This window comes from Bacillus rossius, chromosome 11 (assembly GCF_032445375.1).
Source record: "Bacillus rossius redtenbacheri isolate Brsri chromosome 11, Brsri_v3, whole genome shotgun sequence".
NCBI classification, from domain to species: domain Eukaryota; kingdom Metazoa; phylum Arthropoda; class Insecta; order Phasmatodea; family Bacillidae; genus Bacillus; species Bacillus rossius.
This window is the reverse complement of record NC_086338.1, coordinates 19,004,829-19,293,186: the sequence shown is the minus strand read 5'-3', so window position 1 is coordinate 19,293,186 and position 288,358 is coordinate 19,004,829.

Genomic DNA, 288,358 nt, shown 5'->3' with positions numbered 1-288,358 from the left:
AGCTTGGTTCTTTGGTTTGGTTATTTTATGAAAGGTTGGCCCTTAGTTTTTACCTAATATATGTAAGTTTGTATGTATTTGTATTTAAAAATAAGTTCTTTAAAATCCCATAGAAGTAAACATTGGGTAACCAATATTCGTATTAAAATTAAAAATCCAGGCACGCAGTTTTTTGTTGTATATATTATTCGCCTGTAAACAAAAGCAAGAAATAGTGAGTAGATACTCGTCAAGTAGCCTGCTTGTTTCAAAATGTGCAACTTTTCGTAGCCCTGCGCAAGGCTTCGTTTATTAAAACGGCTACCGATTTTTTTCCCTTGCATGGATTCGGTTTGGATACATTCTGGGATTCGGCCCGCCAGTAAGGTTACGGTTGTATCCCAACATGGCAGTGCTTATTCGCTACCTTACCCAAACATCTTAGAACACCGTTTTAAAAAAACTTCTTATTTTTTTGCTTACCATGCATCTCCATAATAATTTTTCCAAGCTGCAATTATTTTATAATAACGGAACATCTTTCATTGAGCTGAAGATGAACTACCTGCTTTATTGACTGAGGTGACACGGAAAGAGACATCGTGCAAGCAGACCTTGGTTCACGAGGAAAACCTGGCTCGTCTGAAGAAGGAGGTGGGATTGCCAGTTGCCTGAAAGAGTTTTTTGCGCGCGAAGAGGGGGGGGGGGGGGTGGAAGAGAGTGGGTAAACGTCTTGACTGACGTTTTATTGCTTCCTGACCGGGTAGGCTGTTCCTGCTTTACATACGTCCCTCCGCCGCCAAACACCCCCCCCCCCCCAAGACAGGAGGATGAGGCTTGGATGCCGAAGAAGACGGCGACAGCTGGGCTGCATCACGCTCCCACAGGCAACCTGTGATTTCGCGCCGCAGAAAGAAATCGCTTCTTTTCCCTACTGACGCCACTTTGCCTTCGAAATTGACCCGTTTGTCTTCGGCAGGGGTCACACGAACAATGGCTGACTCCGATGTGTACGCGAGGGGTTTCGGTGAGGATGTCAATTTTTATGAAGCTCCGTAAGTCACAGGGGTGATTACTTTTATCTTAACAAAATTATAACGATAACATCATCAACTATATAAGACATCCACCAAATCTACAGTATGAATAATTGTTTTGCGAGTCAGCAAAATTATTTTAAACTTTTTATAAAAGACGTTTTTATTTCCGTAGGTCTTAATGAGAAACTGTGAAAAGGAATTCAATTTTAATTGTCATTAATATACACTTTCGTGCTTATGAAGGCTACTTACGTAGTACATTCGTAACTATGTACTTATAAATATTCATAAGCTAAAAAGTGTTCATATCGTTGCAAATTATTACATAAAACTGTTTATATAATAAAAAAAATTTCTTAAAGAATATGTTGTAACTGTAAAACTTACGTAATTGAATTCAGATTTCCCCAGACTTGGCATCCGTCAAGTTCAATGAAATAATATATTTTATTTTAATTTTAATTTAACTTCATATAAATAAGGTACTAAATAAAAGCGTGAACTGACTTCTGAGGAATTGGATTAGATTTACGGCGATTGTAAATATAAAAGTGGTGACACATTCTTTCTTTACAATATTTACCAGCAGACTGACCACCGCCACCTATGCCAGAGCATATATTAGATTCGCCAATGAGAAGTCTCGCCATAAATATTGGATGCCGCCATGTTGGATTTTCTTGTCGTCTGGTAGAGTAATTCTAGAGTCAGTCACCAGATTGTCAGACATCTTATCAGAGATCACCCTTCCAGCCATCTTGGCAGCCAGTTGAATAATCTTTAAAAATTCAATAAAAAAATTTCGGAAAATTTCTTAACATTAAAAAATTACCATTTTATATTTTTTATTGTCTTATCTTCTGCTAATTTTGTTCAACACCTATTCAGTTTCAAAATTTAAGAAAAAATTAATAAAATTTTCTTATTCACCAACAGCATTCGTCTGGGTTACAAGAAGTTACACAAACATGTGCAAAAATTGTTTATTATATTAATTCTTTTTTACTGCAAGTACACACATATATATATATGTATTTCAGATGTCAACAACAGGAGTTTTCAACCTCTCTTTTTCATGTTTTAACATATATTTACAGAACTTATTTTTGTGTAAGTTGATAACTACATCTGATACAATTTGTAGTCCACGGGCCGGATTTTAGAACAATAATGTTTAAGTCGCTTGCTATTGTTTTGATGTGTGAAAATATTATTTAAGTAATTGGGATAAAAGTGAAGTGTTGGTTTGATAAAATACACAATTGGTGGATACATTAATTTAAACCGCAAATACAAAAAAAAATCTTTTTGGCACAGCCCAGAGTCTTAGGTAGATTTTGAAATAATTATTTATTCTGAAAATGTTTTGGATACCCATATAAACTCTTGGAACATTTTAAGAAATTAATGTATACTTTATCATATATGTTCGCCAATATTCGAGAAAATATTGTTTCAACATTTTCTCATTATCCATGCAGCAAAAATAATTTGACGTTTTTAACTTAATATATCTAGCATTTAATGTCTTAAAAAAAGTCATACTATGACTAATTAGGTAATCGTGAAATTATGTTTGACCTACAAAACTTATTTTTTTCCTTTGCCCTAATACGTTGTCTTAAATTTTTTTGACAAAGTTTTAATGTGTTATTAAGATGTTTATATATAAATTCCGCCAAATTTGATATTAAGAAGTTTTATTTCTTAAAATTTCAACAACTTGTTTTATAGTAATTGTTAGTTCTTTAGCCAAAGGTTAGAGATAAAATTTAGGCTTTCTGCAATAAATTAAAATATATTTGTTACTATAACTATTAAAAAAATATATTTCTTTTTAGTCATTGTACAATTGTTATTTCCATCCCTTTCAGTAATGATTTTTAACATAAAATTTCCCGTTGAATTTTTTAAACAATGTTTAAAAAATGTTCAAAAAATAAAAATTCTTTATTTATTTTACTGTTTAAAACTCAGTTAAATTCAATCCCTTTTAGTAATGGTGTCCATGCCTACTAAAGGTATTAAAAAATTTATGATGTTATTTTAACAGTTCTGTCCAACCCTTGCAGAAATGGTTGGTTCTATTAAAAATTATTTTAGACAAATGATTTGCAAATATATATAAGGTTAATAAACAATTTGACCTGATTTAATTGTGACCACTCTAATGTAGTTATGATTTTTTTTGATCATTCAACCCCTGTGTTTTCTAGCCCTTTTGGTAATGGTTGGTCTTAAAAAAATTATTTCAGAAGAATGTTTTAAAAAATAATTTAAGGTTCTACAATAACACAGAAAGGATAAAATGGTGTAATTGGTAAGGAAATTGTGATTTTTTTAAATTATATCCCCCTTATTTATTAATACCCTATAACAATGGTTGGTATTATCAATAAATATTTTAGAATAAAATTATTGGGAAAAATATTATAGGTTTGACAATTTATTAAAACGTTTTTTATAGCGTACCTTCAAAGGGCGATATGCATTTTTTTTTATTTCTACAGCAATTTTTTTTAATCCCCTGCAGCAATAGTTCATCTATCAAAAATTCTTTTAGACAATGGTTTAACATAAAAATTATAATTTTTACAAAGAATCTAAATTAATTTTATGGTGTGCCTACGAAAGAGTTATAATTTTTTTTTTGTCCTTCAACCCTACTTCCCTTGAAGTAATGGTTGTTCGCATAAAAAATTATTTTAGACGAAAGTTGTAGATAATAATTAAAGGTTTTAGAATAAGACATAACGGATTTAATAGTGCACACGGTACGGAATATACAATATTTTCATTATATTATAACTTAATTATTTAAATCTCCTGTACAATGGCTTGTCATCAAAAATTGTTTCAGAACTAAAGTTTTTGATAAAAATTAAAGATTAACAAAAACAATTTAAAGGATTCTTTAGTGTGTTCCTACTAAAGCAAATAATTTTTTTTAATTTTAGCCTTACTTTTTCAACCTCTTCCACCAAGGGTACGTCTAATCAAAAAATGTTTCCGAAAAAAGTTTAAGATAAAAATTATAAGATTAAAAAACAATATGTTCGAATTCAATGTTGTCTTTATGAATATAAATGTGATTTTGTTGGTCCTCCAACCCTTGTTTTTTCAACCCTTCCCTTGGCAGTTATGGTTGGTCGTATCGAAAATTTATTCAGGCAAAAGTTATTTCTACTCTTACGAGATATATTACGTTCTAACGAATGTGATATTTTCAATATTATTCCAAATCTGGGAGTTCCAGCGGTTTCTTTGTTTCTCAAAAAACCTTCTCTATTTCTACCTCTTGGGTCAGATATTGCCTATTAACGAAGTCTTCCGAGATTTCTCACGAAAGTATTTTTTGTATCAGTTCGGAGGTGATTTGTAAAAAATTGATGCAGTTATATCCAAAAAATTGTGATATATATGCATATAAACATTTTTAATTGGCGATGGTTTAGGTATCTATACACCATAAAATTAAAACTATATAAAAACAATTCTGAAGTCGCACCGTGGTCATTGAAATATAACTGAAAGATGAAGAGTATACTGCTGCTGCAGGTATTATAGGCATCGAAATCTCCTCTCCCAAAAATTTAATTGTTGAAGTCAACAATAGCGGTTGCCATTGAGGTAACACCCATCAACAGAGGAAGCTTTAAATACCAATTGTATGCATGCCAACAAGGTCTTTGTCAGTGATATGACTGCCGAAATCGCTAGTGGTTGTTTTGATGATGAGATGTTTAAAGACCAACTCCATCCATACTCTTCAGCGACCAAACGTAATCTGAGAGGTGCATGAAGGATAAACCATTTTATTACCTATTTCTGAAACTCAAGCGGAATTAATAAATTAATGGCATTAATATTTATCTCTGTTTGCAGATTTACAGTATTGTGAATGGAATGAGTGGCAAAATTGTTACTACGACGGTTCATGGAGGCACATATCACGCTTTCTAACGAACTTAGTGTATTGTTAAACGGACAAATTCATTTGACATGACATCTATCATGGTACATTTCCGTAATGTTATTGCCACGGAATTCGCAACCAGGTCATAGTTTTGGTGTTATTGGTGTGAGCAGTTTTTTATACGTCTTTTTAAGCCATAATGACGACGAAATAATTTTATCAACTTGAAGAATAAATTGAGGAACTTTCGTGTAAATCTTGATAAGTCTGGATCGAGACAAATATAGAATACCTGTATCTTATAGCGAAACATTAGTAAAAATGTTTAACTATAAGCAACAATTGTCCTTAAATTGCTTATTAATGAAAGTAATAGTTCAATACTTAATTTAATCTGATAAATAATAAGGAAACATATATGGACATGTAAGGTTTTGTTGTAACATAACACAAACTTCTTTTTGTATGAAACCCATTGTGGAAAAGTTGGGTTTTGATAATAAAACATAACACACAGTAAAAATGCATTATGTTTTATTGAATATAATGAGTCTGTTGTACTTATAACCTGTGACCATATTAAATAATAATTGTTTTACTAAAACACTGTATTTACCTTTCAGTATGTACATAATACCACATTCCAATGGATATATATGTACACACGTTTTTATCATTTTATAGTATATTATAGTATGTCACTTTTTGATTACACAGGCCTGCAAATTTTTTTTAAAGGTTTTTTTGTTAAATGGTTAATATTTGTTTTAATTGTCTTAAAAGTAATAGAAAACAGTATTCATATTATATATACCACGTAAAATTTTTAGATTTAGATGATATAGTAGCCTATTTGAATACGAAAAAAAACAAATTAATTTAATAAAATGAATGAGAATCATTTTAGGATATTTTATAAAGTTTTATTTAGTCTATAGCTATTGAAATACAAAATTAAGGTATACATGAAGAAAAAAATTAATGATAACGTTTTCTTTTTGAAAAAATAGTTGCGTTTTGTTGGTTTTCTTTTATGATTTTTTATTTCATCTCTGTGTATCATCCAGCAATATTCCTCCATCATATTAACGTCCAAACGGCTTTGATTTCTTCTTTCCATCTCTTTTATGTCCTAATGAAACCGTTCTTCTTGTTCTTCACTGTAGTCGCCTAGATTTTTTGGGAAACAATGTGAGACTTCAAAAAATTAATTTTCATACTCATATTACAGCCTAAATGTTTATAGGCGTTTAACATTTCCTGGACAATATTTTTGTACGCAAGATCTTTTGTGTAGCCTATAAACTTAGATACGACAATTTTAAACCGATGCCAGGCATTTGGTTCCAAGGATGTCATCACTTTTTCAAATTCTGTATCCCTAATCAGTTTCCTGATATCAGGTCCCGTAAATATTCCCTCTTTAAACTTCGCATCAGATAAGCTAGGGAAACATGCACAAAGATACTTGAAAGTATTTACACCTTGCGGTATTGCCTTTACGAACTGTTTTATCAAACCAAGTTTGATTTGAAGTGGTGGAAGCAATATTTTTTTGGGATCCATCAAGCTCGGATTGATGACATTTTTGACTCCTTCTTTCAATTCCATTCTAATTTTTCAATCAGTTTTTTTTCCAATGCAAATTTCTTGCTCTACTGCCCCATTCACAAATATAAAAGGGGAATTTTTTGTAGCCTTGCTGTTGACCAAGAAGAATGCATATAATTTTTAAGTCACCGCAAACTAACCATTTGTGTTTGGTATATTTTATTTTCTCCAAAAAAATTTCAAGTTTTTGTAAGTTTCTTTGAGATAAACTGAATGAGCTACAGATATCGATGCAACTTTATTGCCGATATGCAAAAGTACAGACTTGAAGCTTCTTTTAAAAGAATGTATAAATAGTCGCCATTCTTGTGTATTGTATTTGATATTGAATTTTTGTATTAAACCGCCAATATCACAGCAAAATACTAAATTATCTTATTTCTTAAAATACTCTACAAATTATTGTTCTCTGCTTCGATACCAGTAAAATGTAGTTGCAACATCTAATAAATTGTTTCCTTTTAGTCGAGAACCGAGAAGTTCTGCAGCGTCCTTAGGTAATCCAAGATCCCATACCAAATCATTCAGTTCTTGCTGATTTAAAGATCGAGGGTCATTTGTAGGGTGAAAAATTTCCCCACTGCTTTGCAGATGATCACTTTTTTTGTGTTTTGTGATAAAGGCGTTTCGAAGCTGTTAGTGTTAGTAGGAAATGGTATGGGTAATTCGGGTCCATGTGGAACTGGCTTTGTTACAGACGAAATATCAGGATACACAATTTTGGCGCGGTTTTTAGAATCATATGCTGTAACATTGGTCAAACAAAAATAACAATCATCTGTATGATTTGTTGTTCCCGCCACAACATAGGAATACCGAATGACAATGAATTTGATTTACCTAAGTCCACTGTCTTAATACTTCAACACATAGCCGGCATACAGTATTCGGAACCCACTGTTTCTCTTGGTAACATAACCTCATTCCGAAGTAAGCATAATAAGCATTTTTACAAAGTCTGTTATTTTTAATCTTTTTTTAACTATTGTATATTGTCCGCAAATATAGCAAAACACAATTGGATTGTTTTTGGAACTCCGAGGAGCCATAGTTACAGATTTAATAAAACAATATTTTATTACACTTTTTTTTGCAGTTTAAACCACTATGATTAGTCATAGACTTCATAAAACTTTTTTTTGATACTTTTTATCACAGGGGAAAGGCAGGTTATTAACAATACACTATAGGATGGTCAGTGATTGAGTATAGAATAGAAATATAGAAAATTGAATCAATTTTGTAATAAAACGAACTTACCTATCTAACAAACTATTAAATATTTATCTATATGCAAAAAAGAATGTGACGAGATATGTTAAAATTAAGTTTATATTTGCTAAATACAGACCAACATCTACATGTTTGTGATAAATTTATTGAAAAAACTTTTTCATTGCAGACATATGTTATCAAACATAAAACAAATGAGGAAATATTACCAGTGGATATCTTCTTCAATACACGGATTAATACATTTTAACAATATTTATTCGAACATATAAATGAAATCATAAACCACTACATTGTAAATCACACGTATAAACATACGACTTCAACTAGACAATTGTACTCCGGTAAAACAGTGTCATCATTATTACAAGTGTCAACTAGAGCAGTTTGAAAAAGCATTTTGTAAATAATATGGTGTTTCTGTGATGGCCAGTTGATTCCGAATTGTTTCGCGAACAGGGAAGAGGTTTCTTTGTTCTATTCTGGTTTTATGTGATTACATTAAGGATGTTTGTGTAAAGTAGTACAATCCCTTTTCTTTCATTTTAATTTTTTAATCTATGTTAAACCTCTTAGATTGAATTGAAAAAGTAATACGTTGTAGAAAGACGTCCGATTGTCTAATAGAAAAAAAACTGGTAATTGTAACTCGTGAGCGAGTAACGAAAAAAAATTATGAAAATTAAATTTTTTTCGGGTAGTTACGTTTGTAGGATTAGGTTCTTGATTTTTTCTGTGAATTGCCTTAAATATATTTACAAAACATATTTTTTTTTGTAATAAACTCGGTCCAGAAGATCCTGAGAAAAAGAATATTTACCAAAAATACAAGTGTTCTTTTTATCTTTGTTTCTAGTGCAGCTACGAGCTTGAAATTTGGGGTGATTTAGTAACCATTCAGACGCAAATTTTGGTCAAAATTCGGAACTAATGCGCGTGGGGGACGCTCACCCCAACTTAGCCGGCTATGGCCTTTGGAAAATTCATGTTTTTCACACGGCCATTTGCATGCGGCCTGCTTCCGAGTAGGCAGATGAACCAAATTATACGTTTTAACTCCTAATAAAAACACGTTCTTTCCGCTGGCCTTAAGATGAATTAATAAAATAAATAAAGTTTCCCTTTTGCCTTAAATACATGCGTTTATTTTTTGGGTGTCGCAAGGCACTGTGCCTATAGATATCTATCTGTTAAAACGTCGTCACATGACCGCCCCCGTCCATCCACCAGAAGTCATCTGGCTATGGGTAATTAGTGCCGTACGAAGCCGGGGTGGGTCGCTAGTTCATGTTTTACATTTACAAGTATTCATAGCTATTACATATAAAAAAATCATTATTTGAGTTTCTTATTAAAGTTTTCCTTAGTTGACGTTGTATATATTGTTAGTTTAATCATTTGGAAATTTAATAACTATTAAATGTGTCATAAAAATTAGTAAAACTTAAAGATAAAATATATAAGTGGAACCCATACGGACTAGTACTGATGTATTTCTGCATAAAATTTGAGCTTGGCAATCTGTATTATAAGATTTTATCACTCAATATGTAAACACACACACACACTGTAAAACGTACAGGGACATGAAAACCGTTCGATGAATTAGAGGTGAAAAATAACTCGAAGGGATCGTAGAAAGATCAGGTTTGAAGCAGGAGTATAAATATTGTGCTTTCGGAGGCTGCCTTGAGATGTTTACTTCTTTGCCTCGGAGTTCTGTGTGCAGGGCCACCCTGCCTGCAATCTCGTTTAATGCAGGTCTGAGTTTCTCTTCTGGAGACGAGTTTTATACCCAGTTCCGTGGGGACGACGGATTGTCGCAGACGTCTGCGTGTGTCACATACCTTTGAAGAAGTAGATACCTTCGTCGGCCTTTTCAATGTGATTCACTGGCTGAAGGAAAAGATAAAAGAACGTTCTAATGCTCTATATTAGCATATACAGAAGCAGACTCTCTAAATCTTCTGTATTGAAAATGCCTTTTAACAAATGCTGTTATTTCAGTGCTAACTTTTACGTGCCTACCTGTTGAATATTAAAGTTAAGTATTTCTACTCGGTAACTTCTTATGCCAAAATTTTTCAATATTAACGCATATATAATTAATTATTGTTTATAATATTTTGTGATCTTAGGAATTTTATTATTTAGAGAAAAACTGCTTGAATCCTTCATACATAATGCCTTCTCATTGATACAAAAGAATGATTCTCCCGAAAGATTGGTAAGTGCTATCCGTATTATTGACATAAATTTTAAATTATCATTACAAAATAACTATATAATTTTTAGAAAAACACCAAACTAATGTTTACAAATTATTATTTACATTGATAAATACTTACAATAACAATATTTTAGGTTATCGTTATTTCTTCCACGTCAATCAGAAAGAGCATGAATTCGACCGAACAACTTTAACTGCAGGTTCATTGCAAAAAAAAAAAACCATCATAAAACCTCTGTACGACTTGTCTAAAGTGCTTTCCTAGTCTGATATACGTCTTAAGTTGGGGTTGAACAACAATTTCGGTGTAAATACTAGAGAAATTTTTAACAGAAAACAATGGGCGTCTGGATTATGTTTATTTGAATTATGTTTCACAAACATCACAAATTTTGTAGCTTCCACAAAATAATTCAATAAAATAAAAAGCTGTAGAACTTTCACTATCCACCTTTTTTGGTGACATTTTAAAACCGTCAATTAATTCAATAGTATAATTTTAGTAAGCGGAAAAATTCTCGGTAGTTATAAAACTTAATTAATTTAAATATTATACAGAGGCTCAGTTTTTTTATCTTAAAGAATTGTACAATAATTAACAAAAATTTTGTTGTTCATCCTCAACTACAGACACTTTTACCAGACTCGTGAAGCACATTGGACTATAAGCCGAATAGTTTTTTAATTATTTTTGTCGCGATGAACCTTCAGCCGATGTTTTACGGTCTACTTCAGACTCACTCGGTATATTTTTGCCTAAAAATTAACATAATTTAAAATAATTGTTATTTAGTGCCTTTACACATTAAGTATTAAAAACAATCATTTAAATAATTTAAATTTATATATTCCCATTATATTCAAAGTTTTAAATAGAGGTTTCCATAGTAAATGATAGGTCAAGTTTTAGTAATAAATTCATACATAAAAATACACATAATTCTAAATAAGAAATGGCATGATACCATTATGATTGATATGGCTATTCCCTGATAGAAAAAATGGTATGTAGTTTAATATTCAACAAACATTTTAAGTAAAATCATGAAAACTACGATTCAAATTGTGTTAACGAATTAAAAGATTAAGTAAAATTTAAAAAAAATGGAAATAGGTATATTAGTAGATGTATTTGGTTCATCCTGGTGCACCGGTGGGTGGTGGGGGATTAAGGGATTATGTCACTTCCTTCGACCATGCACACACGAAAAAGTGTCCCGTTACGTTCATCAGCCATGTACGCACGAAAAAATGTCCCGTTACAGTAGTTGGAAAAGAGAGGTTCAAGCACAGGCGGAGGAGCCAGGAGCCGGCCGCCATCTTGGATGACGTCATCGGCGGCCATCTTGGATGACGTCATCATGACCTTTGACCTTGTCCTTTGACCTTGACCTTTGACCTTGCCAATCTATGCTTATCTATGCCAATCTACACTAATCTATGCCAATCTATGCTAATCTATGCCAATCTATGCTAATCTGTATGCTAATCTATGCTAATCTGTATGCTAATCCATGCCAATCCATGCTAATCCATCCGCCATTTTGTATTTCTAGAAATTTCCACCAACTTCGAATCGTGACGTCACCGTTGCACTTTTCGTCACGGCCGCCATCTTGGATTCGAATTTTTTTTTCGAACTTTTGAAATTCGATGTAAACATCAACCGCCATCTTGTTTTCGTCTGCTGGTGGCCGCCATCTTGTTTTCGTCTGCTGGTGGCTGCCATCTTGTTTTCGTCTGCTGGAGGCAGCCATCTTGTGACGTCATATAGTTCTGTTGGTCGCCACCAGATAGCAGCAGTGATTATTTTATTTTTTTCTTTAACTAAAATATTTTCAGTGCCGAGGCTGGGATTCGATCCATGGAACGTGAAAACGTCCAGGATGTCGTGGTTACGAGGCGGACACCTTGACCACTAGACCACGAGACCAATTGGGATATGGTGGAATAAATAATCAATATATGCTACGTACTGACGGCAAGTTTATGATAAATGGGGGAGGAGGGTGTTTTTGCCTTCCTTAATGCATGCCTAAGGCGCCACATTTGAAATTAAAATTATTATACCATCGCCATCTTTAATTCCAGCACAGACTACCAGATGGCGCTAAATTCAAAAAATTAGTTGCCAGAGGTGCCACCATCTTGGTTCTCAAGTTGGCTGGTAGATGTCGCTAGTATCGCGCGCCAAATTCAAAAATTGGTTGCCAGAGGCGCCGCCATCTTGGTTCTCAAGTTGGCTGGTAGATGTCGCTAGTATCGCGCGCCAAATTCAAAAATATGTTGCCAGAGGCACCGCCATCTTGGTTCTCAAGTTGGCTGGTAGATGTCGCTAGTATCGCGCGCCAAATTCAAAATTAGTTGCCAGTTGACTAGTGTATTATTCCATACGGTGCATGTATATAAGCGAGTCCTAGGCAGCAGGATGCTCAGTTTGTTACTGACGTCGGCGGTGTAAGGATCGCCTAGTTTGTTTCTTCTGGTGCATGAGTCGTGTCAATTAGCTGTTCTTGAGATTTCGATAGCATCACAGAAATGGAAACAATACAACAAAAATTGAGACTATACAAAAAATTGAAACTATACAACAAAAAAACTGAAACTATACAACAAATTGAAACAGCAACATCCAAACTATTCGCAGAAAAATATTTACATGTCATCACCGACAAACCCGTGGGGGACCGTGCGGATACCGTCTTCACATATTCGACGCTTATCGTCCTCCCATGTTATGGCCAGCTTATTACTGTATTCACTGTACAGCACATGCTGCCTTGATCGTATGGCCCTAACGCCTGCCCTCCTAGTGCGGTGGTCTTGCAGGGCATCCAGGTAGTCATCGAATGTGATGCGGTTTTTGACCACACAACGCTGGATGCCCTTGGCCTTTTTCTCGACCATGTCACCGCACTTGTAGGCATAGAGTTTGGCCCGCAGACTGACAAACTCGCTCATTACTTCACCCCCACACTCGTCCTTGAATTTGCCAACAACTTTCTTGTTGATGGGGGAGAAGCATGGGTGGTCAGGAAGGTAGCAGCTGGTGTCGAATTCAGACATGAACTTAGGGTCCGCTCTTAGATCATGGTAGAAGTCCTGTGTCTGAATCTCATACACAAAGCTGTCTGTATCCATATATGCCAGATGAATATTTTCCTGATATTTCGGTTTCATAGTATTATAGTGGAAGTCGTACATTAGTGTTTTTGATAGATCAAGTACTGCGAGTCCGGCATAGATCGGCTTGTCGAAAATGATGGTCTCATGGTTCAGGTGGACAAGACTCAAGTTTGGCTCATACATTGTGCGGTCCTTGAAGGACGGACGACACACCAACTTCTTAAAACGCTTCTCGGAGCACACCAACTCCATTTTGAGCTTCTGTCTCTTGTTCTCCATTAGTTTTCCAAATGTCGAGTTCACAGCGAGCTTGAAGAACTCCTTCTCGAACTCGTTGGCTGCTGCTTTGCGCTTGTTGGTGTTCAGCCGAATATAGGGCTCCAACCATGCCGACTGCTCAAACTGAAGAACTTTATGTATACTAATGATTTTTAGACCATGCGATACTGCTTGCTGTAGGTTTTTGTAGTGAACGATGTAGTGCTCTTTATTTTCCAGCGTTGTCATCAGCTTTGATTGCTTTGAGCTGTGCGGACACTGATTTACGGGAAGAAATGGCAGGTCTTTGTGACTTTCGTGGAGTTCGAGAGGGTACTCCACATCACACTCTATAATGTACCCAGTAGGTGAATTTTCCGGAATAGACATGACATCAATTGATGTGTCTGTCCATTGGAAATGACGAATGGGGAGCGGCAGAGACATCGCCCACCCGTACAAGTTGTTTGCATCAATGTACTCCAGGAATGTGGATGGCTTGGAAGCATCATGTGTTTCTGGTACGTAGGCATTATTGGCTACGCAATAGCATTTAATGCTTTGCGCTACACCACCGCGAATACCAGCCTCCACAAACATATACATGTCATAATCTGTGAGTAGCTCTAGCTGTACACCTGTGGTTCGAAGCATCGCGTCGAAAGCGAACCCAGGACAAGAAATGTAGTGCGAGGGGTCTAGACTGTACGTCTCCAAACATATTGAACGGAAATTCTCGAATACGTCCGCCAAAATCAGAACATCCGTCTTTAGGTACAAGTCAGCATACTCCCCTAAGGTAGCACACTGAAACTTGTCCCAGACATTTTGTGCGTGAGCGTAATCTGCCTCGGAAATACCAGAATCAGTCAGAATATTAAAGAACTCATCGATGGATGGAAGACTAGTATTGTCTAGTCGAGCAAAAGAATCAACGAAGTCGTAGGGGAAGACTCCCTTGCGGGTAACCAACTTCAACTCATCAGGAGCGAAAAACTCAGCAGTACATATAAACTTGTCTGCAGGCAAGAACTCGGCGAGCGAAGCGAGACCCCGACTCATAAAACGGAATGTATCGACAAACTGAATGCTGAACTTATCATGTAACTTCTTGGAAAAAGTTATCAGCTTCTCCTCTGAATTCGGAATGATGAAGATGTCTTAACTATCATACCCCAACTTCCTGATAATGAAGTTCTGATCGTATGCCAGGTTGTGGAAGAACACAATCATCTTTTTGGTCTGCGTCTGAGAAGGTTGGAGTCATTACATGCAGGCCCAATAAATTCACCGGTGAAGAGATTGTGGTCACGAACTTTCTTTACAGCCCCTCCAAACTTTCCCCCACAGTAGCAACAACACCTTGCTTGCAGAAAAGCAGTGTTTTGTGCATGTGTGAGCGGAGTCATAGTAACATATGTAGAAAATATTTTCTGTACATCATGTCCAATCTCCACAATGCGGGATATGAATTTATCTTCTGCGTCACACCCCCTGTATATTTCAGGCTGTGAAGGAATAGAAGAAGTTAGGTGTACAGGAATGACAGAGTTATCTGCTTTCACATAAATGCAGTAGCTGTATGCCTTATGCTTTTGATACTGCAGCGTGTATGGCTCATCAGGATTCGGGTGACATGTATGGATTTTCTCTAGAATAGCTTCAAAGTCGCAATACACCACGATGGGCATCTTATCACTGTGATGGAAGTTTTTGAATTTCATAACAGGTGGCTGGCCGTTTTCATCAAGCTGTGGCATCTGCATCCTAACAGCAGCATGTTGTTTGCAGAGCTCACTGTGTTTTACCAAACACTGAAGACCAGTGAGCCCGCTAACCCTTTCCCGATCATCATAATGCTTGAAGCATCTTTTACAGACATGAATAGCATCATGATGTGAAGTGATTTGGGACCGAACCAGGGCAGAAAAATTAGTGATGTAGGTGAAATGGGACGAATTGTCATTGACCAAGAGCAGCAGATCGAAATGATGTTCTTTCTCTTCAGGAGCGACTCGTGCAGGAACAACATTCAGGTTCTCGTCGATACTGTAGAGGTTGATTGAGACTCCAGGGTTTTGTTTTTCAAACAGCAGTATTTGTTTGATTGGAGTAGGGAAGTCAATGTTGCTGAAGTTAAACTTCCCCTCCAGGTCACCGTAGCGCTGGTTAACACGTTCTGGATTCTGTCCTTCCACATACTTCACAAGGATCGCCCACTTAAAGCACATGTGATCTTCAAGGTTTTGTGGATTTATCATTGCATGTTTCGCCTCGATGGAAGTAGGTAATTCTATGTAGGAACTGGCACGGAGTGGATCAAGCTTATTTATGCGAAGCTGTAGTCGCTTGACTGCTGACAAAGTCCATCCGGATCCCTTTCCCATTTAGTCTTCCTCCTCCTTGCAGATCTTAGAGATGGATTCAGTAACTGCTTCCTCCACCTCATGAACTGCGTAGAGGGGAACATTCATGGTTTTGAAGGCCCTCTTGTCTTCACAGGCATCTACTGGTTTTTCGTAGTCGCACTCAAGAACGACATTAAACTTCAGCGGTCCATTCTCTTCAATCTCCTTCTCAAGTTGGCTTATTATTTTTGCCTAGATGGAGTCCAGGTACGTACAAATGTCCTTGGCAGAACTTGACGTATTTACAGCAGCGTAAGTCTTCAAGTTTCCCTTGAATCCCACTTCGGCGGTGATGAAGCCATGGGTATTGGCCAAACCCGCGCCGGTCACCACCTTTGTTCGGCTGGTCGATGGTTTAGGCAGTACTGCTGGCTTAACTGCTGCCATCCTCTGCTTCTTTGTTGGAGGCGGAGCAGGCCCCTTGCACACCTTAATGTGGTTGCGAAGAGTGTCAGCCCTGACGAACTCTTTAGCACAGTTCGTGCAGGAATGTGCTATGCGGTTAGGGTTAAGACCGCAGGCCGACTTCTCATGTAGTCTCTGGCGACATCAGCACGGGCGAAGACCTTATAGCAGAAACTGCACCGCATGCCTGATGTCGTGGCGACAGCTCCAGCACATGTTGACAGGTGCTGCTGCATCTTGTCGCTGCGTGCGACCATCTTGCCACATAGGTGGCACTGCTGGAAGTCACGCTGCTGGTTCTCGGCACACAGGCGCTCATGTCGGTAGCGGTTTTGGGCCAGCGAAAACACGGCAGGACCGAAACGGCATTTCTGCACGGTAGATTCCATCACAACAATCTAAAGACTGGTCTTGATGTACGGAACAGGCGAAGGAAGTTCGACGTACGGAGAACTATAACAAACGAATAAAGAAAACAATGTAGCTAGATGTTACACGAAAAAGTTGCAAACATAACCTCAAAACTCTTACCCTCAATCTTATTAGCCCAAACTGTTAGCAATGTTACTAAATAAAAAATTTGCAAACATAACCTTAAAACTCTAGCCCTCAAGCTTACTAACCTAAACTGTTAGCAATGTAACTAAATAAAAAAAGTTGCAAACATAACCTCATAGCTGCTCCTTCATGTACAATCCAAAAAATTGTATAATATTTAAAGTACTGGTAAAAGTTAAAGTTGAAAAAGTATTCAATGTTAACTAAAAATGATTGATTACATAACCTCAAAACTACTCTAATGCACATCCCAAAAATGCTAGAATATTTAAAGTACTGTTAAAAGTTTAAGCTAAACAATTCCTGTTGACCAACACATAAGTGTACAGAGAAAAAACTAGCTATCTTATAACCTACAAAAAAGCTGAGAAACATAAAAATATTAACGAAACATGTAGCATACCTCAAAAAACGATGAAGTGGAGCTGCAGAAGATGATGTAGCGTTGGCGGTAGGAATCGTGGTAGCAGCGAAACTCACACACGAACTAACTTACTCAAACTCTGAGAACACACTGAAGCACCGACAGCTAATCCAGGCCTTTTATAAGCAGTTCTGCTTTTCAACAACAGATGACACCAGGTGTTGTGTTGAGTCATAATTTATTTAGTTCTTTTATGTGGTATGCGGGATGCTCACTAACGTTCGCAAAACAAGGACGGCTTCGCTAGACATCAAGGAGAAGGAAGTTTGTCTTTCATGTTAATGCTTCTCAGCTGTCTCAAAGCATATTATTTGTCTGAGTAAAGTTATTATTTTTTAAATCCACCTGATAAAAATATTGTATGTTCTGATTTATTTACAGAATTTCACTGATTAAATGTAACTCTGAATAAAAATGACATGACTCAGTAAGTAAAAAATTCTTCATGCAGAGATAGATCTCTAACAAATAATCAGGAGCACTCGGTGAAAACCATCAGATGTCTAGCCAGGAATAATCAGAAACACTTGGAGAAAGCCATCAATATAATATCAAGATTAATCAGAAGCACTCGGAGAAATCCATCAGATGTCTAGTTAGGTATAATCAGAAGCATACGGAGTAAACCGCCATAATATTGTCAAGAATAATCGCAAGCTCACAGAGTAAACCGCCATAATATTGTCAAGAATAATCAGGAGCACACAAAGAAAACCACCATAATATTAACAATAATAATCGGAAGCAAACGGAGAAAATCATCATAATATTGACAAGAATAATCGGAAGCACACGGAGAAAACCATCACAAGTTTTCTTTGATATCATAAAAATACAGAAAAAATATTTAATAAATAACAAAAAAATTAATAAAAAATTTTAAATGACAAAATAAAATACAAAAATACATAAACAGATTCTGCTAGCTTGTGAACTTCTCATTGTTGAGCAAAGTTATAGTTCTAGTACAAGACAGCAGAATCTGTTTATGTATTTTTGTATGTTATTTTGTCATTTAAAATTTTTTATTAATTTTTTTGTTATTTATTAAATATTTTTTCTGTATTTTTATGATATCAAAGAAAACTTGTGATGGTTTTCTCCGTGTGCTTCCGATTATTCTTGTCAATATTATGATGATTTTCTCCGTGTGCTTCCGATTATTATTGTTAATATTATGGTGGTTTTCTCCGTGTGCTCCTGATTATTCTTGACAATATTATGGCGGTTTACTCCGTGAGCTTGCGATTATTCTTGACAATATTATGGCGGTTTACTCCGTATGCTTCTGATTTTACCTTACTAGACATCTGATGGATTTCTCCGAGTGCTTCTGATTAATCTTGATATTATATTGATGGCTTTCTCCAAGTGTTTCTGATTATTCCTGGTTAGACATCTGATGGTTTTCACCGAGTGCTCCTGTTTATTTGTTAGAGATCTATCTCTGTATGAAGAATTTTTTACTTACTGAGTCATGTCATTTTTATTCAGAGTTACTTTTAATCAGTGAAATTCTGTCAATAAATCAGAACATACAATATTTTTATCAGGTGGATTTAAAAGATAATAACTTTACTCAGACAAATAATATGCTTTGAAACAGCTGAGAAGCATTAACATGAAAGACAAACTTCCTTCTCCTTGATGTCTAGCGAAGCCGTCCTTGTTTTGCGAACGTTAGTGAGCATCCCGCATACCACATAAAAGAACTAAATAAATTATGACTCAACACAACACCTGGTGTCATCTGTTGTTGAAAAGCAGAACTGCTTATAAAAGGCCTGGATTAGCTGTCGGTGCTTCAGTGTGTTCTTAGAGTTTGAGTAAGTTAGTTCATGTGTGAGTTTCGCTGCTACCACGATTCCTACCGCCAACGCTACATCATCTTCTGCAGCTCCACTTCATCGTTTTTTGAGGTATGCTACATGTTTCGTTAATATTTTTATGTTTCTCAGCTTTTTTGTAGATTATAAGATAGCTAGTTTTTTCTCTGTACACTTATGTGTGGGTCAACAGGAATTGTTTAGCTTAAACTTTTAACAGTACTTTAAATATTCTAGCATTTTTGGGATGTGCATTAGAGTAGTTTTGAGGTTATGTAATCAATCATTTTTAGTTAACATTGAATACTTTTTCAGCTTTAACTTTTACCAGTACTTTAAATATTATACAATTTTTTGGATTGTACATGAAGGAGCAGCTATGAGGTTATGTTTGCAACTTTTTTTATTTAGTTACATTGCTAACAGTTTAGGTTAGTAAGCTTGAGGGCTAGAGTTTTAAGGTTATGTTTGCAAATTTTTTATTTAGTAACATTGCTAACAGTTTGGGCTAATAAGATTGAGGGTTAGAGTTTTGAGGTTATGTTTGCAACTTTTTCGTGTAACATCTAGCTACATTGTTTTCTTTATTCGTTTGTTATAGTTCTCCGTACGTCGAACTTCCTTCGCCTGTTCCGTACATCAAGACCAGTCTGTAGATTGTTGTGATGGCATCTACCGTGCAGAAATGCCGTTTCTGTCCTGCCGTGTTTTCGCTGGCCCAAAACCGATACCGACATGAGCGCCTGTGTGCCGAGAACCAGCAGCGTGACTTCCAGCAGTGCCACCTATGTGGCAAGATGGTCGCACGCAGCGACAAGATGCAGCAGCACCTGTCAACATGTGCTGGAGCTGTCGCCACGACATCAGGCATGCGGTGCAGTTTCTGCTATAAGGTCTTCGCCCGTGCTGATGTCGCCAGACTACATGAGAAGTCGGCCTGCGGTCTTAACCCTAACCGCATAGCACATTCCTGCACGAACTGTGCTAAAGAGTTCGTCAGGGCTGACACTCTTCGCAACCACATTAAGGTGTGCAAGGGGCCTGCTCCGCCTCCAACAAAGAAGCAGAGGATGGCAGCAGTTAAGCCAGCAGTACTGCCTAAACCATCGACCAGCCGAACAAAGGTGGTAACCGGCGCGGGTTTGGCCAATACCCATGGCTTCATCACCGCCGAAGTGGGATTCAAGGGAAACTTGAATACTTACGCTGCTGTAAATACGTCAAGTTCTGCCAAGGACATTTGTACGTACCTGGACTCCATCAAGGCAAAAATAATAAGCCAACTTGAGAAGGAGATTGAAGAGAATGGACCGCTGAAGTTTAATGTCGTTCTTGAGTGCGACTACGAAAAACCAGTAGATGCCTGTGAAGACAAGAGGGCCTTCAAAACCATGAATGTTCCCCTCTATGCAGTTCATGAGGTGGAGGAAGCAGTTACTGAATCCATCTCTAAGATCTGCAAGGAGGAGGAAGACTACATGGGAAAGGGATCCGGATGGACTTTGTCAGCAGTCAAGCGACTACAGCTTCGCATAAATAAGCTTGATCCACTCCGTGCCAGTTCCTACATAGAATTACCTACTTCCATCGAGGCGAAACATGCAATGATAAATCCACAAAACCTTGAAGATCACATGTGCTTTAAGTGGGCGATCCTTGTGAAGTATGAGGAAGGACGGAATCCAGAACGTGTTAACCAGCGCTACGGTGACCTGGAGGGGAAGTTCAACTTCAGCAACATTGACTTCCCTACTCCAATCAAACAAATACCGCTGTTTGAAAAACAGAACCCTGGAGTCTCAATCAACCTCTACAGTATCGACGAGAACCTGAATGTTGTTCCTGCACGAGTCGCTCCTGAAGAGAAAGAACATCATTTCGATCTGCTGCTCTTGGTCAATGACAATTCGTCCCATTTCACCTACATCACTAATTTTTCTGCCCTGGTTCGGTCCCAAATAACTTCACATCATGATGCTATTCATGTCTGTAAAAGATGCTTCAAGCATTATGATGATTGGGAAAGGGTTAGCAAGCTCACTGGTCTTCAGTGTTTGGTAAAACACAGTGAGCTCTGCAAACAACATGCTGCTGTTAGGATGCAGATGCCACAGCTTGATGAAAACGGCCAGCCACCTGTTCTGAAATTCAAAAACTTCCATCACAGTGATAAGATGCCCATCGTGGTGTATTGCGACTTTGAAGCTATTCTAGAGAAAATCCATACATGTCACCCGAATCCTGATGAGCCATACACGCTGCAGTATCAAAAGCATAAGGCATACAGCTACTGCATTTATGTGAAAGCAGATAACTCTGTCATTCCTGTACACCTAACTTCTTCACTTCTTTCACAGCCTGAAATATACAGGGGGTGTGACGCAGAAGATAAATTCATATCCCGCATTGTGGAGATTGGACATGATGTACAGAAAATATTTTCTACATATGTTACTATGACTCCGCTCACACATGCACAAAACACTGCTTTTCTGCAAGCAAGGTGTTGTTGCTACTGTGGGGGATAGTTTGGAGGGGCTGTAAAGAAAGTTCGTGACCACAATCACTTCACCGGTGAATTTATTGGGCCTGCATGTAATGACTGCAACCTTCTCAGACGCAGACCAAAAAAGATGATTGTGTTCTTCCACGACCTGGCATACGATCAGAACTTCATTATCAGGAAGTTGGGGTATGATAGTAAAGACATCTTCATTATTCCGAATTCAGAGGAGAAGCTGATAACTTTTTCCAAGAAGTTACATGATAAATTCAGCATTCAGTTTGTCGATACGTTCCGTTTTATGAGTCGGGGTCTCGCTTCGCTCGCCGAGTTCTTGCCTGCAGACAAGTTTATAAGTACTGCTGAGTTTTTCGCTCCTGATGAGTTGGAGTTGGTTACCCGCAAGGGAGTCTTCCCCTACGACTTCGTTGATTCTTTTGCTCGACTAGACGATACTAGTCTTCCATCCATCGATGAATTCTTTAATATTCTGACTGATTCTGGTATTTCCGAGGCAGATTACGCTCACGCACAAAATGTCTGGGACAAGTTTCAGTGTGCTACCTTAGGGGAGTATGCTGACTTGTACCTTAAGACGGATGTTCTGATTTTGGCGGACGTATTCGAGAATTTCCGTTCAATATGTTTGGAGATGTACAGTCTAGGCCCCCTTGCACTACATTTTTTGTCCTGGGTTCGCTTTCGATTCGATGCTTCGAACCACAGGTGTACAGCTAGAGCTTCTCACAGATTATGACATGTATATGTTTGTGGAGGCTGGTATTCGTGGTGGTGTAGCGCAAAGCATTAAACGCTATTGCGTAGCCAATAATGTCTACGTACCAGAAACACATGATGCTTCCAAGCCATCCACATTCCTGGAGTACATTGATGCAAACAACTTGTACGGGTGGGCGATGTCTCTGCCGCTCCCCATTCGTCATTTCCAATGGACAGACACATCAATTGATGTCATGTCTATTCCGGAAAATTCACCTACTGGGTACATTATAGAGTGTGATGTGGAGTACCCTCTCGAACTCCACGAAAGTCACAAAGACCTGCCATTTCTTCCCGTAAATCAGTGTCCGCCCAGCTCAAAGCAATCAAAGCTGATGAAAACGCTGGAAAATAAAGAGCACTACATCGTTCACTACAAAAACCTACAGCAAGCAGTATCGCATGGTCTAAAAATCATAAGTATACATAAAGTTCTTCAGTTTGAGCAGTCGGCATGGTTGGAGCCCTATATTCGGCGGAACACCAACAAGCGCAAAGCAGCAGCCAACGAGTTCGAGAAGGAGTTCTTTAAGCTCGCTGTGAACTCGACATTTGGAAAACTAATGGAGAACAAGAGACAGAGGCTCAAAATGGAGTTGGTGTGCTCCGAGAAGCATTTTAAGAAGTTGGTGTGTCGTCCGTCCTTCAAGGACCGCACAATGTATGAGCCAAACTTGAGTCTTGTCCACCTGAACCATGAGACCATCATTTTCGACAAGCCGATCTATGCCGGACTCGCAGTACTTGATCTATCAAAAACACTCATGTACGACTTCCACTATAATACTATAAAACCGAAATATTAGGAAAATATTCATCTGGCATATATGGATACAGACAGCTTTGTGTATGAGATTCAGACACAGGACTTCTACCATGATCTAAGAGCAGACCCTAAGTTCATGTCTGAATTTGACACCAGCTGCTACCCTCCTGACCACCCATGCTTCTCCCCCATCAACAAGAAAGTTGTTGGCAAATTCAAGGACGAGTGTGGGGGTGAAGTAATGAGCGAGTTTGTCAGTCTGCGGGCCAAACTCTATGCCTACAAGTGCGGTGTCATGGTCGAGAAAAAGGCCAAGGGCATCCAGCGTTGTGTGGTCAAAAACCGCATCACATTCGATGACTACCTGGATGCCCTGCAAGACCACCGCACTAGGAGGGCAGGCGTTAGGGCCATACGATCAAGGCAGCATGTGCTGTACAGTGAATACAGTAATAAGCTGGCCATAACATGGGAGGACGATAAGCGTCGAATATGTGAAGACGGTATCCGCACGGTCCCCCACGGGTATGTCGGTGATGACATGTAAATATTTTTCTGCGAATAGTTTGGATGTTGCTGTTTCAATTTGTTGTATAGTTTCAGTTTTTTTGTTGTATAGTTTCAATTTTTTATATAGTCTCAATTTTTGTTGTATTGTTTCCATTTCTGTGATGCTATCGAAATCTCAAGAACAGCTAATTGACACGACTCATGCACCAGAAGAAACAAACTAGGCGATCCTTACACCGCCGACGTCAGTAACAAACTGAGCATCCTGCTGCCTAGGACTCGCTTATATACATGCACCATATGGAATAATACGCTAGTCAACTGGCAACTAATTTTGAATTTGGCGCGCGATACTAGCGACATCTACCAGACAACTTGAGAACCAAGATGGCGGTGCCTCTGGCAACTAATTTTTGAATTTGGCGCGCGATACTAGCGACATCTACCAGCCAACTTGAGAACCAAGATGGCGGCGCCTCTGGCAACCAATTTTTGAATTTGGCGCGCGATACTAGCGACATCTACCAGCCAACTTGAGAACCAAGATGGTGGCACCTCTGGCAACTCATTTTTTGAATTAAGCGCCATCTGGTAGTCTGTGCTGGAATTAAAGATGGCGATGGTATAATAATTTTAATTTCAAATGTGGCGCCTTAGGCATGCATTAAGGAAGGCAAAAACACCCTCCTCCCCCATTTATCATAAACTTGCCATCAGTAGGTAGCATATATAGATTATTTATTCCACCATATCCCAATTGGTCTCGTGGTCTAGTGGTCAAGGTGTCCGCCTCGTAACCACGACATCCTGGACGTTTTCTCGTCCCATGGAACGAATCCCAGCCTCGGCACTGAAAATATTTTAGTTAAAGAAAAAAATAAAATAATCCCTGCTGCTATCTGGTGGTGACCAACAGAACTATATGACGTCACAAGATGGCTGCCTCCACCAGACGAAAACAAGATGGCAGCCACCAGCAGACGAAAACAAGATGGCGGCCACCAGCAGACGAAAACAAGATGGCGGTTGATGTTTACATCGAATTTCAAAAGTTCGAAAAAAAAATTCGAATCCAAGATGGCGGCTGTGACGAAAAGTGCAACGGTGACGTCACGATTCGAAGTTGGTGGAAATTTCTAGAAATACAAAATGGCGGATGGATTAGCATGGATTGGCATACAGATTGGCATGGATTAGCATACAGATTAGCATAGATTAGCATACGGATTAGCTAAGATTGGCATAGATTAGCATAGATTGGCATAGATTAGTGTAGATTGGCATAGATTAGCATAGATTGGCAAGGTCAAAGGTCAAGGTCAAAGGTCAAGGTCAAAGGTCATGATTATGTCATCCAAGATGGCCGCCGATGACGTCATCCAAGATGGCGGCCGGCTCCTGGTTCCTCCGCCTGTGCTTGAACCCCCCTTTTCCAACTACTGTAACGGGACATTTTTTCGTGCGAACATGGCTGATGAACGTAACGGGACACTTTTTCGTGTGTGCATGGTCGAAGGAAGTGACATAATCCCTTAATCCCCCACCACCCACCGGTGCACCAGGATGAACCAAATACATCTACTTATATTTTATCATCGAAAATTTCACATATATATATCTGTTGCCCTTGCATAGGTCACAGCAAACTAGGGCGAATTTTTTGTTTTGTTTTCATTTTTGGCGTTATATTTACTTTAGCTTTGTAGTTATTTTCATGGTATTTTTATATAAATATAAATATGAGCTCTAATTCGTAGGTAATAGTAATTTAAGAAATGAACGCTGCAGCTCTTTAAATATGTAAATATGTATCAATTTTTTGTATATTTTATTGGTGGTTATTTACGACGATTATATCAAAAAAATTGAGAGTGATCAGTGGGAAGATTCAAAACGTGTCAAAGGTGCGACACTATTTAGACTCTGAAGTCGAAGAGTGTCATGGTGCGCCGACAGTTGGTAGTAGTGTGTAAATATAAGAGGGGGAAACCTGGCTGCTGACACGTGAGTGTGTATGGTTTGGCGCTGGCACGAGAAGGTTCGGGCGCCTCGCGGCCCGAATTTGCGGAGAAGAAATTAACGGTCGACTGCCATTGTGTTCACGGCCGTGATTGTGTGTGGCTGTGGATTTCTGCGAGGACTGCAGTGACGAAAATGCACACTGGTTTGTGTGCCGCCCACGATAAGTGAAAATGAACTGTAAGTTATCAATCAACATTTTGATATTGTTCGTACGCCAAGTCTAAACCCGGATCCTGGAAGACATCAGAGACATGGATGGGACTTCGAAAATTGAACAGTTTTTCTAAATTCAGAAAACTTTTAACGAAATGTAAGAAATATTACCTCGCCGAGTGCGTTTCAAATCGTGGCGAAAATTTTGGAGTTTAATCAAAGAATTTTTTTTTTGTTTCGACTAGAGAAATATTTTTTTTTTTGGCAAATGACTACTTTTTTTAGCTTGTATAAAAAACTGATTCGCTCACCAAATGATTACAAGTGTATAATTTTTGCCGTATTGGGTACCCACATCGGCAAATATTTTCTGATTACCAAAAAACTTTAGTACATGGTTAGATAGGGAATTTTTGAGGTCATCTAAATATATTTTTAGATTCTTATCAACATAATTTTCAGGAGATTATATAATTAACATTTTTATTAATATTAATATTAATATTTTACAGGACCGCGACACGCACCAGGTTCGTAGCTGGCTGGCGGCCCTGCACGGCCACTGATGTGCGCTGTCAATTGACGTAACGCATGCCACGAGTGCCTGGCCGGATTACTAGGGTCGTCACTACCCCCTCCTCCCTACGAACCCACCGCGTCGTACTGCCTCGGCGTCGTTAAATATCGCTGAGTGGCCATGGGAATTCCACGGGCCGCTGCGTGAAGCGTCATGAGCGAGCGACGATATTCTCAATTCTTCGTGCGTCGGCTCGGCCCGGAATGACACGACTCGTCACAGCTGCTCTCGTCGCTTCGAGAAAGGCACCACACCCTTAAGCAGTAACGCCGGCCTCTGCTGGAGTTCCGAGCGGATTCCGAACAAAGTAAAGTACGATATCGGCGAAGAGGGTGAGAGACCTCCCTGAGAGTGATGGGACGCGAAGTTCGACTGTAACACGAGAGTGCGGTGACTGAGTGGCTTGATACTGTGTTTGTGGACAGGTGTGTGGTAAGGGGCAAACCAATGTTCAGCCTGGCTCCATTGAGAAGTGCGAACTGCGGAACTCGACAGAATTTGAGTGACTTGAGGATAAAAAATTGTTAAATGCTTATGATTTGTGAACGTAAATTTTTAAGTACAGTTATTTAATAATAATATAAATTTTATTAACCAAAAATACTGTAGTAAATTGTATTGGGCTATCTGTTACGAACCCAGTTTTCCCAACGTTATAAATCGTAACTTTTTGGTTTCAGAAGTGGGATAGCCCTTTTTAATAGAGTTAAGTGTACAGTATTTTTTTAAAAAAGAATTGCTTAATTTATGGAAATGTAGTTAGTTTGATTGTTGTAGTAGTAAAGTTAATGTTAGTTATCAGTGAAGTTCAGGTTAGCTCGTAGGTCAAATTACACTATAGTGTATGTGGACATGAATGATGGCTGCTGCCAACCTCAAAACATAATGGCTTTTTTGGCCGAAATGAATAACAAATTAGAAAAGGGCCAAAAATAAATGAAAAATAAAATTGATAATATGCAAGAAGATATTTAGATCCAAATGAAGAATTGCCATGAATAGATGAATTATAAAATAGACAATATCCAAGAAGAGATGAAGAGATTAATTAAGATTTATCAAGAAGTAATGAAGAATGAAATTAATATGCCAAATGAAGAAATAAAGAAGAGATTAGTAATGTCAAAGACATGACAAAGAACCAAGAGAAGATTAAGAGTTGTCAGTAAGATATGTGTTATGAACTCGTGGCTATTAGAGAATAATTAAAGAAGAATATGGATGGGACTAGTATTTAGTTAGAAGGAAAAGTGCAATGTTTGGAGAAAAATCCAGCAGAACATGAAGATCTGACAGCACAGCAGCTAGCTGAACTCGAGCAGGCCACCGAAGAGCGAGTAGCAACTGAAGCTGAATTGTGCCGTCAGATGATCAGGGAAGCCACATCATCTGCAACGAAACAGAGTAGTTCTTCCGTAGACATGAAGGTGGAAGGCGCAACTGGTCACCCAATATTCAAGCCACCCACCTTTGATGGCCAATCATCGAGGGCTGTCTACAGGCGACAGTGGGAGGCAGCTGCTGATGTTAATGGTTGGTACGACGAAGAAAATGCTTGGCCCTGCGATGATCACCACTACAGCAGCCGTAGTTCATTACAGTTGCAGACCAGAAATACTAGGTAATATTAACAGATGTCCTTGAGCTGAGGTATGGCTACTGACACATGGGTGAGGTGTAAAGGACATCCCCTGAGGACTCTTCACAAAGAAACCCTCCCAGAATCTGAAGCCGACATCAAGCGACTCGTGTAACTCGCCTACCCATAAGCACCAACAGAGTTTCGCCAGCAGCTAGCACTATTGCTTTTATAGACGGGCTCAGAGATGCAGAGGTTCAGTAAACTCTTCGTTTGGCCCGACACATGAAGAGCTGCGAGGCCTTGGTACATACCCAGGAAATCAAGGCACCACCCAGTGCCTCAAGAAACACAAGCATCAGGACAAGGAGAGCTGGAATTTAGCCCTATATTGGAGCTAATGCCAGAAATATCAGGGCATTGATAAAGCTGCTGAATGATACTCCAGGTAGCCAGTTCAGAAGAGCAAGAGGACGCCCACAGAGCTTCGTCTACAATGAACTAGGACACATCCAGTTAGACTGTCTGACATGCAGAAATATTTGCAGCAGGATGAGAGACAGAAAGATCTACAGGGAAATGAGCAACATCCGGTGTGAGGGAGCATATGCCAGCTCTACATAAAATGGTATCATCTAGGGTTTTTCCTGTATATGTATTTCGTACAGGCCATGACAGTTTGTTTCTTAATGGATGGATCAATGGCCTCGGCATCTATAATTCGCACAGACATAGTAAGTAAAGAACACCCATCTTATTTATACTCAAAACAGTCATGGGAGACATTTCAACTGTGCATGGAAGGCTGAATTTGGAGATAAGGATTGGAACTTGCACATTATCACAAACCTTTCTTGTGGCTGATATTGCCGATGAGGCCACGAACTGTCCTCGTTAGAATTATTGACCGACTGATATGTCTGTCCAACATATCTCTTGTGCCGGACCACAGACTTGAGGTGTCTATTCATAAACTACCTTGTTGTTGTACCTGGCCACTGAATAAGTGAGCCTGCCACCAACAGATCATGTTAGCCTGAACACAGACAGGAAGTGTCTAACTCCCAACTGGACAACAATCTGAATGTACCTGACCACTAAATACATGACTGATAACTGAAAATACATGCCTGGCCACCGAATGGACGTGCATTGCTACCTACTGTATGTGCCTTACCGTCAAATACGCTCCTGGCAAACAACTGGATATACCTTGCCATCTAATGGACTTGCGTTCCTAGTCATTGAATAGATGTGCCTGCCACCAACTGGACCTACCTTGCCACCAACTTAAAGTATCTAGCCAACAACTGGTGTTGCCTGGTCGCTGACCGGACATGCCTAGCTGATAACTAGACATGTCAGTCACAAAATGAATGTACCTGGCAGCTGACCACGTGCCTGACTTGAATTTACATGCCTAGCTACCAACTGGATGTTTCCTGCCATCTACTCGACGAGCGTTCCTGGACACAGAATATATGTTACTGTCTTCCGACTGGGTGAAACTTTCCACCAACTTGATGTTTCTAGCCAACAACTGGACGTGCCTCGTCGCTGACTGGAATTGTCCACGTGATCTTGACATTTCTGTCACAAAAACTGAATGTCCCTGGCCGCCAAATACATGCCTGGCTACTGAATAGAAATGCCTAGCTACTAACTGGATTCGTCTAGCTTACCTGGCCACTGAATATACGTGCCTGGCCACCGACTAGACATATCTTGCCACCAACTTGATATCTCTAGCCAACAACTGGTCTTACCTGGTCGCTAACTGGACTGCTTAGCTGATAACTCGACATGTCGGCCACAAATTGAATGTACCTGGCCACCTATTACGTGCCTGCCTACTGAAAAGACATGTCTAGCTAGCAACTAGTCGTGGCTGGTTAAACGACTGTCATGTGGAAATTTTCTGAAAACAAATATCAAGTCATGCAAAGGACTCTCTTCGCCTTCTAAGAAGCCTTTAGAAATGGAGAAAAACTAGTTATTTCCTTGTTTGTATTAGAGTGATTTTATGTAATAATTTTTTGTATGTTTTTTTTTTCGAATGTGTTACTTTTTATAATTTTATAAAAAATATTTTTTTTCATCCAGCAAGTATCGAAACAAGGAAGGATATCAATGGAATCAATCAATGGAATCAATCATTATTAAAAAAAAAGGAATTTTTTATGGTTTTAGAAACTTTTTCCCAGTTACCTAGGTTAATAATTATGAATTTCCTATCTGCAAGCCAAGATGGCAAAGGTATATTACTATTAGCTGGTGGATTAGGAATTCAAACAGTTGATAGGAATGTTCGCCCCACATTAAAGAATATATATTTTTTACATGTAATTTTTTTTCGTCAGTCATGGATCGAATCAATGACAAATGTATCGAATGAAAAAATTATATTACAATTTTTGATAAATATTTGTAATTTTAACCGGATTACTGGCTATTAGATAACGTATTTCCAAGATGGTGGATAATATGTCATTGTGTGCTTTATGACGGTTGGTAGATGATGATCTTAAACGACTTTGTATGATTATTAAATAATTGATTTTTATTTAATTATTTTTTTGTATTGATAAAGGATTGAACCAAGGACAATAATTGAATGAATAAATTGGAGCCTGGTAGATAAAGAATTTATACATCTTTAAGGAATTTTTTACCATATTCTATTTAATAAATATATGTTTACATAAAATAACAACCTTTTCACCGAAAAAGCATTGAATCAAGGACAGAGATCGATTGAATAGTTTAATTATTTTAATAAGCAAATTTTTTTCATGAATGTTGGAATTTTCGCGGTATTTCTAGCTAAATAATTATAAATTTAAAAAATGTATTTCCAGATGGTGGAAGCAGAGTCAACCAAGATGGCCAACAAGGTCCTGATCATAGTCAACGAGTGACGGAAAAGTCTGAACATGGGCGAATAATGACAACTGACAAACCACTACAAGAATCCACCACAAAATCATAGTCCCATAAGAATAACATTTTGCCCGAAGTCTCTATTTCCTACTACTAGTGACCATTAGTAACATTATAGAGCCATTGGTTACTATTATTCGTCATGGAGTAATTGATGTACCTTTCTTGTGAGTTAGCTTGATAATAAATCTGAGCTTTTTTAAAACGAAGTTTTATATTTTCTTTAGTTAGTCATATTTTCCTTTTCTTTTGCTTTCACACATTTTTCCTTATTGGCATTATAAAAATTGTAAAATTATTTCAGACTGTCCATCAGAATATTCGGGAATGTAGTTGGTGCTCGTAATTGTGGCGACTCCTGACAGAGAGCGACGAAGTTGCGCTCATCTGCGAGTCAATGCGACAAGTAGGTGGAGGCCACATAACTAATGAATTATAACTTTAAAAAAATTAACAAGATCTTATTAATTGTCTATTGCAGTAGTGTAATTTAATTTTGATTGACTTTCATCACCACGTGGATAATTTAATTGCAAGTGCAAACAAAATAATAGGGCTTATTAAATATTTAACTTATTTGGCTAGTTCTCTTGATTCTGTAATAAGTCATTTTTTTACCTTAGTAAGATCGAGGTTAGAGTATGGCTTTGTCATCTGGAACTCTATAACTACCGTACCATTGACTCAAATAGACTTAAAAATATACAAAAGAAATGGTTTAGATACATTTTTAACAAACATTTAATAAATAATAATTTAGAGAATTATAACTATGACTTAACCCTTGAAACCCTAAACGCGCATATACTGCAGTTTAGAAGGAAAGTTTCTGATACTGTCATTGTAATAAATTGTTTTATAAATGTTAGTAGATGTATATAGCCGGTTCTGGGACAGGCGCAGGATCCACGATCCGGCGGCCATCTTGGATGACGTCATCGGCGGCCATCTTGGACTCAAAAATTCCCTAAAATTCCTTCAAAATGACTCAAAATGACTCAAAAATTCCCGTTTTGAGAAAAAATTTCCCGTTTTCGAGGGAAAAATTCCGGTTTCGAGGGAAAATTAGGATTTCGAAAAACCTCAAAAGTCGTTTTGCCTTAGAAAAAACCCAAAATCCTAAAAGCGGCTTAATAAACCTTAGAGCTAGCCACTCAATTAATAAAATTTTAATACAAATATTAAAAAAAAAAAATGTACACTTACGCCTTGGAGCGCGTAGTCCTCGGTTCGAACCCGACGAGTGCAAAAATAAAAATGGCGACAGGTCCTTCCTCCACAGAAGCTATCGGCAGACTGACCTCCCACCACTTTGTTCATAGTATATATATCACCAGCTAGTATGACATCATGTCTGACATCTTGAAAATCCACAATTTTTATGTTAGAAAAATGGGAAAAAAATAAAAATTAATTAAAAAAATAACTAATCGAATTAAATAATAAAAATTAAATAAATTATTACTTAAAACCACTTTTGAACATATCATTATGGTCGCCATCTTGGATTATATTTAATTGTTGCATGTTTCGTTATGCCCGCCATCTCGGTTGAGTACGATGTTATCGTTACACTTTACATTATGACCGCCATATTGGATCCTATTACTGTTGCATGTTTCTTTATGGCAGCCATCTTGGAATCGTGTAATTATTTAGCTAGAAATTCGGGAAAAATTCCATTATTCATTAAATAAATCACTTATTAATTTACATATTGATTCTATCAGTTCCTGTCCTTGGTTCGATACTCGATCGATGCAATAATGTTTAATTTTATGTAAAAAATAATAATTTCAATAAACCATGTTCAAAATTCTTAAAGAGGCTTAAAATCCTCTACTACCATCATCATATAAGCCATCATGTCCGCGATCTTGGAAATTCATAATTTCAATGCTAGAAATTCAGGAAAAAGTTCAAAATTCATTACATAAATTTTGCAACCAATAAAATGATTAATTAGATCGACTTAGGTCCTTGGTACGATTCTGGATGCTGAAGAAAAAATAAATATAACAACAATTTAACATAATAGTGACAGGTTCGTAAATAAAACATCGCAAATACTTTCACAAAATAAATTTTATTACAAAATCTATATTTTGCTACAGGATCACTTGCAAAAGCCCTGCATAGGCGTGAAATGACTAATTCTTAGCTCCAATCATTTTATACTATACAGATACGGCTTTCCATATATACAGTCCAACCACAAGTTATAATTTGATGGACCGTTTGTTGCTACATCATCAGTAAGCTGATTGATTATGTCCTCTCTGATATCATCAAGAAAATTACAAATGTCTTTTGACTCACCTAACGTATTTAGATAATAGTAATCTTTCAATTTTCCACGAAATGCAGACTGCGCCAAGTAGAACCCATTATCATTCACTTGTAATGCACCGAGCACAGTATTAGGTTTATTTTCATGTCCAGACGTTGTAGCAATCGGTTGCTGCACATTGGTTTTCTTGCTTGTATGCTTACGAGTCTCCAATCTAAAGCGAGGAGTTGAAATTTCTACAGGTAGTTCTTCAGTAGACACACGGACTTTACCGTTGCATTTTTTCACATGCCGTCGCAAACTATCAATACGTGTAAACCATTCATGACACTCTTCACAGCGGAACTTTATGCAAAATGGATTCTTCTTGCATTTACTCCTCTCATGTCTTCGTGCTACATGAGAAAAAGTGAACGACATATCGCAGTAGCTGCAAGGATACCTTGCTGATGAAGACAAGCCTTTCAGACCCGATCCAGATACTGATGTTGCCGCAGTTGCGCCATCTCCAGGCATACTCTAATAAACATCAATGCATCGTTGTTGCATAGAAACCTTTACTTTCTGCCGAACAGCAGGACCTTTGCATGTCTTCATGTGCGTTTTCATATTATCTTTTCTGGCAAACTGCTTATGGCATTTCTCACAAACAATCATTTTACGATAAAGGTTCTTGACACATTCTCTCTTTTCGTGTCGACGAGCATTGCTGTTGTTTGTGAAAATCTTGTCACAGTAACAACACCGATGACCGTTAGTTGTTGAATCACCAGCCATTGAAGTCTACATCGAGGCTGAAACGAAGTTCGTCGTTTTTTCCTGTGAAGCCAGCACCACCGGTATTAAATTCTCTTCTGCTGGTGGTACCACGACTGTTGAAGTATCCCCCAGTGTTGTCAGAGACGTTGCCGTCGGGATCTGCTCCAACATCGTCGGCGCTGACGTTAGAGTTCCTGTAGACGATGGTACAACATCCATCAAGTTCATCGTTTTAGACGGTAAAGATGTCATCGAGTTCACAAGAACAGGTAAGTACGCGACTTATGCACCAGAAGAAACAAACTAGGTGATCCATACACCGATAACGTCAGTAACAAACTGAGCGACCTGCTGTATAGGACTCGCTTATATGCATGCACAGGATGGAATAATACGCTAGTCAAATCAAGAACCAATTACTATAATACTCGAGTCAAAACTACTTTAAAAATAGAAGCCCACTCAACGAAAAAGGCAGCACATTTGGAAGCAAATTCGACATATGAATTGGACACGCAATGCACGCACTTGCAGATTTCATCACAAAGTTAACATTTAAATATCATTCAAGCAAAGTAGCAAGCCAATGTCACATCATCATATTAACATCCTATTGGTCATACTATCCTCAAAATTTCACAGTATTATAAATCACACCAGTTATAGACGGACTTATGGTTTCTAACACACAACATTTCAGTCATTTTTCTTTAATAAATTCATATTTTAAAATGCAAAATATACATTGTAAATGAAGAACCAGGTACATAAATATTTTATGTACTTTATGTACTCTGAAGACGCCAAGAGCTTGAATGTACATATTGAACCCCCCTTGTGCTTGTGCCATTGGGTAGTACCCTTATTTATAGTCCAGGAAGCCGCTTATAGCCACACAAATGTTCGTTGAAAATTCCAGAGGGCACAAGGGAGAAACGGAATGTCCAAATGGTGTTCCTCAAGTAAACCTTAGAGAACACTGTGGATCGTTAATGTTAATAAAAAAATTAACAACTAGATAAAAAAATACAACATGGGTGATTGTGCCATATTTCCTTGTTTATTTGTTAAAGTTAGAATTTAAAAAAAAACTATTTCTGTAGTTGGTATTTTCTGAATTTCGGACATATTATAACTTTACAATTTCAATACATAATAATGTTAGACAGATTCAATTTACTAATTCAGGGGCCCCTCTAGAAAAAGAACATAGACAGAGGTTAATAATAATTTTTGCGTAGTCTTTAGTCTTATAATAAAACCTTCGTAAAATCAGTTCTGTTATTTTAACAATATTAAAAGTTCACCGAAGACTTGCCATGACGAGGGGGTCGGGAGAAATAAGAATGTACTGCACCACAAGCATGATCTGGACTTATTGCCGAAAATATCGTTGAGATGCAATAGCTTCCCGGTCACCGGAGAAGGCTGGCGATTTTCAGGGGCTCTGCGAAGTTGGAGCCGAAACCCCAAGAGGTTGGGAGGGTGGTGCTCCGGAGATTTGGAACCCGGAACTTTGGAACTTGGGACTTTGCACCCTCTGCAACCAAGAAATAGGTCACAGAGTTTAGAAAATGTAAAAAATTACAAGGGAGGATACAAAAGGGATGTTCCGAGAATTATAGAGTTTGGAGCTTTTGTTTACACTCACCATTCTGCTGAGGGTGAAATCCGAAGAAAACGGTCCACGGGATGGCACTCGCGGACGCGGGTCGCGTAAGCGAACATAACTAGATTACTACGGTGATGTAAACAATAGTAAAAAAACCAACTAGCTAACTAGAAAAAAGAGACGGGACTACTCCCGAAACTCTGGTAATCACATGCCTAGACTTTGTTGGAGCTCTCCGACAGCAAAAGAAGAAAAACCGACGAATTGGCGGGAGTCAAGTCTCTAAGACGACCGTTCGCGACGAGAGCTCAAGAAAAACTTCGTCTTTTTGCCTAAGTCGCACGAGGTAACATCGCGGCTAGCCCAGGGAAGCTGGGACTCGAGGGGGGGGGGAAATTAGCTGATTGGCCGAAGACGCCTTGGTGGTGGTCGCTCGAAGAGGCTAAAAGAAATTATAGAAAAAGGGGGGGGGGGGGTAAGTTCTGTTGGTCGGGCGGTGCTGCTCTCTAGGTAGGTGACACGAGAAACTAAGGGTTAGCCGACTGCTCCGGGACGAGCGGGAAGCCTACTTACTGGCGTTCGGGGGTAATTTAGTTCAAAACAGTGCCACTAGATGGCACGGGTGAGTCGTTTGGTCCTCGGGCTCCTTCTGAGGAAACATGGATGGGTGGGGTGGGATGGGAAAACTGCACTGTCTGTGAGAAACGACGGCCGTTCGTGACGAGACGTTATGCTAACGTCGGGTGGGACATGAGCCGCGCATGACAAATGGTGCTCATGTCATGCGGCTACTCGGATCCGAGCTCGTCGTGAGAGATTGTCGATGGCAGCAGTTCCTGTCACGAGAGGGGATCGAAATGACAGACGGGAGGCGTGTGGCTAGGCGAGGAAAATTTGAATAGCCCTGCTGAGTTTAGCAGGCGTCGGCGAGTATGCTGAGGGGGGGGGGGGGGAACTTAGGCTTGGGAACTTGGCAGGGCCACTGCTATAACAAACTTTAGGTGAGAGAGTACACTGAGGGGGGGAAAAATTAAATTGAGTCGCAAATTTAATACGTAAAATTCAGATTAAAAAAAATTGAAAATTTTTGAAAAGGGCCGAAAATCTAAATTGGCAGCACATACTCCCCCGCTGAAAGGCGGAGCCAGGGTAAGCAACCAGAAGTAAGCAAAAGGTCAAGAGAACTGACCAACTTACCCTGTACCAGAATCGACTAACATAAACTACTAACAATAAACGGTCTCCTTAATACTTAACACACATGATAACACATCATAAACAAACTTAAGAACTAAGTGGCCCCACTTTAATCTAGACATCTTATCCTAACATACATGTAAACTTTACTGCATTAATACACTTACAATTTGTGCCAGCACTCTTACAAACTAGTACCATGGTTTTTTTCTTATAACTAGGACCTAGGATTTGTGTTCAGACTCAACAGCACGTGTTGAGTGAGGCATGCCGAATTTTTGACTTCAGCTCCTTGGTTCGGAGTAAAAAGGGAAGAAGGAGGCACCTACTTCAGGTTAGGATGCACTTTCTTCAGGTGCGAAATATGCGCACGAGTAAAGAAGGCACCAGAACTGGGGTCGGCTAAGGCGACTGTTACTGGTGTTAGAAAACTTTGGATTTGCCAAGGACCACTCCAACGGTAGGCGAGTTTGGCTGATCTCTTATCGATCGCCTTGCTTTGTGTGTGTGATTTACACAACACCAAATCGTTTATTCTATAGGGATTGTCAGCACGTCCCTTATTGTACCTTTTCTTACTGGTTTCGTGGGCCAGGTTTAAATTTTTCTGAGCACGTCTCCAAACTTCCTTTATATCACGTGGGTCGTCTGGCAGAAGATCATTTAAGGACCAGAGATTTGAGAGCGGGTTGTTGGGTCTGTAAGTGAACATGAGTTCGAATGGTGTTGTTTTATGTCCTTCGTGACGAGCATAATTAAATGCCATCTGTAACCATACAAGGTTGGTATCCCACTTATCCTGCGAGTTCGCATGGTATGCTATTAAAGCAGACCGGAGGTTCCGATTGAAACGTTCCGCATGAGAAGGCTGTGGATAATACGGGGAGGTGGTCACATGTTGAATGCCGTGTGAGAAGCACATATTTTTGAATTGTCTGGATGTGAATAGGGATGCGTTATCTGATACAATAATAGAGGGTAGACCAGATATCTTGAAGATATTGTTTTGCAATGCTCTTATTGTAGTTTCTGCTGTAGCTCTCCTGAGTGGAATGAGCCAGACGAATTTGGAGAAGGCATCTATGCATACAAGAAGCATGGAATGTCCAATTTTAGATCGGGGGAAAGGTCCCACAAAATCTATAAATAATTTTTGCATTGGTCTTTCGGCCACATCAGAAGTAAGGAATCCGAATCGTGTTTTCTGAGCGGGTTTGCTCAGTGCACATAATTTGCACAATTTTATTCTCTCAGCAATGTCCTTGTGCATTCCGTCCCAGCTGAAATGGCGACGTATTCGTTCAATTGTTTTGTAGGTGCCCAGATGTGCTCCAATCGGTGAGGTATGATAATACCTAAATACCATGTCTCTTAGGTTTTGAGGGAGGACAATTTTGAATGTTTTGCTTTGTTTTGTGCGCCTGTACAACAGTCCTTTTGAAAATTTATAGTATTTTGGAGGTGAATTTGATTTCATGTCTTGAATAATTTGTGATAGGTAGGAGTCTGAGTTTTGATGACTCTGCAAATCCGAGAAAGCTAAAGGGAAATCGGTGAGAAGTGCCTGACACGAAATCGTAGGTTCCTCCTGAAGATTAGAGTTGGAGGGGTTCTCGAACATTCGAGAGAGAGTATCAGCTACTATATTTTGTGAACCTCGAATATGCCGAATGGTGAACTTTAGTGATGAAATTTTTGCAATCCATCTGCCAAGTTTGCCTAATTGTTTGGGGTGGGCCAAAAGCCAAGCAAGGGCCTGATTATCGGTTTCTAACAAAAACTCTTTGTGTTCAAGATACTGCCTAAATTTATCTATTCCAAAAACGACAGCTAGGCACTCGAGTTCGTAAACGGATGAAGACTTCTTTTCTTGATGAGTCAGAGTGCGCGAGGCGAAAGCAATCGGTTGTCTGTGTCCATCAAGGTCTTGGGACAATACTACTCCCAAAGCTACGCTGGATGCATCGGTTTGGAGAATAAATGGCTTAGTAAAATCTGCCATTCGGAGCACTGGTGGGCTGATGATTGCCTGTTTCAAGTAATTAAATGCTTTGTCCTGTTCTGGGCCCCACTTAAATGCTGAATTTTTCTTTCTCAGGGCGTTGAGTGGAGCTGCCTGTTCCGCAAAATTAGGAATAAATTTGGAATAAAAATTAACCATGCCAATAAATCTTGAAATGCCTTTAGTGTCTTTAGGCGGCTGAAAATCTACGATAGCCTGTGTGCGGCTTGGATCAATCGTTACTCCTTTACTTGAAATAATATGGCCCAAAAATAAGATTTTAGGGACAGCGAATTTCACCTTTTTTGTGTTTACAGTTAAGCCAGCATGGCGTAATCGTTCCAGGACTTGAGTCAAATGAGTTATGTGTTCCTCAAAGGACTCTGAATAGACCACAACATCGTCTAAGTAGTTGAATACAAATTTAAATTTAAGATCGCCGAAAACTTGATCAAGGAGGCGAGTTAAGACTTGTGCACCAGTAGCTATTCCAAAAGGGACTACTTTATACTGATATAGGTTCCAGGGTACACACAACCTGGTGATGTGTTTGGATTAAGGAGTTAAAGGTATTTGGTGGTAAGCTGAATTTAGGTCAAAAACGCTAAAATATTTGGCCTTACTAAACCAATGACAAGCTGAATTAAGGTCAGGGAGTGGAATTTGTTCAACGTCTATCTTCTGATTGGCTAATCGATAGTCGATAACTAGGCGGTGACCTTGACCTTTGGGAACCAAGAAAGCAGGTGACGAATAACTAGAAGTTGAAGGTTCAATCACATCCTTATCAAGTAAGTCCTGGATGTGTTCTCGCATAATTTGCATTTTGGGTCCTAACAACTGATAAGGGTGACATCTCACTGGCGTTTTGTCCAAAAGTTTAATTTTATACTCAATAAGGTGGGTACGTCCTAATTTTTCTGTCAAAACATCAGAAAAACAGTTACATAAATTTTGTACCTCTGTTTGTTGAGCTGGTGTAAGATGGTCCAAATATGATTCATTTCCATCTTTGACACTTGTGCGAATGGCTTTAACCTTACCCTGACATTTTGTTCCCGGCGAGTCAAAAGAGATATTAACTTGTTTATTAAATTTAAACTTAAAATTTCTTGCTTGCAAATCAATTATCAATCCTGTTTTGGCTATGAAGTCTGATCCAAAAATAAGATCTGTTGCTAGATCCTGTGCAACTAGAAATGGGAAAGTCCAGGAGAATAAGTCGATTTTAATTTTAAGTAAGGCGATTGTGTTCACTTTTAATGGCTGCTCTGATGCAGTCACACATTGGATATTAACTGGTTCAGTTTTGTGAATTACTTTTTCTTTCTGTAAAACTTCAAACAGATGCCCAGAAATGAAACTTCGGACTGAGCCTGTGTCGATCAGTCCTGGAGTTTCGTGGTTGCCAATTAAGGTTTTGGCATAAGGTAAAACTGTAGGTAAATTTGCAAAAATATTATGACAGGTCCTCTTGTCTTGTTTTGGATTGATGCAGTGTTTACAGTACTCTGTAGGCTCATTATAATTTTTTATGTTTTTAGACTTAGTTGCCAATGTGTTTGTCTGTTGGTTATAGGTTTGTTTTGAATTGGACGGTTTTTTGGAAATTTTATGTTTCTTTTTGCGTTTTCGTTTTGTCTTGTTTTCGCCTGGAGGGTGGCGATTTTCATTGACTGAGTTATGTCAATCAGTTTGTTTATTTGGTGGCACAGAAAGAAAACTTTCTGGCCACCTACCTACATGTTTTTTGGTTTGTGTTGGTAGTGAAAAGGCTGTTTGTTTTTGCTGTAACATTGTTCAATTACATGCCCGGATCTCTTACAGTATTCACAAGATGGTATGTTTCCCTGCTGTTGCCTAAAATTTCCCTGGTGATTACTGTGAGGCTGTGATTTAGGGTGATTGTTAGTGTTCGTGCTTCCCTTGTTGGAGTTTTGGGAGGTCGAGAAAATGGGATGATTAGCCGGGAAATCTGGATAGCGGTTCCTTTGGTAATCGGCAAATTCTACATTGGTAGCATGAATACACAGTCTGTCCAGCTCGGCAAAGTTCTGTGGTCGGGTCTGGAAGACCGCTCGTGACCTTTCGGCAGGATTAATGCCATCAAGAATATTTGATACGATTTCATTCTCTGTGACTCCTAAACGAAGAACTAGGGCCGCTTCTTTAATGTCGGCGATGTACCTGGACAAAGGCTCATTCCTGTGTTGTAATCTATTATACCAGTCAAGCCTGAGATTCGTGAGCATCCTGGCAGGAATAAAAATACTTATTACATCTGCATGGTATTGATCAAAAGTTAAATTATTTTCAATGGCCACCGAGGTTCTTTCACTCAAGGGCGGCTGTGTAAGGGGGAAAACTAATTCGAAAAGTTCCCTCGTTGGTATGTTGCATTTTTGGTGCAACCTAATAAGTTGTCGTAGAAATTCAATTAATTTCTTTGGGTCCAAACCATTGGTTTCAGGTAGATTATTTAGTAGCCTTTCGGCTGGGTGGAGAATTTTGCTGTAGAAATGCGAACTATGGCCTTGAGGTTCTGATGTTGGTGGTTGGTGCTGTGTAGTCGCTGGTTGTTCATTAGGCAAAGGGGGGTGGGGGTTGTGTCGCGGAAGAGGGGCGGCAGGGGCGAGTGGAAGGTATGTGGTTGAGGGACTGACCTGTGGTATTTGTGGATCGGGTATTGGAATGGTTGGCATGACAGTTGTTTGTGCCCTTATTTCTGTCGAGGTGGATGTGACTGGCTGTGCTGAGGGTGTGATTGTGATGCTAAATGCCAAGGGGGAGGGGTGACGTTCAGGGGTGGTTTGAAGTGATGAGAAGGGGGATGTGAATTGATGGTATGGATTGAAAATGGCTCCTGAGGTGGGTGGAAAACACACAGATTGGTAAGGGTATGTGGAGTATTCTGGAGGAGGTCTAGTGTAAGTGACCTTGGTAACAGTCTGCGGTATTGGTCTGATGACCGTCCCGGGTGGAAACCACACGTGGGTGGATGGCTGACTGACAGTAGTGAATGTGGGTGGACTAGGAAGTTGATTTGTGGAAAATGAAACTGGAAAAGGTGATGCAGGGAGGAGTGGAGGGGAGACTGGTGATGAAGCGCCCTGAGTGGTCTGTGTTTGTGCTCGTTGTGTGTCAGTTTTAATCTCTTCGAGGGGTGGTGTGTTCACTTCAGACCTTTGTGTCTGGATGTCGGGAACTAACCCAGTCGCCTCGAGGCTTGTGTTTTGTAGAGCATTGAGTCTAGTTCTCAACTTGAATCGGAGATTAGGGATCTGCTGACGACATTTGTCTATTTCCTTTTAATAAACCCCATTTAGTTTGCCTTTTGACAATATTACCAGGTTTGCTAGCCTGGTGGCAACGTGATCGAGTCGGGCGATCATTCTTAATATGTGGAGTTTGTTTGTTTCGGTGGACACTACATTTGCAAATGCTGCAATATCTTGGAATTTACTGGTGGTGACAGTAAATTCACTAAGAGTGTCTAAGTTCAAATTTAGAAGTGAGTGTTGTGTTTGTGGTTGGCAAGACCTGAGTCTTTTTCTCAGCTCTTGGGCATCTCCTGAAGTGGACTGCCCACGAAGTGCTAACTCGTAGATCACCTCGTCTTTCAAAAGATACTCTGGAGTAATCATAGTGAAAATCAAATTTAGTGTACTCTTAAACCACAGAAGGCTTAAGAAGGAGTGAGCGTCTGCTCACAATGACCTTGAACCTTACCCTAGGCTTACTTACTAAACATTAAACACTCTTAACCTAACTTATACTCACAAGGAGCCTTATTATTTTTTCTTTCTGGTCGCCACCCTGGTCGCACAGATTCTAAACCCACAAATTGTAAGGCAAAAATTACGTTTGTCAGGAGTAATGACCTTTAAACAACAAGGGAGGGGAGGTTCCTCTTGCTCGGCGGGCGTGCGCGCCGATTAGATAAGTCGACACCGCGCCCGTCGCTGTTTGGGTTGCCGGGGCGTGAGGGGGGGGGAGAGAGGAAGGCCCGTAGTGGAGGCACGTTTAACTGATAACACACGTGCGCGCAGCCGAACACTGGCCGCGAAACGGAGTGGGTGGGGAGGTCAGCTGGGAGGCGCGAGGAAACACTCGCCTGTCTACTGATGTGCAGCGGCCATATTCAACATGGCGGACACTCTATGGTCCGTAAAAAAAAATACCGGACTATACGTACACATACTCATTAATAAAATGGAGATAAAAGAATTCTAATGGTGAGTGTAAATTTCCATGCAAAAAGACTTACTATAGTAAAATAGATATAAAAATACGCGTTAATTGGCCAGTCAACGTTTACAATACTATAAACTGAAGTTAAAAATTATTTTAAAAAAACTGCTTACACTTATTATCATTTACTTTGAAAGTATTTGTAATTTAGCCAAAATAATAGCAATGACCACAATAAACACAGTTTTGATGCAAAATTACGTTATTACAGATCCGATAAATTATATAAACTAAAGTTACTGCTATCACTTCTTTAACTCTCTTTATGTTCTATTTAAAATATACCCTGTCAAAAATTTATTAATTTAAATTTAAAATTTTTTTTTCTTAAACTATGCTTATAAAGTATGCTTTTAACAAACCACGCTCTGCTACCACTTTCTGAACCCCCCTTGTGCTTGTGCCATTGGGTAGTACCCTTATTTATAGTCCAGGAAGCCGCTTATAGCCACACAAATGTTCGTTGAAAATTCCAGAGGGCACAAGGAAGAAACGGAATGTCCAAATGGTGTTCCTCAAGTAAACCTTAGAGAACACTGTGGATCGTTAATGTTAATAAAAAAATTAACAACTAGATAAAAAAATACAACATGGGTGATTGTGCCATATTTCCTTGTTTATTTGTTAAAGTTAGAATTTAAAAAAAAACTATTTCTGTAGTTGGTATTTTCTGAATTTCGGACATATTATAACTTTACAATTTCAATACATAATAATGTTAGACAGATTCAATTTACTAATTCAGGGGCCCCTCTAGAAAAAGAACATAGACAGAGGTTAATAATAATTTTTGCATAGTCTTTAGTCTTATAATAAAACCTTCGTAAAATCAGTTCTGTTATTTTAACAATATTAAAAGTTCACCGAAGACTGGCCATGACGAGGGGGTCGGGAGAAATAAGAATGTACTGCACCACAAGCATGATCTGGACTTATTGCCGAAAATATCGTTGAGATGCAATAGCTTCCCGGTCACCGGAGAAGGCTGGCGATTTTCAGGGGCTCTGCGAAGTTGGAGCCGAAACCCCAAGAGGTTGGGAGGGTGGTACTCCGGAGATTTGGAACCCGGAACTTTGGAACTTGGGACTTTGCACCCTCTGCAACCAAGAAATAGGTCACAGAGTTTAGAAAATGTAAAAAATTACAAAGGAGGATACAAAAGGGATGTTCCGAGAATTATAGAGTCTGGAGCTTTTGTTTACACTCACCATTCTGCTGAGGGTGAAATCCGAAGAAAACGGTCCACAGGATGGCACTCGCGGACGCGGGTCGCGTAAGCGAACATAACTAGATTACTACGGTGATGTAAACAATAGTAAAAAAACCAACTAGCTAACTAGAAAAAGAGACGGGACTACTCCCGAAACTCTGGTAATCACATGCCTATACTTTGTTGGAGGTTCTCCGACAGCAAAAGAAGAAAAACCGACGAATTGGCGGGAGTCAAGTCTCTAAGACGACCGTTCGCGACGAGAGCTCAAGAAAAACTTCGTCTTTTTGCCTAAGTCGCACGAGGTAACATCGCGGCTAGCCCAGGGAAGCTGGGACTCGAGGGGGGGGGGGGAAATTAGCTGATTGGCCGAAGACGCCTTGGTGGGGGTCGCTCGAAGGGGCTAAAAGAAATTATAAAAAAAGGGGGGGGGGTGGGTAAGTTCTGTTGGTCGGGCGGTGCTGCTCTCTAGGTAGGTGACACGAGAAACTAAGGGTTAGCCGACTGCTCCGGGACGAGCGGGAAGCCTACTTACAGGCGTTCGGGGGTAATTTAGTTCAAAACAGTGCCACTAGATGGCACGGGTGAGTCGTTTGGCCCTCGGGCTCCTTCTGAGAAAACATGGTGGGGTTTGGGGGGGGATGGGAAAACTGCACTGTCTGTGAGAAACGACGGCCGTTCGTGACGAGATGTTAAGCTAACGTCGGGTGGGACATGAGCCGCGCATGACAAAAGGTGCTCATGTCATGCGGCTACTCGGATCCGAGCTCGTCGTGAGAGATTGTCGATGGCAGCAGTTCCTGTCACGAGAGGGGATCGAAATGACAGACGGGAGGCGTGTGGCTAGGCGAGGAAAATTTGAATAGCCCTGCTGAGTTTAGCAGGCGTCGGCGAGTTTGCTGGAGGGGGGGGGGAACTTAGGCTTGGGAACTTGGCAGGGCCACTGCTATAACAAACTTTAGGTGAGAGAGTACACTGAGGGGGGGAAAAATTAAATTGAGTCGCAAATTTAATACGTAAAATTCAGATTAAAAATAATTGAAAATTTTTGAAAAGGGCCGAAAATCTAAATTGGCGGCACAATATGTAAGAAAGATATTTAATAAAACTCATATTAAATTGTATATTTATTCCCATTAATACACATCAGATCAAAAAAAGTAGGTTTTATTATATAAACCTCGCATTTCTTAGTTCATGTTTCTTTGAGGACGAATAAATTTTCAGCATTTTGCGAACCAAGTAGATGTTTTAGCCTATTCTTCAATCATTTGGATTGTCTCTCGATGAACAATTGGTCTCATGTGCTACGGCTTCCATCTTCTTTACATATTTGTTATTATTAGTCTTAAAATCCACGCATCCGTGTCACTATCACAGACGCAAAGTTATCATCATCATCATCGTAGCTGTCATCAATATTATCATGAGCTGCATCAATATCACTCATTTTATGATATCGTTTCCGCATTTCAGTTGTCAGAGATTTACCACAATCTATGATCTTGTGAGCTTCACATTATTCTCTATTGTTTTGTAGACATGGTTAGTTCCATTCTCGTTTTCTATAAAAGCCTGTGTGTTCAGTTTTATTATTTAATCCTTCAACCCATCATCCCAAACACAATTATATCATCGTAGTATACAGAAAAAAAATCAACAAAGTTCCTTTCATTTAATCTTAGGAACCGCATCATCCTTTCCACCTATAGTATAGTTTCTTGAGCCCAAGAGTCTTTCAATATATACCATGCAGTGTTCTTTAAGATATGTGGTATACTTCTAGTTCTACATACAAATCCATCCTATCATTGATTTGTTGACACATTAGAAAAAAAAACCTTAAAGTTAATTTTTATGTGTTTTATTAAATTATCACTTCGGCTAAAAATAATTACCACACACAGTGTGTTATTACATTTCCTTCTTCATCTGCAATGCTAAGTTCATTGATAATAAATCCATACTGACTAGAGAAGCCTTGGAGGTTTACACATTTCGTCATGGTGGTCGAGACGAGACTAAGCCGGTAATGTACTGTCAGGTCTTAGATAATAGACGACACAATCTACCTTGTTGCAGGATGTCTCGATTATGTCCGGAGCCTCCTCGTCACAATCACTGGTCCAGTGATGACCGAAGTTGCAGACCTCTAGTTGGAAGTAACCATCCTCGGTGACGTAGTGCACACGGCGGAATCCGGGCGTTAATTCCGCGTACTTTGCAGTTGGAATGAACAGCATTTGCTTGAATTTGTAGCAGCAGCTCTATACCCACACGACTATGTGTTGACTGCTGTGTCTAGGGTGTTGACCTCAATTTATTTTGCTAGTACCACCCTCCAGTCCAGTCACATGTACCGTTGCTTCCATTGTTGTCCCCCGCCTTGCTGGCGACCTCCAACATTCCAACACGGTGATCAACCATCCAAGCCCTAAGCATGCTAGCATTGTGTCTTGAGATCGGACCGGGACATCCAAGTTACATAGAGTATAATATACTCTGAAATATATAAAAAAAAGAAAATTGATATAAATAACATTATACGTTGCTTAATAGTTCCAGAAGTAATGAACGCACTGCTTGACCAGTGACAGGTGTAACTAAATATTAAATATATTTAATATTTTATTTTCCATTGCCTTTCGTGGAATTTATTAATCATTTACTCTACGAAAAACAACTCAAGACAATAAACCTGACCAACGAATTAAATACAGTACCGCTATGCCTTACATGAAAGTATAATTATTCGATAATCTGAATAACCTATAAATCGTTCATGTACAAAGCCACACATACAGGACAATTGTCTATGGACCATGAGACCGAGTCATGACAATATCAGACGTATAGGCTAGTCATTTCAGGACCGCAGGACCTTCTTCGTCTTTAGATAATAACAGTCATTTAGACCATCATGAAATTTTTATACATACAAAAGGACCAAGTGACCTTGAAAAATATTTTAGTAACACCAAGAGGTTTTGAACTAGTAAATATTCAGTCACTACATATTTTACTATGAGCAATCAACAAAAAGGAAGCACCATCAACGAAAAGGCAGCACAATCAAAAAAGGCAGCACATTTGGAAACACCATAAACAAAATGGAAGCACATTTTGGAAGCACCATCCACGTAAAGGCAGCACATTTTGGAAGCACAATCAATAAAGGCAGCACATTTTGAAAGCACCATCAACGTAAAGGCAGCACATTTTGGAAGCACAATCAATAAAGTCATTTGGAAGCACCATCAACAAAAAGGAAGCAGATTTGGAAACACCATCAACAAAAAGGAAGCACATTTTGGAAGCACCATCAACGTAAAGGCAGTACATTTTGGAAGCACAATCAATAAAGGCAACACGTTGTGGCCCCCAGGCCACATTTATGTATATATTTATTTTATTCATTATTGATTTTATTAATTATTTCCTTTTTTAAATGATTTCTGTTCCTTAACACTAGGACTACCGGCACCAGCTGACTATCTATAACTACCACGAGGGGTCAATTTGACCTTTTTTAATTTTTATCTTTAAAAAATAAATTCCTAAATAGTTGTGACAACTTTATTGCAGAGCCAAGAAATATTGTACTGATTTAATTTTTCTTATCTAAAAAAATTACAAAACCAAATTAATGCACTAGTTTTATTCACCTACAATTTGACAAGACACTAAATCCTGGATACATTTACACATATGTGATATTTAATTGAAATTCATTTACCACACCCAGGTTTCGTACATCCTGCAATATTTGCTTTTTATGTGTTATTTCTGCAGGAACAGTATAACCACTATTGTTCAGTCACTAACATGACATATAATTCGCCACATGAAATGTTTACTCCTAGTACTATCATAACCACACAATGTTTTTATACATTGCTGCGACACTAGTCATTGTTTTTTTCCTTCTGCAGCAATGCATTATTGTACCAAAAATGGCAATACTATTGTTCAACAACATTAAATAAAAACGTAATAGCAATGTTATTATTCAGCCTAAACATTACCAGTAAAAAAAACCATAACACTACTATTTTCAGCAAAACTTGACATCATATAAAATCCTATTTACATTTTACACAGATGAGGCGTTTACTCCCAACACATTTACCACACACTGGTTTTATGCATGCCGCACAATTTGCCATTGTTTTGTTCTTTCTGCAGTTGCCACACTTCTTTCGCGATTTTTCTGTTTCTTCATCGCCGTTGCTAACAACATGTGGCTTGGTATTCTTGTTAGCCAGGTAAGCCGCTCGTAGCTCTTCGCACAGCTCCAGGATAAATTTTCTTCTTTTGATTTTCCTTCCAGTTACTTCTTTGTACAGGATCCATGTATTGATACACGCCAAATCTAACACATTGAAAAAAACATGAACCGGCCAACGTCTTGATCCTGATTTGACAGAATATTTCCGCGCCATTTGGTCCAGAACATCAACGCCAAATTTAGTGGCATTTTAGTATTGGATGGTTTCAGGAGTCTTCTTTTCATTGTCAGCAATGCTCACATTTGGATGGAGTGAGCTCATGAGGATCACATTTTTACTGACTTTCCCCTGATACACTGTAAGAGTTGTGTCCTTGTTCCTGTACACATATGTTGTATGCAACTGTTGTTTGCAATTTTTAGCAGTAGGTGGCACCTCCTTCCTTGAGCGATTTACAGTGCCGACTAAACTGGTTTTCTTGTCCTTCAGTGCATGGCAGAGTTCTAGAGAAGTGAAGAAGTTGTCCGTCGTTATATTTCTGCCGCTCAGCAAATATGGTTCCAATAGGCGTAGAACTACGTAGGTGCCCAGTAGCTGATCACGGGGTCGGTCATCTTCTTTTCCAAGATACGGGAACCCGTTGACTAGATATTTAGAGTCGACATCTGATGCCAGCCATAATTTGATCCCAAATTTATCGGGCTTATTGGCCATGTATTGCGTGAATGGGCACCTAGCTTTTGTTGGGAAAAGCTGCTCATCCACTGTGATATTTATACCAGGCTTGTAGCATGCAATGCTATTTTGTATAAAGCCATTCCACACATGTGACACTAGTGCAAACTTATCAGTCCGTAAACGTTCACTACGTGAAACTCAATCATCAAAGCGGAGAAATCGCATTATTTCGCAAAATCTATTTCGCGACATGGTTTGCTTAAAGAATGTTGGTCCCCAGATGCTTGACCATAGTGCAGATAGCTCCCGACCTTTTGCTGCATAAGCCCCTCGAGCATAAATTATTGATATGAAAGCTTCAAGTTCTACGAGTGTGATGGTCCATGCATTATCGTGTAATTTTCTGCAGGCTTCATTCTCAGTAGATGTCTTGATATGTAGAAGGATGTCTAGAGTCAGCAACAGTCTCCACGCACTTAGCGGAGAATTATCCTTGATCTGTCGCTTAGCAAGAAGTGTAGGACCATTATTTTCTTTTACTACATTTTGAGCTCCCCGTCTACCAGGAAGGATGTTCCCAAAGTCAATCACCTCCCACTCTGTTCCATCCCTAGAAACCTCAATGTGACCGACAGCAGGCCCTACATGTACACACGGCACAGAACCTTCAGGCTGCATCCCTCGAACGAGTAACGATTCTGTCCCGGTACCTCTCAATACAGTCGCCGATTCCGGTGGCATCTTTTTCAGTGAAGAACACTTTATTGGTTTCACACGTTGAATTGTTTTGCACCTACTGCTACTTCTACTGCGGTTAGCCCATTGACTACTACACAATACCTGAGCATGATCATCTTGTGGGGCGAATTCAACCTCTTCCACTTCCATTTGAGAAGGTTGCTGCTCAGCTACCTGTTCATTTTTTCCTTGTGTTACTGAAGGAGTAGTAGCCCGTGATGTTTTACGGACATCGGCGTCTTGTAGGATTTCCGATTCCACCTCTTCATCAGAATGTCTGTCACTATCGCTGTTCTGAGGTACATATTCTTCACCACTAGACAAATCATTATCACTATTTTCACTGCCTGAGTTTGTTTCACAAATGTCTTGAAAATATCGGAGTGCCTGATCTGTAGTTAGTCTTTGGCGACGATCCATCATACACTGGAACGATTGTACAATGACATAGATATTACCAAAAAACAATTACCTAAGACAACAATCAACTCTCTCTCCACTGCAAATGTAACAGACTAAAACGAAAAACATTTCACGACCGGTCCTCCAAAATTGATGAAAAAATATAACAAATCTCAAGCGGAGGAGTAACTGGAAACTAGTAACACAGAAACTGTAGATAGAGGAAGATAACTAATTGCTTTGTAATGTCAGAAAACCGCAACACACTGTAAGACGATATGATAATTATCTTTGTATATAATATGTCTCACCAGTGAGAGGAAAGGCGGAGTCAGATAAAAATATCACAGGCCCTACGGAATGACGCTGCATGACCATGTACTGAGAGAGCAATTGTTTCCTTCGCAGATAATCCACACCAAATATCCTTTCGACACATTATTCATCCATAAAAAGAGTATTTTTTCTTAACAAGACATTACTAAAAATACTTATTTACTAATATATACTTATGTAGCATTTATTAATCACAAACTGAATACTTTTCTGCAGAGGTCAGTTTGACCCCTGGAGGTTGTTCTAGGTAAAATTGGACAAAAAAATTGTAATTAAATAGTTTCTGCATAAAACCTGAGTAAATCGATGTTTAAAAATTGTTAACAACATAATTTTAGGAAAAGTCACGAAAGGTCTGTTAATTTGAATCAGATATATCGATTTGGCATCATTTAAAAATATCGTAAGGGGTCAAAATGACCCCCTTGGTAGTTCTAGTGTTAAATTTTATTTAGTGTTATTCTGGTTAATTATTTAATTATTGTAACTTTTTTCTTTCATAGTTTTATTCTGATTTGGTGTCTTTCTAGTGTTATTGTTATTCTATATATACATATCGATTGTGTTTTCATGGCCGGCTACTGGGAGCGCGGATGCGATGCATCGATGACGTCATGGGCGGTCGTGTGCCGGCGGAGGCGTACGGAACTGTGCGCCGCGTTCGGTTGGTTTTGGGGAGTCGTCGCGACTGGACGTGTGTTGCGAGGCAGGAGAGACGGCTTTTCGACTCTGCACCGGCAAGTCCTCACCGGGGCCTGCTGAGATGGTGCCTTGCCTTACCGAGAGGCGTCGTCAGCAGCAAGATATTCGCAAGCTACGATAAGGTAAAGAGGCGACACTTAGCTTTGGCAGTAGCGGGTTGTGGATCAAGATTTATTATTAAAAAGAAGCATAGTTTTGTGAGGCGAACGTTTTTATGAATTGCGTATAACGGTGCAAGCATATGGATTAGACTTTGCCGTTGTATAAAATGGATCAATGCTCCTTGGCTGGACTATGATAAGGTGGAGTGTAGAATTTGATGTTATGCCCTGAAGAGATTTATTTTATTTAAATTACGTCTACCTGCGAGATATGCCCTCTGAAGGAAAAAACATTTTTACTGCATTTGCCTCTTTGCGATTAAGTGACTTTTTTTGCCTGGCGCACTTGACTGAACTAATTCTACGTATTTTCTGAAGGTCACGCGCATCAGCTGTTTGATTCTTGGAAGCAAGACCTGCAGGTATTAATGATTGTGCATGTAAATAAACCCGGCTCCCAGTAGGACTCTTTTTGGAACTTTTATTATTAATTTTATTTATTTTTATAGTATTTTTATAGTATTTGTATTTTCAGATTATATAGGTATTTTGGATGTTTTGAAGATGGAAATTATAATAAAATGTTGATTGTTGAAATGAGCCAAAGTCTTGCTATATATCTTTGTAGTATTTACGGTTTTTTTCTTAGCTCGAAGGCCCGGGTGCGACTTTGTGTGAATTACCTTTTTTCGTTTTTGGTATTGATAGTTACCCAGGGTGAGTCGGGGACGGGACCTCCCTTCCAATTTGACCGGAAGGCGGGTTTCAACATTTGGAAGCACCATCAACAAAAAGGAAACACATTTTGGAAGCACCATCAAAGAGGCAGCACATTTGTAAGCACCATCAACAAAAAGGAAGCACATTTTGGAAGCACCATCAAACAGGCAGCACATTTGGAAACACAAGTTACGAGAACTAAGTCTTAGTTAGAAATCAGAATGCAAGAAATAAAAACATTAAATTGTTACTTTTAATATTTAATTTATTTCTTAACATTAAACTAATAGAAGTAAAATAAGTCATTATTGTATGTAGCCAGCTTTCCTCAGTTCTTCGAATATTTAGGATATTTCTTTTATGCACGAATAGTTTCCTGCACAAAGCGAGCCATGTAGAAGTCTTAGCCGGTCAACCAATAAGTTTGGATCTTTCCCCGATGTGTAATCAATCTCTTCTACCACCATCTCACTTGCCTGTTTATTATAAATAATTTTAATATAACAATCGTCCCAGTGATCATAATAAGAGTTACCAGATTTATTTATTATAACACGTCGTTTCCATCGTTTCGGTCTCAGGACACCGTTACATTCTTCGATCTTGTCAGCTTTAGGTGCTTCATCTTAGTCTATGCTTTTGTCAACAACCTCAGAGTCACTGTAACAATCACTGTAGAAGACATCCTCTTCACCCAGATTACCATATGAATTCGATATCGATGATGTCGAAGTGCCATTATCGTCTTCATGCTTCCTTTTTAGGAGTCCATCATTTTTACAAAGTAAGAAAGATCTACTTTAATTCGGCTGGAATGTATTCTCACTTTTCACGTTAAGGATTCTTCCATTGTCTTCATTCTCCCATAAATCATCATCGTCCTTCAATTTAAGTTCTTCGTCGAGATCGGAAGAGCCACTAACATAATCTCTCTCAAGACAAGGGAAATTATTGTCGTAATGCAGATCACTAATCCTTAGTCTAGTAGATCCATCGTTGTCCTCTGGCTTGTACGCAGGCTTAACTTTACAAGTTCTATCATGTCTTTTTAAGCTCTCTCTCCGCGTAAACGACTTGCTACATCGAACGCAACTTATCATATTGCGTAGTGGATTTTTAACACAGTCATTCTTCTGGTGTTGTCTTCCATTCTTTCTCAAGATAAATTCTTTGCTGCAAAACTTACACCTGTGTCCTTTCGATACAGTGACATACACCGAATCAGGATTCATATTAGTTACTGTGACTAATGTTAGATACAAAGAGAGAGTTTTCCAATTGGAACCATTACTTAAATATAATTTTTTAAATATTTCTTAAGCGAGAGTTAAGTTCTCTCATGCAAAGGTACTTGTTGTAAGTAGTTTTACTTTTCAACAACAGATGACACCACGTATTGCTTGCAGGTAAATATTATTTCTTTCTTTCATGCGGGATGCAGGATTCTCACTAACGATCGCAATAGAGGGATGGTATCGCTAGACTCCAAGGAGAAGGTAGTTTGTTCTTCCTGTTAGTGTTTCTCAGATATCTCAGGGTATATTATTATTTGACTGAATAATGATTTTTTTTTAAATTCCACCTAATAAAAATAAAATAGAAGCACTCAGAGAAAACCATCAGAGAGGATGTCGTTTATAAACATCATAAATTACCAATTTTGTTTAAAAAAAAGTCCAAATTTAATCCTGCTTATGCAAAGAGTTCACAAGCGGGCTTGTGCTAGAACTCTCATGTTGCTTAAGCAAAGTGTTCACAAGTGGGCTTGTGCTAGAACTCTCATGTTGCTTAAGCAAAGAGTTCACAAGCGGGCTTGTGCTAGAACTCTCATGTTGCTTAAGCAAAGAGTTCTGAAATGACTAGCATATACGTCTGATATTGTCATTTCTCGATCTCATGGTCCATAGACAATTGTCCTGTATGTGTGGCTTTGTACATGAACGATTTATAGGTTATTCAGATTATCGAATAATTATACTTTAATGTAAGGCATAGCGGTACTGTATTTAATATGTTGGTCAGGTTCATTGTCTCGAGTTGTTTTTCGTAGAGTGAATAATTAATAAATTCCACGAAAGGTAATGGAAAATAAAATATTAAATATATTTAATATTTAGTTACACCTGTCACGGGTCAAGCAGTGCGTTTATTACTTCTGGAACTATTAAGCAAAGTATAATGTTATTCATATCAATTTTCTCTTTATTATGTATTTCAGAGTATATTATACTCTATGTATCTTGGATGTCCAGGTCCGATCTCAAGACACAATGATAGCATGCTTAGGGATTGGGTTGTTGATCACCGTGTTGGAATGTTGGAAGTCGCCAGCAAGGCGGGGGACAACAACGGAAGCAACGGTACATGTGACTGGACTGGAGGGTGGTCCTAGCGGAATAAATTGAGGTCAACACCCTATACACAGCAGTCAACACATAGTCGTGTGGGTATAGAGCTGCTGCTACAAATTCAAGCAAATGCTGTTCATTCCAACTGCAAAGTACGCGGAAGTAACGCCCGGATTCCGCCGTGTGCACTACGTCACCGAGGATGGTTACTTCCAACTAGAGGTCTGCAACTTCGGTCATCACTGGACCAGTGATTGTGACGAGGAGGCTCCGGACATAATCGAGACATCCTGCAACAAGGTAGATTGTGTCGTCTATTATCTAAGACCTGACAGTACATTACCGGCTTAGTCTCGTCTCAACCACCATGACGAAATGTGTAAACCTCCAAGGCTTCTCTAGTCAGTATGGATTTATTATCAAAGAACTTAGCATTGCAGATAAAGAAGGAAATGTAATAACACACTATGTGTGGTGATTATTTTTAGCCGAAGTGATAATTTAATAAAACACGTAAAAATTAACTTTAAGGTTTTTTTTTCTAATGTGTCAACAAATCAATGATAGGATGGATTTGTATGTAGAACTAGAAGTATACCACATCTCTTGAAGAACACTGCATTATATATATTGAAAGAATCTTGGGCTCAAGAAACTATACTATAGGTGGAAAGGATGATGCGGTTCCTAAGATTAAATGAAAGGAACATTGTTGATTTTTTTTCTGTATACTACGATGATTTAATTGTGTTTGGGATGATGGGTTGAAGGATTAAATAATAAAACTGGACACACAGGATTTTAAAGAAAACGAGAATGGAACTAACCATGTCTACAAAACAATAGAGAATAATGTGAAGCTCACAAGATCATAGATTGTGGTAAATCTCTGACAACTGAAATGCGGAAACGATATCATAAAAGAGTGATATTGATGCAGCTCATGATAATATTGATGACAGCTACGATGATGATGTTGATAACTTTGCATCTGTGATAGTGACACGGATGCGTGGATTTTAAGACTAATAATAACAAATATGTAAAGAAGATGGAAGCTGTAGCACATGAGACCAATTGTTCATCGAGAGACAATCCAAATGATTGAGGAATAGGCTAAAACTTCTACTTGGTTCGCGAAATGCTGAAAATTCATACGTCCTCAAAGAAACATGAACTAAGAAATGCGAGGTTTATATAATAAAACCTACTTTTTTTTGATCTGATGTGTATAAATGGGAATAAATATACAATTTAATATGAGTTTTATTAAATATCTTTCTTACATATGTACTTTCAAGCTCTTGGCGTCTACAGTGTACATAAAGTATATAAAATATTTACGTACCTGGTTCTTCGTTTACCATGTATATTTTGCATTTAAAAAAATATGAATTTATTAAAGAAAAATGACTGAAATGTTGTGTGTTAAAAACCATAAGTCCGTCTATAACTGGTGTGATTTATAATACTGTGAAATTTTGAGGTTAGTATGACCAAAAGGATGTTAATATGATGATGTGACATTGGCTTGCTACTTCGCTTGAATGATATTTAATTGTTAGTTTTGTGATGAAATCTGCCAGTGCGTGCATTGCGTGTCCATTTCATATGTCGAATTTGCTTCCAAATGTGCTGCCTTTTTCGTTGAGTGGGCTTCTATTTAAAGTAGTTTTGACTCGAGTATTATAGTAATTGGTTCTTGATTTGACTAGCGTATTATTCCATCCTGTGCATGTATATAAGCGAGTCTTATACAGCAGGTCGCTCAGTTTGTTACTGACGTTATCGGTGTAAGGATCACCTAGTTTGTTTCTTCTGGTGCATAAGTCGCGTAATTACCTGTTCTTGTGAACTCGATGGCATCTATACCGTCTAAAACGATGAACTTGATGGATGTTGTACCATCGTCTACAGGAACTCTAACGTCAGCGCCGACGATGTTGGAGCAGATCCCGACGGCAACGGCTCTGACAACACTGGAGGAGAATTCAACAGTCGTGGTACCACCAGCAGAAGAGAATTTAATGCCGGTGGTGCTAACTTCACATGAAAACACGACGAACTTCGTTTCAGCCTCGATGGAGACTTCAATGGCTGGTGATTCAAACACTAACGGACATCGGTGTTGTTACTGTGACAAGATTTTCACAAACAACAGCAATGCTCGACGACACGAAAAGAGAGAATGTGTCAAGAACCTTTATCGTAAAATGATTGTTTGTGAGAAATGCCATAAGCAGTCTTCCAGAAAAGATAATATGAAAACGCACATGAAGACATGCAAAGGTCCTGCTGTTCGGCAGAAAGTAAAGGTTTCTATTCTACAACGATGCATTGATGTTCATAAGAGTATGCCGGGAGATGGCGCAACTGCGGCAACATCAGTATCTGGATCGGGTCTGAAAGGCTCGTCTTCATCAGCAAGGTATCCTTGCAGCTACTGCGATATGTCGTTCACTTTATCTCATGTAGCACGAAGACATGAGAGGAGTAAATGCAAGAAGAATCCATCTCGCATAAAGTTCCGCTGTGAAGAGTGTCATAAATGGTTTACACGTATTGATAGTTTGCGACGGCATGTGAAAAAATGCAACGGTAAAGTCCGTGTGTCTACTGAAGAACTACCTGTAGAAATTTCGACTCCTCGCTTTAGATTGGAGACTCGTAAGCGTACAAGCAAGAAAACCAATGTGCAGCAACCGATTGCTACAATGTCTGGACATGAAAATAAACCTAAAACTGTGCTCGGTGCATTACAAGTGAATGATAATGGGTTCTACTTGGCGCAGTCTGCATTTCGTGGAAAATTGAAAGATTACTATTATCTAAATACGTTAGGTGAGTCAAAATACATTTGTAATTTTCTTGCTGATATCAGAGAGGACATAATCAATCAGCTTACTGATGATGTAGCAACAAACGGTCCATCAAAATATAACTTGTGGTTGGACTGTATATATGGAAAGCCGTATCCATTCGAAGACGAAGTGAGGAAGTGTGCATTCAAGACATCGGCTGCAGTAATTTACAGTTCTGACGATGTGAAAGAAACTGTTAAAAACTGTATCCAGAAACTCTGTCAAGAAGACGAGGACTATGTCTGTAAAGGTTCTGGTTGGTCTCTGTCTAGTATAAACTTATTGGAGCTAAGAATTAGTCATTTCACGCCTATGCAGGGCTTTCGCAAGTGATCCTGTAGCAAAATATAGATTTTGTAATAAAATTTATTTTGTGAAAGAATTTGCGATGTTTTATTTACGAACTTGTCAATCTTATGTTAAATTGTTGTTATATTTATTTTTTCTTTAGCATCCAGAATCGTACCAATGACCTTAGTCAATCTAATTAATCATTTTATTGGTTGAAAATTTATTTAATGAATTTTGAACTTTTTCCTGAATTTCTAGCATTGAAATTATGAATTTCCAAGATGGCGGACATGATGGATTATAGGATGATGGTAGTAGAGGATTTTAAGCCTCTTTAAGAATTTTGAACATGGTTTATTGAAATTATAATTTTTTTTACTTAAAATTAAACATTATTGCATCGATCTAGTATCGAACTGACAGGAACTGATCGAATCAATATGTAAATTAATGAGTGATTTATTTAATGAATTATGGAATTTTTCCCGAATTTCTAGTTAAATAATTACACGATTCCAAGATGGCTGCCATAACGAAACATGCAACAGTAATAGGATCCAATATGGCGGTCATAATTTAAAGTGTAACGATAACATCGTACACAACCGAGATGGCGGGCATAACGAAACATGCAACAATTAAATATAATCCAATATGGCGACCATAATGATATGTTCAACAGTGGTTTTAAGTAATAATTTATTTAATTTTTATTATTTTATTCGATTAGTTATTTTTTTTAATTAATTTTAATTTTTTTCCCATTTTTCTAACATAAAAATTATGGATTTTCAAGATGTCAGACATGATGTCATACCAGCTGGTGATATATATACTATGAACAAAGTGGTAAGGTTAGTCTGCCGATAGCTTCTGTAGAGGAAGGACCTGTCGCTATTTTTATTTTTGCACTCGTCGGGTTCGAACCGAGGACTACGCGCTCCAAGGCGTAAGTGTACATTTATTTTTTTTAATATTTTTATTAAAATTTTATTAATTGAGTGGCTAGCTCTAAAGTTTATTAAGCCGCTTTTAGGATTTTGGGTTTTTTTCTAAGGCAAAACGACTTTTGAGGTTTTTCGAAATTCTAATTTTCCCTCGAAACCGGAATTTTTCCTTCGAAAACGGGAAATTTTTCCTCAAAACGGGAATTTTTGAGTCATTTTGAGTCATTTTGAAGGAATTTTAGGGAATTTTTGAGTCCAAGATGGCCACCGGATCCTGGATCCTGCGCCTGTCCCAGAACCGGCTATATCCATCTACTAATGTTTACCACAGCACTGACATATTAACAAAATTGGTCTTTGAGTTTCTTCTTTCAATCACAGAACAATGCGACCCTTTCGAACGTATCACATAAAAAATGAGCTATCGAAACGGTGTACTGATAATTGTAATTATATTTTTAAATATCTAGACCCTTTTAAAAGGTCAAAAATCTCATTGAAAGATACTTTGAATCCTTAATTTTCTTGCAGTTATGATAATTACTTATGTAAATAATGTATTGTTGTTATTTAATTGATAATGAATTAATTTAAAATTGACAAATTTAGTTATTATATTTTTTTAAAAGTCTTATCTCATGTGTTTATGTTTTTGTGGTCCCATTTCATTGTTGTGTTATTATTGTGTTTTGTGTATGTTATTGCTATTTTTTGTAATATTTGTTAAATGCCCACCTGTTAAAGGCTCTGACTGTTGTTAGGCACTCAAATAATATAAAAAAATTAATACTGAATTGGAAAACAAGTACTGATAAAAATTAAAGTGTCAATTAGTAAGTAAAATGCTTGTGTTAATAGTTTTTATTAGAGAAAATATTCCTTCTGAAGATTTCCACAATGGTAAATATAAATGTTTTAAATATAATTAACTGTTTGGTAACAAATCCATAGTTTTTAATGTATCATTATACCCATAGCCAGTTGTATTTATAACTTATGTAAAATACCCTTTCGTAAATAACCCAGTTGAAACAATGGATCCCTGGTGGAGTATCGGCCCGCATGAACCACGAAACACCATTTACAGATTGGCGAGAATCGTTCCCCTTGCATCAACATGCACGTTTGTATAGTGATCCAGTCGAGATGCAGGGGAGTGATTAGCGGACAAGTTTCGACAGGTCTGGACATGTCCGTGCCGGTCTCAACCCGTCTGCCGGCAGCATTGGCCCGGGCTCCCAGTCGCCTCCACGAGAGCACACTTTTTTTTCTTGCGCTCTCCCCCACCCCCTCGGTGTTGAATTATTACATTCCGTCCGTTGGTGAAGGCGGTGTCGGGGGATACACTGTTTTTTTAATGGATAGGTGATGTCGCTCGCAGAATGGCCATAATCGAGCGTGCTGATAGCCATCACGGACAGCGGCGGGTGTGCCACCCTCCCCACAGCAACTCCTCACTCCACTGCCTCTGTGCAACAACACTGGCCGTGAACAATGGCCTCGGCATTGTCCGTGCGACGAGTGACGAATGGCATCCTCGCTGAGAGACGGGCGCGCAGAAGTCAGCAGGGCTTGTGTGGTTATGAATGTACCATCGTCCAAAACTTCTCCCGGGATATGATGCTTGTTTTGGTACTGACAGCTGGTTTAACTTCACAGCTGTGTGGCACCTGCGTCTCTTAGATGGTCACCTGAAACAATAAAATATAACTTTTGACTGTTTGCATGGTTAAACATGGATACATATACACTGTTTCCTTTCCCACTGAGTGTACTTAAAATACACGTCATTTCATTGTGTTCATTTGCAGGACTTGAAGTAGAGGTGCAAATGTCATTGAGAATACGTTCGAAAATTGTTCTAGAAATCACTAGAACTGTTGTCGTGCACAACAATCTACACTGGATCCATTTAGTTTGGAATTCAATAGTGAAAAGTTACACAAATAAACATACCTGTGGTCTGTTGTGTATCGTTTATAAGATCACTGATATGGCATTCAACAAAAAAAACTGTTCCGGTGTGAGTCTTGCTATAAACATAAGGAGTTTCGGATACATGTTTACCAACATAATTTCTGTGTTACCTTCATGCCATTCATATGTATACAAAATTTGAGGTGTACACAGATAGAGCCTTTATTATATATATTGTGACGGGACTCCGTCAGACGTCCCGCGTACACCTATACACATAACAATAAATAACCTATAACATTTGGGGGGTGGTAGCTATTGGTAGCATGGTACTCGAGATCAAGTCTTCTCCCTATACAGGAAGTGTAGGGTATAATTTATGTACTGAAAAGAAACATGATTAGTTCATTCAAGCACAGATTTTATTCACTAGGATAATAAAAAAAAATAATCAAACAAATATTTGATTAACAAATTAATAATAAATCATTAAACAATGGGATGGGATTAACGAATAATTAAATACATTAAATACACATTAAAGTGAAGTCAGCCGGCAAACAATTATCTCTACAGTATGGCCGTCGTCGCGCCAGCTCCGCCGAGGAACAGAACACTTCCCAGTTACCACTACATACATGCTTATATCCAGACGTCGATTTTTCCCAAAACCAAAAAAATAAATAATAGAGGTGGAATAATACTTCATTATTACTTAAAAGATTAAGACGAAGATCGTCCAAGAAATGATCGTTGCGAACGAGCCATGGCCAACCACTTACCCTACTGACTTGAGGCGAAGCAAAGTTATTTCAAACCGACGTGGACTCGGCTTCCAGAGAGGTCCCCAGGCAAAAAAGCCTCGGCCCCTCCCTGGAAGGAGGTTTTAACTACCAAACTAGGCCATGCCGGAAAAAAAAACACGAACACCGGGGAAACTTAGCCAGGGGGAACTCGCTGTCCCCCCTCTCCCACAAGGAAAAAAAATGAAAAACAAGTGAAGTAGACTGTTCCTCCCTCCCACAAGGAGAGAAAAAAAAAAACAAATGAAGACGACAGTTTCTTCTGCGCCGGCGCGAGCGAGCTCTCCCTCCCCCTCCTGCGCTGTTCGATTATTTCTGACTACGTTTCCAAAGTCGGACGCCAGATGGCATCACTAATCAGGACAGAGTCCTCGAAACGCGTACACAAAGGCCTCGCGTTGCAGAACACACAGGACGACAAACCAGAGACATGTGTAGCGCAGCGGGTTTTTCTGGAACGGCGTGTTGCAACCTCTCAGCGGGCCCTGGCCAGCGACCCGCGAGAATTAGCTAACCACGCAGCCTCGCCAAAGCCCGCGGTGCCTGTAAACTTATGTCGCAGCAACCTATATTCCAATACCCGCGTGTCGAAATCAACCGGCCGAGCCTGGAAACGTGCACGTACACCAACACGTAAACCTGACGAGAAACAAAAGTAAAATAAAATTTAAGAAAAAAAAAGTAATGAAATTTTCATACCGTGACTATATATATATATATATATATATATATATATATATATATATAGAGAGAGAGAGAGAGAGAGAGAGAGAATGACTAAAATATCTATGCTTTAATCGCTATAGAAGTTCAAACTTTAAACGGGACTTTCATTCAGCATGTGGCAGATATGTTCCCTGATCGACCACTAGGAGTATTGGAGTTGGTGAACGAGGGTGAGTAGTGATTAGAGGCTCCTAGTAGTGTAACGGTTCAGAGACTGTGTTCACACCAGAATGTAGTGTAGTTAAGATGTATGGCCGACATTACAAAGCCTGACGAGACTGTTACAGTCTTGTGGGGAATTTCGAACTAGGTAGAGTTCTGAGGGACATCACCCTTTAAAAGGGCTTAATGAAACGAATATTAGATATATGTAAAGAACTGCAAAAGCCTTTTCGGCAATCAACCTACCGAGAAGTGATATAGTTTTTGGCAGAGCACATACCAAAAACAAGGCGAATGATAAATGGTCAGCCAAGCATATATATCTTGGAGTGGCCCCTGGAAAATCCAATGCTTTTTAACTCCATAAACAGCCGCACTATCCGACCCCAGCCCTGTTACACGTGTACACATTTCTCACCTGAAGAAAGTGCACCCTTACATGAAATAGGGGCCCTTTTCTTTACTCCTATTCAAGGAATGGTAATCTAAACTTCGGCATGCCATTCTCAACACTCAGTATTGAAAACATAAACATGATATCCTAGTTCCTAATTGTAATTAAGGAAAATTAATGGTATTAGTTTTTAAGAGTGCTAGCACATGTTAAAATGAGATTTTACCATAAACAGGTTTATATTAAGATGATTTAAACTACAATATTCTATAGTACGCTTTTAGTTTCAAGTAGCTCCACTGAATTAATAAGCTTGTTGGAAAATCATTACCAACTACTTTAGTATGTAAGTTAACCTGAAATATGAAATGGTTTAGGTAAGCTATTGGCATAAATAATAAGTATATGTTTACCTGTACTTCCTGTATTTCTAATTGGGTCATTTACCCTGGCTCGGCTTTTCAGAAGAGGAGTATGTGCCGAAAATTTCAAATAATTGCACAAAATTATTTTTATCCTTAATTCCCTGACATAAACTTTGTTAGCCCACTGTTTATCCTGATCAAATATTTCCTAATATAGTGCCACTACATTTTCTCAATGCCGCAACCGATAGCCTGGTGTGATTTCGCCAGGCAAATATTAGACATCCTTTTTCTTCCCACCTCAGGCCACGAATGCGACAAGTAACACTGTCCGACTTCGTGACCGAGATTGCATTTCTCAGTCTCCTTCCAGGGCAGCCTTCTTCCCAGAGCTCAGCTGAGGTTAGCAGCTCCAGTCATGCCACATTCTAATGTTCCAGGGCTGTTGGGCATGTGTAGGCGCTCGCCCTAAGACATTTCTCACGAGCCAGCAGATTATCCCTCCTTCTTGTCCAGGAACCTCATCCAGGGCACTTACTGGGTCTTTAACCTTTGCTCCCTGCGAGCCTACATCAAGGTCTTCCCGCTGGCCTGCGAAAAGCCTGCCTTCGCTATCTCATGGTGCAAATGACGACCTCTTAACATTAGTTCCATGAACTCTGACGGCCACCACCCCACATCCCTCTAGCTCCCTTTTAACCTGACAAAGCGAGAACCAGTTGGCCCATAAGGTCCCGGCTTATGCTAGCCCCTCTTGCTAGAACTTTCGTGAACTAACCCCGAGTCTGTTTCACTTGTGCCCCGACGAAGCGTGCTGCCTTCCGTAGCACGAGTGACCTCTGCTGGCCCTTAATTTAAGCTAGCACATGCCTGTGTATTTTTTTTCCATTGGTTGATGGAGAGAGCCCTCTTTGCGATACATCCAGCCAATCAGGGGCCATTTATCCCACTTCCTGGGCATCCGGGCCCCTAACACAAGTTTTTAACTACATGTAACCCTACGAAATGATTTATTCGTCCTTCTGTCGTCACAGTGGTCGCATCTTTCCGGTGCTCCTAGCCCGCAACTCCATTCGGAAGCAATCTCGCCGCTACTAACTTAAGGGATGTGATCCCAGAGAGTCCTCAAGATATCCCTAAGTTTTTGTTTTATTTTCTAGATTGCTAGTCGCTTTAGTTCGGATTACTAGGTTATCTCGTAGCACCACTCGTGCGTGACTAACCGCCAGTGCTAGTGCTTCTTCCGAGGGAGTGATTTTCATCATTCCACCCCCAGAATGGTAAGTAGAAAATTCTAAACCCTTTTGCCTTTATTTAACTTTTGCCCTGGTGTCAACGATCCCTGTTTCTTGTCATATTTATTTATATTCTTGACCACTGGATACCTATATTTTTTGTTCCAGTGGGGTCTTAGAGATGGTGCAAGAGTTCAGGTTCTTCTCTGGCTCAAGCCCATCACAAAATTAAAAACATTTACACCCTTCCCTCTGGAATGTAAATTAATTATCCGCGTCTCTTCCGCTGCTAGTCACCACCAGTGAACAGTTGACGATCAGATATTGTTAAATCAGAATATACATAGTCCCGCACTTGTTGGACTAACATATGTTTAACCTTAAAACTATGGTAATTCAATTATTTTGTTAGTTTTTGTGAAAACTTGATTATGTCAAATGGAAATTTTAGTTTTATGTTCCAGGTAAAATTAAGAATCGTATTGTAATTGATAACTATCGACGGCCAGGGCCCCAATTCACTTTGATCTTTGTATTCTTGTAATTCGGGAAACTATCAAAATAAAATAACGAAACTATAACTAACAATATAAATGGTAAGCTTTAAGCAAACCTCTTCGTTTTATTTTTTATTTATTTATTCAAATACGATCTATTTTCTACTTAAATTTGTGTGAAGTCAGTCTCTTTTTTTAAATTATTATTCCTTGTGTACCACTAAGTATACTATTGTGTCTTTCGCCCACTTAAAGCTGCTTCCAGTGCTTTCATAACTAAATTAATATAAAGCATTATTAAACTACACAAGGGCAGTAACACTGTTTGGGAAATAAACTTTTTAGGCCGTAAAGAACTAAAGTCATCCGTGAGTTTTCACTGCCACCGGATGTTAAGGCCATAGCCCATTTCATTGGCATGATTAAATTATCCGGAATGTTTATTCCAAGTTGAGTAGAATATTCAGCTCCACTAAATCATCTGCCTTAGAATAATGAAAAATTTAAATAGGGAGAAACACAGTAGAGAGCCTTTGAAACTTTGACAATTATATTGTAAGTTCCCTAGTTATTTATATTGCTGACTTTTTAAAACAATTCATTCTACAAACGAATGTTTGGTTTCAGCGATTTGAGCTGTCCTACCTCAGGAATTTAACCGTGTTTGGCAGCCTATTAATTTTGTGTCCATGACTCTCACTCAGCAAGAATAGAAATTCTCTACATATTAGTTGAAATCTTTAGCAGTGGTTTTCGGTGTTGGTATGTTTAGACCTTATTAAAAACCATACTGAATTTGTACTAGAAACAGATAACCAAGCTTTATCTTGGTTTATGACTCAATCGCGGCAGTTAGGATAAATTGGCCGTTGGGTAATGAGATTTTCATCTCTAAACTATAAGTTTCAACATATCAGACGTACTCAAAATATTGTTGCAAAAACACTTTCCAGTATGTTTGATAATAAGCTAATTAAATTTTAAGGCGAAGACTCTTATATTGTTCTTCTGAAAAATTTCCCTTAGGCTTTTAAAAATATTCAGTCCAACCAAGAAGCAGACGAGGATTTGCTGACAGTTGTCCAGAACTTAAAATCTGGCATTCCAAAAAAACCTTCTTTTTGTCTAAAGGTATCCTGTTTCGAGGAATCAGAATATTCAGAAAATTATTGTGCTACCTACAATTTTAAAACCCCTTATTTTTGAGTATTTCACTCCTAACCTATTGGTGCGTACCTAGGTATTTACAATACTATCGAGACTATTAGAAAACATTTGGTCTTCAAAGGTATGCTTGTCGAAATGTATGAAAGATTAAAGCTGTGTAATGTTTGTGCACATAGCAAACCAGCCCAAAATTCACATTTTTGTTTCTATCATGAGAAGTATTTTAAAAACTCATGCAGAAATTGTTTATCGAATTTTTTGTTCTTGTTCAAGAAGAAATAAATGGAAATACTATTTACTTAGTCTGTGTTATGCATTTTCTGAATTTTTGAGATTTATTACGTAAAGGAAAGCTGATGCACCTATGAATAAATGAAAGAAATGTTTAGTTAAAATATTTTTAAAAATCTGTTTGGTTATGGTAGTTCAACATTAAAAATTTGAATCAGCTGTCTATAGAATGATTTTAGCTTTTGTCTTCTGTTTAATGTTTGTTAATTTATGTAACAAAGTTTTTTCAGGCCTTGGTTATGATTACATAATTTTAATTTATTTTTATTAAATAACGTGTTACATTGTACATATGGGTGTAAATGGTTAAAATATGCAAACAATAAACTATACATTATAGAGTGATTTTTTTATATCGTAACTTTAGAATTTAATGCACTAAAGACATTATAAAATTGCATAATTCTATTTTTCAAATTAGACTTATATAGTCCGATTCTAAAAAAAAATCATAATTTCGCATTTGGAAAAGATGTCATAAAAATAAACGTATTTCATGTGTTTATACAGCAATACATGAATACATCCATATGCTAGTTTTATCAGCGATACTATAAAATAAAAAACCAAATACTAGCGCTGGTGAATGTACGCCGGCTCTCAGTGCGAAGGGTTCTGGTTTTGAGTCCCAGGTAAGTATTTTTGTTAATTTGTATTAACTAAATAGATTTAAAAAGAATCTGTTAAACTGTTCATAAAAAGTGAATAATCAAAAACGAATAAATCACGAAAAAAAGGGAATTAACATGTTGGTAGTAAATGTATTGGAAAAAGTAACAATTTTTTTCCCACAACATTGTAAATTTGCTGGTTAGGTAGTATGTCACAGATAAAACTCAGTAACGGACAAAAAATATGAAAACGTGTTGTTTTCCAGTTTCCCCTATTAGACTACTTATTCCTGAAGACAGAATCAGTTCTCAGTTCCAAAAAAACATTTGAACTATTTCGTCCTAAGAAACCTACTCTGTCCTTCTGTGATGTCTTCGTTATGGTGTCCAAAATATGTGTTTATTCACTTTCCTGAGTTCGCATGTACGTCTCTGCGTTGCTGTGTTGTCCAAATTATTTGTTTTTTTATCACCGTTGGGTTCTTCGGTTGGTCGTTGTTTTTTATCCAAGAACATTTTTTGGTTTTATTTATATATATTTAATTTAAAAATATATATTTTACCACTGCCTCGTCATTGAAAGTCTCCTGTGTCCGTCTGTGCTTTATATTTTTGCTGACTAATTCTGCGCCAACATTTTTTGGACTATCAGTGTTTTTATTGATAATCCTCTCTTCCCTCTTCCTCACACTCTTTAATTGTCTTTTTGTGCCTTTGCTGAATTTTGCGTTCTCTAATGTGTGATCCTAGACCTTAACACGCGTTAATTCATATGGCGAATGCCATGTCATTTATTAGTTTAAGAGCTTTATTGAGGCTTGTATTTCACAGTAAAGTGTTATAACCCTCACAAAAACTTGCCATTCAGGGTCGACAACTGTTTGCGGAACACTTTGTTCCATTTATTTTGCTTTTATGTTGCAATCGGTCCCTACTTTGAGAGTTGTCATCTTTCTTTCCTTGGGTGTTTAGCGTGTGTTGGCGACCGTCTTATAGTTTGTTTTGAAAACTTTCGTTGTAATATTTTGGCTCTGTATGTAAATGTAATGAACGAACATATTTATTTTAGTGAAACTCAGTGCTGATATACCCCTCACGGCTTTTTTAACATCACAATGTTATTTACCTAAACATTTTTTTTGAAGAGTCGATAGATCTAAGGTTTTTCTTGTATTCACTATCCTTATAATATGATTCACGTGTGACTCTAAATATTTGTTAAAGCTAGCCTTCAATATTTGCAACTTAAGAATATTTGTAGTAAACAGTATATTTCTAGTTACTTTAATGCGAGCATAGCTTTACCTCGTTAATAAATGTTGTAAAGGCTTTCCGTGCAACTCCTGGTTAATTTTAAGAATATACACAAAGCAAACCTTATGAGGTTATACTTTCTCTCGCCCTGCTCACGTATCATGCTGTAAAGAGTTGTGCTTCCCTTGTCATGACCTCTAATAGAATAAGACTGCTTGTTTCCAGTACCAATTTTTTCGTGGACATTTAACCCACTGGTATGCAATATGTGACAAGTACGTTGTAATTCCTTCCATGTAATTATCTGTGCTGACTACGGATTTTTTCGTTATACAGGTTTATCTATGACAAATTATAACCAGCTATGGTGTGTGTACAAAAATTTCTTTGTGTGAATCTTTCCCAATGCAAAAGCCATTCAAAGAACTTATTGGCTGTGCTATCGACACTGCCAATTCACTCAAATGAATATCGTGGGTAAATATTTTTATTCATCTTAAGTCATAGAACAGTACGCTTGATTTACAAAAGCAAATAAAAACCTTGGTACAAGTGGAGATAACAATATAGATTGTTTAAATTTATGAAATATTTAACATGTGTGAGTGAAAAATTGTGTGAAAAAAAATGAAAATTCATTAATTTATTAGTTATAAATAAAAAATCAGTGTGTGTATGTCGCAGTTTTTAAAATGCAATACTCACTTCATTTATTAATAATAATGGAATTGAGTTATTGAGTAATATATATATATATATTGAAACCGGGACAGCCCACATGAAGTGACGGAAATGGTCAGGTGGCCGCAGTAACTGCACTGTCCGTGTGGTGGCCTGCCAACACCAGACCGCGCCCGCTCCGCCGGCTGACATTACAGTTATAACAATTTGTGGCAAGGAAACCACTCCAACGCGAATTTGTGGCTAGAGTTTTATGAAGCGGATTTAATTGTATCTGGACGACGATAAAAGTAAATCTAAATTCTATATTTTATGGATCTGTACAAAGAAAATACACGACTTAATCTCATCGTGTTCTAGGCATTTATAAATTTCAATCAAAGAACAATTTTCCAAACTTTATAAACGATATTATTTTTCTTCTTCTATGTTTTGCAGAATTTGCACTTTAAATCATTATGTTATTAAAGCTAGAAATATAGTAGCGGTGAGAAATATTTTTTTCATAATAATGATTTATCCTAATTCAGAAAATCAAAATAACTAAATATTTTTCATAATTATTGAATTAATTTGACATCGCTCATGATAATATATTTTTTTTAAAAAAGGTTCTCTCTCTCTATTTACTTTAACATTGATGAAAAAAGCAATCAGTCAGGCCTACATGGTGCTCGATAGTTTATAAATGAGTTTACAAAAAATCTTTACATCAGCTGATTTAGGCTTTTTTTTATGTGGGTTTATATTTCTATTTCGGTTTCTTAGTTTGCATTGATGATTGCAATGGCAAATAGTGTAAAACTGAAATGGTGTACGTCTAAGAAATTTTATTAAAATGTTTGTTTTTTTCCTTTATTTTTTGTTCTTTTTTATTTAATCATGCTGAGATAACAAGATCTATAAATTATTTAAACTTAATTAATTTTTTCCAGCCGTACAAATTATATATATATATATAATTCTCTATTATATATACATTAATTCCGGTTACTTCTTTTAATGGGACATAAATGCTGGTCTTGCTTAGTCGGACAGACCCCCGTAGCGCAGTCGGGTGCCCGTTAGCCTACGGTGTGAGAGGTTCTGGGTTCGATTCCCGGACGAGGAATTGGTGTAAAAACTCGTACTGAGAGAAAAAAAAATTCTATGAGATAAATCTTAAGCTAAAAAATTAAGAAAATTGGCTTTTGTTGTCGGCGAAAGCCGAATACCATTTATAAAATAAACAAAACAATTATAGATACCTCTGACGCCCGACAAAATAATTCATGTTCTTTTCCCGGCAGTGTGAATCCTAGGTTTAGGCAACATAGGTTTTTTCCCTTAAATGAGTGTTTATTAGAGAGATCAGCTTACAAACCACTGAGATGAATAAATTGCAGATTACCATTTATATAAAAAAACTGTTTTGACTGAGGACATTTAGATAAACCTTGACAAACTAAATCTTCACGTCCAATATGAAATAAGAGAGTGCTCGTGTCTACGTGAAGCAACATATCATCAGCTCGCTCCGGAATACTAAGAATATAATTTTTAATATTCGCAAATGCAGACGGGACGCACAAACATCTTGGGAAAACCCAATGACATAGAAAAACGCAACGCAAAAACAGTGGCGAATACAAGATTTTTTTTTAAGTACGAAAGGATTTCGAAAAAAAAAAAATTGAACGAGACTTTCGGTACTCGTTAGAGATTTTAAACGTTTAACATCTGCAATGAGAAAAAGCGGTTTTATCACTTTGCAAGTACACTTCATATACGAAACTCGAACATAAAATTTTCTGTGTAGTTAGTTCAAATAATGTCGAGCATGATAAATATTAAAAAATTTAACATTTCTAGGAAAAGTCAATAAACACGTGTTCCTGGTGCACGCAGATCAGGCAGTGGCTGGGGCTATACCTGGTGGGCACCCTTCATGAGTGGCCGGGGATATACCTTGTAGGCATCCTTCATGGGTGGCTCAGGCTATACCTGCTGCGCTCCTATCAAGGGGTGGCCAGAGCTATACATTTTGGGCGACTATCAGGAAGTGGCTTACGCTATACCAGGTACGCGCCCATCAAAGGATTGGTCGGTGCTTTAACTGGTAATTGCCCATCATGGGGTCTGTGGGGATGTGCCTGGTGCATACCAATCAGGGGTTTTCTGGACTATATCTGGTTTTTGCCCATCAGAGCTTGCCCGGCTTTAAACCCGAAGCACGTCCCTCAGGGTGTGGCATGGTCTATACCTGGTGCGCGTCCATAGGGGATGGCAAGCTTAAACGTGGTGCACGCCCATCAGTGGCTAGGCCGGTGCTATAAATTGTGCGCGCATATCAGGGGGTTGCCGGGGCTCTACATGGTTCGCGCCCTTCAGGAATTGTCAGGGGATATACCTGTTGCGCCCCCATGAGTGGTTGGTCCGGTCTATACCTGGTACACAACAAAAAGGAGGTGGCCGGGCCTATACCAGGTGCGCGGTTATCATGGGGTGGACTGGGCTATAACTGGTGCACACTCATCAGGGGGTGGCCAGGGCTATACCTGGTGCACGCCCATCAGTGGTTGGCTTGGGCTATATCTGGTGCGTGAGCATCAGGGGTTGGCTTGGGCTATATCTGGTGCGTGACCATTAGGGGTTGGTCGAGCCCATGCTTGGTGCTCGCCCATCCATGTATACGAAATTATCCTGAAGTAATTATTGATACTTGTATATTTATAACTAGATACAATCATAATTTTAAGATATATTATCAGCCAGGAATGTTTTGTTTAAAAAAACATGGCTTCAAAGGTATTTCATATTTGGTTTTCTCTCTGAAGGATTTCTAACGCGGTGTTATTTTAAGTATATTTTAAACTAAAAGTTGTATAGTTACAGATAAGTTAATCAATATTAAGCTGAACTTTTTAATAACTTTTTTTAATGATTTATCATATGTATGTAATTTATTTTTGCTTAAAAAACATACATAAGTATATCATTCTAAACAGACGTCCCTAATATTATTGAAATTATTCAATATTAAAGATAACCATAAAAATTTCCCACGATTAATGCTTCTAAGTATGTTTAGCGGTGTCTTCTACTAAGGTTATTGACACCCACAGCTATATACGCTATCTTAATTTGCACCACTAGGTTTACACTTGTTTAAATTATCATTTATGCAAATATACTTGCTGTATAGTGTACAGGAAACATACAGAACTAAAGATTGGGCAATAATAAAATAAAATGTGAACACGAAAATAAATAATCTATTCGATGTAAGTGTGTAATAGGTAGATAAACATACAAAAATATTAAAGATATGTAAGCCCGAGGACTTTCTTCGGGCTAAGGTGCGAGGTGCCGACCACCATCTTGGATTGTGACAACACAGTGGCCATCTTGGATTACCGTGACCTTGACCGTTGACCTTCACCTTGACCAAGGTTACAATCTTGGATGCACCATTTTGAATCTACCATTTTGGATCCGCCATTTTAAATTCGCCATCTTGTATTCTTCAATTTTGTTTTCTAGAACATTTCTGACATTTAAAATTTTGACATTTTTTTTCTAGAAATTTCCGACAGTTATATTTATGTCATCACCATTGCAATTTTTGTTATGGCTGCCAACTTGAATATACGTATTGTGTATGTTTGAAATCCCGAAAAAAAAATTTATAAAAAATTTATAAATTAAATTTTATACAATTTTTTTTATAAAATATGTTGAAATTACAGTTAACGGTGCAAAACCTGAAAACCCATAATTAATATTATATTTATATGGATAGTTTTTAAAATACATAAAAAATACTTTAACAAATTTTAATATAATATTATCCAAAAAAGACCTCGGTTCAAAACAAGTTGCGCAAAAATAATAATAAGGCGACCGATTCTTCCAACACTAAAACCACCGGCAGACTGACCTAACAAAACTATTTACAAGGTATATAAATCAGCAGCTAGTATGATGTCATATCCACCATCTTGTTTTCGTTTGCTGGAAACTACCATCTGGTTTTAGTCTGCAAGAGAGCATTGCAGACCTTTTATTTTAATTTTTACGCAACAGAGTGCAGTAATAATTTATTATAACTGTGGCACCCACTATCTTGCAATTTGGAAGCCAGATTGGAAATCTGTTTTTATTCAGTTATAAATTAAGAAAAAAGTTCTAAACTCATGGAGGGATAAATGTTTGTGACAAAAAGTAGCCCTGGGGCTTTTAGTTGGCTGCACCTTGGCGGGTAAGGTTGATTTCACGAAAAGTAGCCGTGTGGCTGGTAGTTGGCTACATCTTAGTGAGTAATGGTATTTGTAGCGCTACTTAGCCTTTTGGCTGGTACTTGGCTGCACCTTGGCAAGACAGGTATTTTCTTCGTAAACTAGAAATTCATTTAGTATTTGGCTGCAACTTGGAGGTTTAAGTGATTGCCGCGGTAAGTAGCCCTGTAGCTGGTAGTTATTTGCTTCTTGGCGGAATGGGTTTTTACCGCACAAAGTAGCCCTGGGGCTGGTAGTTGGCTGCGCCTTGGTGAATGGGTGCTTGCCACGCAAAGTAGCCCCTGTGGCTGGTAGAAGGATGCAACTTGCCAGGATGGGTGTTTGCTGCAAAAAGTAGTCATATAGCTGGTTTTATGCTGCACATTGCGAGGATGGTCGTATGTCACGCAATGTAGCCAAGTGGCACATAGTTGGCAGCACCTTGGTAAGCACCTTGGTAAGATGGGGGTTTGCTGCTCAATGTAGCTCTGTGGCTGATACTTGGCTGCACATTTGTAGAATGGTTGATTCAGCGCAAAGTAGCCCTGTGGCTGGTAGTTGGCTGCACATTGACAGAATGGGTGTTTGCTGCACAAAGTATTCGTATGGCTGGTAGTTAGCTGCACCTTGACAGGATAGGTGTTTGCTGTGCAAAGTATCACTGAGGCTGGTAGTAGGCTGCAACTTGTCAACATGGATGTTTGCCGCTCAAACTAGCCCTGTGGCTGGTGGTTTTCCGTATCTTTGCGAGATGGGTGTTTGCCGCACAAAATAGCCAAGCGGCTTTTAGTTGTATGCTCTTTGACGGGTAAGGGTGCTTCTTTCGCGTAAAGGAGCTCTGTGACTTGTAGTTGGCTCTACCTTAGCAAGATGAGTATTTGCAATGCAAAGAACCCCTTTGACTGTATGTTGCCTGCACCTTGGCCAGATGGGTGTTTGCTGCGCAAAGCAGCCCTGTGGCTGATGGATGTCTGCACCTTTACAGAATTGTTGTTTGCCACCCCAAGTATATCCGTGTCTTGTAGTTGGCTGCACCTTGGTGGGATGATTGTTTGCTGCGCATAGAGCCCTGAACCTGGTAGTTTGCTGCAACTTGGTGGGTAAATATTTTTGCCGTGCAAAGTAGCCATGTAGCTGGTAGTTTGGCTGCACTTTAACGAAAGGGGTGTTTGCTGTGCAAAGTAGCCCTGTGGCTGGTAGTTGGCTGTACTTTAACGAAAGGGGTGTTTGCTGTTCAAAGTGGCCCTGTGGCTTGTAGTTGGCTGCACTTTAACGAAAGGGGCGTTTGCTGTGCAAAGTAGCCCTGTGGCTGGTAGTTGGCTGCAGGTGGAGGAGTATTGAATGTAAGGTAACTTCCCAAGCCTTTAGCTTGATGAGTAGTTTAGTCTCCATGGGAGCAGTGCGTTAGCTTATGGTGGTGCTTTGGATTCTTTGGCGGTTACTTGTGGTAATCCAACCTGGGAGGCCGTTACTGCTGCTGCCGCTTGTTGTGGTGCGTGCTCCGGTGCTGCTAGTAGTATTCGTCGCTCACCGCACGATGGAGCTTGCCCGCCCATGTGTCCTGGGCATTGGTGCACTTCAACTGCCGGTACCGTTGCTTGCTGGATACTCCGGTTGGGCGAAACTTCCAGCTGGCAGTGTGGACTTGTTTAGAGAGAAAAGTCTTCAACAAAAAAAGTATGAAATTATTTGCATCCCAGCTGACAGGTGTCACGCATCAGTAACGAATGAAGTGGTGTAATTTCCTCCAGTGCATAGAGGATCGTGGAATCCATCCCGGCGGTCTTTTTAATTCCGAATTTTTCTAGTCCCTACTAATAAAATAGTTGAAAAAGTTCTAATACTTAAAAATGATAATTTTGACGTACAAGAAAGAGGGAGAGGAACATTCCGAATGTTTCAAGTAGCTGTATAGTGAGATAATAACATATATTTAAACTCTGTGTTGTTCGCTTGCAACCGTGTTGTTAGCATGCTGTTTTCATGCTTTTGTGAATTAAGTCAAGGCTTTAACCATGCATACGTATAAACCATAAATCTCATTTGCGTACGAGTGTGTTATCACTTATTTAAGAAAAGATTTGTTACCTTAATTTGAAAAAAAAAATAAAAGAAATATATTAAGGTAAATATATATCATCAAAATTGATGTCCATAGAGAAAATGGTGGCTGAGTTACGTGGGTTTAGCATGATGGAACAATAGCACCTCAAGAAATCCACAGGCTCACTGCTGCACAGGAACATAATAAAAGGGGCGGGAGACAGGTCTTGTGCCTATAGCTCCATGTTTGGGGGTAAGCTTAACTGGCAGAGTAATTTTTCTGTAGATATTTACTTGAAAATCGTAGCGTAAAAACACAAGAATGTTGGATGGCAGATGAACTGAATTATTGTATTGAAAAATACATAAATATATACTGTCAGATATTTAAAAAGAGTAATTATTCACGTAATATATTACTTGCGATGTATTAAAATTTAAATGCCTAAAAATAAACCAATTTAATCGCGAATCTAATGGAATCATATATATATATATATGTAACGGAATAGTGTAATTTATATGTGGTGGAGTTATTAGTTGTGGTCGGGAGATGTTTTGGTTTGGTTGGTTTGATGAAAAGGGCCCCCAGATGAACTAGTGTGAACTAGTCTAGTTACGTCCCTACAGGCGCGCTCACCCGCTTCTCCACGGGACAGGCCTGACGGTTACACTTGTTACAAAACTGTCACTGGACACACATCAAAACACGAATTCATATATTTCATTGAACAAATTGGTTTAAGAATATTTTTATTTTAGAGTAATAAATTTAATTATGTTTTATTTTTTTGTATTGTTTAAAGAATCCTTTCAGTGTGTTTCGTCAGTACCTATGTCTCAATAATATTTCAAAAAAATGTGGCCGAAATATTTGCGCCGTTGAGCAGTGATGCTATAGCGCAAAGCTAGAGATCGAAACAAATAAAAATATATTTTGAAATGAATTTATAACGGTAATTAAATCCTTGCACATAGGTTTGGAGAATTGTTATTCAAGGCTGTATTTAGACGCTCAATAGACATAATACTGCATTAATCTTTGCCCACACCAGCGGTTTCTTCCTTGTCATCTGTGAGCAGAAACCTTTTGCCATTTTGGCTGGGCCATTCAGGACGCGGTAACTACTTAATAACAGTAACGAGCAAATTCATTCTTTCTCATGTTGTTCAGGTTGCAAAAAAAATGATTATTCGAAACTAGTATACAAACTTTATCGTAAAATAAATTTTTAAAAAGGCCGAGCATGATAAATAAACTAATAAATAAAATTTTCGCTTATTAAAAACCAAAATTTCTGGATACGAATCACACACGTAATTTCTGAGCCCGCCACTAGCATTCGCTGACTGTATCGTAAAAGCTTCTTGCCACCATCACGCGCAGATATCAGCACTAAACAGATGGATGTTTTAAACTATTAGAAATCACTGCAAAAAATGAAAATAAAAACTTTTAAAATACATAATCCCTGGTTTTAGGCCTGATTTTCAAAACGAATTGAATGATAATACTGTCTAACTTTATAAAATTCACTAAACAGTTAATTCTTTATCATTTCCGCTCACGTTAGACCACACACAACACGGAGGAACTTATAGGTTCGTCCATGTGTCGCTGTTTTGTCCAAGGTTGATTATTTCTATATTTACTGTTTTTGTTGTTGTCAACCTATTAGGCACGTCTATTCTGTCTGCCTAAATTACTTCTATAATATTTCGCTATGTTGTCTGAACACGTAATATTGGATATAAGTTATTATGGAAACTTTATCCATGTGTTTATGTATCTGTATATGTTGTCGATTTCTTAGGAGTTATTTTTATATGAAAATAATAGTGAATAAACACAGGCGCATTTCCATGGTAATTTATTAAGGTTAATTAAGCCCTGGCAACTAGAATTTTTTTCCCCATTTTTCTGCTATACATCCGATGTCGAATCATTCATCACAGTTTTCGGCATGTCAAGTCATAAATCATATCTATCAGACATTCAATTTTTTCCTGCTGCAACATATTTACTAACGAGCTCTATTCTCTAAGCGCCACGAGGAAATAACTTTTTATTTCGGTCGGACGACTACAAATTTCGTGATAACCAAACTAGTTAGCAAGTGTTGACTTTAATAAGAAACCAAAGCTAAGCCCTATGACATGAAAAACCAAAAACTAAAGCTGTTATTACGGAAGCTTAGCTACAAACTGTAACAAGATATTAGACATTGCAAGATGACTCATGCACTCCTGATGCAAGAGTCATCCGAAGAAGGTGTGTTCGTGTCCGCGCCTCCTCGGATTCCGCCGCAGAGGACGCACGGAGGCCGAGTAATGCATGTTTCACCGAGGGACCGGCAGCGCTGCGGCGGGAGTAATTGCCACTCGGGTGGTCGCCATGGTGACGACGCGCTGAGAGGTTTACCGTCCGGGACGCGCGATGATTACAAGAGGGATACCCCGCGGGCAAACACAACAACCCCCCCCCCCCCCCTTCCAAAGATTTCAAATTCCAAAACGGACTCGCGCCCGATCCTTCCTTCCCGCTCTCCCCTCGTCCAGGCGGAAGAACTCGAGTGTCCTCTGATGCGTCCTGGCCTCGGCGGGGCAAGGACAATTATTAACTGTTGGCACCCGACGCCCGCGCTACGGGATCGCTGGTTGACACGATGTCGCGCCTGTGTGCCTGCACTGAGCTACTGAGCTACTGCTGGCGCAGGGTAGCAGGCACACCACACTGCAAGTCATCCGACAGACATTTCGGAGTAACTGCCTCTTCCACGCGGCGCACACTTTTTTTAAGATCTCAGTCGCATCCTACATGCCGTTGCTTCAATGTTTCTCTTACTATTTATACGTGATGTAAAATGAATGTAACAAAAATATTGAAAGTTCTAAATGGTATAAAAAATAACTTCTTTTCAAGGGACTACATATGTTCTTCGTTACATTATTTTTTTTATTTGTATTTATTATTTTCTAATGCCTGGTAGTAACCACGTCATTTTTATTGTGTATTAAAAAATTGCACTGGAATGCGTATTTGGTATAAAAATTACAAATGTTTAATGCTTACTTTAGAACGTTACCGTATAAAATATTTTATTATTTAAATATTTATGTAAGACATGAACAAAAAATATTTAAAACTATTCAATATATTATAAAAATTTTATCACAAACTTGCATAACTACTGGAAATAGACTTAAAAACCTTACTTTTTCCTAGGTTTATTGGTTTACACGTAGTGTTACCACATAGAAAAGTAAAAAAAAAACTACCCAAATTGAATGTCTTGCATCTCTAGTTACGTTTATGAACTTCTATTAACTTATAACATGTGAACAGCAAACGATTTAAAACGATAAAAATTAATTAATGAGGTTTTAGTCTCGTTTAAATAATCTCTTTAATAAAAATTGAGATTAACAATAATTAAAAATCTTAATTTTTTGAGTAGTATATAATAGTTCTTCTGGCTTCTGGCTGTGGATTGTGGATTGTAGACGCTATCCTAGATTGTGACGTCACGGCGGTCATCTTGGATAACCTTGACTTCGCCGGCCATCTTGGATCCGCAATCTTGGATCCACAATTTTGTTTTCTATAAATTTACACCATTTTGAATTTTCTTTACGGCCACCATTTTGAAAATCCAAAATTTTTAAGCTAGAAAATCGGGAAAATTTTATAAATTTATAGAGAAATTAATTTAAAAAAAATTAACAACGTATTCAAAAAAACGCACTTCCGTCATGGAGTCCTCGGTTGGACCCCGTTGAGGGGTGGGGGGGCGGGAATTACTGATCCTCTCCCCATGGCGGATGAAGGCAGACTAACACCCAACACTATTATCATTGCTTATATGAAAAAAAACCTCCTCCTCTTACACACAGCTGATTAAAAATTCCCAAAATATTACTTTTTATTTGAATTTTTCCCCCTCCGCTTCTTACCATCATCCTTACCAATGATTTTTATTTCCTTTCATTTTTTCCCCATCACATCCTGGCGCCTCCCACCCTTTCCTAAAAATTATTTTTAATCTCGCAATAAACCAACACCCCATTTTCTCCAAGAAATCATCACCCCTACCCTTCCCCCTCACCAAACTTTCATTCCTTCCCAATTTTCTTATCCCCTGCCTCCCTCGTCCACCTTTTAGGCTATAAATAATGACCCGATAACTCGGGAGCCTTCAGACACGCAATAAAACACTTTGGCGACTTCAACCCTGAAATAAATCGCCAATTAAAACGCCCTTATATGGCCCCAGATTAAATAAAACTTATATTTAAACACATTGGCCGACACGCTGTGCATTTTGTGCACAATCTCGCTCCACAGAATATTTAAAATCACCTTAAAATATAAAATACTTCGGAAAATAAACCGGTGCGCTTCACGCCCGGGCGAGCTCCTGCCGAGGAGCGAACCACGATTGGCCAGAGCCAAAACCCACCAGCCAATCGTAACGAAGCACCGTCTTCGCCACTTCACAGCTGTCTACAGCCCATAACAAACGGTTCATTTACTTTCTAACGTACACACAACAAGTATTACACTATTTAACAAACAAATACAATTTTAATAGTAAATAATTCAATATACGACCTGCAAAACGTCTCAAACAAACCCCGTCACGAGCCAACACCCACAACCAATCAGAGCGAAGAACCGAATTCGTCGCACGCACGGTCCCAAATATTAAAACTAAATAAAGTTAACCAACCCACCTAACGTTATTATCACAAAACATGTAATTGTTATCTAACACATTAAAAAAATCTCTTTCAAGGATTGGACGCTCTCCCCGATTAAAGTCACAAATAATAATCTGATTTTTTGGTTAACTTCACCTTTTTTATTACAACACCGAAAAGACCTACATTTTTCCAAGTCTCGGCATCCAGGGACCAGCGCAGGTGGGAAGTCCTGCCTTCACTCCCTCCCCCTTTTGACAAGGGGGGGGGGGTAAAACAAAAGGACAACAGGGGCAAGTGTGGAGACACACTTGCTCGTAATCAGCGACTGCTGGGGATGCCTTGTGCATGCCATAAGACAAACAAAAGACAAGAGGGCGGGTGGGACTTTCCCCCTCTGCCCCTCGAACTCTTAATGACTACAAAATGGGAGGACAAGAGCCCCTCAAAAGGCTTGTACCTCCCCCGCGCTGAGGGGCTTCGCAATGATGATCAACTGGTTCCTCGCCCTCAACAGTCGTCTATCGAGGAGGCAATGAAGGTCGACCTCTTGGATTATGACATCACAGTCGCCATCATGTTTCTGTCTTCTGGATGCCGCCATCCTTGATCATGACATCACAATGGCGTTTGATTTCGTCTGTTGTAAGTCACCATTTTGGATTATGACATTTTATTTATTTATTTATTATAGTTATTTGAGTGCCTACCAACAGTCAGAGCCTTTAAAAGGTGGGCACTTAACAAATACTACAACATACACAAAACACAATAATAACACAACAATGAAATGGGACAACAAAAAAATAATAACATGACAAAAGACACTTAAAAAAGTATTATAACTAAATTTTTCAATTATAAATTAATTCATTATCAATGATATAACAATAATACATTATTAACATCAGAAATTATCTTAACTACAAGAAAATTAAGAATTCAAAATGTCTTTCATTGAGATTTTTACCCTTTTGAAAGGGTCTATATCTTTCAAAATATCATTACAATTATCAGTACACCGTTTTGATAGCTCATTTTTTATGTGATACTGAAAAGGTCGCATTGTTCTATGATTGAATGAAGTAACTCGAAGACCAATTTGTTTAATATTTCAGTGCTTTGGTAAACATTTATAAAACAACATTTATCACAACAACCATATTGTTTTCATCTGCTGGAGTCCGTCATCTTAGATGATGTCACAGCCATAATTTTTGTTTTGTCAGCTGGAGAACGCCATCTTGGAAGACATATTATCAAACCATTTTTATTTTAATCTACTGGAGGCCTATCTTGGATATCTCCTACTTTGTTGGTTCTTGGAGTGCATCAGCATCGCTGAGTCTCTCGCACGTAAGGATGATGTTTCATTAACTTCCAATGTTATAACGGCTCTTATCAACATATTAAATTTAATTGTTTATACAAAATACACACTGTGAGACATTGTGATTCGAACCATAAAAACTCGAGGATGGAAAACGTACCTCTTTAACTGCACGGCCATCGAGACATTTGTAAATAAGATATATAAAAAGATAATAAATATAATCGGACATGTATTTTTTATTAAATTTGAAGGAATAATACCATCACCAGTTAGAAAGCAAACCGTCATCTTTTGATTTAAATATTTGCTACTAGAAGAAAGCACATCTGCTAAAGGGTGCCGTCATCATATTACGCTTAAAATTATCCACTAATGTTCATACAATTTATTACCAGTATGTCCACCATTTTAATGGCAATCTGTATGGCAATCTTGAAATCTATAAAGTTAATGTTAGTAATTCAGGAAAAAAAATTTAAATTCATAAAATATTCACTTACAAAATACATTGATTTACTCGATCTATATCCGTCATTGATTAGATAATTGATCTTATCCAACAAAATTAATGCCAAAAAAATTAAATAAATTAACGTCGTTAAAGTCTCCAAACAGGCTCTAATTTCAAGCAAGGACTGTGTTCAAACGAATCAATCAAATATTTACCAGCATAGCTTTTAAATAAATTATGAATTTTTTTCCAGATTTTCTAACATAATAAATACATATTCCCTAGATGACGGCCAATATGTTATCATAGGCTTACTGGTATGGCTGGGATCCCAGGAACCGAAGCTCATTTTTTATAATAAATTCTTTTTTTTACATAAATTTAGTCTTTTTGCTTCGATAAAATATCGAATCAAGGAAAGAAACTGATCAAATAAATCTGTATATTGATTGCAAAGTTTTTATAACGAATTTTGGAATTTTCCCCTTAAATTTCTAGCTAAATAAATACGGATTTCCAACATGGTATATAAAATGTCAAGATGGAGGGAGTAGTATGTTTTGGTTCCTCCGAGCGCAGGCTTCATGCTGAGGTGCCTGAGGTGCCGACCGCCATATAGGATTGTGACGTCACGGCGGCCATCTTGGATGAGTGTGACCTTAACCTTTGACCTTGACCTTGAAATTAGACCCTCAAAACTTGTAAAAATTACCCAAAAAAAGGGTAAAATTTGTCCAAACTACCTCAAAATCCGCCAATTTTTTTTTTTAGAAAAAGAATTCCGCCAAAAAAACTCAAAAATTTAGATAAAATAAAACTTTCTCTTTTCGAGGGAAAAATTCCTGCTTCGAGGGAAAATTTCCCGTTTTTAAACCTTAAAAATCCCAGCGGCTAGAAATGTCCATATAGAGGATTAACCTTCCATGTCTTCAGCCTCCGATAAGCCTATGATGTCAACATGGAATATGCCATCTCGGATTATGACGTCACCGTTGCACATATCGTTACGCCCGCCAAAAAGTTAAAAAATTATAAAAAATTCTATCAATAAAATTTTAATAAAAAATAATTAAAAAACAAACATTTAAGACACGGAGCTCGGAGTCCTCTGTTCGAACCCGGTGAGGGAAAAAAATGGTGTCCAATCCTTCCCTCACGGTGGCTGCAGACAGACTGACCCCCACCACTTATGTCAAAGAATTAATCGTCACCTAGTATGATGTCATGTTCGCCATCTTGCCTTCGTTTGCTGGAAGCCACCATCATGTTATCGTCTTATAGAGTGCGCTGACGCCAAGTTAGTTTAATTCTTATCCGCTAGAGTGCAGTAATCATTTATTATTACTGTGACATCCGCCATCTGGAAATTTGGACGACATCTTGGAAATCCGTACTTTTAATGCTAGAAATGCGGGAAAATTTTAAAATTCATTAAATAAATTGGAAATAAATATACTGATTGATTCGATAGATTCCTGTCCTTAGTTCAATCCCTAGACGATGCAAAACATTTAATTTTTTGTAAAAAATAATAATTTTAATAGTATATACATAGTATTTATTACATAATTTCTATTCTACTACAGGATCACTTGCGAAAGCCAGCAATCTTATTAAAAATTTAGCCCTGCATAGACATGCAACGACTACTTCTTAGCTATAACAGCTCCAACTGCTCCAAAAGCTCCAAAGGCTCCAAATGCTCCAACAGCTCCAAATGCTCCAAAGGCTCCAAATGCTCCAAGAGCTCCAACATTTCCAAATGCACCAACATCTCCAAATGCTCCAAATTCTCCAACTGATTTCAATTACTTTTTTTCTTATCGAACTTGATATATTTACATGCATGACTTTATTAGTATACATTTTGGATGTCAGTGGTGACTTTTTTACATCTTTAAGTGATAAGTTTTATTTAGAAATTAGTTTTCGAGAAATTATAATATCCATTTTGAAAAATATATTAACTTTTCTTTAAATTTATACACATGCATTTAATTGAAACCATTATTTTATGTAGCCAGCTTCCCTCAGTTCTTAAAGTATGAAGGATATTTATTTTTGTTGGAATAGTTTCCTGCACAAAGCGTACCATGTAGAAGTCTTAGCCTGTCAACCAATATGTTAGGATCTTCCCATGGGATACAATCAATCTCTTCTGCTTCGTTCATCTTCCTTGTTTGTTTATAATAAATATTATTATCCCTGTTTTCTTCGGTTTTAACACCAACTACAAGGTCACTTTCATCATCGAGCCAGTGATTATCGCAAGCTTGATTAGGATAATTTATTTTGTTACGTCATTTCCATCGTTTTGGTCTCATTCCACCATCACTGTCTTCGCTCTTGACCGCTTTAGGTTATTCAGCACAGTACTCAATCAAGTCAGCATTAGAAGCTTGATTAGAATAATTTATTTTATTACGTCGTTTCCATCATTTTGGTCTCAGGCCACCATCACAGTCTTCGCTCTTGCATGATTTAGGTGCTTCAGCACAGTACTCATTCACGTAAGCATTACAAGTTTGATCAGGATAATTTAATTTATTACGAAGTTTCCATCCTTTTGAACTTGTAACGCCCCTCCTGCCTCAGAATAAAATTATTTTATTTTATTAAAAAGTCCTTGGAAACTGCTGGGCAAAATAAAAATAAAATTAAAGTTAATTATCAGAGGGGGCACGAGGTGGTGCACAAGACAAAATTTACACTCCCTGCACACTAGTAACTTGGGGAGTTCGTGGATCGATAAAATTAAGAAGGTATTTGATAAATAAATACACCTACATATGTAGCTTGGTCTATAGTTTTTCCTGGTTTACTATTAAGAGATTTTGTTTTCACATTATTTCAAAATGACAATAAAGATCTTAGTAAGTAAAAAAGTTAAGGGGGCACCCCGGGATTATTTAAAACCATACATATAACACCTTAACAAATAAATGATTACATAAGCAAAAATTTAAAAAATTGCATCAAAATTTGATTCTCCCAACGATTACATATAAATAAGTTTCCTTGATTTTACATGTCCGTGAAGATTACTTTCTTAAAGCCCTGCTTGCTGGTATCTTGTTAGTGAATTTAGTTGATTCCATGCAATTGGAATATATATATATAGCTTATATCACCCAGGTCTTCCCAGTGTGACGTCGGACCGAGAGGAAATATCTTGTAAAGGGGGAAATCAGCAGTAGGTCCCAAAGATCATGCTGGGAGCAATTTCTCTCCCCCGAAACTTTGACCCTGTCTGAAACACATGTCAAATTCAAAACGAATTAGACCTGCATCCAGACAGTCATACACAGTAGGCGCGAAAAGCCAACAACGGGAATTTGGGGAAAAAAAAAGGATTACTCACCAAACAGGGTGTGAAATCAGGGTTCGCGAGATGTCTTGCGCCGACATTAGGATGGCGCGTACCGAAAATCCGCGGAAGCGCGGAAGAAACTAAAATTTTTAGTAATGTAAAAATAATAATAAAATTTAACTAAACATGACTTCTTCTAAATACTACATCTGCCTGGCTACTGTACAAATGGGATCACATCCATTAAGCAACTGACTACATCCTTGTGCACACGAATTTGCCATTGCCGCGAAAAGCCTCTTAGCACAGAGGATGTTGAGAATACGTGGTCAGTAGCCGAGATCGGAGAACTAATTGACCGATATGGCTGTCAAAGCTTCTAATTAAATCGGGCGCTCAGCCCTAAGAAAAATGGAGGGAAGGTTCGGCTCAGGGCCGAAAACATGCGGAGGTGCCCGAGGCGGGCGTGACAACACGACATGCGCACTCTCTACCGGCGTCAACAGGAAGCTACAAAGAATCGACTTCTACAGGCCGCGAGAAGGAAGCATAGGGCTTAAGGGCGCTGCGGCGCTGCTCTCTAGCGGCGTAAAGGGGAACAAACTGAGGCGGTGACCTGACTTGCCACCAGGTGTCATGAGGGTGAACTCTGCACGCTGGCGACCAGGCCCGCGGTTACTTTTTCCTTCGCTAGATGTCGGGGACGTCTCTGTCGGACCAGGGAGAAGGTCCTTGAATTAGGCCATCGTCCCGTCAGGTCACTGCTCCTAGCTTGATTTCTCAGAACTAAAGTGAGGAGGAGAGAGAGAAAGGGGGGGACAGAAAACGCCACTAGCTTGAGAACGTCGGTACACTGGAGACTGCTTCATGACGAGACTTGCTATTCTCAGCAGTCCTCTTAGAAGAAGCAGCTCGCAGGCCAGAAGCTGCTCTATGCGATTTTGTTCATGAAGAGAAATAATATTACAAACTCGGGACGTGACTGCAGGCAAAAGAAATTTCAACCGGGCTGACCATGTTCACATTAGACAGCAAAATATCAGATTGGCCCTCTGAGAAAGGGGCTTCGGTCCACTGGCACAAAGTTTAAATACGTGGCGTACACCGGCATAACAAAAAGTAAATCACCCGCTTAACAACCAGATAAATTAAAAATTAAGAATTCCCAAAAAAATTTAAAACTATAGAAAAATTAAAAAAAGTGACGAAATGCCTAATTTCCGGCCTCAGTCTCAGGCCGCCATCACAGTCTTCGATCTTGACCGCTTTAGGTGTTTCAGCACAGTACTCAATCATGTCAGCCTTAGATGTGTCAGCACAGTCATCGATCATGTCAGCCTTAGATGTGTCACCACAATCTTCAATCGTGTCAGCTTCAGACGTTTCATCACAGTCTTCAGTCTTGTTAGCTTCAGGTGGTTCTCCATTTTTCACATTTCATGGAGTCGACTAGATATTGATGTAAATATATTTTCATTTCTAATGAGGTTGTTACTTTCATCGTTTGTTTTTAATTTAAAATTATTGTGTTGATCTATATCGGTATTTTTACTATTAGCTTTTTTACATTCTTTATAATCATTATTGTCGTCTAATATTCTGCCTTCGTTCCTCTTCCACGATGTTGGAGCACAGTCTTCGTTATCTTTATTCATCTTAGTTGTACAGTTCTTGCAATGTCTATCCAAGTAATATCTTCTACCAAAGGATTTATGACATTTACTGCAATTAAATGGTTTTTGACAAGGACCCAAACTACACTCGCTTCTCTCATGTCGTTTAGCATTCTTTCTCAAGGTAAACACCTTTCTGCAGTATCTACAGTGATGTCAGTTAGATACTGCTACAGGCAACGAACTAGGGTACATGTTAGCTTCTGCGACTAATGGAAGATGCAAACTAAGAGTTTTAAATTAAAACCGTTACTTAAAAGTAATGTTTTAAATATTTCGTCAGTGAGAGTTAACTTATCTCATGCAAAAGTACTGGTTGTAAGTAGTTCTACTTTTCACGTGTTGCTTGCAGATAAATAATATTTATTTATTTTATGCGGGATGCGGGATGCTCACTAACGATCGCTAAAGAAGGATGGCTTCGCTAGACTCCAAGGAGAAGGAAGTTTGTTCTTCCAGTTAGTGTTTCTCAGATTTCTCAGGGCTTATTATTATTTGACTGAATAATGATTTTTTTATTCCACCGGATAAAAATATTGCAAGTGGTGATTCAGTAGCAGAAATTCACAAATAAAATGTAACCATGAATAAAATGACATGTCTCATTCAGAGTAAAACTCCTTCATGGAGAGATCGGTTTCTCAGAAATAACCAGAAGCACTTGGAGAAACCACAGGAATGATCGCAAGCACACGGAAAAATACATTAAAATATTGACAAGAATAATCAGGAGCACACGAAAAAAAAACATCATAATATTGACATGGATCATCGGGAGCACACGGAGAAAACCACCACACATTTTCTTTGATAAATTACAAAACAAATTAAAAAAATTAAACACAAATTACAAAACATACAAAAAATTCTGACTTGGATAGAAATCTATCTTTGCTCAACAATGAGAAGTTCACAAGCTAGCACTAACTGGAAGAACAAACTTACTTCTCCTTGGAGTCTAGCGAAGCCATCCTTCTTTTGCGATCGTTAGTGAGCATCCCGCTTCCCACATAAAAAAAATAAATATTATTTACCTGCAAGAAACACGTGGCGTCATCTGTTGATGAAAAGCAAAACTACTTATAACGAGTACTTTTGCATGAGATAACTTAACTCTCGCTGACGAAATATTTAAAAAATTCTATTTAAGTAATGGTTTTAATTTAAAACTCTTAGTTTGCATCTGCCATTAGTCGCAGAAGCAAAAATGTACCCTGGTTCGTTGCCTGTAGCTGTATCAAACCGACATCACTGTAGATACTGCAGCAAGGTGTCTACCCCGAGAAAGAATACTAAACGACATGAGAGAAGCGAGTGTATTTTTTGTCCTTGTCAAAAACCATTTAATTGCAGTCAGTGTCATAAATCCTTTGGTAGACGATATTACTTGGATAAACATTGCAAGAACTGTACAAATAAGATGAATAAAGATAACGAAGACTGTGCTCCAACATCGTGGAAGAGGAACGAAGGCAGAATATTAGATGACAATAATGATTATGAAGAATGTAAAAAAGCTAATGGTAAAAATACTGATATAGATCAACACAACAATTTTAAATTAAAAACAAACGATGAAAGTAACAACCTCATTAGAAATGAAAATATATTTACATATATATCTAGTCGACTCCATGAAAATGTGAAAAATGAAGAACCACCTGAAGCTAACAAGACTGAAGACTGTGATGAAACATCTGAAGCTGACACGATTGAAGATTGTGGTGACACATCTGAGGCTGACATGATCGATGACTGTGCTGACACATCTAAGGCTGACATGATTGAGTACTGTGCTAAAGCACCTAAAGCGGTCAAGATCGAAGACTGTGATGGCGGCCTGAGACCAAAACGATGGAAACGTCGTAATAAAATAAATTATCCTGATCAAACTTGTAATGCTTACGTGAATGAGTACTGTGCTGAAGCACCTAAATCATGCAAGAGCGAAGACTGTGATGGTGGCTTGAGACCAAAATGATGGAAACGATGTAATAAAATAAATTATTCTGATCAAGCTTCTAATGCTGACTTGATTGAGTACTGTGCTGAATAACCTAAAGCGGTCAAGAGCGAAGACAGTGATGGTGGAATGAGACCAAAACGATGGAAATGACGTAACAAAAAAAAATATCCTAATCAAGCTTGCGATAATCACTGGCTCGATGATGAAAGTGACCTTGTAGTTGGTGTTAAAACCGAAGAAAACAGGGATAATAATATTTAATATAAACAAACAAGGAAGATGAACGTAGCAAAAGAGATTGATTGTACCCCATGGGAAGATCCTAACATATTGGTTGACAGGCTAAGACTTCTACATGGTTTTCTTTGTGCAGGAAACTATTCGAACATAAAAGAAATATCCTTCATACTTAAAGAACTGAGGAAGCTGGCTACATAAAATAATGGTTTCAATTGAATGCATGTGTATAAACTTTAAGAAAAGTTAATATATTTTACAAAATTGATATTATAATTTCTCGAAAACAAATTTCTAAATAAAACTTATCACATAAAGGTGTAAAAAAGTCACAACTGACATCCAAAATGTATACTTATAAATTGATGCATGTAAACATGTCAAGTTCGATAAAAAAGAAAGTAATTGAAATCAGTTGGAGCATTTGGAGCCTTTGGAGCATTTGTAGCTGTTGGAACATTTGGAGCATATTGGAGCTGTTGTAGCATTTGGAGCATTTGGTGTATATGGAGCCTGTGGAGTATTTGGTGCTGTTGGCGCATTTGGAGCTGTTGGAGCATTTGGAGCCTTTGGAGCATTTTTAGCTGTTGGGACATTTGGAGCATTTGGGGCTGTTGGAGCATTTGGAGAATTTGGAGCTGTTGGAGCATTTGGAGTTTTTGGAGCGGTCGGTACTCTTGGAGCTAAGATTTAGTCGTTGCATGTCTATGCAGGGCTAAATGTTTATAAGATTGCTGGCTTTCGCAAGTGATCCTGTAGTAGAATAGAAATAATGTAATAGATATTATGTTGTAAAAAAACTTGCTGTGTTTTATTTCTCGAACCTTGCACTTTTCTGGGATTTAAATTAAATTTTTTTTAGCTTCTACCAGGATCGCGTCAAGGACCTTAGTCGTTCTTATTAATCAGTATATTTATTTCCAAATTATTTAATGAATTTTGAAAACTTTCCCGCATTTCTAGTATTAAAATTACGGATTTCCAAGATGTCGTCCAAATTTCCAGATGGCGGTTGTCACAGTTATAATAAATGATTACTGCACTCTGGCGGGTAAGAATTAAACTAACGTGGCGTCAGCGCACTCTAGCAGACGATAACATGATGGTGGCTTCCAGCAAACGAAGGCAAGATTGCGGACATGACGTCATACTAGGTGACGATATATTCTTTGACATAAGTGGTGGGGGTCAGTCTGTCTGCAGCCACCGTGAGGGAAGGATTGGACACCATTTTTTCCCTCACCGGGTTCAAACCGAGGACTTCGAGCTCCGTGTCGTAAATGTTTGTTTTTTAATTATTTTTTAGTAAAATTTTATTGATTGAATTTTTTATAATTTTTCAAATTTTTTTCATTAAAATCGGATAATAAATAAAGGTTTTAAAGTTGATGGGCGTAACGATATGTGCAACGGTGACGTCATAATCCAAGATGGCATATTCCATGTTGACATCATAGGCTTATCGGAGGCTGAAGACATGGAAGGTTAATCCTCTATATGGACATTTCGAGCCGCTGGGATTTTTAAGGATTAAAAACGGGAAATTTTCCCTCGAAGCGGGAATTTTTCCCTCGAAAAGATAAATTTTAAATTTTTGAGATATTTGGCGGAATTTTTTTGGCGGATTTTGAGGAAGTTTGGACAAATTTTACCCTTTTTTTTTTGGCTAATTTTGGCAAATATTGAGGGTCAAATTTCAAGGTCAAGGTCAAAGGTCGTCACACTCATCCAAGATGGCCGCCTTGACGTCAAAATCCTATATGGCGGTCGGCACCTCAGGCACCTCAGCCTGAAACCTGCGCTCGGAGGAACCAAAACATACTACTGGAGGGCGTTCTGGCAATAAATAATTACTGTACACTAGCTGGTAGAAATTACAATAACATCTGGCAGATGAAAACAACATGTTGGATCCAAAAGGGTGGCCTTCAGCAGACGAAAACCAGATGGCGGATTTGACGTCATACTATATCTACCTTGTCAATGGTGGTGGGATATCAGCATTATGATGGCTTCCGTGGAGGAATGATCCATGGTCATTTTGCTCTCTCAGAGATCGATCCGAGGACTCCATAATGTAAGTGCGTTTTTCTTATTAAAATTTTATTTATTGGATTATTATTTTTAATTAATTTTTTTTCTAATTAAAATGTAATAAAATTTAAGGATTTTTTAAGATAGTGGCCCTGAAATCATTTTAAAAAATAGTAGAATGTTTTTATTAAAATTTTGATTAATTTTTTTTAATTTAAATTTTTTTCCCGTTTTTTTAGCAAAAAATATAACGGATTTTTAAGATGGCCTTCGTGATGTCCTAATCCAAGTTGGTTTTTTATTTTTTATAAAAATGTTTCTTACTTTAAAAATTAAACGTTTCCCGAAATTCTATGTTATTATTTACGGATTCTCAAATTAGTGACCCTAACGAAAAGTGCAAAGTTCCAGAATCCAATATGGTTGGTTATGTAAGCAATGATTTTTATAATTTTAATTGAATTGTAATTTTGAAATATTTATCTTTTTATATAAATTTCATTTATAATCTCACCCAGAGTTGAATATAGGATCTAAATTGATTCGGTAAATAAAAATTGTATTTCAGGTTTTTTTTTTTCATGATTTTTTTTACAAAAAATAAAGATATATAATTTTGGGTTAAGGTAAAGGTCAAAGCTACACATAAGAGGCTTATTGTGACCCCTTCGTGAAAGTTACTATAAGTTTGCTTTTATACAAAATAAAAAACATGTTTCTTTCACTAAGATAAACAATAAAAGTACTTCATGCAAATTTATTCATTTTTTTCTTCTATAAATCTTATTATTAGTGTATAAAATTCGAATAGCTTAACATTTAATTCCTTTGTTTGTACCTTAGTTTTGTCTTAAGGTTAGAGTATTCCCAAGTCACATGCAATGGCATATATCAGTAATATTATTTATCCGACTCTGCCACATATTCCAATAAAAAATACAAAGACGAAAAATAATATATATATATATATATATATATATATTTAGTATTAATGTGAACATATTCTGAAACAGTCAAAACTGCCTTGCGTTAATTGTTGTGGGTTTATTGGGAGGGCATATCAGTAAGTTTTTATTAAATTGGCTATCATACAAAATTTATTTTAATACAGACAATGACTTTTCACTTAAACGAGAAAGAAATTACTGAAACTAGTTTGTTGATTTAGGTTTAGTTTATTATCAACTGACTGAAAATAAAACTAAATCAAAAATTTTAGTTTTACTAATTTTTTTTCTCAAACAAGTGAGGAAAAAAATTATAAACACTTTCTTTTTATTTTCACAAACATTTCCCTAGTATTTTTCTTTCAATTATAAATAAAACGAACCAGGCCTGGGTTGTTCCTGCCGGCTGCCGAGTGCAACACACGGCTTCGTGCGCGAGCGAAACACGACTCTACAGCCGGGCGCTCCTGCGTCTCAATAGCTGTCCGCGCCTGGGCCGGGCTGCTGCGTCGTCCGGAACTGTTATTGCCTCGAAAGGAAAATAATCGACTGCCCCCTGCCTCCTGGCCCTGCCCCCTGCCCCCTGCCCCCTGCCCCCTGCCCCCTGCCCCCTGCCCCCTGCCCCCTGCCCCCTGCCCCCTGCCCCCGGCCCCCTGCCCCCTGCCCCCTGCCCCCTGCCCCCTGCTCACTGCCCACTGCCCCCTGCCCCCTGCCCCCTGCCCCCTGCCCCCTGCCCCCTGCCCCATGCCCCCTGCCCCCTGCCCCCTGCCCCCTGCCCCCGCGCCACACACGAGCGCAGGTCACGAAGCCGAGCCGAGCCGAGGATTTCCGACGCAAAAACCCGACATTCATCTTCGTTGCAGACCATGGCGCGCGTTTTCCGAACAGGACCCTTGTTTTTTTTGTTGCGGTGTTGTTATAAAGGGGGGAGGTTGAATAATGAATCCTGCGTCCTTTTGTCGTGATGCCAACTTTTTCCTTAGTACTGGGAGGGATTGGGATATGTTTTGTTTTTTTTTACATTGGAGTCGTTCAGTGAGGGAACTCACATTACACAGTTATAATTTGCAGTGAACTATTTGAAGTACATGTGCTTCGTTACGGCAGTCTACTTTAAACATATAAGCACTTTACCCCTATTAGCTATAGGCTCGGCTGGGGTGTAGATATTAATATATTTTTTAAATACTTTAATCTATGAAAGTTCAAAAGTTTAATACATCTTTAGTATTTTGATCACCTATTAGTATAAAAGGATTCGGCTTGGAATACCCCTGAGTTCCATCAAGAGGAGATGTCCTTACGGAAGTCTACAGGCACAACACTCTGTGCCCTACTCTTCCACTGCCACTACTCGAATGAAAAAAAATAAAACAATACAACAGCCGTTGCCATGAAATTCGAAAAAAGCACCAACAAAGCAAAAGAGAAATTTCATAAAAAAATCAAAATTTAGTAACTATATTTTTTTCCTGGATGAAGCGTACCATATGTCCGATACTACAAACTAATGTAACTATGAATCAAAACACTTAAAAACCCGTTGAACTTTCAAAGAGCTAAGTGCTAACAAACACATACACATACTTTCAAATTTATTTTATTAATAATATGAACAGATTTTTCAAAGGGGATCCCTGGAAAATTATTTATTTTACCATGTTTTTCTTCTTTTATGCAAAATATTTTGTTGTGTAAAAGAACAATTTTCCAGTGTTTTCTACAATGGGATATATAAATGTAAAGTTTTTCAATAAAAATTATAATGGTTTAAAACTGCTTGGTTGCAAAAACAATTTTTTTTGTGTCTTTAAACTAACAAAACATTTTCTAAAGGCAAAATATCTTTCTTTGTATATGCACCCTAAATGAATGAACTTTTCTTTGTAACCTATGTAAAAAGATTAATTTGAAACATCAAAATTTTTAGTCACCACATAAGATTTTTGACATTTACTCCAAAAATTTTTGGAATGTTGTTGCGGTTGTTTATTACCGCCCATAACGAACGGCAGTTTTCCCGAATTTGGGGATCTTTACCCTTGAATAATGTCCAACTGCTAGACAGTTGTGTGTGCCCGGTTGCCTATCTTCCTCGCAAAGCTGCACAGCAGCTACCCTGTGTTGTGCGCGAGTCTCGCCCGATCAAATGAGCTGACACCCCTTACCCCCTCTAAATACACATTAGGAAGGAGGAGTAGTGTGGAATTTGTGGTTCGTACGTGATAGTGGGGGCAGTGAGCCAGCCGACTATAAAGTGGCATGGGCTGGCCAAATTCATGCAGAGTGAGTGAATCTCTCCATCAAGAACGTCACTCTGCCTGACCGACCACTTAACTACGAAACGGACTTAGCCTCACGAACTGGTAATGTGGACTTCAACTATTTCTGGCTCAGTTCGGACATAGCACGAACAGCGCTTTCTAGTAGGTTGACAGTGCAGGGAAGAAGTAAGTATACTCGCTCAAGGAACTCGTGAAGCAAGATAGGACTCGCTGAGCGAGTAGTTAGTATAAACTCGCTCTGTGGAATTATGACCTTTAGTTTTGGTGGAAATATGGCCTGAGTTCATAAAAACACTTGCCAACGACAGTCATTATTTTACTCGTCAGGCGAGTGTAAGTGAGCGAATAAGTTAGGAGGTTGATGCATGAAGGGCACACATGGTTGGTAAGCATCAATATGTATTGTTAGTGTGTGTCTATATTGGCAGTCTGAAGTGGCAGTGTAACACAACCTGACATTGACTTTGATGACGAGTCGTCGTCGACATAACCAAACTGTCACGACACTTTTGCGTCAATTGTGTCTAAACGGAACTGTTAAGAGGAATTTGAATCGATGTTGGCGATTCACTGTGAATGAGTGTGACAGATGTGAAGGTCCGACGAGTATGGGGAAGTGGCCAGTGACCAGTCTCTCATCCAGCAGTGTGCATCGCGACAGTCATTGTGACCGCCATAGGAGTCCGGGTCGGGTGTTGTTGGGGAAGGCAAGCGCCACACGGCGGGCGAGTAAACTCCACGAGACAACTCGCTGCAAGGGGTAGTGACTCGTCGACGACTGACGAAATTTGAGGAGAGATTTCCGACGGGTTTACTTTTACTATATTACATAATTTTTCTAATGTCATTACCACAAAGATAATGTTGTTATAATCTTAGATGTAAACTAATTATATTCAATTTAATGTTGATGGTTAAGGTCGATGTTATAAAATATATATTTTTTTAATTTGAGTGATGTTTGAAAGTATTTGTAAGAGCATCTTATTAAAAAAATTTCATTAAGTTATCAAAATTTCTTGGATTGTTAAATTAAGTTAATTCTTTAGCTTGTTGATTTAATTCAGGGAGCGAGTAAATAATTTAATCGCAAAGGCTTTAGTAAATTATGTACACTGAATTAAATTATTTTGTCAATAATAACTTTACTCTTGTTGGAGTCTGTTTATAATATTGGTGTCCTATTTGTTAACAACTGTTCGCTGTTTTGGGGTAACTGTGCTTGTCCAAAGATTGTACATTTCGTCAATAATTCTGGAGTGATAAATATTAGCATGTAAATTGTGTGTCAAAATATGCCTCTCTCACAACACAGTATTTTTAGGTTCCCTCTAACTTCCATCCTTGTTTCCCCTTCAGAGGGGCAACAGTGTTGACAAGCCGAAAATAGGTTTTTTCTTCTAAGATGATTATTGGTCTTATTTGGGCATTCGACCGAAAAGTATGATTTTTACAAGTTAAAAAATAAATTAATTATTATTTCAGGATATGAGTTGTCTTATTCAACTAAATCAATTCTGCTAAGCAACATTTGATTCAGTTGATATTAGTAGCCCATGATTAGAGACCGGAAAAATTCGCGGGTTCAATGACCTCCTGGATGAACTCCATAGTTCTACATACACTCGGTCAAATGCCACCCACTCATTGGTTGCTGTCTTGTGAGACGTCCTAACGTAGCAGCCTGTGATTCGATAAACCTTCGGTTGGGTGTTTGTCATTGGCCCAGAGTCATAGAGGTGAGTTTTGAGCCAAAAACAGAGGCAAAACTGAGGTATAACTATTTGTATTTTAAGCCATCGCGAAATGAATTCGCGAATTTTTCCGGTCTATACCCATGATGTGTATCATATTTGTTCATGTCCATTCTTTGCGGTTAAGAAATGATAACAGTGTAGGTCTGGAGCGCCGGTCGCAGGGCAGTCATCAATCATGCCCGAGTAACGGACCCACGGCGGCCATCTTGGGTCGTCCCGCATGCGGCTGGCCACAGGACAGCGCGGCTCTGACGCACGACGAGCGGGTGGTAGCCCGACGCCGAGGGAACAAGACAACCTTTCAGTCACTTGGAACAACTTGATAACAGACAATTCAATATACGCAAAATGCGAGTTCTTTCACCTTAAGGCAGTTCATTCGTGAGTCAAGCCTAGTTAAAACAAATGTATACTTATATCACAAAATTTTCGTCCATCAACAACAAAGTAAAAATGTTAACACCAGTCATTATTTTTGCATGTAACATTTAAAAACGAATTAAACTATATATTCAAAGTGATACTGATGTTATTCTACCAAAAAAATTGAATTATTTAAAAAAAAAATTAATTCTGTCACATACCTAATTAGCGTATCTGTTATTATTATTTTTGGTTGCACTAAATAATAATTAAGTGGCTCACATATGATCGTTTTAAAATACATAATTTTTATTTCGCAATAAAAAAAATAACCCCTTTTTGAAAAAAAAACTATGATAAATATTTTTAATGAGGTTGATTGGACAAACAAAACTTTTCCTAAATAAATAAAATAATAGAATTTATAACAATTAGCTCCAAAATCAAATATTTTAAAAATTAAACTGAGAACTTAATTATAAGATAAAATAAAGTGTAATGATGCCACGCCGTTAAGTTGAGCAGACTATTCCTCTCACCTTAGGTACTGAAAGAAAAATAGTCAAGATCCCTTTTTAAGGTGTAAATAAAATGTATCTGTTGTAAACATCAGCGAAAACATTTTTGAAACTAATGAAAAATGCAATTGGCCGGATGAATAAACAACCCTATTAATTAAAGCCTAAGGTCTCACTGACAGAGATATTATAGGCAAAGGGGTGTATTTAAAATGGTGTATTTATGATACGAATGAGTAAAGTAAACTAGATAAGCACGAAAAAAAGACCAATAAAACATCGTAACGCCAATCAGGTTTTCCCCCTCTTTAAAAAAATATTTTTTATGTTGACCTTTAAGTAATGTACACGTTTAATTTTATGAAAAATTATTTTAAAATATAAAATGAAAAATTATTATTTCATCTTTAAACTATTATTTTATAAACCATAAGAACTATCAAACTAAAAAATATACAAATGTGAATTTTGGGATGCAGGAAAGTATAGATTTTAGTGTATTATCTATTACAGAATTAGTTTTATTAAAATTCAGTAATTTTAAAATATATATATTAATATTTTAAAAAAAATGTGATCGTTATTTTACCAGTTAAAAAATTTGTTTGTTCGTAGCAATGTTATAAAAAAATAATTTACACAATAGTTATATTACAATTTTATTTTACAAAAGTATTAGTCAAAGAACCGGTTTTAATAAATTTACCGTATGAATCTCAAAAAAATATATGTTATATTTCATTTTCAATTGATAAAAAAATTTCATTAGATTTAAAACTAAAAAAATAACAATAGTATTTTTTAAAGTATTTAATCATTAAATTACAGTAGGTATTTTAGAACTTCAAAAGTGCATATATATATGTATGTTTTTTTTTTTAATTATACTTCCTCAGGCGCGTTATGGAAAAAGTGATGAGAGTGAATTTTAACGCGCGCGCAGCAGCAACATATACTGACTAAACTAAAAACGCTATAGCTTATACAAAGTAAAAATTATTAAAGTGCTTTTAAATAATTTACTTCAGACATTAATGCTTCACGCGTGTCCATTTTTCAAAAATAAACTATCGAAAAAATTAGTAATGGAAAGGTTTTTTTTTTTAATTTTTAAATGTTTTTATATATGTGAAATGTGTTCCATTATGTATGAATTATTTTTATTATTGATTTTTAATTATTACATTATAATTTAAGTGATAATGAAAATTAAGTTAGAATAAATATTAAGAATATTTATTGATATTAATAATTTTTAAAATGTTTTTCACTTATTTGTTTTTCAAACACTAGTTTTCATTAATATTAAGTACTGATTATTTATTAATTTATTCTAATTTAATTCAATTTATACTATGAAATCACATTTATATCACTACAATACTTTTATTAGTATATTCATATTAATTAAATGCATGCAAAATAAAATTTATTTTGTTTATGCCAAGTTAGTTTAACATCTAATGCGCAAACTTAAGTACCAGCACCGATATTTTTAGATTTAAAACTGTCATTTAATGGGCTATCAGCTGTTATCGGCTTTAGCTAGACTTCTCAGATATACTATATATCGGTACGAATATCTGCACTTATCATAGTAGGAATGCAGTAAGTAAAGCTTTAAAATAATAAACCAAATGTCTTGAATTTAACAAGCGGAATAAAATTACATATATTTACATACCATATTTTTTTTTGTTGCAAAATTCCAACTAAAAGAAATGTAACATTAGTTTATTTATTTAACTCTCTATTTATATATATATTTTTTTTCCAAGGATTATCAAATTCTTAATTTATTTTAATATCAGAGTGAAGAGGGCCAGTGGTGTAAGTGTTAGTTAAGTTATAAAAACTGAAAACTCTAAAGCTGATAAAGTAAATTATAAGTTAATACTACGTAGCTACTAACAACTTACTAATGAATTACGAAACATATATTTAAAGGTTTTTGAAAATCAACCTGAATGGGTGTAATTACAGGAGATTTAGATTTATAATTTGAAAAATATATAATAATTACGAAAAAAAATATTTTTAAGAAATGAGCACAAAAAAGTACAAATGTACATTGAAATTTTTTTTCGTTTATCAGTTTTCAACCACACCGCCGATTGAATTTTTTTCCATGATTAAAAAAATCATAACTTTTTGAAAACTATTTTGCGAAAGCTAAGAAAATAGACTCAATTTAAAAACATAAAATATTTTAAACATATTTTTTTTCAAATAGTACTACAATGGGGGATAAAGAGTGTAGATTTTGGTTTTTATTAATGAACATATCCACGAATCTTTTAAAGTGTTCGGCAAATATTAAAAAATGAAAAATTATTTTAAGATAATTGTTTCTGTGTTAAATGTTTTATGACATATCTAAAATTTCTTGGTTAATTTAACATACTAAACTGCCATTTTTTGTAAATATTTTTGTATTTTTACCATATATTTTTGAAGTAACTTAAAATTATGTAAAATAGAAATTAGAATGTCCGGGTCAATATTCAAGTCCGGAAGTGAGTCCAGTGCCTTTCTCGCTCCATATGACAATTTAAAAAAGTAAATTTATTTGAAGTATTTTTACACAGTGAGATTCACAATGATTCTGCTGTTATAATTGTCGAAATAAAATAAGGAGTAATTTTTATCTTTTATTACAAGACCAAATAATGTGATGAAGCACCAAAAAAAGTAAAAATTGAACCTGTTATGAAGCCCTGAGACCGAAACGATGGAAACTGCTTGATATAATATATTATCCTGATAACGTTTACGATAAAAACTGGGATGATAGTGATCTCAAAAATTTAATAACAAATATTTCAGGAAGTTGACGATAGCAGTAGAAATTGGTTATATGTCACATGAAGACCTTAACACATTAGTTGATCGCCTGAGAATGTTGGTGGCATCGGTTCGTAGAGGAAATTACTCGCACATCGACGAAGTAGCCTCCGTACTTTAAGGACTGAGGGAGGCTGGCTGCATACAATAATCACATCACTGTCATGAGTAAAAAATTTAAAAATAAATCTTTTATTTGGATTTCAAGTAATTATTTGTTTTCTTTCCTATAATTTGTTTTCTAACTAATAATGAATTCCCTTAATACAACTTTATTTTGTGATTTTGCTTCCAAATGTGCTTCCTTTTCGTTATTTTTGCTTCCAATTCTACTTTTTTTATTTATTATGCTTCCTTCTCTGTGTTTGTGCTTCCAATTTTGTGCTTCCTTTTCATTTATTTACTTCCAAATGTGGTTGCATTTAATTGAATGTAGATCGTTAAGTTTGTAGTTAAGACACCATTTGTCTCGTTGTTCTGAGATTCCTGGTCTAAACACCTTACATTCGACATTGCTTGTTTAAAATGTTTTTTTTTTTGAGTATTATCGAAAAAATATCTCTTGGTTCGTAGACGCTTGGTCTTGATGCCTAACATTGAACAATACCTGGTTGGAATGTATTAAAAGTATTGAAAAATTCGCCTTTCATGTTGGGCACAGCGACATCCTATTTATTTCGTCTGACAGATATATTTTATCGAGTATTTTTTCGTAGAGTGAATGATTAATAAACTCCACGAAAAGTAATATGAAACATAATATATATTTTTTTTTTTTAATGTTTAGTTACCCTTATCACTGGCCGAGAATCAAAGCAAAGTTGGGAATCAATCAATACAATATAAATTTTAATGATTAATTCTTGGATATATTTGAAATTATTTCCCGATTTCAAGGTAAATTATTACTAACAAGCTGCAGTACCCGGCGTTGCCCGGGCTGAACACAGGGTGAAGGGGACTTTTTTCGAAATCAAATGTAGACAGTAATATTATCTTCTTCGTTTGAATGTCAAGTGTGCAAAGTAATTTATATCGCTGGCAGAACCCAGTAGATGTTGTTCTGCCAGTGTTTAGTTATTTACCGTTATATATCAAAAATTGGTGGTCGGTTTGTAATATAGACTCTATAAAGCACTATAGAAAAAAGCTGAAAAAATAAAAGATTACTTATATAGAAAAGATTCAATTATCTAGCTAATGCTTGTCATGCGTTACAATGCCTCATTCAGTTTTGATTTGAAATATGTTTGAAGTAGTTAAACATATACAAATGATCTATCCATCTTTATATATATATATATTTCTCTATCTGCATCTATATATCTATGTATCTCTCATACTATATTTATCTCTCTATATATACATATATACATATATGCCTCCCACCATCTCTATCTCTTCTATATACCAATCACTATATAGCTCTATACATCTATATATCTCTTTATCTAAATCCATTTCGTTCCCTATACCTAGCTCTATCTCAACCTATCTCTGTCTCTCAATCTCACTCTATATCTATCACTCTATCTCTGTCTCTCTTTTATATTTAATTAAATTATCTAATGCGTGCACACTTATACAACGAAAACCGACAAAGTGCCGCTATATAATATAAAATAAACACATTTATTGAAACGAATATCGGGCTACCTATTAACAAACCAAAATTTTATCGCAATCGCATGAATGGTATAGGAACGCATACGGCACAAACAAAAAAAAATTCAAGACATGACAAACGCTACAAACGATGGTGCGTTTAAAATTCAAGGCAACTCGATCTTTTGACGAAGTAAAGAACAATACTGTTATTAGCACCGTTATTTTGCTAGCCGCTGCGAGCTCCACTAAGCGGGCTGGTCTCACCAAGGAGAAGGATATGAATTTGCCGGATCTTACTATGTTTATGATCATGTGGCAGACATAGAGAAATTTTACTCACTATTTGTATGTCCATGACCTATGATTTTTTCTGTTATAAAATGAAATTATCACACTTTCATTCCTTAGGGATGGAATTTCACATAAATATGTAGCCCATGTACAGTGCTATCTGTGTGCCAAATTTCAATCATATCCGTGCAACCGTTTTTGCGAGATTGAGTAACAAACATCCATCCATACTTACAAACTTTCGCGTTTATAATATTAGTTGGATTATCAAGATGGTGTTTAATATTTTATCAATGGCATACTGGAGGCTGATAGACTAGGAACCTAAGCTGCTTTTAGGACTTTCTAACATTTTTATTTAAATAAATATATTTTACATAAAAATATTTTTTTGCATTGCTCTAGTATCAAATCAAGGACAGAAATCGATCAATTCATCCATTATATTATTGCCGAATTTATAATGTATTTTGGAACTTTTTCGGAATTTATAACTAAATAATTACTAATTTCTTATATGGCGGTAAAGATTGTTGACAAAATGGCGTGCACCCTCGCAATAAATAAAAATTGCATTATAGCGACTGAAAATTAAACTATTATGGTGGTAGTGGCCTCCAGCAGACGTGAATATGATTTCGGACTTAACGTGACACTAGCTTGCGATGTTTATAGGTACATCGGCACTGGTGATTGTAGATCAGTCGGTAGATGGCTTCCGTGGAGGAAGAATTCGTTTTTTGACGTGACAACGTCTAATAAATCGATGAACGTCGGCTGCACGCACGAAAAAGTGTCCCATTAAGCACATTGTCCCATTTCGCTGTGTCCCGTTACGCTCATTTTATATTGTTCTTTGCTAACCTGAACCTCCTAGCATTGCGACCGAGTCCGTGGCGTAATTCTGTTTTCATGCATTTCAATGTAACATTTTCATTGCTCTTTGGTAACCCGTTCTTCCTAACATTGCTGCAAAGTCCGTGGTGCAAATATATTATTTTTGACTGCATCTTGGTGTTGGGTAAGCCATTTTCCTTCACATCATCCTAATTCATTAAAAATGATTCAATTTTATTCATAAAAGTATGCAATCATTTCATCAATGTTTTGTTATGACGTTGTCATGTTAAACTATCGTCCGTAAACCGACTTTACAGACAACCAATTTTTTTTTATTTTTGCTTTCTCTATTGGTTTGAACTGAAGACTCAATGACGTCGGTTCGTTTTTTTAAATACAATTTTATTAATTAAATATTATATTAAATTAAATTTTCTTTCGATAGTTTTGGATGAAAATAACATGTTTTTAAAATAACGATGTGACAGTATAGTCCAAGATGGCTGAAGTTATTTTTATTAGCAATTTAAAATTTAAATATTTTATTAATTTAAAATTTTTTACAAAATTTTTTATCATAAAAAATATGTATTTTCATTATGGCGGTCGTAACAAAAATTTAAACGGTGACGTGACAATTCGAAATGCTTTAACATTCTAATTGACAAGGTCATGACCTAAGCTGCTTAGGGCGGCTTGCTTTAAGGACCCTTAAGCCGCTTTTAGTACGTTTCAAGCCTCTGGCATTTTTGAGGACTAAAACGGGAAACTTCCCCTCAAAACAGGAACTTTTCCCTCGAAAAAGATATAGTTAAATTTTTCTGATTTTCTGATATTTTTGCGGATTATGTTTTAGAAAAACTGGAAAATTGGTTAATTTTGGAGAATTTTGGCAAATCTTTAAGAATTTTGTGTTACTTTTGGCAGTTTTTACAAATTTTTAAGGTCAACGTTAAATTTCAAGTCTTAAGGTCCAGGTCATACCAAGATGGCTGCCGTGATGTTACTGTGTACACACGATGGCGGACACCGACACCATCCACATTCCTTGCCTGGAACTTTGCCGCCGGACCTACTATTATCTTTTAACATAATTATATATATGTAAGTTAATAAAGCCTTATAAATATTTTTGGAACTAATAATAAATATACCAAAATTACCATTAACAAATTTTATTTTTTCCAAATTTAACTCTAAGGGGTGAAAAAGTGTGTTTTTAAGAATTTCATACTGATATTAAAATACATTCGGTACCAATAATAAATATGCGAATATTACCAGCCACAAATTTTATTTGTTCCAAAAAGTATTCCCTACAGGATGCACAATACAAATAAGGTTTAACGTATAATAGGTAATTATATCTCCGAAATAATTAAATCTCAATTAATTATTTATGTACCAATAAAACAAATAAGAATGCTAGCAAACACCATGGCTTTTAAATGTATTACTGTAACTTGTTACCGAATTTATATCCATAAATCGGTGAAACTTTCCCTCGTCCTGCATCGATAGCGCAGTCTCGCGTCTATCGATATATCGTTGCGGCGCGGGCTGGTCGACTCACTGCACTGCACACGTCGACTCCACGGCAATTGGCAGTAATGGCCTAAGTGACCGGAGGGAGCACCAACAGGTCTAATCAACATGTTTTTTTTATGAATGCTAGTCAAACAGCAAGCTTAAGCTATAGTTCTGTCCAGATTAATTAAACCCAACTACAGTGACTATTATATATGTGCAATTTATTTTGCTAGTGCACAGACTTAAGGGGGCAATATTAACTTGGTTTCTAAATGTATGCTTGCCAGTGATAATGTAACCGCCTGGAAGTCTTTTGGATGAGAACCGAGTTGAACTTAGTGACACGGAAATAATTTTAAATCAAGGAGTTTGGTTTGAAGAAGAAAAAAATGAATATATCTGAATCCACAAGATCTAACGGTTAGAAATTAGGAATGAACATTAAGCATTTAGAGTTACTAATTTTTATTTTTAAATTTTTTAGATTTCGTTTTTTTCGTGAAGTGGAGTGTTTTATGTTTTATTATAAAAAATTAACATCTTCATAGCATATAATGCTAGATGTAAGAATATTAGCATAAAATAAATAATTTATAACGTGAGTAATTTTACCATTTTTCGATATTCGACGCCAAAGGCAGTGAAACAAGGTTACGATAGTTTTCATAATAATAAATTATATATCCATACAATTTATTAATAAGGTAAGAAACTGAAAAATAAATGCGTAGTGCCAAATTATGATTTATGTCATGTTTTAATATTTTCCATTTTTCCGTATTCTATCGCAAAATGGGTGAAAAGGCAGTCAATTATTTGTTTTTATAAAAGGCGGATCTTTGAAGCTAATCAAGGAGGCTGTTAGTTATGTGCTATAATTTATAATCTTGCAAAATCTACCAGCTATTTTTTCTTACAATTTGCATCAGCTATTCTTTAACTTTTATAAAATAAATTATGTAAATATAGTTTCAACATTAAAAAATTAAATTTTCTCGTCAAATCTAACATTATTTAAGGTATCGGAAATAATACATAAACATACCTTCAACTACCTTGTCTCTTTAAACCTTCTCTGAAATATCACGTCTTAATTTATAACTAAAGTTATTATATCTTTAAAATATTTTTTTTTAAACTTAATAGATGAAATCAGTATTTCCAAGTTGAATTTAATATTATTATAAATATAACTTTATAACAATTTGTGGGAATTCGCATCTGCTGTAAAAATTAAAAACAAAAGGATGAGTTTTGCTAACGTAGGTATATTAGCTTAGGCTCAGGAATTGCACGAAAGAAGCCGCTAGTTTGAAGCTAGTATTGTTTATGGCTAGTTATATAATTTGCGATGAACAACGATATTTCGTAAGGATAAAATGCAATTGAATGTCCTCTTTAAATTTAAGGGGACTGTTTTTTTCCTGTTATGTGAGAGATACTTCGATACTTTCAGTTTTATTTTCAAGCAGTGTGCAAACATTCCCCTCTGCCACTGCTCGTGCCAGAGAACTTCAAACAGACATGCTGTCGCGCGTGTCACCTAACAAGTAGGGGCAGGAGTTAGTTACCTCCGCGCACTGGGGTAATTCGATTCAGACTTCACAGGAGCTTCGTTCCGTGTCTCAGAATTGAACATTCGAAAAAAAGCGCGTACGACTGCAATTCCACCCGTTCCATTCCAGAAGGCATTCTACTAGCAGTAAGTCGCTTCAAGAAGTACCGCTCAAAAGAGAGACCGAAAATGCAGCGCGATGCTCTTCAGTTTTTGCATGTCTTGCTAATGAAAGCATCTTAATTTAGGAAATACTGAGGTATAATTTTTTTAGGCATTACACTGAATTTAACACACCTGCTTCGTATAGCGAACAAAGCTGTATTATTCCTAGATAATCTAATCTTTATTTGCCAACTTCAAAAATAAAAAAAAACAGATTTTTTAAAGAACCTATTTTTTCTGCTTATGTATTTGTCCTTACATTCGCCGTTTTTCTTTCTTCATAACTGTTGCGAATTTTAAATAAGTTTATGGTATCAGGTATTAAGTGTTTTGCAAACATATTTTATTTCCATGCAGTCACTTATGTTACCTTAACGATAAATTTAATACAAAATTTTTGCACCATGATATCACGTGCATGTAACAAATCTATGGACGCAGGAAGTTTTCGTTATGTAAAATTTTCTAATTACATGTGGTTGAACTAGCGTTCGAAACCCCTTGTAATTTGTTTTAATTTGGTTATCCACGAAGTTACTCGAACACATTTAGAGAAAAAAAAGTGCAGTTGTAGTGCATTGCTGATACCTTCACCACCTATTCTGGATGGTGTTAGTAATGTTACTTTAAAAAACATGGAATCATTCACGTTAAACGCTGACAGCATCATACCTGCTATTATTCGAAGTGTCAGTCAAAATCAATAAATTGCGTTTTATTTGCACATTTTTTAAAGTGAAAAATGTTATAATATAATTTTCTTTCTCTTCCTGTGTGCATTGAAACTATCCATGCTAAATTTGCTCTTTTTTAATAAATTAAGTAACATAATTTTTTGACACATATTCTTATTAAAATTTTACTTTATTTACTTATGAAAAAACAAACATTTTACATTGTCTATTCTTAAAAAATTACAAAAAATATATACACCCGATCAAAGAAATTATATTCTAGCTTTGTAAATTAAAATACCTTATTGGAATTCACACCAACGATATACTGTGCGTAAAATTTCATAAACAATTTTTACGCTTAAACATTCCTGATAAACGTAAAATTAGGGTTTTTGTAATTTAAAATAAAAACAAATCCTCTACTACCTAGAGCTTCGTTCTCTTGGTATAGGACTCGAGAGAAGGACTTAATTAAATTCTTTAAAGAAGAAGACTCTCTGTTTTATAGTTGTGGTATTGAGGGTTAATTGAATTTCTTTTACGTTATTAACAATTTAAGTGAGTGGAGGTTATTTATAGCCTCGAACAAAAGTTGTATCAAAAATGTAATTTTACATAATGGAAATTTCTTTCTTTCATTACCTATTGCGTATTCATTGCATCTGAAAGAAACAAATGAAACTATTAAAGTTTCCTAAAATGCGTGGACTATGAAAAACATATTTAGACAATTTGCTGTTATTTAAAAGTTGTTTGCATGCTACTAGGTGTACCATCTGGCTACACAAAAATGCAGTGTTTAAATTGTTAATGGGGCAGCAGAGACAAAGATGAAAACTGAAAGCAGACAGACTGGGCCAAAAGAAAATCACTACAACCCGGTTCACAGAACATATTAAATGTACCTCCTTTTAACATTGAACTCGGATTAATGAAGCAGTTCACTAAAGCACTTCCAAAAGAAAGCGATTGCTTCCAGTATTTGGTAACAAATTTTTTCGAAAATATCTTATTCGGAACTGAAAAACAAAGGGTCTTTGTGGGACCTCAGATATTAAAAAAAAATTACTGAAAGACAGTATGTTCGAAAATACAATGAATCCTTTAGAAAAAATCCTGAGTTTCTTTTAAATAAGTTGTGGCCAACCTTTTTTGTAACAAAAAACTTCCAGATACGAAAGAATGGTTAAAAATATTGGAGGATTTCATGGAAATATGTTGTTTCATGAGTGTGAAACTTAAATTTTTACATTCACTTATTGATTTTTTTCCCTGAGAGTCTTGCTGATGTCAGTGAAGAACAAGGACAACGTTTTCACCAGAACATAAAGGATATGAGAAAGAGATGCCAGGCAAGGTGGAATGTAAAGATGATGGCGGACTACTGCCTTATGATTAAAAGAGATGGCACTGCTGAAGGAAGAAAATTGAGGAATAGAAGTTTCAGCGCACATCAGGCCGATCTTGAAGTGAAATCAGCGAAGACGATGAATTAAATTGTCAGATACTGTTACGTTTTCGTAACAATCATATAATTTTAAAGTGAGTATAATATATTATACTATTGTCCACTGAAATGCAAGTGCATTACAATTTCATACTGGGTTATTAAATACACTACTTTTAAATGAAACTAAAATAAATTATTCATTGTCCAAAAATTTAATTTACTTAAAGGTTTTTTTTACCCCTGGTCTGAAAAAGCATTTTGGGATGCTAAATAGCGCATAACTTATTTAATACATCTTACATACATAAGATTGAAGCAAATAATTTAGAAATAGTGACTCTTGTGATTATGCGAGAACAATCGGCATCCCACATAAAAAAATAAATAAATAATACCTACTTCAACACATTAGTCGCGCCATCCGTTGGCAGGAATGGGAAATAATTGCAACAAGTCTCTTGTATGAGATAAAATCTCTCGCACCTGAATGGAGTCAAAAACTGTTAGAGCCATTCGTAGTCTTGTAGCCTCGTAGTCCATAAGTTTCTGAAGCTGTTGGAGCGAAAACCAGTTGGAACCAAAGACAGTTGAAGCAGTTGGAACCTTATGTAGGCCTATATAATGGCGAAATAGTATTCCTGTGGCAAGATCTTATCACACCACATCGAATTTTGGTCAAAATGTGCTTCTTTTATGTCAAATGTGCTTACTTTTGATCAAATTCGTGACCCGTGTGTTTATTACATGTTCGTTGTGTGTCATGTGTGTGTGATGTGCGTCCATTGTATTTACAGTGTGTTTATACTGTGTGTCCAGTGTGTGTACTATGGGTTCATTGCGTATCCTGTGTGTTCTGAATGTTCATTGAATTTGTAATATGTGATCATTACGTGTCCAGTGTGTGTACTGTGTGTCCAATGTGTTTACTGTGTGTTTATTGAGTTTTTATGTGTGTTCATTATTTGTCCAGTGTGTGGTTTTTATTTTGTATCAGTATGTTATTTTATTTTGTTGAATATGTGTCGTTTGGTTATCCTTATTTTTTGAGTAAGTTTATTAAATGTTGTTTTGACTCATGTGTTATAATTACTGGTTTTTTATTTGACTAGCATATCACTCAAATGGTCGCAGGTATGTAACCGAATCCCAGATGAAGGACTTCCAGGACGGTGGAAGCGTCCCCTTGTTTGACTCGTATGATTTTTAGACCTTGGTGGCATCTTTACCATTTTTAACACCAAACTCGAATGAATATGTACCATTGTCTAAGGTACTCTACAGCAGCGACGACGATGCTCAAGCAAATACCGTTGGCATCGTTGACGACGGTGAAGCAGATAATGTTTGAATCGTCGACAAAAACCATTAAGACCTTGATGGATGCTGTAAAAACTACTGCAGAAATCTCATCAGCAAGGATGCAGATTCCGATGGAATGTATATCATAGTCACGAACCACAATAAATAAGTCTTCATATCGCGTGGTGCCACCATCAGAAGAGACTATAATGTCTGCAGTGCTGGAAACAGAGGAAACCACGATGAACGACGTTTCACCCTTGATGGAGACTTCTATGGCTAGTGATTCGTCATAGTAGTATGTAAATGGGCATACTGGCGCAGACTTTAAAGCTGAAGAGCCCGAGGGGACGACCACCATATTGGATTGTGACGTCACAGCGGCCATCTTGGATGTGTGTGACCTTTGTCATTATTTAATACTAATTATAATTTAATAATATTTAATAAAAAGAACAATTAAATTAATAAAAAAATTAAAATTCAAAAATACAAATAATACATAAACAGATTCTGCTAGCTTGTGAACTTCTCATTGTTGAGCAAAGATAGAGTTCTAGTACAAGCCAGAATTTTATGTATTTCTTGTATTTTTTATTTAAATTTTTTTATTAATTTATTTGTTCTTTTCATTAAATATTTTTTCTGTAATTTTTTCGATATCAAAGAAAAGTGTAATGGTTTTCTCCGTGTGCTCCAGATTATTCTTATCATTACGTTTTCTCCGTGTACTCCTGATTATTCTTGTTAATAAATTGATGGTTTTCTCCAAGTGCTTCTGATTATTCCTGGCTAGACATCTGATGGTTTTCTCCGAGTGCTCCTAATTATTTGTGAGAAATCGATCTCCGCATGAAAGATATTTACTTAATGAGTCATGTCATTTTATTCAGAGTTACATTTAAATATTGAAATTCTGCTAATAAATTGGCACTTGCAATATTTTTATCAGGTGGAATTTAAAAAAAAATAAACAACCATTACTCAGTCTAATAATATGCCAAGAGACATCTGTTAAGCACTCACATGTAAGACGAACTTCCTTCTCCTTGGTGTCTAGCGAAGCCCTCCTTCTTTTGCGATCGTTAGTGAGCATCCCGCATCCCACATAAAAGAACTAAATAATATTTACCTGTAAGCAACATGTGGTGTCATCTGTTTACAATAATCGACACTACTTTCGACAGGTTATTTTACATGAGATAAATAACTCTCACCAATGAATGGAGCTATTGTAATCAGTTAGAGTCATGTAGTCTCGTAGCCATGTAGCCTCGTGTCCTGGAAGCTTCGTAGTCCTGTAGCCTTGCAGTCTCGTAACCTTGTGTTCTGGAAGCTTCGTACATATGATTCATTGGAACCTCGTAGACTTGTAGATACGTAACAAAGTAGACATGGAATCATATAACATAATGCTGTTGGAGCAGTTGGAGTAAAAAAGAAAATGCTGTCGAAGACAGATGAGATATTTGGAGCCTTGTAGATGTGTAGGTTCGTAACCAAGTAGCCTTGTAATATTATAACATAATGCTGCTCTAGCAGTTGGAGCCAAAGAGAAAATTCAGCCGAAGACAGATGCCGCAATTGTAGCCATGTAGACTTGTAGCTTCGTAGTCAAGTACTCGTGTAGACTTGTAGTCCTGTATCCTCGCAGTCTCGTAAACTAATGTTCTAGAAGTTTCGTAGCTCTGTAGCCTCGCAGTCTCGTAAATGTGGAGACCCTTAGTCATGTAGTCTCAATACCTCATGGCTCGTAGTCGCGTAGAATGATTTCTTGGAGCCTCGTATACTTGTAGCTACGTAGCCAAGTAGCTTCGTTGACTTGTAGCTACGTAAACAAGTAGTCATGTAATCTTAAAACATAATGATGCTGGATAGTTGGAGCTTTATACACTTGAAGGTAGTTGGAGGAGCCTTGTAGACTCGTAGAATTGTAGCCTAATAGTCTCTTCGACTCGTAGCATTCTAGCCAAATATCATTGGAGCTTATGAAGCAAAATGCCGTTGGAGCCAATGACTGTTGGAGCCAATGACTGTTGGCGCCAATGACTGTTGGAGCCAATGACTGTTGGAGCCAATGACTATTGGAGCCAATGACTAATGGAAATAAAAACTGTTGGATTCATAGTCTGTTGGAGACATTATATCCTAACTTATCATTGACGATCGCATTCTACCGAGTTGAATGAACGAGAGAATGCGCCTCCTTTTCGTTAAATGAGGTATTGTTTTATAGAATTTCCGTCCAAACTTGCTTCGTTTTCATTAAATGCTTGTCCTGCGCGAACGAAGCGTAATCATTGTGTGTACATTGCGTATATTGCGTACATTGCGTGTACTTTGCGTATATTGCGTGTACTTTGCGTGTACTGTGCGTCAGTTGCGATAATATTACGTGTTCGATCCATTTACTGTGTGTACTATTTCTTCATTTCGTTTCCTGCGTGAACTGTGTGTTTATTACATTTATTGCGTGTAAATTGCGTGCATTGCATGTACATTGCTTACGTTGCATGTTGGAGCTATGGATCTGATGGCTTGAATCGTAGCTCTTGGAGCCTAGCGTATATTGAAGAGATCGAATTCGTGAGACATGAACGTATAACACCTCATCGAATTATTTCGATCATATTATCCTCTTTTTAAAATGTTGTTTTGACTCTAGTATAAGAGTAAATGGTTCTTGATTTGACTATCGTATTATTCCATCTGATGCATGTATATAAGCGAGTCATAGACAACAGATTGCTCAGTTTGTTACTATCGACGACGGTGCAAGGATCACCTAGTTTTTTTCTTCTGGTGCATAAGTCGCGTAATTACCTGTTCTTGAGAACTCCATGGCATCTTTACCGTCTTTAACGTCGAACTTGATGGAGGTTGTACCATTGACTACTGGAACCATGACTTCAGCGACGACGATGGTGGAGCAGATCCCGTTGGCGACGTTGACGTCAATACTGGAGGAGACTTCAACAGTCGAGATACCACCAGCAGAAGAGACTTTAAGACCGGTAGTGCTGGCTGTGCAGGAAACCACGATGAACGACGTTTCGACCTCGATGGAGACTTCAATGGTTGTTGATTTGACAACAACTAACGAACATCGGTGCTGTTACTGTGACAAGATTTTCTCAAACAACAGCAATGCTCGACGACACGAGAAGAGCGAATGTGCCAAGAACATATATCGTAAAATGATTGATTGTGAGAAATGTCATAAACGGTTTGCCAGAAAATATAATATGAAAACGCACATGAAGACATGCAAAGGACCAGCTGCGCGGCAGAAAGTAAAGTTTTCGGTGCAGCAACGAATGATTGATGTGCATAAGAGAATGCCTGGAAATGGTAAAATTGCATTAACATCGACATCTGGTTCGGGCCCGGAAGGTTCGTCTTCATCACCACGGTATCCTTGCAGCTACTGTGATATGTCGTTCGCATTTTCTCATGATGCACGAAGACATGAGTGGAGCAAATGCAAGAAGAATCCTTCTCGCATGAAATTTCGCTGCGATGAGTGTCATGAATTGTTTACTCGAATTGATAGTTTGCGACGACATGCGAAAAAATGCAACGGTAAAATCCGTGCGCCTACTGCTGAACTACCTGCAGATATTTCGACTCCTCGGTTTAGATTGAAGGCTCGTGAGCGTACAGGCAAAAAAAAAAAAACGGATGAGCAGCAACCGATTGGTATGGTATCTGGACATGGAACTACACCTAAGACTGTTATCGGTGCTCTACAGGTGAATGATAATGGCTTCTACTTGGCGCAGTCTGCATTTCGTGGAACATTGAAGTACTACTATTATCTAAATACGCTTAGTGAGTCGAAAGATATTTGTAATTTTCTTGACGATATCAGACAGAACATAATCAATCAGCTTATTGATGATGTAGCAACAAATGAATCTTTGAATTATGACTTGTGGTTGGACTGTATATATGGAAAGCCATATCCGTTAGATGACAAAGTGAAGAAGTGTGCATTCAAGACTTCGGCTGCAGTAATTTTCAGTTCTGACCATGTGAAGCAAACTGTTAAACATGGTATCCAGAATCTCTGTCAAGAAGAGGAGGACTATATCAGTAAATGATCTGGTTGGTCTCTGTATAGTATAAACCGATTGGAGCTAAGAATTAGTCATTTCACACCGATGCGTAACTAAATGATTATAAGATTGCTGGCTATCGTAAGTGATCCTGTAGTAGAATAGAAATTATGAAATAAATATTATGTTTGTAAAAGAACTTGCGGGGTTTAATTCCTCAAACCTGACACTTTTCTGGTATTTAAATTAAATTTATTTTTAGCTTCGTTCAGAGATCGAACTTAATATCGATTCAATGTGTAAAGTAATGTGTGATTTTTTCGGTGAATTTTGGAATTTTTCCCGAATTTCTAGCATTAAAGTTACAGTTTTTCAAAATGGTGGCCGTAATGAAACAAGCAAAATTAATAGGATCCAATATGACGGCCGTAACGTACAGTGTAACGATGACATCGTACTCAACAAAGATGGCGGGGCGTAACGAAACATGTGACATTTATATAATCCAAGATAGCGACCGTAACGATATGTGCAACAGTGGTTTATAAGTAATATTCTATAAGAATTTTATTATTAAATTTGATAAGTTAATTTTTTTAATGATTTTAAAATTTTTTCCGGTTTTTAATATAAAATTATGGATTTTCAAGATGGAGGATATGACGTCATACTAGGTGACGATATATATACTTTGACATAAGTGGTGGTGGTCAGTCTGCCTGCAGCCACCATAAGGGAAGGATTGGACGCCATTTTTATTTTATTTTTGCCCTCACCGGGTCGAACCGAGGACTCCGATCTAAATGCCGTAGATGAACGTTTTTTAAATATTTTTTATTATAATTTCATTAATTGAATTTTTTCATAAATTTTTTCATTAAATTTGAAATATGAATAAATATTTTCAATATGGCGCACGTAACATAAATTGCAATGGTGACGTCATGATTAAAAATGACTGCCATGGCATCCTAATTTTCAAGGTCATGACCTCGGCGGCTTAAAGCGGCTAGCTCTTAGGACTTTTAAGCTGCTTTTAGGAATTTGGGTTATTTCTAAGACAAAATTACTTTTGAGGATTTTCGAAATCCTAATTTTTGAATTGAGTAATTTTTTGAGAATTTTTGGCGGAATTTGTTTCCAAGAAAATGGAATTTTTGTCGATTGTTGAAGAATTTTGGGCAAATTTATCCCACTTTTGGCTAATTTGGGCGATTTTTGAGGGTCAAATGTCAAGGTCAAAGGTCAAGGTCACACACATCCAAGATGGTCGCCGTGACGTCACAATCCAATATGGCGGTCGGCTCCTCGGGCTCCTCAGCCTTAAAGCCTGCCCCAGTATGCCCATTTACATACTACTCGTCTTCAACTATCGGGTATCGTTAAAGTCACTGTGACAAGATATTATCAAACAACAGTCAAGCTTGACGACACAAAAAGAGAAAATGCACTTAAAATCTTTCGCGAAAAACGTTAACCTGGAAAAATTTAACAAGCAATTTACACGATATGATACGTCAAAAGACAATTGAAAATATTTAAGGCTCCTGCTGCGCGTTAAAAATTAAAGTTATCGCTACAACAGCGCTTGATTTATTCTTTTGAGAGTATATCGAGAATTGGTACTACAGAAGTTAAATCAGCTTCTGGATAGAGACTGAAAGGTTCGTCTTCATCAAATAGGCAATCTTGCCCCTGTAAGTTATGTCAATCTCATTTTCCTATGATTCATGAAGGTCAGAGAGAAGCAACTGCATGAAGAACCTTCTCGTATGAAGTTTCGCTGCGTTAACTGCCATGTTTGGTTTACGCGTATTTACAGTTTGAGACAACATGCGAAAAACTATATAGGTGAAGTCCGTTCAATTGCTACCAGCAAACATTTCGGCTCTTCGTTTTAGATTGGACACTTGTATGTGTGCAAACACAAGCAGATGACCAGCAACAGATTGCGATGACGTCTGGACATGAATCTAAGCCTAAGACTGTGCTTGGCACATTACTGTTAAATGATAACGGGTTCCACTTGGCTTAATCTGCATTTCGTGGTATGTTGAAAGAGTACTATTATCTAAATATTTTAGTGAGTCATAATACACTTGTGAGTTTCTTGACGATATTGAGCAGACCATATTAAAATTACTTTTAGATGAAGTAAAATGTAATTTGTACCTGGACTGTGTATATATCAAACCATTTCCATTCAAGGACAAAGTGAAGAAGTGCGCATTCAATAAATTGATAACTTACATTTACTGTTCCGACGATGTGAAGCAGTCTTCTTCAAATGCCACAATGTTTCCAATGGTTCCATTTATCCAATTTAATTAAATATTTTTTTCCTCATTCAAGGATCGAATCAAGTAGTGTATGCAATCGAAACAATCAATTTTTAAAAAGTGTTTTTTATGGTTTTACATTTTTTCCTGAATTTCTAATAAATAATTCCTGTTTTTCGAGATGGCGGCCACACGGCTAGCAAGATAGGGGATGTAAAGGGAATAAATACTGCTGCACTCCACATGGTAAAAATTAAACTAACACGATGGCTAGGAAAAAATGTTAAATCCAAGATGGCAGTCTCCTGCAGACTAAAACAACATGGCCTCCCAAGACATCATACTGGCCGAAGTATTATCTGCCTTGGCATATGTAGTGGGAGGTCTGTCACCTCTGTAGACGAAGAAGCGATCTCCATTTTTAATCGAATGACCTCACCGGGTTTGAACTGTGGACTCCAGCTTGCGCATTTGTTATAAAAATTATGTTAAAAATTCTTTTAATGAATTAAAAAAAAAATTCTCGATTTGCTAGCATAGAAATTACGGATTTTCTAGCTGGCCAACATGATGTCTCTATTAAAAATGATGGAAGGGTCTAAAATTCAGGATGGCGGTTGTGTGGTAAGCAAGATCTTTAAATTATAGTTTAAATTATAATAAAACATTTTATTTTTGACGTGACAATGTCTAATAAATCGATGAACGCCGGCTGCACGCACGAAAAAGTGTCTTGTAACGCACATTGTCCCGTTTCGCTGCGTCCCGTTACGCTCATTGTTCAGTTACGCTGTGTTCCGTTACACTGTCGGCGAGTGCAGTAATAGGTTATGTTACAATTGACTAAAAAATTATGATGATTCATATAATTGATGATAGATATTTGATAATAGTTTATTTATATGAAAACTTGTTCATAATTATATTTAAACTTTATAGCTAAACGCCAGTTTTTAAAATTAATTACAAGTCATCTACACGTGAACTGTTTCGACGACTGTCTATAAAGCGAAGTGAAAAGTAAATGTGGTTTTCATTGCTTATTACAACAACAATTTCGGCAATAAAGGTTAATTATTCTTGCATTTTAAAAATCTGATTACTAGTATAATTTCAAGTATTTATTCTTTTATTATTAAAATAAAAATGAGTCAATTGTATTCATAAAAGTATGCAATCATTTTATCAATGTTTTGTTTTGACGTTGTCACATTAAACTATCGTCCGTAAACCAACTTTACAGACAAACATTTTTTTTATAAATTATATTTCACTCTTCCCGGAAAACGAACCGATGTCAAAAAACCTTTAAATAAGTAAATGTATTATTTTTATTTTTGTTATTTTTAACGAATTTTACTGATAAAAAATCAAAATTATCGGGTTTATGGTGAAGGTATAAATCATGATCTCGTTGGCATAGGGCGGCTAGCTTTGAGGAGTATTAAGGTGCTTTTAGGAATTTTCGTTTTTTTTTCTAAGGCAAGAAGAAGATTTTGAGGCGTTTCGATTTTCGAATTTTTGAGTAATAAAACGGTAAGCTTTCCCTAAAAAAAGGAAATTTTTACTCCAAGTAGATAAATTTTAAAATTAATTTTTAATTTTTTTTGAGGAATTTTGAGGAAATGTGACACCAAGATGGAAATTAGACCAGTAGACAATAGTAATTTTGTATATTTTGCTGTAATTGTGGACTCACATTCATTAAATCAACAAAAATTGAACCCTTTTCGTCCCATGAAACAGTAGCCATCGTTTGTTGCCTGTAGTAAGGAAATTGCTTAAACTTTTTCTGGAGATATTTACTGGACACCTGTACTTAGGTTACAAGCATTGTGTATTCGAAGTCCATGAAGTGTACGTTCCATTACCAGGCGGTGAAATTCTATGCAGTAGGTTTAAATAAACTGGTAGAGCGTTGCAAAAAGTGCTTGGAAAGGAACGGCAACTATGTGAAAATATGATGTTGATATGTCGAAAACTAAAATTTTGTATACAACTTTAACTTTCTGGACATGTCTCATACATGGAAAACGGACCTCAACTTGTGTAGTCTCTGCTGTATGACAGTATTTCTCAGCTTGAGAAATTATATTTAGTTTATTGTTTACTTATAAAAATAAAATATTTTATGTTTTTTTATTATTATCTTTTGGTAGGTTATTTAGGAAACAAACATGAAGTGGTATTAAAAAAACCATAATTAGCTTGTATTTAAGCATTTGGGACAATATTATTATATTAATGTGATAAGTTAGTTGTTGAGCTGTCAATAGCAATTTTTTATTTGTGACATCATGGCACGGATATGTTTCCCTCTACCTTAAAATCCTTACTTCCTTACTAATATTATAAATGCGAAAGTAACTCAGTCTGTCTGTCTGTCTGTTTGTCTGTTTGTTTGTTACCTTTTCCCGACTGAACGGCTGAACGGATCGTAATGAAATTTGGTAAGGAGATAGATTATATCCTGGGGATGGACATAGGCTATCTATTGTCTAAAAAAATAAATTTTAAAAGGGTTAAAAAAATATATCTTAATTTTATGTAATGTGTGTCATAGATATACAAACTGTTAGTGTAATTCCTCTATGTCTGCCGAGCAAAAGCTTTCAAGCCATTGCGTTACGTTTTGCTATTGTAAGAAACAAAGTAGAGAGTAAGAAAAAAATTGGTTGTCTGTAAAGTTGGTTTACGGACGATAGTTTAACGTGACAACGTCATAACAAAACATTGATGAAATGATTGATCCAGAAGAAAAGGAATTATATTCGGCCTGAGACTGAGCCGTAATAGGTTTTTGCAACCAAACCATTTAGGCATTAAAAATATTATATTCTTTGAGGAAGAATTTTTTTTAAAATTTTTCTATCATTTGTATGATAAAATCTACCTCTGCATACTCTTATGAATAAAACTGAATCATTTTTTATTGAATTATCAGTATTTTGTATGGATACAAAGGAGTGAAATGAAATGTACAATTAATTTAATAAATTTACTTTTATTTGCATTCATTATTCAAATATATTTATTACTTTTGAATTGTACGTGCACAGTATTTATTTTTACAAGTACAAAAAAAATGTTCGTACCTGCCGGGATTCGAACTGACAACCTTACAATAAGTAGATAGCGCCGCTGATCGCTCACCCACTAGGCCATGATCGATAATTAATAGTTTCAGATGTTATATATAAATTTATAAAAATTTTGTTCACGGTAGGGGAATAATATTATTTCGTTTTTATAACTCGATTTTATAACAAATATGCATCCCAAATACACCAAACTTATTTATAATATGTTACAATATGTTTTTAAAACATTGTGCAAATATCCCGGTTGTAATTTGAATTATTATGTGTAACTGTAAAACACCATTGTTGGTTCAAAACGTATTTGAATATTAAACATTACTTTTAAATAACTGTATCTACCAATTGTGCTGAAAATCGGTGGACAATCGTTAAATTACATAATATTATTAATTCAAACGACGAAAATATGATTGAAATGTCAAATCGATGGTCGTTCCAATCGAGTGGAAGAGAGATGCCACGCATGCGTACAATGAGCAAATAGGACACATCCGTACTGGGACATCCGTAGTGGGACACTTTTTCGTGTGTGCAGCCGGCGTTCATCGATTTATTAGACGTTGTCACGTCAAAAAATAAATATCTTGACAGTTTGTAGTTTCGCCATATTTGTTTCAATTTTCAATAATGTTTTTGTATATTACAATTTAAATTGCAGAAAAAAATAATGTTTCATAGACACATAAATAGTGAGTGTGTGTCATTTCTCTATGTCTACGAGGTCTCGCCGCGTCAATTTTCTCCTTGGGGCGAACCCGTCCGCTTACTTAAATAAACAGCTTTTATCGTTTAATGATTTCATGATTTATTTCATGAAAATATGCTCTCATAAAAAAGTTAGTTTTATATACATTCAATAGGTGTCTGGCTCTCTCTGAATATTAATCTATGAATCGTTACAAATTTATTTCCTTTATTATTTTTTTTTTGATTTGATACAATATTATTTCACTAAAAATCAATTTCTACCCATTCCTATTTTCATTTCCACATTACGAAGTTTCACTTCTTCCACGCGGAGGGACTCCACGCAATATTTTTGCATGCAATTAAAAACTATTTTTTAATGATGCCAAAGAAGTATAACTTCTTATGCGCGTACCTAAGTACACGCACCCATTTTTTTTATTTATTTTCTTCTATATATATTTTTTCTCCCTACCTAGGGAACTCATAATTCTTTTAAATTTCACGTGTATGTTTTCAATGTCATTCGAGTTGTACAATTTTTTTTTGTCAAATTGGTCATTATTTTTACTTTATTTCATTTTGGAAACATACCTACGTATTTTATGTATTATGACAAATAAAAAAAATTAATTTCACTAACATTCTTAGGTATTTATTGTGTGGATAGTTTCAAGTTTAATATTATGTAGGTACATAATTTCTTAAACTTATAAATTTCTTCGAAATTTATTCATTATATTTGTGAATATTGTTATTTTTTTTACAGTACCTACTTATTTGCAAGGAGTTTGGTTTAGTGTTTATAATTTATCTGCTGAGCATCAAGAGTCTTAGGGCTACTGAGACCGAAGACCAGAAATATTTATCAATTATGTAATATATTATTGAAAAATTTAAATTTTACTATTTCAGTAAACTTGACTTTTTTATTAATTAGAATAGTTGCGTGTAATTGCCATCTTACTTTATTTCATATTAAACATTATGTTTGGTTGAGTGTGAGATAATTTTATTTATATATGTTTTAATTTCATTTAATTTCATATATATATATATATTTTTATCTAACTACTTATATTAAATTTCAGGCGGATGTTAACATTGTAATTCCAGTTGTATAAATTTGTTTGTGAAATAAGTTCGTATTTATACTTTTTGTTTCATTTTGGACTATGTTTTTTTTTTTTTTTTTAGTTAATTCAAATATTTGTGGTGTGTACAGGGAGTGATATCTCTATTAATTTCTATACTCCTTTGGATAAGCGGAATATTGCCACCACAGTTTTACATATAAACAAATCCTACAAATGTTTTAAACATTATGACAAATAAAAAATAGTTTCACAAACATCCTTTTTTTTTGTGTGTATAGTTTGAAGTTTAATATTATGTATGTACGTAAATTCTTAAACATACAGTTATTTATTAATTAATTTGGATAATTATTCATAGGTAGGTTATAAGCTTTCTATTTGTCAATATTGTTATTATGGTAGATAGGAGTACAGTAAATGCCTACATTCTTATATTCCTTTATATCTCTTTCGATTTGGAGTGTTTCTGAGCCATTCGGGGTCCTCAACATCACCCCCTCCCCACCAGGTGGTTAAACCCCAAAATTTCGAAAGTTTAAATTTTTTTAAAAATCAATCTCTTTCGATTTGAAGTTTTTTCGAGCCATTCATGGTCCTCGAACCCCCCGCCCCCCTCTGGGAACAAAGCCCCAAAATTTCGACAATTTCAGGAATATCAAATAACTATTCTTTCGAGATGGAGTGTTCCAAACCATTCGAGGTCCTGAACATCCACTTTCCGCAAAGTGAATGCCCCAAAATTTCGAAATATAAGAATATATATAATTGGATGTTGGCATGTATGACGTCGATAAACTCTTACACCGTTTGACCGATCGCCATGAATGTTGGCACATCGAAGTGTTTTTATCATGGAGAATATTTTTATAATAACCATTTTTTGGTAACTCGCCGCTAGATTGCGCTGTAGCGCATCAACTTCTAAACCTTTCAACCGATCGCCATGGGTAAACAGAAAACCATAGGTCACAGAACCACAAACTGTAATTATGTGTCATTTCTTAATGTCCACCACACTGGACATATCGCTATCCATTTTGTTGTAACTCGCGGACAATATATCACCTGGTGTTCAGCCCGGGCAAAGCCGGGTACTGCAGCTAGAATGATATATTGATTGATATGTGATACGTACAGTAAAGTTTAGCAAAATCATATTAAGTTGACCATAAAATTTCAAAACTAATTATTTTAAAATTGATTTAATGTGGTTATACATAAAATTTATTATTATATTAATAAGAAATTTGTGGTTTACATTTCAAGCCTTGATGGGAGTAAACGTATAATTTTCTATTAAGTAATTATAACTAAATCTAAATTAAATTAAAAATAAAATTCTATTAAATTTTAAACCTTACAACACGACCTTTAAATTATTATGATTTTGGTTCCTCAAGTATACACATGAAATCAATTTTACGGAGCAGCCTTCCGCTAAGCATAACAACTAGCTGACCGACGCGATACCGCACCACAAACTCCACTACATAAGAATACATAAGCATTTCTTCTATTGTTGTGACAAAAATGACGCCGTATTGGCTGCCATATAAACTACCATATTGGATTCCTTTTTTTGTCTAACTTAGTGAGCTCTATTACTCAAAATTTTATCGGCTAGCACTAAGGTAATTCCAGGAGAGATGCCGCACATTTTGAAAAAAATCTATAGAAAAAAATATATTGAATTAAATTTTACATACACAATGTTACATAGACTACATTTTGTGCTTTATCAGAAAAAAACCATATAGTTATAGTAATTACAAGATGTCTCGAAATAAGTGAATGTTTTCTGGGGCTTGTTTTTTCTCAGCATAACACTTCCTACAGGAGAGATGCCGCACCAATGAGGATAGATGCCGCACTTTATTTTTTTTGTTGTAAGTTAAGTTTTCTCTTTTCTTCTCTTCCGCATTCATTACATTATGTGTTGTACAAAGTACACGTCTCATGAAGCCACTTTGCACACATGCTGCACTGAATCCAGTCTACCTTGGAAGTAGTTTTGTAATAGTTCTCCCAACATTCACAACAAATATTATCAATGTCATTACCAGTTTGAGTAACAGAAACACTTTCATTTTTCTTGTTAAATTCTTTACGAGATGTTTTCTTTCTCTTCAATCCTTTAGCTGAAGTCACAGGTTGGGTTATCTCGAGTGATGCAGGCATGGGTTTGTTTTTCTTTTTCTCTTTCAATCTTTCTAAATTTTCTCTTGAGGTAAGAATTTGTGCACATTGTTTGAATCTTCTTTTCTGAAGAGGAGGTAGTTGTGGGAGTGGACTTATATCATGGAGATGCTTTGTTGGAGTTTCTTTAGATGTGGATGGTGTAGGATCTGTTTTACTTTGATTTGTACTCTGGAATGAGATTTAAATTGGATCTGTAGATGACTCCTGTGACTGAATACCCTTATTTTGGTACATATGAGCATTAGTAGGCCTATGTCCCACAAGTACTTCAAAATTCTCAGGAGAAGCATGAATGCATCCCGTTTTCACATAAGCCGAAGATGCATCAGAAATTGAATAGAAATGGTCAGGAATCGCATCAGGATTAAAAGGAAAGATCCCAGTTGCCTCAAATCCTGAAACAGCATTACCAACACTGGCCGCTTTTCTCCATGCATTACCAATGAGCTGCCCAGCTTGGTATCTGGTTATATTCCGGCTTGGGTGCTCTCGCATCCACATACTAGCCTCTTTGTAGTACATTCCTTTCAAAGGCCCAAAAAACGAACGATCTAGTGGTTGGAGTGCTTGAGTTGTATGGCTGGGCAAACAAATGATAACAACATCTTCCTTTTCAGCGATTTCCAAAAGATCTAGGGCACTTACATGAGAAGCATGTCCATTGAGAATGAGCACTGTTTTTCCTGTTGGTTTTCTTGGTACAAAATGTTCTATAAACCACCGAAGAAATAATTCAGCACTTATGTAGGTGGATTTTGGATTCATGTACACATCTGAACCAGCAGGTAGCCCATCACAGAACTCCTGTTTTTTGTTTACACCTTTCATTATAAGGACAGGTGGTAAGTACCTTCCTTCTGCATTAAAACATCCTATCAAAGTGATGTTTTCTCCCCTTTCTTTAGGTGTCAATGTGTGGACATTTCTGGAACCTTTACTTGCTAGCACTTTCCCTGGTTTGTTAATGAGAGGGAATCCCGATTTGTCAACGTTAAAAATGTGCCCTGGTTTGTCCATCAGATTATACTCCTCTGACACTGACTGTAGCATTCTGAAAAAATGGCATGTCTCGTTACGATTCATCCCTACACCTCTTGCAATAGAAAGACCTTCGGCTTGTCTTATTGTTAGTTCCGGATTTCTCTTGAGAAAGGAGTTCAACCAAGCATACCCTGCCATTTGAGATTCCCTAGAAAATGTATGTTTAATGTTCAATTTTTCGGCGAACATGTAGGCTAAAACACGAACGGTTTGTCTGTCAGGAGCAAATACAACTTTGCAAAGATTTTGGATGTGACGAACAAATCTTTTCTCATTTTCTGTACCCAATGTACCTTCTGGTCCAAGACCTTTCTTTGTGCAGTCGTTCCTCTCAATCCTCCGAGATATGGTCCGGGCTGGAATGCCATAATAATGCTCTGCATCTCTCTTGCCTATGTCCCCTGCCTTCACTCTGGAAACGGCTTCTTTCAAAGTTTCTTCTGACCAACTTTCTCGTTCTGACTTCCTTCGGTAGCAATTAGGCATTTTACTGAAACAAATACAAAATATTTATTAGGAAATAAGTTATATCCTTATCTGAAATAAAATTAAATACATAAGTGATAATGTAGTTTGGTCTATTTTATTTTATAGCATATAAAATTCGTTTATTTTGATCTACTTATTATGACATAACATATGTATCTTGTATGAAGTTTTTGTAATTATAAATCCAAAAAATTATACAGTTTTCAAATTTATTAAACCACAGCAAATATATATAAAACACTGTAAATAAATCATTCTGTAGCTATTCGTGAGTAAATAGACTTAAGAAATATACTTTTGACACTGCGGCATCTCTCCTTTATTTTTGCGTGGCATCTTTTCAAATGTTCAAGGAGAGATGCCGCACTCACAAACTGCAGTAAGGAAACGGCTTTTTTACCATGCTTGTACATCACAAGATTCACAACACAATAGAGAAGTTAATAAAACCATATTAAGAAATAAACTTATAAACACACGTAGTAACAAAGCTTTTCACATACCTTCATTGAAGTTTTTCGAGTCAAAACCCCTTGCTTTACATAAAAAATCGACTGTTACAAGCGTAATGTAGCAGCTATCCCGGATTACTAACATGGCGTCGCTTCGTGGATACATAACGCACGTTCTGCTCGACCCGTGCTGCGATCTGTGTGGAAGTGTAGTAACTACGACGGGTGCGGCATCTTCCCTGCCGCGGCATCTCTCCTGGATTTACCCTAAGTTCAGTCATTAGAAAAAAAATTTGAATTTTACTTACATAATTAATGGGAATCATGCCTCAAGTGTTACATGAGTGATTTGTTATAATAATTGAAACATTTCTCGTCTGTAGCGCTGGAATAGTTCTCCAACAATCATTTGATAAAATATGATTTGAGACAAACAATAATTATAAACATACATTTGACTTATTAACACATTAATTAGTGCTACCATTTGAAGAGAAAGGGGTCGCTTTCCCGGGTTCCGACCAGGTCAGGAAAATTCCTGTATTCAGTACTTTGTTGTTGTGTTGTCCTTTCCCGTCCGCACGACGGAAAACAACACAAAACCACAGCACTTTCGCCTCGCAAAGTCCCCTTTGTGTAATTGTTTAGCTTCGGGTTCATCAAGCCATCATCACACAAGCAACACTTGATTAAGAATTATGTTTAGTTTTTAAAATTGTATTTACAATTTGATTACATTTATTTAACTAATTGTTTCCATCAACAGGCTGACTGCCTTCAAGTTACTGCCGCTCACTGAGCTCATTCTTATCATCCTTCGGATCAAAATTTATCAAATAATTTGGGTCCGGTTGCTGATACACGTTGTCGGAGCTGTCCTATGGCTGGGGAATGCCTCTCAAAGAAATGTCCATTGTATTCGGGGATGAAGAGAGTCATGTGTAGCCATGTAGAGCGAGCACTTTCCAGTCCATAGCTACGCGGGAAAATCTTTGAACGTAGACAAAAAATTGGTTGTCTGTAAAGTCTTTTTAGGACGATAGTTTAACGTGACAACGTGTTAACAAAACATTGATGAAATGATTGCACACTTTTATAAATAAAATTGAATATTTTTTATTGAATTATCACTATTTTGTATGGATACAAAAAAGAGTGAAATGAAATCTAAAATTTAATTGATACATTTATTTTTATTTGCAATAATTTATTCAAATATGTTTATTACTTTAACGAAGAGATAATTTTTAACCGTAACTTTTATACCTGTTTGCTATTTAACTTCTTCCAATCTGTGTTATTTTGTTAAGGAAAGGACAATGATAGGAAAAGAAGGAAACGAATGGGAGTGTTTCAAGTTTAATGTGTCTAAAAAAGTCTAAACGATGGTTGTTCCAATCGACTGGAAGGGATATAGATGCGACGCAAGCGTACAATAAGCGTTACGGGACACAGCGTAACTGACAATGTGCGTAACGGACACTTTTTTGTGCGTGCAGCCGGCGTTCAACCATTTATTAGACGATGTCACGTCAAAAATTGTTTTAACAATTAATTTAAGCATTTTCGCATGAAGTTTTAATGCTCAGCTGTACACATATAGGTATGATATTACATAAGTTAACTTATGAATTGTTATCTCTATATTCGTAACACTTTTAGTGTGTCGAAATACCACCCATGTTTAAGCACATATACTTTGCACCGAACGACTTAATGAAAAACTCTGTTGCAAAATATTTTTGTGCAGACTTTTCTACTTGCGCGTTGCTGGTACAATTTATTTAATGGCATATTTTACGTGTTGAAATTATGTGTAAAATTAAATGTAAAATTATTACAAAACAAACATACATACCTAGGATAACTAAAGAAAAGAACTTAAACTATAACATGATTCACCACTTACCAAATACCAAACGAACTAAATAAACAAACCAATTACTAGCAATTTATGGAATAAGGTTGAGGCATTTAAAACTACTTGTTACTAAGATTAGAGTTGATACATCTTTAATAGTAAACACAGTTCAGCAATATCTATATAAATTAAAATGATAAAGTTCGTTTGTACAGAATAGCTAATATCCAAAAGTTCTTCACCCATGGCTTTGAAATTTTGAGACAATATTGCATTCATACATGTACGTGTTTTCAAATATCAAAAGAAAAATATTATTTGTAAAAAAATATATAAAAAATAAGCAAGTGTAGTTTATTACACGTGATAGAAGAGTAAGATATTTGGCAACTGAAACCTCGACTCATCACGTACAAAGAAGACTCACTTGATAATTATATTAAATATATTAGAAACGTGTGATATCTCTTTTATTTCTTTTCCACTGTTCAGCCTAGGTCACACCAATGAATGACCGGTTCTTCTAAAATTTTACATAACATTAAAATTATTACCATGGAAAATACAATGGAAACTAAAAACTATTCACCAATAGGCTAAATATTAACAAATCGTAAGCTATAAGAAGTTGATATAATCACACGCGCAGTTGAACCAGGCTCACAGCCGGCCTCCTCCGAGGTGCTACTGACGGGCACCCTCCCCGCCAGAAGGCCCCCCCCCCGGGAGAGTTTCTGCCCGGGGCCGCGGGCCCGGCGAGGAAATGGCTGGAGTTCCTTCAACATCTGCTGGAGCGAGACATCGGCGCGGCGGGAGTACCTGTTATCTGCGCGGCGGGAGTACCCGCTATCTGCGCGGCGGGAGTACCTGTTATCTGCGCGGCGCTGAGCACCGCTCCAGCGCAGATGTCTGCTCCGGGTTTCCTCGGCCAGAGGCGAGGGACGCAGGCTCTTCCCCCTCACCCCACCCCCCCTGTAACTTCTCACCAACCCTCCTACAGCACTCGCCCCCATCGATCGCGCGCCAAGTTATTTCGGCGCGGCGGGTTGGAACCTGCCCTCGGGTCGGTGGGAAATTTTTCAGATTTTTCTTCCAGCTGCCACAGAGGAAAAAAATTGCCTTTTATTATATGGAAAAATAAGCAAGCTAAGAAAATCTAAAATCGTTCATCGTACTCAACTTTCACATAAACTGAATAAACTATCTTTTCTAAACTTCATTTATCATATTTATGATAGTTTATTTTCATTATATTATACCGCGTGAAAAATAATTTTAGTGTAAATAATTTTAATGCAAATAATATGTATACGACTTTTTGCACAAAGAAACTTGTAATATTCCAAAACCTTATGTCATAAAAGTGTTAGAATTTTTATACAAATTTCCACACAAGTGGTTTGAATAAATAATACAAATTTTTGTAAATAACTTTAAACCATAATTCCTGAAATGAAAAAAGTCGTATGTATATGTGTGTTTATATATATATATATATATATATATATATATATATACTAGCTGCCCGACCCGTCTTCGCACGGCTATACTAATGGAAAAAAATTAAGCCTCATCTCCCATTTACAGTAATGGTAAATAAAAAAAAATTCTGTGAAAATTTATTACAATGTTGTATAATGTACCGGAGAGAAAATGAATAGCACCGATGGTTTCCCGACTTGTGCACGCAACGTACAACTTATGTACCCGTACTTCACTACGGCAGTCTACAGGCAGATCACTCTTGCGCCGCTCATTATACATGCCCCTCCTTGTGGGTACACCACTGCCACGCGATGCACGTTGCCATGGAGACGCAGAAGGCATGAACAATGCAAAATCCTGACCTCATGCAGACAAAGTACCCACTGTTGCCAGGTTTTAACCACCCATGGGATCTAATTTTCGGAAAATGTCATCCTGCGTAACATAAGGAACATTACTGTGAAGTTTCAAGTCTGTAAAATTTATATACATAAAAAAAAAAAAGACAATTTTTGATATTTAAAGTACCCGCAAAATTTCAACGGTGATGATGACTGAACTAACAATGAATTAGTCGTTGCCATAGAGACGAAAGAAGCATCAACAAAGCCACAGCCGTTGCCATGGTGATTTCCTACCAAAAACTGTAAATTTTGATAAATTACGCCCCCGAAACTACCCTTGGGATTGGATTTACGCAGAATCCGTTCTTAGTGAGCGTCTACATCACCAAATGAGTAACTATGGTATATTTCAAGTCAATCGGGTGTTTAGTTTTAGAGATCTCGTGATGAGTGAGTCAGTGAGTGGTATTTCGCACATATATAAGTATACACACACACAAGTCCTTGTCAGAATTGTAACGGGAGAGGAAAATTATTGATTGTCCTAAAAATGAAAATTATTAAAAAATAATAAATATATTTCTAGTAAAAGAAAAAAAACATATTAAACACAGAGAGAGGAAAAAAAACAATAGTTTAGGTTTTCGATTTAAAGTGATAAAAAGTATTTAAAAACTAATTGAATTCTTATGAGGGTACTGATTGCTTCGTTGTTAATACCACACAGGTGTTTTTTACTTGTATTGGAAAATTACGAATGATAAGGCATCTAGTGCGTGGCAAAAATGTTAATAGGCAATAGGAAAAAAACTTCTAGCGCCTGCGGCATTGTCAACACACACTTCGTAAGTGTACTGCATGTTTTATCTAACCCCCTCCAACGCATTTTATTCTAAATTGAACTTTTAGTAAGGATCCCTAATGTTATTGATAATATAATGTAGCATATAGCCTTCTTTGATATTGTACTATCCAACACTGAAATAATTTTTCAAATCGGACCAGAGGTTTCTGAAATTAGCGCGTTCAAACAAGCAAAACAATCAAACTCTTCAACTTTATAATATTATTATATATATATATATATATATACATATAAGCGTTTATAGGGGGAACCTTATCTCTTTAAAAATTCGCTTGGCGTATACATGCAAAAAATATTAACTTCTCATTCATGTTATTTTATTAAGAAAGTTTCCTTTCAAAAATTAAAGGAATAGGCAATTAATCCCATGCGGGATGTCTGGTGAAATGTTAGACTGATTAAGGCTTCTTAAAAATAATTAACAATAATATTTAAAAATTAACCTTTAATTAAAATAACCAACAAATCTGGAGATTCTAATTTTCTATCTTACAACTACATTAACAGAGTGAATTCCCTTGCATTAAAGTTCCTTATTTTCGTCTCAGTCAAACAATTTCATAACTATCTTAGCAACCAAGGTACGAAGAAAGGAAAACAAAACGTTATACATATTTTAATATTAAAAAAAAAACATTTATAAATAACCTTATCCGACTACTTAGTTAACTAATGTTATGATCTCAGCCTGGATGGACATACATGAACAAAAGTGATACACAATATCTCAGACCCACCCCTTCTTAAAAAATTAAAAGGCGTTTCCTTGCTGAATTTTCAATTTACTCGACTATTTTTTGGACAGGCCGGAGCTCGCTCATTGAGTCCAGAAGATTTGCAATTTACATCTTTTCAAAGCTACTCTTAACCCCGAACTCGTTTCCACGGGTCGGGATGACCTAGTGAGCCTATCACTCCCCACTCCATCGAACCGACTCGTTGCCAGTGGTGCCAGAGCCATCCCAGAAAACCCGATATCAGCACAGAGTCCCGCTTATGAAACTGCCTTCATGATTATTCTTCCCAGAATTGTCCAGCATGTTCAATGCCTCACCCCGATCAACAACTTTGCAATCAGGGCACCAGTTAGGCAGGTGGGTGGACCGCCATTCTCACGCATCTCAAGGGACAGCACCGAGATGTTTCGTCGCAGAGAAGCCCAGATTTGTCAGCACGAGGCAAAGCCAGGCGCGCCACCAAGTCAAGACAAACGTCCGTATGTGCGGCGCCAGCACAAAAAATACCCGCAGTAGCCACATGCCCCCATTCCCGTGCTTTCCAAATGCCCGTCACTGTGATAGCCACATGCCCCTGTCACTGCGCTGGCCACATGCCCCTGTCACTGCGCTGGCCACATGCCTCTGTCACTGCGCTGGCCACATGCCCCAATCCCCGTGCTCGTAACAAGCTCCCATTCTCAGGTAGGCCACCTGCCCCTGTCAGTGTGCTGTCCCCATGCCTCTGTCACTGTGCTGGCCACATGCCCCTGTCACTGCGCTTGCCACATGCCCCTGTCAATGCGCTGGTCACATGCCCCGATCCCCGTGCTGACCATATGCCCCTGTCACATCGATGGACACATGCCCTTGTCACTGCGCTGGCCACATGCCCCTGTCACTGCTCTGGCCACATGTCCCTGTCACTGCTTTGGCCACATGCACCTGTCACTGCGCTACCCACATACCCCTGTCACTGCGCTGGCATAACGCCCCCATCCCCGTGCTGGCCATATGCACCTGTCAATGTGCTGGCCAAAAACCCCCATCAACGTGCTGGCCATATGTCCCTGTCACAGCGCTGGCCACATGCTTCTGTCACTGTGCTGGCCACATGCCCCTGTCACTGCGCTGGCCACATGCCCCTGTCAGTGCGCTGGCCACATTCCTCCATTTCCGTGATGGCCACATGCCCCTGTCACTACACTGGCCACATTCCCCCATCCCCGTGCTGGCCACATAACCCCATCCCCGCGAAGGCCACATGACCCTGTCACTGTACTGGCCACATGCCCCCATCCCCGTACTGGCCAGATGCCCCTGTCACTGATCTGGCCACATGCTCCTGTCACTAATCTGGCCACTTGCACGTGTCACTGCGCTGGCCACATGTCCCTGTCACTGTGCTGACCACATGCCCCTATGCCCGTGCTAGCTAAATGACCCCATCTCCTTGTTGGCCACATGCCCCTGTCAATGTGCTGGCCACATGCCCGTGTAACTGTGCTGGCCACATGCCACTGTCACTGCACTGGCCACATGCCCCTTTCACAGCGATGACCACATGCCCCAATCCCCGTGCAGGCCACAAGCCCCAATCCCCGCGATGGCCACATGCCTCTGTCACTGAGCTGGCCACATGCCCCTATGCCCGTGCTAGCTTAATGACCCCATCTCAGTGCTGGCCACATGCCCCTGTCAATGTGCTGGCCACATGCCCGTGTAACTGTGCTGGCCACATGCCATTGTCACTGCACTGGCCACATGCCCCCCTCCCCATGTTGGCCACATGCTCCTGTCACTGGGCTGGCCACTTGCACCTATCACTGCGCTGGCAACATGTCCCTGTCACTGTGCTGACCACATGCCCCTATCCCCGTGCTGGCTATATGCCCCTTTCGCTGAGCTGGCCACACATCCCTGTCAGTGTGTTGGCCACGTTCCCCTGTCACTGCGCTGGCTACATGCCCCTGTCACTGTGCTGGTCACATGCCCCCATTTCCGTGCTGGCCAATTGCCCCATCCCTGCGAAGGCCACATGCCTGCAACCCCGTGCTGGCCACATGCCCCTTTCACTGTGCTGGCCTCATGCCCTTTCACTGCGATAGCCTTATGTTTCTTCCCCTTGCTGGCCACATGCCCCTGTCACTGCATTGGCCACATGCCCCTGTCATTGCGCTGGCCACATGCCCTCATTCCTGTGTTAGCCACATGCCCCTGTCCCTGCATTGGCCATATGCCCTCGTCACTGCGCTGGCAACATGCCCCCATCCCCGCGATGGCTACATGCCCCTGTCAGTGCGCTGGCTACAAGCCCCTTTCACTGCGCTAGACTCATCCCCCTGTCACTGCGAGGGCCACATGCCCCCATTTCCTTGCTGACCATATGTTCCATCCCCACGCTGGCCACATGCCCGCAACCTCGTGCTGGCCACATGCCCCTGTCACTGTGCTGGCCTCATGCCACTTTCACTGAGATGGCCAAATGCTTCTTCCCCTTGCTGGCCACATGCCCCTGTCACTATGCTGGCCACATGCCCCTGTCACTGGGCTGGCCACTTGCACCTGTCACTGCGCTGGCAACATGTCCCTGTCACTGTGCTGACCACATGCCCCTATCCCCGTGATGGCCATATGACCCTTTCACTGAGCTGGCCACATGCCCCTGTCGGTGTGTTGGCCTCATTCCTCTGTCACTGCACTGGCCACATGCCCCCATTTTCGTGCTGGCCAATTGCCCCATCCCTGCGCAGGCCACATGCCCGCAACCCTGTGCTGGCCAAATGTCCCCATCCTCGTGATGTCCAGATGCCCCTGTAACTTGCTGGCCACATTCCCCCTTTTCCGTGCTGGCCACATGCCCCCATCCCCATGTTGGCCACATGCCCCTGTCCCTGCGCTGGGCACATGCACACATCACCGTGCTGGCCATACGCCATAGTCACTGTGCTGGCTACATGCACTTGTCACTGCGCTGGCCACATGCCCCCCTTTTCGTGCTGCCCAATTGCCCTATCTCTGCGCAGGCTACATGCCCGCAACCCCGTGCAGTCACATGCTCGCAACCCCGTGCTGGCCACATGCCCCATCCACGTGCTGGCCACATGCCCCTGTCACTGTGCTGGCCACATTCCCCCATTTCCGTGATGGCCAAATGCCCCTGTCACTGTGCTGGCCACATGTCCCTGTCACTACGCTGGCCACATGCCCCAATCCCCGCAATGGTCACTTGCCCCTGTCACTGCTCTGGCCACATGCCCATGTCACTGCACTGGCCACATACCCCTGTCACTGCGCTGGCCGCATGTACCCTTCCCCATGCTGGCCACATGCCCCTATCAATGAGCTGGCCACATACCCCTGTCACTGCACTAGCAACATGCTCCCATCACCGTGCTGGCCATATGCCCCTGTCACTGAGCTGTAACCATGCCCCTATTTAAGTGTTGGCCACATGCCCCTGACACTGCGCGGGTCACATGCCACCATCCCATTGCTGGCCACATGGCTCCATTTCCGTGCTGGTCACATGCCCCCATCTCCGTTATGGCCCCATGCCCCTCATCACAGCGAAACTTCATGCGAGAAGGATTCTTAATGCATTTGCTCCGATCATGTCTTCGTGCATAATAAGAAAATGCGAACGACGTATCACAGTAGCTGCAAGGATACCGTGGTGATGAAGACGACCCTTTCAGACCTGATCCGATGTCGATGTTACTGTGATTTTACCATCTCCAGGCATACTCATATGAACATCAATGCATCGTTGTTGCACCGAAACCTTTACTTTCTGTCGCACAGCAGGACCTTTGCAAGTCTTCATGTGCGTTTTCATATTATCTTTTCTAGCAAACTGCTTATGACATTTCTCACAACCAATCATTTTACGATAACGGTTCTTAGCACATTCGCTCTTCTCATGTCGTCGAGCATTGCTGTTGTTTGAGAAAATCTTGTCGCAGTAACAGCACCGATGTTCGTTAGTTGTCAAATCAGCATCCATTGAAGTCTCCATCGAGGTCGAATCGTCGTTCGTCGTGGTTTCCTGCACAGCCAGCTCTGTAGTCATTAAGCTCTCTTCTGCTGGTGGTACCACGACTGATGAAGTCTCCTCCATTGTTGACGTCGTCGTTGCCAACGGGATCTGCACCTTCTTCGTTGTCGCTGTCGTCAAGGTTCCCGTAGACGATGGTACAACGTCCATCAAGTTCGTCGTTTAAGTCGGTAAAGATGCCATCGAGTTCGCAAGATCAAGTAATTACGCGAATTATGCACCAGATGAAACAAATTAGGTGATCCTTACACCGTCGACGTCAGTATCAAACTGAGCGACCCTATGTCTAGGACTCGCTTATATACATGCACCTGGTGGAATAATACGCTAGTCAAATCAAGAACAATTTACTATAATACTAGAGTCAAAACAACATTAAAAATAGAAGCTCCAGCAACAAAAAGGCAGCACATTTTGGACGCGACGTCAATAAAAAGGAATCACATTCTACAAAACGAAAGCCCATTTAACGAAAATGAGGTACATTCCCACATACATTCAACTCGGTAGAAGGCGATCGTCAGTTTTAAGTTAGGATATAATGTTTCCATCAGTCTATGAATCCACCAGTTATTAGTTCCATAAGTCATTGGCTCCATTATTCATTGGCACCATTAATTCGCTCGCTCCAATATATATTGGCACCAATTTTCATTGGCTCCAATATTCATTGGATCCAATATTCATTGACTCCAATATTCATTGACTCCATCAGTCATTGACACCAACAGTCTTTTGGTTCCAAAATTCTTTTGGCACCAAATGAATTTGGCTAGAATTCTTCGAGTCTATGAGACTACGAGCCATGAGGTTACGAGTCTATGCGATTGCGAGTCTTCTAGGTTACGTGATCGCGAGGCTATATGACTACGAAACTTTCAGAACGCATGGTTACGAGACTGCGAGGCTACAATTCTTCGAGGTCCCAAGACATCATGTCTACGAGACTACGAGCCATGAGGTTACGAGACTACGTTACTACGAATCTTCAAGTTTACGAGACTGCGAGGCTACAGTGCTACGAAGCCTCTAGAAAACGAGTTTACGTGACTGCGATGATAGAGGTCTACAAGTCTGCATGAATACTTCACTACGAAGCTACTCGTCTACAAGGCTCCAATTCCCACATCTGTCTTCGACGGAATTTTCTCTTTGGCTACATCTGCACCATCAGCATTATTTTATAAGATTACAAGGCTACTTGCTTACGGAGCTTCAAGTCTACGAGGCTCCAATGCATCATAACTACGAGACTACGAGCCATGAGGTTACAAGACTATGCGATTGCAAGTCTTCAAGGTTTCGTGATCGTGAGGCTATAGGACTACGAAGCTTACAGAACACATGGTTAAGAGACTGCATGACTAATTGGCCGCGTGGCTACGTAACTTCATGTCTCTAACTGACTACAATAAGTATGGCAACAGGCATCTTTTTTCTTTTCTTTAAGCTCATTAATAATAATAAATCAATCATATTAGAATACGTATTCCCCCGAAATTAAGCCTCATTTTAATATTTAAGGTAATCACCGATAGTGGTGAAATACTTTTAACCCCCAACGAGAGGTCCACTGAAGTAAGTTGGGTTATTTTTACGCATCCCGTTACCAGGCTAGCACAAGCTAGGTAATTTGATATATTTTAATTTTTAATATTTACATACGTAAGTTCAGTCTTTAACAAGCTACTTGACGCAAATAGTTTTAATTTTTTTTACTCAGAAATACCTCTCTGATATGTTTATGAATCTCCATGAATTTTGTTCCACGATTTTATCTATTTAATTTATGAATACGTTCATTTTTTTTATTAATCATAATTCGTAAAGTAAGCAAGAATAATGTTTGTAGTGTTTTTTTGTACTGATGTTGTGTTAGTACTTAAACGTGTTTATTTCTTTATTTTCCTTATATGTAAACGTGATGTACAGTGACGTACATAGAGTTTGAGCACTGAAGCTGTCACATCTAGCCATTTTCCTTTTTCTTTTGCATTCTACCACAAAGTTGTATTTCTTTTACATCGTTATCGATGAGACGCTTTATTTAAGTAAGAGCTACGTGACTTCCAGACAGCAAACTGGTTTCTTTTATGTGTTTTACTAAAATAGGAGCTAGGTCAAGCTAGCCACGGAGCGGTGCAAAAGCAAGGGTCCTCTGAGCCAAAGAGCCTTGACAGGGTCCTCTGAGTCAAATGTCTCATGACCGTTTTCGAGTGTTCTTTGGGTTACTTTCCCACCACTCATTTTGGACGGCCTATGTTCAAACCCCCTCTCAGGCAGTGCGAAGTCTATCAGCAGTCATGGAAGATCTAACCGCTCCATTATAATTTATTCCCTTTTTGAATTATAATTGTTGGTTTATTGCATTTTACATTTCTTTAAATAATTTAAATTTGATTGCGAAGAGTCGTTAATTTATCGTTTTGTTTGCAGAAAACTTTTAAATAATAAATATTAGCTAATTATATTAAACATCACAGTGGTATGCGCTAGGATTTCTTATTTTATCGAATAGTTAATATTTTTAAATTCATTCATTCCTACGGATTGTTGATCTTTTAAGGTTTTCATCCCCAATAGTTTAAAATTCCGCCAAGGGAATTCCATCCTTAGGTTTTGTGTCACTCTGGGACTGAGGTTCTGTTTCGCCTTCGGGCAAGCAGCAAATTCGACCGTCTTCTCCATCGCCTGACTGTGCAGGGCAGAGTCCCAATGTCTTCGGCTTCTTATGGAAAGACTATTTTCAGGGGTACACAAATCCCCACCTTTCTTTACTGGCACCCGACGGACCAAGTTCCAGTTCCGGCCCAGTGTTTTCGGCCCGCCTCACCGCACCCATGTTTAGAGTTTTTGTCACGTGACACGATTCCCTACATCTGAGATCAACATTCCTCATTACATCATTCTCCGTTCAGTATAATTTATTTCATTATAATACACCTTCGAATTGATCAAAATATTTTTTTGTAAGTAGTAGGATACAGGCGAACCTGGTTACTCGCCCAAACAAAGATTATCATTGTTGCAGTGTTTTGTTTTTATATGCTCCGCATTCAAGCCGGGGAGTATGTGCCGGAAATTAGGTATTTCATCACCTTTGTTTAATTTTTTTATAATTTTAAAATGTTTTTGGGAAATTTTATTTTTTTTAATATATCTGGTTGATGAAGGGGGAATTACTCTTGCTTAGGCCGGTGTACGCCACGTATTTAAACTTTGTACCAGTGGACCGAAGCCCCCTTTCTCAGGGGGCCTATCTGATATTTTGCTGTCTAATGTGGACGTGGGCAGCTGGGTTGATTTTCTCTCGCCTGCGGTCACGTCCCGAGTTTGTTATATTATTTCTCTTCATGACCAAAATTTCATAGAACAGCGCTGCAAGCTGCTACTTCTGAGAGGCCTGCTGAGAATATCAAGTCTCGTCACGAATGGGTCTCCAGTGTACCTGCGTTCCCACCTTAGTGGCATTTTCTGCCCACCCTCCCCTCTCTCTTCACCAGACCATACTTCTGAGAAATCAATTCGGGAGCAGTGACCTGACGTGAACTTAGCCAAGACGATGGCCTAATTCAAGGACCTTCTCCCTGGTCCGACAGAGATGTCCACGACATCTAGCGAAAAAAAAAGTAACCGTGGGCCTGGTCGCCAGCGTGCAGAGCTCACCCTCGTGACATTTGGTGGCAAGTCAGATGACCGCCTCAGTTAGTTCCCATTTATGCCGCTAGAGAGCAGCGCCGCGGCGCCATATGGCACTATGCTTTCTTCTCGCGGCCTGTAGAAGTTGATTGTTTGTTGCCTTCTGTTCTGGCCGGTAGAGAGCGCGCATTTCGTGTTCTTGTCACGCCCGCCTCGGACTCCTTCGGAAATTTTCGGCCTAGAACCGTACCTTCCCCCTTCTCCCTAGGGCCTTAGCTCCCGTTTTAATTAGAAGCCTTGTCCGCCATAGCGGGCACTCAGTACTCTGACCTCGGCTACTGACCATGTCTTTTCGGCGTCCTCTGCGCTAAGAGGCTTTTCGCGGGAACGGCGATTTTCGGTTGCATAAAAGATGTAGTCAGTTGCTTAAGGGATGTGATCCCATTTGTACAGTAGCCAGGCAGATGTAGTTTTTAGAAAAAGTCGTGTTAAGTTAAATGTTTTTTCTTTCTTTTTTTTTTAATTCTTTAAAATTTGGTTTCCAAATGCGCATCCGCATTTTCTCGGTGCGCGTCATCCTGATGTCGGCATGAGACACCTCGGAGGCCCTGTTCCCACACCCTGTTTGGTGAGTAATCCAGTTTTTTTCCCCCATATTCCCATTTGTTGGCCTTTCGCGCCGACTGTATATGACTGTCTGGAAGCAGGTCTAATTCGTTTTGAATTTGGCTTGTGTTTCAGACAGGGTCAAAGTTTTGGGGGAGAGAAATTGCTCCCCGCATGATCTTCGGGACCTCCAGCTGATTTCCCCCTTTAGAAGAGTTTTCATCTCGGTCCGACGTCATCCTGGGAATACCCGGGTGATATAAGTTTTATATTAATTCCACTTGCATAGAAGGAACTAAATTCATTTACAAGATACCAGCGAGCAGTGCTTTAAGAACGTAATCCTCAGGAACATGTAAAATCAAGGAAACTCATATATATATGTAATCGTTGGGATAATCAAATTTTGGTGCTGTACTTGAAATTTTGTTAGTATAATAATTTGTTTGTTAAGGTGTAATGTGTATTGTTTTAAATAATGTAGGGGCGCCCCCTTATCTTTGTTAATTACTAAGATTTTTATTATCATGTCGAAATAATGCTAAAACAAAACCTTTTAAAAATAAACTAGGAAATCCTTTAGACCAAGTTATTTATATAGCGTATTAATTTATCAAATACCTTATTCTACATAACGATCCACGAACTCCCAAGTAACTAGTGTGCAATGAGTGTAAATTTTGTCTTGTTCACCGCCTCGTGTCCCCTCTGGTAATTAACTGTAATTTTCTTAATATTTTGCTCAGCTGTTTCCAAGTTGTTTTTAATTAATTAAAAATAATATAAGTTCTTGGGCACGAGTGGCGTTTCAGTATATGTATGCTTATATGAATTATGCATACACTTTTATGTCCTTTTAAAAGTATAGTAATACACCTAAATGGATTAGGGGTTTTGGTATGCATGTGTGCTCGACTGCCGGAGGTCCGGCTGACATGTCTGTACAGGCCCGAGCATGCCGCTCTTGTCTGGCGGTGGCATCTCTACACGCACGGGAGCACGGGTGTTGCGTCGAGACACTGCTGCCCTGACAGTCCTGAAACCCGTTGCTGGTCATCATAATAAATAAAACACCTCTTGCAGACACAGATTTTTTTCTGTGTGGGCTGTGATCTGATACCGGTCGAAGCGAGGACTCCGAGCTCCATGGCGTAAGTTGTTTTTTTTGTTAAAACTTTTTAAAAAAATATATTTTAAATTGATTAATTAAATTTTTTATTGATTTAAAATATTTTCCCGATTTTCTAGCATAAATATTACGGACTTCCAAAATGGAGGCCGTAACGGAAATTACAAAGGTGACGTCACAATTCAAAATTGGCGGAAAACCAAATGGTGTATCCAAGATGGCGTATCCAAGAAGGCATTCAAGCTCAAAGGAAAAGTCAAAGGTCAAGGTCATCGGATATGGCCCCCGTCACGTCACAATCAAAGATTGAGATCCAGCTCCACGGCTCCTCAGCCAGAAGCCAGTCCCCAGACATACTCTTATATACTATTCTAGGTCCTCAAGATATTCCTATAGAAGTTATTAACTGTCCAGGATACGTACAATGTACTGTTAACATGCTTAAAGACGATACAGTTTTACCTACCACACTCGAAAAAAGACAACGCACCTGATTTACACCTACCAGAAATTCAATCTCCACCAGCATCTGCCTGCGGTCAGACTTCACCAGTCCTGACTTTACCAGTCCAGAATCTCCCAGTCTCAACCTCACCAGTCAAGACTTCATCTGCCTGTATCCAGATGAGTCCCGCGTAATCAGGACCTATCACATCGGCAGCAGTCAAGCCTAAACGTAAGCTTGAGCATCGTCTTCTTGCAGCTCACCTTCCTACCTCTCGCAAGACTCGAACCCGAGATCTGAGTCTTCTAGGTCCAATCAATGCAGACAACACCACCATTCAAGTATGTTTCACAGCATACTCTAGTGATTATGATGAAATAACTCTTGAAGTAGCCCATGTAAAACTGTTTAATTTACTTCTGAATTTACTAAGCAAATTAATATTTTATTTTTTAATTTTAACTTGACGTGTATTTCTAAGTTCAGCATAGTCCATGAGACTTATATACGTAAATATATGTGCGTATTCTTTTAAATGAACACTTCATTGATTTGATTGGTTTCAATATTTTGGTCTTGTGAGTTATAGTGCTTGTGTTTTTGTTTAAATTAAACACATAATTTATTATTTTTTTTAAAAGTAGAGCTTGCAGCGTAATAAGTAATTTTTAAGAGATTTTAAAAAATTAGTAACTGGTTTCACTATACTTATTGTATGAGTAATGCTGAATTATATACCTATAATTCTTTATGATTTGCTGTTTGTAATTTAATTTATGTTAAATTTATTAGTGGAATTTATGTTCTTAGAAATAAAATTCAAATATACATAAATAAGTTCTCAAATCTTGCATAATTTAAATTGAAAATTTTATTACTGTGCATTGAATTAAAATAATAATATTTATTTGAATGTTTTCAGACATGTCTCAGCATATTTACATTTTATTTAAAACATATATTACTAAATAAATGTAATTATTGTATCTACAAAAATTCTTTAAAATAAGGTTTGTCTGTTTGAATCGTGTATGTAGTAATTAAAACACCTTTGTGTTTGCGTCTTTGAACCGAACATTGACTTTATTGTAATAAAATAGATTGTAATTTTTCGAATTTTTTTGTTTGATTTACCCGAAGTAACTGAGTATTCTAATGGTTATTGAAAATCAGTGAGTACATTTACCAATACTACTTACACAGCATAAAGTGTGCCGCTCTTACACGCTAATGTCTGTGAGGAGATTCGAAGCCAGGCATCCTGTTAGCGAGGCACGCTGCGGCGCTCAGACGTGGACCAGGGCTGGCGGCTGAGCGAGCCGTCAGACATTGTTACTCTCAGCAGTGCGACTGCTCATCTGTGGTATCTAAGTGTGTGCCTCCCATTTAAGGTCATGATTTTATATTAATATATAGTTTGTATACATAGTATATTAATATATAGTATGTTTGTATTGTATTGTATACATTATTTGTATTAATTGACTTGTTTTATATCCCGGAGTCCTCACCTCCATATGTAATCTACAGATCAAAAACTGAATAAATAAATAAATAAATATTTTTATTAATCCCTGATCAACTTTGAAACTTTTTCAGTTGTTTTACTTTCACGAGATTGACAATTATATGTGCAGCGCATACGTTTTTGCATAATTAGCTCCCAAAGTTACATTTTTAACGTTTTTGGGTTGTACAAATAAGGAGAATAAGGAGAGTTTAACCGTAATGCCACTGGCTTCTTCATGATATAGCCTAGTTTTGCATTTATATCACAAAAATTTATTTCATGTTCCTTGGCTGTTAAAATCGTAACAACTATGAGAATTTTGAAATGCCAGGTAAAATTAATTAATATTTTCTGAAAGAAATACAAACCGATTCAACGTAAGCGCCGTATATATTTGTCATTTCGTGAAAGTTAAACACTTGAAAAAGTCTGAAAGTTGATCAGTAATTAATATGTAAATATAAAATCATGACCTGAAATGGGAGGCACCCCATTAACATCCTCCTGCTGTCGTATGCCTTCAGTCCGCCACAGACAGCAGCTGTCACGTTCTCGCAGAACTACGACACTCCTCAATCATATTACATGTTTAGATATCATAGTCTAGTAGTAGTGTGGGCTGTCTCCGAGTATATCATACGAGTATGTCAACATATATGTTTGGATTTAATTCTTCACTATACAAGAAACATATTAATTTTAGCTGTAAATTATTATACAAATAAAATACAAATTATTTTTAACTCGTACTGTTTAAGCAAATTCAAATTTGAGGTAAATATCTACATATTGGTTTAAAGCAAATAATAAATACAAGCGGTATTTATGTTCACACTTTAAATATCCCCGTTTTCACTTTGTTTACAGGTCTTCAAAAATTTTATTTACCAGTTAATATTTTCAACCATACATTAAAGTTATTAATATTATTATTTGTTTTTGTTTGTAGCGTTTCTGGAGGGTGGTATAATGGAAATGTTCGGGATGTTCCTAGGATTTATTTCCAACGTATTTTCCCGGTCACCGCCCACGCGTTTCCGAGTGACGGCCTGAAAATCATTCCGCTTCTGATCACACTCTTGTTCCATGGCTTCATCTAGAGATAGCGACATCATATTATAACATATTAAAAAAATCACAGAACTCATCTTATAACACGATGAATATTCATGTTAAATAAGTTCGAGCTATAGTTTAATATTTATTATACACTTTTAATAAATATGTCATGTCTACCTAATCACTTTAACACACATTTAAATATTAAAAGTGTCACCATTATATTTCACACATAAGCATTTATAAGTAACCATAAACATATATACATATATAAGCAAATACATAGAAATATTTTATTTTAATAAACATAGTATCACTGTAAGATTTCATTTATACATGAATATATATGATTATTTTTAAAAATGTAATAAACATAGTTTACCACTAACTTTTATTACTATATGTTTAAATGGGCATAAAAGAGTTTGGCATATAAACTTACATAGTAATTTAAGTAATTTGTCAATTAATTTTTTTTCGTGCGTGCTTCTAATGCACATAAAAGAACTTATTCTTAGGCGCATCATGCTACACTTCTCTAACCAAGGTTTGTGGGGTACTGAATACAATATTTCGGGTTGATTGAGGACATTAAAGGAACATATACCTACTAGCAGTAGGAAAGCTAATCCAAGATGGCACCCTCTAGTAAACGATAATGACACTAAAGATGGCCGACAGTGGCGCAATCGGTATTAACACCATGAATTAAAGATGGCCGAAAGTTTCACCCCCTGGCAGCCACATTATGAATTAAAGAATACTGACTGTGGTGCTCTCTGTCAACTTATTGTTGAAATTTAAATTTTGCACGCTCTGGATACAACATTATGAATTAAGGATGTACAACAGGGGTCTTATTTGTCAAACAATTTTTGTAATTTGAATTTTTGTGTGCTTTTGTAGCCTCATTAAAGATGGCCCCCTCTGGCAGCAACACATCGAATTAAAGATGGTGCCTTGTGGGAAAGTATTTTTATTACAGCAATTTTGCTACACATGATTGCTACTATTGGCTTAAAGACATTCTTTTAAAGCATATTTACCGTAAATTTCTTTATCTTAAACTGTTCTGCTAGTCAAGCGTTTAAAGGCGTATATTTTCCAGCCTCAGGATGTTGTGGCTTCCCTCAGTTTGTGGCTCGACCACTTCAATAGAGAGAGTGGTGGCACCTACCATCAAGCTTCGGAACTAAAATGGCTGCCAGAAAAGGAAAACAAGATGGTGGCTACGAGCTAACCAAAACAAGATGACGGCGGATGACGAAATCGTATTTGAAAAAGTCGAATTTCATATCCAAGATGGTGACAGTAAAGAAACGTGCTGAGGTGTCTTACACGGTGGCGGAAGGTTCTAGAACATACAAAAAGGTGTATAAAATGGCGGCTAATGATGCCATCCAAAATGACCACGAGTTTCAAAGTTCGAGGACAAATGTGATGGGTTAACCAATATGGCGGAAGGATTGATGGATTAATCCAAGATGGCTGATGAATTAACGATAACGTCATCCATTATGGCTGCCACCTCCTCACCTGCTCTGCTTGTTCCATAACGTACATTTCGTATCTATTTACCCTACCTTTTTTTTATGTTAGTACATTTACCGTGACTTCCAGCGGTGTTCGTTTCTATGGCGTTCACTTGAATCGGGCCACGCGGTGCACCATCGGTGCGGTGCGGCTGTCTTGCCTCGCGATATTGCCAGCCAGGGTGATTAATTCCCGAACCTACAATGTGCGGCGCGCGCCTTTCGGGATCTAATTAGCGGCGTGGGCCTGGCCGCTGTTCAGTGGTCGTCGAATTAGCTACTCGCTGCTTGGGGACAACAGGTGAAAACTAACTGTCAGTTATAAGGGATAATGAAAAATTATGTTTTCAAAAAAACAAAACCCTCACTAACCAACGTTGGTAATTTTCACCGACATCTGCGTGGCTCCGTGGAAGTGTTACTTTTTTTTCTCTTGCTTTATGTGGTTGAAATGGCATACAGGCTAAACAAATGTATGTTTGATTAAGCTGCAGCATGTATTACAGAATGTTTATGAGGAATGTGAGAATCAGATATAGTTATTTTTTTAATCAAACATGTGAGTTAATTAGAATGAAGTTTATGCACTCAATAAAATATAAAGTTAAACTTTAATAAAATCGAAACTCTTCGAAGTGAAAAGCCTGTAAATTGGATGAAATAAAGAATAAAACCATCGGAAACTAACAATTTACAAACTATTAAAAATCCTTCCACATAAAATATAGAGTTTTTAAATTATTTTATTTATTGTCATTGTTTTTTTTCCGTTTGTACGATGGTCTTCATTTTGTTTATCTGTTTGTTGTGGCATCAACTGAAAGCTACTGGACGGCTTTTGATGAAACTTTTATTTAAGTAAATTCTTTAGTTAACATAAAAAACTTGGTCAGTTGTTTATAAATTAATAAAGTATGTTTTAACAAATCTATTAAGAAGGTTATTCATGTAAAAAGTCATATTTTATTAATTGTGCAAATTGCCAAATATATATATACATGAAGTAAAACGTCTTTGGGCACGTTGAATGTCAAATATAAAAGCTAAATTTAAGCAATGATTTGGTGAAACTTTGTTGTGAAACGGTTCTGATGCGAAAAGTATAGAGAATAGGTACTTGGCCAAAGATGTATAAAGAGAGCTCTAAGTTATATATGTTGCTGGGCTCGTTTTTGTTTTCCTCTTTGAGCGTTGATTCCTCCTCCACCAAAAAAATAAAAAATAAAGAACATTGAGATAATAAATGAATGAAAGAATAAGACAAAGAATTTTCTCATCTGCTTGTTTCAGAAATAGGTTTAGGTTTACTATACATCAACTGTAAATGCCTTGAACATTTTATTTGCTACCGTCGCACTCGCGTCTTCCTTGTTCAACCAGCAGCGTAGAGAGCGCTGTTGAGACAGTCCTATTTTCCGCACATATATCGCTAAGTGTTCTAAATTTAATATTTAGTTCAGGGATTTGGCTTGTTCCAAATGTCAGAATTGTTTTTAAATTAACAGTAAAATGCACTGAGTTTTTTTATGGAATGTGTATTTCCACAGTGAGTAATTTTTATTTAGATAATTGACTTCTTTCTCTCTTTCTTGCTCTGAGGTTTTTCCCTTTACGATATACATACGAATCGAGGTTTGAATTTCCAAATAATTTTTAATTCGATCACATGTACTGAGTGACAAGCGCTTTTTATTTTGTTTCCAAATTTTTTTACGATTATTATCATCCTAGTTTTGGTTTGTAAAACTTACTAAACGAATAAAGTTTATTATTAAATATAACATTTAAGATAGTATAAAAACTATTTATAACTACGATTACACATATTTTATATTGGATTATAAATAATGAATTTTGGATTGTAACATAAATCTATAGGATATTATAAAGCTGAAGAGTTTGTTTGTTTGTTTGAACACGCTAATCTCAGGAACCACTGGTCCAATTTGAAAAATTCTTTCAGTGTTGGATATTACATTTATCGAGAAAGGCTATAGGCTATATTATATTATCAATGACATTAGGTATCCTTACTAAAAGTACAATAAGATAACCCAAGGTGTAAAAAATGACCCGAAAAAATCTTTACACGGAGTGCGTTGCGAAACCTATTGATTATAGAACAAAACAATGTACTACCACTATGCAGAACATATAATTGTCTTCAAAAAATATCGCGTAACCATATGTCTAACTATTGTAGTTATCTCACAATAAGTGTTTTCTTTATTTTTTAAAATAATTAAAATGCTGTCACTCCAAAAACTATTTATTGTGTACCTCGGTATTAATGCTTATCAAAATAAATTACTGCGTATTCAAGACTAATTCAATACATTTCTATAACTTTTTGAATTATTCAATTCGGACGTTTCATTCAAAAGATATCGCGATATTTAAAATGTAATTATTAGTGTTGTAGCCAAATAAGTATTAAGTATTGGACGCGCATGTATGATGTTATGGGTGGTCATGAGGGGCGAGGGGGCGGTATCCTGTGCGATATGTATATAATATTATATTATATATATAAAATTTATTAACCGATATAACACCAAAAAAGCAAGTTAATACACCAAGTGGACCGTTCAACCGATCGCCACGGGTAAACAGAAAATCATATGTCATAGACATACGAACAGTATATTGCGTGTCATTTTGCCTATGCCCACCACACTGTCATATGGCGCTACCCATTTGGCTTTAACTCGCGGACAATATATAACCCTGTTTTCAGCTCGGGTGACGCCGGGGATTGCAGCTAGTATAATATAATATGTAATAAATATCTATTCATTTAAATTTTTTTATTTATATTGTTTTAGGTATAATAATTCTTAAATAGCGGTACAGTCAGCAATAATTAAAACTTGAGCGTTGAACGGCAAGCAAGTATATTACCACCCAGGCTGCTGGGACGATGACTAGAGTGAAATATTACTTTTATACAATCCAGGAACGACGAACCTGTATTAGTGAACGTGCCAATTTTTATGAAAATAATAATAATGTTGCTAAGACATGCCATCAAAAAATCTTGACTTATAGATGATAATAATGGGTAAAATAAAACAAAATACTATTAACTTAAATTTTTTTTCTTACAATAGAAATGTATACTATTTTTGTAAGCTTATTTGATTTCTGCCGGTGTAAATTAGACGCTCAATATCTTACCTTTGCCTCATACTTTGTACTTTTAGCAGAATACAAGCTGAACTGGAGTCGTCTGACACGGTTTCAATGCAAGTTTTATATAATATCTTTAACTGTTAAAATGTTTCAAATAGATATTTTTAATTAAAAATATATTTATTTAAACTCAATGTAACTGTAAAATATAATATACATCTAATTTAATTTTTAGTGTTGTTTATAGAATATTTACATTTATATTTACAGTTGAATAAAATTAATGGTATTTACTTGTTTTATCTTGTTATTGTTTCGCCGTCATCTAAAAATTTCAGCATTTGGGTAAATTTCCTCTGATTTCAATTTAAAATGTAGGGTAGACCTTATCTGGGCAAGCAAGGGTTTACTTTGTGATTTGGTAAAAGAGTTAGTGCTCTGTGAGAGATTTTCACTAGATAGGACCAGCCTTACTATAATTTTATTATATTAAGCACATAAATTTATTTGAATTTATTAAATATAAGGCAATTTAATCAGTTTTACCTAATATTTCATTATTTTCACAAAAATTAATTATTACTTGTTTAATATTTATAATAATTTTAAGTTAATTAACTGTCTCCCTTTATAATTCTATTTCGTAAGAATGCTAGACAAAAATTTGTCTCTTAGACAAATTTATTTATTTACTTTGGAAGAAGAATTTTTCATTATAAACTCTATTGTACTTACAGAACCAGATATATTTTTGGTTTACTCTTTAAATAAATAATTTTAATTTTACATTACTTTTTTTTCAAAATAAAGTATTAGAAATATTTTATCAGATAAGCTATTCCTTAAATTTTATTATATTTAAATCCTCAACAGTTTTGCTGAAAAAACTGAAAATGTTAAAATTATTTATGCCATGTTATATCGTAACCTGCAAGTTAATAAGCTACTCAAGAGAAGTATAGTTGTAATTCCATTATTATATTAAGCATCAAAATATTTGCTATCTACTTTAAAAATTATTATTTACGTAACGAAGAGGAATCTTTATACAAAGTTACGTGAAGCAAAATCTACCAATTACTTTTATTCATTTAGTCCTGTCATTTACTTTGTTTTTATTTCTTGAGATGTGAAAACCCAGCTATCGTAACTACTAAGCGTATAATAAATAAATAAACACTAATAATAATTATATCTTCGGACTTACTGTAAAAAAATTGTAGATATCAGATCGTGGTATTCTTAAATTTAAATTTTTTTCCAATTAAATGAATACGATTTATGACCAAAATAATAAAAAAAACACCTTTAATTAAGGCGAAACCAAAATAACTGGATTGAGATATTTTTCATATGCCATTTGTACTTGTAACATAATCGTATCATTTTTACTACTTTTGTTTGAATACCTATTTCAAGCTTTTATAATTGTGTTCACAAAAATGTATTTAATTAGTAAATATTGTAGCATAATTTTCCGAGAACTTAATACATAACTCTCCTTAGAGGTTTTAGTAAAAGGCGTGGTACAATAACAATTTGGGTTTTCGTGTTCCAAGCAAAATTATATATGATCGTATTCTTATAAATTCTAAATTACAACATTTTTATGAATATGAAATAAAGGGAATTAAGAATATACTACAAGGTTAATCAATATATATATTTGATCACTAATATTTACAAGCTTATTTCAATACAGTAATTTAATAAATCTCAATAAAATTACTGTCCAGAAATAAAAATTATTTTAATACTCTCATACTACCTCATGTCACAGTAACTCATTCTCTTGTTGTCCTTGATCCAGTTTGGCATATATTTTCAATTTGAAAATCTCACTCAAACTATTTTTAATGGTAGGCTAAATTAAAAATGGCAACCGTATTCTGCCACTGTGTTAGCCGTTAATTCAAACATGAAGGGAGTTTTTCGTTTAATATCATTGCCATTTCAATTACTGACTAAAAATAGTAATGACTATTACTTTTGCCAAACCAATTTTTACTCTACGATTAATAATTAACAAATAAAATCTGAAAAATCGTCGAAAAATAATATTTGTACAATCTCGTTTACTTGTATGTTGACTTTAAGGGATGCACAAACATAAATTAAAACTCTTAGGAAATTAAATCGTCTAAAAATTTGGTTTTAACGTTGTTTTTCTAGGATCAATATTTAAGTGACCTAATGTTGTGGCTAATGAAATTTAAAGTGTGAGAAAATTATTTCGCAAAGTTACTCATATAAAATGCGTATTTATCTGTGATATGATATTCTAATTGTTTTTATTACAAAAACTCTTTTTCTTAACACCATAGAGGAAGAGTTTCAGGCATGGCTTTCTTTACGTAGTACTCCTAATAGGTCTTATCCACGTATCACCACTTATAAATTTGTTTCTTTCACAAAAGACAATTTTAAGCATCTTGCCCCCTCTTTCGAGGCAATGTGGAGTCGAACCAGGTTTTTTCTTCGTAAACGAGAAACAGAGTGGACAAGCATACTCGCGGTACTCTTATCTCCTTCCCATAAAGAATTTCAGCCTATCATTTATTCACATCACTGTTTTACCCGGTTTATCTGTAACGATCCCTCTGTCATCGATACATAAAACACGTTTAATTACTCTCTTAACTAGTACATAAAAACAAACAGCTGATGAAAATCAATGTATTAAGTAGATTAATAGTTGTACCTGTTTGCCAAATATTTGAACTTTATAAGGCAAGTTTTCACATTAAATTAACAAATAAATATGTTTGAATTATTATTTAGGAATCTTCTAACACTTTTAATAAACATTGTTTTAAATAACTATATTTTATAACTTTGAAGGTAAACAAACAACAATAATCATCCTTAAAAAGATTTCCTAAATATACAGAAAAAACTTTACTATTTATTATTCCTCATACCTGTCATAACTATTAACAGTTAGAATACACAATATAAAATTAAGGTTTCGTTTAGGTTATTAAACAGTTAAAAGATTTTCACTCTTAATTTCTGATAACCTCAGGTAAAAAATCATCCACGTTTCTTCTTAATTTTAGGACTGTCTTCATTATGTCTCGGATACTCAACAAATTTACAAGAACACTTTAAAACGTTACGAGTAAATTCATTTTATTTTAATTTGCAGCAAAACTGCCCATAACAATTCCAATTCATGTTACCCGTGTTAAAATAAATAATAATTTAAAAAAACTTAAAAACACGCTTTTATAGAACTACAAAATATGAAATAAATTTTAATAAATTTGAATTAAAAATTGTGTAAAATAAAAATAAATGTAATTTATTTAAAAAAAAGCGTGGGTTGCATGGTGTCAATAGTTATAATTATTTAATTGACAGATACGAGTAGGTAGAAGCATTATCATTTAAATAATATCTTAAAAAGCACCCCACGCTTTTTTTAAATAAAATAATTTTTTTATTTTACACTATTTTAAATTCAAATTTATTAAAATTTATTTTCTATTTTTTACTTCAATTTTCTATATAAGCGTGTTTTTAATTTTTTTATACTATTATTTATTTTCTACTTTTTAGTTTGGTTTATTAAAAATTTAAAGTGATACTTCTTTATGGACGTATGAAAATTTTTTTATTACAATTTAAAAAAAATACTTGATAGTTATTACATCAATTACTATTAAAGTAATTTTTGAATAGATATTGGCTGCAGTTAAAATAAAAGCGATAAATGTTGTTTTATCTCAGAAGTGTCTATAGATGTGGCTCAATTTTTTTATTTATTACATGACTTTACTATTAAAATGATGAGTAGATATTGGCTGCTTCTAAAATATATATCCAATATAGCGTGTTGAAGAACTACAGTACTCAATAATTTCAATATCCTGCTATGAAAATCAATATATTCGGGAAGTCATTGATGTTTATTCTAAGTCAGCATATCTGATGGGTGACCATCCTATGTTTGCAAATGTCTCACAAAATATTTTCTCCCATTTGTTACAGACGGATTCCACTGTAAGTTTCATTTCCATGCAGTTGTACCAAACTACACTGGAGTATTCTAAAGAATGTTTTAAAATTTCTATTTTCTTTTTGTCTTTTTTGATTAGGAAACGTTCACATTCTTTGTTGAAATCTTTAATCCACTGGTAAGCATTTTAGTTTCTGCCCGTGAATTTCTCAATCATGAAATCGTATGCAAATTTTCCCTAAATTTTGAGTTTCAGATATAGTTTTTTCTTCAATAAATGTTTTTAACATTTTTTCCAATTTTTTATTTGATCCACTAGGTATGTTTGATTTCCCATCTGCTGTTGGTTTCACAGCAAAATCAAACCTCCATTTTTTCATGTTTCGTGAAATATTTGCAGAAAATGTTGTTTTATAATAATGTTTCACTCTTGGTTAATTGGTAAAATTAAACAAATACGCAATTGTGTTTCTCTATTTAACGAAAGAAACAACATTTAAAGCCCTTATTTCAGGGTTTATTTCCTTCATATTTTAACAAATTTAGATAACATTCTCTTCAAGAAAGTATATTGTTCACAATAATCATAACCCACTCTCACTTTTAATTTAATTAAATGTCACAATATTTAGTAGGCTTTGAGTATATCGCACGAAAGACATACTAAAAGAAAGGAGTTCACACATGAGGGAAATGGTTTTCTTTACAATGTGCGAACTCTTTTCTTTCAGTTTGTCTTTGGCACGATATAAACAAAGCTTACTAAATATTGTGAAATTATATAAATTGACAAAAATCTTATTTTGCAAATTGAATAATGGAATTATCTTATCAAATTAGTGTATTGTCATCGGTCCTCGATAAATCTACAAAGTTTGAATGAAAGCTGGCCGTTTAAAAAGGGTCAAAATCGCACCCAAAGGAGTCGGTTACAAGCATACAAACATGCAGGTGAAGCTAATATAAAGCGTGTAAAAAGGAACACGGTCCTAAGGAAGTTAGAATCTATTACAGGTTCCAAGAAAGAAAATTATTAAGAACCAGGGAGAACCCTTGGATGATTAAAGGTGCAGTACTCTGTTGCTGTGACTTCTGATAGCAAGGGGAATATTCACCGTGTCTCGGCCGCAGACGACGGGGTGTGGTCGGCAGTGTTGCCAAACTCCTGGACGGAAACTCGCGAGTCTGACTGCGGGGTGTCGCCCCGGTGTGGCGTGGAGACCAGCCTTAATTAGCACAGCTCCGTGCATGGACGCATTGCCGGGCTTGTTTACACTCCGAGCGAGCGCGTGTTGCGCCTCGGACCACGAGGCCGTAAAGTTGGCTTAGAGAGGGAACAGATAGGCTATCGGAATTGGGCGCACGCTATCTGCACGTTCGTTAACGGCCACAAAGCTCATCGGACATCCCCCATAATCCGCCCTCCCCTCTTTAACACTACCCTCGGTCGGTGTTCAACAGACACGGCTGCATCGACCCGTCGGGAGGCCAGTTCCTCTGGACGGTAATGTGTTGTCAACATCCGATTGCGCGTTCGTAGCCGTTATTTACTGGTGGTCCGCAGTTGATGGAAGAACTTGGAACACATTTTAGATGATTACATACAGTTATGTTTGTGTCACCAAATATAATCAATATTAAATATAAGATGGAATTACAAATAATTAAAATAAAATTACAAATAAATAGAAGGCAAATGAGTTATAAATATAATTATTTCAACAAAATAATGTATTGAAACTTGATGGAAATGTTTAAATACTAGAATTTTTTTAATAATCTTAATGACCCTGCAAATAATGTGCATTAAATTAAAGAAACCAGTAACATTACATGGTTCGTTTGTGATGACATATATTTTTTTTTGAAATATTTACAATTATTTATTTGTTAGATTTATTTTATTATAGGTTTTACTTTTCAGAATAACAATAAGAGATAATTAGGTATACCTTACTGATAATTATGTTGCCACTTGCAAAGATATATATATATATATATATATATATATATATATATAGTTATAAGTGGCTACTGTCACAACTATCTCCACGAGGTACGAAACCTGCAAGGTGTCCGTTGCAGCAATAAGTGCAACGCAATGGACTGTGTTGCAAGGGCCACTGACGCAGTCCTCAGACCAGAGCCACCGGCGCAGTCCTCAGACTTGGGCCGCGTGCCGTGAAACTGCAGAACTCTGCCGACTCCCCTCGAGGTGTATTACAACCGAGGCACGGGTGGGTCTGGTGCTTCCATCCCTTATGGCCCTCCAGCCCCCGGCACCACGAGGAGCTACGTCCAGTGTCGCTGACATCCTCAAGCAGGTGCGTACACAAACAATTAGCGACACCTTGCTGCTCCCGGTATGTTTTTATAATACTTTCATAGTGTCAACCTTTTGTATAACGATGTAAAAACAAATTATAAACATTCAATTTAATTAATATAATCTCCATGTCTTATACATCAAAATTATCAGCAACAATAAAATTAATAAATCATAAACATTATGTTGTGAGAAAAAAGAACAATTTTTTTTTTGGATATGTTATATGCCACAGTCCAAGTATAAGGTTTCCACCCTTTTTACACGCTTTATATTAGCTTCACCTGTATGTTTGTTTGTATGTTTGTTTGTTTGTATGTTTGTAACCGACTCCTTTGGGTGCGATTTTGACCCACTTTAAAAGGCCAGATTTCATTCAAACTTTGTAGATTTATCGAGGACCGATGACAATACACTAATTTGATAAGATTATTCCATTATTCAATTTGCAAAGTAAGATTTTTGTCAATTTATATAATTTCACAATATTTTTTAGGCTTTGTTTATATCGCGCCAAAGACAAACTGAAAGAAAAGAGTTCGCACATTGTAAAGAAAACCATTTCGCTCATGTGCGAACCCTTTTATTTCAGTTTGTATTTGTGCGCAATATAAACAAAGTCTACTAAATATTGTGACATTTAATTAAATGAAAATTGAGAGTGGGTTACGAATATTTGAGCTAAGCTTGTGAATCTATCAGAATTGCACAAAACACTTTTAAAAAATAACACAATTTAACGTGTGTAAAATGTCTACATATATTGATTTTAGATTTTTTTCCAACTTGGCGGTGATTGAAACAACAGCCTGCCAAACTTTGCCTCTTCGACGAAGGCGCTGAAGTTCTTACACGCTTTTTACACGCTTTATATTGTCACGTTCCAGAAATTTCTCGGTGTGGCCGGGTTCAGTTTTCTGTCTTTCCTGGCGCGAGCTGTGGGCGGGCCGCTGCGCCCGTGCGAGAAGCGGCCTCGTTTCGTCAGCGACCGGCCGGCGGCGTGTCGTTGCCCTCGCTGCACATTCCTCATGAGTCGCGCGGGTCATCGACCCTCGCGAGTCGGCGGTCTGCTGGCGTGGCTAGGTCGCAGCGGTGCTCGTTCCGCGGGCTCGGGCCCTCATTGCGAAGTTTGGGGGCGGCGGCCGGGACTCTCTGGAAACATCGGCGGGTCGAGAGGGTTTATAAGCAGCCGCTGGAGGTTGCTCGGGGCTCACTCAGGGGGAGGCTATGCCTCTCTCCTGTGGCAACGAGTTGGTTAGGTTGTTAGGGAAGTTAGGCTCTTTGAGGATGAGGCTATGCCCGCGGAAAATCAATACATTCATGTAAATATGGTTGGGGTCGTGGAAGAAATGTTTAAGTTATTTTTGAAGATGCCGGACCTGAGCAGATATGGCTGACCTTAGGCTGGACGTATAGTTTTAGGTTTTGACCTTAGATAATTTTAAAATAAAGTTTAAGTTGACTTTGAGGACTTAGAACGAGTTTTAACATCGTAAAGGTTTTTGATACCCTCTAGCTGCTCGTTTATAAAAGCGTTTGTAAATAAAGATCCCCATTTAGTTCATTCAAGTTAAAGTACTTAATTGTAAAGTAACTAATAAGACTAATTTTCAGATTCCCCTTGATTTTATATATTTAGTTTTAATGTAAAAGTTAATACTTCTGTATAAGTTTAAGATCTCGTGTAATAAACGTACTTCCTTTAGAATTAAGTTTTATCTCATTTAAAGTAATTCCTTCTCCCTCCAGACCTCCTCTACAGGGGGCAGAACATATTATTTTAAGATCCCGTGTTGTGAATAGTTTTGATTACAAAGTACCCTATTTTTATTGCCAAGCGAGTGTAGGTTTTAATAGTTACGGATTCTCCCCCCCCCCCCCCCCCCCTTATTATTTGGTTTAGACACCGAATATGTCCCACGTACATTTGGGTGGAGTTTGCCGGGTAGGACATACCGTTACACATTGGGTGGAGGCACCGACTATGTCTACCGTTACACATTTGGTCGAGTCGCCGGATATGTCCCACGCCACAATATTAACTTCACCTGTATGTTTGTTTGTAACCGTCTCATTTGCACTCGATTTTGACCCACTTTAAACGGACAGATTTAATCTAAACTTCTTACACTTATCGAGGACCAGTGACAATACACTAATTTAATAAGTTTATCTCATTATCCTGATTAGGATCGACAGGATTAAATAATTTCCTCACCCAGCCTCTGTGTGAGAGCAAGTGAGACAACCGTGCAGTCGGCGCATGCGTACCGTCCACCTACATTCCAGCTCGAGCACTCGGGGTATTAGTATCCTCGACAGTTGGTTTGTTGGCCGAGCGGATGAACGGTTTTTTAAATTTTCCTTTTATGCATAACATGTTTATTTTAATAATTTCTTGTACATATATCAATTAGATTAGGCAAAAGAGCACTGAGTGCTGGGATGTCTCATTGTAAATACCAAATCTGAAAGTGCAAAGTATGTGTTAATAAAAACTTTTTGAATTTGAATTTGTCTTCGATGACATCAACCTAGGGATTCACTGGTCCTGTCCACAGCTTTATATATATATATATATAAATATATCAACGAATTTTGGGATTGGTTCCGTACGCTTCACGTAATAATTAAACCGCAACTTCCATCCTTTCCTGCTTCACAGCATTAATTTCGTACATTATGTAAGACTGGTCGATAACACTTGTTCGTCAATAACCTTATACCATTAAGTCTCACTGTATATATTGATAACGTTAAAATCTTCGAATGGCTTCTAAAATCGAGAATTGACTATCAATAATTTGGAAAATAATTACAGTTACTTATAGTTATTACGGAATAATAGTGGATTAGAACAAATAACGGTTTTAAAAATTAAAAAAAACACGCTTTTATAAATAAACCAAATTAAAAAGTAGAAAATAAATAAAAGTTTTAAAAACTAAAAAACACGCTTTTATAGAAAATGCAACTAAAAACTAGAAAATAAATTTTAATATTTTTGAATTAAAAATAGTGTAAAATAAAAAAAAATTATGTTATTTAAAAAAGCATGGTGTCCTTTTTAAGATATTATCAAAATGATAATACTTATACTCATATCCGTCAAATAAAATAATTATAACTATTGACACCATGCACCCCACGCTGTTTTTAAATAACATACTTGTTTTATTTTACACTATTTTTTATTCAAATGTATTAAAATTTATTTTCTATTTTTTAGTTACATTTTCTATAAAAGCGTGTTTTTTAGTTTTTTTAAACTATTATTTATTAAGACATAAGTTAAAAACCGTTTTTAATATAAATTATAACATTTATTTACATCAATCACTAAAGTGCATCTGTAGTCTAAAATTTAATTGTATTCAGCTACTCGTATAGGCATGAGTTGTTCTGAATTTTAAAGAGTGCCTCCGAATTAAGATCCAACAGTGTCACAAAATGCTACTGCAGCTTTCATGACTATATAGTTGTACTTTTCAAGGCGTATTGGTCACGTGAAAAGTAAGGTGAAGGTAACATTGTTCGATTCTTTTCTCGTGAATTGGAAATTTTTGTGGTTCTCAACAGTATGGTAGAGTCCTCATTTTTCAAAATCTAACTTCAACGTGCAAACGTCGCATGTTTATGTACAGAAAGTTCGGCGTGGGAATACTTTACCATAAATACTTATACTTAGTACCTATTCACTTACATAACTTGTCTGCTAATATTGTAATATATGTAAGTAATTCCGCCTTAGCATAGTTTAAATGCTGCTGGATTTCTATTTTTTTCTTGTTTGATAAGTTTCTTGGTTGATAAATTGCTAGTGAAAACATTTTAACGAGTTTTAAATAAAAAAAAATTTGATTAACGTGGTAATACATAAATTTTCTTATATAAGTCCAACTAATAGTGGTTTTACTTAAACTATTAGTTAATAAATGGAAGGTAATTTATCCTATAAAAAATTATAAAATTATTTTCAATTAACTGAAAAGTAATAAAATTCACACTTATTAACACCCTTCACAATAATCCATGAAAAAATACCCTTATAATTAAGTTTACTTACAAAGAAACATAAGGAATTCTTTGTATATACAAAAACATTATATCTTCTCGGTGGTTTATGTGAGTCATTTAGTTGTAGTTGTAAATCTTATCTTACATCTTATATATATCTAATATATAAAATTCTCGTGTCACAGTTTTCGTTGCCATACTCCTCCGAAACGGCTTGACCGATTTTGATGAAATTTTTTGTGCTTATCCGGTATCTATGAGAATCGGCCAACATCTATTTTTCATCCCCCTAAATGTTAGGGGTAGTCCACCCCTAAATTTTTTTTTAATTTCCAGTTTTTGGTAGGAAATCACCATGGCAACGGCTGTTGCTTTGTTGATGCTTCATTCGTCTCTATGGCAACGGCTATTTCATTGTTAGTGGAGTCCTCATCACCGTTGAAATTTTGCAAGTACTTTAAATATCAAAAATTTCCCTTTTTTTTCAAGTATATATATTTTACAGACTTGAAACTTCACAGTAATGTTCCTTATGTTACGCAGGATGATATTTTCAGAAAATTAGATCCCATTGGATGTTAAAACCAGGCAACAGTGGGTACTTTGTCTGCATGAGAACAGGATTTTGCATGTTCATGCCTTCTGCGTCTCCATGGCAACGGGCATCGCGCGGCAGTGGCGTACCCTCAAGGAGGGGCATGTATAATGAGCGGCGCAAGAGTGATCTGCCTGTAGACTGCCGTAGCGAAGTACGGGTACATCAGTTGTACGTTGCGTGCACGAGTCGGGAAACCATCGGTACATTATACAGCATTGTAATAAATTTTCACTGAATTTTTTTTATTTACCATTACTGTAAATGGGAGATGTGGCTTTATTTTTTTCCATTAGTATAGCCGTGCGAAGCTGGGTCGGGCAGCTAGTATATATATATATATATATATATATGGATGTTAGGATATATGACGTTGATGAACTCCGACCCCATGAAGGTTGGCACATCAATAATTTTTCAGGGAGAGGGGTTTATGGTATCCATTTTGCTACAACTCGTCACTAGATCGTACTGCAAAGCATTAACATCCACACCATTCAACCAATCTCCATGATAAATTATATTCGTATGTATTTACACACGGATAAAATTTTCACTTTTTTCCATTTTTCTCTAGCTTGCCACTAGATAGAGAGGTAGCGCATTAACTTCTATTCCGTTCAACCGATCACTATGAAAATTAGGATATTGTGATTTTTAATGCCCTTGATACTTAGTAACAACAAATAGTGATTGTGTCTGTGGTTAGTATTTGTTGAGAGAGTTTAAAGTGGAATAACATTTCAAACGCTTTATACATTCTAGATTACATACAAAAAATTAATTTTAGATATAAAGAGGTAAATAATAAATAAACACTGCCAGGACAACGTCTCGCAGGTTCTGTTAGTGTATGTATATACAATAGTGTATGTCCTTGTAAGAATAATAATATTGTGATTTATTTCTGTAATTATCAGACTATGTAAATATGTTTTCATTAATCGTGAAATATTAATTTATTTTTGTTTGTGGCATGCCCACCGAAAAATTTAAACACTTATAAAAAATAATTTCGATTATATATGTTATGGATAGTATTGGTGGAAAATAATTAGATTCCTTGGTTGGAAAAAAAGTGATTTTATTTTTATGTCTCCGGCTTCCTTTTTAGTAACGTTATAACATATACACTAGTTTTTATTATAATCATAAGCTCTAAAAAAAGGATTTATCAAAATTATTCCAGTAGATTTTGCGTAGTGCTCCAAAAACAAACGGACAAACATACAAATATCCAGTAATCATATAAAAGTTTTAAAAAACATAAATTATTATATAATCATATAATTAAAACAATTACTAATTCAAACAAGAATTTATGTAATGAAAGCAAATTTATACGTAATAATTAGGTTACTTTTGCTAAAAAGGGCAAATACATTTGAGTTGTTATTGCATTAATATCGAATCCAGTTCCCAAGAGTGACGACCTACTTGGATGTCCCTGACCGGCACAGTCTTCTCCGCTTGACCACTCGCCCGTCTCTGCCCCGCTCACACCAGCAGCAGGAGAGGGGACAAGGCTCCCGGACAGAGTGCTCCAGGACTGTAGCAACTCCCGGGAGGGGCGGGTCCGGGGCGGAGCAGGGAGGAAGGCTCGCCCGGAGCAGCAGCAACAACAACAACAGCCAGAAGTTTGCACGGACAAACACGGGTTCCGGGATTTGCGGTTTTTTCATCCCGCAAGAGTGGAGACGTGTGAGAGGTCGGCCTGTCGGGTCCCGCCCCTGGAGAGGGAGACTACCTGCTCTGCAGGGCCGCGCGCGGTTGCAGACCACCACAGGGGTTCACCGCCCCTGGAGAGGGAGACTACCTGCTCTGCAGGGCTGCGCGCGGTTGCAGACCACCACAGGGGTTCACAGCCCCTGGAAAGTAGGCCAGGTCATGACGGTCCGCACGAGGTATTAATTCTCGTTACAGAACTAGGCTGGCCGCTAGGGGGCTGCCCCCTCGCACACGCGCACATAACTTAATTTGCGTGCCGCGCGCTCGCTTCCATTTCCCTCTCCCCCTTGGCCACAGCTCCACTTACAAAGTCGTACTTCTCCTGACGGTGGCTTGCGCACATCTCTGTTATCTTGTTCCATCGCAAATAAGATAATTGCTGTTCTGCTGCACCAAGATTACCAACTCGGAGTTGCAAGGAGAGTTCATCCTAATTTTCTCTGTCTGTGTTATAAGCTCACAGTCTTGATTGTGACGTGTTCTGTCTGTGCTTGGGCCATGCTCACTTCAGGTTCATTTGTGCCAGGCTCCGGGAACAAGGCAGCGAGGAATGAGGCGAAGTAATTAAACAATTCTTAGTTAGTGCAAATATATTAACTCAGACTATATACACTGGGGAAATTCAGATGCGAAGACATGTAGCTCACAACTTGGGAGTTGAAAATGTTTAATAATATGGCTAAATAATGTTTAGTAGTTTTTAAATCGTATTTATTTCTAATATGGATTGACTTTAAATATTATTATTTTTATTATTAACGTATAAATGTATATGTCATATATTTATAATACTACTTGTCCTGCGATAAAATCGTGTGCATTTTGATGTTTGCGAGAAACATGTTTAATTATACTAACATTTAAATATTATTTTTACCTATTTAGAACCAACATTTTAAACATTAATTAAAATAAAAAAGTCAACGGGTACTTATGTACGTGCGTTAGAATTTATACCTACTTGGCGTGGTAAAAATATACCTTTAATTTAGAATGCAAATAATTTATATATACCTAGGTGTAAAACAAAAGAAGTATTGGAGTGATATTATAGATAGGGTATGGTAAAGTTAATATTGAAACAAATTTATGAATTAAACAAATCCATATTATTCAATAAAAAATTTAAACACAAAAATAAAATTGATTAATTAGGACATTTTTAGAGATAAATTTTAATTAAAAAACACATATATATGTGTGTGGTTATGAATTTATCATATATGAAATAATGTTTTCATTAAAAATTCAAATAAATTATACACACGGGAACATAAACTCACTTACATAAAAACACTTGAAAAAGTTTGTAAACACAATTTACATCACAAATTATCACAGAAAATAATATTTGTATGTTGACTCGTATTCTATATCAATCACTAAGGTAAATGTAGTTTGTGTAAAACTTTTTTTTTTGTTTTCGTCCTGCCTTTAATCCGTGAATATTTCTTTGCATGGTGGGCACGCCACAAAAAAAAATATTTCTCATCCTTTTTTAATAACGGGCCTAAAGAAGTATGACTTTAAAATTCAAACGAAACAAAAACAATTTAGGTCGGAGATTCTGTTTATCACCGCATACATAAATTAAAGGAGCACAGGCATAAGTTATTATCTAGGGAACGGTAATATTACATTTTGCCTGATGCTTGCTTTAAAACTATTTTGTTTCGTTGATGGGAATACATTTTTTTTAGATTTCTAAATGTTACCCCTTCCTGCGTTACGCCATTTTTACTACCGCCCCTGCAGCCACTTCGAGACAATGAAGCGTGCAGAGTGCACGGTCATATAGAAGGGTCTGGCTACTTCCTATTCTTTGCTTTGGCGTGTCTCGTCAGCGTGAAGCTAGCGGCGGCCCGTGATCTAACGGCGCATGCAGTAGACGAGCCCATTATAAACACTGTGTTAAATGAGATTTTCCTATAAAATATATTATTCTTAGTTCTGACGCAATTATTAAAAAATTTCCTGAGATCGCTATTTTTAATTTTTTATTTTTTTATTTTTTGAGTGTTTGGTAAATGCATAATCTGTAGCAATGCCTTAAAATGTTTCCGAATTTGTTAGATTAGTTGTAAGGATGTTTCAGGATAATGTTTAAAAACACTGACAAGTCAGGGTTCTGGCACAGTGGTTAAGCGCATGGCCTGGCAATCTGTCAGCTCATGTTGGATACCCGAGGTAACTGATTTTTGTTTTGTTTTTTTACATGTACACTTTTTATTTCTTATATATTTAACTATGAATTACAAAAAATAAAATGTTATGAGTAGAGTTAAAAGTAAATATTAAAATTTGTGTATGCAAAAGAGTAAAGTTCATTTAAAACAACTTAGTTAATATATATGCAAATACGAATTGTTTTAAATTATAAAGTTAAAGTGTGTTTTAAGTGCAGAGTGTTTGCAATTTTATTCAAAACCTCGCACATATAAGTTAACGGTTTGAATATATTTGAATTCTGTAGTTAATAGTTTTATATTTTAAGAAAAAAATGAAAATGTAAAAAAAAAAGAACGCGTGTAACTCAGTACACGTGATAGAAGTGAAACTTCTTTGGCAGTTCAAACCTTGACTTGTAAGTATATAGTAAGTGGTAAAACGCAATTAAGAGAGAAATATAGAGAGAAGACAATTTTTCTAAATAAACATGATTTTAAAAATTAATACCTATTTTAAAATAACTGTTCTGTATATCAATAATTATTAATAAATCAATATTGATAAATTAAGAATAAATATTACTCACTGTTCCAATAATCAAACCGTAATTGTTAAATTAAAATTCTCAACTATAAAAATAAAACAATTTTAACGACAATTTTGTAGAAATTTTAACAAGTATCTCAAATTCGATAAATTTTATTCTTAACAATATTTATAAGAATTACTTATTTACAGTATTACTCAGCAAAACCTTTTAAAAAAATTTATAACAAAATAACACAGCACGGGATTTTTTTAAGTTATTTAAGAATCCTAAATTTTGTAAATATTATTTATTTGTTACAAATAAAAATAAATAAACACGAATTAAAAATTTTTTTTTCACTTCTAAATACAGATATAATGTCAATAATTATTGATCAATCAATATTCATTCATTAACAATACATATTACTCACTGTTAAAATACCTCAAACACAAATAAAAATTTATAAATGATCAAAGCTAGGATTAATTAAAAATAAATAGGTTTTTAATTTAATTTTATGTTCTGTATAGATAAGATGTAATCGAGTATTTTTATAGACTGATTTTGTTGTTTTGCAAACATCACCTTATCTTTGAGTTATAGTGCAAAACAATTTTGCCAATAGGCTGTCTAGATATACCGCAATGTATTCAATGGCATTGATAATGTTCTGCTTTGGAACTGAATGAACAATGAGTACCTTTTCCACAGCTCCGTGACGCGAAAACTAAACGGCAAACGGCACGGACCTTCCTCGCAATAATTATTTACTTTATAGCCATAACCAGCTAACCTTGAGCACTGTGCCAGGCCACCGACTTGGCAATACTTACTTGCACACCATTTAGATGAATAATAATATTTTTACCGGACACAAAATGATCTAATTGTATGTATTAGTTAAAGAATGTAGTAATAAATACTAATCATTCACACCATTGTCTCTGTATTGATCTTAAAACTTCAGGTACAAATGCCAAAAAAACATTAATCATTTTATCTGTGTGAAATATTGGAAGGGTCTATATCGCAAATTTGATTCTCCAACACAATACAAAACTTGTCATATTATTTACGGAGAAACTTTTAAATATTACATAACTAAAATCAATTTTTTTTATTTAGATTTACAGCAAAGGAAAAAAAGCAGTGTTTCACTCACTTAAAATCTTACAAAATAGAAGAGAAATTCTAGGAACATAATTTTTCGTTATCTGCCATGTCCACCTTAGTTGGCTATGTTAGCCTCATGGGGGACGCAACAGGGAAGCTTCCAGGACCTTAAGCTAAATGATATTCTTCTGTATGTGTAGAGAAATAAATAAGCAGGGAAAACATGCGCCGATTGGCTCATCATTTGGCTAATATAACAAACAGATCTTACCAAGATAATGATTACTTAACGAAAGGATATGATTTTATATTAAAAAAATACATATATTCTTAGGTACAGGCCATTAATATTTTAAATAATATCATGCACATACTTAACTTACAGATATATTTCATGAGTATTTTAATTAACAATAATCGTTCGTAAATATAACCAAGCTTGGGGGGCCCCGCAAGAGTAAATAAATATTCAAAAATTATTAACACATGGCTGGTTGCACCAGTGGCAAAAACAATAACAACAGCCACATTTGAATTTTTTTAAAAGATTACAACTATTTATTTTATTTTGTCATTTAAGTCTATTATTAGAATAAAAAGTCCTCTCTCTTAATGGATTAATTATTCGACGCGAATATAGATTTGCAGAAGTCCAAAAGAAAATAACCTTCATGCCAAAACGTGCTGGAAGTCGAAAGAGAATTGAGGTAGACTTTCCTGAAATAATAGGCTGCATCCTGATGACAATAGAGGAGGAGAAAGGCTCACTCCCGTCCCGTAATTATTGGACTAAATCAAGCATGGCCCGGATGTCTCACGTCACACATGGACCGCTAAATAAAATTACAAAAATTACCAAATATAAGACATCGGTCAAAAATAAATACATGACATGATTCCGGGGGAATCAAGAAAGAAAACTCACCTAAAAGGTGGTAAGCAGTAATCAATTCACCGAAAAATCCATCGGATTATATTAGTTACAAAGTATTGCGATGTTCCCTAAATGGCTGACAGACAATGAAGAAGAAAGGGCAAAGTAGGCCTACTCTTGAGAAGCAACACCATAGATAGTGACACAATATGTCAAACTTGGTAAACAAAAAATTTAAAATACAGGTTTAGTTCCAAAATGTTCAATAATAAGCTAAAGAAATTCAAAAAGATTTAGGTATTTAAATATTATTGTTCAAAATATTTATAGTCCATACATATATTTTATGTTTTTTTTCTTATATATCATGAAGCACTTCACTTTAGATTAAAAATAAACTTCACAAACTTACATTAAGATATGATTTGATAAAAAAGATTACATAAAGAAAATATTTTCAATTTTCTTAAAAGTGAGCATGCATGATGTCCAGTTTACAAAAATAATAACTAAACTCATGAAAACAGGTTAAATACATGCAACGTTACGAAGTGCAACGTTACGAAGTGCAACGACACACTTAATTACAGCATAATAGTCGTTTGGCATATTTGCAATCAAATATAAATAAACTTTTGTTTAGAATTCAAGTATCTAATTTTATTTGTTCTTAAAGATGCAAAAACAAAACTTTCTTAGCACTGATATAACGAATATTAAATAGAATTTCGAAGTTTTTGTATATATAAAAGAAATAAAATTTCTGAATTTTTTATATAAATATTTTATGTGAAAAGGAATTAATTTTCTAAATTTTTATTACAACTACAAATTTACGTTGAAATTATTATTTAATTTTATTTACAAAATATTTAATTTAATTCAAACCACAACATTTAATAATGTTTACCTGAATTCTAAGTATATCAAAAAATCAGAATACTTAGTTGCAAATAACTGAAAAATATATCCCAGGTTTGAGTTTTTGTGGAAATGTTTTTAAACCATGTTTTTTTTTGTTGCTACAAATCTTGCAAATTTTTGCCTCCTTGTGGCGAGAAATTCGTATCCCTGTCACGCTATCGTTTCCCTATGATGAGAACTTGTTCCTGTGGCAAGATTGTATCCCTTTGGCAAGATCGTATAACTCTGAGGTATTCGCATCATACCAAGTTAAATATGTTACCTATTATCCGTCCTTTTCATTAATTGTACTTCATTTTTTATGTGCTTTCAAATGTGCAGTTTCGAAATATTAGACGACTTTGCTACTAACCACCAAACGAACATGCCTGGTCAACCTGTTAGATGTCCAACCTATCTAACAGCCCTGGTCACAGACTGAATGTGCCAGGCCAACAACCGGATGTGCCTTGCCACCTACTGGATGCACCTGGTTAAAAACGGTTTCTTCCTAGCCAGCAACAGTATGTGCCTGGCCACCTAATGGATGAGCGTTCATGGTCACTGAATAGTCATATCTGGATACCAAACGGGCGTACTATATCACCAACTGGATGTACCTTGTCACTAACTGGTCGTGTTTGCCTAACTCACTGGAAGTTCCTAGCCACCAACTGGACATGTCCAGCCGACAACTTGTCATGCTTCTTTGTTCACTAAACAGACACGCCTTGCCACCGACTGAGCGTACCTTGCCATCAACTTGACGTGTTAGCTTCACTAACCGACTGGATGTACTTGACCAAGAACTGTATGTCCCTAACCAACAACATGATGTACCCTACCACCTACTAGACGCGTGTGGCCCCTTATTTGAAGTGCCTATTGTAACCGACTGTCATTTGGAGATGCCCTGAAAACAAATTTCAAGGCACGCAAGGTACTCGCTTTGCCTTCTAAGAAGACTGTTGATATTAAGAAACCCTTGTTATTTTCTTGATTTTTGTTGTAAAATTGATGTTTTATTATTTTATTTGTAATTATAATTTTGTACCTGTCACTTCATAGTTAAATTAATATAAATCTTTTTTTTTACCTAAATTTTTCTTTTATTGCATCGAGCAAGGATTATACTAATGACATATATCGATTAATTCAAGGAGTCTATTAATTGTCGATTATTTTTTGAGGATTTTTAGATTTTTTCAGAATTTCTAGCTAAAAATGACGAATTTCCATGATGCCATCCAAGATGGCTTTGGCATCTTACTGGCAGCTAATGGATTAAAAATTTTAGCCGCTTTTAGGACTGTATAGGATGGGTTTTTAAAGTGTTTTTTTTGACATAAAATTACCTTTCTTTGTATCAAGTATGGATGGAACCACACACAAGAATCGATAAAATTTTTAGGAGTTTGGTAGATTATAAATTTATACCACTTTTAGGATTTTTTAAAACTTATATTATTAAATGAATTATATTTTTCCCTCAAATACAATTTTTGCCTCGAGCAAGGATCGAACCAATGACACAAATCAATTGAATAAATATATTTTTAAAATCTAAATTTTTGAAGATTATTGGAACTTTTCTGAATTTATAGCAAAAAAATTACATATTTTTAAAAATTGTGTATTCCAAGATGGCGGATGTGTCTTTTTCTCCAATGGCCGCCGGGGTCCTGAACATAAACTACGAGCAGCGAAAACGGCTGAACGTGGTCAAATCCTTACAATTGGCAAGCCGCCAAATGAAGCCAACACAAAATCGTAGTCCCATAAGAATATCACTTTACCAGAAGCTCCTTCTGGAGTGTATTAAAATCATCAGTTTAACAGATTGTGTAATATTCACAATTTTTTCGATCATCTTTGCTGCCTTATTGAAAATCTGTAATAAAAAACAAATAATTGAAGAAAAAAATTTTACAGATCATAATAAAATTAACTTATTATTATACTGATTCGATCGATTCCAGTCCTTGGTCCGAGATTTGACAATACAAGAACGGTAATTTTAGTTTGAAATATGTTTATTAAAAATGTATTAACTAAAATATAACAAAAGAGCTCAAATTGCCTAACAGCAACCAGTAAGGCATTGCTTGTGAAACAGCATTGTGAACAAATAATTTGGAAAAATAAACAAACATCAAATATTGAAATTTAATACATGAATTTTCGTTTAATTTTTGTCCTTATTTCAAGCCGTAGCAAAACCCAACAAATTATATTAAAATAACAATTTTGTTAATAAATTTTGATAAAATAAGAAAACAATTTAATAAATCCATTTATTTTAAATCGGCCATAATCTGGAAAATTAAAAATCGTTAAACGAAAACAATTTTAAAATTAAAAAAAAAAGTAACAATTAATTGATTTATGTGATCAATTTGTGTCCCACAAAAATCTTGCTTGGTGAATAGAAATTTAATTTTAGATTTAACCGACTTTGTAAATTAAGTACAACATTACTTTAAGTAAATTTATGTTTTGCCATAGAAACCAAAAGTACTAGAATAAAATTTCTGTTGTATAACAAAAAATTTAAGAATTAATGCTTTTACATAGAAGCTATCCCAATACTCCCAATGACAGAAAAGGTTAAATAATAGTTTATATAATTGCAGGATATAGGTGCTGTTTAAAATCCACAAATAAAAATATAAACAATGTAGAATACCTCAGAAGTAGTAGTAATAATAAAAAAATTTAAATTTACGGCTACTGACCATTCATCAGGTCAGCAACTTGTGAATGAAAAACTAAGAGGAGAAAATAATAAATAATAAATAATAACCATGTATTTAAAGGTTTGTCTGTTACCTTTTAACAAGTTCGATTTTAAAACATTTGTTGTTTTGAAGTTACTTTGAGGGACCACAATCACGTCCATCCAGTTACAGTAAATATTAAAGTTTAAAATGCACTTAAATAATTACTTGCTTAATGTCTTTAGATAGTAATTTTTGGAAGTAAGATGTATTTAAAGTCATACATAAATTGCATTCCTTAGGGACCTAGCTACTGCGAAGGCGTCCTCAGCGGGACCTGAAGGCAGTGCACAGCACCGAGGCCAGTAGCGAAGACCAGTATCTCAGGAGTCCGCGAAGGAGACACGGGAAAGGCAGCCCCTGAGGAAACAAAGTTGACGCGAAAAGAGGCTGCAATCTCCCATATCGGGAAACCCCCTCACTGTGGGGGAAATCCAGAAGTTATACATCCCTGGTAGGCCGGCTGAGAAAGCACTGTATCGTAGGCAACAAGGTGATACACACCATCAAAGAAAAATTATTCTTAAAACTCTACATCTTGGTATGAAATAAAATAAGTGGGAACTTATCTCCCTTTTTCTATCGGAACTACATCCCTTATAATCTTCAGGGAGACTTCCGACGCACCAAAAACTGCAAACAAGAAACGCGGATCCGATCTTCAGTGAGGTACCGAGACTCCCTGGAAGGAGGTGGTGGCTCTCATATTTAAAGACGGTCTTAAGGCCAGGAAGGGGGTGAAGCTTAATAGTTTCAACTTTGGCCGATACAGAGGGTTTTCTGGTACTTTTTTAAAATTAAAGTTGTTTTGTATCGGCCAGGGATCGTACCAAGGACCTAAGTCGATCTAATCAATCAGTATATAGATTACAAATTTATTTAATGAATTTTGAACTTTTTCCCGAATCTCTATCATTACAATTACGAATTTCCAATATGGTGGTCTTGATGTCTGATAGGATGATGGTAGTAGAGGATATAAAGTCTCTTGAAGAATGTTGAACAAGGTTTATTGAAATTATTATTTTTTTCTTCATAAAATTAAACATTATTGCATCGATCGAGGAGCGAACCAAGGACTGGATCAGATCGAATCGATATGTAAGTTAATGAGTGATTTTTTTGATGAATTTTGGATTTTTTTCCGCTTTTCTAGCTACATTATTACATGATTTAAAGATGGCGGCCGAATTTCAAGATGGCGGGAGCACCTCCGTAATAAATGATTACTGCACTGTAGTAGGTTAGAATAAAATTATCCAGATGGAAATGTACTCTATAATACAAGTACACACACAAGATGGCGTACTCCAGCCGGTGGTAGCTCCTGGTAGCATGTACTGACACATAAAATGTCGGATCCATGATGGTCGACAAGGACAAAGTCAAATTTCAAGGACAAAGTCAAATTTCAAGGTCAAGGTAAAATTTCAAGGTCAAGGTCAAATTTCAAGATCATGGTCAAAGTTCAAGGTCATGGTCAAAGTTCAAGGTCAATATCAAAATTTTAAGGTCAAGGTCAAAGTTCAAGGTCAAGATCAAAGTTCAAGGTCAAGGTCAAAGGTGTGGTGACCAGATAATTATACTAACATGGTATCAACACACTCTAGCGGACGAAAACAAGATGGTGGTCTCCAGCGTATGAAGACAAGATGGCGGACATGATGTCATATCAGCTGAAGATATATGAACCTTGGTATTGGTGACGGTAGATCGGTCTGTAGGTGGCTTCTGTGGAGGAAGGATCTGATGTTTTTTTTTTATTTTTTGCCCTCACCGGTTTCGAACCAAGGACGGGAATCGATATAATCAATCATTATATTTATTGTCAATTTATTTAATGAATTTTGAACTTTTTCCCGCATCTCTAGCATAAAAATTACGGATTTTCAAGATAGCGGACATGACACCATATTAGCTGACGATATATATATGCTTTGAAAAAAAGTGGTGGGGGTCAGTCTGCCTGCATCCACCATTGAGAAAGGAGCCTGTCGCCATTTTTAATATTTTTGCTCTCATCGAGTTTGAACTGAGGACTCCGAACTCCGTGTCGTAAATGTTTGTTTTTTATAAAAAAAATATTAAATTTTTATTATTTGAATTTTTTTATAAATTTTAAATTTTTTTCCATTAAAATCGGATAATAAATAAAAAAGTTAAAGATGGCGATCATAACGAAAATTGCAATGGTGACATCATATTTCAAAATGGCGGAAAACACATCGCCGGAATTTTCTTGAACACAATTACGTCATCCAAAATGGCGGATCCAAGATGGCAGCCATGATATTCTTGTCCCGTTACGCTGTGTCCCGTTACGCTCATCCAAGATGGCCGCCGTGATGTCAGAGATGGACGTGACGTCAGAGATTTGGCTTGGCACCAAGCACCACAGCCAGAAGCCAGTCCCCGGAGGAACTATTATATACTACTGGTTGCTTAGCAAATAACATTTTAATATCTAGCTATCCAGGGCTAGGAAACTGTTTACATGATTTCACAGTATCTTTAATGTAGCTTTCCTAACCAAATCAACCGTCCACAATGTTTTAAAGTATTTATAAGGTAGCTTACCAAACCTAATTGATCATTATTCCATTAGTTATAATGAGTTGTATATTTATTTACAATGAACAAAAATAAACCTAAGATGCACGATCGGGAGTTTGGCTCTCTCGTCTGTTGAAAGAAGGCTTGCCAACGTGAGTATTCAGGTATGTCCAGAAGGACGAAAAATCGTAGGCTTCCCGTGCTCCAACTGCGGACTGCGCACATGACCAAAGGCAGAACGACGAGGCCAGCAGGATGCAAACCTCGTGTACCTCGGCCTGCAGATACGGGCTGGAGCCCGCACGAGTAAGGAACGGTTTCACGTAATCACGATTCTCCCTTCCCTTGAAAATAGTGGAAAACCCTACAGATAAATCTAGCGATTTCCAAGTTCTGTGCGAAATAGGTTTATAAGTTTACAACTTTATGTTATTGACGTGACAACGTCTAATAAATCGATGAACGCCGGCTGCACGCACGAAAAAGTGTCCGACTACGGATGTCCCACTACGGATGTGTTCTGTTTGCTCATTGTACGCATGCGTGGCATCTCTCTTCCACTCGATTGGAACAACCATCGATTTGACTTTTCAATCATATTTTCGTCGTTTGAATTATTAATATTATGTAATTTAACGATCGTCCACCGATTTTCAGCACAATCGGTACGGTTATTTAAAAGTAATGTCAAAAATTCAAATACGTTTTGAACCAACAATGGTGTTTTACAGTTATACATAATAATTCAAATTACACCCGGGATCTTTTGCACAATGTTTTAAAAAAATATTGTAACACATTATAAATAAGGTTTGTGTATTTGGGATGCGTATTTGTTATAAAATCGTGTTAATATTATACCCCTACCGTGAACAAAGTTTTTATAAATATGTATATATAACATTTGAAACCACGTTACCTCAGTATGGCCTCGTGGGCGTGTGGTTAGCGTACCTTACTATGACAGTAAAGGTTGTCGGTTCGAAACCCAGCACCTGCAAAGTTTTTTTTGTACTTGTAAAAATAAATATGGCGCACGCATTATTTCAAAAGTAATAAATATATTTGAATTAATGAATGAAAATAAAAGCAAATTTATTGATTCAATTGCACATTTCATTTCACTCCTTTGTATCCATACAAAATAGTGATAATTCAATAAAAATTATTCAATTTTATTCATAAAAGTATGCAGAGGTAGATTTTATCATGCAAAAGATTGAAAAATTAAAACAAATTCTTCCTCAAAGAATATAATATTTTTAATACCTAAATGGTTTGGTTGCAAAAACCTATTACGGTTCAGTCTCAGGCCGAATATGATATTTCCTTTTCTTCTGGATCAATCATTTCATCGATGTTTTTTTATGACGTTGTCACGTTAAACTATCGTTCGTAAACCGACTTTACAGACAACAAATTTTTTTTAACAAAGATTTCGAGGTCACTGAAAACAGACTAGCGTGATGATTAAGATTGGATGTGACTAGGACATATTTTAGTCAGTTTTCCTGACCAAGGTTTAAAGGTTACATTCTTTAAGGAATATTTAAGATTTAAAATTAAAGTTCATGATTTATTTACGAATAAAAATGTAATCCTACTAATATTATAAACGCGAAAGTTTGTAAGTATGGATGGATGGATGTTTATTACTCTTTCACGTAAAAACTACGGAATGGATTTGAATGAAATTTGGCCTACAGATAGCTTATAACCTGGATTAACACATAGACCCCATATTAATATGAAATTCCATCCCTAAGGGAGTTAAAAAGTGATAATTTCATTTTATAACAGAAAAAATCATAGGTCATAGACATACAAATAGTGAGTAAGTGACATTTCTCTATGTCTGACACACAATCATACACATAGTGACGTCTGGAAAATTCATATTTTTCTCCTTGGTGAGACCAGTCCGCTTAGTGGAGCTCGCAGCGGCTAGCAAAATAAAGGCGCTAATAACAGTTTTGTTCTAAACTTCGTCAATAGATAGAGTTGCCTTGAATTTTAAACGCACCATCATTTGATGCGTTTGGCATGTCTTTGATTTTCGTTTGTTTCTGCCGTATGCGTTCCCATACCATTTATCCGATTGCGATGAAATTTTAGTGATTTGTTATGCGCATGTCCGTGAAGGTTACTGAGACGGTATAACTATTTTTCAATAGTTGGAGCACGAATCGTGTCAAAAAATGTGTTTCTTTAATTTTATATAGCTGCTCTTCGTATGTTTTTGTTGTATAAGTGCGCACGCATGACACAATTTTTTTAAATATAAAAGAGAGACAGAGATAGAGTGATATATATATAGAGTGAGATTGAGACGGAGAAAAAAGTTTGAGATAGAGCGAGGTATAGAGACTGAAATGGGTTAGATAAAGAGATATACCTATAGATGTATAGAGCTATATAGAGACTTATATATAGAAGATATAGAGATAGTGGGATGTAGATACAAAGAGATGGATAGAGATAGAGAGATACATGATGCATATAGATGTAGATAGAGATAAATATAAATAGAGAGATGGATAGATGATTTGTATATGTGGAACTACTTCAAACATATTACAAAACAAAACTGAATTAGGCATTGCAATGCAGGCCGAGCATTAGCTAGATAATGGAATCTTTTCAATATTAGTAATCTCTTATTTTTCAGATTTTTTCTAAATTGTTTTATAAAGTCTAAATTACATACAGACCAGGTAAATAACTATAAACCGGCAGAACAACGACTGTCGGGATCTGAAAGTGATATAAATTAATTTTCACACTTGACATTCAAATTAAGAAGACAATTACTAACTACACCCTGTGTTCAGCCCAGGCAACGCCGGGTATTGCAGCTAGTTTTTTTCATATATTTAATATGTGGCCACCATTTATGAATCAAGATAGTATGAAGTGTTATTTTTCATTCCCATGGTAAAATGTAATTTATATTTGGTAAAGGTTTTAACTATTTACATAATGGTATAGGTTATAACATTACGTGAGAGGTTTTTTTTTTCACGCAACCATTTTACTTATTTACGCAGTTAACTTAGCCATTTTCCTTACATTTTATAAATGGCTGTATTTTAAATTGTTTCTGATGGTAAAGTTTATGTATGCTGAGCTAAGTAACTAAACAGTTAACATTGCGCTGCTAGCGAATCGCTCTGCTTTTAAAGAAGTATATTTTTTGATTAAATAATGCGAGCACGTTTAAGAATCACCCGCCTCGTTGTCATAATATTGGTCATCATATGAGTGACCGTTATCATCACAACCATGATCATAGTCTTTTTTTATGTTATAGTGGCGTTCCCGTATTTTTGTTTTGAGCATGATCACAATCATCGGCTTTGTCAAAAACAAGTGCTTTTTTTATTGTTCACAATTTGTGAAGGTGTTCAGAATCAAGTGTCTATATATAATATATATATAGTTGTTTTTAAATTTACCATGAAGATAATACTTTTGTCCTTTACATTTCCTGAGTCTTCGTTAGCTTTTAACTAAAATCATTAGCAAGATTTGGGATGTATTTTAACCATCATCATTTTCCAATTTTTTTCGGGACCATAATATTCTATTGATTGTTTAACTCCATTCCACTTCCTTGCTGATTTAGTCTCGTCCTCATTATCGTTAGTCATTTTGGTTGTACACATCTTGAGATGTTTATTTAAGATAAAACCTTTGGCCAAAATATTTATGTTTCTTCATGCAACTGAATAGTTTTTGGTATTGACCCTAAGTTACTTTCGGTTCTGTAATGGCGTTTAGCATTATTTTTCAAGGCAGATTAATTGCTGCAATAGTTACGCCAGTGACCTTTCGATACAGCTGTGGGAAACGTTATGGACTCCATATTAGCTTCTGCGAAAATAAACTGCTGCATACTAAGTGTTTTAAATTCAAGCAAATACTTAAAATGAATAAAAATAAATTTATCAGTCAATGTTTATTAAACTTTTAAAATAATACAGGTTCCAAATAGTTCCGTTTCTTACCAACAGATGTCAAAAAATGAAATGCCCATACTTCTTAAGTAGTCTCCTTTATATGAGAATTTATATGCTTTACTGTGGCATATAATAGACGGATAAATAAATTATTCTGTGTTTCATTGCAACGGGGTAAAAATATTGTATACATGAAGTTATTGATAGTTCAAAGTAACTATAACAACACAAGCACGCCAATTTTAACTGTGTAAACAAGCGGTGGATGCTTAGCAAATAGATTTAATTCAAGAATTCAGTTCGATAACTGACAACTTTGTCACGATTTATTACAGTTGGACTTATACTTTGTCGCTTCAAGTGGTATTTCATTTTGAATTCAAAAATTGATGGAATCGACAAAGTTTTTATTTTATTTAATATGGCAAGTGCACTGAGCCACTTATGATTTTAGTTATTTTGTGCTATACACTATTGGAAAAACTTTGTGAATCAATTAGGCTGTGGTTGTTGTGACTTTACAGCAGTGTGTTGACAATATGATACTTTGTGTGGGTTCATCGATTGTCATTTTCTCATTTCAAGTATCCAAAAATCTAGTGAAACGTTCAGCAGATGCACCAAGCTATAATTGTACATACACATTGAATATAAAAGTAAATATTTGTACTTGTCACCATAGATCTGATGATTTGAGACATGCATTAATTTCAGGGGCTGTTGAATGTGGTATGACTGGTATAGTTTGCCGAAAAAGACCAGAAAATTAAATGAGTGCGTCAGCGAAGAGCTGCTCATTTCTTCTCAAATCTTTTATTGTACGATGAAGCGCTTCCAATGAATGTTTGTGCACCATAGTACATTCGTCTCATATAATGAGTAGACAAATTTAGAGTACTTTACCCATTAAACACTATTGTTGATATTGCATGTTGGTGCCTCAAAATTCGCATATTCAAAACCAATTTCAGTGATGAATGCACTGTTTGAAACCATCAAAAAAAGTAGCTGCAAGTCCAGATAGTAGTATATAATAGTTCCTCCGGAAACTGGGTCCAGGGCGAGGAGCGGGAGCCGGGTCAATGACCGATTGCTCTGACGTCACGGTGGCCATCATGGATGGTTGTGACCTTGACCCTTGACCCTTGACCTTGACATTTGACCTTCAAAATGTTCCAAAATTGGGCAAAAATTGCCAAAAATTCCAAAAATATCGCCAAAATTTCCATTTCTGTGGAAAAAAAATTCCGCTAAAAAATCTCAAAAAATTCCACAATTCAAAAATTAGGATTTCGAAAATCCTCAAAAGTCGTTTTGCCCTAGAAAGAACCCAAATTCCTATAAACGGCATAAGCATTTATGTCTACAGCCTCCGGTAAGCCATTTCTAGAAATAAGGATACCATGACCGCCATCTTGAATTATGTCGACACCGTTGCAATTTCCGTAAAGGTCGCCATCCTTAAAATCTTTATTTATTATCCGATTTTAAAGAAAACATTTTTCAAAATTACAAAAAAAATTCAAATAATAAAATTTAATAAAGTTTTTATAAAAAACAAACATTTACGACACGAAGTTTGGAGTCCAAGGTTCCAACCCGGTGAGGGCAATAAAATAAAAATGACGACCGATCCTTCCCCCGCGGTAGCTGCTGGCATACTGACTCCCACCACTTTTTTTCAAAGCATATATATATCGTCAACTAGTATGACGTCATTTCCGCCATCTTGTCTTCGATGCTGGAAGCCATCATCATTGTATCGTCGGCGAGAGTGCGCTGATGACTTGTTAGTTTACTTCTTATCCGCTAGAGTGCAGTAATCAATTATTGCTGTGACACCCGCCATCTTGAAATTTGGCCGTCATCTTGAAAATCCGTAATAATTTAGCTAGAAATTCAGGAAAAGTTCCAAAATTCATTAAATAAATCACTTATTAATTTACATATTGATTCGATCCGCTCCTGCCCTCGGTTCGATACCCGATCGATGCAATAATGTTTAATTTTATGTAAAAAAAATAATTTCAATAACCATATTCAACATTCGTAAATAGACTCTAAATCCTCTACTACCATCATCCTATCAGACATCTAGACCACCATATTGGAAATGCGTAATTTTAATGCTAGAGATTCGGGAAAAAGTCAAAAATTCATTAAATAAATTTATAATCTATATACTGATTGATTAGATCGACTTAGGTCCTTGGTTCGATCCCTGGCCGATACAAAACAACCTTAATATTTTAAAAAAGTACCACTTAAGTGACAGGTTTGAGAAAATAAAAACACCGCAAGTTCTTTTAAAACATACTTTTATTACATAAATTCTACACAACTACAAGTACAAAAAATACACAGACAAATTACCAAAGTTTCGTGGATCTCTCGATTCAAACAGTCTACTTACTATACGGACTAAGTCCTTTACATGACTTTAAATGTCTATTCAGTTATTCAGGTCGACATATTGGTACACCGCAATTTTCACACAAAGACGAATTATCGACTTCATTAAAAGGACAGTGATACATTTCGTGTCGTTGTGCACTTTGAATATTTGATAATGTTTAGTTACAAAATATACAGCTTGATTCCGATGAATGTACAGCCAGTCTATCACAATTCCTGAGGTGCCGTTTTAATCTTCCATAGAGTATAAACTTACTTAAACTCCTGTTGCACTGATATTTAATGCGTACAGAGTTATTACTACAATTGTGTATAACATAATCCCGAAATTACAAGTTTTTTATCTTCTCACAGTACATGCAGTCGGGTGATGGAACACCGCTGGATGCTCCTTCCTTCATCAATGCCACTGGAACTGTTGACAACCATTGTAACACTGCTGACATGTTAACTTCTGAAGCCGTTGAGGTCTGCTCTGCAGAAGATGTTGCACGCATCGAAATCTCCTGTTGTGCTGAGAGAGCAGGTGTAGCTGTAGACGTCGCTGTCATCGTGCTCTGCACTGATGATGGTAGACGTTCGATTTAGGTTGGTGTAGATAGTGGTAATGATGCCATCGAGATCTCAAGAATAGCTAGATACTGGTCTATTATGTTATACAAGTCTTACTATCCGATACGTTCATTACCGTAGTCAGAGACGGACTGAAGTCCATATCACCAGGGTCTCACTTATATAGACTCATCAGCCGGTACAACACAAGAGTCAAAACAATAACCATGTTCATTATACTTGCACCTAACTTTCTCGGAGCATTTTTTATAATGAATATGTAAGCTATCAAGACGTGAAATTAGTTTTTTGCACTTATTGCACTGAAATGGTATTCTCTTAACATTATTAGAACAACTGCTTATTTTAAGTCTGCGAGCATTTGAGGTAATAGTAAATGATGCGTCTCAGTATTTGCACTGACGCAATGTACGCTCTTCATTAGTTGAAGAATCCATTGCTGATGATGAAACTTCGGATGATGGTGGTATCACACCTGTTGAAATCTCCTCCAATGTTGACGTCGTCGTTGTCAACGGGATCTGCACCTTCTCCATCGTAGCTGTCGTCAAGGTTCCCGTAGTCGACGGTATAACCTCCATGGAGTTCAACGTTAAAGACGGTAAAGATGCCATCGAGGTCTCAAGAACATCTAATTGACACGACTTATGCACCAGAAGAAACAAACTAGACGATCCTTACACCGCCGACGTCAGTTACAAACTGAGCGACGTGCTGTCTAGGACTCGCTTATATACATGCACCGTATGGAATAATACGCTAGTTAAAACAAGAACCATTTACAATAATACTATAGTCAAATCTAAATATTAAAAAAAGAGGATCATTTGATCGAAAAAAAAATTCGATCTCTCCAATATACGCCAGGCTCCAAGAGCTACAATTCGCGTCATCAGATCCATCTACATTTTGCTCCTATGCTTCAATTGACCATTAGCTTCGAGTGCCCCAACAGCTCCATCAGCTCCAACACGTAATGTACGCAATGTACGCGCACTACATGCAATTTACGTGCAATAAATGTAATGATCACACAGTACACAAAGGAAACGGAACGTACACACAGTACACACAGGAAACGGAACGTACACACAGTACACACAGGAAACGGAACGTACACAAAGTACACACAGGAAACGAAGCGTTTTACACAGTACACACAGAAAACGGAACGTACACACAGTACACACAGGAAACGGAACGTATACACACAGTACACACAGGAAACATAATGTACACACAGTACACACAGGAAACGAAACGTACACACAGTGCACACAGGAAACGAAACGTATACACACAGTACACACAGGAAACAGAACGTACAAACAGTACACACAGGAAACGAAATGTACACACAGTACACACAGGAAACGAAACGTATACACAGAGTACACACAGGAAACGGTATTATCACACATACAGTAGCGGAAACACACAGGCTAAGTTGGAAATCAGAATACAAGAAATATAAACATTAAATTTTTACTTTAAATATTTAATTACTTCTCAACATTACACAAATACAAGTAAAATAAGCCATTATTGTATGTAGCCAGCTTTCCTCAGTACTTTGAGTATGAAGGATATTTCTTTGATGCACGAATAGTTTCCTGCACAAAGCGAGCCATGTAGAAGTCTTAGCCGGTCAACCAATATGTTTGGATCTTTCCATGATGTGTAATCAATCTCTTCTACAACCATCTTACTTGCTTGTTTATTATAAAAACTGTTAATATCACAATCGTCCCAGTGATCATAATAAGCATTATCAGATTTATTTATTATAACACGACGTTTCCATCGTTTCGGTCTCAGGACATCGCCACATTCTTCGATCTTGTCAGCTGTAGGTGCTTCATCACAGTCTATGCCTTTGTTAACAGCCCCAGAGTCACTGTAACAATCACTGTAAAAGACATCTTCTTCACCCAGATTACCGTATGAATTCGCTATCGATGATGTCGAAGTGTCTACATCGTCTTCATGCTTTCTTTTTAGGAGTCCATCATTTTTAGAAAGAATGGAGGATCTACTAAATATAGGCTTGAATGTATTCTTACTTTTCATGGTGTTGATACTTCCATTAGTTTCAATCTTTCCGAAGCCATTAGCATCCTTTAATTTATGTTCTTCCTCACGATCTGGTGAGCTAATACCATCACGCTCAGGACAAGGAAAATTATTGTCGTAATGCAGATCACTCTTCTTTAGTCTAGTGGATCCATCGATGTCCTCTATGCCATAAGTAGTCTTGACTTAACATGTTCTACCATGTCTTTTTAAGCTGTCAATTCGTGTTAACAACCTGCTACAACGATTACAGATTAACATGTTGCGTAGTGGGTTTCTAGCACAATCATTCTTCTCATGACGTCTAGCATTCCTTCTCATGGCATAATCCTTGCCACAGTGTCTACAGCGGCTTCCGTCCGATTCAGCTGCAGATAACAAACCACGATCCATGTTAGCTTCTGTGACTAATGTAAGATACAAACTGTCAGTTTTCTCCAATTGGAACCATTTCTTAAATAGAGTTTTTTAAATATTTCATCAGCGAGAGTTAAGTTATCTAATGCAAAGCAAATTGATGCAAGTAGTTCTGGCTGTCATCAACAGATGTCGCCACGTGTTACTTGAAGGTTAATAATATCTATTATATTAATGTGGGATGCGGAACGCTCACTATCGATCGCAAAGGAAGGTTGACTTCGATAGTCTCCAAGAAGAAAAAAGGTCGTCCCTCCTGCTAGTGCTTCTCAGATTTCTCACGGTCCGCCATCTTGGATTGCGACGTCACGGCGGCCATCTTGGATGGGTGTGACCTTGACCTTTGAACGAAACCGCAGGATTGATCAGAAGCACACGGATTAACCATCAAAATATTGATAAGAATAATCAGGAGCACACGGAGAAAAAAGCCACAAGTTTTCTTTTATATCATAAAAATACAAAAAAAATTAATAAAAAATTAAAAATAAAAACGAAAAAAATTCAAACATTCTGCTAGCTTGTGAACTTTTCTTTGATGTGTAAGTTAAGAGTTCTAGTACAAGCCAGAATGTTTGAATTTTTTAGTTTTTTTTTAATTTTTTATTTATTTTTTTTTGTATTTTTATGATATCAAAGAAAACTTGTGGCGGTTTTCTCCGTGTGCTCCTGATTATTCTTGCCAATATAATGATGGTTTTCTCCGTGTGCTCCTGATTATTCTTATTAATATTTTGATGGTTAATCCGTGTGCTTGCGATCATTCCTGCGGTTTCGGTCAAAGGTCAAGGTCACACCCATCCAAGATGGCCGCCGTGACGTCGCAATCCAATATGGCGGACCGTGAGAAATCTGAGAAGCACTAGCAGAAAGGACGAACTTTTTTCTCCTTGGAGACTATCGAAGCCAACCTTCCTTTGCGATCGATTGTGAGAGTTCCACATCCCACATTATTGAAATAAATATTATTTACCTGCAAGCAACACGTGGTGACATCTGTTGACGACAGCCAGAACTACTTGCATCAATTTGCTTTGCATTAGATAACTTAACTCTCGCTGATGAAATATTTAAAAACTCTATTTAAGAAATGGTTCCAAGTGGAGAAAACTGACAGTTTGTATCTAACATTAGTCATAGAAGCTACCATGGATCTTGGTATGTTATCTGCAGCTGAATCGGAAGGAAGCCGCTGTAGATACTGTGGCAAGGATTTTGCCATGAGAAGGAATGCTAGACGTCATAAGAAGAATGATTGTGCTAGAAACTATGCCGTTGTCAACTTGTTGTGTGGGCATGCGCCCATTATTGCTTATACATGTTGTTTATTTAAATGCAAACTGGGAGGCTACATTTTTTTTATTATATTGCTTTGCAATACCTAATTGTTTTTAACCTTTTGATTATTTCAAGTATAATGAAATTGTTATTATCTGAAGTATCAATATGTAAGAAACAATTGTTTTTGTATAAAAATGATTTTTTTGTTAAAATATATTTATGTCTTAAGCTTTGTGGATTTAAAAGAAAAACATATGGACTTCAAAAGACTTTAAACATCATAAATTAATTTTTCCTTTTATTTATATAAATATTGTGGTTAAGACTTAATAATTGAGTTATTGCACTTAATTGCGGGAAAGTGTAACCAATTTTAAGTTTCTCATCTCTACACATCTGTCATATCTATGGTCACCTTCCTATTGAAAAGAAAAGGTAATACTTTCCTTTCTACTTTTTTCAGCCATGATGTAGACTTCTAAATTTTGTGCTCGTCAAGTATCCATCGACATCCATGTCGAAAGTTGTGTATTTACTACCGCATTAGGTGAGTTTTACTGCCTTTTCCCCGGGAATCATGGTTTTATAATTATTTATGGGATAGATTAATTTTTTGTTGTTAAAAACTTGTTTAGCGGTCCTAGTGTTGGCGACCTCTCGCTGCCCCATAACATCTGGGCACCCCAGGGCTTGTCCCGTGGTTCTACGGCGATGGGAGCCGCCAACAAAATCCCAGGAAAGTTTTCGACGACTAAATCCTAAGCATGCAGCACGGGTAGTTAACCTGTTTCGGCCACGCGTATCTTCTTGCAATTTTATCGACTATTTCATCAAACTACCCCTTTGGCATCGAAATCAATATTTAATTAATGAATAACATTTTTTAATATAATAATAATTATAATAATTTTTGAAAATGTAACTTTAAGTAATAATTGTGTAAAGGGGCCCCTCTTTTGTTTTGACTACGAATACTCAACTAATACTCTTTTATTATCTTGTTTAAATAAATATGTTTTGTTATGGCTGACCCGATATCAGTGTGTATTTTATGTTGCTATTACCTAACCTTTTTTTAATATCTTAATATAAATACTTAACAGGTTATCAACTTTTGTTCTGTAGTTTTCCCAGTCGGCATATTTCCTCTCTACTCGTTATTTGAAAACAACAAAGCAATGCTATTCAACCTAAGATCCCGGAGTCTTCCGTCGTGATTTACCTTGGTGAGGTTTAGCAAACCGAACCAAGAGTAAATTACCGGCAGAAAGATGGTAGCAGAGCTGGTGGTTGTTTTGGTATTTATTATTTTTTTTTTAAGTTTATATATTTTTCTTGTTATGGATTAATCGTAATATTTTTTTTGAGTAAATTAACAAATTTTAAGTTTTTATAGTTTTAACTTTTATATAATTTCTAATCTATAATCTTGAAGTACAATTTTAACTATTTAATTTAATGGTAATTATTGTTTGATAATTTTTTTTATGGCAATCTATTATTTTTTATTTTAAAGTGTTTTCCTTATAAGGTACATTTTGAAGTTAGTATTGTCCAAGAGATTTCTTTGATTTCATATTTTGCTCTCGTTGGTTTAAATCATTTTAATGTTGGGTCTTTGCCCATGTTTTGTTGTAGGTCATCTTGGGTATGTATTTTATCTTATTTCTTACAGGAGCCATTTTGTCGTTTTCTTCATATGTTCATTTAATGTGTGTTCTAGTGCTTTTCATTGCACAATTTAATATTTGAGGTTATGAAGTTGTTTTATAAGTATTTATTCTGCAGTATCTTTGAATCAAGTATTTGGGTAATATATTCTTTTTGTTTTAAGTTGTGTTGGATCATTATTTAAATTTTTTTCTCTTGAGCCTATTAAAATTGTTTTTATTTAAATTTCACTATTTTATTTTATTTCTAATTATTTTGTTTCAGTGAGATGCAGTAAAAGGTTAGTGGTTTCTTGTTAGAATTTTGTCGTTTCTCTTTTGAATCTTTTCATTAAGCACTATTATAAAAGTTTTGTAGTTTTTAATGCATTTAATGTATGTAATTTTTTTAAGGGGAGTAAGTGACTTCCAGACGATATTTGGGTTGTGTTTTTAATTGTGTTGTTGACTTTGGTCAAGTTTAGCCAGTGAGCAAACTTTTTATTTTAGGCAGGTCCTCTGAGCCAGAGCCATGAGCCAGTGCCAAGTCCTGTTGAGAAGTGTTTAGGCTTCACCAGCACTTTTAATTTTTGCAGGCCTCAGTCATTTTTTTATCAAACCATATATCTGCCATGGAAGATCTAATCACTCATTTTATAATAATAAGTTTAAATTTAGATTAATGTATTTTGTGATTTTATTTGTTTTAAAATAATAATAAATTTATTTTGAGTGCTATCTTGAATTATTATTCTGTTGTTTGACTTGCTAGTGTCATATTTTAAAAATAACATTTTAGTATATCCGTTTTGTTTCTTGTCTTGTCATCCAAAACATATACTTTTTTGAAAATTCTGTTTTGTAGGTTATGTGTGTGTTAGTTCATGTGGGGATGTGGTGTGTTGTGTGTTTTGCACATATTTACACACGACACAGCTATTGCACGTTTTCCATACATTACACAGTGTAGTTTCATCAACATAATCAGGCTTCAATTTCTTGCAGGTTTGTTTTGTTTTAAACTTAGATAATGTTCTGGTTTTTGATTTGTGTACTAGGGTTGTTGCTGTATGACATCTCTCCGGTGGGGTGTCTGCTGCATGGAGTTTGCTAGGATGGTTGCGGCTTCGGCTCGGTGTTGCTGCGACTCACCATTTCAGCCATTTTTGGTGAATTTCGTGTAGTGGAGTTCTGCTTGGTGAGATAGTCGTATAGTGGCACATTCTTCATTGTCAGGTATGGTTTCTACTTTGATTTCTTCTCATAACATTTTCTTCGATTAATTACAGGCAGTTAGTTTTATTCACTTCCCTTTTGCTGAATCTTAAATGAGTTCATGTTACATTTTGCGTTAGTAGTCAAGGTTGCTTTTGCAGGTACTAAATGATTTCTTGAGTGTCTAAGGTATGGGACTTAGTCATTCACCTTTGGACGACCATTTTCTCATTTTTAATTTTCAATTTTGTGTTGTCGCTGAATAAGCATCTTGGAGATTTTTTGTTTCCTTTAGTTTGGGCTCATGTTTATCATGATGTGTTGTTTGAACTGCAGGGTTCAGAGCGGTATCTTAAGATCAGGATCTTAGTGACCAGGATTTAAGTAGGGGTAAAGAATCCCCAATTTTTTTGTAATAAGCAGTTTTGTTAATATGGAGAAGGTAGAAGACACCCCATTTAGCTGAATAAGTAGGGGTAAGGAGTCCCCACTATTCTGAATAATCTGACAGGCATTTTATATGAGGTATGGTCCTCTTTTGTTGTAGTATGTACTGGCTCTCCTGGGTATTTGTACCACTCTTCTGTCCTGTTTTGTTTCTTCGATTACACACTCATTTTCTTCGTCCTTTTCGTATTTTGATCTTCGTCTTCGTCTTCGTTCTTCTTTAGCTTTGAGATTTGTCTCTCGTAGGTATTTGATAATCCTACGCTCAGCTAATTTATGTCGATTCCGAGACAGAGATTTTTTTGTTTAGCTCACTTGTGTGAGCATTTAAGTATTTTTAATGTGAAGGGGTGAGTAGTCCCCATTTTGATGTAGAGGTGTATATTCCTCATGGTGCATTGTCTGTTGTTTCATCTCTGTTTTCTTAAGACTAGCAGAAAATTGATCCTGTGATTCACCAAAATCCTTAGTAATAGGAAGAGTACTTTTACTCATACTTTTCGCAAAGAAAAATCAAGGTCTACCATAATCTGGTTGACAAAAACATATTCGTGGTCATTCGTTTCCACCACTAACTCCGTCATTACCACTTGTTCGTCACTCATTGTGATTTCGTTGGTTCTTTCTTTAAGATGTTTGGTTCGGTAAGTCAAACTTATCTTTACCTACCATACAATTCCCAAAGGTTAATTGTAACTTTAGCTACCTAATGTTTTCAAACATTGCTAATCCATCTCTTAATACATCTATTATTCAGGTTATTAACAACCTAGTGGTACCACCATTATGTCCTGTCCTGTTCTTCATCCACACACAGATTTATTAATAAATATTTTGATCTTTTGATATCTCTCGTATAGTGATGTTTTGCATTCTCGTGCATTTTAAGTTTTAAAAATTGCCATATAAAATTTTTTTTTAAGAGAGTAGTGTGCTTGAGGGGGGGTGGGGATGTGTGTGCCATTGTGCACATGTTGTGTGGGCATGCGCCCATTATTGCTTATATATCTTGTTTATTTAAATGCAAACTGGGAGGCTACATTTTTTTATTATATTGCTTTGCAATACCTAATTGTTTTTAACCTTTTGATTATTTCAAGTATAATGAAATTGTTATTATCTGAAGTATTAATATGTAAGAAATAATTGTTTTTGTATAAAAATCATTTTTTGTTAAAATATATTTATGTCTTAAGCTTTGTGGATTTAAAAGAAAAACATATGGACTTCAAAAGACTTTAAACATCATAAATTAATTTTTCCTTTTATTTATATAAATTTTGTGGTTAAGACTTAATTATTGAGTTATTGCACTTAATTGCGGGAAAGTGTAACCAATGTTAAGTTTCTCATCTCTACACATTTGTCATATTTATGGTCACCTTCCTATTGAAAAGAAAAGGTAATACTTTCCTTTCTACTTTTTTCAGCCATGATGTAGACTTCTAAATTTTGTGCTCGTCAAGCATCCATCGACATCCATGTCGAAAGTTGTGTATTTACTACCGCATTAGGTGAGTTTTACTGCCTTTTCCCCGGGAATCATGGTTTTATAATTATTTATGGGATAGATTAATTTTTTGTTGTTAAAAACTTGTTTAGCGGTCCTAGTGTTGGCGACCTCTCACTGCCCCATAACATATGGGCACCCCAGGGCTTGTCCCGTGGTTCTACGGCGATGGGAGCCGCCAACAAAATCCCAGGAAAGTTTTCGACGACTAAATCCTAAGCATGCAGCACGGGTAGTTAACCTGTTTCGGCCACGCGTATCTTCTTGCAATTTTATCGACTATTTCATCAAACTACCCCTTTGGCATCGAAATCAATATTTAATTAATGAATAACATTTTTTTAATATAATAATAATTATAATAATTTTTGAAAATGTAACTTTAAGTAATAATTGTGTAAAGGGGCCCCTCTTTTGTTTTGACTACGAATACTCAACTAATACTCTTTTATTATCTTGTTTAAATAAATATGTTTTGTTATGGCTGACCCGATATCAGTGTGTATTTTATGTTGCAATTACCTAACCTTTTTTTAATTTCTTAATATAAATACTTAACAGATTATCAACTTTTGTTCTCTAGTTTTCCCAGTCGGCATATTTCCTCTCAACTCGTTATTTGAAAACAACAAAGCAATGCTATTCAACCTAAGATCCCGGAGTCTTCCGTCGTGATTTACCTTGGTGAGGTTTAGCAAACCGAACCAAGAGTAAATTACCGGCAGAAAATCCACAACGCAACATGTTAATCTGTAATCGTTGTAGCAGGTTGTTAACACGAATTGACAACTTAAAAAGACATGGTATAACATGTAAAGTCTATACTACTTACGGCATAGTGGACACCTATGGATCCACTAGACTAAAGAAGAGTGATCTGCATTACGACAATAGTTTTCCTTGTCCTGAGCGTGATGGTATTAGCTCACCCGATCGTGAGGAAGAACATAAATTGAAGGTTTCTAATGGCTTCGGGAAGACTGAAACTAATGGAAGTATCAACACCGTGAAAAGTGAGAATACATTCAAGCCTATATTCAGTAGATCCTCCATTCTTTGTAAAAATGATGAACTCCTAAAAAGGAAGCATGAAGACGATAATGGCACTTCGACATCATCGATAGCGAATTCATACGGTAATCTGGGTAAAGAAGATGTCTCCTACAGTGATTGTTACGGTGACTCTAAGGCTGTTGCAAAAGCATAGACTGTGATGAAGCACCTAGAGCTGACAAGATCGAAGAATGTGGAGATGTCCTGAGATCGAAACGATGGATACGTCGTGTTATAATAAATAAATCTGATAATGCTTATTATGATCACTGGGACGATTGTGATATTAACAGTATTTATAATAAACAAGCAAGTAAGATGGTGGTAGAAGAGATTGATTACACATCATGGAAAGATCAAAACATATTGGTTGACCGGCTAAGACTTCTACAAGGCTCGCTTTGTGCAGGAAACTATTCGTGCATCAAAGAAATATCCTTCATACTCAAAGAACTGTGGAAAGCTGGCTACATACAATAATGGCTTATTTTACTTGTATTTGTGTAATGTTGAGAAGTAATTAAATATTGAAAGTAAAAATTTAATGTTTTTATTTCTTGTATTCTGATTTCCAACTAAGCCTGTGTGTTTCCGCTAATGTATGTGTGATCATTCCGTTTCCTGTGTGTACTGTTTGTATACGTTTCCTTTCCTGTGTGTACTGTGTGTACGTTTCGTTTCCTGTGTGTACTGTGTGTACGTTTCGTTTCCTGTGTGTACTGTGTGTACGTTCCGTTTCCTGTGTGTACTGTGTGTATACGTTCCGTTTCCTAAATGTACTGTGTGTACATTCCGTTTCCTGTGTATACTGTGTGTAAACGTTCCGTTTCCTGTGTGTACTGTGTGTATACGTTTCGTTTCCTGTGTGTACTGTGTGTACGTTCCCTTTTCCTGTGTGAACTGTGCGTACGTTCCGTTTCCTGTGTGTACTGTGGGTACGTTCCGTTTCCTGTGTGTACTGTGTGTTCATTACATTTATTGCACGTAAATTGCATGTATTGCCCGTACATTGCGTACATTACGTGTTGGAGCTGATGGAGCTGTTGGGGCACTTGAAGCTAATGGTCAATTGAAACAAAGGAGCAAAATGTAGATGGATCTGATGACGCGAATTGAAGCTCTTGGAGCCTGGCGTATATTGGAGAGATCGAATTTTTTTTTTTCGATCAAATGATCCTCTTTTTAAATTTGTAGATTTGACTCTAGTATTATTGTAAATGGTTCTTGTTTTGACTAGCGTATTATTCCATACGGTGCATGTATATAAGCGAGTCCTAGACAGCAGGTCGCTCAGTTTGTTACTGACGTCGGCGGGGTAAGGATCGTCTAGTTTGTTTCTTCTGGTGCATAAGTCGTGTCAATTATATGTTCTTGAGTCCTCGATGGCATCTTTACCGTCTTTAGTGTCGAACTCGATGGAGGTTGTACCGTCGACTACGCGAACCTTGACGACAGCTACGATGGAGAAGGTGCAGATCCCGTTGACAACGACGACGTCAACATTGGAGGAGATTTCAACAGGTGTGATACCACCATCATCCGAAGTTTCATCATCAGCAATGGATTCTTCAACTAATGAAGAGCGTACATTGCGTCAGTGCAAATACTGAGACGCATCTTTTACTATCACCTCAAATGCTCGCAGGCATGAAAGAAGCAGTTGTTCTAATAATGTTAAAAAAAAACCATTTCAGTGCAATAAGTGCAAAAAACAAATTTCACGTCTTGATAGCTTACATATTCATTATAAAAAATGCTCCGAGAAAGTTAAGTGCAAGTATAATGAACATGGTTATTGTTTTGACTCTTGTGTTGTACCGGCTGATGAGTCTATATAAGTGAGACCCTGCTGATATGGATTTCAGTCTGTCTTTGATTGCGGTGATGAACGGATAGGATAGTTAGACTTGTAAAATATAATAGACCAGTATCTAGCTATTCTTGAGAACTCGATGGCATCATTACCACTATCTACACCAACCTGGATCGAAGGTCTACCATCATCAGTGCAGAGCACGATGACAACGACGTCTACAGCTACACCAGCTCTCTCAGCACAGCAGGAGATTTCGATGCGTGCAACATCTTCTGCAGAGCAGACCTCAACGGCTTCAGAAGTTAACATGTCAGCAGTGTTACAATGGTTGTCAACAGTTCCAGTGGCATTGATGAAGTAAGGAGCATTTAGCGGTGTTCCATCACCCGACTGCACGTACTGTGAGAAGATAAAAAACTTGAAATTACGGGATTATATAATACACAATTGTAATAATAACTCTGAACGCATTAAATATCAATGCAACAGGTGTTTAAGCAAGTTTATACTCTATGGAAGATTAAAACGGCACCTCAGGAATTGTGATAGACTGGCTGTACATTCATCGGAATCAAGCTGTATATTTTGTAACTAAACATTTGCAAATATTCAAAGTGCACAACGACACGAAATGTATCCCTGACCTTTTAATGAAGTCGATAATTCGTCTTTGTGTGAAAATTGCGGTGTACCAAAATGTCGACCTGATAAACTGAATAGACATTTAAAGTCATGTAAAGGACTTAGTCCGTATAGTAAGAAGACTGTTTGAATCGAGAGATCCACGAAACTTTGGTAATTTGTCTGTGTATTTTTTGTACTTGTAGGTGTGTAGAATTTATTTTATAAAAGTATTTTTTAATATAACTTGCGGTGTTTTAATTTTCTCAAACCTGTCACTTTAGTGGTACTTTTTTAAAATATTAGGGTTGTTTTGTATCGGCCAGGGATCGATTTAAGGACTTAGTCGATCTAATCAATCAGTATATAGATTACAAATTTATTTAATGAATTGTGGACTTTTTCCCGAATCTCTAGCATTAAAATTACGCATTTCCAATATGGTGGTCTAGATGTCGGATAGGATGATGGTTGTAGAGGATTTAGAGATTCTTTACGAATGTTGAACATGGTTTATTGAATATTTTTTTTTACATAAAATTAAACATTATTGCATCGATCGGGTATCGAACCGAGGACAGGAGCGGATCTAATCAATATGTTAATTAATGAGTGATTTATTTAATGAATTTTGGAACTTTTCCTGAATTTCTAGCTAAATTATTACGGATTTTAAAGATGACGGCCAAATTTCAAGATGGCGGGTGTCACAGCAATAATTGATTACTGCACTCTAGCGGATAAGAAGTAAACTAACATGTCATCAGCTCACCTTCGCCGACGATACAATGATGATGGCTTCCAGCATCGAAGACAAGATGGCGGAGATGACGTCATACTAGGTGACGATATATATGCTTTGAAAAAAGTGGTGGGAGTCAGTATGCCAGCAGCCACCGCGGGGGAAGGATCGGTCGTTATTTTTATTTTTTTGCCTTCACCAGGTTCGAACCGCAGACTCCGAGCTCCGTGTCGTAAATGTTTGTTTTTTATAAAAACTTTATTAAATTTTATTATTTGAATTTTTTTGTAATTTTGAAAAAAATTTTCGTTAAAATCTGACAATAAATAAAGATTTTAAAGATGGCGACCTTTACGGAAATTGCAACGGTGACCACATAATCCAAGATGGCGGTCATGGTATCCTTATTCCTAGAAATGGCTTACCGGAGGCTGTAGACATGGATGCTTATGCCGTTTTTAGGAATTTGGGTTCTTTCTAGGGCAAAACGACTTTTGAGGATTTTCGAAATCCTAATTTTTGAATTGTGGAATTTTTTGAGATTTTTTGGCGGAATTTTTTTCCACGGAAATGGAAATTTTGGCGGATTTTGATGAATTTGGGGCAATTTTTTGCCCAATTTTGGCAAATATTGGCACATTTTGAAGGTCAAATGTCAAGGTCAAGGTCAAAGGTCAAGGTCACAACCATCCTAGATGGCCGCCGTGACGTCACAATCCAAGATGGCGGACCGGCTCCCGGCTCCACACCCAGAACCCAGTTTCCGGAGCCCCATTTACATACTACTTCAGATCATTCGATTTCCAGAGTAATATTTTTTGTGATCGTATGGTTGAAAAATAAGTAAAATGAGAAAAAGTTGATGTGTTAATTTGGGCGTATATAGGAAATAGAATGTGATGATTTGGCTTTTAATTGCATGCACATTCCGACATATTATATACATTGTTCTGGAACCAATTAAAAAAATTCCTTTGAACAAATGTACCTCATTCGTCGACATCAATGTTTTTTTTTTTTCTGTTTGCAAATCATGATTGATAAGGACGTTTGCAGATCGTTTCGGTGCAGCCATTCCCAATCGTACCAGTGCTTTTTTGCGTTTGCTAAACATCTGTCCTCCATCTAAACCAATGCCTGTCTACAGGTTTGTTGTGAAATGAATGTACAGATTTTGTTCGCTGCATGCAAACAATGTGGAATGTCTTCAATTTAGTGGTTTAATAAATTTTCCCAAATAATTGTTTGATTGTTTGGTAAGCACAATGTTAATATTATTGCAAATGAAATGCTTATTTAATTTGTTTGAGCAGTATTCCGTGCATCAGCGAGTGAAGTGTCCCAAAGTGCAAGGGTTTCTAGGATATTTAATTATTGGCAAACTTCACGATAAGTGGCACATATTGACCATTTCCAGTTCTCTACTCTTGCAAGAATGCCGGTCCACGTACGTTGACTAACAGTTATCACAAGTAAAATCATTTTGCATTTTTAGTGTGAGTAGTGTACAGATGGCCAGAAGCGGTGTCGTTTAAAGATAAATAGGATTTTCCTGCAACAGATTTATCTTGTATCCGATATTTAAAATTATTCGATGTTGCATTCCATGTGTGGAATGTTGGCATTTCAGAGCAAAATAGCATCTTTGTAATCTTATCATTCCTGTACAATGAAAAAATGCATTTAATGCTGTTGGTAGTGGTGGCAATGCTGTTGCAAGTGCATTTTCTGTTGTGAAGTATGTGTGCTGTCCATTTTCAAGGTGAACTGCTAATTGAAAAACTTTTGGATGTTGTTCATGTATTGAAGATGATTTAGGACACCATACTGCTTCATTGCTACTTATATAGCATCCCAGATGATATTGGTTGATTTCATTAATAGTAGCAGTTCCCTCTCCAAAAATGCCCATATCACTTCTTAACTGACGTATTTGCTAATGTCTTCTATTGATGTCACTGAGTTGCAATACTCGACATTAATGTGTGGTTTGAAAATCTTGAGAGTAATTGTGAATATGCTACAATCCAATGATTATCGACTGTAACATCATTGTTGCGTAGTTTTAAATTAATAGATTTGCCACCATCTTCCATTGATCATTACTGACAGTGGATATCCATAATTGTTATTGATAGTCTCGACAAATAAGTCTCTTTGGTATCGTTTTGTGCATTTGCCATTAGACATGTATCATTAATTGTTGTTGTGTATGCCAAATGAGCCATGAATCAATTTTATGGTGATGACATTAAATAAGCCTGGATCAGTATCGAATCTGGTGTTTCTGCAGAGATAAATTGAAAAATTTTATTTTGTTCGACTTACTCGATCAACCAAATCCATGCTTGTGAATGTGTAAATCCTCTTTTTGGCCGCTCAATGGAATACATCCAACAGTGTGTCTCTGCCAAAACATGATGCTTGACAATGAAATAAATTAAAGATTTCAATATTTGTTTACACGAGCGCGGAAATATAATGACGATCCTATGCAGTGGCGTAGCCAGGATTTATGTATGGAAGGTGTTAAGAAGCATGCCCCCCCTCCCCCTGTATTAAAGCGAGGGGTCTCTCCTCCCCAGGGAAAATTTGAATTTTAAGGTGTAAATTAGTGCTAATTTAGCAGTTTTCGAAACTTAAATTTAAATATTGTAATGGTAAAAAAATGTATTTATTTTAATATGAAATTTGTTTGACTGATGAATAAAAAATTAATTAAAGATTTTTGCTAAGGGTGGAGGGGGGTTGACCCCTAACCCCACCCCTCTGGTTAAGCCCCTAATCCTATGCGAGTAGTGTGTAATAGCCAGTCCTGCGCCTGGCTTCTGGCTGTGGATTGTGATTGTCGGTCCGCCATCTTGGATTGTGACGTCACGGCGGCCGTTTTTGACTCAAAAATTCTTCAAAATTCCTCAAAATTTCCCGTTTTGAGGAAAAATTACCTGTTTTCGAGGGAAAAATTCCCGTTCCGTGGGAAAATTTCCCGTTTTAGTCCTTAAAAATACCAGCAGCTAGAAATGTCCATATGTAGGCTTAAGCATCCATGTCTACAGCCTCCGATTAGCCTCTGACGTCATCATGGATAATGACGTCACCGTTGCAGTTTCCGTTACACGCACCATCTTTAAAATTGTTCTCCGATTCTAATGAAAAAACTTTTAAAAATAAAAATATTATAAAATTTTAATGAAAAATATTTAAAAACAAACATTTACGGCTCGGATCTCAGAGTCCTCGGTTCGAACCCGGTGAGGGCAAAAAAATAAAAAATGGCGACCAATCCTCCCCTCACTGTGGCAGTAGGCAGAATGACCCCCACTACTTGTTTCACAGCATATATATCATCAGGTAGTGTGACGTCATGTCCGCCATTTTGAAATTTGGACATTATCTCTAAAAATCTTTATTTATTATCCGATTTTAATAAAAAAAATTCCAAAATTCATCAAAAAATTAACTTATTAGAAAACTGATTGATTAGATAGATTTCCGTCCTTGGTTCGATTCCGCTAAGGGCAAAAAAATCATCAGATCCTTCCTCCACAGAAGCCACCTACAGACTGACCTACCACCACCAATACCAAGGTATACATCGTCAGTTGGTATGATGTCATGTTCGCCATCTTGTCTTTTTCCGCTGGAGGCCGCCATATTGTATTAGTCTGCTAGAGTGTGCTGGCGACATGATAGTATAATTTACAGTTCACCATAACTTTAACCTTGTCTGCTGGCATTGAACTTTGTCATTGACCTTGAACTTTGTCGTTACCCTTGTACTTTGAAATCGACCATGAACTGTGACCTTGACCTTGAACTTTGGCCTTGACTTTGAACTTTGGCATTGACTTTTAACTTTGGCCTTCACCTTGAACTTTGGCCTTGACCTTGAACTATGACCTTGACCTTGAAATTTGATCTTGACCTTGAAATTTGACCTTGACCTTGAAATTTGACTTAGACCTTAACGTACATCATGGACCGACATTTTATGTTCAGTACATGCTACCAGGAGCTACCACCTGCTAGAGGACATTGCCACAATCTTGTTTTCGTCTGCTGGCGGACACCATCTTGTGTGTACTCCTCTTACCATCATGCTAGTTTATTTTTACCGACCATAATGCAGTAATGATTTATTACTACTTACACTTGAAATTTGGATGCCATATTTGAATCGTGTAATTATTTAGATAGAAATTCGGGAAAAAATCCAAAATTCACCGAAAAAATCAATTATTAATTAACAAATTGATTAGATCAGTTCCTGTCCTTTGTTAGATACTCGATCGTTGCAATAATGTTTAAATTTATGTAAATAATAATAATTTCAATAAACCAATTTCAAAATTCTTAAAGAGACTATAAATCCTCTACAACCATCATCCTATAAGCCATCAAGTCCCCCATATTGTAAATTCGTAATAATTAACCTAGAAATTCAGGAAAAAGTTCAAAATACATTAAATAAATTTGCAAACAATAAACTGATTAATTAGATCGACGAAAAACCTAGTTACGATTCTGGACTAAAATAAAAATAAATTTAAATAACAGAAAACTGTAAGTTTCGAGAAATAAAACACCGCAAGTTCATCTACAGCATAATATTTATTACATAATTTATATTCTACTACAGGATCAATTGCGAAAGCCAGCAATCTTATAATCATGTAGCCCTGTATGGGCGCTAAATAACTAATTCTTACGTCCAAGCGGTTTAAACTAAAGAGACCAACCAGAACCTTTACTAACATAGTCCTCCTCTTCTTGACAGAATTTCTGGATACTGTTTTTAAAAGATTGCTTCACATCGTCATAACTGTAAATTGTAACAGCCGTTGTCTTGAGAGGACTTCTCTAGGTCCTCGAACGGATACGATTTACCATACACAAGTTATAATTTAAAGGTCTGTACGTTGTTACTTCATCAGTAAGTTGATTGATTATGTTCTACCTTATATCCTCAAGAAAAATAAAAATGTATTTAGCTCCAAATGCTCCAAAAGACTTCAAAGGCTCCAAAAGGTTCCAAAAGGCTTAAAATGCTCCAAAAGGCTCCAAATGCTCCAACAGCCCCATCTTCATTTGGCTCCAACTGATTTCAATTTACTTTTTTATCGAACTTGGCATGATTACTCGCATGCCTTTATTAGTATACATTTTGAATGGCAGTGGTGTCGTTTTTTACTCCTTTAAGTTATAAGTTTTATTGAGAAATCAGATTTCGAGAAATGCTAGGTACCATATTGAAAAAATATTAATTTATCTTCAAGTTTATAAACAAACATTTAATTTAAGCCATCATTGTATGTATCCAGCTTCCCTCAGTTCTTTGAGTATGAAGGATATTTCTTTAATGTTCGAATAGTTTCTTGCACAAAGCGATCCATGTAGTAGTCTTAGCCTGTCAATCAATATGTTAGGATCTTTCCATGATGTATAATCAATCTCTTCTGCTACGTTCATTTTCCTTGCATGTTTATAATAAATATTATTATCTCTAGTGTCTTACGTTTTAACGCCAACCTCAAGGTCACTTTCGTAATCGAGCCAGTGATTATCACAAGCTTGATCAGGATAATTAATTGTATTATGTTGTTTCCATCGTTTTGGTCTGAAGCCACCATCACAGTCTTCGCTCTTACATGCTTGTGGTGCTTCAGCACAGTACTCAATAATGTAAGCCTTAGATGTGCCAGCACAGTCATCGATCATGTCAGCTTCAGATATGTCACCACAGTCTTCAATCATGTCTGCACCACAAACTTGATCAGGATAATTTATTTTATTATGACCTTTCCATCGTTTTGGTCTCAGACCACCATCACAGTCTTCGATCTTGCCTGCTTTAGGTGCTTCAGTACAGTACTCAATAATGCCAGCCTCAGATATGTCACCACAATCTTCAATCATGTCAGCTTCAGATGAATCATCAAAGCATTCGGCCTTGTAAGCTTCAGGTGGTTCTCCATCTTTCACATTTTCATGGAGAGAACTAGATATTGGTGTAAATATCTTTTCATTTCTACCGTCGTTGCAACTTTCTTCGTTTGTTTTAAATTTTAAATTGTTATCATGATCTAGATCAGTATTTTTAACATTAGCTTTTTTGCCTTCGTTCCTCTTCCGCGATGTTAGAGCACAGTCTTTGTTATCTTTATTCATCTTAGTTGTACAGGTCCTGCCATGTCTATCCAAGTAATATCTTCTACCAAAGGATTTCTGACACTGGCTGCAATGAAATGGTTTTTGACAAGGACCAAAATTACACTTGCTTCTCTCATGTCGTTTAACATTCTTTCTCAAGGTAAACACCTTGCTACAGTATCTACAGTGATGGAGTTTTGATACAGCTTCAGACATCGGACCAGGGTAGCTACATGTTAGCTTCTACGACTAATGGCAGATGCAAACTAAGAGTTTTAAATAAATAACCATTATTTAAATACTATTTTTTTAATATTTCGTCAGCGAGAGTTAAGTTATCTCATACAAAGGTACTTTTTCTAAGTAGTTCTGCTTTTCATCAACAGATGTCGGCACGTGACGCTTGCAGGTAAATAATATTTATTTCTATTATGCGGGATGCGGGATGATCACTCAAGATCACAAAAGAAGTATGACTTCGCTAGACTCCAAGCAGAAGGAAGTTTGTTCTACCAGTTAGTGTTTTTTAGAGCTTAATTTTTGTGTGAGTAATGGTGTTTTTTTTAAATTCCACCTGATAAAAATATTGCAAGTACTGATTTAGTAGCAGAAATTCACTAATTAAATGTAACCTTGAATAAAATGTCATTACTCATTAAGAGTAAAATTCCATCATGGAGAGATTGGTTTCTCAGAAATAACCAGAAGCACTTGGAGAAACCACAGGTATTATCACAAGCACACGGAGAAAAAAACCATCAAAATATTGTCAAGTATATTCAAGAGCAAGCCTATTGTCAAGAATAATCTGGAGCACACGGAGGAAACCACCACACGTTTTCTTTGATATAAAATTTAAAAAAAAAAAATTAAAAATATACAGAAAATTCAAAAAATTATGGCTTGGACTAAAACTCCATCTTTGCTCAACAATGAGAGAGTTCACAAGCTAGCAGAATCTGTGTGCATGATGTCAATAGTTATAAATATTTTATTGACATATATGAGTAGTAGGATTGTCATTTCGATAATATCTTAAAAAGCACCCCACGGTTTTTTAAAAATAAAATACATTTTTTTCTTATATACACTTTTATTAATTTATATTTTAAAAAATTTACACTATTCTTTATTCAAATTTATTAAAATTTATTTTCTATTTTTTTAGTTTGGTTTTCTATATAAAGCGTGCTTTTAGATTTTTTAACTATTATTTATTTTTTACTTTTTAGTTTGGTTTATTTATAATTTAAAGTGATACTTCTTTATCGAAGTATGAAATAAATTTTATAACAATATAAAAAAACTTGATAGTTATTACATCAATTTACAATTAAAGTAGATTTTGAATAGATATTGCCTGCAGTTAAAATAAAATCGATAAATATTGTTTTATTTCAGAAGTGCTTCTAGATGTGGCTCAATTTTTTATTTATTTCATGACTTTACTATTAAAGTAAGAGTACATATTGGCTGCTTATAAAATATATATCCAATATAGCGTGTGAAATAACTACAGTACTCAATAATTTCAATATCCTGCTATGAAAATCAATATATTCGGGAAGTCATTGATGTTTATTCTAAGTCAGAATATCTGATGGGTGACCATCCTATGTTTGCAAATGTCTCACAAAAATATTTTTCCATTTATTCCAGTTGTACCAAACAACACTAAAGTATACTAATAAATGTTTTAAAATTTCTATTTTCTTTCTGTCTTCTTTGATTAGTTATCGTTCACATTCTTTTTTGAAATATTTAATCCACTGGTAAGCATTTGAGTTTCTGCCCGTGAATTTCTCAATCATAAAATCTTTTGCAATTTTCTCTAAATTTTGAGTTTCAGATCTAGTTTTTTATTTTCCTTCAAGAAATTTTTCTAACAGTTTTTCCAATTTTTTATTTGATCCATTAGGTATAGATTCAGCACATTTTTTTTCCTAAATTTCTTCCAGGTAAAAATCCTTAAACTGTAAACTTTGCTCTCTAACCAAATATGTTTTTGATACATCATCTGTCAAACTTATCCATTTTTTCCATGTTTGATGTCTTTTATTTAATGATTTACTGACCTTGGCATAGTTTGGAGTATTTGTAACTGCTTGGTGTAGATTTGCAGGTTCAAGTGGAATTTCAAAAATCTGCCCATCAGGTGTAGCTATTGAGGTTATGAATATGGTGTTTGATTTCCCATCTGCTGTTGGTTTCATAGCAAAATCAAACCTCAAACCTCAATTTTTCCATGATTCGTGAAATATTTACAGAAAATGTTCTTTTATAATAATGTTTCACTATTGGTTAATTGGTAAAATTAAACAAAGACGTAATTGTGTTTCGTTATTTAACGCAAGAAACAAAATTTAAAGCCCTTATTTCAGTTTTTTTTTCATATTTTTACAAATAAAGATCATATTCTCTTCAAGATAGTATAAATCATAACCACGGGATGTGCACTCATTAGAGAGATGCTTGAACAACGTTTTGTTTGTGTGCACGGCCGTAAGAGCGATAGTGTGCTCACTGCTCAATGTTTGTTTACGATTCGTTGCCAAGGCTCAATTGTAATGGCGGCATTTTTTCTTTCGTATTTTTGTTTAGGACTTTAAGTTATTTGCGTGCTACTTGCTTATTGCTTCGTAGGTGGAAACTGGAAAATATCTGGCGTTTATTTATTCAATTATTTAGTGGTCATATTTTCATTGAGGTAAGATTGTTAAATTGAGTATAAAATTACGTATTAAGTAAAATACAATGCCACCACGTGTACGAAAATGCTGTGTGCCTGGTTGCGATGATAAATTTGCTGTTAGACACCGCTTCCCAGTTTACGAAGAAACGGTATACAATGAATGGATACAGAGAATAAACGTCGAGAAGCTAAAAACTCACCACCCTCTTAATGCTGTAGATGTAATTGCAAACTTCAATAGTAATGCTAGCTTGTGACATAGGTGGTTTCAGCATAAATAGCTACTTAGGTCATTCTTCCACCAATGCTTATACGGTTAGTACTGTGCACGGCCACAACAGCGCTGCAAATAGCGTTCTAGCTGTTATTCAGAGAGTGGCCTTTCTATCCCTCCATTTCTTTTCTATGATCATAACCCACTCTCACTTTTCATTTGATTAAATGTCACAATATTTAGTAGGATTTGTTTATATAGCGCCAAAGACAAACTGAAAGAAAAGAGTTCACACATAAGTGAAATGGTTTTCTTTACAATGTGCGAACACTTTTTTTCAGTTTGTCTTTGGTGCGATATAAACAAAGCCTACTAAATATTGTGAAATTATATAAATTGACAAATATATTACTTTGAAAATTTAATAATTAAATAATCTTATCAAATTAGTGTATTGTCATCGATCCTCGATAAATCTACAAAGTTTGAATGAAATCTGGCCGTTTAAAGTGGGTCAAAATCGCACCCAAAGGAGTCGGTTACAAACATACAGGTGATGCTAATATAAAGCGTGTAATTAAAGCTCTGCATCGTATTACCTCAATACACGAGAATATGTCACTGTTAGTTTTTTATTAATCGTTTTATAGTTTGCACATCCTAACAAATATTATAAACGCGAGTGTTTGTTTGCTACGCCATGAAATTTTGCATAGCGATAATTTATGGGCTGGAGAGTGACATAGGCTCATTTTTATGTACGGTTCCAGTGTAATTTTGTAAATACCTCTAAAAATACGTAATTTTCTATTGTTATATTTTGTTTGGTTGATCGCAAGGAAAATTTATTTATATATGGTTTTTTTTGTTTAATTTCTTCTATATATATTTTTTCCCTACCTAGGGCACCCATAATTCTTTTAAATTTCACGTGTATGTTTTCAATGTCATTCGAGTAGTACAATTTTTTTTTGTCAAATCGGTCATTATTTATACTTTCTGTTTCATTTTGGTAACATACGTTTTTTTAAGTATTATAACAAAAAAAATTAGTTTCACTAACATTGTAAGGTTTTTATTGTATGGATAGTTTCAAGTTTAATATTATGTAGGTACATAAATTCTTAAACTTAAAAATTTCTTCGAAATTTATTCATAGGTTGGTAGGGCCTACTAATTTTTTTCTATTTGTCAATTTTGTTATTTTTTTACAGTACCTACTTATTTGCAAGGATTTTGTTTTAGTGTTTATAATTTTTCTGCTGAGCGTCAAGAGTCTTTGGGCTGCCGAGACCGTAGACCAGAAATATTTGTCAATTATGTAATATATTGTTGAAAAATTAGAATTTTACTATTTCAGGTTGGTTTATTTTTTTTTATTAATTAGAGTAGTTACGAGTAATTGCCTTCTTCCTTTATTTCAAATTAAACATTATGTTTGGTTGAGTGTGAAATAATTTTATTTATGTATGTTTTAATTTCATTTAATTTCTTATATATTCTTACCTACCTACTTCTATTAAATTTCAGGTAGATGTTAACATTGTCATTCAAGTAGTACAATTTTTTTTGTCAAATTGGTCGTTATTAATACTTTTTTTTTTCATTTTGAACTATGGTTTTTTTTTTTTACTTAATTAAAAGATTTGTGGTGTGTACATGGAGTGATATCTCTATTAATTTCTATACTCCTTTGGATAAGCGGAATATAGCCACCACAGTTTTACATTTAAACAAATCCTACAAATGTTTTAAACATTATGACGTAAATAAAAAATAGTTTCACAACATCCTTATTTTTTTTTGGTGGGTAGAGTTTGAAGTTTAATATTATGTATGTACGTAAATTCTTTAACATAAAGTTACTTATTAATTTATTTAGAAAATTATTCATAGGTAGGTAATGAGTTTTTCTATTTGTGAATATTGTCATTATGGTAGATAGGACTACAGTAAATGCCTACATTCTTATATCCTTTATATCTATTTCGATTTGGATTGTTTCCGAGCCATTCGGGGTCCTCAAGATCACCCGTCCTCCCCACAGAGGTCAAAGCCCGAACATTTCGAAAGTTTAAAATTTTTTTTTAAATCTTTCTCTTTCGATTTTAAGTGTTTTCGAACCATTCAGGGTCTCCTCAGGGGACACAGCCCCAAAATTTCGAAAATTTCAGGAATTTAAAATATCTATTATTTATTTCGAGATGGAGTGTTCCGAAACATTCAAGGTCCTGAACCTCCACCCCCCTTCCTCAAAAGCGAAAGCCCCAAAATTTCGAAAATTGGAGGAAATTGTATTAAAATGAAGTCATTACGAACTAAAGTGTCCGGGGCATGGTTGAACTCTTACCCAAAGTCGACTTCCCCATCAAATTATGGAATGGGTATTGAGGGGGAGGGGGGAATGCAAAACACCAAAATTTCGAAAAATTTCTTAAATTTAAGTATACTTTTCTACTATTGGAGTGTTTCCGAGTCATTAGGGGTCCTCAAACTACCCTCCTCCCACAAGGGGTCAAAGACACAATAATTGAAAAATTTCCCAAAATTTCGAAAATCTATTCTCTTTCGATTTGGTGTGTTTACGAGCCATTCGGGGTCATCAACATAACCAACCCCCCCCCTCAGGGGTCAAAGCCCCAAAGTTTTGAAAATTTCAAAAATAATTCTATTTCAATTTATAGTGCCTCCCAGCCATTCAGGGTTCTCAAAATCACCCCTCCCTCTATGGGGACAAAGCCCCAAAATTTCGAAAGTTTTAGTAATTTCAAATATCTATTCTTTTGAGATAGTGTTCCAAAACATTCGAGGTCCTGAACACCCCATACCCCTCCCTAAAAGTAAAAGCCTCAAAATTTCGAAAAATTGGAGGAAATTGTATTAAAATTAAGTCACTATGAACAAAATTGTCCGGGGCATGGTGGAAAATTTACCCAAAGACTTCTCAATCAAAATTGTTTGGGGGGGGGGGGGGTGGAGGAGGAAAATGCAAAAACCCAAAATATCAAAATATTTCAATGTTTTTTTTTTAAATATTTTCTTTTTTCCATTTGGATTCTTTCCTAGCCATTCGGGGTCCTCAAAACAACCTCCCCCACACAAGGAGTCAAAGACCCAAAATTTCGAAGTTAAAAAATTTCAAAAATCTATTCTCTTTAGATTTTGAGTGTTTCCGAGCCATTCAGGGTCCTCAACATACCCTCTCCTCTAGGGACAAAGCCCCAAATTTTCGAAAATTTCAGAAATTTCGAACATCGTTTCTCTTTCGAGAGATAAATAGTGATAGAGAGATACATAGATATATAAAGATGTAGATAGAGATAAATATATATATATATTTAGAGAGATGAATGTATGATTTGTATATGTGTAACTACTTCAAACATATTACAAAACAAATAACTGAATGAGGCATTGCAATGCATGCCGAGCATTAGCTAGATAATGGAATCTTTTCAATATTAGTAATCTCTTATTTTTCAGCATTTTTCTATAGTTCTTTATATATTCTAGATTACATACAGAACACAAATTTTTAGATATATACTGCTAAAAAACTAAACACTGGAAGAACGACGTCTGTCGGGATCTGAAAGTGATATAATTTATTTTGCACACTTGAAATTCAAGTTAAGAAGGCAATTACTAACTACATCTGATTTCGAAAAAAGGCCCTCTCACCCACTTTTCAGCCCTGGAAACGCCGGGTGCTGTATCTAGTTTGTTATAAAATCGTATTATAAAAACTAAATTATATTACTCCCCTAAGGTGCTGTCATCTACGGTGACGGACACGAACCGAACGAATCGCGCTATCAATTACCTTCCGCGGCAACCAGGCACTCGTTAATACATATTTTCCTTTGTTTATCGTGAGAGGCGTTATTATTAATGAATTATAAATAAACTTTCGTGCCCGGTGTCACAATTGCATATCATTTTGAGCACTGGAAGACATAAAAACGTAAAATATTTTCGACGAATTTTAATCTCGGCCCCAGCGCACCACGAGCGTCTGGGTTGGAGATTAAAGCCTAAATTCTTTCTTAAACTTACTAATACTTATTTTATTAACTGCAAGCGCATTTTTATTAAATTCTACGTTTAATTACACGACGAACCAACTTCGTCGTTAAATGTGTAATTGCGGAAAAGCGTAAAACTTTCTCGACGATCTTGAAGTTAAATAGCAAACGTGTATAAAAGTTATAGTTAAAATAATCTCTTCGTTAAAGTAATAAACATATTTGAATTAATGAGTGCAAATGAAAGTAAATTTATCAAATAAATTGTAGATTTCATTTCATTCCTTCTTTATATCCATACAAAATAGTGATAATTGAATAAAAACGATTCAATTTTATTCATTAAAGTATGCAATCATTTCATTAATGTTTTGTTATGACGTCACGTTAAACTATCGTCCGTAAACCGAATTTACAGATAACCAATTTTATTTTATAAATCTATATTTACAATTTGTTCTATGATTTAAAAGTCAGCTTATTTAAATATGCGTTTACCTGCTATATATTTACAACACTTTTATATTTGTAGTACTAGGATTTTCTAGTAAACCTGTAAATACATACAAAAAACCTCTAATATGAAACAATAAAAAAACAAATCTTACAAAAATAAACATATAATTACGTCTTTAAGACTGCTTTAAGTAAATTATTTTTATTAATTATAATTTATTTTGTTCGTACACTTATTATTTGCCAGATTTAATGTTTCCTTTATTAAAAAAGACAATATTATAAAAATATACATTTTGATTTTTATAGAAACTAATTTCGACTACAGTAATTCATATGCTTATGAGTTATTTCAAACGAAAACAAAAGCTTTATAATTAACCATATTTTCAATAAATTTTGTTCTATTGCAGTATCTTGGTAATATTAAAACATTATACAAACTGATTTATATATATCATGTACGTTAGAATAATTTTTTTGCTAATGTCCAACTATTTTAAAAATTGCTTTTTTTCTGACGTATTTTTTTATGTACTAAAACTAAACTCTCAGTATATGAAATTTAGTGAGAGTAATTTTGTGAATGCAACAGAAATCAAGGAACGGAAATGCGTGGCAACCAGCGTGGTGCTATATGTGGCGGAGGGCGCAAACTACATTTCACAAATACAAAAGGAAAATTTATAGTATTAACTGTTTGATAAATTTTATCAAGAGAAGCAGAGTTTAAAAGTAATTCATTTTCTAAAATCAGGGCAAAAACCGGGATTTAGTATTTTTTAAGACATTTGCGCTTTTATCGGAGCCGTTTCATTATATAATATTACAATTTATTTCTGAAAATAGTTAATGTAGCTTCAGCAAATTATAGTGGGAGTTGTAGAAACTATGTGAAATGCGCTTCAAAAAAGGTGGCAGAAAATAATAATTGCGTATTACGCGTAGCATTAATTTAATACTTTAAGTTAAATTGTTTCCACGATTTGTATTATACATGTATTTGCAACACGATAACACATGAATGTGCTCGTTACCGAGGTGAGATGTTACACATCACTGGCGAGTGCTGAAGACAAGCTCACATTTATAAATTCATTTTTGTTTTTTTAAATTCCGTAACAAAAAGACAATACTTGATGACCCCTCACAGAAAAGCGCTTCACTCGAAAACCACTGCTGGATTCTGAAAACCATGAAGGCGAGAGTTACCTTTCTTTTTTTCTGGCCGCCGCTTCACTCGCGGAGTTTTATTAGAAATGGCCGCCCTCAAACTCCGGCCAGGGAGTGCGTTTGCACGAGTCTCGGAAATCCTAGAGGCGAGTCCATTAAAAACCATTATCGAAAATCAGGAGGGGAGATAGTAATATCCTTCCCCTTCCCCCTGCAGCAGGGAGACACTCAGGCTAAAGCGATTGGAGCGATTACACGGCCTGCCTGTCTCGCATCGACCGAGCGATTACGACTGATGTCCTCGAAGCCTGAGGGTGGCTGAGTCGTCGTGCGAGGGATGGCTCTTAGGTGGTTATTGCATTAGTGAAACCAACTTTTATTCTAATTATTACACTTTACAAAAAAAATTTTCAAGGAAGAACATTTTATCCAACTAACCAAAAAAATAGTTTCAATTAAAATTAATTAAGGATACATTTACATATTTGAAATGTCAAAACTAAGTGCACAATGAGCTTCTTATTTCAGAAAGGTTTTAAATTTCAATTTTTATTGAATTTTGAATTTTATAATCACTATTGACCTTAAAATACAACAGCCAAATTCATTATTTATTATTGACATTATCTCAAGGGAAGTTCTAAATGATTTTTTTTCCATAATTTCGTATTTTTGCTAATGATTTTTTAATAATTAATAATAAAGCCTTATTAAACAGTCGTCAAAATAAGTTTTGTATTGAAAAAGAACCAAATAATTGGATTTTATTAAATTAAATGCAAATTGAAGTTAGTCCTAGTATATACTAAAACATGGAATCATGTGGTATACAGTTATGTATTAACAGTTCAAATGTAAACTTCAAAAATTTTATGTTTAGTATGTTATTAATAAATTTATAAAAATTAAATTTAAAAATTATGGAATTATTAGTTTTCAAAGTTTTAAGAGAAATATTTTTATTGATTATTAAATGATGTACTTCAAACAAATTGTTTGAAAACAAAGGCCACATACGAACGATTATTCCAATACACGATAATTTTAATAAACGATTCAAAACTTTCAGTAAATTTTATGACTAACAAAATAATACCTTTTCGTATAAAAACATCTTATAACAATTTTTTGCTAGAAGAATGCTTTTATAACATTTATATATGTGTATACTAGCTGCAGTACCCAGCGTTGCCCGGGCTGAACACAGGGTGAAGGGGACCTTTTTCGAAAACAGATGTAGATAGTAATTGTCTACTTAATTTGAATGTCAAGTGTGCAAAATATTTCACTTTCAGATCCCGACAGACGTTGTTCTGCCAGTGTATAGTTATTTACCTGTATATGTCGAAAAATTGGTGGTCCGTCTGTAATATAGACTCTATAAAGCACTATAGAAAAAAGCTGAAAAATAAGAGATTACAAATATTGAAATTGTTCCATTGTCTAGCTAATGCTTGGCATGCATTGCAATGCCTCATTCAGTTTTGTTTTGTTATATATTTGAAGTAGTTACACATATTAAATTCATCTATCCATCTCTCTAAATATATATTTATCTCTATCTTCATTTATATATTTATGTATCACTCTCTCTCTCTATTTATCTCTTTATATCTACATAGGTATATACATATATACCTCCCACTATATTTATCTCTTCTATACAAAAATCTCTATATAAATCTATACATATATATATCTCTTTATCTAACCCAATTCATTCTCTATACCTCGCGACTGAGTCGCATCTGTGTTTTCATACCATGTTCGTCTCTACCTGAGGACGGGAGCAGATAGCAGTTACCGAAACGTCGCTTGGTTCTGTTTTAGAAAACTATTGTGTTTGTTTCGTCTTTTCGTTTTGTTGTGTTTTTGTCTCGTTTCAATTACTCTGCTGAATTTTTTTTGGGGTTCTATTCATAATTTGTGGTTTTTTTTCGTTCTATTAGTCCTTTTTTCTTTGTTTTTTCATTGTTTGTTGACGATAATCCTGTTATGGAATATTATGTGGTGAATATATCCTGTTGACAACAGAAATTTTTGCTTAATTTGTGTTTTTTTGTCTTTTGGTTTTTTGTAGTTTTCTTCTACAGACATACATGTGCTTAGCAATGGCGTATGTCCAAAAGCTTACATCAAGTCTTACTATGTGTATGATCGTGGGGCAGACACAGAGAAATGACACTCACTCACTATTTGTATGTCTATGACTTATGATTTTTTCTATTATAATATGAAATTATCACATTTTTACTCCCTAAGTGATGGAATTTCATATTAATATGTGATCTACGTATTAATCCAGGTTATGATCTCGCTGTAGGTCAAATTTCAACCAGATACGTTCAGACGTTCTGGCGTTATTGAGTAACAAACATCCATCCATCCATCCAGCCATCCATCAAAACTATCACATTTATAATAATAGTGGGATTATAAATTTTGTTCCAACCATTGGCAAAAAAACGAAATATTAGAAGCAAAAATACTTATAACACAACCTCATGAACTCAATTAAATTTATAACAAACTCACAGTCGTTAGTAAATGTTTTTCAAGTTGATTATTTTAAGGGGCCTCTCTAGTAGCTTTAAAAGTTAGTGAACACTTTTTTTTGGAAAATGATGGCACATTATTTATTGACTCTACTAATATGAAATTTTTTTATTCCAACGAAAAGAAACTATAATATTTGTGCGTATGGATTTAACCTTTTTAATTTTATGTATCATAATATAAAATAAAAAAATCAACAAATGTCAAAATTTGAGTCAATTTTGTACCTAATGTTTGGGAGAATGAAAGAATGTAAAACTATAGGCATAAATGTAATTTTTGACGCGATAACGTCTTATAAATCGATGAACGCGGCTGCATGCATGAAAAAATTGTCACGTTCCGCCTGAGCCGATCGTGCAATAACCGGCCAACCACCGTGCGAGAAAATCTTTTATAATTTCAAACAGGTTAAAAAGGCAGGCTTTTAAACTAATTGTTCGTGATTTAATTTAAACAAATTATTTTAATTAAATTTGCAAAAACTGTAAATAATATTTTAAAATTAAAAAGTATGCATTTTTTCATCAATGTTTTCTTATGACGTTATCACCTAATATTATTGTCCGTTAACCGACTTTACAGACAGCCCCTTTTTTTCCTGATGAAATCGATAAATGAAAAATCTATAGTCATTATTATAATTCCGAAAATATTAGTTTCTGAACATATTAGTACATGCATTTCCGCTTGTCTTGTGAAGCAGTTCGGTGGAGCCAGCCCGGAAACCACGGTTTTAAAGTGGGAGGGGGGGGGGGGGAATGACGGCAACAATAACGATATCCTTGTACCTGAAATAAATCCTCAATGCTTGCTTTCAGTATGCCTGTCCACAGTACAGTGTGCTTGTTGGGGAACCAGTTCGTAACTGTACAGCTCACTGCGTCATGCGGCATTCATGGTGGCCTGCCGCGCGCACGATGACTAAGGAAGAACACTGCTGACGTGTGCAGAAACAAACAGAACTCTAATAAGAACATAACACCAATTTTAATATGTTTCTGAGGTGGTAATAAAATATTTTATCATCCATTTTGGCAAGTGTTTTCCTGTGTGTATTTTCACAAATATAATTTTACAAACATATTCATTACATAAATTATTAACCATGTTCAATAAAGATTATAAATACTTTCAGAGGCTAATTCTTACAACTCAATTATGTAATAAAAAGGCAGAAAAACATTCGTTAACAATAAAGTATGTAATCAAAAGTGGGAAATTTTATTAACTAAATCTGATTTATTCAAAAACCAATGTTAAATCGATATTGACAATACATCACAACATGCAAGAAATTACTAAGTAAATAATTTTTATTAAATTCATTACTTTGCATTAAACATTTTAAATACTTCACCTATATCTAATAATTCTTGCATTTTTGCTATATGGCGAGCTACTTCCGATTAGAGAACATGTAGCTATAAGTTACATGCGTTTCTGATCACGTTTTCCGTCTGTTGCTTTACCTGCAAGCCGGACCAGTATCAAATAAATGATTAAACTTTCGTGACATCGTAATTCAAGCTCAGTATTTACGCGTTAAAAACAAATATTAGTATTCTGGGTAGCGTAGAAGTTTGTCCCGAGCTCGACACCCCGATGCCGAGAGTCAGCTACATTGAAGATCAGCAGCTTTGATAGCTCAGTAGGACGACGAGACCATTTACGATACGTCGATGGATTACCAGAATAGTCAACAACTTGTTAAAATACTTTGAGCCCCTTTTCAAAATACCTGTAGGTTACATATACATACTCCGTATTCTACCAATTGAAGCAAACTCTGAATTATTTGCTAACCGAGATTTAACATTTTACGCCAAATCAAAAAGTAATTTTGATACTTTCCTCATGCTACGTTTTACAATATTTCGCAAAAGTTAATTAAATTAATCAAAACATTGTCATTTTGCTGTTCCGCGTACAATTAGCTTGGCAAATATTGATGATTTTTAATTTGACATGAAATACTATAGGATTTTCATGCGATAATGTTTTGACAGTCGTGTGTAAGTTCTTTTAAGAAATTAACTTGTAATGAATGATCTAAATATAATGTTATGAATGTCGTTCATTCGTTTAGTCTTTATTTGCTCCAGAGGATCTGTGTTTGAAACCGAATATATGTGCCCTTCCTCTTAGCTAACCAATGTGGCTTATTTTACATGAACGCATAGTTCACGTTGTTTGAAGATATAAAATAGCTTTTGAGTAAAAATTATTATTTTTATTATTTTTTTTAGAATCGTAGCATACAAATTTGAAATATTATGCAGAATTCCTTATTTTAAATGTTTTGAAAATTGCCTGTGTGTTGTTTAGTTACAAAAAAAAATCATAAATCATTAATTCTAGTATATTTTTTTCCAGTATGCGTTTTGCTGTAGTTAAATTATATTTTATCACAATCGAAATACTCATTTGAAATTATATCGTTAATTTTTTTGAAAATGTTTGTTGTATGATATGATTAAACGCAATATAACTTTTTAGAAAAGAAGGGGACTTTCTAAAGTCGGTTTACGGACGATAATTTTACGTGATACCGTCATATCAATTTTTTTAAATTTCTGCTTTTAAAAGACCGCCATAACCTGTTTTATATTATAGAAGATTTTCTCGCACGGTGGTTGGCCGGTTCTTGCACGCTCGGCTCAGGTGAAACGTGTCAATGAGTCATGCTTTTTCGTACGTGCAGCTGGCGTTCATAACGTAAAACGTTATTGTAGTTTTGGCAAGTTTTCAAAAAAAATCTCAATTAAATGAATAAAAAAATATCTGTGAGTAACAAAAAAATGTATACAGTTTAAAATGTTAAAATTAGCCACTGTATTTTACCTTGCTTATGCTCTATTCTAAGTAAAACTGTTTTATTTTTGACCGATGTATGACTGACGTTTTGACACTGATACATGTGTAAATAAATACACAAAACATACAACATTTTGTTTGATACAATTCCAGCTAATAACATTCACGAAATAAAATTGTATTTTTATAATTTTGGGTAGAAAATCATACAACAACATTATTGTATTAAGGGGTGTCACTGGAGATAATTTTAGACAAAAAAAGTAATTCACATAAAATATTAATGTAGCCATTTTTTTTTAACATTCTTTGACAGCACTGCACCAAATAACGTAGTATACTTTCACGAACCCTTTTATGTGTACATGTAAAAATATTTAATTTTTAATTTTATTATTCGCAGTTTTGTAAATCAATCTATTAGTAAGATGTGATTTTTGGTTTTGGTCTGGAAAATTCGTATTAATATGTGACTGTACGGGAAAAACCATTCATTACTTAAATATTATTTCGAAATTTAAAAGGTTGGAGAATTTTCGTAATTTAATAAACTTTATTATGTATCCTTCGACGTTTTGAAACCAAAAGCTATTTTTTTGATTTTTGGTGAAATAATTCTATGTAGTATATAGTTTAAAAAAAAACACTTTTTGAACATGAATTAAAGTTGTTTGCAATTCATGGATCTAGTTTGGAGCGGAACACTATTATTATTTTTTCAAAATAATAAAAGCTGTTGAAAAGCAAGCAAGGCGATAACAGACTGTATGTAGCGATAGGCAGTCTCCCGTCTAGCCGAGATCTAACCAGCAACTGGACTCGAGCAGATTCAATCCCAAAAGAGCCTTCTCCTCCAACCCTCCAACCCTCCCATTCAGCCTCAAATTACTCACATCTGTCAAAATTTTGCCAAATATTTGCCGAAATTGTGCCAAAATTTCCAGTTTTCGAAAGAAAAAAATATATGTCCACTTAAAATTTTCAAAAAATCATTACAATACAAATTCAGCTATTTTCAGGAAAAAATTCACGCTTTCAGGGAAAGTTTCCCGATTTAGTTTTTTAAAAATGATTGTGGCTTGAAAAGTCCGCAAAGCGGCCTAAAGTTCGCATCTACAAGCAGCCGTAAGCCGCTATGGTCATGACCTTGACAATAAGGATGCCATGGAGGCCATTTTTAATGGTAACGTAACCGTTACAATAATCGTTAAGGTCACTATCTTGAAAAATTCTTATTTAGATGCTAGAAATGAGTATAAATTTATTTAATAAATAAAAAATTAATAAATAAAATTTTAAATAAAGAACGTACCGCTATTATATGATTATGTCATTAGAGCCAATTGGAAAATCCGTATTAATTTAACTATAAATTTGGAAATAATTATTAATTTAATAAAAAATTTAAAACGGGCATTACGTTATTAATCTTCAAGTCCTTGGTTCGTATCTACCTGGTGAGGACAAAAAAATGGCGACTGATCCTTCCTCCATGGAACTACAGACCAACTGAGACCCACCACTAATGAAAAGGTAAATATATTTTACTATTATGACATCACGCCTGCCATTTTGTTTTCGTCTGCTGAAGGCTACCATATTAAATCAGACATATTGGTTACGTCTGCTAGAGGGCGCGACCAAGATATTAATTTAATTTTTACCTCCTAAGGTGCAGTAATAATTTATTGCCAGGGAGCCAATCATATTAAATTCCGTTATCTTGAAAATCTGAAGTTGTAAGCTATAAGTTCGGCAAAAAACCAAAATAATAAAAAAAAAATACTCATTAAAATGATGATCAACCAGATCGATAAGAGTCCTCGGTGGTGCCCTCTAGCAACCGTAAACAATATGTCGGAAACAATATGGTGGCCTTTCTGCAAATGAAAACTAGATGCTGGGCGTGACGTTATACTAGCTGGCAATATATATACCTTGGCCTTAGTTGTGGGAGGTCTTTATGTAGGTGGCTTCCATGGAGGAATGATCTGTCGCCACTTCTTGTCCTTGCCATGTTCGAATTGAGAACTCCGAGCTTCACGACATAAGTGCTATTTTAATTAAAATTTAATTAATAAAGGTAATACCAAAATGTTTGACGTGACAACGTCTAATAAATCGATCGTTACGAACATTATCCCGTTACACTGTGTCCCGTTACGCTCATTGTACGTTTGCGCCGCATCTATCTCTCTTCCACTCGATTGGAACAACCATCGATTTGACGTTTTCGAGGCACATTAAACTTGAAACACTCCCATTCGTTTCCTACTTATCCTATCATTGTACTATCCTTAAATGAATAACACAGATTGGAAGAAGTTAAATAGCAAACATGTACAAAATTTATAATTAAAATAATCTCTTCGTTAAAGTAATAAACATATTAGAATTAATGAGTGCAAATAAAAGTAAATTTATCAATTAAATTGTAGATTTCATTTCACTCCTTCTTTGTATACATATAAAATAGTGATAATTAAATAAAATTGATTAAATTTTATTTCATAAAAGTATGCAATCATTTAATCAAAGTTTTGTTATGACGTTGTCACGTTAAACTATCGTCCGTAAACCGACTTTACAGACAACCAATTTTTTTGGTAAATCAATAATTTTCACGAATATATAGATAGTTAATTTCAGATTTTTAAGAATGTGGCCATGAAGTCATTATACAAGATGGCAGAATGTTTTTATTAATATTGGTATCAATATTTTATTAATTTAAATAATCCTTAATATTAAGCATAAAAATATGGATTTTCAATTTTGCGGCAGTAATGAAAATCGTATCTGTTAAGTATCAATTCGAAATATATATCATGTACGTTAGAATAATTTTTTTGCTAATGTCCAACTATTTTAAAAATTGCATTTTTTCTGACGTATTTTTTTATGTACTAAAACTAAACTCTCAGTATATGAAATTTAGTGAGAGTAATTTTGTGAATGCAACAGAAATCAAGGAACGGAAATGCGTGGCAACCAGCGTGGTGCTATATGTGGCGGAGGGCGCAAACTACATTTCACAAATACAAAAGGAAAATTTATAGTATTAACTGTTTGATAAATTTTATCAAGAGAAGCAGAGTTTAAAAGTAATTCATTTTCTAAAATCAGGGCAAAAACCGGGATTTAGTATTTTTTAAGACATTTGCGCTTTTATCGGAGCCGTTTCATTATATAATATTACAATTTATTTCTGAAAATAGTTAATGTAGCTTCAGCGAATTATAGTGGGAGTTGTAGAAACTATGTGAAATGCGCTTCAAAAAAGGTGGCAGAAAATAATAATTGCGTATTACGCGTAGCATTAATTTAATACTTTAAGTTAAATTGTTTCCACGATTTGTATTATACATGTATTTGCAACACGATAACACATGAATGTGCTCGTTACCGAGGTGAGATGTTACACATCACTGGCGAGTGCTGAAGACAAGCTCACATTTATAAATTCATTTTTGTTTTTTTAAATTCCGTAACAAAAAGACAATACTTGATGACCCCTCACAGAAAAGCGCTTCACTCGAAAACCACTGCTGGATTCTGAAAACCATGAAGGCGAGAGTTACCTTTCTTTTTTTCTGGCCGCCGCTTCACTCGCGGAGTTTTATTGGAAATGGCCGCCCTCAAACTCCGGCCAGGGAGTGCGTTTGCACGAGTCTCGGAAATCCTAGAGGCGAGTCCATTAAAAACCATTATCGAAAATCAGGAGGGGAGATAGTAATATCCTTCCCCTTCCCCCTGCAGCAGGGAGACACTCAGGCTAAAGCGATTGGAGCGATTACACGGCCTGCCTGTCTCGCATCGACCGAGCGATTACGACTGATGTCCCAGAAGCCTGAGGGTGGCTGAGTCGTCGTGCGAGGGATGGCTCTTAGGTGGTTATTGCATTAGTGAAACCAACTTTTATTCTAATTATTACACTTTACAAAAAAAATTTTCAAGGAAGAACATTTTATCCAACTAACCAAAAAAATAGTTTAAATTAAAATTAATTAAGGATACATTTACATATTTGAAATGTCAAAACTAAGTGCACAATGAGCTTCTTATTTCAGAAAGGTTTTAAATTTCAATTTTTATTGAATTTTGAATTTTATAATCACTATTGACCTTAAAATACAACAGCCAAATTCATTATTTATTATTGACATTATCTCAAGGGAAGTTCTAAATGATTTTTTTTCCATAATTTCGTATTTTTGCTAATGATTTTTTAATAATTAATAATAAAGCCTTATTAAACAGTCGTCAAAATAAGTTTTGTATTGAAAAAGAACCAAATAATTGGATTTTATTAAATTAAATGCAAATTGAAGTTAGTCCTAGTATATACTAAAACATGGAATCATGTGGTATACAGTTATGTATTAACAGTTCAAATGTAAACTTCAAAAATTTTATGTTTAGTATGTTATTAATAAATTTATAAAAATTAAATTTAAAAATTATGGAATTATTAGTTTTCAAAGTTTTAAGAGAAATATTTTTATTGATTATTAAATGATGTACTTCAAACAAATTGTTTGAAAACAAAGGCCACATACGAACGATTATTCCAATACACGATAATTTTAATAAACGATTCAAAACTTTCAGTAAATTCTATGACTAACAAAATAATACCTTTTCGTATAAAAACATCTTATAACAATTTTTTGCTAGAAGAATGCTTTTATAACATTTATATATGTGTATACTAGCTGCAGTACCCGGCGTTGCCCGGGCTGAACACAGGGTGAAGGGGACATTTTTCGAAAACAGATGTAGATAGTAATTGTCTACTTAATTTGAATGTCAAGTGTGCAAAATATTTCACTTTCAGATCCCGACAGACGTTGTTCTGCCAGTGTATAGTTATTTACCTGTATATGTCGAAAAATTGGTGGTCCGTCTGTAATATAGACTCTATAAAGCACTATAGAAAAAAGCTGAAAAATAAGAGATTACTAATATTGAAATTGTTCCATTGTCTAGCTAATGCTTGGCATGCATTGCAATGCCTCATTCAGTTTTGTTTTGTTATATATTTGAAGTAGTTACACATATTAAATTCATCTATCCATCTCTTTAAATATATATTTATCTCTATCTACATTTATATATTTATGTATCACTCTCTCTCTCTATTTATCTCTTTATATCTACATAGGTATATACATATATACCTCCCACTATATTTATCTCTTCTATACATAAATCTCTATATAAATCTATACATATATATATATATCTCTTTATCTAACCCAATTCATTCTCTATACCTCGCGACTGAGTCGCATCTGTGTTTTCATACCATGTTCGTCTCTACCTGAGGACGGGAGCAGATAGCAGTTACCGAAACGTCGCTTGGTTCTGTTTTAGAAAACTATTGTGTTTGTTTCGTATTTTCGTTTTGTTGTGTTTTTGTCTCGTTTCAATTACTCTGCTGAATTTTTTTTGGGGTTCTATTCATAATTTGTGGTTTTTTTTCGTTCTATTAGTCCTTTTTTCTTTGTTTTTTCATTGTTTGTTGACGATAATCCTGTTATGGAATATTATGTGGTGAATATATCCTGTTGACAACAGAAATTTTTGCTTAATTTGTGTTTTTTTGTCTTTTGGTTTTTTGTAGTTTTCTTCTACAGACATACATGTGCTTAGCAATGGCGTATGTCCAAAAGCTTACATCAAGTCTTACTATGTGTATGATCGTGGGGCAGACACAGAGAAATGACACTCACTCACTATTTGTATGTCTATGACTTATGATTTTTTCTATTATAATATGAAATTATCACATTTTTACTCGCTAAGTGATGGAATTTCATATTAATATGTGATCTACGTATTAATCCAGGTTATGATCTCGCTGTAGGTCAAATTTCAACCAGATACGTTCAGACGTTCTGGCGTTATTGAGTAACAAACATCCATCCATCCATCCAGCCATCCATCAAAACTATCACATTTATAATAATAGTGGGATTATAAATTTTGTTCCAACCATTGGCAAAAAAACGAAATATTAGAAGCAAAAATACTTATAACACAACCTCATGAACTCAATTAAATTTATAACAAACTCACAGTCGTTAGTAAATGTTTTTCAAGTTGATTATTTTAAGGGGCCTCTCTAGTAGCTTTAAAAGTTAGTGAACACTTTTTTTTGGAAAATGATGGCACATTATTTATTGACTCTACTAATATGAAATTTTTTTATTCCAACGAAAAGAAACTATAATATTTGTGCGTATGGTTTTAACCTTTTTAATTTTATGTATCATAATATAAAATAAAAAAATCAACAAATGTCAAAATTTGAGTCAATTTTGTACCTAATGTTTGGGAGAATGAAAGAATGTAAAACTATAGGCATAAATGTAATTTTTGACGCGATAACGTCTTATAAATCGATGAACGCGGCTGCATGCATGAAAAAATTGTCACGTTCCGCCTGAGCCGATCGTGCAATAACCGGCCAACCACCGTGCGAGAAAATCTTTTATAATTTCAAACAGGTTAAAAAGGCAGGCTTTTAAACTAATTGTTCGTGATTTAATTTAAACAAATTATTTTAATTAAATTTGCAAAAACTGTAAATAATATTTTAAAATTAAAAAGTATGCAATTTTTCATCAATGTTTTCTTATGACGTTATCACCTAATATTATTGTCCGTTAACCGACTTTACAGACAGCCCCTTTTTTTCCTGATGAAATCGATAAATGAAAAATCTATAGTCATTATTATAATTCCGAAAATATTAGTTTCTGAACATATTAGTACATGCATTTCCGCTTGTCTTGTGAAGCAGTTCGGTGGAGCCAGCCCGGAAACCACGGTTTTAAAGTGGGAGGGGGGGGGAATGACGGCAACAATAACGATATCCTTGTACCTGAAATAAATCCTCAATGCTTGCTTTCAGTATGCCTGTCCACAGTACAGTGTGCTTGTTGGGGAACCAGTTCGTAACTGTACAGCTCACTGCGTCATGCGGCATTCATGGTGGCCTGCCGCGCGCACGATGACTAAGGAAGAACACTGCTGACGTGTGCAGAAACAAACAGAACTCTAATAAGAACATAACACCAATTTTAATATGTTTCTGAGGTGGTAATAAAATAATTTATCATCCATTTTGGCAAGTGTTTTCCTGTGTGTATTTTCACAAATATAATTTTACAAACATATTCATTACATAAATTATTAACCATGTTCAATAAAGATTATAAATACTTTCAGAGGCTTATTCTTACAACTCAATTAGGTAATAAAAAGGCAGAAAAACATTCGTTAACAATAAAGTATGTAATCAAAAGTGGGAAATTTTATTAACTAAATCTGATTTATTCAAAAACCAATGTTAAATCGATATTGACAATACATCACAACATGCAAGAAATTACTAAGTAAATAATTTTTATTAAATTCATTACTTTGCATTAAACATTTTAAATACTTCACCTATATCTAATAATTCTTGCATTTTTGCTATATGGCGAGCTACTTCCGATTAGAGAACATGTAGCTATAAGTTACATGCGTTTCTGATCACGTTTTCCGTCTGTTGCTTTACCTGCAAGCCGGACCAGTATCAAATAAATGATTAAACTTTCGTGACATCGTAATTCAAGCTCAGTATTTACGCGTTAAAACCAAATATTAGTATTCTGGGTAGCGTAGAAGTTTGTCCCGAGCTCGACACCCCGATGCCGAGAGTCAGCTGCATTGAAGATCAGCAGCTTTGATAGCTCAGTAGGACGACGAGACCATTTACGATACGTCGATGGATTACCAGAATAGTCAACAACTTGTTAAAATACTTTGAGCCCCTTTTCAAAATACCTGTAGGTTACATATACATACTCCGTATTCTACCAATTGAAGCAAACTCTGAATTATTTGCTAACCGAGATTTAACATTTTACGCCAAATCAAAAAGTAATTTTGATACTTTCCTCATGCTACGTTTTACAATATTTCGCAAAAGTTAATTAAATTAATCAAAACATTGTCATTTTGCTGTTCCGCGTACAATTAGCTTGGCAAATATTGATGATTTTTAATTTGACATGAAATACTATAGGATTTTCATGCGATAATGTTTTGACAGTCGTGTGTAAGTTCTTTTAAGAAATTAACTTGTAATGAATGATCTAAATATAATGTTATGAATGTCGTTCATTCGTTTAGTCTTTATTTGCTCCAGAGGATCTGTGTTTGAAACCGAATATATGTGCCCTTCCTCTTAGCTAACCAATGTGGCTTATTTTACATGAACGCATAGTTCACGTTGTTTGAAGATATAAAATAGCTTTTGAGTAAAAATTATTATTTTTATTATTTTTTTTAGAATCGTAGCATACAAATTTGAAATATTATGCAGAATTCCTTATTTTAAATGTTTGAAAATTGCCTGTGTGTTGTTTAGTTACAAAAAAAATCATAAATCATTAATTCTAGTATATTTTTTTCCAGTATGCGTTTTGCTGTAGTTAAATTATATTTTATCACAATCGAAATACTCATTTGAAATTATATCGTTAATTTTTTTTGAAAATGTTTGTTGTATGATATGATTAAACGCAATTTAACTTTTTAGAAAAGAAGGGGACTTTCTAAAGTCGGTTTACGGACGATAATTTTACGTGATACCGTCATATCAATTTTTTTAAATTTCTGCTTTTAAAAGACCGCCATAACCTGTTTTATATTATAGAAGATTTTCTCGCACGGTGGTTGGCCGGTTCTTGCACGCTCGGCTCAGGTGAAACGTGTCAATGAGTCATGCTTTTTCGTACGTGCAGCTGGCGTTCATAACGTAAAACGTTATTGTAGTTTTGGCAAGTTTTCAAAAAAAATCTCAATTAAATGAATAAAAAAATATCTGTGAGTAACAAAAAAATGTATACAGTTTAAAATGTTAAAATTAGCCACTGTATTTTACCTTGCTTATGCTCTATTCTAAGTAAAACTGTTTTATTTTTGACCGATGTATGACTGACGTTTTGACACTGATACATGTGTAAATAAATACACAAAACATACAACATTTTGTTTGATACAATTCCAGCTAATAACATTCACGAAATAAAATTGTATTTTTATAATTTTGGGTATAAAATCATACAACAACAGTATTGTATTAAGGGGTGTCACTGGAGATAATTTTAGACAAAAAAAGTAATTCACATAAAATATTAATGTAGCCATTTTTTTTTAACATTCTTTGACAGCACTGCACCAAATAACGTAGTATACTTTCACGAACCCTTTTATGTGTACATGTAAAAATATTTAATTTTTAATTTTATTATTCGCAGTTTTGTAAATCAATCTATTAGTAAGATGTGATTTTTGGTTTTGGTCTGGAAAATTCGTATTAATATGTGACTGTACGGGAAAAACCATTCATTACTTAAATATTATTTCGAAATTTAAAAGGTTGGAGAATTTTCGTAATTTAATAAACTTTATTATGTATCCTTCGACGTTTTGAAACCAAAAGCTATTTTTTTGATTTTTGGTGAAATAATTCTATGTAGTATATAGTTTAAAAAAAAACACTTTTTGAACATGAATTAAAGTTGTTTGCAATTCATGGATATAGTTTGGAGCGGAACACTATTATTATTTTTTCAAAATAATAAAAGCTGTTGAAAAGCAAGCAAGGCGATAACAGACTGTATGTAGCGATAGGCAGTCTCCCGTCTAGCCGAGATCTAACCAGCAACTGGACTCGAGCAGATTCAATCCCAAAAGAGCCTTCTCCTCCAACCCTCCAACCCTCCCATTCAGCCTCAAATTACTCACATCTGTCAAAATTTTGCCAAATATTTGCCGAAATTGTGCCAAAATTTCCAGTTTTCGAAAGAAAAAAATATATGTCCACTAAAAATTTTCAAAAAATCATTACAATACAAATTCAGCTATTTTCAGGAAAAAATTCACGCTTTCAGGGAAAGTTTCCCGATTTAGTTTTTAAAAAATGATTGTGGCTTGAAAAGTCCGCAAAGCGGCCTAAAGTTCGCATCTACAAGCAGCCGTAAGCCGCTATGGTCATGACCTTGACAATAAGGATGCCATGGAGGCCATTTTTAATGGTAACGTAACCGTTGCAATAATCGTTAAGGTCACTATCTTGAAAAATTCTTATTTAGATGCTAGAAATGAGTATAAATTTATTTAATAAATAAAAAATTAATAAATAAAATTTTAAATAAAGAACGTACCGCTATTATATGATTATGTCATTAGAGCCAATTGGAAAATCCGTATTAATTTAACTATAAATTTGGAAATAATTATTAATTTAATAAAAAATTTAAAACGGGCATTACGTTATTAATCTTCAAGTCCTTGGTTCGTATCTACCTGGTGAGGACAAAAAAATGGCGACTGATCCTTCCTCCATGGAACTACAGACCAACTGAGACCCACCACTAATGAAAAGGTAAATATATTTTACTATTATGACATCACGCCTGCCATTTTGTTTTCGTCTGCTGAAGGCTACCATATTAAATCAGACATATTGGTTACGTCTGCTAGAGGGCGCGACCAAGATATTAATTTAATTTTTACCTCCTAAGGTGCAGTAATAATTTATTGCCAGGGAGCCAATCATATTAAATTCCGTTATCTTGAAAATCTGAAGTTGTAAGCTATAAGTTCGGCAAAAAACCAAAATAATAAAAAAAAAAATACTCATTAAAATGATGATCAACCAGATCGATAAGAGTCCTCGGTGGTGCCCTCTAGCAACCGTAAACAATATGTCGGAAACAATATGGTGGCCTTTCTGCAAATGAAAACTAGATGCTGGGCGTGACGTTATACTAGCTGGCAATATATATACCTTGGCCTTAGTTGTGGGAGGTCTTTATGTAGGTGGCTTCCATGGAGGAATGATCTGTCGCCACTTCTTGTCCTTGCCATGTTCGAATTGAGAACTCCGAGCTTCACGACATAAGTGCTATTTTAATTAAAATTTAATTAATAAAGGTAATACCAAAATGTTTGACGTGACAACGTCTAATAAATCGATCGTTACGAACATTATCCCGTTACGCTGTGTCCCGTTACGCTCATTGTACGTTTGCGCCGCATCTATCTCTCTTCCACTCGATTGGAACAACCATCGATTTGACGTTTTCGAGGCACATTAAACTTGAAACACTCCCATTCGTTTCCTACTTATCCTATCATTGTACTATCCTTAAATGAATAACACAGATTGGAAGAAGTTAAATAGCAAACATGTACAAAATTTATAATTAAAATAATCTCTTCGTTAAAGTAATAAACATATTAGAATTAATGAGTGCAAATAAAAGTAAATTTATCAATTAAATTGTAGATTTCATTTCACTCCTTCTTTGTATACATATAAAATAGTGATAATTAAATAAAATTGATTAAATTTTATTTCATAAAAGTATGCAATCATTTAATCAAAGTTTTGTTATGACGTTGTCACGTTAAACTATCGTCCGTAAACCGACTTTACAGACAACCAATTTTATTGGTAAATCAATAATTTTCACGAATATATAGATAGTTAATTTCAGATTTTTAAGAATGTGGCCATGAAGTCATTATACAAGATGGCAGAATGTTTTTATTAATATTGGTATCAATATTTTATTAATTTAAATAATACTTAATATTAAGAATAAAAATATGGATTTTCAATTTTGCGGCAGTAATGAAACTCGTATCTGTTAAGTATCAATTCGAAATATATATCATGTACGTTAGAATAATTTTTTTGCTAATGTCCAACTATTTTAAAAATTGCTTTTTTTCTGGCGTATTTTTTTATGTACTAAAACTAAACTCTCAGTATATGAAATTTAGTGAGAGTAATTTTGTGAATGCAACAGAAATCAAGGAACGGAAATGCGTGGCAACCAGCGTGGTGCTATATGTGGCGGAGGGCGCAAACTACATTTCACAAATACAAAAGGAAAATTTATAGTATTAACTGTTTGATAAATTTTATCAAGAGAAGCAGAGTTTAAAAGTAATTCATTTTCTAAAATCAGGGCAAAAACCGGGATTTAGTATTTTTTAAGACATTTGCGCTTTTATCGGAGCCGTTTCATTATATAATATTACAATTTATTTCTGAAAATAGTTAATGTAGCTTCAGCGAATTATAGTGGGAGTTGTAGAAACTATGTGAAATGCGCTTCAAAAAAGGTGGCAGAAAATAATAATTGCGTATTACGCGTAGCATTAATTTAATACTTTAAGTTAAATTGTTTCCACGATTTGTATTATACATGTATTTGCAACACGATAACACATGAATGTGCTCGTTACCGAGGTGAGATGTTACACATCACTGGCGAGTGCTGAAGACAAGCTCACATTTATAAATTCATTTTTGTTTTTTTAAATTCCGTAACAAAAAGACAATACTTGATGACCCCTCACAGAAAAGCGCTTCACTCGAAAACCACTGCTGGATTCTGAAAACTATGAAGGCGAGAGTTACCTTTCTTTTTTTCTGGCCGCCGCTTCACTCGCGGAGTTTTATTGGAAATGGCCGCCCTCAAACTCCGGCCAGGGAGTGCGTTTGCACGAGTCTCGGAAATCCTAGAGGCGAGTCCATTAAAAACCATTATCGAAAATCAGGAGGGGAGATAGTAATATCCTTCCCCTTCCCCCTGCAGCAGGGAGACACTCAGGCTAAAGCGATTGGAGCGATTACACGGCCTGCCTGTCTCGCATCGACCGAGCGATTACGACTGATGTCCTCGAAGCCTGAGGGTGGCTGAGTCGTCGTGCGAGGGATGGCTCTTAGGTGGTTATTGCATTAGTGAAACCAACTTTTATTCTAATTATTACACTTTACAAAAAAAATTTTCAAGGAAGAACATTTTATCCAACTAACCAAAAAAATAGTTTCAATTAAAATTAATTAAGGATACATTTACATATTTGAAATGTCAAAACTAAGTGCACAATAAGCTTCTTATTTCAGAAAGGTTTTAAATTTCAATTTTTATTGAATTTTGAATTTTATAATCACTATTGACCTTAAAATACAACAGCCAAATTCATTATTTATTATTGACATTATCTCAAGGGAAGTTCTAAATGATTTTTTTTCCATAATTTCGTATTTTTTCTAATGATTTTTTAATAATTAATAATAAAGCCTTATTAAACAGTCGTCAAAATAAGTTTTGTATTGAAAAAGAACCAAATAATTGGATTTTATTAAATTAAATGCAAATTGAAGTTAGTCCTAGTATATACTAAAACATGGAATCATGTGGTATACAGTTATGTATTAACCGTTCAAATGTAAACTTCAAAAATTTTATGTTTAGTATGTTATTAATAAATTTATAAAAATTAAATTTAAAAATTATGGAATTATTAGTTTTCAAAGTTTTAAGAGAAATATTTTTATTGATTATTAAATGATGTACTTCAAACAAATTGTTTGAAAACAAAGGCCACATACGAACGATTATTCCAATACACGATAATTTTAATAAACGATTCAAAACTTTCAGTAAATTCTATGACTAACAAAATAATACCTTTTCGTATAAAAACATCTTATAACAATTTTTTGCTAGAAGAATGCTTTTATAACATTTATATATGTGTATACTAGCTGCAGTACCCGGCGTTGCCCGGGCTGAACACAGGGTGAAGGGGACCTTTTTCGAAAACAGATGTAGATAGTAATTGTCTACTTAATTTGAATGTCAAGTGTGCAAAATATTTCACTTTCAGATCCCGACAGACGTTGTTCTGCCAGTGTATAGTTATTTACCTGTATATGTCGAAAAATTGGTGGTCCGTCTGTAATATAGACTCTATAAAGCACTATAGAAAAAAGCTGAAAAATAAGAGATTACTAATATTGAAATTGTTCCATTGTCTAGCTAATGCTTGGCATGCATTGCAATGCCTCATTCAGTTTTGTTTTGTTATATATTTGAAGTAGTTACACATATTAAATTCATCTATCCATCTCTCTAAATATATATTTATCTCTATCTACATTTATATATTTATGTATCACTCTCTCTCTCTATTTATCTCTTTATATCTACATAGGTATATACATATATACCTCCCACTATATTTATCTCTTCTATACAAAAATCTCTATATAAATCTATACATATATATATCTCTTTATCTAACCCAATTCATTCTCTATACCTCGCGACTGAGTCGCATCTGTGTTTTCATACCATGTTCGTCTCTACCTGAGGACGGGAGCAGATAGCAGTTACCGAAACGTCGCTTGGTTCTGTTTTAGAAAACTATTGTGTTTGTTTCGTCTTTTCGTTTTGTTGTGTTTTTGTCTCGTTTCAATTACTCTGCTGAATTTTTTTTGGGGTTCTATTCATAATTTGTGGTTTTTTTTCGTTCTATTAGTCCTTTTTTCTTTGTTTTTTCATTGTTTGTTGACGATAATCCTGTTATGGAATATTATGTGGTGAATATATCCTGTTGACAACAGAAATTTTTGCTTAATTTGTGTTTTTTTGTCTTTTGGTTTTTTGTAGTTTTCTTCTACAGACATACATGTGCTTAGCAATGGCGTATGTCCAAAAGCTTACATCAAGTCTTACTATGTGTATGATCGTGGGGCAGACACAGAGAAATGACACTCACTCACTATTTGTATGTCTATGACTTATGATTTTTTCTATTATAATATGAAATTATCACATTTTTACTCCCTAAGTGATGGAATTTCATATTAATATGTGATCTACGTATTAATCCAGGTTATGATCTCGCTGTAGGTCAAATTTCAACCAGATACGTTCAGACGTTCTGGCGTTATTGAGTAACAAACATCCATCCATCCATCCAGCCATCCATCAAAACTATCACATTTATAATAATAGTGGGATTATAAATTTTGTTCCAACCATTGGCAAAAAAACGAAATATTAGAAGCAAAAATACTTATAACACAACCTCATGAACTCAATTAAATTTATAACAAACTCACAGTCGTTAGTAAATGTTTTTCAAGTTGATTATTTTAAGGGGCCTCTCTAGTAGCTTTAAAAGTTAGTGAACACTTTTTTTTGGAAAATGATGGCACATTATTTATTGACTCTACTAATATGAAATTTTTTTATTCCAACGAAAAGAAACTATAATATTTGTGCGTATGGTTTTAACCTTTTTAATTTTATGTATCATAATATAAAATAAAAAAATCAACAAATGTCAAAATTTGAGTCAATTTTGTACCTAATGTTTGGGAGAATGAAAGAATGTAAAACTATAGGCATAAATGTAATTTTTGACGCGATAACGTCTTATAAATCGATGAACGCGGCTGCATGCATGAAAAAATTGTCACGTTCCGCCTGAGCCGATCGTGCAATAACCGGCCAACCACCGTGCGAGAAAATCTTTTATAATTTCAAACAGGTTAAAAAGGCAGGCTTTTAAACTAATTGTTCGTGATTTAATTTAGACAAATTATTTTAATTAAATTTGCAAAAACTGTAAATAATATTTTAAAATTAAAAAGTATGCAATTTTTCATCAATGTTTTCTTATGACGTTATCACCTAATATTATTGTCCGTTAACCGACTTTACAGACAGCCCCTTTTTTTCCTGATGAAATCGATAAATGAAAAATCTATAGTCATTATTATAATTCCGAAAATATTAGTTTCTGAACATATTAGTACATGCATTTCCGCTTGTCTTGTGAAGCAGTTCGGTGGAGCCAGCCCGGAAACCACGGTTTTAAAGTGGGAGGGGGGGGAAATGACAGCAACAATAACGATATCCTTGTACCTGAAATAAATCCTCAATGCTTGCTTTCAGTATGCCTGTCCACAGTACAGTGTGCTTGTTGGGGAACCAGTTCGTAACTGTACAGCTCACTGCGTCATGCGGCATTCATGGTGGCCTGCCGCGCGCACGATGACTAAGGAAGAACACTGCTGACGTGTGCAGAAACAAACAGAACTCTAATAAGAACATAACACCAATTTTAATATGTTTCTGAGGTGGTAATAAAATATTTTATCATCCATTTTGGCAAGTGTTTTCCTGTGTGTATTTTCACAAATATAATTTTACAAACATATTCATTACATAAATTATTAACCATGTTCAATAAAGATTATAAATACTTTCAGAGGCTTATTCTTACAACTCAATTAGGTAATAAAAAGGCAGAAAAACATTCGTTAACAATAAAGTATGTAATCAAAAGTGGGAAATTTTATTAACTAAATCTGATTTATTCAAAAACCAATGTTAAATCGATATTGACAATACATCACAACATGCAAGAAATTACTAAGTAAATAATTTTTATTAAATTCATTACTTTGCATTAAACATTTTAAATACTTCACCTATATCTAATAATTCTTGCATTTTTGCTATATGGCGAGCTACTTCCGATTAGAGAACATGTAGCTATAAGTTACATGCGTTTCTGATCACGTTTTCCGTCTGTTGCTTTACCTGCAAGCCGGACCAGTATCAAATAAATGATTAAACTTTCGTGACATCGTAATTCAAGCTCAGTATTTACGCGTTAAAACCAAATATTAGTATTCTGGGTAGCGTAGAAGTTTGTCCCGAGCTCGACACCCCGATGCCGAGAGTCAGCTACATTGAAGATCAGCAGCTTTGATAGCTCAGTAGGACGACGAGACCATTTACGATACGTCGATGGATTACCAGAATAGTCAACAACTTGTTAAAATACTTTGAGCCCCTTTTTAAAATACCTGTAGGTTACATATTCATACTCCGTATTCTACCAATTGAAGCAAACTCTGAATTATTTGCTAACCGAGATTTAACATTTTACGCCAAATCAAAAAGTAATTTTGATACTTTCCTCATGCTACGTTTTACAATATTTCGCAAAAGTTAATTAAATTAATCAAAACATTGTCATTTTGCTGTTCCGCGTACAATTAGCTTGGCAAATATTGATGATTTTTAATTTGACATGAAATACTATAGGATTTTCATGCGATAATGTTTTGACAGTCGTGTGTGAGTTCTTTTAAGAAATTGGCTTGTAATGAATGATCTAAATATAATGTTATGAATGCCGTTCATTCGTTTAGTCTTTATTTGCTCCAGAGGATCTGTGTTTGAAACCGAATATATGTGCCCTTCCTCTTAGCTAACCAATGTGGCTTATTTTACATGAACGCATAGTTCACGTTGTTTGAAGATATAAAATAGCTTTTGAGTAAAAATTATTATTTTTATTATTTTTTTTAGAATCGTAGCATACAAATTTGAAATATTATGCAGAATTCCTTATTTAAAATGTTTTGAAAATTGCCTGTGTGTTGTTTAGTTACAAAAAAAATCATAAATCATTAATTCTAGTATATTTTTTTCCAGTATGCGTTTTGCTGTAGTTAAATTATATTTTATCACAATCGAAATACGCATTTGAAATTATATCGTTAATTTTTTTTGAAAATGTTTGTTGTATGATATGATTAAACGCAATTTAACTTTTTAGAAAAGAAGGGGACTTTCTAAAGTCGGTTTACGGACGATAATTTTACGTGATACCGTCATATCAATTTTTTTAAATTTCTGCTTTTAAAAGACCGCCATAACCTGTTTTATATTATAGAAGATTTTCTCGCACGGTGGTTGGCCGGTTCTTGCACGCTCGGCTCAGGTGAAACGTGTCAATGAGTCATGCTTTTTCGTACGTGCAGCTGGCGTTCATAACGTAAAACGTTATTGTAGTTTTGGCAAGTTTTCAAAAAAAATCTCAATTAAATGAATAAAAAAAATATCTGTGAGTAACAAAAAAATGTATACAGTTTGAAATGTTAAAATTAGCCACTGTATTTTACCTTGCTTATGCTCTAGTCTAAGTAAAACTGTTTTATTTTTGACCGATGTATGACTGACGTTTTGACACTGATACATGTGTAAATAAATACACAAAACATACAACATTTTGTTTGATACAATTCCAGCTAATAACATTCACGAAATAAAATTGTATTTTTATAATTTTGGGTAGAAAATCATACAACAACAGTATTGTATTAAGGGGTGTCACTGGAGATAATTTTAGACAAAAAATGTAATTCACATAAAATATTAATGTAGCCATTTTTTTTTAACATTCTTTGACAGCACTGCACCAAATAACGTAGTATACTTTCACGAACCCTTTTATGTGTACATGTAAAAATATTTAATTTTTAATTTTATTATTCGCAGTTTTGTAAATCAATCTATTAGTAAGATGTGATTTTTGGTTTTGGTCTGGAAAATTCGTATTAATATGTGACTGTACGGGAAAAACCATTCATTACTTAAATATTATTTTGAAATTTAAAAGGTTGGAGAATTTTCGTAATTTAATAAACTTTATTATGTATCCTTCGACGTTTTGAAACCAAAAGCTATTTTTTTGATTTTTGGTGAAATAATTCTATGTAGTATATAGTTTAAAAAAAAAACACTTTTTGAACATGAATTAAAGTTGTTTGCAATTCATGGATATAGTTTGGAGCGGAACACTATTATTATTTTTTCAAAATAATAAAAGCTGTTGAAAAGCAAGCAAGGCGATAACAGACTGTATGTAGCGATAGGCAGTCTCCCGTCTTGCCGAGATCTAACCAGCAACTGGACTCGAGCAGATTCAATCCCAAAAGAGCCTTCTCCTCCAACCCTCCAACCCTCCCATTCCGCCTCAAATTACTCACATCTGTCAAAATTTTGCCAAATATTTGCCGAAATTGTGCCAAAATTTCCAGTTTTCGAAAGAAAAAAATATATGTCCACTAAAAATTTTCAAAAAATCATTACAATACAAATTCAGCTATTTTCAGGAAAAAATTCACGCTTTCAGGGAAAGTTTCCCGATTTAGTTTTTAAAAAATGATTGTGGCTTGAAAAGTCCGCAAAGCGGCCTAAAGTTCGCATCTACAAGCAGCCGTAAGCCGCTATGGTCATGACCTTGACAATAAGGATGCCATGGAGGCCATTTTTAATGGTAACGTAACCGTTGCAATAATCGTTAAGGTCACTATCTTGAAAAATCCTTATTTAGATGCTAGAAATGAGTATAAATTTATTTAATAAATAAAAAATTAATAAATAAAATTTTAAATAAAGAACGTACCGCTATTATATGATTATGTCATTAGAGCCAATTGGAATATCCGTATTAATTTAACTATAAATTTGGAAATAATTATTAATTTAATAAAAAATTTAAAACGGGCATTACGTTATTAATCTTCAAGTCCTTGGTTCGTATCTACCTGGTGAGGACAAAAAAATGGCGACTGATCCTTCCTCCATGGAACTACAGACCAACTGAGACCCACCACTAATGAAAAGGTAAATATATTTTACTATTATGACATCACGCCTGCCATTTTGTTTTCGTCTGCTGAAGGCTACCATATTAAATCAGACATATTGGTTACGTCTGCTAGAGGGCGCGACCAAGATATTAATTTAATTTTTACCTCCTAAGGTGCAGTAATAATTTATTGCCAGGGAGCCAATCATATTAAATTCCGTTATCTTGAAAATCTGAAGTTGTAAGCTATAAGTTCGGCAAAAAACCAAAATAATAAAAAAAAAAATACTCATTAAAATGATGATCAACCAGATCGATAAGAGTCCTCGGTGGTGCCCTCTAGCAACCGTAAACAATATGTCGGAAACAATATGGTGGCCTTTCTGCAAATGAAAACTAGATGCTGGGCGTGACGTTATACTAGCTGGCAATATATATACCTTGGCCTTAGTTGTGGGAGGTCTTTATGTAGGTGGCTTCCATGGAGGAATGATCTGTCGCCACTTCTTGTCCTTGCCATGTTCGAATTGAGAACTCCGAGCTTCACGACATAAGTGCTATTTTAATTAAAATTTAATTAATAAAGGTAATACCAAAATGTTTGACGTGACAACGTCTAATAAATCGATCGTTACGAACATTATCCCGTTACGCTGTGTCCCGTTACGCTCATTGTACGTTTGCGCCGCATCTATCTCTCTTCCACTCGATTGGAACAACCATCGATTTGACGTTTTCGAGGCACATTAAACTTGAAACACTCCCATTCGTTTCCTACTTATCCTATCATTGTACTATCCTTAAATGAATAACACAGATTGGAAGAAGTTAAATAGCAAACATGTACAAAATTTATAACTAAAATAATCTCTTCGTTAAAGTAATAAACATATTAGAATTAATGAGTGCAAATAAAAGTAAATTTATCAATTAAATTGTAGATTTCATTTCACTCCTTCTTTGTATACATATAAAATAGTGATAATTCAATAAAATTGATTACATTTTATTTCATAAAAGTATGCAATCATTTAATCAAAGTTTTGTTATGACGTTGTCACGTTAAACTATCGTCCGTAAACCGACTTTACAGACAACCAATTTTTTTGGTAAATAAATAATTTTCACGAATATATAGATAGTTAATTTCAGATTTTTAAGAATGTGGCCATGAAGTCATTATACAAGATGGCAGAATGTTTTTATTAATATTGGTATCAATATTTTATTAATTTAAATAATCCTTAATATTAAGCATAAAAATATGGATTTTCAATTTTGCGGCAGTAATGAAACTCGTATCTGTTAAGTATCAATTCGAAATTGCGACCATGGCATCCTTTATAAACCAACTAGTAGCTTATAGTAATTGATAATTTTATTTAATTTCAAAATTTGTATATAATTATTTATTTGTGAAGTATTGTCTTAACTTGTGTTTTGGGGAACTTTCTGCTTTTTCTTTCATTATACTTGATAGTAAATTTTAACAACGATATCTTTTGATTATAAAAACTTATTTGCCTACTTCCTCTATTCTTGCTTTTGAATTACAATTGAAAGGTCGATGAAGAATTTTTATTAGGAATGTGGAATTCGAACAGTGAGCATAGAAGAAAATGATAAGCAGCAGACTTGACTGAGATTTCGAGATATACGAATCTAAAATTTATATAAAACTTATAAAACTTATAATTCATCGCTGCCAATATTCATCAAGAACTACATAATCGTCATAGAAGATAGTCAAGAACTACATAGTCGTTTTCGAAGATAGTCAAGAACTACATAGTCGTCATCGAAGATAGTCAAGAACTGCATACTCGTCATCGAGGATAATAAAGAACTACATCATTTTCAAGAATGTGAACAACTGTCCTTCGTCGTCATCAAGAATCCCCGGTTTGGAGACCAATCAGCTACCAATCACTGTCCACATCGGAACCTGTACAACATCCAGCCGTATACACTGAGGGCCGCTGTTCCTGTGGAGCCATCGTCGTGAAGATCGAGAACTAGGACATCACTACGTCAGTACGAATGTAGTCACTGAGATGCGCAGTTCCCGTTATAGTTGAAATACTCTATCTTAAGGTGGTATTGTCCTTAACTTGCGGCATATTCTGAGGTAACTATGAACTACGAGAACTTGTTACATCTTTCCAACTCCACAAGCTTCTAATTAGTAGCAGTACATAACCCGATAGCAGATTATCAATCATATTTCTGATTCACCTACTCAAGAGTCCCGATTGAGCTAAAATAAGTTAAAACTTTGCTACATTTGAATATAGCAATATTTGTAATATCATGTTCCAAGATATTATTGCAATATAAATATAACATTTTTATTTGAAGAGGTGTCCTATTATACAGGTTGTGCAATATTAATATTTTTAACCATTCTAATGAATATAGTTATTCCTGTAAAAATTCAAATTATGTTATAATGTGAAAACAATTTCATTTACAGCAATACAACTAGTAATATTACAACCGTGAATCGTTGGTATTATTCAATTAAAATTAAGATTAACGATAAAGTATAATTTTGTGTGTGTTAATAATACGGTAGATAACCTTAACGTAAAGTATTACTGATTGTTTTTGATTCACCACCAATAATTATAAACATATACTCAGAGATCATATATGTTATTTAGAGCTTCTCAAATTTGGTAGCAACCAAATTACTATATTTGTTGGTCTGCCAATAACCGGACTAGGCATATTGTCAACGGCGGTCACACCTTATTGTCAAGGTAATGACCTTAACGGCTTGTGGCTGTTTTTGTATGCGTACTTTAAGCCGTTTTGCGGATATTTCAAGCCATTTTACTTTTTTGCGGTTAAAACGGGAAACTTCCACTCAAAACGTAAATTTTTCCCTCGAAATTATTAATTTTTAAACAATTTTTTTTTAGATTATTTTGGCAGTATCGGAAATATTGGCTGAAATTTGGTAATTTTTGGCTTATACTGACACATTTTGAGTAATTTGTGGCAAGTTTTGGCAAATTTTGAAGGTAATGTTCAAGTTCAAAGGTCAAGGTCAAGGTCATCCACGAAAGCCGACGTGACGACACAATCCAAGATGGCGGTCGGCTCCTCGGTACCTCTCCTGAAACCCTGGGCTCGGAGGAAGCAATGCATTCTTTATATACTTCTCACAAAGGAAATATTAGTGTATTTTCACTTATATTGATTCCTATACAATTGCATTTAACCATTAATATTGTTATTCACAATATAGATGTGTTTGCGTACCTTCTAGATTCACATTCAAGTCTCAAATATCATTCATTATTCTCTTGGTTTTTAACATTGAATGTTTTATTTTTCCTTTTGAACTAGTTCTCCACTAGTCAATAATCCTAGTTGAATATTCAATTGATTTACAAAATTAAAACTTTTATATAAAAATTGTATACTTACTTGCACAACAAAGATTTTAATTTTGAAACGAAAAATATTAAACCTCAAAATGAGAGTTATACCTAGCACATTAACGGAGTATAACATTTAAAGATAATATTATAACACTTGGGCTTGATGTGATCAATTGAAATAATGGAATCAGTGTGCGCTTCAACCGAAGAAAAAAATGTTTAGTAGACAAATTTGGTTGAATAATATTTGCTGTTGTTTTATATTATCTTTATGATTTTGTCACGAACGAACATTTGTGTAGTACGATTAGTATTTAATACAGATCCACGACCAAACACTCATGTAATATACCTGAATATAACTTTGAACCTCCCACACTAAAATCTGGCATACATTTTTCTACGCTATTAAACCCACCACATTACTTAATATTCAAAGTTTAAATAGGGTACATTAAATATTGTTATGACTCATTAACTACCACTTGTGCAAAATAATGAAGTCGTATTTTTAATATCCATCGTTTAAAAATTTTAATCGCGATGCCATAAAATTTATGCATTAAGTGTAAGTTCAAAATTATTTGAAAGAGTGAAATAAAATAATGCTGTTTTATCATAAATTTTCCCCAATTAAAAAAAAGCCAAGCATGTGAAGTTATAACTTTCACACACGTAGTACCGTAAAATGTGTACGATATTACTTTTAATATAATAGCTATTATATTTTTAACAAATTTTAAAATATGTTTACAAAATATTGTGGGGAGAACTGGGTTCGTAATAAATAACTAATTTTAATTTTCCAACAAATTTATATTACATTTTAATTAATTACTAATATTTACATTACTATCAAATAGTTGTACTTAAATACGTCCTATCCCATTCACTGGCATTTAAAAATGTTTATTCGCAAACCAATCAATGTCTGTCAAGTTCCACAGTTCGCACTTCCCATTGGAGCTAGACTCAATAGTGGCTCGCCCCTTATGTCGCGCCTGTTAACACACACAGTCTCGCGCCACTCAGTCGCACTCTCTCGATCCCGTCGCTCCGCGTCGCGCCACTCTCGAGGGGTCTCTCACCCTCTTCGCTGTCCGAACTCTCGTAAAAACCTTGGAACTCCCGCGGAGCCCGACGTCGCTGCTTACATTTTATTTGTGTCCTTCTCGAACTGACGAGAGCAGCTGTGACGAGTCGCGTCATCCTGGGCCGACCCGACGCCCGAAACATCGAGAGATGCGGTGTTTATTCGCGCCACTCCACGTGGTGGCCTCTGTAAGTCCGGAATGCCCAGGCAGCTAAAGGGGATAATATGCCATGGCTAGACGATGCGCTTGAAGCGGAGGGTGAGGGGGGGTCGCGAGGACCCTTGTAATCCGGCCAGGCACGCGTGGCAAGCCTTACGTCAATGGACGGCACGTGACGTCATTGGCCGTGCGGGGCCGCTGGCCAAACTCGCATGTACCTAGCACGCGTCGCGGCTTTGCCTCCTAGCACACGCGCAATAATGTTTACAATTTATTATCATAGGCAAGCATAGAAAGTGCCAAATTATTGCCATTATATAATAATGTATATTTTAATTCCTAGGAAAAAATTAAAATTATTATTATATTCTACTTTTAACAAGTTTTATATTATATGCCTCCAAATTCTTACAGTAATGTTAAAAAAATATTCCCTAGTGTTAGCGAATACGCTACAAAATCTAAAATCGTATAAGCTCACAAAACAGTGAAACAATAATATTTTTAAGCGAAGTCTACTTCGTAAATATCTTCCCCCTCTTTCTTAAACCATTTCCAAGCATAATGAATGCTAAATGGTCAGAACGACACACCTGTAAACGTAAAAAATTGACTCTACGATGGATATATTTCTATAGTATTATATATATATATTATTAATTAAATTCCTTTCCTTCTATTTTATTTATTCTATAGGTGGTATTAAATTCCACAATAATTTATATACACATAAATTATGTACATTAATTTTGTATTAAATTGTTTTAATACCTTACGTGTTTCACTGATTTACATATTATTATTTAACTCAAAGTATGAATACCTAATACTATTTAAAAAAAAAATACAATATTTATAAATATGTAAAGATTTTCTAATTATTATTTATTTTACCACAAAACATGGGAAAGAAATGTTATGGTTTCAAGTAAACATTTTAATATTTTCAAAGAAAAATTATTTTTTTTTGTCAGTAGACTACGTCCATTGTCCTAAAATTTTGACTCAATAGGTTCAGCTTTAAAAACAAATATAAAAAAAAAATTGAATTAAAAATAACTTGAATATATAATTAATTGGACATACCTAAAATAAAGAATTATCTTTAAAAAAAAAAATTAGTAAGTAATTTTGGGTATTGGGTAGGTACTCATTTAACAGTAATTAAAGGATTTGTTAGCCGCAAATAGCTAACGGTATTAAAAAGGAAATAATAAATAATCTTACCATTCGGTGGTTTTTGTAAGTATTGGCCAATAATTAACTAAAATTTGCGTCAGTTATTATTAAGCGATATTAAAAAAAATAATAAAACATGCTTCAATATATTTAATTTTTGTTCATTTTAATGTTTTTAATTAAAATTATTTATAGAGCTTCTGAGGCTTTAATTGATTTACCCTCAAAAATTGCTAACTACAAAGTTATACTTATATAGGTATTTGTAAATGAATTTTACGTTAAATTTGAACATAAATAAATTAACTTTGAAGTTCTATGGATTTTCTTTAGAATTTGATTAAGAATGAAATATTGTTCGTATGGAGACATATCTTCATATTATTTTGTTTCCTGAAATGTAATATGCTTTGTGACATGAATATTTTTTATTTTATTGGATGCATTTGTGACATGAATATATTTTTCTGAATATTTGATGTATTTAGAACTATTATAAGGCCGTATCAGTAGCAGCAAAAAATCCATGAAGTCTGCACTAGAGCGCACCAACGGATTACAGCGCAACTGTTGATGGTATAGTTCCCAATCTGCTCGCTGGGTGGCAGCACTAGTGCTGGTTTGGCTCGTCACGAAAGAAAAATTATTAACTTGGGCGGGCACATGGCTATGCAATATAATACGATTTCCTGATAAACAGGCATACGTCATGTATGTGTTTGCATGTTAAAACGACATTCTAAAACAAATTAAACTGGCTCATATTTTTTATATTATTGTACAACATTAACAGATTTAAGATTCCACAGTAACTCTAAGTGACCTGAAATATGTGAAAATTAATTAGAGTAAGATAAAGGCTTACAAAAAATGTTGCATCGAAATTTTTTTATGGCTTGAATCAGAAACGTACAAAGAATTTCACATTCTGATGACAGGAAGGTGTTTTATTTTAAATTCTTTCTTTTTGGTGAATAATGATGCATTTTAATAGATTATTAGGTTTTTGGTCTGGGTGGGGAAATTTCCCCCACGCCCTTTGCCAAATTCGAAGGTCCTGGCCTAAAAAGAAAATATTGTATTTGACATTTTAATGCACTTTATAATATACATCCTTTTTATGCATGCCTTTTTAACGTATGTTGAATATTTCATATTTACAATATTTCATATTTACAGATTGGTCAAAAGTTTTTTTATTATTTTTCTTGATCGAAACTTTAGATATTATACATAAATATGAGTTTAGTGATATTTTAAAGCAGAATACTAAAGTTTAAAATAATTAACTATTTTATTTGTCTGTCCTGAAATAATAAACCTTTGACTAAACCTTCTCTTCTGTACATAAAATAAAAAGTACCAAAGAAATTCTTTACACTTATTAGTAATAAACGTTAATTATTTTCATCATATATTTAAAAAAAAAATTGAAGTTTATGGCAAATTTGAAATAAAATCTTTGGCTCGCAAAGCTTCAATGCTTCCAATGTACTTAATAATATTATTTTACAGATAAATAATTTATGTGAACAAATATATGAACAGTTACTAGTCCTTGATATTTTTACCATTTTCTGAAGTAATGTTGTAGAAGATAAATTTAAGTTTTTTATAGATTAATGTTACAATATTTTCGTAAAATTATAATATAGGATACATTAAATCAGGGCCCGGAGTAAATTTCATGCGATAACTGACCAGCTATTGTTAAGAAATGAGACAGTTTACTGTTAAGAACCGTACCTGAGTTTTACTTGTTACCTCTTAAATATATTCGAAGCATGACAAAGAAACGAGTGAAATAATATTAAGTTCTTTGCTGAAACGTCCACTCACAAATATAGAAAATTAAAAGTATCAAATTTCAATACTTGCTACTAGGAGTAATATTTTTGTTTAGTACACACATCTGATAGAGGGCGCTGCCAATATATTGGTTAAATTTTTATCCACTAGAGTTTATTAGAAATTATTACCAGGATGCCCGCCATTTTTTCGGGCATTTCGGCCGCAGTCTTGAAAATCTGGAAATTTTTAATTCTAGAAATTCGCGCAAAATTCCAAAAATTTATCAAACTATCACTTATCAATATTGTTACAAACGAGAGCAAGGCCGGGACACGTGCAGGTGCAGAGTTGGCTGGCGGCTGGCGCAACATTATAGTCCATGCGCCGCGCGCGCCTAGAAGATAACAAGGAATGTCACTTTCCCCCCTTCTTCCAACCCCACCCTGCGCGGCGCCCCGCCTTTGACACGTAACTGAGACCTGACAGCTGTGGAGTTACGCAAGTCGCCGATACGTGTTTTCGAGAGATTTCTGCCGTCGGGACGGCTTGGAATGACGCGACTGACCCCGGCCGCTCCCGTGAGTTCTGTAATTGCGCCAAGGCCTATATATATATGCCCGAGGACGTCAGGTCAGGGAGTCAGTGGAGTTCAGAGAGAGAGAGTTCAAGCGGCAGCCTTCCCGCGGCGGAGCTTCCGGGGCGATAGTGCCGTGGGTGCGGCAGAGTAGCGAAGTGCTTGGACGAAGGTTCCGGGGCAGGGAGTGAGTGAGTGAGTGAGTGAGTGAGTGAGTGGAGTCGGGAGTTTTCCCGCGGCGAAGTTTCCGGACGATAGTGCCGCGGGTGCGGCGGAGTCCCGAGCGAAGATGCGAGCGAGGCGTCGAGTGGGATCTCGGCGAAGGCAAGTGCGTCGGTGGCGGCGGAGTGCGGTGACCGAGTCCTGCGACGGAGGCCCACGAGGGGCGCTGTGGTGAGAGTTGCGCCAGAGGTGTGGCCCAGCGAGGTGTGCGGTGTGTTAGAAACTAGTGACTGGGGAAGCAACATTTTTAAGTGCAATTGATTATTTGGCATTTTAGATTATTTTTAAGTGAAATAAGTAGTGACAGTAAATAAAAATGTGTGTGTTATAAAAATCTTTAATTGGGCTATCCTTTATGAACCCGCAGTAAATCGAAACAATATATTGATTTATAGGATATATTTCAATCCCTGGTTCAATCCTTGTTCGATCCTAATATAATTATTTTATTCTAAAAATAATTTTTAATAATATCGACAAAAACTTCCCCAAAGCAGCTTTAATAACCTATCTATAAAACTTCAGTAAGCCACCGATGCTACGTCCTCCGCCATGCTGAAATTCTTTGTTAGTTAACAAACTCAAAAAAATTCGAAAATTTTTATAAAAAGTATTTAGAAAATGATAAATAATATAATAATTAAGATAATATATAAAATAATTAATAAGATCAATTTCAGTAGTTGGTTCAAACTTTTCTCGATACAAAAAATAATTTAGGTCCTTAAAATTATTTCATTTATAACAATCACTGCAAGCAACGACTCTATAAAACTATCTACCCAACCAAATACATATATATGTTATTTAATATAATTACACCTACCATGGATTCAGTATTGATTTCACCTTACGATTATTGTAATGTCAACTACAAATATGTCGATCAAGTGTCTCCAAATCAGGAGGCCTTTTTCGAAGCTAAGAATTCCTTTCAACCAAGTCATGCCTAAATATCAGACATAATACCAACCGTATCCGAACAACGAGGTATTTTTTAGTATTTGTCATACCTTTAATCTAGGTCATGTTTGATGTCAAGCTTAAAAGCCAAACATCTCCAAACCCCAAGATCTACTGTACAGATATATTCAATATGTTTTATTATTACTAAAAGACCTCTTTTAAACACACACAATAAAAGCTCCGTACTGCCAGATTCACGGTATGAGCTAAACCTAATGTAATTAATGACTACTATAAAATATATTGCAAGCATTACACCTAATATCTTCGAAATACAGAAAAAATAACATTACATCTCAATCATATTCAACAAAAGATTCTTATAGTGACCATACTTATTATGACTGAGCTTAATAACACATGTATTAAAAACCTAAGAAGAGTCCACCGAACCATAAGTAATTACAGGCTCACTACTTAACATAGAACCAAAATAAAATTGAATCATTCTAATATAACCTACCAACCGTATCATGCCAATCGTATCCTACCTTCTGTATCCCATAGATACTTTTATCTTTGTATCCTGCCTTTGCCCACAAAGCATAATACTCTACTGTTGCATTTTTAGTTCTTGCCGACTGAGACCAACCAACCTGAATATCTCTTTGTTCCAGTTCTTCGATGTATCCTACTGAGCTCAACCAAGAAATTAATTCCACGTATTTAATTGAAGCCAGAAGCCAGGCGTAGGATCGGCTATCCTACACTACTTGGTATCGTATCCCTTTTATGGGTTTGTATCCCTACTGATGGTACCGTTTCCTCATAGATCGTATACTATTGAGTTGAATGGTTGAACAAATGCACGTCCTTATAGTAAAGTGTATTTAGTTCTGTAGTTAGGAATAAATATTTAATGGTCTTGTAGTAGAAGTAAAATATTTTTCAGGGATTCTTGCTTCTACTAGTTAGTATAAAACATGCTTATTTATAGACCTATTTGTGTTTATAGATTATATTCATATAATTATTTTCATAGTTCTGAGTAAGTTTTCTTGTATATTTATGATATATCAAATTTATTTTAAATATATAACAAATATTATCAAATATGTTTTCAAGGTTTGGATACCCTTAGTATGTATGACTGTCATCGGATATTAATTGCGTTGATAGGTATGTTCAAGTAGCGAAAAAGGTCTTATAATTTGGACACACTGGTTATACATGTTTTTCATATATTTTTCCTTGGACAAATTGCATATTTAGTACTAACAAAGAAGACTTTGTGGTTAAGAATCGCTTCAACTATATGAATTAATTTGGTAGTCTTATATTTAAAAAGTGCACCGAATATGGTCTCCATCGTATACATAGTTATATCGAGGAACATACTTAGACAACCATGCAGTAGTCCTTGTTTTGCAATGATGATAATTTATTTATAAGATAAAAATTAAAAATATAAATTCCTTTTGTATCGATCAATATCAAAATCAAGGGTTGAAATTAATTGAATCAATCATTACATTAAATGGTGATTTTTCATTATTATTTCATAATGTTTTATGTTAATAATAACAAATTTATCAAACTGGCAGCTAATATTGCATCACTTTCTTACTGGAGGCTGGTAGAAAAAAATTTCAACATTTTTAGGGCTTTACATTATATTTAGTAAAATAAGTATTATTAACTTAAAATATATTTTTTTCTTTTACCAAGTTTCAAACCAAGGACAGACATCGATCGAATCAATCATCACGAAAGATGTTTTTAAAAGGTTTAAGAATATTTTTGCGATTTCATAGGTCAATATTTACATATTTTTAAGAGGTGGCCAAGGTGGTGAATAAGATTTCTGTTTCTACGACTGTTGGCTAATAAATAATACAACTGCATTCTAGTGGGTAAAAAATGAATTAATATAGTAGCGGCCGTAATTTCTAGAAGTTTAAACAAGATGGCGGATCCAAAATGGCTGCCATGACATCATACTGACTAATGTAATATCTGCCATGGCATTATATATGGTTGGACACAGGGGGGGGAGGGAGGTCAGACGGCTGGTAGCCTTGTGAATGAGGAACCTCGTCACAATTTTATACGCCTTTTATAGGTTGGAAGTGAAGTCTTTGTGACAAAAAATATATTATTTAATTTCATTAAAATTGTAATGGAATAATTTTTTAACGAATTAAATTTTTTTCGCGAATATCTACAATACAAATTAGGGATATTCTTGAGGCGTCTATTGTGTCAAGATTTTAAATTTTTGGACGAAACATCATAGTTTAAATTTCAGACATAATGTCATAATTAAAACTGTTGAAATGGTATCCCATAAAAAAAATGTAACACACAGGAGTAGACTGCTCAATAGTGATGTCACCATAAAAAAAGTGCATTGTTTGGTAGTGGGGTACTTGAATACAATACGGGGGAAAGTTCTGGAAAACCATATAGCGGAAAGTTCTAAAAACAAAGGGAGGCCGGGGTCGAAGTCAAGCACAAAGTTAAGGACAGAGGTCAATGATAACAGTCAAGATCATCCACGATGGCAACCGTGTTATCAAACTCTAAGATAGCGAGATAAAATAAACAATCCACCCCCTGAAGCCCGCTGAAAGATTTACGACTAAAATAAGACATTTTTAATTCTGCCTTCAGATTTTAAAAACAGGGCAGCTGTTAAAAAATAAGGCAGATATATATTTCCAGGCCTTTATTAAAAAAATGTTAGGGCAAACAATTGACTTTACGTATATTTAAAAGCACATTAAATTTTAATGTCTCTAGCCTTTCAATAGTCTATTTTTGTTCATGTATAGTTTACTGGGTGGCTCCCACATTAGCCTCTATTTGCTGCGGGCGCCTGTTGAGAAGTTAAGGAGGAGGTCAATGCCGTCACTCGTCTACGATCAGCCATTTAACTCTCCTAGGCATGGCGATGTTGGGGCGTTACGATCGACCCATACCCTGTGGTCCTGGGAGTCGCCCTCTCTCGACGACATGCAACAAGAACATACATGTGCAGTCACTGTCCACTGTCCACTCTAAGGTTGTAGCCCTGTTGTCAAAGGTTCACTAAGGCGGACCGCGCGGCCACACGTCCCCTGCTGGCACGATCCTTTAGCTGCCAGTCCTCAAGACTCTTCTTATCAAAGCAGCCCGCCTCAACTGTGTGCCGGTGACCACACTCCTGTCTCCGATCTACAACTGTGCCTGTCGCATGTCGCACAGCATGTCCAAGTACTACCACAACCACAGCGCGGCCACACATCCCCTGCTGGCACGAGCATGTTGCTGGCAGTCCCTAAGACTCTTCTCATCAAAGCAGCCCGCCTCAACTGTGTGCCGGCGATTACACTCCTGTCTCCCATTTACAACTGTGCCTGTCGCAGGTCGCACAGCATGTCCAAGTACTGCCAGTACCACAGCGCGGCCACACGTCCCCTGCTGGCACGAGCCTGTTGCTAGCAGTCCCCAAGACTCTTCTTATCAAAGTAGCCCACCTTAACTGTGTGCCGGCCACCACACTCCTATCTTCCGTCAACAACTGTGCCTGTCGCAGGTCAAAAAGCATGTCCAAGTACTGCCAGTACCACAGCGCGGCCACACATCCCCTGCTGGCACGAGCCTGTAGCTGGCAGTCCGTAAGACTCTTCTCATCATAGCAGCCCGCCTCAACTATGTGCCGGCGACCACACTCCTGTCTCCCATCCACAACTGTGCCTGTCGCAGGTCGCACAGCATGTCCAAGTACTGCCAGTACCACAGCGCGGCCACACGTCCCCTGCTGGCACGAGCCTGTAGCTGGCAGTCCCCAAGACTCTTCTCGTCATAGCAGCCCGCCTCAACTATGTGCCGTCGACCACACTCCTGTCTCCCATCTACAACTGTGCCTGTCGCAGGTCGCACAGCATGTCCAAGTACTGCCACAACCACAGTGCGGCCACACGTCCCCTGCTGGCACGAGCCTGTAGCTGGCAGTCCCCAAGACTCTTCTCATCATAGCAGCCCGCCTCAACTGTGTGCCGTCGACCACACTCCTGTCGCCCATCTACAACTGTGCCTGTCGCAGGTCGCACAGCATGTCCAAGTACTGCCAGTACCACAGCGCGACCACACGTCCCCTGCTGGCACGAGCCTGTAGCTGGCAGTCCCCAAGACTCTTCTTATCAAAGTAGCCCACCTTAACTGTGTGCCGGCCACCACACTCCTATCTTCCGTCAACAACTGTGCCTGTCGCAGGTCAAACAGCATGTCCAAGTACTGCCAGTACCACAGCGCGGCCACACATCCCCTGCTGGCACGAGCCTGTAGCTGGCAGTCCGTAAGACTCTTCTCATCATAGCAGCCCGCCTCAACTGTGTGCCGGCGACCACACTCCTGTCTCCCATCTACAACTGTGCCTGTCGCAGGTCGTACAGCATGTCCAAGTACTGCCAGTAGCACAGCGCGGCCACACGTCCCCTGCTGGCACGAGCCTGTAGCTGGCAGTCCCCAAGACTCTTCTCGTCATAGCAGCCCGCCTCAACTATGTGCCGTCGACCACACTCCTGTCTCCCATCTACAACTGTGCCTGTCGCAGGTCGCACAGCATGTCCAAGTACTGCCACTACCACAGCGCGGCCACACGTCCCCTGCTGGCACGAGCCTGTAGCTGGCAGTCCCCAAGACTCTTCTCATCATAGCAGCCCGCCTCAACTGTGTGCCGTCGACCACACTCCTGTCTCCCATCTACAACTGTGCCTGTCGCAGGTCGCACATCATGTTTAAGTACTGCCACTACCACAGCGCGGCCACACGTCCCCTGCTGGCACGAGCCTGTAGCTGGCAGTCCCCAAGACTCTTCTCCTCATAGCAGTCCCCCTTAACTGTGTGCCGGCAACCATACTCCTGTCTCCCGTCAACAACTGTGCCTGTCGCAGGTCAAACAGCATGTCCAAGTACTGCCAGTACCACAGCGCGGCCACACATCCCCTGTTGGCACGAGCCTGTAGCTGGCAGTCCCCAAGACTCCTCTTATCAAAGCAGCCCTCCTCAACTGTGTGTCGGCGACCACACTCCTGTCTCCCATCTACAACTGTGCCTGTCGCAGATCGCACAGCATGTCCAAGTACTGCCACTACCACAGCGCGGCTACACGTCCCCTGCTGGCACGAGCCTGTAGCTGGCAGTCCCTTAGACTCTTCTTATCAAAGCAGCCCGCCTCAACTGTGTGCCGGCGACCACACTCCTGTCTCCTATCTACAACTGTGCCTGTCGCAGGTCGCACAGCATGTCCAAGTACTGCCACTACCACAGCGCGGCCACACGTCCCCTGCTGGCACGAGCCTGTAGCTGGCAGTCCCCAAGACTCTTCTCATCATAGCAGCCCGCCTCAACTGTGTACCGTCGACCACACTCCTGTCTCCCATCTACAACTGTGCCTGTCGCAGGTCGCACATCATGTTTAAGTACTGCCACTACCACAGCGCGGCCACACGTCCCCTGCTGGCACGAGCCTGTAGCTGGCAGTCCCCAAGACTCTTCTCCTCATAGCAGTCCCCCTTAACTGTGTGCCGGCAACCATACTCCTGTCTCCCGTCAACAACTGTGCCTGTCGCAGGTCAAACAGCATGTCCAAGTACTGCCAGTACCACAGCGCGGCCACACATCCCCTGTTGGCACGAGCCTGTAGCTGGCAGTCCCCAAGACTCCTCTTATCAAAGCAGCCCTCCTCAACTGTGTGTCGGCGACCACACTCCTGTCTCCCATCTACAACTGTGCCTGTCGCAGATCGCACAGCATGTCCAAGTACTGCCACTACCACAGCGCGGCTACACGTCCCCTGCTGGCACGAGCCTGTAGCTGGCAGTCCCTTAGACTCTTCTTATCAAAGCAGCCCGCCTCAACTGTGTGCCGGCGACCACACTCCTGTCTCCCATCTACAACTGTGCCTGTCGCAGGTCGCACAGCATGTCCAAGTACTTCCAGTACCACAGCGCGGCCACACGTACCCTGCTGGCACGAGCCTGTAGCTGGCAGTCCCTTAGACTCTTCTTATCAAAGCAGCCCGCCTCAACTGTGTGCCGGCGACCACACTCCTGTCTCACATCTACAACTGTGCCTGTCGCAGATCGCACAGCATGTCCAAGTACTGCTACTACCACAGCGCGGCCACACGTCCCCTGCTGGCACGAGCCTGTAGCTGGCAGTCCCTTAGACTCTTCTTATCAAAGCAGCCCGCCTCAACTGTGTGCCGGCGACCACACTCCTGTCTCCCATCTACAACTGTGCCTGTCGCAGGTCGCACAGCATGTCCAAGTACTTCCAGTACCACAGCGCGGCCACACGTCCCCTGCTGGCACGAGCCTGTAGCTGGCAGTCCCCAATACTCTTCTTATCAAAGCAGCCCACCTTAACTGTGTGCCGGCGATTACACTCCTGTCTCAGATCTAGAACTGTGCCTGTCGCAGGTCGCACAGCATGTCCAAGTACTTCCAGTACCACAGCACGGCCACACGTCCCCTGCTGGCACGAGCCTGTAGCTGGCAGTCCCCAAGACTCTTCTCATCATAGCAGCCCGCCTCAACTGTGTGCCGGCGACCACACTCCTGTCTCCCATCTACAACTGTGCCTGTCGCAGGTCGCACAGCATGTACAAGTTCTGCCAGTACCACAGCACGGCCACACGTCCCCTGCTGGCACGAGCCTGTAGCTGGCAGTCCCCAAGACTCTTCTTATCAAAGCAGCCCACCTTAACTGTGTGCCGGCGACCCCACTCCTGTCTCCTATCTACAACTGTGCCTGTCGCAGGTAGCACAGCATGTCCAAGTACTGCCAGTACCACAGCGTGGCCACACGTCCCCTGCTGGCACGAGCCTGTAGCTGGCAGTCCCCAAGACTCCTCTTATCAAAGCAGCCCTCCTCAACTGTGTGTCGGCGACCACACTTCTGTCTCCCATCTACAACTGTGCCTGTCGCAGATCGCACAGCATGTCCAAGTACTGCCACTACCACAGCGCTGCCACACGTCCCCTGCTGGCACGAGCCTGTAGCTGGCAGTCCCTTAGACTCTTCTCATCATAGCAGCCCGCCTCAACTGTGTGCCGGCGACCACACTCCTGTCTCCCATCTACAACTGTGCCTGTCGCAGGTCGGACAGCATGTACAAGTACTGCCAGTACCACAGCACGGCCACACGTCCCCTGCTGGCACGAGCCTGTAGCTGGCAGTCCCCAAGGCTCTTCTCGTGATAGCAGCCCGCCTCAACTGTGTGCCAGCAACCATACTCCTGTCTCCCGTCAACAACTGTGCCTGTCGCATGTCGCACTGCATGTCCAAGTACTGCCAGTACCACAGCACGGCCACACGTCCCCTGCTGGCACGAGCCTGCAGCTGGCAGTCCCCAAGACTCTTCTCGTCATAGCAGCCCGCCTCAACTGTGTGCCGTCGACCACACTCCTGTCTCCCATCTACAACTGTGCCTGTCGCAGGTCGCCCAGCATGTCCAAGAACTGCCAGTACTACAGCGCGGCCACACATTCCCTGCTGGCACGAGCCTGTAGCTGGCAGTCCCCAAGACTCCTCTTATCAAAGCAGCCCGCTACAACTGTGTGCGGGCGACCACACTCCTGTCTTCCATTTACAACTGTGCCTGTCGCAGGTCGCACAGCATGTCCCAGAGACCCACCACTACCTCAGATCGGCCGCTGCCATCGCTACTGCTCGCGCCGCACTGATGTCTCTTGAGGACGCTACTTTCAGACGGCCTGAGTCTGTTTTACCCTGCAGCCTGGCGCAAGAGCCCCATAAAGATACTATTTGCTATAACGTACTTGTTCACATTCACGCAGTAAAGGATTATAAAGTGGCATATATAAAAACGAATATCAAGGGAGAAAAAAGGGGGTTGTCTGTAAATTCGGTTTACGGACGATAATTTTACGTGATAATGTCATAAGAAAACATTGGTGAAAAATTGCATACAAACCACATTAACTTTTCATTTTACTCTTTTAACAGTAGATAAAACAGTTCGCGTGTAGGTTGTGTGCTGCCGATGTGTCTCTTCTACTCGCACGCATCGGCCGATGGAGTGGAAGAGAGTTAGATGCGCCACAAGCCGATCGTGCCTCTCTATAGCTTGTTCTCGGTCTCGCTTGCACGCTCGGCTCAGGCGGAACGTGATAATGAGTCATGCTTTTTCGTACGTACAGCCGGCGTTCATCGATTCATAAGACGTTATCACGTCAAAATCTGTATTCTCACAAATCTCTACAGAGAATCTCAGTAGATGATGTAACTTTAAATATTTTTTTTAAGTGGTCGGAACCTCAACTGTGTGTATTAAGACGACCCAACAGAATATGTTGATCGTCTGATACTGTTCCTGGCTGCGCTAATTGCAGTAAACTAATTGCACATAAACAAAATAGTCTCCATACTCGAAGAAGTGAGGGTAGCTGGCCACGTGCTATCATTCGAATCAGAATCGTTTTCGAACTTCACACTAATGCAATATATAATTAGCGTGGACTCGATGTTTTATGCCCGGCGGACCTTTTTAAGATGATTTTATAATCCCGAATAAATAAAAGTTTATAGTGCATGTGGACGGTCATAGATGTATATATCAAGTTCACTTAGTTCATACCTGTGAAATTGATGAATGCGATATACATAACCAAGGTAATGACATATAATTTGCGCGTTGATTATGTAGCTTTGCTCCTACGTACGGACCTTTGCAGAGAATAGTATAATTATAATAGTATTTCCGAGATCAGGCGCCAGGCGGTGGAGCCGAGAGCCGGCTCCACCATCTTGGATTGTGACGTCACGGCAACCATCTTAAATGGTTGAGACCTTGACCTTTGACCTTGACCTTGAATTTCATCCCCAAAAAACGCCAAAATCCGCCAAAATTGGGCAAAATTTGCCCAAAATTCCTCAAAATTCGCCAAAATTTCCATTTCTGTGGAAAAAAGTCCCACCAAAAAATCTCAAAAAATCCCACAAATTAAAAATTTCTCTTTTCGAGGGAAAAATTTCCCGTTTCGAGGGAAAAATTCCCGTTTTTAGTCCTTAAAAATCCCAGCGTCTGAAAATTCCTAAAACTGGCTTAAGCATCCTTAACTCAAGCCTCAGTTAAGCCATTTCTAGGAATAAGGATACCATGACCGCTAATTTGGATGACCGTTGCAATTAACATTACGCCCGCCATCTTTAAATTTATTATCCGATTTTAACGAAATTTTTTTAAAATTATAAAAAAATTCAATAATATAATTTAAAATTTTTTTTATAAAAAACAAACATTTACGACACGGAGTTCGGAGTCCTCGGTTCGAACCAAGTGAGGGCAAAAAAAATTAAAAATGGTGACCGATCCTTCCTCGCAGTGGCTGCAGGCAGGCTGACTCCCTCCACTTTTTTTTCAAAGCATATATATCGTCATCTACATGACGTCATGTCCGCCATCTTGTCTTTGATGCTGGAAGCCATCATCAATGTATCGTCGGCGAGAGTGCGCTGACGCCATGCTAGTTTAGTTCTTATCTGCTAGAGTGCAGTAATCATTTATTACTGTGAAACCCGCCATCTTGAAATTTGGCCGCCATCTTGAAAATCTGTAATTATTTAGCTAGAAATTCGGGAAAAGTTCCAAAATTCATTAAATAAATCACTCATTAATATACATATTAATTCGACCAGTTTCAGTCCTTGTTTCGATACCCGATCGATGCAATAATGTTTAATTTCATGTAAAAAATAATAGTTTCAATAAACCATGTTCAACATTCGTAAAGAGAATTTAAAACCTCTACTACCATCATCCTATAAGCCATCAAGACCACCATATTGAAAATTCGTAATTATATAGCTAGAGATCCGGGAAAAAGTTCAGAAATCATTAAATAAATTTCCGATCAATATACTAATTAATTAGATCGACAAAGGTCCTTGGTACGATCTACGATGATGCAAAAAAAATTAAATATAACATCAATTAAACATAAAAGTAACAGGTTCGAGGAATTAAACACTGCAAGTTCTTTTACAAACATAATATATATTACATAAATTCTATTCTACTACAGGATCACTTACGAAAGCCAACAATCTTATAATCACTTAGTTCCGCAGCGGTGTGAAATGACTAATTCTTAGCTCCAATCGGTTTATACTAGACAGAGTCCAGCCAGAACCTTTAGAGACATAGTCCACCTCTTCTTGACAGAGTTTCTGGATACAGTTTTTAACAGTTTGCTTCACATCGTTAGAACTGTAAATTACTGCAGCCGATGTCTTGAATGCACACTTCTTCACTTTGTCATCGAACGGATATGGCTTTCCATATATACAGTCCAACCACAAGTTATATTTCAAAGGTCCGTTTGTTGCTACATCATCAGTAAGCTGATTGATTATCTTTTGTCTGATATCGTCAAGAAAATTACAAATGTCCTTCGAATCACCGAACGTATTTAGATAATAGTAGTCTTTCAACGTTCCACGAAATGCAGACTGCACCAAGTAGAAACCATTATCGTTCACTTGTAATGCTCCGAACACAGTCTTAGGTTTAGTTCCATGTTCAGACGTCATAACAATCGGTTGCTGGGCATCTGATTTTTTGGTTGTACGCTTTCGTGTCTCCAATCTAAAGCGAGGAGTCAAAATGTCGGCCGGTAGTTCAGCAATAGGAGCACCGACTCCACCTTTACATTTTTTAGCATGTTGTCGCAAACTGTCAATTCGAGTAAACAATTTAAGGCACTCATCACATCGAAACTTCATGCGAGAAGGATTCTTCGTGCATTTGCTCCGCTCATGTCTTCGTGCATCATGGGAAAATGCGAACAACGTATCACAGTAGCTGCAAGGATACCGTGGTGATGAAGACGATCCTTTCAGACCTGATCCAGATACAGGCGTTGCAACAATAGTACCATTTCCAGGCATACTCTTATGCACATCGACGCATCGTTGTTGAGACGAAACCTTTACTTTCTGCCGCACAGCAGGACCTTTGCATGCCTTCATGTGCGTTTTCATATTATCTTTTCTGGCAAACTGCTTATGACATTTCTCACAAACAAACATTTTACGATATAGGTTCTTGGCACATTCGCTCCTCTCGTGTCGCCGAGCATTGCTGCTGTTTGAGAAAATCTTGTCGCAGTAACAGCACCGATGTTCGCTAGTTGTCAAATCAGCATCCATTGAAGTCTCCATCGAGGTCGTATCGTCGATCGTAGTGGTTTCCTGCACATCCAGCTCTGTAGTCATTAAGCTATCTTCTGCTGGTGGTATCACATCTGTTGAAATCTCCTCCAATGTTGACCTCGTCGTCGTTGTCAACGGAATCTGCTCCACCATTGTCGTCGCTGACGTTAAGGTTCCCGTAGACGATGGTACAACGTCCATCGAGTTCGACGTTAAAGTCGGTAAAGATGCCATCGAGTACTAAGAACAGGTAATTACGCGACTTATGCACTAGATGAAATAATATAGGTGATCCTTACACCGTCGACGACAGTAACAAACTGAGCGACCTGCTGTCTAGGACTCGTTTATATACATGCACCGGATGGAATAATACGCCAGTCAAATCAAGAACAATTTACTATAATACTAGAGTCAAAACAACATTAAAAATAGAAGCAACATCAAAAAAAGGCAGCACATTCGGAAGCACCGACTACGAAAAGGAAGCACATTTGGAAGCACCTACAAAGATAAGGCAGCACCGCCAACAAAAAGGAAGCACATTTGGAAGCACCGACAAAGAAAAGGCAGCACCACCAAAGAAAAGACAGCACATTTAGAAGCACCGACAACGAAAAGGCAGCACCGCCAACGAAAAGCTAGCACATTTGGAAGCACCGACAACGAAAAGGAAGCACCATCAACGAAAAGGCCGCACCACCAACGAAAAGGAAGCACATTTGAAAGCACCTTCCAAGAAACGGCAGCACCGCCAACGTAAAGGAAGCACCATCAACGAAAAGGCCGCACCGCCAACGAAAAGGAAGCACATTTGGAAACACCGACAACGTAAAGGCAGCACCGCTTACGAAAAGGCAGCACATTTGGAAGCACCGCCAACGAAAAGGCAGCACCGGCATCGAAAAGGCAGCACATTTGTCATTGACTCCAACAGTCTATTGACTCCTATAGTCATTGGCTCCAATATTCATTGGCTCCAATATTCATTGGTTCCAATATTCATTGACTCCAATATTCATGAGCTCCAATATCAATTGGCTCGAATTTCTCCAAAAGGATCCATCAGGCTTTTGGCTCCAACAGTCTTTTGGCTCCGATAGTCATTGGCTCCAATTGTCATTGGCTACAATATTCATTGGCTCCAATAATCATTGACTGCAATATTCATTGGTTCCAATATTCATTGGCTCCAATATTCATTGGCTCCAATATTCAATGGCTCCAATATTCATTGACTACAATATTCATTGGCTCCATCAGTCACTGACACCTACAGTCTTTTGGTTCAAAAAGTCTTTTGGCTCCAAACAAATATATTAGGCTAGAATTCTTTGAGTCTAAGAGTCAATGAGACCACATGGCTACGAGTCTAAAATGATGTAGCTGGTTACGAGTTATACATGACTTGCGAGGCTACAGAGCTACGAAGTTTCTAGTACACAGGTTTACGTGACTACGAGGATACAGGACTACAAGTCTGCAAGAGTACTTGACTACGAAGGTACTCGTCTACATGACTCTAGTTACCGCATCTGTCTTCGACGGAATTTTCTCTTTAGCTCCAACTGCTCCATCAGCATTATGTTATAAGATTACAAGGCCTCTTGCTTACGTAGCTTCAAGTCTAAGAGCCTCCAATGCATCATGACTACCAGAAGTTACGAGACTACGTGACTACGAATCTTCAAGTTTACGGTACTGCGAGGCTACAGAGCTACGAAGCCTCTAGTACACAGGTTTACGTGACTGCGAGGATACAGGACTACCAGTCTGCATGAGTACTTGACTACGAAGCTACTCGTCTACAAGGCTACAATTACAGCATCTGTTTTCGTCAGAATTTTCTCTTTTGCTCCAACTGCACCACCAGCATTATGTTATAAGATTACAAGACCGCTTGCTTACGTAGCTTCAATTCTACGAGGTCCTAAGACTTCATGATTGCGCGACTTCGAGCCATGAGGTTACGAGATTACGTGACTAGGAATCTTCATATTACGAGACTGCGAGGCTACAGAGCTACAAAGCCTCTTTGAAAACGAGTTTACGTGACTGTGTGGATACAGGAATACAAGTCTACATGATTTCTTGACTACGAAGCTACTCGTCTACAAGGCTCCAATTGACACATCTGTCTTCGATGGAATTTTCTCTTTTGCTACATCTACACCATCAGCATTATTTTATAAGATTACAAGGCTACTTGCTTACGTAGCTTCAAGTCTACGAGGCTCCAATACATCATGACTACGAGACTACGAGCCACGAGGTTACGAGACTATGCGATTGCAAGTCTTCAAGGTTACGTCATCGCGAGGCTATAGGACTACGAAGCTTCCAGAACGCATGGTTACGAGAATGCATGACTAATTGGCCGCATGGCTACGAAACTTTATGTCTCTAACCGACTACAATAGCACTATTCAGTGGTGAGAGTTAATTTATTTCATGCAAAGGTACTTGCTGCAAGCAGTTCCGCTTTTCAACATCAGATGATGTCACATTTTGCTTGCAGGTAAAATAATATTTATTTTATGCGGGATGCGGGTTGTTCACTATCGATCGCATAAGAAGGATGGCATCGATAGTCTTCAAGGAGAAGGAAGTTCGTCCTTCCTGCTAGTGCTTCTCAGATTTCTCACGGTCCGCCATCTTGGATTGCGAGGTCACGGCTGCCATATTGGATGGGTGTGACTTTGACCTTTGACCGAAACCGCAGGAATGATCGCAAGCACACGGATTAACCATCAAAATATTGATAAGAATAATCAGGAGCACACGGAGAAAACCGTCATAATATTGCCAAGAATAATCATGAGCACACGGAGAAAAACGACACATGTTTTCTTTGATATTATAAAATTACAGAAAAAAATATTTAAAAATATAAATTAATTAATAAAAAAAATTTAAAATAAAAACAAAAAATACATAAAATTCTGGCTTGTACTATAACTCTATCTTTGCTCAACAATGATAAGTTTACAAGCTTCAAAGGTCAAGGTCAAGGTCACAACCATCCAAGATGGCCGCCGTGACGTCGCAATCCAAGATAGCGGACCGTGAGAAATCTGAGAAGCACTAGCAGGAAGGACGAACTTCCTTCTCCTTGAAGACTATCGATGCCATCCTTCTTATGTCTATCGATAGTGAACAACCTGCATCCCGCATAAAATAAATATTGTTTTACCTGCAAGCAAAACGTGTCGTCATCTGATGTTGAAAAGCGGAACTGCTTGCAGCAAGTACCTTTGCATTAAATAAATTAACTCTCACCACTGAATAGTGCTATTGTAGTCAATTAGAGACATAAAGTTTCGTAGCCATGCGGCCAATTAGTCATGCTTTCTCGTAACCATGCGTTCTGGAAGCTTCGTAGTCCTATAGCCTCGCGATGACGTAACCTTGAAGACTTGCAATCGCATAGTCTCGTAACCTCGTGGCTCGTAGTCTCGTAGTCATGATGTATTGGAGCCTCGTAGACTTGAAGCTACGTAAGCAAGTAGCCTTGTAATCTTATAAAATAATGCTGATGGTGTAGATGTAGCAAAAGAGAAAATTCCATCGAAGACAGATGTGTCAATTGGAGCCTTGTAGACGAGTAGCTTCGTAGTCAAGAAATCATGTAGACTTGTATTCCTGTATCCACACAGTCACGTAAACTCGTTTTCAAAGAGGCTTCGTAGCTCTGTAGCCTCGCAGTCTCGTAATATGAAGATTCGTAGTCACGTAATCTCGTAACCTCATGGCTCGAAGTCGCGTAATTATGAAGTCTTAGGACCTCGTCGAATTGAAGCTACGTAAGCAAGCGGTATTGTAATCTTATAACATAATGCTGGTGGTGCAGTTGGAGCAAAAGAGAAAATTCTGACGAAAACAGATGCTGTAATTGTAGCCGTGTAGACGAGTAGCTTCGTAGTCAAGTACTCATGCAGACTGGTAGTCCTGTATCCTCACAGTCACGTAAACCTGTGTACTAGAGGCTTCGTAGCTCTGTAGCATTGCAGTCTCGTAAACTTGAAGATTCGTAGTCACGTAGTCTCGTACCCTCTGGTAGTCATGATGCATTGGAGGCTCTTAGACTTGAAGCTACGTAAGCAAGAGGCCTTGTAATCTTATAACATAATGCTGATGGAGCAGTTGGAGCTAAAGAGAAAATTCCGTCGAAGACAGATGCGGTAACTGGAGTCATGTAGACGAGTACTTTCATAGTCAAGTACTCTTGCAGACTTGTAGTCCTGTATCCTCTTAGTCACGTAAACCTGTGTACTAGAAACTTCGTAGCTCTGTAGCCTCGCAAGTCATGTATAACTCGTAACCAGCTAGATCATTTTAGACTCGTAGCCATGTGGTCTCATAGTCTCTTAGACTCGAAGAATTCTAGCCTAATATATTTGGAGCCAAAAGACTTTTGGAACCAAAAGACTGTAGGTGTCAGTGACTGATGGAGCCAATGAAAATTGTAGTCAATAAATATTGGAGCCATTGAATATTTGAGCCAATGAATATTGGAGCCAATGAATATTGGAACCAATGAATATTGCAGTCAATGATTATTGGAGCAAATGAATATTGTAGCCAATGACTATTGGAGCCAATGACTATCGGAGCCCGAAGACTGTTGGAGCCGAAAGGCTGATGAATCCTTTTGGAGCAATTCGAGCCAATTGATATTGGAGCTCATGAATATTGGAGTCATGAATATTGGAACCAATGAATATTAGAGCCAATGAATATTGGAGCCAATGACTATAGGAGTCAAAAGACTGTTGGAGTCAATGACAAATGTGCTGCCTTTTCGATGCCGGTGCTGCCTTTTCGTTGGCGGTGCTTCCAAATGTACTTCCTTTTCGTTGGCGGTGCGGCCTTTTCATTGATGGTGCTTCCTTTTCGTTGCCGGTGCTTCCAAATGTGCTGCCTTTTCGTTGGCAGTGATGCCTTTTCGTTGTAGGTGCTTCCAAATGTGCTTCATTTTCGTTGGCGGTGCGGCCTTTCCGTTGATGGTGCTTCCTTTTCGTTGGCGGTGCTGCCTTTTCTTTGTCGGTGCTTCCAAATGTGCTTCCTTTTCGTTGGCGGTGCGGCCTTTTCGTTGATGGTGCTTCATTTTCGTTGTCGGTGCTTCCAAATGTGCTGCCTTTTCGTTGGCGGTGCTGCCTTTTCTTTGTCGGTGCTTCCAAATGTGCTTCCTTTTCGTAGTCGGTGCTTCCAAATGTGCTGCCTTTTTTTGATGGTTCTTCTATTTTTAATCTTGTTTTGACTCTAGTATTATAGTAAATTGTTCTTGATTTGACTGGCGTATTATTCCATCCGGTGCATGTATATAAACGAGTCCTAGACAGCAGGTCGCTTAGTTTGTTACTGTCGTCGATGGTGTAAGGATCACCTATATTATTTCATCTAGTGCATAAGTCGCGTAATTACATGTTCTTGAGTACTCGATGGCATCTTTACCGACTTTAACGTCAAAGTCGATGAACGTTGTACCATCGTCCACAGGAACCTTGACGTCAGCGACTACAATGGTGGAGCAGATTCCGTTGACAACGACGACGACGTCAACATTGGAAGAGATTTCAACAGATGCGATACCACCAGCAGAAGATAGTTTAATGACTACAGAGCTGGATGTGCAGGAAACCACTACGATCGACGATACGACCTCGATGGAGACTTCAATGGATGCTGATTTGACAACTAGCGAACATCGGTGCTGTTACTGCGACAAGATTTTCTCAAACAACAGCAATGCTCGGCGACACGAGAGGAACGAATGTGCCAAGAACCTATATTGTAAAATGTTTGTTTGTGAGAAATGTCATAAGCAGTTTGCCAGAAAAGATAATATGAAAACGCACATGAAGGCATGCAAAGGTCCTGCTGTGCGGCAGAAAGTAAAGGTTTCGTCGCAACAACGATGCATCGATGTGCATAAGAGTATGCCTGGAAATGGTACTACTGTTGCAACACCTGTATCTGGATCAGGTCTGAAAGGATCATCTTCATCACCACGGTATCCTTGCAGCTACTGTGATACGTTGTTCGCATTTTCCCATGATGCAAGAAGACATGAGCGGAGCAAATACACGAAGAATCCTTCTCGCATGAAGTTTCGATGTGATGAGTGCCTTAAATGGTTTACTCGAATTGACAGTTTGCGACATCATGCGAAAAAATGTAAAGGTGGAGTCTGTGCTCCTACTGCTGAACTACCTGCCGACATTTCGACTCCTCGCTTTAGATTGGAGACACGAAAGCGTACAACCAAAAAATCAGATGCCCAGCAACCGATTGTTATGACGTCTGAACATGGAACTAAACCTAAGACTGTGTTCGGAGCATTACAAGTGAACGATAATGGTTTCTAATTGGTGTAGTCTGCATTTCGTGGAACGTTGAAAGACTACTATTATCTAAATACGTTCGGTGATTCGAAGGACATTTGTAATTTTCTTGACGATATCAGACAAAAGATAATCAATCAGCTTACTGATGATGTAGCAACAAACGGACCTTTGAAATATAACTTGTGGTTGGACTGTATATATGGAAAGCCATATCCGTTCGATGACAAAGTGAAGAAGTGTGCATTCAAGACATCGGCTGCAGTAATTTACAGTTCTAACGATGTGAAGCAAACTGTTAAAAACTGTATCCAGAAACTCAGTCAAGAAGAGGTGGACTATGTCTGTAAAAGTTCTGGTTGGACTCTCTCTAGTATGAACCGATTGGAGCTAAGAATTAGTCATTTCACACCGCTGCGGAACTAAGTGATTATAAGATTGTTGGATTTCGTAAGTGATCCTGTAGTAGAATAGAATTTATGTAATATATATTATGTTTGTAAAAGAACTTGCAGTGTTTAATTCCTCTAACCTGTTACTATTATGTTAAATTGATGTTATATTTAATTTTTTTTGCATCATCGTAGATCGTACCAAGGACCTTAGTCGATCTAATTAATCAGTATATTGATCGGAAATTTATTTAATGATTTCTGAACTTTTTCCCGGATCTCTAGCTATATAATTACGAATTTTCAATATGGTGGTCTTGATGGCTTATAGGATGATGGTAGTAGAGGTTTTAAAGTCTCTTTACGAATGTTGAACATGGTTTATTAAATTATTATTTTTTACATGAAATTAAACATTATTGCATCGATCGGGTATCGAACCAAGGACTGAAACTGGTCGTATTAATATGTATATTAATGAGTGATTTATTTAATGAATTTTGGAACTTTTCCCGAATTTCTAGCTAAATAATTACGGATTTTCAAGATGGCGGCCAAATTTTAAGATGGCGTTTGTCACAGTGATAAATTATTACTGCACTCTAGCAGATAAGAACTAAACTAGCATGGCATCAGCGCAATCTCGCCGACGATACATTGATGATGGCTTCCAGCATCAAAGACAAGATGGCGGACATGACGTCATATAGATGACGATATATATGCTTTGAAAAAAAGTGGTGGGAGTCAGCCTGCCTGCAGCCACTGCGAGGAAGGATCGGTCACCATTTTTAATTTTTTTTGCCCTCACTTGGTTCGAACCGAGGACTCCGAACTCCGTGTCGTAAATGTTTGTTTTTTATAAAAAATGTTTAAAATTATATCATTGAATTTTTTTATAATTTTAAAAAAATTTCGTTAAAATCGGACAATAAATTTAAAGATGGTGGGCGTAACGTAAATTGCAACGGTCATCCAAATTGGCGGTCATGGTATCCTTATTCCTAGAAATGGCTTAACTGAACCTTGAGTTAAGGATGCTTAAGCCAGTTTCAGGAATTTTCAGCCGCTGGGATTTTTAAGGACTAAAAACGGGAATTTTTCCCTCGAAACGGGAAATTTTTCCCTCGAAAAGAGAAATTTTTAATTTGTGGGATTTTTTGAAATTTTTTGGTGGGACTTTTTTCCACAGAAATAGAAATTTTGGCGAATTTTGAGGAATTTTGGGCAAATTTTGCCCAATTTTGGCGATTTTTGGGGATCAAATTCAAGGTCAAGGTCAAAGGTCAAGGTCACAACCATCCAAGATTGCCGCCGTGACGTCACAATCCAAGATGGTGGAGCCGGCTCTCGGCTCCACCGCCTGGCGCCTGATCTCGGAAATACTATTATATACTACTGCAGAGAATTCTTTATTGCGGCTTTACAGGCTTTGATTATGAAGTTTGGCATTAAACACTATTCTACTTGTAGTTAGGAGTCAATAGGTTTAAAAGTAGGTACTTTGTTCACCAATATAAGCTAACTGTTCATGGCTAACGGAAATTATAAGTGGCTGGATGTCTTGCCGAAACTAATGAGAAAACAATTAAACAATGTGTTTTAGTATGAAAATGAAACTTAAAGACTTAAATGACAATTGCCTGCGTTGGACAATGTTTACAAACATGAATAAGAAGGAACCACGGAAAACGTAAAGCTAATGTGCGGATTTCCAAGCAGAAATATTTCTTTGAGAAAGGTTTCCCTGCGAATTGCAGTCTCGAACACAAAACTTGGCATTGTGGTTTATATTTGGGAGATATTCATCCCACGATGCATCCCTATACATTTTTGGTGGAGAATATGTTTTAAGGAAGACATGAACGATCCTCACACAAGTGGTTGGGCTTCCCACTTCACTTAATTTCGTTGGTAGCAGATGAAGAAATTAAGAAATACTAAAAACTGTGGAAATTTTATTATTTGTACTTTTAGTAGGAAGGAATTTATGTTATATATTAAATATGTAAAAAAAAGATTTGGTACATTTTAAACCTATATTTTTCATGTAAAATTGAAATTATATTTAAAAAAATAATAATTTTTTTACCTAAAATAAAATTGTTGCATTAGCCAATGATCTAAATGGGGACAGGAATCGATCGATTAAACAAATATATTAAAAGGTGATATTTTTTAAGATTTTTGGAAGATCACTTAATCTTTAGTTTGATAACTACAGATTTTTAATTTGGCAGCCAAGACGGACGACAAAAGGTTGAATGCCATAACGATCTCGAGAGTAAAGAATAAAATAAAATGGAAATTTTGGCAGACGAAAATAATATGGCAGATCCAAAGTGGTAGCCAATGATTGGCCTAACATATGCCTTGATATTATTGGTGTGGGGTCAGTCTGCTGGTATTCTATGTGGAATCCAGTGTTTTGCCAACAGCGAGTTCCAAAAGATGACTCCAATCCTAACGACGTAATTGCGTTTTTTATTAAAATTTAATTAAAGTTGTTATTACAACAATATTATATATATTCTGTTTTAATAATAGCTACGGATTAAAAGATGGCGGATGTGACTTAATTCAAAATGACGGAAAGATTTAGGAAACTTTATAACTGAAAAATAATCATTACTTAAATGTGCATAACATTATACAAAAATGGCGGTCGTTATGTCATAATTCAAAATTGTGGAAGTTAAGTTATAATTCAATTTGGTGGATATGATGCCATTCAAAATGACAGAATCCAAGATGGTTGATGTGATGTCAAAATCGAAGATGGCGGATCCCTACTTGTACTCCTCTACCTAGATCTAGGGCCATTTCCGACATTTATATACTACTCATAGATGTAATTTTATTTGGTTTCATTAAATGTTTTTGCTAAAACATTTTATGTCAAAACCTTTTTTGGCAATTTTTTATTTACCTTACTTTGATTTGTATAGCTTTGGTTTTGCCAATGTTTTCCCCACTTTTGTTTTCTATTATTTGGTTTTTCCTAACTTCGTTTCGCCTAACATCGCTTCGCCTGAATTCCCTTGGCTTTACTTAGTTTAGCCTAACTTTATTTGGCGTAACTTCGATTAACATAGCTTAATTTTTTCCTTTGCAAGTATTCGCTAACAGTGTTTTCCTGTAAATGTCAATCTTTTTAATATCCAGCGAAACTTCTTAGCTTTGTTTTCTCTAATCTCATTTTCTGTAAAGTTTTAGGAAATTTCCATTCAGATAAAAAAGATCTCATCGACTACATATGTACTCATTGTTTTGTATTTTATGCAGGCCAATCATAATGTACATTAAATCGTTTGAGTAAAGTATAAACAGATTTCAGAATAAATTAAATTTGCATGGTGCACAAAAGTGTTTATTCCACCATGATAAAATAGTAAGCAGTAACTAACAGAGGTTTGTTTTTCATTATTTATTTTAATGCTTATCCGTGAGCCAACTGCGCGCTTAGTATGCACGGATATAAGCAACCCTCAATGTAACAATATACGACGAGAAACTGCAAGATTGCCAAAGAAGAATTTTCCTGTAGGAAAGTGAACAACTTTTTGACGTGACAACGTCTAATAAATCGATGAACGCCGGCTGCACGCACGAAAAATTGTCCCACTACGGATGTCCCACTACGGATGTGTCCTGTTTGCTCATTGTACGCATGCGTGGCATCTCTCTTCCACTCGATTGGAAAAGCACAACCATCGATTTGACTTTTCAATCATATTTTCGTCGTTTGAATTATTAATATTATGTAGTTTAACGGTGGTCCACCGATTTTCAGCAAAATCGGTACGGTCATTTAAAAGTAATGTTGAATATTCAAATACGTTTTGAACTAACAATGGTGTTATACAGTTACACATATTTATTCAAATTACACCCGGGATCTTTTGCACAATGTTTTTAAAAATATTGTAACATATTATAAATAAGTTTGGTGTATTTGGGATGCGTATTTGTTATAAAATCGTGTTATAAAAACGAAATAATATTATTCCCCTACTGTTAACAAAATTTTTATAAATGTATATAGGTTATAATATCTGAATCTTCCACATTTCAAGTAAGGCCTCGTGGCCACGCGGTTAACATCGCTAAATTTCAATCTTTTGAAATTAAAATTGAAATTTTCAATTCAAAGATTGTCGGTTCAAATCCCGGCAGCTGCGAGGTTTTTATTTGTAGTTGTAAAAATAAATACGGCGCGCGCAACATTTGAAAAGTAATAAATATATTTGAATGCAAATTAAAGTAAATTTATTAATTAAATTGTACATTTCATTTCACTCCTTCTTTGTATACATACAAAATAGTGATAATTCAATAAAAATGATTCAATTTTAATCATAAAAGTATGCAGAGGTCGATTTTATCATACAAATATAGAAAAATTAAAAAAACAATTTCTTCCTCAAAGATTATAATATTTTTAATGCCTAAATGGTTTGGTTGCAAAAACCTATTACGGCCTAGTCTCAGGCCGAATATGATATTTCCTTTTCCTCTGGATCAATCATTTCATCAATGTTTTATGACGTTGTCACGTTAAACTATCGTCCGTAAACCGACTTTACAGACAACCAATTATTTTTTTTCATTATGAAAGTGAGACCAATAGCTTTCAGCTATCCACGGAGGCGTAATTTGCAATTCATCACTTTCTCATGAAAGTTTACAAGGCCGTATCTTGGAAAGAAACTTTCATTCTCTTTTTCATTTTGTTATAAATGTAAATTGAACGTCGCTTTAAATTTAGTCTTCCCTAATATAGAACCAAATTATAAATTCACATAAAAATTAACATAAAATTAAATATGAAAATTCGCATTTCCACTGCAGGCAATCAAATGAGAGGTGGGTTAAAAAAAGCCCTTTATTTAATGATAACAGCCAAAATTAAAACATTTTCAAACTAGGGTTCTATTAAGTGAACATTATTAATGGACTCCGCTCTACATTTTCCAACATATTAATGACCCACGTAAATTAAATTTGAATTTAAAAATAATTCAATTTAACTTACATTAACTTCTCTGAATGACACCCAAAATAATCAATAAACCCTACTAAAAAAAGATTGTTTTACAATGGCTGCTTATAAACAAACGAAGAGAGAGTTTTTTGAGCAATACATAAGAGTTTTAAGCGTACCACTAAAACCAAAGGGCGAACTAATATAAAATGACATTATGTCGAATGGTTAAAACTGGTAAGTAAAATTTTCCGTGTTTTTTACCAATCAACGGAAATGTTTTATGCAAATTTACAAAGATTTTTCACCAAACAAATTATTTTGCCAACATGAAAATTACGATTCCCTGATTACCGAGTTTAATTTGGTTAATATTTTACCAAACTCTTATGTGTTTTGTTGTTTTTGAGATAACTTAATTAATTAAAAGGAATTACTTTATAGTTCTTTAAACCAAGGTAATGATATAATTTACTTTATAGCAAAATTTTTGGTATGTAAATTTCACTCATTGTAAGAATAACAGATTTTATAAAGAACTATTTTGTATTGAAACTTCAAAAACAGAACCAATATAGTTCTAAAGTACACATCCAAAAAAAATAAATTTTATAAATTCGACGTCATATTCGATGTACAGGTTTTAAAGTCGGCTATGCTTCATTCTCTTCTCAAAGAAAATAAACATATTTGTAGTGCCTGTGTGTGATTGTCAAACTATTGCATATTTATTATTTTCCCTGTAAGAAAATTGGACACATAAACCAAATCTCATTTTAGGAAAAAAATCTTCCGTCCGTTTGTTTGTACAAAATGTTTCAACTCACGTACTACTTATAATAATAATTTGCTATTTAAACAATATTTAGATAGTCTTCATATGATTAAGTCTTTGTTAATGTAATACCTGAAACGATTCCGAAGTAATTATATAAAGGCCATAGCCGACCAATTAGGGGTGAGTGGCCCCCAAACGCATTCGTTACAAATTTTGGCAAAACATTGCGTCTGATGGGTTACAAACTCATCACAAATTTCAACTTTGTAGCTGCACTAGGAACAAAGATAAAAAAACCACTAGTATTTTTGGTGCAGATTTTTCTCTCAGGATATACTGGACAGATTTTTTATGAAAAAAATATATATTTGTTGTGAATATATTCAAGGCGGTTCACAGAAAAAATCAAGAACCTAATCCCACGAACGAAGCTTTCTGAAAAAAAAAAATTATTTTGGTTTAACGATTTTTTTTGATCACTCACTCACGAGATAGAACTAACAGTTTTTTTTTTTTCATTAGACAATCGGACTTCTTTCTACACAATGTAATTTTTCCAAGTCAATCGAAGATGTGAAGAATAGTTAAAAAAAATTAAAATACAATTTTTTTGCACATTTTATCAAACTTTTATTAGGATTTCTTACGATACTCATACTTTTGATCAATTTTTGGTGCTGTCATTGACGTTACTCGCCGATGAAGATTTTAACTGCCTCCCTTAATCATCGTCGCTATCATCATTGATGATGGCAGTTGTATTCTTCTTTGCGAACAATTTGCTCAGAATCGCGGCTGTTCGTAAAATCTTGGACGAATATCTCCCATGTGCCAGGTAATATATGATTGCAGCTACGTGAGAACAGCAACCGACAGTCCTCCTCCCATTGGCGCATTTACAATAATGTCTTGTGATTCCTTTTGTGCCAATACTGCGAGGGGTATATTCAACGAAGCAGCGATAAACCTTCCTGGATATGTGGCGAGACTGAAATTGAAACTTTAAAATGTTTGATTTATCTTTGACTAATTGTATATTTACATTCCCAGCTTCGTCAATCATTTCTGCAAGATATGATATGACTTGTGAAAACTGTTATGACCCAGTGAACAGAAGTTTTATCTCTCTCTTAGTCATTTCCGGAAAATCTAGTCTATCCTCCGTTGAAATACTTTGAAAATGTCTGTTCTTACGAAGCCATCCTTTCTCTCTGACATAAATCGCTAACGTAATTTTGATACATTTTTTAATTTTCATTCTCTCTAAGACTTCACTGCACATTCTGCATTGAATGCATTCTGCTTTCCTAACTTATTGTGTAGAAATGATTCGACTCTAAAGTAACTAACCAATTTTGAAAGCATTTTATTATCTTATGTTTTATCAAGGAGTTGATATTGTTTCACTCCTAAGTCATAACAGAGTAAACGGAAGTTATGTTATAACTATGTTGAAATTCGCTCACCTGATGACTAGGGGGCAACTAGTGGATTTTATGGTTTCAGAAGGCAAAATAATGATTTCATCTAGATGTTAGAACTTCTGTTTTAATTTTATTTTTAATTATTTTCACACTGGATATTTTATAAATTGATTAACAAAAAAATATATAACATGGATTATAATCACATTGTTAAAAGAATGTGCCGGCCTTTATTAGACAATTATATAGATTATTAAAACAATTTAAATAAAGTTCGTAACAATAAACATGTTAAAGAACCGCAAGAAACTTCTGGCTGTCTGATATGAGCAACGCCGTGGTTGAATGCTAGTCCGAAAAGGTTAAAAAAAAAACTGAAGGGCTGGTGGTTTGACGATTGCTGGACAAAGTGTAACAGCTGACTGTATGTCAGAGGGCCTAAGTCATCCGGCCCTTGGAATCTGATCTAGTCCTTGAAAAGTGTCTTGTTATCTTTCCGATTCTTGTAATCTGTTTGGTTCTTGTACCCTGTCAAACAGGGAGATGGCTTCCAGGATCAGCCCGGATGTACTGAGTTCGTGAACTCGCATTTTCCGTGGACGTTTCCATAATTAAAAAAATGTAATTAATGACTGATTATGAATAAAACATGACTACTCCAACGAGGTAGACTGACTCAAGGCTAATCACTACAGTTTTGGGAATCATATCCCTTGTCTAGCTGATTACATCTTAAAAGAAAAACAGAGAGTCGTCCTGATGACGAAGATACGAAGCGTTCAGTCCAGAATCGCGGCGCGCAGTAATTTTGGGGTGGCAGCGACATTTAATTAAAATGCGAAATTAAAGAAAGGGGGGAAGACTTTGGCTTTCGGACCGAAAGGTTCCGAAGATTACCGAGGGGCTTGTCGAGAAATACTGACTTCGGTATCTCGAAGTTGGTGGTACTGCCCGATGTCAGCGCGACCTACTGAGGTGTGTCTGAACTAAGTATAGGTCGACTCACACGAGGCGACTGCTAGCAGCATGGGGCTTATGGAGCGGACTAGGCCAGCGCTGTGGTGGCCGGGGAAGGAACTACGGGGTACTGGTTACTGCGGGAGACGCCAGAGGGCAGGCGTTCAGTGGGTGTTCAAACACCCAGGGGAAGTGATTCGCATAACTACTGCTAGGTGGCATAAGCATGTACTTTTTTGGGACTGGCCGGAGTTAGTGGCCGGTCAAAGCTCTTGGCAGAGTTCCCAGGAAAACTTGGAGTGGTGGGGGGTGTGGGGACTGCTGATGACAGTGGGAAAGGGGCTCTACTGAACCCGGAGGCGTGACTGTACGTTGGTGAAAATGGCTCGCGTCAGGCGAGGTCTTAGAAACAGCCTGCCCTGAGAGCTTGCAGGACATAGCAGTTCTCGTCACGGATCGTAGGCGGATTACAGGCTTCGTTCGTGCGCCAAGCCGGGGATAAACGGATATCAGTCTGACTCGCAAAATACTCGGCAAAAATCGAATCTACGGCTGGGAAAAATTGGGGAGAAAGGTCTGACAAAGATTGAATGGGAGTGTACAGGAGGAGGAAAAAGTTTAAGTTCTTGCCGTAAAAGAATGACTGGAAACATTATTTTTTAAAAATTCAAATTTAAAATTGTGCCAAAATACTAGTTGGTGGCACAATATTTGTTTTTGATTATACCATGAACTGATTCAACTGGCCAATTAATTTTTGTCACGAAGCGCGATCATTTGATTTTTGAACTGATAACTGAGAATGCCTTCCTTTAAGTGCTGGCATCAGTACTCGAAAACCTTTCGATTCTAACTGACATTTCACATCACGAAAGCCACGGTCCAGAGCGAAAGTGTATTTTAGTTTTTTCAAAAACTAATTTAAAGGAAGACATCTAAAATTGTAGGTAAATTTGTAAAGTGTAAATTTTCTAGTTAAATTTCAATCTATTGACCGTCTTTTCAGTAGACCTATATGTGTACAGATTAAAAACTCGGCAGGGATATTTTTATATGATATACTTCTTAATTGAGCACGGGGTTTTCCTTAAATTAGCCTTCAAGGCAGGTTACAGAAGCGTTAAATTTTTTTAGGCTTTTACCCCTCCCCCAGAATATTTTCCATCATAACCCAACTTTTGGGATCGGAAACACTCCAAATTGAAAAAGCTATATATATATATATATATATATATATATATATATATATATAATTTAATTTGATAGATGACCGACAAGATATTGAACTTGGCAATTGGTGACAGTCTGTTTATAAATACTACTGCAATCTGGTGGGACAACAACTATTTTTATCTCTTTAAGTGTTGGAAAATATACCTTGATCACCTTGCAATACTTTTAGGAAAAGTTTCGACAAATGATACCAATGAATCCTCGACTGAGAAAGCATTAAGAATTTACCCAACTAACGATCAAGTGGACAATCACAATCCAAAATTACTATAATTTTTTCATAAAACTAATAAATATATATTTCCTATAAAAGCACAAGACCAGATTGTTGACGCTACATGAAATTAAGGTAACAATAATATGGATTCTGTAATACCCGATGATATCAATAAAACAGGAAACTTCCTAAGATATTAGGATTATTCGTCGGAACTAAAGTAATGTTAGGGTCGAATATTGACGTGAGAAAAGGTCAATAATATAGCAATATGGGTACTATATATAACAATTTTGTGGTCACTCTTCCGGCGTGATCAAGTGGTATGATACGTACATTCCATCAGACCGTGTTGATTTCGGCACAGATAGTGTACATATTTCCAGTGTATAGTTTCAAGGGAAATACAGCTATGATATTTCTGAAAGGCAAGTATTACTAATAATACTCATGGCATCTACAGTGCATAAAATGAAAGGCTGCACTGTAGATTATGATGCAGTTATTTGTCCAACATCCAAATATGTACCACAACTCTGTGGAACTAAAACCGCAGGGTGCTGAATATCATTTAACTTAAATTTTCTAACAGTAATAGCAATGTGATTTAATATAAATTTTCTATTACTAATTATTGAATATAAATACGAAAATTGTAGGATATAGTAATTTTGAAAATATTAGGATTTAGTTATTATGATAATGACTATAGTAACGTAATAAAAAAAGATAACTTAAAATTGGTAATAAGGTGCTGGATAGCATTGATCTTAGTTTTCTATCACCTATTTTATGTTGTAGTAATTTCGAAAATGAAAGAAAAGAGCACTCCACTCTTTTAGATATACAGAATTGTTGTGCATTATTTGGCTGTTGTAGGAAAACTGACATCTAAATAGAATTTTTTAATTTGTATGATATTCAACGAAAGAAAGCATGTATTTTAGTATTTTGAACTATAAGTTTATTATGTTTAAAAACTACCATAGTTCTAGAAAAATCTTTTGTTTTAACTTTTTTATTTCAGTTATTTAATATCACTTCTTGTACATTTTTAAGCGAATCTTTCATTCTCTGGTGTCAACCTGTTTTCTTTATATTTCCGTTTTAAATCATGTAGTGTTCATCACAAGGCAGTATTACCACAAATAGTTGTATTCATTAAATTACAATTTATGATTAAATTTGAAATAAACATTTTGTTTATTTGTTTAAAATATTAATGACTGCTAACATTATTAATTACTAAAACAATAAAAACTATAAGGACATGTTTATTTATCGTTTCCAAATTATTAAAAAAATCATACAAAAATATAAAAACTTAGTGCTACTATTGCTAATTTATATAGAATGTACGTGTTTCATGTATTTGTTAAGTTTTATACATATATATTTTTTTTATTTTATGATTGTGCCCTCGACACGTTTCGCAAAGATGCAATGACACAACAGGAAAAGCATGGCCTAACTTAAAATATTTCACTTATTCTCGTCGGCACCCGGGAAGTACTTTTCCTCGCGGCGTCGCAGGGACTCGTTGACCTCCGCGGGATTGAAGTGTAATGTCTGCACGCCAACTCCTTCCTTCCACCCCTCCCCTCTCGCACAGGGGCACAAGCGGTTGACGTCACCAAACTGTGCGCACTCCCCCCTTGTGGGATGTAGCACGAGGCAATTGGTCCACGATATACGGTTCAACCGCTGTTGGATAAAAGCCAACTCAAAACGAAACATTTTTGTTCCCACGTGACATTCTATTTTAGATGATTCTGTAAAAAAATATACTATTTCCACCCTTGAAAAAGTTGTGGGAAAACGAAAGAAACGCATAATAATAATGAAGAATTATTAAACCAATATTTTAAATCCAATTGTACTATGTAATAAATATAAAATATTTAGAAGCGTGTGTTGTAGTACACGTTTCCAGATATTAAAAATAGGAAAATATAGAATACATATATTTAATTATTTAGAATAAACCATTTCACAAAAAAAGGCAAGTATGATCTGGGATCAAATTTACTAAATAAAATATTTTTTTCATGAAATTCAAATTTTATCTGTGGTTTCACATCGCAAAAATATAAAAAAAATTTCTAATAGTAGTATACAATAGGGGCGCCGAGGACAGGGTTCAGGGTGTGGAGCCGGAGCCGGTGTCCGCCATCTTGGATTGTGACGTCACGGCGGCCATCTTGGATGGTTGTGACCTTGACCTTTGACCTTGACCTTGACCCCGGCGGCCATTTTGGATCCGCCATCTTTGATCCGCCATCTTGGATGCATCGTAACAGGACACAACGTAACGGGACACAACGTAACGGGACACAACGTAACGGGACAAGTAGATCACGGAGGCCATCTTGGATCCGACATATTTAAATCGAGCGCCCCACTCATTATGATAAAATTTTCATCTCTGTCGCCATATTGATTTTTTTATGTTCCACTGGAGGCTGCCATCTTGGATACCGACAACTTTGTTTCCGTCGTTTGTTCCTAGATAGCGCCAGCGTCGCTTTTGATTTTTTTTATGTTCCACTGGAGGCCGCCATCTTGGATACCGACGACTCTGTTTCAGCTGTTTGTTCCTAGATAGCACCATCGTCGCTCTTGATTTTTTTCTGTTCCACTGGAGGCCGCCATCTTGGATACAGTCGACTTTGTTTCAGTTGTTTGTTCCTAGATAGCACCATCGTCGCTCTTGATTTTTTTTCTGTTCCACTGGAGGTCGCCATCTTGGATACCGACAACTTTGTTTCCGTCGTTTGTTCCTAGAGAGCGCCAGCGTCGCTCTGTCTCATCACATAAGGTCGATGTTCCATTACCTACCAGAGCTATTATGATCCTTATCGACATATTAAATTTATTTTTTTATGAAAAATATATTGGAAACGCTGTGATTCGAACCATCACAGCTCTGATCTCTAGGTTGGAAAACATACGCCTTTAACCGCTCGGCTATCGAGACATTTACCAGACTGAAAATTAAATAAGGTATATAAAAAAAATAACATGCATATTTGGACTTGTAATTTTTTTAATTTAAAGTAATAATAGCACCACCTGTTCGAGACAGAACCACCATCTTGTATTAAGACGTAACTGTTGCAATTATCGTTATGGTCGCCATCTTGAAAATCCGTAATTCTTATGTTAGAAAATCGGGAAAAATTTCAAAAATCAGTAAAAAAATTAATCAACCTAATTTAAAAAAAATCCTTTAAACCACCGTTGCACTTTTCGTGACGACCGCCATCTTAAAATCACCCGCTGGAGATCAACATCTTGTTTTCGTCCGCTAGAGTGTGCTGATACCATGTTAGTATAAGTATCTAGTCACCACACATTTGTCCTTGACCTTGAACTTTGTCCTTGACCTTGAACTTTGACCTTGACTTTGACCTTGAAATTTGACCTTCACCTTGTAATTTGACCTTGACATTGAAATTTGACCTTAAACTTGAAATTTGACCTTGACCTTGAAATTTGCCCTTGACCTTGAAATTTGACCTTGACCTTGAAATTTGACCTTGACCTTGAAATTTGACTTTGTCCTTTAATTTGACTTTGTCCTTGTCGTCCATCACGGATCCGACATTTTATGTTCAGTACATGCTACCAGGAGCTACCACCTGTCGGAGTACACCATCTTGTGTGTGTACTTGTATTATAGAGTACATTTCCATCTGGTTAATTTTATTCTAACCCGCTACAGTGCAGTAATAATTTATTACCGAGGTGCCCCCGCCATCTTGAAATTCGGCAGCCATCTTGAAATCATGTAATATTGTAGCTAGATATTCGGGAAAAAATCCAAAATTCATTAAATAAATCACTCATCATTTTACAGATTGATTCGTTCAGTTTCAGTCCTTGGTTCGATACCCGATCGATGCAAAACATTTAATTTTATATAAAAAATAATAATTTCAATAAACTATGTTCATCATTCTTAAAGAGACTTTAAATCCTCTACTACCATTATCCTATAAGCCATCAACACCACCATCTTGGAAAATTCGTAATTATATTGCTAGAGATTCGGGAAAACGTTCAGAAATCATTAAATAAATTTCCAATCAATGTACCGATTAATTAGATCGACTTAGGTCCTTGGTACGATTCTGAACGATGAAAAAAATATTAGATATAATATAATAGTGGCAGGTCCGAGAAATAAAACACCACAAAGTCTTTTACAAACATAATATTTATTACATAATTTCTATCCTACTACAGAATCACTTGCGAAAGCCAGCAAACTTATAAACATTTAGCTTTGCATAGACGTGCAACGACTACTTCTTAGCTCCAAATGCTCCAACAGCCTCCAAATGCTCCAACAGCCTCTAAATGGCTCCAACAGCTCCAAATGCTCCAACTACCTTTTCTTTCAACAGCTCCAATGATATTGGGCTACAATGCTACGAGTCTAAGAGACTACGAGGCTACAAGGCTACGAGTCTAAAAGGATCTAGCTGGTTCCGAGTTATACACGGCTGAGAGACTGCATGACTAAAAGACCGTATGGCTACGAAACTACATGTCTATGAAGCTACATGGATACAAGTCTACTCGGCTCCAACACGCAATGTACACACAGTACACACAGGAAAACGTAATGTATACACAGGAAACTGAACGTACACTCAGTACACACAGGAAACTGGACGTACACACTGGAAAACGAAATGTACACACAGGAAATGGAACATACACACAGTACACACAGTAAACGGAACGTACACACAGGAAAACGGAACGTACACACAGGAAAACGGAACGTACACACAGTACACACAGGAAACGGAACGTACACACAGGAAAATGGAACGTACACACAGTACACACAGGAAACGGGACGTACACACAGGAAAACGAAATGTACACACAGGAAAACGAAATGTACAAACAGGAAAACAAAATGTACAAACAGGAAAACGAAATGTACAAACATGAAAACGAAATGTACACACAGGAAAACGAAATGTACAAACAGGAAAACAAAATGTACAAACAGGAAAACGAAATGTACAAACATGAAAACGAAATGTACAAACAGGAAAACGAAATGTACAAACAGGAAAACGAAATGTACACACAGGAAAACGAAATGTACACACAGGAAAACGAAATGTACAAACATGAAAACGAAATGTACAAACAGGAAACGGAACGTACACACAGTACACACAGTAAATGGAACGTACACACAGGAAAACGGAACGTACACACAGTACACACAGGAAACGAAATGATCACACATACAGTAGCGGAAACACAGGTTTATTTGGAAATCAGGATACAAGAAATAAATCATACTTTTTTAAAATATAAATAATCCATTTTATTTTTCATTGGTACACACATGACAGTTAATCAAAAGATTATTGTATGTAGCCAGCGTTCCGAAGTTCTTTAAGTATGGTTGATACTTCCACGATATGCGAGTAGTTCCCTCTACGAACAGATGCCACCATCAGTCTTAGCCGGTCAACCAATATTTTTGGATCTTTCCATGATGTGGAATCAATCTCTTCTGCCACCATCTTCATTGCTTGTTTATTATAAATATTATGATCTCTGGTGTCTTCCGTTTTAACACCAACCTCAGGGTTACTTTCATCATCTAGCCAGCGATCATCGCAAGCTTGATCAGATTTATTTATTATAACACAACGTTTCCATCGCTTCGGTCTCAGGACACCACCACAGTCTTCTGTCTTGTCCGCTTTAGGTTCTGCATCTCAGTCTTCGATCACGACGACAGTTTCGGAGTCACTGTAGCAATCACCGTAGAAGACAACGTCTTCACCCAGATTACCGTATAAGAACTCGTTATCTTCGATGTTGAAGTGTCTTCATCGCCTGTATGCTTCCTTTTCAGGAGTCCACCATTTATACAAAGTATGGAGGATCTGCTAAATATAGGCTTGAATGTATTCTCACTTTTCACGGTGTTGATACCTTCATTAGTTTCAGTCTTCCCGATACCATCATCATCCTTCAATATTTGTTTCTCGTCACGATCAGCGTGCTACGGCTTCCATCTTTTCTATATTAATAAAATTATTTGTCTTATAATCTCCGCGTCCGTGTCACTATCACAGATGTTAATCATCATCATAGCTGTCATCAATATTATCATGAGCTGCATCAATATCACTCATTTTATGATATCGTTTCCACATTTCAGTTGTCAGTGATTAACCACAATCTATGATCTTGTGAGCTCCATTCTCATTTTCTGTAAAAGCCTATGAGTCCAGTTTTATTATTTAATCTGTCAACCCATCATCACAAACTCAATTAAATAATTGTAGTATATAGAAAAAAAAATCATCAAAGTTCCTTTCATTTAATCATAGGAACCGCTTCATCCCTTTCCACCTATAGTGTAGTTTCTTGAGCCCAAGAGTCTTTCATTATATATACCATGCAGTTTTCTTCAAGAGATGTGGTATACTAACAGTTCTACATACAAATCCATCCTATCAATAATTTGTTTACACATAAAAAACCTTCACGCTATTTTTACGTGTTTTATTAAAATATCACTTCGACTAAAATAATTACCACACATAGTAATTTCTACAAAGGACACTTTGTCCAAGACATTTTAACCATCATCTGTCTGAAAACAACCATGTCCCATCTATATCACAAAGTAAACGAGGGTTAGTGGAGATAGGTCAAACAAGTGCTAGTCACTCATAGGATAAGAACCATGTGTTCGATACCTATCTCAGTCAATGTAGCATCTATGTATTTTTCTTACCTCATGTAGAAAAATATCTTACAATGCATACGAATTTAAACTTATTCATGTACGACCAGGCAAAGAATTTAAATTCAAGCACGTCAACCGCAAAATAAAAATTCTCAAGGATAGAGACAGAGACTACACGATCGAGACACGCCTACCGTCACCCGCAAATGAACATTGACCCCTCGCGCGGGAGTTGCAAGCTAGCAGAATGCTGCGACAGTCATATGTTTGCTCGAGACATACATACATCACGTCGCTAGCCTTCCAACCCATTTCACGTAAAACTCCAGTGAAATCGTAATCCAGCATACACTTGCTGGAACCACTTCAAAGTATACATCACTGAACCAGAGCAGAAAATTAGCTTACACATGTATAACTCGCTACCAACAAAAAAAAAATTTGTAGCACATATACGAGAGGAGTCGAACCCTACATACCATACTGTTAAAGTCGATACTCCGATAATTATAAGCGGCAAAATATTTTAAATCAAGACCCCGGCCAGTATACATTTTTTTTTTTTTTCATGTTTTAAAAATTCATGTTAGTAATCAGCAACGAAGGAGTGAGTAACTTAAACGATGAACCGTTTACCAAGTATCCGGAATCTTACTGATACAACCCATCCAGTGCACCAGAGTACCCCGAAGTGTGCGCAATTGATTATCATTATTCAATTTTTTAATATCACCTCCGTAGTGTACACCGATATATGACAGGTTACGATTTAAGACCATAAATTTCCCACAAGTCTGTTAGTTTTATTTCGGGAAGTAATAAATTATTTCTCAAAAATAATAAATCAAGTTCTTAGTCAGATTTGCTCCAATGCTACGGTATTACCTGTACCTGCACATTACCAAAACATCTCCCATAAAAATCTTAAGAATGCAAATGGCATACACAGTCAAAAATAATTTTAACAAAAAAAAAAAAAACAGTCTTCAGCATTATTGGTAAAAAAAAATAATACACACAAACAAGACAAAACGGACATTACAAATCCGACCAAAATTACGTGTCACATGTAGTTTATTACATTAAGATAAACGATGTAGGTTAGGGAAAAATATATAAAAAATTCTTTAATTCTATAATTTATTTAAAATTGTACATTTATACACAATAAAATCTGACATGGTATATATTTTTTACATTTCTCAGTTCATGCGACATTCATTTTTATTAAAATAAATTATTATAGTTCGTTTTTAGAGTGACAAAATAAAAATAATTCATACAGATCACGATACATCAGTTTAGGAGTGTAACACATTAGAGGGCCAGAAATTATGCTAGAAACCCGTCTTTACAAAATTTATAATGTTTTTTCAAGTAAAATTTTCGTGTAACCTGTATACCACACTTCTCACACAGAAATTTTACACGGTCAAGATTTCTTCTGCAGCCATGATTTTCATGGATGCGTGTACTTCGTAGTCGTTCAAACCGTTTACCACAGTAGCGGCACTGATACAGATACTCATCGCAATTACCATTGCTTCCCCGCTGTACAACCTGCAAATGAACTTTGCTTTTACAATGCCTAATCAAATTACTTTTGTTTGTGAAATGTACACCACATGACTCACACGGAAATGTCACACGGAAATGTCACACGATTAGCGTTTCTTCTACAGACATGATTTTAATGTCTTCTTGCATGTTGTCGGTATTTAAAACTTTTGCTACAGTACGTACACAGATGTCTCGTCGTTAGACCGTTAGTCACCGACGGCTCGGAAAGTACCTTACTTTCAATGTGCACTGCTGTTGTAGGCGACGAAGTCCCGTATGTTGCATGAGCTGGAGATTTCCCAGTCGACATTGAAAGATCATCTGTACTGGATGCCAAAGAATCTGAAGTATACACGACTGATGCAGAAGCTGGGAATTGCTCACAAAAGGTTTTATTTACGAAATGCGGTGTATTTGCAGGTATCGGAGTCTCCTCTGCGTTCGATAATGAACACATTGAAGTCTCTTGGAGTGAAGAGACAGTAGATACAGCCATACATCGGGATCTCTGGAGATGGTAGCTTCGTTACCATCGGAATCTCTGGAGCTTCCCTCATCGTTGTCATAGGGATCTGCTTCGTCATCATCGCCTCCGTCGTCAGGGACCCCGGTGAAGACGTGAGACCGTCCGTCAAGATCTCTGCAGTCGTTGACCCCGCTACCATTAGGATTTGTACCGATTTCAACGTTGCTACCATTGAGTTCGGATACACATAAATATTCATATACCAGACTTATATACAGCTAAAGACTCGCTTAAATAACAGTGTCCGCTTGTTTAATACACAAGGCAATACATCATCCATTGTTATTACTTTAAAAAAATTAGGAATTTCAAGGAATAAGAATTTAAATTATATATTCAATCAACTAATCACACATCATACATACAAGGTTCATTTAGACCTACAAGAGGAGCAAGAGTCTGTAATCAATGGGACTTTCAGAATCCAAACAAAATTTAAAATACTCAAATGTAAATTTTATTATGTACAGCTACACATAACCTCCAACTGACTACAAATTTCTACAACGCATGACTAATTTATTTTATCCGATACCAGGCTAGGTCCAAAGTCAATTATTTTTTGTACCTCTCATCTTCAGTGCAGGGGAGCTTCAGTGCTGATATAGCTACAGCCAAGACATGCTCAGTACCACACATCTTCAAAATCCTAACCCTTCAAAGTCGATTCTTGTTAAGCCTTACGACAAAAGTCTCCGAAACAAGAGACCTACTCTATAATTTTACTAGACATTTTTAAGACGCCTTGTCACTTTTTCTGGAGATGTTACTTTCATTAACTTCTACCTTACTTATATCTCCAACACCATTTAAGCTATATCCTTTCTCAAGACCTGGAGAGATTTTAACACAATCGCTTTTAAGACTAAGTCGATCAATTTCATTGTAAGACATACTGTCCCCGAGCATCTGTTCGTAGAGGGAACTACTCGCATATCGTGGAAGTATCAACCATACTTAAAGAACTTCGGAACGCTGGCTACATACAATAATCTTTTGATTAACTGTCATGTGTGTACCAATGAAAAATAAAATGGATTATTTATATTTTAAAAAAGTATGATTTATTTCTTGTATCCTGATTTCCAAATAAACCTGTGTTTCCGCTACTGTATGTGTGATCATTTAGTTTCCTGTGTGTACTGTGTGTACGTTCCGTTTTCCTGTGTGTACGTTCCATTTACTGTGTGTACTGTGTGTACGTTCCGTTTCCTGTTTGTACATTTCGTTTTCATGTTTGTACATTTCGTTTTCCTGTGTGTACATTTCGTTTTCCTGTGTGTACATTTCGTTTTCCTGTTTGTACATTTCGTTTTCCTGTTTGTACATTTCGTTTTCATGTTTGTACATTTCGTTTTCCTGTTTGTACATTTTGTTTTCCTGTTTGTACATTTCGTTTTCCTGTGTGTACATTTCGTTTTCATGTTTGTACATTTCGTTTTCCTGTTTGTACATTTTGTTTTCCTGTTTGTACATTTCGTTTTCCTGTGTGTACATTTCGTTTTCATGTTTGTACATTTCGTTTTCCTGTTTGTACATTTTGTTTTCCTGTTTGTACATTTCGTTTTCCTGTGTGTACATTTCGTTTTCCTGTGTGTACGTCCCGTTTCCTGTGTGTACTGTGTGTACGTTCCATTTTCCTGTGTGTACGTTCCGTTTCCTGTGTGTACTGTGTGTACGTTCCGTTTTCCTGTGTGTACGTTCCGTTTTCCTGTGTGTACGTTCCGTTTACTGTGTGTACTGTGTGTATGTTCCATTTCCTGTGTGTACATTTCGTTTTCCAGTGTGTACGTCCAGTTTCCTGTGTGTACTGAGTGTACGTTCAGTTTACTGTGTGTACATTACGTTTTCCTGTGTGTACTGTGTGTACATTGCGTGTTGGAGCCGAGTAGACTTGTATCCATGTAGCTTCATAGACATGTAGTTTCGTAGCCATGCGGTCTTTTAGTCATGCAGTCTCTCAGCCGTGTATAACTCGGAACCAGCTAGATCCTTTTAGACTCGTAGCCTTGTAGCCTCGTAGTCTCTTAGACTCGTAGCATTGTAGCCCAATATCATTGGAGCTGTTGAAAGAAAAGGTAGTTGGAGCATTTGGAGCTGTTGGAGCCATTTGGAGGCTGTTGGAGCATTTGGAGGCTGTTGGAGCATTTGGAGCTAAGAAGTAGTCGTTGCACGTCTATGCAAAGCTAAATGTTTATAAGTTTGCTGGCTTTCGCAAGTGATTCTGTAGTAGGATAGAAATTATGTAATAAATATTATGTTTGTAAAAGACTTTGTGGTGTTTTATTTCTCGGACCTGCCACTATTATATTATATCTAATATTTTTTTCATCGTTCAGAATCGTACCAAGGACCTAAGTCGATCTAATTAATCGGTACATTGATTGGAAATTTATTTAATGATTTCTGAACGTTTTCCCGAATCTCAAGCAATATAATTACGAATTTTCCAAGATGGTGGTGTTGATGGCTTATAGGATAATGGTAGTAGAGGATTTAAAGTCTCTTTAAGAATGATGAACATGGTTTATTGAAATTATTATTTTTTATATAAAATTAAATGTTTTGCATCGATCGGGTATCGAACCAAGGACTGAAACTGAACGAATCAATCTGTAAAATGATGAGTGATTTATTTAATGAATTTTGGATTTTTTCCCGAATATCTAGCTACAATATTACATGATTTCAAGATGGCTGCCGAATTTCAAGATGGCGGGGGCACCTCGGTAATAAATTATTACTGCACTGTAGCGGGTTAGAATAAAATTAACCAGATGGAAATGTACTCTATAATACAAGTACACACACAAGATGGTGTACTCCGACAGGTGGTAGCTCCTGGTAGCATGTACTGAACATAAAATGTCGGATCCGTGATGGACGACAAGGACAAAGTCAAATTTAAAGGACAAAGTCAAATTTCAAGGTCAAGGTCAAATTTCAAGGTCAAGGGCAAATTTCAAGGTCAAGGTCAAATTTCAAGTTTAAGGTCAAATTTCAATGTCAAGGTCAAATTACAAGGTGAAGGTCAAATTTCAAGGTCAAAGTCAAGGTCAAAGTTCAAGGTCAAGGACAAAGTTCAAGGTCAAGGACAAATGTGTGGTGACTAGATACTTATACTAACATGGTATCAGCACACTCTAGCGGACGAAAACAAGATGTTGATCTCCAGCGGGTGATTTCAAGATGGCGGTCGTCACGAAAAGTGCAACGGTGGTTTAAAGGATTTTTTTTTTAATTAGGTTGATTAATTTTTTTAATGATTTTTGAAATTTTTCCCGATTTTCTAACATAAGAATTACGGATTTTCAAGATGGCGACCAAAACGATAATTGCAACAGTTACGTCTTAATACAAGATGGTGGTTCTGTCTCGAACAGGTGGTGCTATTATTACTTTAAATTAAAAAAATTACAAGTCCAAATATGCATGTTATTTTTTTTATATACCTTATTTAATTTTCAGTCTGGTAAATGTCTCGATAGCCGAGCGGTTAAAGGCGTATGTTTTCCAACCTAGATATCAGAGCTGTGATGGTTCGAATCACAGCGTTTCCAATATATTTTTCATAAAAAAATAAATTTAATATGTCGATAAGGATCATAATAGCTCTGGTAGGTAATGGAACATCGACCTTATGTGATGAGACAGAGCGACGCTGGCGCTCTCTAGGAACAAACGACGGAAACAAAGTTGTCGGTATCCAAGATGGCGACCTCCAGTGGAACAGAAAAAAAATCAAGAGCGACGATGGTGCTATCTAGGAACAAACAACTGAAACAAAGTCGACTGTATCCAAGATGGCGGCCTCCAGTGGAACAGAAAAAAATCAAGAGCGACGATGGTGCTATCTAGGAACAAACAGCTGAAACAGAGTCGTCGGTATCCAAGATGGCGGCCTCCAGTGGAACATAAAAAAAATCAAAAGCGACGCTGGCGCTATCTAGGAACAAACGACGGAAACAAAGTTGTCGGTATCCAAGATGGCAGCCTCCAGTGGAACATAAAAAAATCAATATGGCGACAGAGATGAAAATTTTATCATAATGAGTGGGGCGCTCGATTTAAATATGTCGGATCCAAGATGGCCTCCGTGATCTACTTGTCCCGTTACGTTGTGTCCCGTTACGTTGTGTCCCGTTACGTTGTGTCCCGTTACGTTGTGTCCTGTTACGATGCATCCAAGATGGCGGATCCAAGATGGCGGATCCAAAATGGCCGCCGGGGTCAAGGTCAAGGTCAAAGGTCAAGGTCACAACCATCCAAGATGGCCGCCGTGACGTCACAATCCAAGATGGCGGACACCGGCTCCGGCTCCACACCCTGAACCCTGTCCTCGGCGCCCCTATTGTATACTACTTCTAATGTAATTTTACTTTGACTGTAAACTGATCTTTATTCGATTTTTTCCTAAATAGCTCGTAACACATAATTTTTATTCATGGTTTCTTATTTTATGAATGAACCATTTATTTTGTATCAAAAAATATAAATGTATTAAACTGTGATTTTTATTTTATCTTGGGGTTTCACCCATGTTTAAATTTTTGCAATATTTTTATGAATATATGTAAAGATTGTTTCGTCTTGGATCAAGAGCGTAATGAACTTTATTAAAGAGCAAGTGGTTGGGAACAAGCAGCATTTTATTAACAACAAGCTTAAGAACTCGGTGTTGCCCGGGCTGAGCACAGGGTGAAGAGGAACTTTTTAAATTGCATCAAGACAGTAATCGTCTTCTTAATTTTATCTTGAAGCGGGCAAAACTTATTCACCCAAATTTCGACACGAAGGGTTGCCAAGGATATTTATGTGATGTGTTGGGGGATCCAGAGGAAAGTAGTACACCAAAATCTCATGTAAACAACTAACTTTTTTGTAATAAAACCATGTGTAGATAAAAGTGTTCATATTTTTAACGTCAAGTGTACAAAATTTCATCTATAAGGGCAAAAATAAAGCTTTAAGAAGTTGGATAGGGAGATGGGGTTGGTTTTTCGTAATCTCATGTTTTCAGTAAACTTTTTTTTCGTCATTTAAAATTTGAATATAAATTCCCCATTTTTTAACATGTACTGTTCAAAATTTCACCAAGGAGAGTTAAAAATATTTCTATAGGGGTAGTAAATAAGAATGGGTGTACTTATTTCTAAACTTCATGTTGCCAAGAAAAAGGGTAAGTTTTACAGTCATATAATTTGAAATTTGATTAAGGTTTGAAAAATTCTGCTGAAAGAAGTGAGAAAGGTGGACAGGGAATGTGAGAAGGTTTTTTTAATTTGACATTTACAGTCATCTTCCTCTTAATTTCAACGCTAACTTTACCAAAATTGAATAAAAAATGTTAAGAGCTTCTTTTAGAGGGTGGGCAAGGTGAATGGGGCTGTTTTTTCAGGAATGAATTGACCTGCCTCGTTTTATTAAATCAATTGTAGACAGTCAATTTCTCCTTATTTTGAATGCATATTTAACCAAGTTTCATTAAGTATTGCCAAATATTTTATTTAAGGGGTAGGCACGGGGCATGGGAGTGGTTTTTCAAAATCTCATGCACGATTATTTTTTTAAAAATGATATGTGGGTTAGTAATTTTTTTCTTATTTTAAATTAAATTTGTGTAAATTTTTATCAAGAATTACCAAATTTCTGCCTCGAGGGGTGGGAAAGTGGGATGGGAAAGTGGGATGGGTGTGGCATTTTGACATTCCCAAATTTTAAATATCAGTTGGCGACAGCAATTTCCCCCTTAATTTAAATTCAGTGTGCTAAATTTCTTCAAAAACTATTAATATGTTTTTGGGGGAGGAAAAGGGGTATGGAGGGAGTTTTTCGAAATCTTATGTAGACATTTACCTTCTTCGTGGTAAAATGTGCAAAGATTCATCGTAATTGGATCAATGGTGTAGAAACGCATAGAGAACAATAAAAAAACAAAAAAGATATTATTTTTGATATCCAGACTTGATACATCAATATAACAACAGTTCACACAATTGACCTCAGAGGTATACATTATGACTAATGCTCCATTCTGAACCTAGTGTCCTGTGTGAAAATAGAATGCAAGGAAGTTAAGTACAAAGAAGAGAAGGCAAAAATTTATACAATTCAGTACAGGCTGTTAAATAAAACTGGTAAAGCCATGAAAAACCTTACGAAAGAGTGAAACAATTGATTTCAATATATTACTCATTAAAAGAACTAAACAAAGCTGATATTAATTTAAATTGGAGCACCAACAATCTTTTTAAAACTGTGCAAAATATGTATCAAGGAGCAGACAACCCAAATTAAATTACAATATACTTTGGCAGAACGAGCGTAGTTAATTAAGTTCGTGATCAACAGGAACAATTTAATTTTCTACAAACAAGGCTGGGGGGTAATGTAAACACACTCCTTAGAAATATATGTCGTATTAACACCACCGCGAATAGGGTGGTTGTCGACTATAACATAACTCGCCATGCAACGTTATCCTAAAGGTCTGTGAGTTCCTTTAGCGAGTATTTTACTCGTCGTGGCAATGCACGTTCGAACAGCGCCTTCGCCTTCAGGAATTCCGCTACTTCAAGAAATGGTTTGAATTTCTTTCAGAAAAAATTCATTAATTTTACCTGGAATTTCAAAATTCTCAAATTTGTTACGATCTTGACAGTCAAGTAACATGAAATAAATTTTTGTGATAGAAATGCAAACCATATCACGAAGTAGCCAGTGGCATTGCAGTTAAACCAAAAAAGTTTCAGTTCTGCAATAAATTAAAATCTCCTTATTTGTACAACCCAAAAACGTTAAAAATGTAACTTTGGCAGCTAATTGTGCAAAAAGTATGCGCTGTATATATTTTTCATTTCGTGAAAGTTAAACGATTGAAAAAGTGTAAAAGTTGATCAGTGATTAATATAAATATAAAATCATTCCCTGAAATGGGAGGCACCCCCTTATCTTGCTGTCCACGACAGCTCTTTCCTCGGGCAGTCCCAAGATGACTGCCGTACAGGCCGCAATATTGTTGCCTCAAACTCAGCGAACAGCAGAACCTGAATTATATGACAGGGCAGCTGAATGTTTATTATCTGGTAAACGTTACATTTGTGAGCGTACTGTTTCTGTGCGTGGGTAGTCTGTCACAATTACAGGTGGCATAGGTGGTCGCAAACAGTCTAAACCAAACAGGCCTCACCATTGCCTTCACACTTGCTCGGCAGGAAGCACTTAAAGCACCAAGTTAAAAACTTCAACTCGCTATGCGAGCTATAATTATTACTCGTTGAGCGAGTTCCACTCGTGCTCATAAAAATCCATTCGCTCGACGTCAATCTTTGAAGAGTCCTTCGTACAAAGTCTCTCGCCAAGTCGTGGGGTTGATGAGGCTTCGGCTCGACGCCGCGAGGTTATGGACCCGTGCGGCCTACCAACTGCCACACCCGAAATGTTCTTCACAAAGCTCGTGACGAACAGGGCTGCCTTCCGAACCACGTGTTGGTCAAATGTACTGGACTATTCTTCAGTAGCCTTGTGCAAACTTAACTGGTACTGTACCTACCAGCCGTGGAGGCGGCGCTCTGTCGGATTATTGCAGGGAGGCATGCCGAATGCAAGAAAGCAAAGACACGTCTCCACAACGTGATGTGACCAAAATCCCCTGTTTGAATCTAAAATTAAATTTTGGTTAACCTTGAACCATTTTGACATTAATTTTCAACAGGAATGTGAATGTCTTTAATCTCGGGTTGGGTTTCACTTCGGCTGAGTATACGACACTGCTTAAAACTCGTAAGCTATCAAAGGTACAAAGTTGAAGTAAACATATATTAGCAGAGAAAATTTTTTTCCCTGGTTGTTACGTATGACACACCCGGTAAACGTTTGCAGTGATGACGTAATTAGCGTGGGTGGGGAGCGTCGAATTGAAGTCAGTGAAAGCTGTAACCCCGAAAAATATATCTTGATTTGGTGGATATAATTTTTATGTTTCTCTCGAATGAGCACTGAGTCGTGCTATTTGAGAGGAATAACTATAAAATTACTAGTTTTGGGATTAGATCAATTAATCACCAAATCCATAAGAAAAAACATGCTATGTTGGAGAAAAGAAAGAAACAAGCGAAATCACCCGAGAAGAAGCATTTAAAAATGTAGAGAAGTGTCGTAGATATAAAATGAGGCAAAATATAGCAGAGAGAAATGAGCCAGTTGGGCAAAACGAACACCGAAAGAGGCGCAAAATTTGCGCTCAAACAAGCATCAAATGTCCAACTCACGACAAGCGACGGGGAATGCAGAAAATTGTTTAGTAAAGGACATATATATGCTCTCTAGTGATTCTGATGTTGACATGAAGTCAGTTGAACCAGTGATTGTGAACAATGTGCCGCGTTTGTCGGAAAATTTTTGTCAGCCGCCAAACAATCAAGAAAGATACCTATGTGGCAATTTAAGAAAGGCTGATAGTTTATGTCCGCAAAAAATAACTAAGAAATAATTCTTACAGTCTTCAAGTTCACTTGGATATTAACTCTGGTGGCTGTAGTTATAAACGAAGCCAATCCATAATTTATGTTATTGCATAGTGAACTTACAGTTTAAAGATGCGGTTTGATTGGGTGACCGCTGGGAGCTGAACCGAAGAAGTTGACGTGGCGCACAGCTCGACCCTGGAGGCGTGCGACGGTGAACGAGGGCGTACGTTAATGAACCAGTTCAGGCGTCGTAGAACGAGGTGAAACGGCGGTGAACTAGTGCGTGCGGTGGAGAACGAGGGTGTACAGTGGTGAACGAGGGCTTGCGGCGGTGAACGAAGTAACAATGCATTGACGAACACAATACCACAAACCCGAAAAACCGTCGTACAGCATTCACGCACGACAGAGTTAATAGCATAGGCTATTTTCCTTTATCGTAGGGTCACAATACCACGACAACTTGAACAAAGTGAAAGTTTACCCACACGTGAAACAAATTTTCATTTTTCATCATAATGATTTACTAAGTAAAAATATGATTTAAAATTTAGCTGTGAAAGGTTTTCATTTGGCATTCCGTCGTACGGCACGACACGACAGAATTATAAATAGTGTCTTCTTCTTTCGGGCTGACGGGGCGCGTTTCTAGTTGTGTTGACGTCACGATGATCTCTTCTCTCATTGGCTACTGAGCGTGTCGTTTCCATCGTGGCAGTGCGACTCCGCCTTAACTCGCCGACCCAAGGAATTAAGTTACCCTCCCCCACCCCCCTGCGGAATACACTTTACAAGATGTCATTGTTAATAGACTTATGAATTTTCAACTGACTGCTTTATGGTGTATTGATTTAACCACCGAGCACCACAACAGTTTATTAACTTTGTAAGGAAGCACATTTTAAAATAGCATCTCTGTCACACCTATCATTTAGTACGATGTTTGCATTGACATTTTAGTCAATGCATATAAAATGGACTTACTCGAGTCTAAATGGTTGGAATTGTGTTTATTTAAACATAATGCTGCACTTTAGTGAAATTATTAGAAAATTTCGTTGGCATAACTGTGACCAAACTGCAGCTACGTAACTCTAGGCTGGGCTCTGTTCGACGATGAGTGGACAAAGGGCCAATATCAGAGAGCAAGTTGATGACTTGTGAACCAACCCTTGGTTTTCAGAAGTAATGATAACAAAATTTTGCAATTTAATTTTAAAAACTGGTTGGTGTTTTGGTCGCCCAAGATAACGGTACAGAAATCGAGTGATGTTAAGACATTTTTGTTTTAAAATAAGGGTGTTTCGCGCAACAATTTTAAGGCATTTTAAAATTAAGATTTTGGGTATCAGTTGGTTTTCTTCTAAAATATTTGTTATCATTTTTCAACTTATCGCCCAACGAGTGTTGGGGAGTAGGGACTCATTAATTTTAGTGGTACGAGAGCCCACAATGTAAAAGGCCCAAATTGGGATGCCAAAATATACTGTAGTTATGAATGTACTGCATGTATGTACACACCATAGTGCACTTAATATTACTTTATTCTATTAGTACAACATTTTTGCAAAGATTAAATTACTGCCAGCAATATCTGTTGGCATAGGTTACTTTATGTGTAAATAACAATAAATTATAACTTATCCTAGAATCATGTAACAGTTGCCTGGTCTGACGATTTTCAACTGAATATTCACATAATATTAACGAATGGTACACGTAAAGAACATTATATCACATTATCATGTGGGCATAATAAATTACACATGAAATTGCAGGAATAACCTTTAAAGTCATTAATTAAGAATAGAGATAAATGTTCTAAAATTTAAAATAAATAATAAATTAACTTTTTTATATAGCGACGATAATAAGGTTTATGTTATAGTATTTATTTTATATCATAAATTGTTAAATGAAATTTCAGCATTTAATCTTAATTGAAATATTTTGGTCCAGCTCTGTCATTTGAGAGAGCAAAACAAATGTGATTTATGGACTACTGAACCTCGAAATTTCACAAGTTAATTATTTTTTAATAATTATTTCTCGCACAAATAGTGAAAATTTTAAAATAAAATAAAATCTTTAATTTCCTTAACGCTAAAGGGGGCAAGAAATATTACATTTAATCCACTTAATACAGATTTATAGCTTTGAAGTTAGTAATCTTAACTTATATAACATTGCCTATCCCCCAAAACGAAAAAACGGTGTCTAGGCAAAATTTCTGCATTGCTGGAAATATCAAATTATTATTATTAAGATTTTTTTTAAACGCTTAAAAGTAAACGCTATTATAATTTTGCATCTACAATATAGCTGAAGTGAATTTTTCTGAAAATATGTTATATCATATGTATTTTTACCTTTGTAACTGTCGAGAAAAATACATTTGGAAAAAACTGTGAAATATTGTTCTGATATATTAACTATAAAAATTAAATTGTTTTTTTTTTTTAATTATGATACAAACGTGTACCTATTCCCTTGTCAAAAATATGAAAATCACTTTTAAAAATATAATACGACAGGTAACTAAAAGTAAAATAGCCATTGCAGAAAACAAATTAGATGAAAATAAATTAAAAAAAACCATGGAATTACTTCTTAGCAGCACTAACATATTTTATAAATTGTAATTAAAAATATGTATTTGATGAAATACATGCGGATAGTTTTAGTTTTAAGTTGATTAAATCTTATTTATTAAAAGCCATGTATGTCATATTTAAATTAACAATACAACAAATTCATAAACTAAAATAACTTTCAATATTGTTTCTTAAATCACAAACGATGTTATATGATTTATTAAAAATTAAATTTCCGATATTAGTATACAAATAACTGTATTTTAAACAGTCATTTGTTACACATAAAAATAAAAATAATTTTGTTTTAATGTATTTACGAAATGACTCACTAAAATATAGAAAATTATTATTTTTTAAATATATTAGTTGCAAGCGTGCGAATTGGTTGTGACATGGGACAATGTCACCTGTCTGGTGTTTGTTTGTCTGCGTCTTTGTGTCGCCGCGCGCTTGTTTGGATACGTGAGCGCCTTTTGTTGTGCGGCGGTGGAATAGCTGAGTTTTCTGTCTTTGTCCTTCTGATTGGTGGCGCTGCGCCGCGGCCGCCGTGTGAAACAGGCACGGCAGCGTTACTGGAGCGTGTGATTAAGCAGAAGTTGGTAAGACTGCAAGCCTAGTGACGTGTCGCGGCAGACAGCTGAACAATGAAATATTTGTGTTGTTGGTTTTCGGAGCTGAAAGAAGGGAGGAGTTGTCGCTCGGAGCTGAAGGAAGTATTTTGTCGCTCGTGGCCGAGTGAGGAGTGTCATTTGGGTTTCACCGAGTCATGTGGGGTTCGTGACGCGAGAATATCAGCGCGACGAGAAACGAGGCCAATAGGATATTGAAATGGGCTAGAGTTTGGCGACTGGGAGTGAAGTTTCGTCTACAAGCAACAAGGTGTTGGGTCGTGAATATTAGACCACATGAATGCTACGGAAATCATTGTAAGATATTTTAGTTTTTACTACGAGTGTTTAAACTGCGGTGTCAAGAAAATAATGTTCCTACAAGCTGCAACTTGGAGAGGTGAAAAATAGCATGGCGAATGGAGCTGTTATGCGCTGCGGGCCTTGACTGTCTACCTGCGCGAGCCCTGTTGATCCTCGTCAAGATTATGAGTTTACTTTTCTATGAGAATTTACATGGATAGTGGTGTCGAGTAAATTGTCATATTTTTTGCAGTTGTAAATTAAAGCTGTGGAAATTAGGAATGATAGTGGACCTGTAATGAGCCACGGCGTTTGACTGTCTACGACTGTGAGCCCTGTTTACCTTCTCGGAGTCTACGAGTTTACAGACCAGTGGGAAAATGCAACGAGATTTCCGGTGCATATGCCAATTTTTTGTTTTTAACAAAGAAATCGGCGGGAGGTGAGTGAAGAAAAGAAGTAACGAGGTGCGAGCAGAAGTTGTCTACGAGCTACGAGGCAGCGGGAAATTGGCTTCGCAGCAGTGTCTACAAAGCAGCGTCCCAGTATGACGGATGTAACAGCTTTAGATTCTGTGTGGGTGTTTTTAGTGAGCCTTCATTTCTGCTAGAAGATGCCTGAGGTCGCATGTGGAGGTCGACGGATTGCAGGATGCAATCTATTCCCGTGTCGGCGTAGTTGGTAACTTCATATAAACTGTAAGTTAGACCTGCCCTATTTTACATGTTGTTTTGGGTGTCGTTTGTGGTTATAATTATTCCTGAGAAATTGCCGACAAGTTTCACAACTATATTAATTGTAATGTTAATACTACGCTTAGTTTTATAAAACTTAATTTATTCCTGCAGGCATTTCTACTTTGGTTATGGGAATAAATATTGGCAGTAAAGTTGGTGCTCTGAGAAACGACACATGTACTTGATAATGTTTAAAGTATCTATGTTTGTACTAAATAATCTTCCTGGCAGATTTGGTGCTCTCGAACTTTTGCGAAGTTAAAAGTAATCATAACAACCTTGCTAGATGCGCTTATTTTGTAATTAACATACAACGGACTGGAATAGTGTGTACAATTGAACTTTTGTAGAATTTTTTCCCTTATTGTTATATTCTGTAAAGAAGTTTGTAAGTAAACAAAGTATAGTAGTCGGTGCTAATAGTTAAGAGTACAACCAGCACACCTAAGAAGGAATTTGTTTACTTGCGTCAATTTAGTGGCAGGTTCATTTCTAGTATAAAGCCTGCAATTTCAGAAATTTTGTAATTTGAATAACACCGAGTGTTTTAAAGTAGCATGGTACATGGTGTGCCAGCTTAAATAGCATGTGTATTTACATTAAATGTAATCAATTTGCCAGATGTGTAATTTTAGATAAGGAAGTATCTGACCCAATTTAATTTTAATAAATGTTGTTAAAGCTGTGAG